The 274,242-nt window shown below is 41.1% G+C and overlaps 6 protein-coding genes across 14 annotated transcripts; 1 reads left to right on the top strand and 5 right to left on the bottom strand.

The window, feature by feature from the left end:
• Window positions 1-11,734: 11,734 nt before the first annotated feature.
• On the bottom strand, window positions 11,735-36,472 carry NAAA (N-acylethanolamine acid amidase). Its single transcript, XM_059159046.1, has 11 exons — window positions 36,232-36,472; window positions 35,423-35,587; window positions 31,841-31,967; window positions 27,271-27,361; window positions 23,863-23,939; window positions 18,319-18,491; window positions 18,107-18,169; window positions 17,106-17,172; window positions 16,191-16,219; window positions 12,943-13,024; window positions 11,735-12,317 (listed from the first exon to the last, which is right to left on the bottom strand). Exons 1-10 carry the CDS (start codon window positions 36,432-36,434, stop codon window positions 12,949-12,951), a joined length of 1,071 nt encoding a protein of 356 aa, XP_059015029.1. The 5' UTR covers window positions 36,435-36,472; the 3' UTR covers window positions 11,735-12,317; window positions 12,943-12,948.
• Window positions 36,473-48,752: 12,280 nt separating this feature from the next.
• On the bottom strand, window positions 48,753-79,589 carry SDAD1 (SDA1 domain containing 1). Of its 3 annotated transcripts, none has more exons than XM_059159044.1 (22): window positions 79,359-79,587; window positions 77,137-77,241; window positions 76,577-76,675; window positions 72,601-72,711; window positions 70,830-70,901; window positions 70,596-70,696; window positions 68,708-68,765; window positions 68,041-68,115; window positions 66,829-66,930; window positions 65,994-66,063; window positions 65,198-65,301; window positions 63,084-63,141; window positions 61,941-61,999; window positions 61,102-61,178; window positions 60,844-60,941; window positions 60,661-60,737; window positions 59,593-59,719; window positions 57,018-57,112; window positions 56,688-56,878; window positions 56,498-56,582; window positions 55,522-55,683; window positions 48,753-50,918 (listed from the first exon to the last, which is right to left on the bottom strand). In XM_059159044.1, exons 1-22 carry the CDS (start codon window positions 79,446-79,448, stop codon window positions 50,871-50,873), a joined length of 2,064 nt encoding a protein of 687 aa, XP_059015027.1. In that variant the 5' UTR covers window positions 79,449-79,587; the 3' UTR covers window positions 48,753-50,870. The 3 variants fall into 3 exon arrangements, with proteins under 3 accessions (XP_059015027.1, XP_059015026.1, XP_059015028.1); XM_059159043.1 differs by lacking the exon at window positions 48,753-50,918 and adding an exon at window positions 52,238-52,864 and having other exon boundaries at window positions 79,359-79,589; XM_059159045.1 differs by lacking the exon at window positions 48,753-50,918 and adding an exon at window positions 52,238-52,864 and having other exon boundaries at window positions 76,577-76,746; window positions 79,359-79,377.
• A 14,917-nt stretch (window positions 79,590-94,506) lies between these two features.
• Window positions 94,507-101,755, bottom strand: CXCL9 (C-X-C motif chemokine ligand 9). Its single transcript, XM_059159042.1, has 4 exons — window positions 101,603-101,755; window positions 99,676-99,802; window positions 97,879-97,963; window positions 94,507-96,898 (listed from the first exon to the last, which is right to left on the bottom strand). Exons 1-4 carry the CDS (start codon window positions 101,751-101,753, stop codon window positions 96,794-96,796), a joined length of 468 nt encoding a protein of 155 aa, XP_059015025.1. The 5' UTR covers window positions 101,754-101,755; the 3' UTR covers window positions 94,507-96,793.
• A 4,365-nt stretch (window positions 101,756-106,120) lies between these two features.
• ART3 (ADP-ribosyltransferase 3 (inactive)) lies at window positions 106,121-257,322 on the top strand. 7 transcript variants are annotated; one of them, XM_059159014.1, is made up of 13 exons: window positions 106,122-106,202; window positions 226,038-226,151; window positions 227,504-227,581; window positions 234,562-235,273; window positions 246,044-246,076; window positions 246,983-247,015; window positions 248,041-248,070; window positions 250,342-250,374; window positions 251,026-251,058; window positions 251,659-251,691; window positions 253,161-253,193; window positions 254,461-254,493; window positions 256,683-257,095. In XM_059159014.1, the coding sequence occupies exons 3-13, from the start codon at window positions 227,513-227,515 to the stop codon at window positions 256,814-256,816; spliced, it is 1,176 nt and encodes a 391-aa protein (XP_059014997.1). In that variant the 5' UTR covers window positions 106,122-106,202; window positions 226,038-226,151; window positions 227,504-227,512; the 3' UTR covers window positions 256,817-257,095. The 7 variants fall into 7 exon arrangements, with proteins under 7 accessions (XP_059015003.1, XP_059014997.1, XP_059015022.1 ...); XM_059159020.1 differs by lacking the exon at window positions 226,038-226,151 and having other exon boundaries at window positions 106,121-106,202; window positions 256,683-257,096; XM_059159039.1 differs by lacking the exon at window positions 248,041-248,070 and having other exon boundaries at window positions 256,683-257,322.
• On the bottom strand, window positions 125,607-127,978 carry CXCL10 (C-X-C motif chemokine ligand 10). Its single transcript, XM_059159041.1, has 4 exons — window positions 127,826-127,978; window positions 127,174-127,300; window positions 126,861-126,950; window positions 125,607-126,401 (listed from the first exon to the last, which is right to left on the bottom strand). Exons 1-4 carry the CDS (start codon window positions 127,884-127,886, stop codon window positions 126,383-126,385), a joined length of 297 nt encoding a protein of 98 aa, XP_059015024.1. The 5' UTR covers window positions 127,887-127,978; the 3' UTR covers window positions 125,607-126,382.
• On the bottom strand, window positions 152,706-154,582 carry CXCL11 (C-X-C motif chemokine ligand 11). Its single transcript, XM_059159040.1, has 4 exons — window positions 154,341-154,582; window positions 153,648-153,774; window positions 153,466-153,538; window positions 152,706-153,236 (listed from the first exon to the last, which is right to left on the bottom strand). The coding sequence occupies exons 1-4, from the start codon at window positions 154,495-154,497 to the stop codon at window positions 153,195-153,197; spliced, it is 399 nt and encodes a 132-aa protein (XP_059015023.1). The 5' UTR covers window positions 154,498-154,582; the 3' UTR covers window positions 152,706-153,194.
• Window positions 257,323-274,242: the final 16,920 nt, after the last annotated feature.

The raw sequence follows: 274,242 nt of genomic DNA, 5'->3' as shown, positions 1-274,242 counted from the left end.
ACATTATCCATATACGTCAACCCCACATACTCACCTTCCTGCTAAACTTTCACCAGGCTGCCCTGGTTTACCACAAACAGCACTCATCTCCCTAAAAGCTTACCCCGCCGGCTTCATCTCTCTTTTCCCCTTTCTTCAGACTCTGCTCTTTGACCACCATGACCGATGGTTTTTGTTCTGACTTGGAATAATCTTCCTATCCTACCCTTCTTGGTTAACTTGGCTAACTTTACTGATTCTTTTTTTTTTTTTTTAAGATTTTATTTATTTATTTTACACAGAGAGATCACAAGTAGGCAGAGAGGCAGGCAGAGGGGAGGGGAAAGCAGGCTCCCTGCTGAGCAGAGAGCCCGATGCGGGGCTCAATCCCAGGACCCTGAGATCATGACCTGAGCCGAAGGCAGAGGCTTTAACCCACTGAGCCACCCAGGCACCCCAACTTTACTGGTTTCCTTAAGGCTCACTTTGGGTATCAACTTAGGGAAACCACTTTGACAGGCCCCTCCTGTGAGTTCCTGAATATCCTATTCATGTCCCCATCTCTGCAATAACATAGTTTCCTATTTTGCATCTCTCTACCATTAGACTATCAGTTCCTTGAGCGCAAAGGCTGTGTATGAGCAAATGCATCATTATATCTCTAGAAATCAGCATGGGTCTGACATGTGGCAGGAATTCAATAAACATTAATAAATAAGATATTTAAAGTGTTTTTAATATATGGTAGAACCAATATATGTTGTTAGATTGGATCTGATGTATTTATTTTAAAATATCATTAGCCAGGGGCACCTGGGTGACTCAGGGGGTCAAGCCTCTGCCTTCGGCTCAGGTCATGATCTCAGGGTCCTGTGGATGAGAGCCCTACATCTGGCTCTCTGCTCAGCGGGGAGCCTGCTTCCCTCTCTCTGCCGGCTCTATGCCTACTTGTGATCTCTCTCTCTCTGTCAAATAAATAAATAAAATGTTAAAAAAAAAAAAAAGATCTAAAAAAAATATCAGTAGCCAAAAACATACCCCTGGCTTAAATTTAGGAGGCAGTAAAAGACATACTATCTTAATACATCACTGCTACGAACTGAATGTGTCCCCCATAAATTAACAAATTAAAGTCTTAACTCTCAATGTGATGGTATTTGGAAGTTGGGCTTTTGGAAGGTCATTAGGTTTAGGTGAAGTCATGAGAGTGGTGATCAAAGGATGGGATAAGTCCTTATAAGGTCCCAATCTCAGGGTCATGAGATCGAGCCCCACGTGAGGCCCTGAGTGGGGGCTCTGTGCCCAGTGGGGCGCGTGCTCAGGATTCTCCCTGTCCCTCTGCCCTTCCCCCCTTCCTGATCATGCTCTCTCGTCCCCAAATAATAACCAGCTTAAGTATTTTATCAGTATAGAATTAAGAAAATGCATCATGGTAGATTAGTAGTTGACAGGAAGAGTATTCAGCCATGACAAAGAACAAGCAAATGTATATGTAATGGTATGAAAATATCCCCAAGATAAATCATTACATGAAGAAAAGCAAATTGCAGATCAGTATGCTTACTATGATCTCATCTCTATAAAAATATGTCAGTAAATGTAAAATCAAATAGCACATGCCAAACTGTTAATAGTGATTCTCTCTGGGGGATGGGCTGATGTGACAAACTTTCATTTTTAACTTACATAGTTTTATTATAACTTTGATAATTAAAAATCAATCAATCATATTTTCTAAAAATGTTTCCATATAAGAAAGAAATTAGGAAGTGGCTCTGACTAAACAGGTGTCAGATATGGTTGCCTTAACAGAAAAAAACGGTACCTCGACAGATCTGTAAAGAACATTCTAGAAGTCACTAGGAAAAATGAATGGAAAGGAGAACTAAAATGCTTCTCAAGGGCAAAAGTGAAAGGTTCATCAGACCAATCATGGAAAGGAGGCTGATGTAGTCTCAGATAGTTGAACCGACACCTTCCCCTAAGGACTAGCCGCTTTTCCTGCTAGTGATTCCCCGGCGGAGCCATCTTTTCGGGTGAATAGCTCATCTTCAGCACCAAAGTGAGACCCCTGCCCTTCTAGGATTTGACTTAGCATCATCCCTATCTGACATTTTCATTTAAAAAAAAAAAATGTTGACGGGTGCCTGGGTGGCTCCGACGGCTGAGCGCCAGACTCTCGGCTCCTGCCCAGGTCACGATGTCCCGGCCTTGAGATGCGGCCCTGCATGGCTCTGCCCTGGGCACCGAGTCTGCTTTGCATTCTCTCCCTCCACCCCCCACCCCTTCCCTGGGCTTGCTGTGGGCCCGCGGGCCCCTGTGCTCTTTCTAAAATAAACAACAACATCTTCAAAAAGAAAAAAAAAATGGCATTAGTTGTTTACCTTCCCACTAAATGAACCTCAAAACACACACAGCAAAGAGCTCCCCGGGAGAGTTGGTACCGGGGGCTTCCTCTGCCCTCCGCCCACAAACCAAACCTGTATTTACTTCCCGAGTAAGAACTCTGTCTGTTGCCCTCTTTTCTGTAATGAGGCTAGAAAGCAAGCTCTTACCTTCTGGGTAGCGTTTTCTAGGACACAAAGGAGGCAGAAGCCTCTTTAACACACGGGTGTGACCTCCATCCTGGCTTCCGAGCTGGCTGAGGGCTCCCCGGCTCGTGCGGTGTCTTCCGGACCCACAGGGCAGGTGCAGAAGGCGCCGGCCCCGGCGGGCACACCTCCCCCCAGAGGCAGCCAGGACCTCCAGAGCCGCGGCCAGGCGGTCAGGGCTCCCGGCCACACGGCGGTAGGCCTCCCTTGACCTTGATCCGAGCAGGCCTGCGAGGGGGATTCGAAAGGGGAAGCTGCATAGTCGGGGTGTCTCCCTGCTCCCTGGGCCCGACTCCTGAAGACAGTGTCTCCTGGGCTCTCGCCCACCCTAGCCAGAGGTCTAAGCCTTCTTACTCCCCCGGATTAGGAGACTGTGTTTCCCAAGCCACGTCGGCACAGCCTGAGCTCCTTAACCCAGAAATAGAAGAGGGATGAGCACACAGGGCGTGGGGCTCAGAGCCGTCTGGCCTCGGGGTCCTCCCTGCAGCCGCCAGGACCCCAGGCTCTCCTTCCCCGGCTGGCTTTTCTCTGTTCGCAAAAGGTGATGGGGACATCTTGCCTTTTCTTGTCGACTTCTCCTACGTTTCTTGTTTACTTTTCTTTGGACATCACATAAACAATTAATACGTTAAAATATTAATCACTATTCCCAGATAACTTACTTTGTCAATTCATCTAAGATGCGTTTGCGTGGGCTGGTGGGTACCCAATGTGCCCTGTGAATCTGCAGAGAAATTGACACTTTATTGGCATCTGTTTAGTAGGCCAAGCTTGCTTTTCAAATCCTCCAGATCCTTATGTATTTTTCCTTCTCTGTTTTTCTCAGAAAAAAATGTTTGGAAGATTTCTCTAAATACGGATTTAGCCATTTACCCTTGAATTCCTGAATCTTTGCATTATGTTTTGTAGCTCTGTATTAAATATATATTGAATCATATAAGATTGCCATTATATAATTATATATGTGTAATACATGAAGACTTATGGGTGCTTTTCTTGGTAGAGGGTGATTTATCAAAATAAAATATCACTCAGCCAAAATCCATTTTGGCTTGAATTCTTTTATCTGATACTGATATTTTCACATTGACTCACGTTTGTTAGTGGTTGACTACTAACAGTTTCCCCCTAATTTACGAAAAGTTAAAAGACGAATAAAGCCCTGTGTTATTGAGAATATGAGAAAAGGAGCCTCTCCATACACTGTTGCTGGGAATGTAAATTGTTTCACTTTGTTGGAATTAAACTAGATTACATTTTAATTGTGATTTATTGAATTATGTGCTTATTTTTAGCTAAGAAACATTACATTCCTTTTAAAATATTTGTTATTTTAATGGAGTTGATACACAATGTTACATTAGTTCCATGTCTACAACATAGTGATTCAACAGCTCTATATGTTACGCTGTGCTTGCAAGTTCGCTCCCATGTGACACCGTACAACACTATTACAATAGCATTGACTGTGTTGTGCCTTTTCTTCTCGTGACTTATTCATTCTGTAACTGGAAACCTGTATCTCCCACTCCCCTTCACCTATTTTGTCCATCTTCCCACCCCTTTCCTCTCTGGCGACCCTTAGTTTGTTCTCTATATTTATGGGTCTGATTCTGCTGTTTATTCATTCTGTTTTTACATATGAATGAAATCATATGGTATTTGTTTTCCTCAATATGACTTGTTTCACTTAGTATAATACCCTCTAGGTCCATCTATGTTGTCTCAAAAGCACAATCTTATCCTTTTTTATGGCTCTGTAATATTCCATCAAATATACACACCATATCTTCCTTCCCCATTCATCTGTCCATAGGCACTTAGGTTGCTCCCTCCCATTTCTTGACTATTGTTAATAATGCTATAATAAACACAGGAGTGAATATATCTTTTCAAATTAGTGTTTCCATTTTGCCCTGGGGGGGTACTGATAGTGGAATTATTGGATTACTGGATCATATGGTATTTTTATTTTTAATCTTTTGAGGAAACTCCATACTGTTTTCCACAGTCACCATACCAATTTACATTCCCACCAATGGGATACATGAGTTCCTTTTTCTCCACATTCTTGCCAACACTTGTTATTTCTTGTCTTTTTGGTTTTAGACATTATGATAGATAGATATGAGGTGACACCTCATTGTGTTCCGACTGGGCATTTTCCTGATGATTAGTGATATTGAGCATCTTTTCGTGTGTGTGTTGCCCATCTCTGTCTTTTTGGAAAAATGTCTGTTCAGGTCTTCTGCCCATTTTATACTGGATTGTAATTTTGGTGTTGCATTGTATTTTTTATACAATACATGTTCTTTTTATATAATACAATGTTCTTTATATAGTTTGGATATGAGTCCCTTATTGGATATATCACGTGTAAATATCTTCTTTCACTCAGTGGTTGGTTTTATTGTTTTGTTGGTAGTTTCCTTTGCTGTGCAGGCCAGGTGTCTATTTTGATGTGGTCCCAACAGTTTGTTTTTGCTTTTGTATGTCTTGCTTCAAGAGACAGATCTAGAAAAAAGTTGCTATGGCTGATGTCAAAGAAGTTACTGCCTATGGTCTCTTACAGGATCTTTATGGTTTTAGGCCTCATATTTAGGTCTTTAACCCATTTTTAATTTATTTTTCTGTATGGTTCAAGTAAGTAGGTCAGTTTCATTCTTTTGCATGTAGCTGTCCAGTGTTCCCAGTACCATTTATTGAAGAGAATGCCTTTTCCCCTTTGTATATTCTTGCCTATTGTCATAGATTATTTGACCATATAAGTATGGGTTCATTTCTGGGCTATTCTGTTCCATTGATCTATGTGTCTGTTTTTGTGCCAGTACCTACTGCTTTTGATTACTACAGCTTTGTAATGTAACTTGAGGTCTGGAATTGTGATTACCTCCAGCTTTTTTCTTCTTTTTCAAGATTGCTTTGGCTGCTTGGGGCCTTCTGTGGTTTCATAAAATTTTTAGTATTGTGAATTCTAGTTTTGTGAAAAATGCTGCTTTCAATTTAGTTACAAATCTGTAATATGTAAACCTTTTGATCTAGAAATTTCACTTTTAAATATTTCTAGAACTATACAACTCCCCCACACAAAAATATAAAAGAATTTTCATTACTGTGTTCATGATCACAAAAAAATTAGAAGCAACTTAAAAATTCATAAATTACAGAACAGTTAACCAAGTTATTGTACCTACAGAAGAGTTCTATGAGGTCATTAAAAAAAAATATAGCTCAACATCCTCTGTCATGGAAAGGTGGTTTCCATTTTTTGTTATGTGAACAAGACAACTCGCTGAATTATATAATCTAACCTCATTTAGAAGAAATATTCTATTTTACCAATCATGTCTTCTAGTATCTGTATGGATGCTTTGACGTCTTGGGGCCTTGCTGTCCCCCAGCAAGGCAATGCCCTTCCCAAGGTTAGCTGATTCCTACCTATGGCAAAGGACTGCAAATACCCTTTCTTATGCAGGTCCCCCAATACAGAGTCTACATCCCCCCAACCCGGGTCTGTAGGAGCTTTTACACCCAAGGACACTGTTTCCCTGCCCTCATTACCCAGGGGCACTATCCAACAACTTAGGGCAGTTCCTATACCCTGGGGCTGATGAAATTATTCAAACCAGCCGGTCATAGACCTGTCTAGCCTGCTCACACCGTGTCAGCACGTTCCTTCCCTCAAAAACCACAAAAATTCTCTAACTTACACACAGTTCCCTGATCTGTCTGCCTGCGACCAATCTTGGTATTCTTTCCTGTGGTACAGCAGGCACCTGCTCTGTCCCCTCCCTCTAATAGCAACTGGCCCCTGATCTGTTAGCCTCACAGAGCTGAGTAAAATCTACATTTTAAAACACATAAGCACTAAAAAAACCTCTTCATGAACACAGATGGCAGTGATCTCTAGGGAATGCTGCCGGGGAGAGCGCAGTCTCTGAGTGGGGAAGACAGGCAAAGGATTTCCACTATGTACTGTTTGATTGATTGATTTAAAGATTTTATTTATTTTTAGAGAGAGAATGAGTGCAGGGAAGGGCGGAGGGGGACAGACTCTCAAGTAGACTCTGCACTGAATGTGGAGCCCTACACGGGGCTTGATCTCGCGACCCTGAGATCACAACCTGAGCCCAAACCAAGAGTCGAATGCGTAACTGGCTGAGTCACCCAGGTACCCCTGGTTTATTTACGTATCTTTTAAGGATTTTATTTATTTGAGAGTGTGCGAGCAGGTGGGAGGGGCAGAGGGAGCGGGAGAGGGAAGTAGTCTCCGCACAGAGCATGAGGCCTGGTGAGGCTGGTTCCATTCCACGCCTGAGACCGTGACCGGAGTTGAGACCAAGAGTGGGGGGCTTGACTGACTGAGCCACTGAGGCAGCCCTGATTTATTTTTATAAAAGGCGTATGTTCCTCGTGTACTTAAAAAAAATAAAATACTTTAAAAATCAACTCTAGCCATCTCCTATACAACCACTGTAGGCCAAGCCATGTCCATTTCCTAGGAACATTTTTTTATTAAACATATTTTTGGCTTTTAGTGTGATAAGAACAGTTAACATGAGCTCAGCCCTCTTACTGAATTTTTAGGTGTAAAATACAGTATTGTTAAGTAGACTATACATCTGGACTTGTACATCTGGTCTCTAGAACTCATTCATCTTGCCTAACTTGCAGAACCTCTTCCTAGCACCTAGCTTCTGAGTCTATTTTAGATATTTTGTAGAGGAGGAAAATGCTTTTTTCCTACCCTTTCAGGATCCCTAGCTGGGTCTGAGAATTAAAGTGACAAAGGCAGATTAATAGGAGAAAAACATACAGAATTATTCAATAGAAGTTTCACATGACACGAGGGCCTTCATAAGGAAACAAAGACCCAAAGAGATGGGTCTGTGCATTTTTATGGGACGTTGGATGACGAGGAGGCAGACACGGAGGCTTGCAGTAGGCTAAGGAATATGAGGTAATTTTAGTAACTCAGGGAGGACTGCTCGTTAGGATTCTTTTGGGTCCCACCGTCTTCAAAGACAAGAAGGCTCCATTCCTCTGGGTACAGGGAGGACACCTCCCCAGGAGGGTTCTAGGACCTGTTTGCAGGATGAAGGGCTGGGGGAGGAGGTCAGAGCGGCCCTCCTGCTTCTGCTATTCTCCCAGATTTCTTCACTTAAAATATTCAATGTGCCGATGTGCCATATCCTGGGGTTGTGTGTCCTGAGCCCCATTGACCCCAAGTAAGTGGAAGGTGCAGTCTTCGTCCTTCTGTGACTCGCCCGTTTCACTCAGGATCATGTCCTCAAGTTCATGCGTGCTGCCACCTACTTTGTAAAGCCTGAATGACATTTCATCATGTGCACATAGCCACGTTCTCTTCATCCATCCGTCTGTCCGTGAACATTAAGGTTGTTTGCACATCTTGCAATCCATCGTAATTTTTTAGCTGGTCTACTAACATGTCCCGCTAGCTGATTTTCACTTTTCCAGGATCCGCTCCCAACAAGGTACTCTCCATAATTACACAGAATGAATTTTTTAAAAAATCCCTCTTCAGTGCTTTGATTTCTGGGTATTTTGGAGGGATAAATACCCTGAAAAAACATTCCCACTACAAAACTAAAGATAATAAACAAGCATCCTTCTTAAAAGCCGGATACTTAGCTGAGCTAGCAAGCCACCAGAGGGGACAAGGGAACATAGGGAGGATGGGCGTAAAGAGAAGCTCGGGTGGGGAGCTGGCACCGGAGGCATGGTGGCCCGAAGGACGTTTGCTGGTCCCAGGAACTTAGACCCCTGGGTTCTTCGACATTTGTGTCGGGAGTGGGGGATCAACAGACACGGCCTTAGATGCACAGAAGATAGAGTTAGAACATAAGCCTGCACAGCGCCTGGCTCTCCTCTGTGAAGGTGGAACCACAGGCTTGCCCTCACATAATGTAAACTGAGGCTTCAGTTTATACTGAATGTTCTAGAAATCACACGCTGAGAAATGAACAGACCCGTGTCCTTTCTGGGTAGCATACAGTCCATGCTGGTCTTCAGGATTTCCAAGGGAACAAAATCCAAAAGTATGGAACACCACAGAAACTTCCATGAGGGAGAGTGAGTGAAAACAAACAGCCAAGTTAGACACCTGAAGGTTTGGTGATTAAATTTAGAAGCAGAGTATAAAATAAGTAGGGGTTAAGAAGTTTAGCAACAGGGGCACCTGGGTGGCTCAGTGGGTTAAAGCCTCTGCTTTCGGCTCAGGTCATGATCCCAGGGTCCTGGGATTGAGCCCCACATCGGGCTCTCTGCTCAGCAGGGAGCCTGCTTCCTCCTCTCTCTCTGCCTGCCTCTCTGCCTACTTGTGATCTCTGTCTGTCAAATAAATAAATAAAAATCTTTAAAAAAAAATTTAAAAAAAGAAGTTTAGCAACAACAACAAAACCAAAGCAAGAAACAGATGCTATCCAATAAAGATCCTAGCAGTTTGAAAAAGTAGCAAATAGCCCATCTAAAATAAAATATTATCCTTTTTTTAAAAAAAGATTTTATTTATTTGACAGAGAGAGATTACAAGCAGGCAGAGAGGCAGGCAGAGAGAGAGGAAAGGAAACACACCCCCTGCTGAGCAGAGCGCCCAATGTGGGACTCGATCCCAGGACCTTGAGATCATGACCCGAGCCAAAGGCAGCGGATTAACCCACTGAGCCACCCAGGTGCCCTAAAATAAAATATTATCCTTAAGGCACCGGGCTGGCTCAGTCAGTAGAGCATGCAATTCTTGATCTGGGGTTGGAAGGTTAAGCCCCAGGCAGGGTGCAGAGATTACTTAAGAATAAAATGTTTAAAAAAATAAAGAGGAACACACTGGGGTAACTCAGTCGGTTAAGTGTCCTACCCTTGGTTTCAGCTCAGGTTGTGATCTCAAGCCCTGCATCAGGCTCTGTGCTCAGCAGGAAGTCTGCTTGACATTCTCCCTCCCTCTCTCTCTACCACTCTGGCTCATGCTCTCTAAAATAAATAAATTTGAGGGCCTGGCGGCTCAGTGGGGTAAGCCACTGCCTTCGGCTCAGGTCATGACCCCGGGGTCCTGGGATCAAGTCCCATATCGGGCTTTCCCTGCTTTGTGGGGAGCCTGCTTCTCCCTCTCCCTCCCTCTCCCACTGCTTGTGCTCGCTGCCTCGCTCACTCTCTCTCTGTCAAATAAATAAAATCTTTAAAAAAATTAAAAATTTTTAAAAATATTTTTAAAATTTATTTATTTATTTTCAGCATAACAGTATTTATTATTTTTGCACCACACCCAGTGCTCCATGCAATCCGTGCCCTCTATAATACCCACCACCTGGTACCCCAAACTCCCACCCCCACCCCTTCAAAACCCTCAGATTGTTTTTCAGAGTCCATAGTCTCTCATGGTTCACCTCCCCTTCCAATTTCCCTCAACTCCCTTCTAACTCCCAATGTCCTCCATGCTATTTGTTATGCTCCACAAATAAGTGAAACCATATGATAATTGACTCTCTCTGCTTGACTTATTTCACTCAGCATCATCTCTTCCAGTCCCGTCCATCTTGCTACAAAAGTTGGGTATTCGTCCTTTCTGATGGAGACATAATACTCCATAGTGTATACGGACCACATCTGCCTTATCCATTCGTCCGTTGAAGGGCATCTTGGTTCTTTCCACAGTTTGGTGACTGTGGCTGTTGTTGCTATGAACATTGGGGTACAGATGGCCCTTCTTTTCACTCCATCTGTATCTTTGGGGTAAATACCCAGGAGTGCAATTGCAAGGTCATAGGGGAGCTCTATTTTTAATTTCTTGAGGAATCTCCACACTGTTCTCCAAAGAGGCTGCACCAACTTGCATTCCCACCAACAGTGTAAGAGGGTTCCCCTTTCTCCACATCCCCTCCAACACATATAATAAATAAATTTATTATCCTTACTACAAAGAACTCAGTAGATTCACCAAAGAAATATTTATGATTTTGCAGAAAAAAATAAAGACATGGCCTGGAATCTGTCATTGCAAGAGAAATCCACCCCCCTACTCTCCACGTCCTGTCCCCACACCGCCCCTCCCCCACCCTTGCAAACCCCGGAGAGCTGAGACAGAGCAGAGCAGGTGTGATCACACACACACTAGGGAGTTCAGGAGAAAAGACACAAGAGAATGTAGAGCAACAAGAGAAGAAAAGAGTGACTGAGTGCTTTCCAAAGTTGAATAAGAGAAGTGCATCTGAAGTCTGGCGAGCTTACCAAACCCCAAGCAGGCTAAATAATAAGAAATCTACATGGGGGCACATCAGAGTGAAACCACACGGCACAAGGAACATGGGTCTTAAAGACAACCAGAGATCTAGATTATTTAAGTCACTCTCCTACTGAAAAGTCCCCAATGCCACCCTGCTGCCTGGTTAAAATCAGGCTACTCCCCAAATTTCCATCCAGAGATCACAGTCTGTAGTCCAGAAAACAAGAACGGCGGTGACGAAGGGTAGAAATTTCTAGTCTCCATCACAGCTTAACATGTCCGGCAAGAGTGAATTACTCTCGATGTTTGATTTTATTATTTTATTTTAAAAATTGTATTTATTTATTTGTCAGAGAGAGAGAGAGATTAAGCAGGGGCAGAGGGAGAGGGAGAAGCAGACACCCTCCTGAGCAGGAAACCCAATGTGGGATTCGATCCCAGGACCCGGAGATCATGACCTGAGCTGAAGACAGACACTTAACTGACTGAGCCACCCAGGCGTCCCTTGATGTTGATTTTTAAAAGGACAGTGGATGATGGAAATTTAACAATGTGGCTCCAACGCTGTCCTGGAAGAAACACGAATATTCTGAGCCACCAGTGAGGTGTGGGCTCCGGTGAGGCGGGGTGACTGGTGCGCGGCTGACACTTTCTTCCATTTATCCCATTTTATGTCATTCTCGCTGGTACACCCCCAAGATTCAAGAACATCCCATCGATTCACTGTTTGTGCATTTTAACCTTTTCTCACTTCATCCTCACGGAAGTTTCTTTCTTGTAGATGTGGGAAAAAAATTAAATTCTACAATGCAGCTGTGCCCTCCTCTGAGTCCTGACATTTGAACAACATCTAGGAGAGCTGGTTCCGCGGGACCCGCTGCTCAGAGCCACACGACTTCGGGAATAAGAACGCAGCCACAACGTTAAATGTCTTGGAAAAGTGTTTATTCACCCTCCCGACATCTTACATTGTTTTCAAAAAGCAGTAAGAAAATAGCTATTTAGAAAAACGAGGCCCATTGGTTTTGACAAAGAAACGTTAGACACATTCTGCAAAGTGAGAATCCCACCCCAGGGAAACCCAGGAGCAAAGCTCAGACTAACACACTCAGCCTCTATCCAAGCTACAGTTCTCCACTTCCCAGAAGGACCTTTTTCTCGCAGACTCTTCCAGAAGCATTGCGTAATGAACAAAGAGGCCTGGCCAGCTCGATTCTCCATCAGCTGAGGTCGGACAACATTGCTACATGTTGCGGGGAGAAGCGGCTTGACCTCTGCGACCGATTACCTCTGAGTAGCTGGAGTCGGCAGAGACAGCCTTTAGAGCGGGTCCAGGCAAGCGAGGAAGGGCGCGCACGCAGGCGCCCGCGGTGGTCCTCCTGCCCTCGCTTCCCACGCCTGAACAGCTTAATGAGGAAGGAACCTGCGTCGTCCCTAAAATGCTTCAATCCTCCCGCTTTGTTTTGTTTTTAAAGCACAGCTCTTCCGGAACTTCATTTTTAAGGAATCATCTGTAAGGGTAGAAAAATGAATGGGCTTAATTCAAACACCGATTCGTAACACCATCACAATGAGCAAATGACCCAAACATCTGACACTTTTCCAGAAGACCCCAGCTCTAGGGAAAACCGCCTCGCTTTGGTTTCAGGCACAGCAAAGAGGACGCCTGCTTTTTCCTCATGCCCTTCCCTCACGGATGGGCTCACCCACGCCTGAAATCAATCCTACAGCTGTCCCCTGCCTTCGTTGTCCGTCTTCTCAGGTTGCAAAGGAGCTGGGCCCACCTCACTATTATTCTGGGGACAGGCAAGTCTTCCCAATTATGTCCCCTTCTGTGTCCGTGAAGACATAACACCTCGCCCTGAGAGCAGGTCCGAATAAGGGACCACGGGCCCTGGGCACGAGATGAGCTCTTGTACCAACACATTCAAGAGAAGTCCCTCATAGTGACATTAACCTGGTACCGGTGACAACTGTTTGCCAGATGTGTCTCAGAAGATATTCTGTACGTGTCGCTGTTAAAGATGTTCCCGTCTTCTCTGGGAAACACCAGCCCACACCCACCGACGTGCCCAAACGAACACACAACGGACGAGCACAACTTTCATGGCATGGTTGAACCCGCTCTTCACTTACACACATTTAACCCAGGTTTCTGATCCTCGTCATGTACCTCTCCGGGCTGGCAGCGCTCATGACTGTTGTATAAACTGTGTAGCTGAGAACAGAGAGATTTTTATATGCAAGCCATTGTCTCTAATATTCCAAAGAGGGGGAAAAAAAAAAACCAACAACCTAACCCTTGGGACCTAGAAAATAACACAAACAGAAGCCTATGTACGTCAGAATGTTTAACACTTATAATTCCAGCGATCGCACAGGGTCCCTCCTTTCTATTTTGACAACACTGGGGAAGGCCGCGTTCAAATTTAAAATTCCCGGACTCCTCGGGGTTTCACACTGTGGCAATGGGGGAGAGGTGGGTTGTTGAGGATTAGGAAGAAACCAGGGCCCAAATTGCACACTGGGCTGAAGACAGCACCGTAAGTACACGCAGAGCTCGCCCAAGGGTAATGGAGATCCCCTGAAGGACTTCAGCCGTTCTTTACTTGGGCCATCATTCCATGCTCCATCCCTATGTTAGTATTCTCTCCGCTTAGAGACTCATCATCCTTATGTTAGTATTCTCTCCGCTTAGAGACTCATCATCCCTATGTTAGTATTCTCTCTGCTTAGAGACTCATCAGAGGTTGGATTCCACCGCAGGTGGGTGCAAGTTTACAGCACGGCACAAGGGGGCAGCATTGAGCGGTTTGTGTTGCGATTTCTTTCCGTGACCTTCACACCGCAAAGGGCCTTCCTTGCAAGGAAAGGGCCCGACAGGCCGGAATCCGTGTTAATTCTGACTCAGTGGTGAACATCCTTTAAATGCAGTTCCTCAAGACACCCAGGTGCCTCAGTCGGTTGAGCGGTGGGGGTGGGGCTCCTGCCTTCAGCTCAGGTCAAGATCCCAGGGTGGTGGGGTCCAGCCCCGCTCCGCAGGGAGTCTGCTTCCCCTCTCTGCCTCTCCCTCTGCAACACCCCGGCACCCCCCCCCCCACCACTCATGCACTCTTCTCTCTAATATAAATAAATAAATCTTTAAAAAAATAAATGCAGCTCCTCCTGGGTTTTCAATTACACAAGGAGAAAAATATTACTTGGTTAACTATTTATAATTTCTATTTCAACAAAACATTTCATATGCCATTTAAACAGTCATAGCCTTTAACTCAGTTACCCTGCTTCTGGGAATTCAGCCAGGGAAAATAATCCAAAAGCAGGGCGCGTGTATGGGGGGGGTGATGTACAAATATGTTTATTTCAGAGTTTTAATAGAGGAAAAAGTAAAAATTGTAAAATGCTTAACTCTATACAATATATCTCATTGGCCATGGTGTACCTATTTAGAATTATAAGGGCTGTTGACAGCATAGGCAATGCTTTAAAAAATATAACAACTATTGGGGTATCTGGGTGGCTTAGCCAGTCAAGTAAGTATCTGTCTTTGGCTCAGGTCAAGATCTCAGGGTCCTGGGCTCAAGCCCTGCGGGCCCCCTGCTCCACCACGGGGAGTCTGCTTCTCCCTCTCCCTCTGCGCCTTCCCTCTGCTCGAGCTTTCTCTCTCTCAGATACATGAAATCTTAAAAAATATATAACAACTCTTTAATTTTAATGCTAATTTTTAGAAAAAAAATATCATCATTTAAAAAATTATTTTTAAACTATAAGAACACACAGAAAAGAACACCCTTCTCTTTAAAACGAATATTAGAAGGGCAAAACTGTGCCCTACTGAAAAGGATGGAGTCCGTTGTGTGGCGCGGCTGGCGGGGCTGGACCCCAGGACCCTGTGGCGCGGCTGGCTGCCACAGGCTGGGGAGAGCCGACTGGCACACACGCAGGAAGTGCAGAAACCAGTCAGTCAGGAGGTTCAAATAGGCTCCGCTGGGAGTGTTTACAACACGCAAGTCAATAAATGCTACAACTGAGGGGGGTCTTTCATTTGTTTTTTGGGTTCCCCCTACCCCGCAGAGCACTGGGTATCCTTCGTTACCCACACAGCTCCTTTGTTAGAGTGGCAAAGTACTGTCTGATTTGTTTTTCTGTATCGCTCTTAGAATATTGTTTATAGAATAAATTTTTCAGTGTTCATCTTTTTATCAGGCCACACTTACAGAAAAAACTTTCAAAGGGACAATTTGAAGATATATTCCTATTATAGTACAAAATGAAAGACCACTGCCAGTTCTGAAAATGTCATAACAGCTAAGGAATCTTAAAGTACTTATATATGGAAGTTTTTCCAGAGCCCATCAGGAAAACTATGTTGTGATTGTGTAAGAGACGATCATTTCAAAGAAAAAAAAAATCATTTGGGTATTTGAAACTAAAAATTGCTGTACAGATTTTGTTGGTATTAGGCTGTTTCCTGAAGAGGACCATTTTGTATTCGTGCGTTAGAGAAAGCAGATGTGAGAACAAAGAGGTAGGAAATGCTGGGTTTGGGCATTTACTGAGTAAAAGGAGGAGATAAAACGGCTTTGACTTGCAGATGCTTCCTCTTTCATATTATTAAACCAAGCCCCACTCACTAAGCAAGAGAAGGTGTCCGCACCCCCAAGGAGCTAACCCTAGGTGCCCGGAAGGCCAGGAAGCACCACCTGGAGGGGAGGAGGAGGAGCTGCTGGTCTAGTGAGCCTGGCTCTTCTGGGGACAGGGACCTTCAGGTCTTCTGGGACCTTCAGAGTTTCCTGTCCAAGTCTTGCGGCTGCCACTTAGGTTTCATTAAGAGCTTCCCCGCAGAGGACGATGTGGGCTGCGCCCGAGAAGCCACTGCCCACAGAATGCTCCTGTCAAGGGTTCAGGCCAAAAAAGAAACAGCAGCTTCGATGCTGAATCATCTGTGCGCGGAGCACAGGGGCAGCAGAACGGCCCAGCAAGTTACAGGGAGGCCAAGGGTGTCTAAAGTTTGGTTGTAACAGTGGGATTAAAGTGCCCCAAACCGGCGCTGGCGGCCCCCATGCGAGACTGATTTAGGATGAACACATCACGGCCCTCCTCCTTCTGGATCACTCTAGCCTCCTTAGCTTTGTTCTTCTTCATGGGCTTCTCACCTGACTCATGCATGGTCTGTTTCTCTGCCCCTCCCTGCCTCCCCCCTACTCCCGCCGGCAGAACGCTAGCCCCGTGAGAGCAGGGACTCGGCCGGGTTCACTGATGTACCCACAGCACCTGGAAAGCCCGACCGAGAGGCACCCAGAACCCTGCTGAGCCAGAGTATGGGAGTTGAGTCCCCGCTTCTGGGGTGATGTGTGAACAGATGCGTCGAACATGTCACTTACTTGTTATAAACCGGAAACACTGACAAAACCTGCAAAAGAAACAAAATCATATTACAAAGACTATTAAGAGGTAGAAGAAATATTAAAAGGTAAATCTATGGGAAGCATAAAACTACCTAACACTCCTGCGGGTCTTGGGGGGACAGAGTTACAGACTTTTGAATCCTTTCTCCTTTTAAACAGTGAACATCTACCCAACTGTGTCTCTAACAGGCAGAAAAACCGAGGTGAAGAGGATACTTCGACCTACACTGAAACCAGCTCACAAAATGTCATCGGACTTTTAAAACAAATTTAGTTATACATTCTGTTCGACTTTCCTTTCCCACTAACTTATGGGTCCTGGTGACCTTTTAGGTTAAGTCTGAAGGATTCTATAAATAGAATTTTAATTTTTAATGAGTTAAATGAAGCGGACCACATAAAAACAAATATAATTATCAAATCATTAGTTGAGAATCCCTAAAAAGGAGCTAATTCTCATTTTAGACTTCCGTTTGTCACAAAAGGCAAACTTTAAAAAAATCTTTTATGCCAAATTGTCTTTGGACTCTTTAAAAGGTTTCTCATGGGGCGCCCGGGTGGCTCGGTCGTTGGGCGTCTGCCTTTAGCTTGGGTCCTGATGCCAGCATCCTGGGATCGAGTCCCGTATCAGACTCCCTGCTCAGCGGGAAGCCAGCTTCTCCCTCTCCTGTTCCCCCTGCTTGTGTTCCCTCTCCCGCGGTCTGTCTAAATAAATAAACTCTTAAGAAGGTTTTCAACCAGATGAAACTCTGATTCCGACACTGTCATCTACCACATTTGCTTGATTTCAGAGATTTCACATTCTTCTTCTTCTTCTTTTTTTTTAATCACTGTTAACAAAGACAGCAAACATCCTGGGTAAGAGGAGAACATCACGGCTTGGGAAGTTACCTGGAAGAGCTTCTCCAGGCTGAGGTTGGCCTGGCCCGTGGCATTGAGGGCTTTGATGGCAGGCGTTCTGTAAGGAGAAGAGTCAGAGGAAACCCTGAAGGCCACCAGCTCTCACCCTGAGGCTCCCAGGACAAGGCCCAGCTGCCTTACCTCCCTTTCACCAAAGCAGATCCTGGCCCCCAAACCCGCTTCTTGCCTAGTCTCAGACCACCGCGGTAAAATGAATTCATCAGTCAGGCCCGTGGGCACACGGGGAAGCTGGGAAGGTGAAAATGTATTGCTACGAAATTAAACAGTTGCCATTAAACACGTGGGGCAGTTAAGCCAGGAGGAAATACCTAACTGCCTGTTGTTTGGGGATGCACAGATTTATAAAATGTTTAAAATTAAAAGGCCCAGGGGTCCCTGGGGGCCTCAGTAGGTGAAGCGTCTGCCTTCAGCTCAGGTCATGATCTTGGGGTCCTGGGATCGAGCCCTGTGTCAGACTCCCTGCTCCCTGCTTCCCCCTGTCTCTGTGCTGCTCCCCCTGCTTGTGCTCTCTCTGTGTCAAATAAATAGATAAAATCTTTAAAAAAAATTTTAGAAGGACCAAAGAAAGCCCCTAACTGGTTTATTTATTTATTTATTTATTTATTTAAAGCAAATGTTTTCCTTCCAAACAAGTCTTAATTCCATGGAAAACTTTGATTCTTACTCTACCCTTTTCTTTTACAGCTTAGTAAACACAGGCTCGGGGAGCCGCCCAGGGAGTCACTAGCAGAGCCAGTGGTAGCTACAGGCCTTCTGACCCTGAGGCCAGGGCCAACCTTCCCTTCCAACAGCCAGCTGCCAAGAAGCCCTCCCCACACTCTTCCAGTCTGGCCAAGCCTTGGGTGAGGGCACCCAGGTACATTTTCTGGGAGGGGCAGCGCCTGTAGTCCTCTCCAGTTCTCGTCCTATAAAGGGCCCGTTCTCCCGACCCCGAGGAAACACTGGGAACTGAAAAGTGTACAGAGGCCTACCTCCGGTCGTCCTGCCTGGGTACTGGCTTCCAGTGGTCGTAATTTGTCTCAACCCGGAACCACCTGCAACAGAGCGCAACACCTCGTCTTACCCAAGGTCATTTGGCACGCAGCCAAAGAAGAACAAGTTACGAAAACGAAAAAATACCTCTAGTTTCACTAGTTGAAAAACATGATCGATACATAATGGCCAGGGTTTTCATTCTACTCACGCTCCATTTAAAGGATCCAGAGGCCAAATGTCTGCTGGGCCGTTTCTGTTCCTTGTGATGACCACTCCCTCCCGCGGGGACGTGCCCCCGACGATATAATAGACATCAGCGATCAGGGGTGTCTTAGCCAGTTTAACCACAGCTTCTTCGAAGTTTTCCGACTCACTCAGGGTCTGAACGAGAAGACACGCCTGCATCAGCCTCGTCTCCCGCGGCAGTGGTCCACGCCAGCGGACAGACAAACGGACCGGAGCACACTCTCCTGATACATTCAGCCATGGCTACCACCTTGAATTGCTCGACTTCAACCTCCTCTCACGAGGGCTCCGTAGGGAGCTGACAGCAGCGGGACTTTTCTCACAAAAGGAAAGAACTGTTGACAAGTTCAAGGCCCGGTTCACCAACCTTGCGCCACACGCTTTCAAGGCAGGTCACCTTCACCCAGGACTGCCCCCGTGTCCTCGGTCCTTTGATCATTCAACAAGTCCTTTCTAAATACCTTCCACGTGCTGGGCACTGTGCTGGCGTGGGGACAGAACAGTGACTACGACTGACCTAACCTTGTTCACTCCAGATTTCCAAGAGTGACAGGAAAGTCAACGGGCAGTGGTGACACAGTGTACAGGGTGTCAACATGGGAGAAGCAGTTGCTGGAAAAGTCATAGCAGGGGACCCAACGTCATCCAAGACATTTAGGAAGCAGCCCAGGAGGTATTGCACAAGCTGAAGCCAAAGGGACAAAGGGAAGTGAGGCTGGTCCAAGTCGTGGTTGTGGGGCTGGGCGTGGGGGTGGGGAAGACAGTTCTGGCTCAGGGGAATAGTCTGGCAAAGGTTGGAGACGGAAGACAGCACGCGACATCAGAGCAGTGAGCAGGGGGTTCAGAACTCCCCGGGGTTCGTGAAGGCTTCCCAAGGGCTGTCGCATGGGCAGGTAAGGGGCTCCCTGCCTCGCTCAAGCTCATCTGCAGAAGAGCCCGCCCTTCCTGCTGTGTCTTCCCAACCGCTCTTGGAAAGGACGTTTTCTGCTCACCCATCCGAATACTGCCGGGCACAGTGTCAGGGGGCATGGTAAAGTCAAGCAAAAGCACAGTTCAAAATATTAGCGTCTGCAAAGGTGCCCTCATTCGGCGCCATAAACCATCCACCCGGGGCAGGACTTTGGGACCTTCCCCTCCCATACACATAGGACCGCGAGGGGTGAGGTATTTAGGACTGAAGTGGTTTGTTCTGAACTCGGCAAAATTATAAAGGGAGGCAAGAGGAGTCAGGAACACAGTTTTATGTCGCCGACACCAGCCCCCGACAACTATCAAAGAATTCACTGCCTCCAGCAGAATCCGGTGAGAAAAAAGCCAAAGAACGTGAGGAAGAAATCCCAAGGTGGTGGTGACTTGCTTCCTTTGGGTGGCAGAGTCAGGGTAGGACAAGCACCTTATCTGTCTGGCTGGGGAGATTATGGAGATGGGTCGTGACTGCTCGTGGGTTCAGGATTTCTTTCCAGGGGAATGAAAATGTTCTGAAATTGATTGTAGAGATGGTTGCACCACTCTGACTGTACTAAAAACTGGGGAGTTGTATTCTTTAAATAGATGAATGGTATGACACATGAATGGCACAGCTTTATACCTCAATTACAAAAACGCCGACCTTGGGGTGCCTGGGCGGCTCACTTGTTTAAGCAACTGCTTTCAGCTCAGATCATGATCCCAGAGTCCTGGGATCGAGCCCCACATTGGGCTCCTCGCTCAGTGGTGAGTCTGCTTCTCCCTCTCCCCCACTCTGCTCCTCCCCCTGCTTGTGTGTGTGCTCTCCCTCTCTCCTTCTCAAAAAATAAATAATAAAATCTTTAAAAAATATTTATATATATACACCAACCTTACGACGCAGCAATTCTGCTCTTAAGCACTTACTCAACTGAAAAGGACAAGCATGTTGACTAGAAGCCTTGTACCGGGAATTCTATCGCAGGCTTATTCACAACACCCAAGACTGGAAACAGTCCAATGTCTACCAATGGGAAAATGAATGAATCGTGGCATAGCCATACAGCTGAATATTCTTCAGTAATAAAAATGAATGAGCGAGGGATACAAAGAACATGGATGAATTAGAAAAGTATCCGGCAGAGTGTGAGAGAGTCTGTGCTCTATGATTTCTCTTATATATATTCTAGAACAGGCAAACTTGTCTGTGGTGACAGAGGTCAGAGTGGTTTCACTGGAGAAGGGTGTCAGAGGCGGTGAGGCATTGCTGAGAAGGGAACTGGAAGAAATTTCCAGGGACTTGGAAATGCTCTGTGTCTTGTTTTATTGGTGCCTGTGTGGGTGGATAAATGAGTGTGTACGACTTTCAAGACATGGAACTAAACCATTAAGATCTGTGCATGTCACTGTAGGTAAATTTTACCTAAAACATTTAAAAATCATGTTGGTATTTAGATTCTACCAGTTAGATTTAAATTCTAGTTTTATTTTTAAATGGCAACATTTGCAATACTCTGCATTTTTTTCGTATCTTAGGATGAAAAGTTATAGAGGTCATCTTAAAAAGGTATGAAGGAGGGGCGCCTGGGTGGCTCAGTGGGTTGAAGCCTCTGCCTTCGGCTCAAGTCATGATCTCAGGGTCCAGGGATCGAGCCCCGTGTTGGGCTCTCTGCTCGGCGGGGAGCCTGCTTCCTCATCTCTCTCTGCCTGCCTCTCTGCCTACTTGTGATCTCTGTCTGTCAGATAAATAAATAAAATCTTAAAAAAAAAAAAAAAGGTATGAAGGGTACACAGTTTGTTAAGATCTTTAGGAAGTACCCAGGTAGGAAGTTGAGGAGACGTCCGGGTCCAGAGGGACTAAGATCATTTAAAGCAAGGCTAAGAAAAGCCAAAAAGGGTAAAGCTGGGGAGGGCCAGATCCTTGCACAAAATGTCCTCAAATTACAATTTGTATGTGGCCTGAACTCTACTGTCCAAGAGGTCACTAAAGCAAACTTTCTTTTTGTTGTGTGCAGAACTACTTTCTAATGCCTTTGTTTTGCTAAATACTGATCTTTGCAAATACAGATTCTAAAAGAAGGGTACATTTTTATCTGCTGAAAAGCTTACAGTTAACTCTTATCTCAACCAGTTATCAAGATTAGGAGGCTATAGTATCCTAATACTGTAGCCTCTAACAAAGATTCCCTCCTTGACCAAACTTTGGCTAGGCTCCTCTGAGCAGTCTTGCTTGATAAGGCCTTAACCTTGGCCTATAGACTTGAACAAACAACAGTTTCTAATAGCTCCAGGCTACAGCCCTAAGGTGACCGTGGCCCCTCTTCTCACCCCTGCCTGAGAAAATAAGGCTGCGGCAAGAATTGACTGCTTGTCCCGCCAGCGCTTAGTGAGGTATCCCCTCACACCTATCAGAAAGGTTATGTCAGAAATACAAGAACAAACAAGTATTAGCGAGGATGTGGGGAAAAGGAAGCACTTTGCAGTGCTGTTGGGAGTACACCCCAGGGCAGGGCTGGTGGGAGCATATACCAGGGCAGCTATCGTGGAAAATGGTATAAAGCTTCCTCAAAAAATTAAAAATAGGGGGCGCCTGGGTGGCTCAGTGGGTTAAGCCCCTGCCTTCGGCTCAGGTCATGATCTCAGGGTCCTGGGATCGAGTCCCGCATCGGGCTCTCTGCTCAGCAGAGAGCCTGCTTCCCTCTCTCTCTCTCTCTGCCTGCCTCTCCATCTACTTGTGATTTCTCTCTGTCAAATAAATAAATAAAATCTTTAAAAAAAAAATTAAAAATAGAACTACCCTACTATCCAGTAATTCCATCACCAGATACAGAAACACTAACTTGAAAAGATCTATGCACCCTTAAGTTTATTGCAGCATTATTTACAATAACCAAATTATGAAAGCAGCCCACGTGTCCCTTGACAGATTGAAGGATGAATGGATAAGGATGTGGTACACACAGCCACACACACACAGACACACACAGACACACACACACACACACACACACAGGAATATTACTCAGCCATCAAAAATGAAATCTTGCCATTTGCAACAACATGGATAGAGCTAGAGAGTTTTATGCTAAACAAAAGAAATCAGAGAAAGACACATACCCTATGAACTCACTCACTCATGTGGAATTTAAGCAACAAAACAAATGAGCAAAGGGGAAAGAGAGAGAGAGCAAGAAACAGACTCTTAGCTGTAGAGAAGTAACAATCACCAGAGCGGAGGTGGGCGGGTGATGGGTGAAACAGATGACGGGGTTATGGAGTACATGTCTCAGGATGAATAAAATAAATAAAATGACGTATAGGGAAGTATTTCATTTGAAAAACTACTCATCAGAGAATCCTGCCATTTTAGAGTGACTTTCATAAAACATTTATTTTGATCCCGAAAACATTTGTCCATCTGATAGTACAAAGTTTTATATGCGTATTTGCTTTTATTTTGTTCAATGAATACATTTTTCGATATAAGTTTAAAATTAAAAAACAAAAGATAGGGCCCCTGTTTTCCGGTCTCTGCAGGAGGGCAGGAGGCTAACTTTGATGAGCGCCAGTTAGCAACCCCAGCGAGGCTTTACAGGGACAAGCCCTCTTGTCCACTTTCCGTAATTTTTCACTCCTCCAGCTCTGCTGCGCCCCTGTCCACATCCTTCTCTATTCCCACCTCCTCCCTTTAAGACACCGGTCACCTCTGTACAAATCAAAGTTGAGTCTGTCCACCTGGGCACTATTCCTAACTACAACAGCACGGCACCGACTAAAATCTGTCTCTACCACTGACTTTTCTTTCTATTGAGATATAACTGACACGTAACATTATATTATTTCAGGCGTACAATATAATGATTCAATATTTGCATATACTGCACAATGATCACCACAGTAAGTCTAGTTAACATCCGTCCCCATCCGGAGTTATAAAAATTTCTTTTTCTTGCATGAGAACTTTTAAGATCTACTCTTAAGGGGCGCCTGGGTGGCTCAGTGTGTTAAACCACTGCCTTCGACTCAGGTCATGATCTCAGGGTCCTGGGATCGAGTCCCACATCGGGCTCTCCGCTCAGCAGGGAGCCTGCTTCCCTTCCTCTCTGCCTACTTGTGATCTCTCTCTGTCAAATAAATAAATAAAATCTTTAAAAAAAAAAAAAAAAAAGAATCCTGATGCCTACCCAAGTCAAAATGGATTCTTTCTAAAAAAAAAAAAAAAGATCTACTCTTAACAACTTTCACTTACGCGATACAGTATTATTAACTGTAATCACCATGCCGTACATGACATGCCCGCAACTTAGTTTATAACCGGGAATTTATACTCTGTAACGACTACTCTAACTAGTGTCCAGCTGTTTTCTTCGACGCTTCTTATCACTGTGCATTCTGCAAACCCGTCGATGCCCATCCTTTCAAGGAACTTCTAACCTGAAGTAAATGTTTATCGAAAAGTTGTTGAATGTCAATGTGAAAGTCATTAAATGACATAGAGTGCTACACCATGACCCCACGGAAGACGGAGTGAGGGTGGGGAGCTCAGAGTGCGAGTACTCACAGCACGGATAAGCCAGCTGACCGGGTAGTGTCTCTGGAAGAGGGCAGCAATCGCGTTCTCCCACCACCAGCCTTTGTCTGCCAAGTTGAGGAAGAAACAATATGTATAAGTACAAACTGTTGCCCAAGTGCCACATTTTAAAACTCCATCCGTCTTATTTCTTTCCCAGAGTACAAGCCAACGGGAGAGAAGAGTTGGTGGTCCAGTTTCCAAAGATAAAGCTCAAATTTCATGGCAGCCGTAGAAACCAATGTACACACACATTTCCAGGGCCTTGGAAGAGATAGTCCAGTTTGGACAGCGGCGCTAAGACCCGGGAATGAGGGGTCAAAAGATTCTCCTGGTACGATCAGTGCAGCAGAAAGAAGTATCATATCCTGAGACACGGAAAACCAGGAGAGGAACAGGTTTGGGTGGAGGCCGAGTGAGGGCAAGAAGAGGGGAAAAGGAACCATTATTCAACATTGTGCGAGAAGTCCTAGCAACAGCACTCAGACGAGAAAGAGAAATAAAAGGTACTCAATTGGCAAGGAAGAAGTCCAACTCTCTCTCTTCGCAGATGACATGATACTTTCTATGGAAAACCCAAAAAGGCTCCACCCCCAAACTACTAGAACTCATACAGCAATTCAGTAACGTGGCAGGATACAAAGTCAATGTACAGAAATCAGTCGCTTTCTTATACACTAACAATGAGAATACAGAAAGGGACATTAGAGAATTGATTCCATTTACTATAGCACCAAGAACCATAAGATACCTGGGAATAAACCTAAGCAAAGATGTAAAGGATCTGTACTCTAGAAACTACAGAACACTCATGAAAGAAATTGAAGAAGACACAAAAAGAAGGAAGACCATTCCATGCTCTTGGATCGGAAGAATAAACATTGTTAAAATGTCTATACTGCTTAGAGCAATCTATACTTTCAATGCCATCCCGATCAAAATTCCACCAGCATCTTTCAAAGACCTGGAGCAAACAATCCTAAAATTTGTATGGAATCAGAAGAGACCCCAAATTGCTACAGAAATGTTGAAAAAGAAAAACAAGGGGCACCTGGGTGGCTCAGTGGTTTAGGCCTCTGCCTTCAGCTCGGGTCATGATCTCAGGGTCCTGGGATCCAGCCCCGCATCGGGCTCTTTGCTCGGCAGGGAGCCTGCTTCCTCCCCTCTCTCTCTGTCTGCCTCTCTGCCTACTTGTAATCTCTGTCTGTCAAATAAAATAGATAAAATCTTTAAAAAAAAAAAAAAGAAAGGATGAATACCCAACTTTTGTAGCAACATGGACGGGACTGGAGGAGATGATGCTGAGTGAAATAAGTCAAGCAGAGAGTCAATTATCATATGGTTTCACTTATTTGTGGAGCATAACAAATAGCATGGAGGACAAGGGGAGATGGAGAGGAGAAGGGAGTTGAGGGAGTTTGGAAGGGGAGGTGAACCATGAGAGACTATGGACTCTGAAAAACAATCTGAGGGTCTTGAAGGGGCTGGGGGTGGGAGGTCGGGGAACAAGATGGTGAGTATTAGGGAGGGCATGGATTGCCTGGAGCAATGCAATTGCTTTCCTTATGGTTCAGGCATTTTTAACTCCCTCGTAGCAGACTAAAATAGAACTAGTTTTCACTAATATAAGTATTAAAAAGGCGGTCTGACGGTATTTCATTAAATGTGCACGTCACAGAAGAACTCAGTTATTTCTAGATTGCTCATACCTTAGGTTCTACTAATCCGTTGTTAAACACTTGGAGTCACAAAATGATGGAAACAAAGCCCAGCCTGGAAACACACACTTGTTGACAGACATTCTGTGTGAAACCTTAGTAAGTGTTGTCTGTGGTCTGAGCACCACGGGTTGAGAGTCAGTGGGGCACCCACAGGGCTCAGTTGGTGACGCGGCCGACTCTGGATTCTGGCTCAGCTCATGATCTCGGGGTCTTGAGATCCAGCCCCGTGTCCAGCTCCTTACTCAGCATGAAGTCTGCTTGAGGATTCTCTCTCTCCTTCTGCCCCTGCCCTCTGCATGCGCGCTCTCTCTCTCTCTCTCTAAAAGAAAGAAATCTTTTCAAAAAAGGAGAGAGAACCAGTCTCATTCATTGCCGACTTTGAGAAAATGCTCTAGGAACCCATTAGGATGCAGAGCGGAGCCCTGGACACTGGCACGTCCTCCGCCAGCGTCCTCCCGCCAACCTTATGTAGAAAGGTAAGAACAGACCTAACCAAAGGAACAGGCCACATGACGTCGGTCGCGTTCATCCAACGACCAACACTCAACTTTATGACTTTCTTCTTAGCTCAGCTGCCAGTTCCTGAGGACAGAGACAGCGTCTGTGGACCTCTGGGTCTCCCATGCTCTGTGGAGCTGATGTCCCCTGAGACCTAGGGACTGGTGGCGGAGTCGTATAACCACCAGACCTGGGGGACCAGTTTGAGAACCACCTTTCCACAGGCCAGCTGCCACACACACACACACACACCCCCATCCCCCACAGCCTCCACTTCCTCCTCTGCCTCCCCAGTGGGGTCAATACGACCAGCCTGGCCTGTCTGACAGGACTGTCATGAAGGTCCCCTGAGAAAAGTGACCAGAAGGTGCCAGTAAGCTGTGGAAGGCTTTATAGCTGTCACCCAGAGGATGCCATCATGTAGCCTCTACATGACTACGGCAGCTTCCTAACCGTCTGCTTCCATGTCACCCCCAATGACTGATTTCTAGGGAGTAGCCTGAGTGATTCGCTTCCCGGCCTAAAGCCCTCCTAGGTCTTCCATTCCACCATCACATTGAAAATCCAAACTCCCCATCCTGACCCTCACCACGGCCTTGGCTTTCCTCTCTGCCTGTAATGCCAGTTCCCAGTGCTACAACCACACCATCATCTTTTGTTTCTAGAATCGACCAGGAATGCTCTGCTTCTAGGATCCCCCGGCTTCTGGCTCCGGATCACGTGACCTGCAGTACCTGCCCCACCCCCTCCTTCATTCTCCATCACATCTTCCTGTTTTGCTTTCTCTCCCTCTTTTTTTTTTTTTAAAGACTTGTTTCTTTGAGAGAGAGAGACAGAGCACGGTGGAGGGGCTGAGGGAGAGGGAGTCTGAAGCGGGCTCCGCGCTGAGTGTGGAGCCCAGCGTGGGGCTTGATCTCACTCCCCTGTGACCGTGACCTGAGCTGAAATCAAGCGACTGCAGTCCCCCGGGTGCCCCGTTTTGCACTCTCTGTAGCACTCACACCCCCTGAAATCATCTTCACGGCTCGGGGCACACTGCCCCCCTCCCCCACTAGGCTGGGGGTCCCAGCTGGTGGTGTAGCCGGGATCTGATGGCATGTTCAGCTGCGGCAGCCGACAAGTACCTGGGGACGACCGACCAGGCACGGAGCCAAAATGCTCAGGGGTTTGCTCTGATTACCTCTTTCATCACCAGAAACTGTAAACTTGTATGGACTCTGGCCGGTCCACACTCCTACGTAGCCGATGAACGTGGTTCCTGTGAAGGCCACCTGCAACCGAGAGACACGCATCACTTTGCTGTTCGCGCTGAACACACATGGAAGTCGTCTGTTTTGTCCCCCTCATTGAGTTTTTTCCTTACAAGTGCCAACATAATAAAAACTCCTAAATTGCCTTCTGAAAGGTTTGACCTGGGGGTGCCATGGATAGAAATCAGTAGGTCTCTGATCTTGCATGGGAGAGAAAAGGTCCATCTTTATTTTCACCCATTTCTAACTGAAACGTCACTCCTTCCGTAATAGACACATCCTGTAGTCACAGCCAGTGCCCAGGATTCTGCCGCCACAGACAGAGCAGATAGTTTCACATGCATAACGCTATCATATCTACCTTGACATCGTGTAATTACATGTCCTGAAACACCATTCATAACTGTCAGTATGGGAGTTATTAGATGCACAGCTAAAATTTACCATTTAATGTATTGAGAAAAAGTATGACATTGAAATGGCTGTATTCCAACAAAACTGATTTTCTTTGTAATCCATGCATTTTATTTTAAGTATTATAAAATATCCTGAGATGGGACCATCGGCTGCATCAAAGGGGACCGTGCACCCCAAAAGATTAAGAAAATCCATCTTCAAAATAGCAGATGGGCTCCAACTAAAATCTTCTGTTGACTTGATCATAAGTCATGCATCTTTTTTTTTTTAAGATTTTATTTATTTATTTGACAGATGGAGATCACAAGTAGGCAGAGAGGCAGGCAGAAAGAGAGGAGAAGCAAGCTCCCTGCTGAGGAGAGAGCCCGATGCAGGGCTCCATCCCAGGACCCTAAGACCACGATCTGAGCGGAAGGCAGAGGCTTAGCCCACGGAGCCACCCAGGCGCCCCCTAAATCATGCATCTCGTAAGCTCTATGCATAGGGTAACAGGAAAGAAGTGAGACTGTTTGTCAGTCATAATCATATTTAAGTTTTAAATTTTAAAAAAGATTTTACTTATTTATTTCACAGAAAGAGCACAGCAGGGAAAGCTACAAGGCAGAGGAGGCAGCAGGCTCCCCACTGAGCAGGGAGCCCGTTGCGAGACTCCATCCCAGGACCCTGGGATCATGACCTGAGCAGAAGGCACTTAACCAACTGAGCCACCCAGACTCCTATTTTACATGTATCTCTCATGTCATCCTTGTGGTTATCCCGTGAGTTACAGGGAGCACTTCCACTGCAGCCTAAGGTAACAAGCTCCCACGACGGCAGGAGACCACATCGGACCATGAGGAGAAAAACTGCATTGGAGCAGCTACTGCAGATCCCAGATCTCATTGGTTAAAGAGAGAATGTGCCTGTTCTTTTTATTTTGAGAAACGAATGGGCCTGAGTTAACATTTTTCCTTTGAAAGCTAAATTTTAGGGGCAGCTGATTGGATTAGTCGATTAAGCCTTTGGCTCGGGTCATGGTCCCAGAGTCCTGGGATGGAGCCCCACATGGCCGGGCTCCCTGCTCAGCAGAAAGTCTGCTTCTCCCTCTGCCTGCTGCTCCCCACTGCTGTGGTCTCTCTCTCTCTGCCCTTCCTTGCCACTCATGCTCTCCCCAATAAATAAATAAGTCTTGAAAAAAAAAAAAAAAAGCTGAATCTTAAGTCTGTAATCTTTTTGATCATTTAGTTTTACCTCATCTGGTTGTAAAAAATAATTTAAGGTGGCGAAATTACAAAGAAAAAAATGCAGTGGCCCTAGTTTTATGAGTGACCTTCACCCAGCTCCTCGAGGGCGTTCTCTGAATTCTCCCCACTTCCATTCACAGCAGTAAAATGGGCATAATTCTACCTCACTGCTAAAGCCTTTACAAAATGTAATTATATGAAGAAAAAAAGTAATTATACTGTCACTTTCTTCGAATGACACATGACACTCATATCAGGGTTACTCCTGAAGGAAAGAGCAAATTAAGGTTTAAAAGGCAGAATCACATTGTAGTTTCCAAGATGTCTGATCACACCCAATTATAAATGATTCTGGGATATCATCTGCCAGCTCTTTTATCCTGCGGCTCTGAAAACCTGTCTTTGTTTCTAAACATCCATGTTTCTGTTGTCCCTGCTAAGTCAGTTAACATAAGCAGACCCTTGGCTACAGCAAGAGACTCTAAATCACAGCCTAGTCAGAGTTTGGGGGGAAGAAAGCTACTAGGAGGCCAAAGGCCTGGCTCTGGTCCTGCCTCTGCCGGGTCTCCTCCCCGGGAGCTGGGACAAAGTTCTCCGGGTGAGGTCTCCGCCTCTCACGGGGAAAGTGCGGATGAAAGTGTTGATCTGTGCCCCTCAGAGGGCACAAATGTGCCTGCGCTGAGCATCTAAGGAAGAATTATATGTAAAATCCTTTAAAAATTATGAACAATATTCGAGAATAAGAGATTAATTATTTTGTGGATCACTTGTTCTTAGCACAACAATTTCTTGGCCGTGAGCCCTCAGCGGAAAGACAATACTCTGGGTGTCCACTGCTAGATTTCCTAATGATAACCTGAGCACTAGGAGTCAAGCTGTCCTGCTGGCCAGCTCTCACGGGCGCTCCAGGACGCACAGGAACAAACAAAGCATTAACAGTTAGGGTGAGGCTAGGGGTACCTGGGTGGCTCAGTGGGTTAAGTGCCTGCCTTCTGCTCAGGTCATGATATCCAGGTCCCGGGATCGAGCCCCGCATCGGGCTTCCTGCTCAGCAGAAAGTCTGCTTCTCTCTCTCGCCCTCTGTCCCTCCCTACTGCTTGTTCTCTCTCTCTAATAAGTAAAATCTTTAAAAAACAAAACAAAACAGGGTGAGTTCTAGAGGGAACTGTTGAAATAATTTTTTTTTTACTGCATTTATTCCTCTGTCCACTTAAATGATTGTTTTTTTACTGCATTTATTCCTCTGTCCACTTAAAAGATTTTTTGCTTATTGTAGATAATGCAGAAAAGCATAAAGTCAGTGAAAATATAGTCCCACTGTCCAGTAATAATTGCTAACATTTTAGCAGATTTCCTTTTGGAAATTAGTATGGATGTATGTTCTGTCATTGTTACCACTTAAAACCATTTTTGAAGTAATTCTTCAGCTATAAACTAAATTTAAAAAATTTTTTAATGATTTTATTTATTCATGAAAGAGAGAGAGAGAGACAGAGGGAGAAGCAGGGTCCAGATGGAGCAGAGAGCCCAATGCGGGACTCCATCCCAGGACCCTGGGATCATGACCCGAGCCAAAGGAAGACGCCCAACTGCCTGAGCCACCTAGGCGCCCTATAAACCAAATTGTTAACAGTGGTGAAGTAAAGAAATGAAACAGAAAAATGAGAAATGTTTGCTTTAAGTATTTATGTATTATTTTAGTTTTTATAAGAAAAAGTTTTGTTTGTAAAACCAGATGACCAAGTGAGTGTTTAATAAATGAGTTTATAGTATTTGTGACTCAACTCCTAAATGCAAAGAGCATGTGAAATGTAGTCCTTGTCCTTCAACAGTGTCTACCAAAGCCAAAATCTGGCTTTAGCACACTGTTTCCTTGCAATAACGTGCTTTGTGTACTCAATGAACACTGATTAAGACTGTTCCTGGGGCGCCTGCGTGGCACAGTTGTTAAGCGTCTGCCTTTGGCTCAGGTCATGATCTCAGGGCCCTGGGATCAAGCCCCACATCAGGCTCCCTGCTCCTCGGGCAGCCTGCTTCTCTCTCTCCCACTCACTGAACTTGTGTTCCCTCTCTCACTGTGTCTCTCTCTGTCAAATAAGTAAATAAAATCTTTAAAAGAAAAAAGACTGTCTCCACATGTTTACACAGAAATGTGAAAACAGTCCATATTTACATGTTTAAACTCCAGATGTTTACACAGAAATGTGAAAACAGTACATATTAGGTTATATTTCTATGATGAAAATAAAATGATCTAAGGAAGATTTTTTTAAAGATCATACTTAGGAGAGTGCTGTGGGCCCATCAGACTTTACAGAGTGAAGGACAGTTCATTACGTGGCCACAACTGATCAGGCACTTCTCCCGTGCTTTGCATAGATCACGTAACCTTTACAACTACCTCATAAGGTGATTATTAACCTCTCTGAGCTGGAGTCTGCAAAACGTGTCTCAAGGATTTCCCACCTTCTCAAAGGAAGCAAGGGACAGAAGCAGAATTCAAACCCAGGACTGTCGGACCTCAAAGTTGGCGGTTTCCAGCCAGGACACCATGCCGTCCCTCCCTATTCTCGAAGCTTCCTCAGCACGGGAAAGCAGAGGAGAGCTGACGTGGATGACTGGTCACATTCTGACAGAGATTTCCATAAGGAAATGAGCAGGTGCTCCGTATCTGTAAATGACCCTTCTTTCCCGGAGCGTAATGGACATAAACCTCCCGAGGTTTTACTTTTCCAGGACTTGGATGTTTTCTGTACCGTAAGCCAGGAACACACTTCGGCAGCAGACCATCCGTCCTAGCGACTGCTAGCTTTGGTTGGCTGGTCTCTGACTGCTCAGGCTTAGAGCGTGTGAACCATACCTGCCCGTTCCTTAAGAACTGCACATCCACGGTCAACTTGCGTAAGAAATTTCCGAAAGGATAATCCAGATTCCGGCCGTGGTAAATGTGGCCTCTGGAATCTTGAGCCACAATACTGGTGCAGAATCTGAGAAAATAGACAAGTACAATATGAATGAATGAGAAAAAATTAAGAAAAAGGAGAATGAGGTTTCATTTAAAAAAATTTTAAAGTAAAACAATTCTTATAATGGATACACATGACAGGTGATCCTTGCACAAGCATACAGAGCCACAATTCAAGGAGAAAAGCACAACCAGACACACCTCATCAGGGTTTATTCGGCGTTACCAGAATGTTGCCCTCAGCACACACAGTGGTGAAAATGTATGGAAAGAGAATTTCATCCTAAATCTAAAACTGAGGGGCACCTGGGTGGCTCAGTCGGTTAAGTGTCTGCCTTCAGCTCAGGTCATGGCCCCAGGGTCCTGGGATCAAACCCTGCATTGGGCTCTCTGCTCAGAGGGGAGCCTGCTTCTCCCTCTCCTTCTGCCCCTTCTCATACTTTCTCTCGCGCGCTCTCTTTCTCTCAAATAAATAATTAAAATCCTTAAATAAATAAATAAATCTGAAATGGACTCTTCTGGGCTCAGCTAGCCCTTGGAACTTTGCATAGTCCTCTGTCTGGCAGGATGTAGTCTATAGAACATACCATTCGAAGCTAGTTCAAATTCACTTCTCTTTTATGAATTTCTCAGAGCATATATAATGGCACTAAATCATTCTGTCCCCCAAATGTTTCAGTTTGTCCTCTGAGGGAAAACAGTCAACTCTTAGGGGCTTGGCACTTCCCCTGTGGCCATCAGGGCTCCCTGCACAGAGCTCACAAGAGAAGCAGATCTTTTAAAAACTCCCAGCTGGGACACCTGGGTGGCTCAGTGGGTTAAGCATCTGCCTTCAGCTCAGGCCATGATCTCAGGGTTCTGAAATGGAGCCCCAGGGCCATCTGGGTCTGTCCTGTTCCACCCAGGTCCGTCCTGTTCCATCCAAGTCTGTCCTCAGCAAGGAGTCTGCTTCTCCCTCTCCTGCTTCTCCCCTCTTGCTCGTGCTCTGTCTCCCTCTATTTTTCAAATATATCAATAAAATCTCAAAAAAAAAAAAAAAAAAAAAAGAACTCCCAGCTGGAGAGAAGTATTTTGAGGAAAAGAGGAAGAGGTTTGTTAAGATATCTAAGTGTTTCTTCTGAGAATATGTAACGTTCTGTGGAAAAATACCTACGCACAGCATGCCCAGCTCTGGGGAAAAAGGTGTCCATCACGCAAGCCAAATGGAGAGGTAGTATCCAGAAGGGCTGTTGGTTGTTTCCGAGCAAAGAATTGTGGTTGATTTTTCTCTACTTTTCTGTATTTGCTAATTTCCTATAATGACTACATATTACTTATCATAGGAGAAAATGAATGTTACTTAATTTTTGTGTTTGTTTAAAAAAGGAAGTCTGGTTAGTTCTTAATTTTTTCCAAGATTTCTGATCCTCAAAGAGTTGATGTCCAAAAAGGGACTGATAAAACCTGGAAATGGTTAAAGTAAAGTGTGTGGAAATCGCTCCCAGAGAATTTTTCAAAACTGGCATGACAGCAATATTTCCATGTCAAGCCAAGTTTTTGTTTGTTTGTTTGTTTGTTTGTTTTAAGTAGGCTACATGCCCAGTGCGGAGCCCAATGCAGGGCCTGAACTCACGACCCTGAGATTAGGCCCGGAGCTGTGATCAAGAGTCAGACACCCAACCGACTGAGCACCCCCCAGGCACCCCTTAAGCCAAACATTTTAGTGTGAGGTAGCCCACAAGCACGGGAACAAGAGGGGAGCTTCGGGCTTCAGGGGAGACCCAGGAGCTTTGAAAGCCGAGGCTCTGACCGCTCACCAGTCCCCAGACGTTCAGCGAGTTTTCCCTTCTGGCACTTGCTTTCTACACAAATGGTCATAACCGTCTCCAGCCACTGCCCAGCAGGCTCAGTAAGGGTAGCTGGTATTATTCCGATTCAAAAAGCCTCACATCGGAAATGTGAACAGAACATGTCCTTTGTTCATTCTTTTTTATTTAAGAATTTATTTATTTGAGAGACAGAGATAGCAACAGAGATAGCGAGAGAGGTGCAGGCGGCAGAGGAGAGGGACAAGCAGGCTCCCCGCGGAGCAGGGACCCTGCCCATGCAGGGATGGAGGGACCCCAGGACCATGACCCGGGCCAAAGGCAGAAGCTTCACTCTGCTTAACCGACTGAGCCCCCCAGGCAACCCCCCTTGTGAATTCTAACAGCGTCTGATGGTGCTTTGGGTTCTCAGGCAATTCAGCGCATACCTTAGCATCAAATCCAAAAGCTAGAATGTTTTTACTAGAACTTTTGCTTAAATCCGCTTGAATACATAGACTCTAACAACAACAACAAAAGTGGAAGTAAAACCTTTTTTTTTTTCTTCAGTTGAGAAAGTCACGTGTCAGAATAGGAAGAAGATGGAGGTAGGAGAAGAGAACAGCAAAACTAACTTGGTTCATTTAACGAGTTTGTGTCTTATCCGTGTCTTTAAACATTTCCTTAAAGAGAAAAGTGCTGCTTTTTTTTTTTTTTTTTAAAGATTATTTATTTATTTGACAGAGATCACAAGTAGGCAGAGGCAGGCAGAGAGAGAGGAAGGGAAGCAGGCTCCCTGCTGAGCAGAGAGCACAATGTGAGGCTCCATCCCAGGACCCTGGGATCATGACCTGAGTGGAAGGCAGAGGCTTTAACCCACTGAGCCACCCAGGTGCCCTACTCTGTGCTTCTTAAACTGCCCAGGGGTTCAGGCAAGACACCAAGGGGCAGTAAAGCTGCCTTATCCCAAGAACCCCTTTCCCCCCACACATGTCCTGGCAGCCAGAAGCTATTAAGTATGTCATTAGAAAAGACTGGTCTGGTGGCACAACAGTAAGTTCTGAAGGTAAAAACCAGGTCAAACCTCTCTTACCTCCAGGACCTACTACTGAGCCAGTAAGACTTAAGATTCCCCTGCACTTTCCATGGGATCAACTACACCCTGATACCCGCTTTCACTTCCCTGTGCCACTTTATCCTGCCCACCTGCCTACCAAATGCTGGCTCTGCCTCAGCCAGGACGACGTTCCCTGTGACCCCAGCCCTGGAGGGTACAGTCTCTGAAAGACAGGCTCTCCGGCCATGCAGACACAGAGGTATAAATGCAGGGGACAGATGAGTGCGGGGATGACCCCCTGCATTATAAGGGTGCAGGGTCCCCGCGATACCTAGACGGTCCATGCAAGTGGGCTGAGTTCTAAAAACTTCTGTTCAGTACGCGTCCAGTTCAGCGTTGGGAAAGTGGGACACTACCTGAATAGGTGGAGGGAGGAAGACGGGCTTCGGGGTTAGGCTGAGGTCAGAGAAGCTGCTTTCCTTGTCAAAGCTCCTGATCTGCTGCTCAGATTTACCCCAGAGGCAAAGAGAGAGCGCGGGAGGTTTCACCATCCTGTTTCCACCACCCTGGAAGCACGTCCGCTGCGACCAGATGCGGCAGGAGCCCCGGGGAGCCCGGCCGGCGCGGGGCACTCACGCGGTGGACTCGTACACCAGGTTGAGCAGCAGACAGTCGGCCAGGCTGTAGTCGAGGACCTCGCACAGGCCGCGGATCTCGTCGGCGAAGGGCTGCGGCAGGAAGGGCTCCAGCTGCTCCACCACCTTCCCGACCCACGCGTGGACCCACTTGGGGACCTTATTCCTAGAAACAAAGAACCGCGAGGGTGTCTGATGTGCGCGGGGCTGAAGGTGCGGCCGGTGTGCGGGCGGCCGGGGCGCTCCTAGAGCCGTATCCTCGGGGGAGCCGGGCTCCTCGCCCCCCTGACCGCCGACCGCCCAGGCCCCGCGTCACGCGACCCGCAGCATCGCGGGCCCGAGAGAAGGACGCTCGGAAGGGGAGGCGGGCGGGCGGCTGCGGTCCCCGAGGGGCGGACTCGCGAGACTCGCCGGACCTGCCACGAGGGTGTGGGCTGCGGCCCCGACCCCGCGCCGAGCGGGCGGGTGACAGCCGGGGCGCCGCCCTGACCCAGAATGTCGGCGGCAAGGGCGCGCCTCCCGGGGACACCGAGCTCCGCAGCCAGACTAGCCGCCGGATCGGCCTCAAGCCCGGCGCTTCCCCGAGCGGCCGCACACGCCGGATGCGGTCCCCGCCGAGCCCGCACGCCCCCGAGGCCGCGGGTCGGGACGCTGGGGTCGAGGAGGGCAGGACGGTCCCGGGGGCGGAGGGGGGGGGGAGCGGCTCGGTGGACGGCCCGGCCCGCAGCACCGTGGGGGCCGCCCGCACGCGGACTCGGGCCGCCCGCGGTGCCCCGGGGCTCGGCCCCGCGCCCGCGCGCCCGCGCTCACCCGAGGATGTGCGCCATCGCCGAGCGCAAATAGTCCAGGTCGAAGCGCCGCAGCACCGGCAGCCAGCGCAGCGCGGGCGCCGCGTCCAGGCTCACGTTGAAGAGCGGCGGGGCGGGGGGCGAGGCGGCGGCGCACAGCCCGGCCGCGGCCCAGAGCAGCAGCAGCGCCGGCCCCGCGCGCGCCCCCGGCCCCGCGGCGCGCATGGCTCGGGCTCCCGCGGCCGCGACTGGCACCGCGCGGCCGGGAGCCCCGGGAAGGGCCGGCGGAGGCGGAGCCCCGGGCGCTGGGGGCGGGGCCCGCGGCGTGACCCGACCCGCCGGGTCTCTCCGACCGCAAACCGCGGGACCGCGGCGGGCGCCGCCCCTCCCGCCCGGGCCGCGGGCCGGATCCCGGGGGATCCTGCTGCGGGGGACGCTGCGGGGGTGCTGCGGGGGACGCTGCGGCTCCCGCCCTCCCTGCCCCGGGTCCCGACGCCGTAAGCCGCGGCCCCGACGGGCGAGAAGGGGATTTTCAGCGCGAAGAGGTGGCGGGAAACCTGCCGTCGTCGGAAGGGTCCGTCCGCCCCCCTCCGTCTCGTTCCTTGTAGTTAAGCCCTTCAACAGTTTATCTGGGTTTTACAGGGAGAATTACTTTAACACTCCCAGGTCTTTTCAGCTAAAAAGATAAAAAAAAGCGTAAGAGTCGGTTAACATTTATGTGCAGGTGTTTTTGCGGACGCTCTCGTTTAACCGTCAGACAAGCCCAAGGTAGGTCCTGCGAACTCATGCCCGGTTCCCGACGAGCGACGTGAGGCTTGGAGGGGCTGAATGATCCGCTGGATGTCGCACCGCCGGTGGCCTGCGCGCCGGACCCAGGCCGGGCTGACACAGCGCAAACACCACCCTCATAACCACGAACTTCCCCTCTCCGGGCCCCGCATCTGGGAGACAGAAAGCTCGTGTCAGGAAAGTCACCGGACTCGGCGAGCCTGGGGGTTCTTAATGGCTAACAGGGGCTTGTGTAAGTAGAGTAACTGTGTGGGGGACATTTAGAAGGTTCACTTTTCCCAGGTTTATTTCTAACTCCCCTCTCCCCCCATCAAACAGAATGCACCACTGGTACCTCTGATCCCCCCGCCCCCATGCTTATGGCCTGTATGTCGCTGGGCTACAGCTTCAAGCCTCTGCTTCCACTCTTTCGGGATTTGGCATAAAATCTAAATAAAGACCCTGGTTTTAACTTGCTCATTTGCAACCGCACCTGTGTGTTTAAGCCACAGGTGCATCATGAGAATCAATGAAGAGTAAACAGATGACTTGAGTTTAAAGAGGTGCATTTGGGGACGCCTGGAGCGTGTGTCTTCCGCTCAGGTCATGATCCCAGGGTTGTAGGATCGAGCCCCGCATCCGCTCTCTGCTCTGGGCGGAAAGCCTGCCTCTCCCTCTCCTACTCCCCCTGCTTGTATTCCCTCTCTCACTGTCTCCCTCTGATAAATAAAATCTTTTAAAAAAATACCTAATAAAAGAGGTACATTTGCATTTAAATAAATAAAGCGACTTTCTGCCACTTTAAGGTAGATATTAAAAAGATTAAAAAAAGAGATCTGTAAGACAACCATGATAAAATGTATTGGATGAACAAATCAATATTGTGGCTAAACAGTCAAGGTTCACAATTAAGCTGATCACATAATTTTCTCTATTATATTATTCTAGTATTAAGAGGTTATACATGTTTTAGGACAGTTTAAAACAAACATTAAAAGGGAGATCTGAAATTACAGAAACTATTAACCCTCTCCTTTCTGCTGTTCTGTGCTGGGCAGGTTTCAGAGATGGTGTACATTGGTTCCATGGTTCATCTAGAGATCAGAACCTAGAGTTTAAGAAACACTTTGGTGGAGAATGCATGAAGGTAAATATTGTGTCAGAAACACGGGATCTAATGTTTTTATTGCTTGTATCTCATTTTGTTGTTTATTTTTTCATTTTTTTTTTCCCGTTTGGTAACACTTAAAACTTTTTAAATTTAAATTCAGTTAATTAACATATAATGTGTTATTTGTTTCAGGAGTACAGGTCTGTGATTCATCAGTCTTATATAATACCTAGTGCTCACCATAATACATGCCCTCCCCGGTGTCCATCACCCAGCTGCCCCTTCCCTCTCATCCTCTGCCCCTTCGGCAACCCTCAATTTGTTTCCTATGATTTAGAGTCTCTTATGATTTGTTTCCCTCTGGTTTCATCTTGTTTCATTTTTTTCCTCTCTTCTCCTACAAGCCTCTGCCTTGTTTCTTCATATGATAATTGTCTTTCTCTGATTGACTTATTTCCCTTAGCACAATACCCCCTAGTTCCATCCACATCATTGCAAATGGAAAGATTTCACTTTTGTGATGGCTGCGTAATATTCCATTGTATATACATACCACATCTTTAACCATTCATCTGTCAGTGGACATTTGGGCTCTTTCCATTGTTTGGCTCTTGTTTGACATTGCTGCTATTAACATAAGGATGCACATGCCCCTTTGGATCACTACATTTGTATCTTTGGGGTAAATACCCAGTAGTACAATTGCTGGGTTGTAGGGTAGCTCTATTTTCAACTTTTTGAGGAACCTCCTACTGTTTTCCAGAGTGGCTGCACCAGCTTGCATTCCCACCAACAGTGTAGGAGGGCTCCCCTTTCTCCACATCCTCGCCAACATCTGTCTTTTCCTGACTTGCTAATTTTAGCCATTCTGACTGGTGTGAGGTGGTATCTCACTGTGGTTTTGATTTATATTTCCCTGATGTCCAATAATGTTAAGCACTTTTTCATGTGTCTGTTGGCCGTCTAAATGTCTTCTTTGCATAAATGTCTGTTCATGTCCTCTGCCCATTTCTTGACTGGATTGTTTGTTCTTTGGGTGTTGAGTTTGATAAGTTCTTTATAGATTTTGGATACTAGCCCTTTATCTGCTACGTCATTTGCAAATATCTTCTCCCATTCTGTTGGTTGTCTTTTGGTTTTGTCTACTGTTTCCTTTGTGCAAAAGCTTTGATCTTGATGAAGTCCCAATAGTTCATTTTTGCTTTTGTTTCTCTTGTCCTTGGAGATGTGTCTAGAAAGAAGTTGCTGCAGCCGAGGCTGAAGAGGTTGCTGCCATGTTCTTCTCTAGGATTTTGATGGATTCCTGTCTCACATTTGGGTGTGATGTAAGAAAATGGTTCAGTTTCATTTTTTTGCATGTAACTGTCCAATTTTCCCAACACCATTTGTTGAAGAGGCTGTCTTTTTTCCATTGCATATTCCTTCCTGCTTTGTTGAAGATTAATTGACCGTAGAGTTGAAGGTTCATTTGTTGAAGAGGTTGTCTTTTTTCCATTGCATATTCCTTCCTGCTTTGTTGAAGATTAGTTGACCATAGAGTTGAAGGTTCATTTCTGGGCTCTCTATTCTGTTGCATTGATCTATGCGCCTTTTTTTGTGCCAGTACCACACACTGTCTTGATGACTTCAGCTTTGTAATAGAGCTTCAAGTCTGGTGTTTTGATGCCGCCTACTTTGGTTTTCTTTTTCAACATTCCTTTGGCTATTCAGGGTCTTTTCTGGTTCCATCCAAATTTTAGGATTATTTGTTCCAGTTCTGTGAAAAATGTCAATGGCATTTTGATAGGAAGGGATTGCATTGAATGTAAATATTGCTCTGGGTAGTATAGACATTTTAACAGTATTTTTTCTTCCAATCCATGACATGGAATGTTTTTCCATTTTTCTGTGTCTTTCTCAATTTCTTTCATGAGTGTTCTATAATTATCTGAGTACAGAGTCTTTGCCTCTTTGGTTAGGTTTATTCCCAGGTATCTTATGGTTTGGGAGCAATTGTAAATGGGATTGACTCCTGGGGTGCCTGGGAGGCTCAGTCAGTTAAGCGTCTGCTTTCAGCTCAGGTCATTTTCCTGGGGTCCTGGTACTGAGCCCCGCACTGTGCTCCTTGGTTAGTGGGGAGCCTGCTTCTCCCTCTCCCTCTGCCTGCTGCTCCCTCTGCTTATTTGCTCTTGCTCTCTCTCTCTCTATCTCACTCTGGCAGGTAAATAAATAAAATCCTTAAAATAAATAAATATCTAAATAAAGAGGATTGACTCCTTAATTTTTTTTCTCCTGTCTATACTGTTGGTGTATAGAAATGCAACTGATTTCTGTGCATTGGTTTTTTTATTCTGCCACTTTGCTGAATTGCTGTATGAGTTCTATCAGTCTGGGGGTAGAGTCTTTTGTTTTCCACATACAGCATCATGTCATCTGCAAGGAGTGAGTTTGACTTCATCTTTGCTGATTCAGATGCCTTTTTATTGTTGTTGTTGTTGTTGTTGTTGTTGCCTGATTGCTGAGGCTAGGACTTCTAGCACTATGTTGAGTAGCAGTGGTGATAGTGGACAGCCCTGTCGTGTTCCTGACCTTAGGGGAAAAGCTATCAGTTTTTCCCCATTGAAAATGATATTTGCTATGGGGTTTTCATAGATGGTTTTGATAATATTGAGATATGTACCCTCTATCCCTACACTGTGAAGAGTTTTGATCAAGAAACGATGCTGTACTTTGTCAAATGCTTTTTATGCACCTGTTGAGAATATCATATGGTTTTTGTTCTTTCTTTTATTAATGTATTGTATCACGTTGATTTGCAGGTGTTGAACCAGCCTTGTAGACCAGGAATAAATCCCACTTGGTCATGGTGAATAATCCTTTTAATGTACTGTTGGATCCTATTGACTGGTATTTTTGTGAGAATTTTTGCATCCATGTTCATCATGGATATTGGTCTGTAATTCTCCTTTTTGGTGGGGTCTTTGTCTGGTTTGGAGATCAAGGTAATGCTGGTCTCATAGAAACAGTTTGTGAGTTTTCCTTCCATTTTGGTTTTGAAACAGCTTTAGAATAGGTGTTGGGTGCCTGGGTGGCTTAGTACATTAAGTTTCTGCCTTTGGCTCAAGTCATGGTCTTAGGTCCTGGGATCAAGTCCTGCATCAGGCTCCCCACTCTGGTGAGTCGCTTCTCCCTCTGCCCCTCCCCACAATCACACTCACTCTCTCTCATGAGAATAAATAATGTCTTTAGAAAAAAAAATTTTTAAAAAGAAGAATAGGTATTAATTCTTTAAATGTTGGGAGAATTCCCCTGGGAGGCCATCTAGCTCTGGACTCTAATTTATTGGGAGATTTTTGATGACTGCTTCAATCTCCTTGCTGGCTATGGGTCTGTTCAGGTTTTCTATTTCTTCCTGGTTCAATTTTTGTAGTTTATACACTCTAGGAATGCATCAATTTCTTCCAGATTGTCAAATTTGTCAACATATAAGAACACATAATATGTTTTTATAATTTTATTTTTTTAGTGTTGATTGTGATCTCTTTTTCATTCATGGTTTTATTTATTTGGGTCCTTTTTCTTTTCTTTTGGTAAGTCTGGCCAGGGGGTTTTCAATCTTATTAATTCTTCCAAAGAACCAGCTCCTAGTTTCGTTGATTTGTTCTACTGTTTATTGTTGTTGTTGTTGTTGTTTCTATTTCATTGATTTCTGCTCTGATCTTTATTATTTCTCTTCTCCTGCTGGGTTTAGGCTTTCTTTGCTGTTCTCTCTCCAGCTTCTTTTGGTGTAAGATTAGGTTGTGTATTTGAGACCTTTCTTATTTCTTGAGAAAGTCTTGTACTGCTATATACTTCCCTCTTAGGACCTCTTTTGCTGAATCCCAAATGTTTTGAATAGTGGTTTTCATTTTCATTTGTTTCCATGAATTTGTTTTATTCTTCTTTAATTTCCTGGTTGACATGTTCACTCTTTAGTAAGATTCTCTTTAGCCTCTGTGTATTTGAGTTCTTTCCAACTTTTCTTTTGTGATTGAGTTCCAGTTTCAAAGCACTGTGGTCTGAAAATATGCAGGGAAAATGTGTCTCTTGCAGACAGCATATCAATGAGCCTTGCTTTTTTATCCAATCTGACACACTGTGTCTTTTGATAGGGGCATTTAGCCCATTTATATTCAGAGTAACTATTGAAAGATATGAATTCAGTACCACTGTATTGTCTGTAAAGTGGGTGTTACTGTATATTGTCTGTTTCTTTCTGGTTTATGTTTCTTTTGGACTCTATCTTTGCTTAAAGGATGCCTTTTAATATTTTTTATAAGGCTGGTTTGGTAATCAAAAATTCTTGTAGTTTCTGCTTGTCCTGGTAGATTTTTATTACTCCTTCTATTTTGAATGACATCCTAGCTGGATAAAGTATTCTTGGCTGCATATTGTTTCTCATTTGGCACCCTGAATGTATCATGCCAATTCTTTCTGGCCTGCCAGGTCTCCATGAATAGGTCTACTGCCAGTCTAATGATTCTACACTTGTAGGTTACCTCTTGTCCCAAGCTTCTTTCAGGATTTTCTCTTTGTCTGTGAGATTTCTAAGTTTCAGTATTATTTCAGGATGTTGACCCATTTTTATTGATTTTGAGGAGGGTTTTCTGTGCCTCCAGCTTTTTGATGCCTGTTTCCTTTCCCAGATTAGGGACGTCCTCCACTATGATTTGCGCCAGTATACCTTCTGCTCCTCTTTCTCTTTCCTTTTCTTCTAAAAATCCCAATTATTCTAATACTGTTCTGCTTTATGATAGCACTTATCTGTTGAATTCTCCCCTTGTGATCCAGTAGCTGTTTATCTTTTTCTTATCTTTATTCTCTATCATTTGATCTTCTATATCACTAATTCTCTCTTCTGCCTCATTTATCCTAGCAGCTAGAGCCTCCAATTTTATTGCATCTCATTAACAGCCTTTTTTTTAAAGATTTTATTTATTTATTTGACAAATAGAGATCACAAGTAGGCAGAGAGGCAGGCAGAGAGAGAGGGGGAAGCAGGCTCCCTGCTGAGCAGAGAGTCCGATGTGGGGCTTGATTCCAGGACCCTAGGATCATGACCTGAGCTGAAAACAGAGGCTTTAACCCACTGAGCCACCCAGGCGCCCCTCATTAACAGCCTTTTAAAATTTCAACTTGGTTAGATTCTAATTCTTTTATTTCCTCCATAAAAGGATTATCTAGTATCTACTATGCTTTTTTCAAGCTCAGCAAGTATCTTTATGATATGAATTCAGTACCACTGTATTGTCTGTAACTCTAGCTCTGACATCTTACTTATTGTTACCCTGAACTCTAGCTCTAACATCTTACTTATATCCATAATGATTGGGTCCCTGGCAGTCAGTACTGCATTTTGTTCTCTTTTTTGAGGTGAGTTTTTCCATTTTGTCATTCTGTCCAGAGAAGAACAGATAAAGAGAACAAAATACTAAAATGGCAACAGCAACACCAGAGAAACATACCCTAAACAAATCAGAAGAGATCTGAAACCTGGGGGGGTGGTGGAGAATATAATCAGACAAGTGAGCAGAATAGGGCAATACACTGAATTCTGTATTTTGGTTTGGTTTTTTTTTGTTTTTTTTTTTTGTTTTTTTTTTGAAAACTAGATCCCAAAATTATAAAGGAAAAAAACTTATATATGAATAAAAATAAAATTGAACACAATGAAAGGGTAGAATGTGTTTGTAAAAATGGACTTAAAAGACAAGAAAAAAAAACAAAAGAGAAAGAAAACAACAATAACAAGAACAACAAAAAGAAAAGGGATATAAACAGACAGACAGGTGAGCAGAGCAGAGTAATACACGATCTCCTGAGTGTATTTTGGTTAGTTTGCTAGAGGAGACTACATCTTAAAATTGTAAAAAGAAAAATGTACATGTACAAAAATAAAATTAAATACATTGAAAAGAAAAATGTACATGTACAAAAATAAAATTAAATACATTGAAAAGATAGAAGTAACTGTGATTTTGAAAATTAAAAAAGAGTTTAACAAAACAAAAACAAAAAAGGAAGAAGAGGAAGGGAAAAAAAAGACAGAATATGATCAGACAGGTGGATAGAACAGAACCACACACTAGATTCTGGGTGTACTTTGGTCTGTTAGAAGAAACTGCATCCCAGTATTTTAAAGAAAGAAAAACCTATATGCACACACACACACACACACGCACAAATAAGGTTAAATACAATGAAGGGATAGAATGCAACTGTAAAAATGAAAATTAAAAAATTTTTAAAGGAGTTGATAAAACAAGAAATTGATTGAAAAAGAAAAAAAAATTTAAATAATGAAAATTTAAAAAATTATCTTTGAAAGATTAAAGAATCATGAGAAAAAAGCCACGAGTTCTATGTGCTGTATTCCCCTAGGGTGGGCGTTTTGCAGTTCTCGTGGACTGGTAAACTTGGTCTTGGCCGGATGTTCTTGCTGATCTTCTGCAGGGGGTGGGGACGTGTTGCAGTGATTCTCAAATGTCTCTGCCCCAGGTGGACTTGCACTGCCCTAGCGAGGGCCCAGGCTAAGTAATCTGCTCCAGTTTGCTCAGTGTGGCTTTCGTTCCCTGAAGGATTTCTGTGCAGCTTTAGAGGATGAGAATGACAATGGCGGCCTCCCAGTCCCTGGCCCCACTCCTCGGTGAGCCCTCGGGGAAAAGCAGTCAGTCACCCATCCCCTGCCGCACTCTGTGCTCACCTGGTCTGTGACCCAGCATTTCTATGTCTGACACAGGACTCCGTTTGGAGTCTCCAAACCCTGCAGACTCCAGTGGTGCACTCCTGAGCCAAGAGCAATGGCCTGACTGTGGCCTGGATCAAGGTCTATGGCAAGGCCGAGCTGAGAGCTCACTCCTCAGCTCACTGTTTGCAGCCGGCTTTCCTGCTCCAACACCTGGGAGCTCTGCCGCACTCAGACATCCTGGTCTTTCTGTGACCCCGAGGGTCCTGAGACCACACTGTCCCAGGTGGGGTTCCATCCCCCACTTAGCCACCCGAGGGATGTCCCTCACCAGAGCCGACTTCTAACTGGCAGTTCTGGTTTCGGGCTGCCTGGCTCAGTTACTTGCCAGGAGCCGGATGATGGAGGGTCCCTCCCCCATGGTCTAACCCATATGTCGCCTTGGATTCACTTCTCTGTATGTCCCACGTTGCACAAAGCGGTCAACTTTCTATTCGTAGAGTTGCAGCTGTTCTTTTCTTCGCTCTCCTGTTGCATCTGCAGATGTGCAGAAAGATTTGGTAGCGGTCTAGAGTTGTTCCTGGGACCAGACGAAATTCAGGTCTCCTACTCCTCCGCCATGTTGGACTCTCCTCTCTCATTTTACTCAGTTTCAAAGCAGTGTGGTAGTTTAAAAACAAATGCACATATCCTCCAACACTCCGTCCATGCAATGGTGGAGCCTATTTCCCCTCCGAGACTGTGAGCCGTACTTGATGACTTGCTTCTAGTGAACAGAATACTGCTTTAGTGAGGGCATCTGACTTGTGAGACAAGATGACAAGATGACCAGCCTGCTCCTGGTGCTCTTGGATCACTCACTTTGCAGGAAGCCAGCTGTCAGGCCCTAAGGACACTAAAAACGCCCTGTGAAAAGGTTCCTGTCTTAAGGAACTGAGACCTTTTACCAAGAGGGAAAGAGGAACAGAGTCTTCTTGCTAATAGCCATAGGAATGAACTGTCTCAGAAGTGGCTCCTCTAAGCCCAGCTAGGCCACCCCCAAATTACTGATCCCCAGAAACTACAGAACAGCATTCGTCGTTTTAGGCTCTCAACTTTGGTAAATTGTTATGCAGCAGTAGATAACTAATAAAGACATGGTACCATGAGGGTTACCATCCTAACTCCTCGAACTGTAGGCACGGCTTTGGAACTGAGCAGTAGGTGGAAGCTGGAAGGGCTTCAGGCAGTATTAGTGAAAGCCTCCAGGTCCTGGACTAGACCACGAGACGTCTGACGGCCCCTAAGGAGACCACCAGTAGTGGCTGCAGGGGAAGCGAGGAACAAGTTATTGGCGAAGTGAAGTGGTTGTTACTTAGTGGCAGGACATTTAACAACATTGTCACCCACACGAATGGGGAAGGTAGAAAATGTAATGAAAGAACTGAGTGACCGAGCTTGATTTCCAGTCAAAATGTTGAAGTTGCCACCACCTTCTTTTTGCTGCTTATAGTAAAATGTGAGAGAAACTTAGAAGGACAGCCGCAAAGCGTCCTGCAAAATGGGGTACAGCCACTTTGGAACAGAGTTTGGCAGTTTCTTACAAAACTAGAATACTCCTCATAGAGAGTGGCAACTGCTCTCCTTCATATTAATCCAAAGAGGTGAAAACATATATCCACACCTGCACGCAGATGTTTCTGACAGCTTTATTCATAATTGCCAAAACCTAAAAGCAACTGAGATGTCCTTCAGGAGGTGAATGGATAAACACACCATGGCCTATCCAAAGAATGGGAAGTTATTTAAATAGCACTAAAAAGAAACGGACTATCCAAACCATGAAAAAAACATGGAGGAAACATAAATACATACTAAGTGAGGGGCGCCTGGGTGGCTCAGTGGGTTAAGCCGCTGCCTTCAGCTCAGGTCATGATCTCAGGGTCCTGGGATGGAGCCCCGCATGGGGCTCTTTGCTCAGCGGGGAGCCTGCTTCTCTCTCTCTGCCTGACTCTCTGCCTACTTGTGATCTCTCTCTCTCTGTCAAATAAATAAATAAAATCTTAAAAAAAAATACATACTAAGTGAAAAAAAACGGTAGGAAAATGGTAGTGATTGTCATGGCTCCACCTCCATGACATTTGGCAACAGGCAAAACTCTAGTAAAAGATCAGTGGTTGCCAGGGGTTGGGGGGAAAAAGGGTGAATAGGCAGAGCAGGGAGGATTTTAGGGGTAGTAGAACTACGCTGTACACTGTAAATGTGGGTAATCATCATTATACACTTGTCTAAACCTACAGAATATACAAAACTAAGAGAGAACTCTCATGTAAGCTATCACTTGTCGTGATACTGATGGGAGTTCATTGACTGCAACACATGGATCCTTCTGGTGCATTTAGCTTTGCTGTGATCCTAAAACTGCTCTTAAAAAAAAAAGAAAAAAGTATTCAGAGGCACCAGGGTGGCTCAGTCAGTTGAGCAGTCCATGCTTGGTTTCGGCTCAGGTCATGATCCCGGGGTCCTGGGATGGAAGCCTGCACTGGGCACTGCACTCAGGGGGAGTCCGCTTCAGGAGTCGCTCTCCCTCTGCCCGCCCCACCCCTGCTCTTTCTCTCTAAAATAAATAAGTAAATTTTAAAAATTTAAAAAAAAAAAAATCCATTTTTAAAAAAGTATCCAGGACTGGTTTTGAAAATTCCCAGACAAAAGTACATATGGGAACTTAGTCTGTCAAAGATGGCACTGCTCATCTGTGGAGATACATGTAACATAAGTGACTGACTAAGAATTGGTATCCAGAATACATAAAAATCTCCTACAAATCAACACTTAAAAAAAAAAAGCTATAAAAAAAGAACGAAATGGCAAAAATCTATGTGAAATGACCTCCATCTCTCTAGTAATCACTGAAATTCAAGTTAAAACAGTATTATTTAATAAACAACAGAGTATTTCCTCTTGGGCCTTTATTATTCATATTTTAAACGTGCAGTTTGATTATGCTATAAATACTTTAGTTTGTTCTTTTCATTTATAATAAACATTTCCTATTGTAAACATTTTTATGGCTTTAAAATCTTCCATCATGTGGATAAATCAAAACTTAACCATTTCCACAGTGAGGTTGGACGGACAGTTGGACCGACGGAACAATGAAGGCATACAACCCGGTGATGAAGCAGTACGGGATTAGCTGTGCTCTGTTCTTACCTGCATTTTTAAATAAGTACCAACTAAAGACTATACTAGGAGAGAAAAGTTTATTTCCTTATAAAAGAGAAAAAGCGCCATGTCAGTGCTTTACTTGTCTATTAATTTTCAAGATCTTTTTTAAATCTCATAAAATACATTTAAAAATAAACAGTTAATTTTTAGTTTTAATTTTTATACAGTAAAAGGCTGTCATTTGGTGGAACTGTAATATTCTTGGTAACACAGTTTAAAATGTGTTTATCTACAACAGTTTGAAGAACAGAATATTCTAATTAAACATTCTGATTTAATTCTGAGTTGTCATGTGACACTTTAAACAGATTATAAATTTTCAAAGAATTAGAATATGAGGTAATGAGAACACAATTTATACATAACTTTTAAGAAATTCTACTACTTTTTAAACCGTAACTTTTATATTTAGGAATATTTCCAACTGCGTTCCTGCTTATCGCAAGCATCAGTTTGTTAGCAAACAGCCGTTCTACTCTCTGGCCAGCTGAACTTCTCACTTTTTAGGATGCTCTCAGCCCTATGCTATGCCTTTTCTGATAGCTCCATAAGCAGCCTGTGTTATACAGACACTCTGTAAGTCTACCTCCTTCCTGTGTCATAGGGCACAGTCACCCGCAGAGCATTCAATATACATTTCTGTATTTCAAACTAACCACCCCCAAATGGAGGAGGGGTAAAACAAATAACTGTTACAACTATAATCATTGTTTCATTTCACAAAGATGAAACAAAAATAAAATAAAAGCAGATATCTAATCGTTGATGAGAAATTTATTGAATGTTCACTTTGTGGCAAATACCAAGGTAAGTGCTGAAAACATTCTCAAAATTTTCAAAACAATCAACGAGGTAGGTGGTCTTGTATTTACAGAGAGAGAATGGACAGGGAATAAATCATGTATTCAAATACTTGCTACGCCCCTAACTTCCTGGGCACTGAACCAGCACTAATGATACAGCAGGGAACAGACTCTGCCTTCTGTGGAACCTGCTGGGGTCACATACAAAATGGGCCAGAATTCTAGGTTCATACATCACTTTGTAAACATTCTGAGCTTGGAAATGGGTGTTCGTCCCTGAAATGGATCCATACTTCGGAATGACAGAAAAGCAGAGACTGAAAAGTTGAAGCTCAGACCCTGATGGCCTCTTCTAGGTATTTTTACCTTCTTTGACCCTGAAAGATCACTCTGCCTTTGCTGACAGCATCCGACCTTGTGAGAATCTGATCTTCAGGTTTACAGAACATATTCTCAAAGGAAGATTTATACAATAAAAGGCATCCGGCAGAATTAAGATACTATGTGATTGAAGACATAAGAGTTAAGGCTTTCATCTTTCAACTAGCTATTTTTCTATCTTGCATATAAACCTCAGTTAAGAGCAGGGCGAAGTCACAGTAGAACAGGAGTCCGAGCACAGAACGGACTTTGGCCTCCAGGCCTCTAAGTGGGGTCCGAATGTCCTGAGGAAGGGGGGACTTCCAGGAACCATCAGAAGTCAAGGAGCAAAGCTGTGAACCCTAAGGGCTATGCCATTTCTAATTTTATTTACCTCTCTCAAGGAGCCACCCAGTTCAAGAGTACAAACAAAGAGAGAGAGAGAGAGAGAGAGAAGTTTCAGGTCTGAAATAGCAAATTTGCATCGGACACTTCCTGTTAAACCCTAAAGCTACTGAAGTTGACTCTTGAGAACTCCCCTCACCGGGCCAGTGCAACTTAGTCCCTGAACTTCAAGATTTTCACAACGAAGGTCCAGTGATCTGAGGCATCTTTGCAGAAGGCCCCGAAGTTTCACGTAAAACCAAAAGTGAACACAGAGAGTGAACAAGAGAAGTTTTAGAAGCTACTTTCTAATTCTGGTGGGCAGAAAACTGCCTTTTACTCTAAAATAACAGAGAACACTTTTCTCATCTACCACAATATGACCCAGGAAATCGGAGGCAAAGGCACCCGCTATTTCCAAATCAATGACTTGCAAACAGAGGCTGAGCACGGCCCTGTGTCCCCTGAAGGCTACTCAGCCACGCCAAGGGAAGGGAGACCAGCACAGCAGTCCACACACACCACAGGACCTATCTGAGATTAGGAACCTTTTATTGAGACAAAGCAAACAGTGGGCTGAAAATACCACAGCATGAAGGCAGGCTGGGGAGACCAGTCCGACTTCTTTTTCCTCTATGGTGGTCCAAATGACGAACTAAAGACACTCCACGATTACTATTTATACTTAAGGCAATTTAAAAAGCAAGGTCGTAACCAAAAAGCCTATACCTGGCATTCAAAAAAATAGTTTTTGGATGGACTAAAAGAGCTTAATTGGCTATGAAAAACCTGTACAGCAGGGACCTGTTCGGAGCAGGTAAGCCTATATACAAGTAAGAAACTCCTACTCTTGTAACATTGTCCCGTTTAAAGAGAAAATCTTGAACTCCTGTGCCCTGCAGAGGCCTCTACAACCCCAGCGAAGCACAGACCTACCTCTATTAGAGAACTATTCACACTGCACTCCAGATACACACACGACACACATCTGCCCCCTCGCGTTTCCCAAACAGGCTGCGAGTGCCTTCTGGGAGGGCCACGGCTCACTCATTCTTGTCCCTACAGTGCCAATCAGCAGGCACCCAACATTTTTCTTCTTTGCACGAATGCGAAGTGACAGTAATTTTACACCACCAGGGACATTTCACACATTCCCACCACTACCCATCTCCAAAACAGAAACACTAAACTGCTACCATGTTTACTGCTGTTTTTCACAATAAAGTACTTTAGGACTCTTTAATGTAAACAGACAACCTTGATTAATTTTCAAGATAATGATACAAATGTAGCATTCTTCTTGGGATGGAAAATTTGCTTGGAAGTTACTTCATTCTTTTTCTCTTTTTCAAAAGTGCATCTCGTAGTGCCAGCTGGAACGTAAGAAAAATTATTTAAACGTGGGAATCTTGGGTACCCCATTATACTAATTTGGTTATACAGCAGTGCACCAGAATGGAATCACTAAATCAACACATCATCCTGAGGGAAGTGTGTGTCTTAGGTGTGTGACGGATGCTATTCCACGAATTCCCAAGCACTGTTGATTCCTAGAAATTTTTTAAGACCCCTGGCTTTTGAATTTTAACAATATAGATACGTGGTTTTATTTGTTTGCTTTGAAGAATTTTGGGGGGTGGAACTGGCCTGACTTTCTATCTAAATGTTCAAATTTTTTGGATTTTATGATTTTTAAGTTATTGCTTCCTTGCCTTTATTCATATCCGGGTCTTGGTATGTCTTTGTAGACAGGCAGAATAGCTAAGGGTAGACACTTAAGGTAGAAAAATTAAGTTCACTTTAACCTAATTTGTATGGCTGAGGAGGTATTTCTCCGACTCATCCATGTCTTAATTTCTCATCTGTCAAATCTAAAATCACAGTACCTATTCATATTGTTGGATACTGATTAAGTTAGTTAAAAAATGGAAAGCTTTAGAATAGTCAAGGCACAGGGTAAGAACTGTATGTTAGAGAATGATGTTATAACCCAAGGTTCCATAGCTTTAATTCTGCTCATTAAACTTTGTGATGAACATCTCAGAACCCTCCCCCTCAGCTGCCAGCATCCGAACACAAGGGACCTGCGCACTCTCCTTCCTCTTCCTTCACCTTTCTTACGGCCGCGCTGCAAGCTCCTCCTCTCTCTGCCGTACGCTTTACCTTCCTTTTCTAGCCTCATCTTTTTACGTATTCTTCTTTTTAAAATTAAGATTATTTATTTACTTATTTAGCAGAGAAAGAGGAAGAGAGAGAGAGCGAGCGAGCACACACACACAAGCAGGGGGAAGGGCAGGCAGAGGGAGAGGGAGAAGCAGGCTCCCCCAGGAGCAGGGACCCCAATGCTAGGCTCAATCCCAGGACCCTGGGATCATGACCTGAGCCAAAGGCAGACACTTAACTGACAGAGCCACCCAGATGCCCGACCTTTTCACATATTCTGTGAGTGTACTCCAAAAATGTATAACAAGACTTCATGCGGGGCGCCTGGGTGGCTCAGTGGGTTAAAGCCTCTGCTTTCGGCTCAGGTCATAACCCCAGATCCTGGGATCAAGCCCTACGTCAGGCTCTCCACTTGGCGGGGAGCCTGCTGCCTCCTCTCTCTCTCTCTCTCTCTCTCTCTCTGCCTACTTGTGATCTCTGTCAAATAAATAAATTTTAAAAATCTTAAAAAAAAAAAAAAGACCTCATGTACATTTGTCAAGCCATGGAAGACATTTTTATTTAAGACAACAAAACATCATGGAGGAGTCGAAGGGGTATGAAATGTGACTTTTCCAGAGGGTGCTTCGGGTGTATGAAATAATAGAAAATATACACTGGTCTCTAGCCCTGGTTCCTGGCACAGAGCTCCTAGAACTGGTCATTTCCTAAGTGATAAGGGCATCTCCTGTTAATATTGGTCTTTGACCCTGTCCCTGACACAAGGCTCCCGAAACCTTTGTAAATTCCACATGGCAAGAGCACTAGGAGCATCTTTTCTACTGAGGCAACCAGATGGGTTCCTGGAAATGGGCTGGTCGAAGAAAGACCTTCGAATTTTTGGCCCCCTCCACCCTGAACACACATGATTTTCCAGAGAGGGGAAAGAGGCTGGAAATGGAACTAATAATTGATTCTGCCTAAGTGATGAAGCCTTCAAAAAATCCCTCTAGGGGTGTCTGCGTGGCTGGGTTGTTAAGCATCTGCCTTCGGCTTGGGTCATGATCCCAGCGTCCTGGGAAGGGGCCCCACGTCAGGCTCTCTGTGCGGCGGGAAACCTGTTTCTCCCTGTCCCGCTCCCCCTGCTTGTGTTCCCTCTCTCGCTGTGTCTCTCTCTCTGTCAAATAAATTAAAAAAAAAAAAAAAAAAAAATCCTTTCAGTGTGAGGCTCTGAGAGCTTCTAGGTTAGTGAACACATCTGCACTGGGAGGGCGACGTATCCCACGTGTGTCCACAGGGACAGAAGGTTCTGCATTCAGGACCCTCCCAGACCTTGCCGTCTGTTTCTCTTCACCTGGCTGTTCATCTGGGCCCTTTACTAAACTGGTAAACTTAAGTAACCACTGCTCTGAGTCCCCTAAGCAGCTGGAGCAAATTAATCAAACTGAAAGAGTGGGTAACTGGTCAGAAACACAGGTTATCACCTGGGCTTGCGACTGCTTTCCGAAGTGTGTGTGTCTGCGCGTGTGCGTGTGTGCGTGCGTTTTCGGGAGGGGAGCTGGGGAAGGCGGCAGGTGCAGTCTCATGACAATGGCTTGTGGGATCAATGAATCTGTGGGGATTGACACCGCCTCCAGGAAAACAACGTCAGCACAGCATTGCAGGACACCTTGCCAGTATTATAGAAAACTACTCGCGTAGGGACAGAACATTCACACGCTGTGTGTGACCATAAATGTCAGACGTGTAATGTGTGAGGAGCAAAAGATAGACACAAAAGGTAGACTGAACTGGGTTCTTCTATTTTAGATCACATGTCCGTTTGGGAGATGCTCTGAAGTTGCATGGCCGATCCCGCAGCCACCAGTTACATGCGGTGCTTGGACACTGGTTAGTCCAGGCGGAGATGTGCCACAAGGGTAAAACACACTGGCTTCAGTTAGTTCAAAAACAAGAGGGTACAGTATCTAATAACTTTTATACTGATCATATACTGAAATGATACTATTTTGGATATATTAGCTTAAATAAGATTATTACTAAAATGAATTTCACCTCTTTTTATTTTTTTATTTTAAAATTATTCATGCGGTTTGTATGGAATTTCTATTGGGAAGGGCTGGTCTAGAGGGAAGAAGAGAGTAAGAGAAAATCAGGAACCCAGAGTCAAATTTTGTAATGAAGAGACCTTGAAGAAACTGAGGCAAGGATCCATAAACAGAAATTCTCCTCTCAAGGTTCTAAATGACAAAGAAACTGGAGAACAAAGGAAAGACATTCTTGAACCAACAGGTCCGATGTCCCGTGAACTCTAACTTCTAAATAAAAAATCCTTTCACCTCATGACTCAAGAGGTGCTGGCCGGGAACGAAGCTAGGCTTCCAGATCATGCCAGAAAAAATCTTGCTGAACCAACAGAGGAGGAGGGAGGCAGGGAACACCCTCGGTCACAAAAACTTCGTAATAAAGGAAGGAACAAACCATGCTAAAACTCCGTGGTTACCATTCTTCAACCCTACCGTCCTACAAAGAGAATCCAAGCCGACTTCCTGCTAAGCGCGTGAGCTCAATGTCGCGACCTTGAGATCCAGAGTCAGAGGCCTGACTGACTGACCCCCCGGCACCTCACAACTCAGGTATTTAAAATCCAAAAGGGTACCCTGCTTTACATCTCAATTTTAACAACCTCTCTTCAAAATGCTGTCACTGTATTATTTACATGATGTTGCTGGACATAGTTTAGAACCAGGAAAATGAAGTAAGCAGATAGATTTTATTTTTGAAGTATTTTATTTATTTGACAGATAGAGCCCAAGCAGGAGGAGCAGCAGAAGGAAAGGGACAAGCAGGCTCCCCACTGAGCAGGGAGCCAGACACAGGGCTTGATCCTAGGATACTGGGATCATGACCTGGGCCAAAGGCAGACACTTAACCGGCTGAGCCACCTAGGAGCCCCAGGTAGATTTTAAATGGCACCTTAATTTAGTTAATACTCCCTTGGTGCCCCCCCAGATGGAACACTGCCCTGGAAATCAGGCCATTAACTTTCTGGCCTGGCAGGCTCATCCTTGGCTAGCAATCTAGGAACCCTGGTTTGCTCCTGACTTGGTTTCCTGGCGATCCTTCAGAATACATTTAGAAATGCTCTGGTACCTTCCCCGTGGAGAAAGGTAAGAAAACATGAATCTGTTTTATTATTATAATGAATTCTAAATAAGCCAGCCAGCTGGACAGCATAGGACTACACAGCAAAGCCTGTATATGGAAACCTGTGAACATAAAAGCTTTGCAAAAGGGCACATAAGGAAGGATCGTATTGTATTTCACAGATGCAGTGTCGAGACTGTTAGCATAGGGCTGACCTTACAGACCGTCTAGCCTCCACTCCTTTGAGGAAGGAAATGGACGCCCCTTTGGTCACACAGGTGAACTCAACCCAGTCAGGTGTAGGATTTGCATGTCCTGACCACTTCCCCCCTCTCCGTGCTCTCCAATAATGCTCCCCATTAATCCTAAGACACACATAACACAGGGTCCTAAAGGTACAACTGCCTCAAGAGTACAGACATCTTGGGGTGCCTGGGTGGCTCAGTGGGTTAAGCCGCTGCCTTCGGCTCGGGTCATGATCTCAGGGTCCTGGGATCGAGTCCCGCATCGGGCTCTCTGCTCAGCAGGGAGCCTGCTTCCTCCTCTCTATCTCTGCCTGCCTCTCTCCCTACTTGTAATCTCTCTCTGTCAAATAAATAAATAAAATCTTTAAAAAAAAAAAAAAAAGAGTACAGACATCTTAAAACGACAACAGCGCTCTCACCAATCAAGCCTCACTGAACTCACCTGCTTTTCTCGGAAGGAACGCTTGTTTTTTGACCGGACGTTATGGCTGTATCGCATCATCATAAAATTCTTCTGTTTCTTCTTCTCTTTATTTGTGGAACTGGAAAACGGGTTCATTTTGGTTTTCTTCCTCACAAATTCCTTTCGGTCTGTCTTTCCGGCCTATTAGCACACACACAAGAACACTTCGAGGGTCAGCTCCCCCATAGACACGCCAGGCGCTCTACTGATGCCAAGGACAAAAGGAGGCTGCAACTCTGTCCTTGTTCCCCAGTAACTCGCTCCAGGGGAGAAATGACCATGGTACACTGAAATGGGGCAAGGGAGCTCAGTGGCAGAAAAGGGCATAATTCAGCCAGTCAGATCAGAGGAGCTTCCTAGGAAGGAATGAGCTATTTTCGGCCGGACGAAGGCATGCACGGCGGGAGAGAGGGGGAGGTGGAGACTTTCAGGAAGCGCGGACAGAAAATGAGAAGGTGGAGAAGGAAGAATATGGGTTTTTAAACTCATCTGAACAGGTTCCAGTACCAATGGAATGCAGAGGGTGATGTGGAACCAGTATGGGATGGTGCGCAAAACAAGTAAGGTGTAGAAACCGGAGCTGGCGAGACAGGAGGTTGGAGGCTGGAGATGTGCAACCAGATACGGCCACAGCCCGTGCCAGAGGCTTTTCTTTAACGACTATAAACATCCCCCTGCTTTCCCAATAGCCTGGATAAATGCACTGAGCGGCCCAGATGCCAGCACAGGGGTAGGGCCTTTCTGTGTTCTACATCTTGTTTTGGATTGGTGGTTTCCTGGCTATTTGTTAAAACTCAGCTAACAGAACCAACGCCTGTGCATTTTCTTCTACACTATTTATACCTTTATTTAAAACATCAGAATAAAACACTGCTCCTTTTAGTTCATTCTTCACCTTATTTGCTTATTTGCTTTTTGTTTGAAGAACCAGGGGCTGAAATGGTACTTCACTTACCATGGCCGTTGCTAGCCGTGTCTCCTTGTCAGACTTCGGTTTCTTATGAAGGCGTTCAATGTCCCGAAGAGAAAGCAGCTCGCCCCTGCGGTGAAGGACAAGTATCGTCTGAAACCAGGGCGGAGGCCCTTCTCCTGATCCGCGCCACCACAGGAGCGGACAGGAGCAGCCCCGGGATGGGTCGTTTTACCTGGACTCCTCATCACTATCAATTTCAACGTATTTCCTCTTTTGGGCTTTCCCCGGGGCAGCATCGAGTTCCTTCCTCATTTGGGCCATGCGGATTTTCTGGAAGTCTTCCTGAGTTAACACGCGGCTTGTGCTAACGGCTGCCGCTTTGGCTTTGCGCTCGTCCACAGGCATGCTGTTGAGCTTCTGGGACTTGGAATGCACACGAGAGAGGTTTAAAGAGCGACCAGCTCAAGTGAGAGCTAAGTGCTCCCCACGGCCCCGCCCAGCACAAATTAGGTCTTAAGAAACATCGGAGTGAGGCCCAGTACGAGGACATTCCAGGACTTACTATTTCTTGCTGTTCTTCGTCAGAAGAGTGCAGCACATCAACCCACTCGCCATCGGCATCCGCCTCCTCACTGAGACTGGTACTTTCCCATCCATCTGTGTGACACACAAGACATTGTCAGTGCTGTCCCTTCATGCTGTACTCACGGTAAGTCTAAATAAATTCAGCAAAAGCAAGGTTAAAGCCAATGGAGCTCTACTGACCAAGGATTGGACAATGTTTATTGCTAAATAAACCACATCAATTTAACTAATTTATAGAACGGGAAATAAGCACTGACCATGTATCTACCATACGCTAAAACCTTAGAATCACTTTTTTTTTTTTTTTTTTTTTAACTCTCATGACTCAAAAGAAGAGGAAGAGACACTGTAAGTTAAGATACCCACCCAAGCCACACTGCTAGAAAAGTGGCCATTCAGTGAAATCATAAAAATCATGTCTGAGGGGTGTTTGGGTGGCTCAGTAGGTTAAGCCTTTGCCTTCAGCTTGGGGCATGGTCTTAGGGTCCTGGGATCGAGCCTCTGCTCAGCAGGGAGCCTGCTTTCCCCTCTCCCTCTGCCTGCCTCTCTGCCTACTTGTGATCTCTGCTTGTCAAATAAATAAATAAGTCTTTGGGACGCCTGGGTGGCTCAGTTGGTTAAGCAGCTGCCTTCGGCTCAGGTCATGATCCCAGCGTCCTGGGATCGAGTCCCACATCGGGCTCCTTGCTCAGCGGGGAGCCTGCTTCTCCCTCTGCCTCTGCCTGCCATTCTGTCTGCCTGTGCTCGCTCTCTCCCTCTCTCTCTCTCTGATAAATAAATAAAATCTTTAAAAAAAAAAAATCATGTCTGAATCTAGAGCCAATGTTCTTTCCACCAAAACGGCAAGCGGACATTTCTCTTGGCCACACAGCAAGGGTCTGACAACTTGTCTAAGCGCATTTATACATGTTTTTAGAAGCTCGTTAGAAACAGTCATTCAGAGAACGGAAGTGGAAGATTCTGGATGCGGAAGGACCGTGTAGATACCTCAATGAGGAGGAGTAGTTCTTACTGGAGTCACAGCACAGTAAGCTTTCGAAATCACAGATACTTGCAATTTTTCAGTTATTCCCCACAAGGAAGTGGTTCATCTTTCTGGTATGGCATATACACAACCACTCCAGTGGAGGCCTCAGCTCTAGCTCTAGTCTGGTTGCCTGCTACATTCCACCCTGTATCCTACACTCTAATGGTTTCTTTTTTTCTTTTTTTTTTTTTTAAAGATTTTATTTATTTATTTGACAGAGAGAGAGAGATCACAAGTAGGCAGAGAGGCAGGCAGAGAGAGAGGAAGAAGCAGGCTCCCCACTGAGCAGAGAGCCTGGTGCGGGACTCGATCCCAGGACCCCGAGATCATGACCTGAGCTGAAGGCAGAGGCTTAACCCAATGAGCCACCCAGGTGCCCCCACTGTAACAGTTTCTTATATCCTTCAGGGCTTTGCTCAGTTTGCCTGGAAAATCTCCACTATTCTACCATTCCACACTTATTAGTCAAGATATAGCTCATGGGTCAGCATCTTTGAGTTTTGTTTTGTTTTTTTTTAAAGATTTTATTTATTTATTTGTCCGAGTGAGCACAGGCAGACAGAGTGGCAGCAGAGGCAGACGGAGAAGCAGGCTCCCGCTGAGCAAGGAGCCCAATGCGGGACTCGATCCCAGGACACTGGGATCATGACCTGAGCCACAGGCAGCAGCTTAACCAACTGAGCCACCCAGGCATCCCGAGGTTTTTTTTAAATGTCTTTATTTGAGATAGCACGCAGGCCGCTCGAGCAGGTGTAGAGGCAGAGAGGGATTCAAGGAGGCTCCCCAGTCCGTGGGGACGCGGGGCTCAGTGCCAGGACCCTGAGATCATGACCCGAGCTAAAACCAAGAGTCAGATGCTTAACTCACTGACACACCCAGATGCCCCTCTTTGAGACCTATTTTGAACTTCTGGGGTAGACCTGACTTCTCTCTTGCCCTTAGGCCGCATTTCAATCATAAATGCTGGTTAACACTTTACTGCTGAGCTATTTAAGAAAGGTCTTCAAGGACAGGACACCATTCATCTTTACACTGACAGCAGCTAGCTCACGGGTAAGGCTTTACAAACTTTTGCTGATACAATTCATGAATTAATATGAAGAAGACAGGACTCTAGTAATCAAGGAATAAAGGCTAATCCTGGAAATCAGAACGGAGTCTTCTCAAGCATTCAATAACGTCCAACAAGTGTTCTTCAACAAGGGGACTGCTTATTGGGGGGTTGCTCAGGACTAATCCTCATCGTTTTTTCTAGGCAACAAAAAACTAATATTTTTCCCGAATGCCCCGCAGGCTCTACCTAAGGGGCAGCTGTCTTGAGGGCGTGACCTCTACACTACAGTGCAAGTTCCCTAAGAGCAGGAACCACGCTCATTTTGATCCCCGGTGCCTGTTAACAGTGCTTGGCACACAGTCCTTGCTCAGTAAGTATCTGTTCAATGAATGTTCAGTCAGCATAAAGATTTCAAGGTCGATACTGTATAGGAGTGATTTTATCTCCAATAATGGTGAAATGAAAACAAACCTTCATCGTTTTCAGCATCCTCGTCTTTTTCAACTTCTAGAACTTCTGCTCCTGGAATGTAATCTTTAGCATCCAATTCTCCATATTCTTGTACTCTCGCTTCTAGGGAGGCCTCCGTAGGCTTCCCCTAAAGGAAAGAACATTGTTTTGAAGATTTATTTATTTGAGAGAGAGACAGAGTGCGCACGTGTGCTCGTGCTCGTGGGGGCAGAGGCAGAGGCAGACGACGTCAAGCAGATTCCCTGAGGAGCACGGAGCCCAAGCATGAGCATCAAGAGGTGGATGCTAACCGATGGAGCCCTCCGTCACCTTCTCCACCCCCTAAAATAAGGGTTTGTTTGTTTTTTAAATAAGGTTTTTAATAAGGTTCTTAGACGGCATTATTCATGAAAAGGATTCTTAGGGCACCTGGGAAGCTCCGTCAGTGAGGCACACACTCTAGATCCCAGCTCAGATATAGAACTTAGGGTCGGGAGTTTAAGCCTCCAAAAGATAGGACTCTCTAAGATGATGAATGTAGAAGGGAGAATCATGAACAATGGAAGTAATCAAAGGACAGAAACAGTCGACTTATGCCTTGGGGCAAAGTAAATCCCTCAGCCAGGACTCTGCTCCTACTTCCTTGCTCTCCTCTGATATGATCCGGACACTGGCAGTGAGCGGACAACAACTATCCAATTCTCAAGTCTTGAGATCGCCAGCTCTCTTTCTGTTCCAAGCACACATTTCTCTTCCTTCCCGCTTCCCAAGAGGTTCTACCTGGCTGGGAAACAGCCTGTTCAATACTGGCATCAGTTACTGTCCTTTCTCTGGAATTCTCATCTGTTAATGATATCACAAGCTTTCAAGAGGAAACAGCCTGATGGGTCTGTAAGATTCAGTCAGCATTAAAGAGCGTGTGCCAACTACAGAACAGTTAAAGCGACGAGATTTAATTCAATTGTGTTCTGAGAATAAAATTACCAGTACTTATAGTGGAAGCTTCAAAAACACTAAAACTCACACTGTAGGAAGCTAGTCTCACCTTCTGAGACTGTAACCTTTGATTAACATGCATGTCTCACTCACCCGGAACTTCTTCTGCAACATCTTAGGATTCAGTGTTCGGAAGAGCTGAATCAAAGTTCTAGCAGACATCATCACATCTGTAAAATAACACCTTTAATTAGGAACTCCAGAGCAAAGAGTCTATTGATAAAAAAAAGAGTCACTTGATATTCTTTGATCTACGGAGAAAAACAGGCATCTTACTCTTATCTCTGTGTGTTTTATACTGAGCCAGGTCTTGGAGAAGTTCTTCAGTCATGGCTAGAGGACATCGAGCTGTTATCTCTTTTATAGCATTGATTCTAGAAAAGGAAAATGAATTTTAAAAGCCCAAACATCAATCTCAGATGGTTTAATCTAAGGTTTTCTAAAAAGACTAAATCAAAAGGTATAAATTGGGGACTTCCAGGGTCAGCTGTCCATTAAAAACATATCCTCTGCCTCCAGGGACATTCGACATACCCTACTGTCATGACCTCCCCAGAGTTCTTGTCGGTGACAAAATTGTTGGCCACAGTCGTGAGCACTGACTGAATGATCTAAATTGGGAATAAAAGAAAAGAGGTGAGTGCTGATAAAATGCCTCTTCTACTCAAACATGTGAGGACGAAGGGACAATAGACCGTTCACGTAAAACTCTTCCGTCCTCAGTCTGGGAGTTGGAAGGACTCAAGACGGAGAAAGACAGATAAAAATAGTTTGGGTAGCAGTCCTCCCGGCTATCCTCAGATTAAATTCTGCTCTCTTTTAGTATTATTTTTCAAGTTGGATTTAAACAATTGCTTTGATTCAGGACAACCCAATGATTTTGCTTTATTTTATTCTATTTTATTTATTTTTAAGTAGGCCCTACACCTAGCATGGAGCCCCAAACAGGGCTTAAACTCATGACCCTGAGATCAAGACCTAAGCCTCCTGAGTCAAGAGTTAGATGTTTAACCAACTGAGCCACCTAGGTGCCCCTCTAATGCTATTTTAATCAAAGAAAGGAATTATCCGCGTTGAAAAATAATTACTATAAATAAGTTTACTGATACCCCTTTTTAATTTATTGATATTCTTGACTTCTCTGACAAAAGATTTAGCAATTAAAGTCAGAATTCTCAGCTTTTCTAAAATGAACTTTACTTTTCTATAGGAAAAAATTTTTTCAGTTTCTATAACTAAACTTGTATGTCCATCTCTTTAAGAGTTAGTGTCTCTTCTCATTTTGAAGAAAAACCGGCCCAGTGAGAAAAGCCACAATGATACAGTTGGTAGTGGCACTGCTAGGAGACAGAAATAAGGGGTAGAGTTCTCACCTCGGGGGGTACTAAGTGATGAGATGCTTGGGCAGCATACAGAAGGATCTTTGTTACTTCTAAAAAATGTAAGAGAGCAGAAAGATCACAGTCAGTTTACTGCTCTGCCTCTCAGAACTAGTATTAAACATGGCAAGCACGTTCTCGCCTTAGACGCTACTGCTGCCTAACTCCACCCGGAACCTCGAGCCCCAGAGCCCTGCATGGCTCACATCTCACTTCCCTCAGGTCCCTGCTCAGTCGCTGCCTTTTCAAAATGCCTTTCCTGATATATTCTAACCTAGAACTTGCCCCAGCACTCTGTATTGTCTTTATTCTTCCCTTTTCCTCAAAATACTTTTCTCCATGTAGACATTTTATACACAGCACTCTCCGGATCTCCCTCCAGACTGAAAGCTCTACGGAGGTGAGGACATCCTTTATGTGGTCTGTGGAATTCTTAGCGACGAACTCAGGGTCCAGCCTAGAAATCACTGAATAAATAACTAAAAATATATACGCATCCTCTCCCTTCAAAGGGGCAGCATATATTAGGAACAAGCCCTCCGACAAAAGGAAGAAGTGAGGTGAATCCCAATTTGCCATTTATTTGCCGAGGGACCCTGGTCTTTTTATTTCTGCACCTCACAGGACTGAAGCGAGATCTGATGAGATGATTATGTAAAGCACTTAGCACAGCACCTGGCTCCTGTTAGAGGTTCGATAAATGCTGGCTTCCTTTCTATCTTGGTTCAAGGTCAAAGGCAAAAGCAACCATCTCTTCTTTCCTGCCCTTATGTTGTTTTGAACTGAGAATACATGTGAGGACAATGATAATGTAACAGAAAATTCTGGTATCTATTACAGTTACAGTAGGTCAGATTGCTTGTTTAGAACTTTCTACCTGTTTAAAATATTACAAAAAGACTTGCTTTGAGAATCCAGTCTTTTGTCTTCTAAAAATAACTGTTTCTTAAAGTTGATAAGCAGAATAATTAACCCATGACAGACTGGGGTAAAGAAAACAAAAGGGTTTCCCTCCCCTCTTCTTAAACAGAACACACTTTACTCTTCACTCTTGCCTTTAATAATTCCAAAACAAAAGGCATGGGTAGTTATTCCAACCCTTATTCAGCAAAGGAATGTGGCAAGTGGGAAGCTTACCTCTTTGGTGGGGCTGCAGAAACCTTTGCAGAAACGGGTAGAAATTGAAGAGAAAAAGCTGTGGAAAGAAGCATAATCTTTAATACTTATGTAATTGATGTTCTAGAGGTTTATTTTTCCCTAACGCAATTTTCTCACCACGCTCAACTAACTAGGGATCATTATTTATTTTTGTTTTTTCTCAATAATTATTCATGATCCACTGTACTGTGTTACCCAAGGAAAGGGAGGGCATGCTCCTGCCATCCTCATTATGTCAAGGAAGAAGTATATGCACAATCAACTAGGAGGAAAAAAGGAAACCAAAATGTAACATTCTTCTATTTTTAAAATCGGTGTGGCTGCAGAACTAACTTTCTTAAGTCTTCAAAGATAAAGAGGATTATAGGAAGGAACAGCAATGATAGGCCCCAAAGCAAGGGATAAAATAGTAACTCGAGCCTGAATAGTACCTGGTATAATTTAATCACCCAAACCCCCACGGTTATAATTTTATTACTGGATACCAGTCCAATCACACTGCAGGAAGCTTGCTATTTAGCTCAACAATACTCTGAGCTCTGTATTTTACGGAGAAGAGACTAGCAATCTGGAGTCTACCTAAATAAAGGTGACAGAGTCTAGTTACTAAAGCAACTGTAGTTTACAAACGGTAGTTGACATACAGTATCGTATTAGTTTCAGGAGCCCAGCATTGTGATTTGACACTACCATACATTACAAAATGTTCACCAAAGCAGCTGTCATCTTTAACTACAAGGAGAGGAACTTTGGACATGGCCTTGTCTTAGCAAAGTTCACCGCGTCAGAATAAATTGGTTTTTTTCCATTTAGCCCCAAAGCAAAACCAGAACCAGACCAGTAATAAGGAAGATGTAGATTCAGTATAAAGACGGATGCTCAACTGTAGTCAGTTGTGAAACTCTAGTATCACTTCTATCAAACCATGCTTAAATTACACATCACTTCTGCTTTCCTAGGAAGCTCAAATTCAGGCCTGACATGAAATTTCTGCACAAATATAACATAAATTCATCTGGTAATCCTGCTGTAGGACTAGAGCCCGTGGAGAAAAGGCATTTTGTTCATTAGATGTTAAGTTTTTCTTAGAAAAAGGAAACAAGTGCTTTCACTCACATGTACTTTAATTTTTAATTGAATACATGTTGACACTGCTAGATTTTCAATAAATAAGGCTGTTTTACTTTTCTTCTTTGAATAAACTTTTTGAAGGGGGTGCCTGGCTGGCTCAGTTGCAAGAGTGTGCAACTCCTGATCTCAGGGTCATGAGTTCAAGCCCCATGTTAGGTGTGATTACATAAAAATAAATAAATTAATATATACATACATACATACATTTTAAGAGCTTTAAAAAATAAACTTTTTTTGTTTATAAAAAATAAAAAATTAAAAAATAAATAAATAAATAAACTTTTTTTTCTTTTTTAAACTTTCGGAAGAAGGGAACACATTCAATGATGTACACAGCAGCAAATCTCAAGAGTGAAATGATAGGGAACAACCTCAATGCCATTTCTTCACGGCCTAACTTTCTAGAAATCTCATTTTCTACAATAGCAGTTGGTCTGTATGTGTGAAGTTTCCATATGTACGTACTATACAGATATACATATATATGTATATAAAATACCACCAAGGAGCTCCTACAATTTAATTCAACATGAAATAAATGACCAGAGAATTCAGGTTTGCAAACACTGAAAATCTCCCACCAGAGTGATCTGGAAGTCAGTAAAGCTATAAAGGGATAAAGAAACTGCAGAATGGAGTAATAGTTGATAAAAATACATGGGTTATGATGGCTCAGAAAAACGTACATGTCGATCAAATGAAGTAGAAAATCAGAACATAAAATAGTCTGTCCATAAAAATATATGTAGAATTTAAGATCCATATTTACTGATAAGAAAACAAAGTGATAAAAATTGCTATTTTCGGAGTGGAAGATTTTATTCTTCTCTAAATTGTATGGGTTTAAATGGTTTTGAGGGATAAAATTAAGCCGCTGCTCTACCTTAGTGGCTTTCCTTTCACCAGGAATAATTCTATTTCTAATATTCTCACCAAAATGAGAAACATAACGTAATTCGAACCTCGTGAATTCCCACCAATCTGGAGATGAGGTTCATGAGCATCATTTTCACCTCAAACCTCTCCGTAGAGCTCTCTAGCTGCTTTAGCAGTTTTTCTGCAAAATCTGGAAAGCAGAAGATCAGAGAAATACACTGTGAGTCCACGGTCTGCACAGCATTATCTGACAGGTGTAGAGAGAGGCAGTCTTTAGATCAGTGACTGTGGTAGTGAGTGTGTCATTGAGTGTGGCAGATCAGTGACTGCGCCTAAAACCACTCTGCTGAACCAGGACGGTCACGAACAGCAGCAATAAAGAAGGTGAAAAGATTCACACACCGGTGAATGGACTTTCACTGGTGCCCAAAGTTAAGTCTGAAGGATCCCCAAGGTTCTGAGCATCCACATCTTGACTGTTTGATAAGAGCCCCACTTAACAGTTCTCAGAGCCTTGCTTCCCAAAGTGGGGTCCACAGACCACCGGCAGCTGGTCTACCTGGCAGCTTGTTAGAGATACAGTATCTCAGGCCCCACCCTAGACCTACGAAATCAGAATCTGCCCCGATAAGAGATTATCAAGTTTTCATTTAGTCAAGCACAATGTCCTACCACTACTGTTCGTTAAAGACATAAAGAACTCTTCTTCCACATTCTTATTTTGCTGTGCACTGGGAATTACAACTTTAGAACATAATTCCCCAGGCTACAACCAACTAGTAAACAACAATTACTGTTTATTAAGTGCCAGGGAGCTTATATTCCTTGGTAACAGCCAGAGAAAAAGCCAGAAAGGAACTTGGCAAGTCATAATTATAATACCTTGGGGATCATGAATCAAATGAATAGCTGAAAAGTTAAACACTTCTGGTTTCTTCTTCTTTTTTTGTTTCTGAGATAAAATGAGAAGAAAAACATTTACATTATACCACACTATTGCAGGAGGGGAACCTACAACAAATTTCTTTCAAAAACTTTCTTTCAGGGGCGCCTGGGTGGCTCAGTGGGTTAAGCCTCTGCCTTCTGCTCAGGTCATGATCTCAGGGTCCTGGGCTCGAGTCCCGCATCGGGCTCTCTGCTCAGCAGGGAGCCTGCTTCCCTCTCTCTCTCTCTGCCTGCCTCTCTGCCTGCGTCTCTGTCTACTGTGATCTCTCTCTGTCAAATAAATAAATAAAATCTTTTAAAAAAAAAAACAAAACTTTCTTCCAACTAGAACTAAAGGTGGTTTTTGTCTTTTTACATTAAACCTCGGAAATGTTCCAGCAAATAGCACCCGTGAGACTTAAAAGAATTTAGAAATATAAACATTTAAAGACAAAGAAGGGCTAAATTAATGAGGTTTTAGACTAACCATTGCAAAATACAAAATGTATTTCATTGGTATACTCTTCTGAGAAGATGAATCCAGCAAAAACACTCTATTATAGGCCATCTTGATCACAAGTGAAAAGTGAGTTTAATCAAATTTACTCAAGTCACAGACTCTGCTAGAGCTGAAAACATTTCAACATCTAAAAAACTAGTACTTAAAAATTCATCACACATTTCTAAGTTTTTCAAAAATTCTATTTATTTCAAATTCGTAAAAGCTTTTGCTAAAAACTCCATATTCTACAGTTTAATGATTCCTACCTCATTTGCCAGGTACAAGTCTCACCTTGAGTACTTTCATAGCCTTTTCCAACCTTTTCTTGTGTTTGGAGCTTTTCTTCCCTGTGGCATATTGCACTAGCAAGTCTCTTGCTGTTGGTCCTTCATCCTGAAGAAGAAACTACTTTGTAAACAAGGAAAATCTGCATAGAAGCAAACAGTAAGGCTTTCAGAGACTTCTCTGCATTTATACTCTGCAACTGCTATCAAAAATGAGCACGACTTAAAATTCAATAAAAAAGATTGCCTATGTGTACAAACAGGTACATATAAAGACTGTCACTGCAGCACTGATTTTTGTTTTTATATTCTGCTTTTAATTCTTATGCAAGTATAAAATACAACTTCGTTTTTATTTGAAAAAGGAAACTGGAAACACTATCATTAGGAAAATGCTTAAGCTATAAAACATTCATATTCTGGAATATATGGAGGTTAAAAGAAGGAGGTAGATCTGTATGTACTAAATGCATTGGTGTATCTATATATACAACACAAAGAAAGCAGGTTGCAGACTAATGCACATATTATTTATGTATATTTCAAAGATCTAATATACATAGAACACATACACATAAATGCATGGGAAATAAAATGGTTATCTGTGAAGATGAAACAGGGAAGTGGGAATAAGACAGGATCAAGAAAATTTTTACCTATAGTATCTCTAATTTTTTTACAATAAGAATATATTATTCACACATTATTTAATAACAAAATGAATTAAAAGAGCTTATTGTCTCGTACTGTTACCACAATGCTAATATGAGAAAGAATATTTTTTCTTAAAAATTTTTGATTTTACTAAAAAATATTTTTTAATAAAGAAAATTTCATGACATATATCTTCATTTTGCCTTTTAAAAAGATGCCACGATATTATTCCTCTCCTTCTCTAAACACTCTATGATACCGATATCATCTCAGAAAATACACTGGCAGCAATTTTCATTCTAAGTTTATATAATGAGTTAGAGGTATAGCTAAGAACAAGGCTAAATGAATACAATTAGTTCTTTACTCAATCTTAGTGAATGTAAATGACAAATTCTAAATAGAATAAAATCTCAGCATGGCAGAACACAATAAAAGATAAAAGTAATATGTAAGCGTCTTTCTAACTTGAGCAGTCATGGATTTTACAATCTGTACTGGGAGCAACAATGAAATCTGATAGACTACGGTCAAGTTCAGAAGCATCTACAGTTGAACGTATAACCTCAGATTCTGAGTCGCTGTCCTTTTTCTCCTCTTCATCTTTCCCAAGGAAAAATGTCAAAGCAGCAACTAATATCTAAAAACCAATCAGAATGAAGTCAATTACTCACCCCAGCTTACAACAAAGAATAAATACTTCTGTTTATGCATTATTCTCGCACAGAACTAGGATCTGAAGGAACAAAATCAGACTGATGGGATTTGGGCCCATTTTTCTCGATTAAAACACAAATGTTGTTATAACATTATTTGTCCCAAAAGTATATATAATTTTAAAGATATATTTAGATAAGAACAGCCAGGCTCTATGCAGTTACCCTTTAAGAAGACTACCAGGAATTTCTACATCTCTGCCCCTACCCCAAAAAGTGACATTGTAGCCTTTCTAACAAAAAGTCAAACATATTCTTAAATTTCTTTCAGCTGTGCCCAGGCCCAAAAGAACAGTCAAGAATTATAGAAGAAAACAAACACTAAGGCTATAGTTTACTACAAAGCATTTAAAAAACTCTTAACTTCATTTGCCTCCTCTAAAGCACCGATGACCCAGGGCGGCAGCCTCAACACAAAGGGAGCAGCACAACCAAATGCGAACTGCGAGCCCGTTCTGCCTCCCATGCCCGTCTCCTTGCTACTCACAGCCTCCACACAGCTCTGCGGACGCTCACCTTGGTGACCTTGGAGAAACATGCAGTTGTGATCACATTGACTGTTTTGGCATCATTCCTGGGGTAAGACAGATGAGTGTTTTCCAAGTAAATTTTCATTCTCTTGCATTTCAAAGCATTGACAATGGCACAAAACAGACAATATATACTCCTCCACAGTTTAAAAAGTTGTGGGTTGGGGCAACTGGGTGGCTCAGTGGGTTAAAGCTCCTGCCTTCAGCTCAGGTCATGATCCCAGGGTTCTGGGATCGAGCCCTGCATCAGGCTCTCTGCTTAGTGGGAGCCTGCTTCCTCCTCTCTCTCTCTGCCTGCCTCTCTGCCTACTTGTGATCTCTGTCTGTCAAATAAATAAATAAAATCTTCAAAAAATAATAATAAAATAAAAATTAAAAAATAAAGTTGTGGGTTGCAAAAAATAAATAGTAATAGGAAAAAAAAAGTCATGGATTGCTAAATTGTCAACCATAGGTAAACATTTAATTAAACTTTAGCCCAGTTTTATGTCAGAAAATTTTGCAGCCATTTAATATGGGTTGTTTTGAAGAATTTTTAATGACACAGAAACATAGTCAAGATAAGAGAAACAAAAAAATGAATAAAAACTTAATAGTACTGCAAAATCCAACCGTACCTAAAAATTCGTATGTTAAAGGGGGCGTCTGGGTGGCTCAACTGGCTAAGAGGCCGGCTCTTGATTTCAGTAGGTCATGACCTCAAGGTCTTGGAATATAGCCCCATGTGGGGTTCTACATTCAACAGGAGTCTGCTTGAGGATTTCTTCCCCTCTCCTCTGCCCCTCCCCTTGCTTGTGTGTGCCTACGCTCTCTCTTTATACAATAAATAAATCTTTTATTTTTTGAAGATTTTACTTATTTATTTGACAGAGAGAGACAAAGCGAGAGAGGAAACACAAACCAGGGGAGTAGGAGAGGGAGAAGCAGGCTTTCTGCCTAGTAGGGAGCCCAATGCTGGTCTCGATCCAACAATCTTGGGATCATGACCGGAGCTGCCATTTAATGACTGAGCCACCCAGGAGCCCCATAAATAAATAAATCTTAAAAAAAGATTACATTAAGAAAAGATCACATTAAAGAAAAGAATAGGAGAAAATATCTCTTTTTTTTTTTAAATATTTTATTTATTTATTTGACAGACAGAGATCACAAGTAGGCAGAGAGGCAGGCAGAGAGAGAAGTGGAAGCAGGCTCCCCGCTAAGCAGAGAGCCCGATGTGGGGCTCGATCCCAGGACCCTGGGATCGTGACCTGAGCCGAAAGCAGAGGCTTTAACCCACTGAGCCACCCAGGCGCCCCTAGGAGAAAATATCTTAAACTATTAACAGTGATCACCTCTGGGTGGTAAAACTATCAAAAAAAAATTTAATAACCTTTCTAGCTTCTCCTAATTTTTTGTTGCAATGAATATTACTTTTATAGTAAAAAAGACAGGAATTGGGAGCAATGTACCAATAAACCGAAGTTTACAGAGCCTGATACTTTACATACATGGGATTAATGAACTTGAAAATCCTCAGACTGGCAGAGTAGAATGAGCACAGATTTCACAGTCTGACATCTGGGTTTGAAGTTCAGCTCTGCCCTTGCCTAACTACTAAGTTTACACTCCATGAACTTTAGTTTTGTCACCTATAAAATGGGGATAATGCCAGATAAGCTGCATTATGTTATTCTAAAGGTTGAAAAAATCATATGCGGCGTAGGCGGCTCAAGAAATGGTGGCCAATGTTATTAGTTATTTGGATTGCTGTTTTTAAAAAATTTCCAACTTAATCTGTGACAGAGATCAAGAAAAATATTTGTCTATGTACTTTGTAGTCATTATAAATGAATGAGAGTCTGTCTCCTTCTCAAAAAACACATATACCTTACCAGATGTTTCTTCTGTAGAGCTCAATCATCACATCCAAAGATATCTTAGCTGCAGTTGCATTGCTGTCTCTTAGCATGGTGTACATGAAATTCTGCAACACCTTAAGAAAAAGAGGAGAAAGAAGACTTAATACATTAACACTGTATTATATGTATAATACGTACAATGTATAGTACGTCTAACCTGTACACTGCTGGTGCATACTGCGAGCATGGGAAACAAAAGGTACTTACTATGTTCACCTTATTGTTCTTGTGTTTTGCATTGATATTCTTGATATCGGTGACGATATGTGTGTATAAAGTCTAAAGAAAGGAAACAAAACATACACATTTAACTAACATTTCTAACGTTGCTCAGTTTGCAGAAAAGCACAAGTGCGTGGGAGAATTTAATCTGACCGACTTTCCATGATATAAGCACCATAAACAAAACACAAAGCAGCAGCCAAAATGCAAAAGGGAAGTTGCCCTAAAAAGGTTGAGCAAGGAGTTACCATATACCCCAACAATTCCAAGAAAAATGAAATATATTTTCACACAAACATTCACAGCAGCATTATCCGTAACAGCCAAAAACTGGAAACAACCCAACTGTCCACTAACTGATGAAAAGACAAACCAAGTGTGGTACACCTATATGACGGAGTATTACCTGGCAACGAAAAGGAAGGGCGTACTGACACATTCCACAACACGGATGAACTCTGAAAGCAAGACGCTCAGTGAAAGAAGCCAGACACAAATACCACATGTTGGGTGATTCCATTTATATGAAACACCCGGGACAGACTGATCTATAGAGACCAAAAGTAGGTCAGTGGTTACCCAGGCCTGAGAAAGATGGGGAAGTGGGGAGTGAATGCTAATGGGAATGGGGTTTCTTTTTGAGGGGGATAAATATTCTCCAAAATTGACTGTAGTGATGGTTGCAAACTCTGTGAATATACTAAAAACCACTGAACTGTACATTTCCAATAGATGAATCATATGTGAATTAAATCACAATAAAGTTATTTTTATAAAGGAAAATTGCTCCATTTACTTAGCCCCTAACCAATATACCAATACCACAGGTGCCCAAAATATGCTCCCACAGACAACTTTTATCTCACAATTAGGCGCAGAAATACAATTGCTAAAATCAAATGGTGGCAGTCTCTAATACTTGGAAAAAAAAGTTTTTTAACAAATGCGAACTTAAATTTTTTTCTTCAATTTCTTTCACAAACCTTCAGCCCTAGTATTACTTATACAAGCAAATACAAGTCACAGGGAAATCTTAATAACGAAAGAAGTGTTTGGGAGATAGGGTGGGGGCTGTTAGAGTTAGCGGTGTCCAGTCCATGCTCTGATTTAGCTCGCTGGTGAAGTACAGATGAAAAAGGCACGGGTTCCGGAGCCATACTGCCCAGGTTTATATTTCTGCCTCCCCGCTAACATGGCCCATGACTCTGGGCATCTTACTCTACCTCCTCGTGCCTCAGCCTTTTCATTTGTAAAATAACAGTAATAATAAACCCGATCTCATGTTGCGAGTAAACAAATATTTAAAAAGCTCTGAATGGTAGCTGGGAAAAACCAAGCACTCAATAAATGTTAGCTATTAGCACCACGTTGTATACACACAAGAACGGATTTTTTCCTATTAAAATTATTCTTAACTGCATCCAACAACATGAAGTATTAAGAATTCAATCTATAAGTTTTAGGGGCGCCTGGGTGGCTCAGTGGGTTAAAGCCTCTGCCTTCGACTTGGGTCACGCTCAGGGTCCTGGGATCCAGCCCAGCATCAGGCTCTCTGCTCAGCAGGGAGCCTACTTCCCACCCCCCAACCCCCCCCCCCCCACCGCCTGCCTCTCTGCCTACTTGTGATCTCTGTGTGTCAAATAAATATATAAATAAATCTTTAAAAAAAGAAAAAAAAATTCAATCTCTAAGTTTTAACGTCACTGTAAGGAAAAATGAAAATATAAGGAGGGAATAAAGCAATTTTGCTACTCGCCTTTCGCAGAAGCTTATCATGGCAACGCAGAAGTTCAAAGAAGAGTTCCAGCAAACTCGATGGGTTGATGAGATTCTTATTTCTCAGCAAGATCAAAGCTTTGCAAAATGTCTAAGGAAGGAAAAGAAAACATACCATGTGATGATGAAAAAGATGAGAAAAGGGAGCATGTATGTCCTGAAAGAGCGCGCGCCCTTCTACCTGTTAGATACTATTCTGGGCATTAGAACAGAACAGCCTCTGCCCTCACGGACCTTCCACTGGGAGCGGGCAGAAGAGCAGACAGAGGAGCGAGGAAGCACATCAACAGGTGTTTCTCAGACATGAGCCACGAGGAACGGTAGGATCACTGATACGCAGTGACTGTGGAGGGGCTGCTTTACACATGGAGGTCAAGGAAGTGTCAAGATAGAGGACAAACCGGGGTGCCTGGGTGGCTCAGTTGTTTAGGTGTCTGCCTTCGGCTCAAGTCATGATCTCAGAGTCCTGGAATCAAGTGCTCCCTGGGCTCCCTGTTCAGCGGGGAAATCTGCTGCTCCCTCTCCCTCTGACTCTTCCCTGCTTGTGCTCTGTCTCAGATAAACAAATAAAATCTTAAAAAAAAAAAAAAAATGACAACCCCCTAGCGACCCATGAATGCACAAACATAAGAAGGGTGGGGTAACAAGAACAGAATAAATGGGAATCATCAGTCTGAATTTGTCACCTTCCAAGACAGTCCTTGGACGTACTGTTGGCACCAAGAATCAGCCAACAGCACTTACAGCCTCCCGCTTACCACCAACCTTCACAAGTACCTTCTGGCCCAGGTTGGCTTCTACTACTGTTCTGCATGAATGGAACAAGTAATCCTTGGAGAGTAGTTGATTCCAAGTCTTGTGGCAGGAAAAGCAGTAAAAAAGGTTTTAGAATGATTTCTGCCAGAATGTAAGGATGCTTTCAAAAATAACAGGGGCTTATGGGCACCTGGGTGGCTCAGTGGGTTAAGCCTCTGCCTTCGGCTCAGGTCATGATCCTGGGGTCCTGGGATTGAGCCCCCACATTGGGCTCTCTGCTAGGTGGGAAGCCTGCTTCCCCCTCTCTCTCTGCCTACTTGTGTTATCTCTCTCTCTCTGTGTCAAATAAATAAATAAAATATTTAAAAAAAAAAAGCTTAGTCAAAAGGACTGAAAATCTCCCACTGGCCAGGTGATAATAATTTGAACAAAAAAATAAATAACACTTAAAAAAAGAAATGAATACAAGGGGCATCTCTGGTTAATGCTGGTTAAGTGTCTGACTCTTGGTTTCAGCTCAGGTCATGATCTCAGGGTCAGGAGGTCGAGCCCTGCGGTGGGCTCCAAGCTCAGCATCGAGTCTGCCTGGAGTCTCTCCTTCCCTTTCCCTCGTCTCTCCCCTCTGTACTCTGCTCGGCACCACAAAATACATGAGTATTTTGTTTCTTCCATTAAGAAACGAAGTCTGTTCTATCTGTGTAAGTAGGAAGAAGTGAACAAAACCTTGGGAATAATTCAAAAGTCCTGGGAAAATAACCAAACACTAGGCAGAAAGTCCAGCAGCTGTAAAGGACCGGTGGTCATCACAATCACCAATTAGAAAGAGGAGCCACCAGTTTGTTTTAGGGACGCCCAGGTGGCTCAGTCAGTTACGTGTCTGCTCAGGTCTGGATCCCGGGGTCCTGGGATGGAGCCCCGCATCAGGGTCCCTGCACAGCGGGGAGCCTGCTTCCCCTCTCCACCTGCCCACTATTCCCCCTGCTTGTGCTCGCTCTGTGTGTCAAATAAATAAACAAATAAATAAATAAAATCTTAAAAAAAATGGAGGATCCACCAGCTTTTTTAAACGAATCCTTTAAAGAGGAATGCTAATTACACAGACTCAATCCCTTGTTTCCAAGGAAAGGAAATCTCCATAAATTATTTTTTAAAAACCCATTAATCACGATAAAGAACTATAAAGAAACACACACATTTACTTATTTAACAATGCCTGCAGACTGGTTTGGTTGGGTATTATGAGACACACAAAACTTAAAGGAAACCTAATTCCTTGGGAAGACAGTAAGTCTCATACTCAAAATCCCAATCTGTATGACCTATAGGGACTTGAAGTTTTATGACGTAAGTAGACGTCCTTTGACTAACAGTCTGAAGTCTCTTCAGCTGTGCTGCCAGGTCCCGCATCCCAACTGAAAGTCATTCAGTTGACAACCTAGACCTTGAAACTCTGGCTTGTCTGATGGTATCTCTTCTTTCAGGCCTAATCAAATTAATAAAATCCTAAAGAAGTATAAAAACAGTAGAATTATAAAAAGTCTGGGAAAATGTAAGAGAAAGAAACAAAACTGAATCTACACAGGTAGCATAAGTTTTGGCATAAGATATTAACATGTTTGTGATCATAATATTTGTGTCAGTTCTACCTGCTGCAGGGGTGTCTGAAAAGCAGAGGTATGAAATCTGAAAATGCCTTAGGCTGGGTTCCCAAGAAGCAGAGGCCGATTCAGTACAGTGATTTGTCGAGGGTGGGCTCTTCTAGAAGAGAAGTAAAGGAAGCAGGGTAGGGCAGACCAAAGAAAAGCTGAGCAAGGATACGTCCTGGGCTGGAGATCAGCTCTAGGCCAGTCACACAGAAGCCTTGGAGCACAAACTGTAACATAAAGTTGGACCCACACTGAGAGAAGAGGCTGGGCTTTTATACCTCTGGGATAGCCAGGTACCCGCGACAGGCTGAGAGGGCAACCTCCCAGATGCGGGGGCTGTCACTGAGCCGGAGACCGGAGAAAGGACAGCTGTTCACCCCAGGCGAGGGAGGCGGGAGCACAGGGCTGGTAAAGGGGATCTCAGCCAGGACTGAATATCAACCACTAAAGCAACGATATTTAAATGGTCAAGCTGGCCAGTTAATGAGATTTACAAAATCAAGCATTATAGGAGTGCTCCTAATCAATTCTGGTTTGGCACTGCCCAATTCGAACTGAATTTTATTCAAACTCTTAAAATTTATTTATTTATTTATTTGCTTGTTTATTTATATTTTTAAGATTTATTTATATATTTATTTGACACACAGAGATCACAAGTAGGCAGAGAGGCAGGCAGAGAGAGAGAGAGGAGGAAGCAGGCTCCCCGCAGAGCAGAGAGCCCGATGCGGGTCCTGGGATCGTGACCTGTGCGGAAGGCAGAGGCTTTAACCCACTGAGCCACCCAGACACCCCCAAACTCTTAAAATTTAAAAATAAAGGAATACATAAAGCACTGTAAAAACTGTAAATTATAATTAGGGTTCTTAATGCATAAGAGATTTGAGTGACTAGAAGGAAACACGTATTCAAAGGAACATCCTGGCAGGGTTAGCATGCTGGACGAACAGAAAGATCGGAGAGCGAGGAGTGTAGCAAAAAAGGAGATGAGCTCAAAACTACTGGCAGACGCCCCTGGCCGGCTCAGTTGGTAGAGCATCCAACTCTTGATCTCAGGGTTGTGAGTTCGGACCCCACACCGGGCACAGAGATTACTTAATAAAATCTTGGGACACCTGGGCGACTCAGTCAGTTAAGCCGCTGCCTGTGGCTCAGGTCATGATCCAAGAGTCCTGGGATTGAGTCCTGCATCAGGCTCTCTGCTCAGCAGGGAGCCTGCTTCCTCCTCTCTCTCTTTGCCTGCCTTTCTGCCTACTTGTGATCTCTGTCAAATAAATAAATAAAATCTTAAAAGAAAAAAAAAAAAACCCAAACAAACAAACAAAATCAAAACATTGGCAAGAAGCAGATCATATAGGGACTTACAGGCCATGTTAGTAATTTTGAGTTTTATTCTAAGTATAGATGAGAAGCCAAAGAAAGATTTTAAGGAACAGGTGATACATTCTGATTTACATTTTAAGAAGATGTTTAGCTGAGGCTGTCCTCATTTAAACACATATTATTTGCACACGTAAACACAGCACAACAGATCAATCCAAATACTGGACCTACCATTCGAAGATCTGGATCCAAGACAGTGTGATTGTAGGAGAGAAGATCTTTCAACTCTTGAGGAAAATTACTTAAATGTTCTGGATAGCAGTGACCAATCTGTAACAAAGCAAAGTTTCTTCTGAAGTTTCTTTCTCTCCTATAATTCATATGCACATACACATGACGCTCTGCAAAAGGAGAGTAAAAGGCTGTTTCACAGAAGCAGACGGTTTCAAATCATTTTTCTATTCTACATGCCAATTTCCTGACTTCTTTCATATTTCTTCTAATCTTAGTAAAACATGTGTGACCGGAATTAGAATCTGCTTTTATGATTAATTTGACAAAAAAAAACAAACAGCCTCAAAATTTTGCTTTGGTTGGTTCTGTGAAACGCTCCAGCAAAATCTTCTAATTCAGTTTAGGGAGAAAATAAAATTTGCAAAAAGGGAAACTTAAAAAAAATTTTTTTAATTAAATTTCCATTTCTAACTGGAATAAGGTTGGGTATTACTGGAAAAATAGTCTGCAAACTGTATAAAACAACTGGTCTATGTTTTACTCAGAAATCCTCTTACCTGTGCCATAAACATCACCAGCTCTGCCAGTTCTTTGCTGGGTTTATTTGGTTGTAATTTGAAAATCTCCACATTGGATTTGTAGTGATTATACTGCTGTAGAAACTGTAGGAAAATAAAATTTCAGTTGGTCATCTTCTATTATATGGCTTTCTCAGTAAAGAATGAGAAATTACTTAGTAGACATGTCTGACAGTGGCATGGAGAAAAAGGTATGGCAAAAGACTGCAGGAACATCTTTTCCTTATCGGCCTTCTTCAAAGTAAGTGTTGAAAAATGTGAGCACATCATAGGTAATCTAAAGACCCTTCCCTTTATCATTAGAAACGTAGGTGATGTGGTGTAAAGCACATTAAAGCAAGAATCAAAAACTCATATTCAATATGTAGAACACTCCCAGCAGCAGAAAAATATAAGTCAGAATAAGTAAATTATATTGCAACTATATAAAATTCTCTAGTCAAAATCCCCGTCTTCCTTCAAATAATGATTAGGATTTTATCCTGGAGTTCTAGATAGGATGTGTCAACAGCAAAAGCAATACACAAAAATAATAACAGCTTCCACTTAATTCAACACTTGCTATATGCCAAGTCATTATGTACATCATCTCATTTAATTATATTTAATTCTAACAACCCAGCAATCTAATGTTGGAACTCACCAGGCCTCCGTTTCATGCCCTATATCTACTCTCCAGCTCCAGAGCACAGTTTTAAATTGTGTGAATGTATGAGAGACATTGTGAGAAGGAGTATTTTTTTTGAAGATTATTTATTTATTTATTTTTAGAAAGAGACAGAGATGGGGCGCCTGGGTGGCTCAGTGGGTTAAAGCCTCTGCCTTCCGCTCAGGTCATGATCTCAGGGTCCTGGGACCAAGCCCTGCATCAGGCTCTCTGCTCAGCAGGGAGTCCGCTTTCCCCTCTCTCTGCCTGCCTCTCTGCCTACTTGTGATCTCTTTATCTCTCTGTCAAATAAATAAATATTTATTTAAAAAAAAAAAAAAAAAGAAAGTAAAGAAAGAGACAGAGGGCATGAGTGAGTTGAGTGGCGAGGGAGAGACTCTCCAAGCAGAGTCCCTGCAAGACGGGAGCCCATGACAGCTCTATCCCAGGACCCCGAGATCATGACCTGAGTCAAAATCAAGGGTCAGGTGCTTCACTGAGCCACCCAGGCACCCTGAGAATGACTACTTGTGTTAGCAGCCCTAACGGGCCCAGTGCACTCCGTATTCATTATCTCCAATTGCCTGGCATCTGTGTTAATAGACATCTTGAACTAGCATGGTCAAAAAACAAAACTCTTGATTTCCCCTAACAAAACTCTTAGGCCTCCACCTTTCTCCGAGACCAGGAGTCAAGAAAAAGACCTACAGCCCCTACAAGCTTCAGATACGACCCTGCTCTCCTGACCGGAGTGAGCAGGGGGCCCCAGACGCCCGTGCGCTCCCGGCAAGATCCTTATCTCACTTCTTCCCCCTCGTAGCCACAGTCCAGCCGCCACTACCTGCCCTGAGATTGTTAAGAACGGGTATCACCACGCCCCTTAACGTTCATCAGTCACCACATAGGTCCAGGACTCCCAGGCCATCCCTTAGTCCCCTCTAATCCCCAGACCCGAGGAGTTAAGGACTCTCGGGAGGGGCCGGGGCCCCGCAGCCATCCCGACGCTCCCTGGAAAACTGCTTCTCTCCGGACACGCCGCGGCCCCGTTTCCTTCCGCTCAGCAAGTGTCCCCTCGGCGAGCACTGACAGCCCTCCGGACCGGGACCCCTCCCTGCTCCTTAGCTGTCCCCACGGCCAGCTTTGACTCTGGCGTCCGGGGGCGCGCAGACGTCCGGCGGCGGGCTCACGACACCGGCTCACCCCGCGTCCCCGACTCACTCCACTTAGGGGTCTCTGGAAGCAAAATGCTGGAAATCTACGTGGAAGTTGGAGATGGGGAGGGGGCCTTTGTCCCTCCATCTCTATGAGATCGGGAGAGAAACCCCAAAGCAAATAAAGAATACTAATGATGATAAAGTAAAATCTCTAAGGGACTCAGAACAGTGACGGGCAGCAATTTCCACGACGTGGGGAACGAAACCAGAGACATGTCCCCTCCTCAACCTGTCTCCTCCCGAGGGATCCCGGACCTAAGCGAAGAACCTGGGGCGACCCAGGACCCAGCTCCCCTCCACGCCTTCCCCCTGCCGGGCCCGGCGCCGCGCCGCACTCCCACCTCCTCCACGTAGGCTGGCGGGTCCCGCTTTATCAGATTCTGCAACTGCGGCAGGTTGCTGGGCAGCTTGTTGTTGTTTCTGCTGGACATGTCGGCGGCTGACGGGCTCCGCCACGAAGAGTCTCAAGAAGCCCCACGCCGCCAGCAGCCGCCAACCGGGTCGGCCGCGTGGGGGACTCCCGCTTCCGAGAATGACCGGAAACAGCGCCAGGGACGCCCGGTAGGCGGCGCCATGTTGGCTCTTAAAAAAAAAGGGGGAGGGGGCAGAAACCGGAGAGCCTACGGGAGCCTCGGAGTGTCAAATTTATTCCCACCGCCAACTGCTTATTAGGGGTTTGCACGAGGTTTTGATTCCCCCCCACCGGCAGAGACATTAGTTTATATCGCCATTCTGACACTCCTATGGAACAAATACATAAGAATTAATCGTTTTTTAAATCCCACAGCCTAAGGACAGAAGCTTTTTCCTCTGGGAGTAGAGAGCACCATCTATCCCATTTTGGGGGGAGGGGGTGAGCGATGAGTCGCGTGATGCTTTTTTGCTGTAACTTTAAATCGGTTTTGTTTAGTTTTTTTTTTATAATTTTTAATTTTTTATAAACATATATTTTTATCCCCAGGGGTACAGGTCTGTGAATCACCAGGTTTACACACTTCACAGCACTCACCAAAGCACATACCCTCCCCAGTGTGTCCATAACCCACCCCCTTCTCCCAAACCCCCTCCCCCCCAGCAACCCTGTAACTTTAAATTGTTTTTGTTTAGTTTTTGGTTGTTTCAACCCACCGAAGGTCGCCCGAGGGAAAAGGGGTGTGGCCTGGATAAAGTGTAATCGTGCTGATTGATTTTAAAATGCAAATTAATTTGTATGTAAAGGACCGCCCTTGTTATAAGCTTTATAGGGACTCTTCGGGCGCCGGCTGCTGGTCATTCGGAGAGAGTACGTTTCTGCAGTTTCACGGTGTGCAACAAGTGCGGTGAATGACTCCAGAACGACGTAGAGCGTTGTTCATGCAAAAATACGCGAGATCGCTCCCTCCGTGCCAGGCAACGTTCAGGCGCTTGGCTTGCATTCCTCATTTAATCCTCGGAAAAGCCCTCTAAATTAGGATCTGTCATTATCTGCGCTGCGCAGAGGAGGAAGCAGGCTCGGGCAAGTGACTGCCCAAAGTCATACATACCCGTGTGGGAGCTGAAGATTTCCGTGCAGTTTCGGCTGGAACTAGATGAGAAAGAAAAAAAGGAGCCTCACAGCGGTCCCCTAGTAACGGATCCCGCCTTGGTAGAGGGACAGTGGTATCCTCTCGCTTAAGAGAAACAATTTCAGGTGCACCCGGCTGCCTTAGGCCAGAGCATGCCACACTTGATCTCAGGGTTGTCAGTTCAAGCCCCACGTTTTCCGTAGAAATTACTGAAATAAATAAATTTTTAAAAAACAAACAAAACATGGAATTCACAAGACAGCAACTTCATTTCACTCCAGGTCATCACAGAACTGGATAGAATGAGCCCAAAACAGGGTAACTGTAATCACACCTGAGCACAGACAAAATCAAGACTGTGCAAACCACCATTAATTTCTCAACTAGGTTTGGAAAATGGCTGTTCTGTTTATTAATTGTTGAGTCAGGTTCTTATGACATTATTAAGAAGGAAATGTAGGCATATGTATATATTTTTTTCTTTTTTTTCCTTTTTTTAAAAAGCCTATTCAGAAGGGCATCTTGCTGGCTCAGTCTGTAGAGCCTGTGATTCTTGATCTCCGCGTAATGAGTTCAAGGCCCATGCTAGGTGTAGATATTATTTATGTGAGTAAATAAATTAAAAAAAAAAAAACTTAAAAAAAAACCCCACTCATAGATTTAAATTAAAAATAAGTCTAGAGTGCCTGGGTGGCTCAGTTGGTTAGGCGACTGCCTTCAGCTCAGGTCATGATCCCGGAGTCCCACATCGGGCTCCCAGCTCTACGGGGAGTCTGCTTCTCTCTCTGACCTTCTCCTCTCTCATGCTCTCTCTCACTGTCTCTCTCTCAAATAAATAAAATCTTTAAAAAAAAAAAGTCTATAGGTTGTATTAGGAAAAAAGTATCCTCGAAATGAAATATATTAAAAAAACTTTTTGAAATTATTTAATAGAATTCCCGTCAAAATCACAAGCTTATGTACTATGACTCTTCCATCACAAAACTATGACATGAGTAAAACAGGCCATATCACAAACTTTTATTTGCCACCTGTATGTCAGGAACTAGGGTAGGTGCTAGGAATCCAAAAATAAACAAGGCATGGGCATTTGCCCTTGGGGAACTCACAGACTGAAAAGGGAGACAAATAGATAAGCACTTTTAAAATGAATAAAAATGTTCTTACAGTAGAGCAGTGGAAGCCATGGAAAGGACAATGCAGCCTAGAGGAACCAGAACATCCCCTTTCTATCTTTGCAGAAGAGACCCTATAATAATTCTAATACAGATCCGATCGTCTGGGTTCAACTGGAGTAAAAATCTCGGTATTACAGGCGCCCAGACTAGGGGCTAGTTTAAGTTTTGATTGCATAAGAAGCACCCTCTTCTCATATCTTTATTTGGGGTGACTTTTGCGGGAATGTGATATTCCAGACAGCAGCTTGAATGCCAGCCTTGAGCCCTTGAATCTTTCTTACAAGCAGTAGGAAGAAGGAAGATGTGGGAAAGCGAAAGGGTGCAGCTGCCGCTGAACTAGCCTTACAAGAGTTCCGAACAATGCAACACTAATGCATTTATCTCCTTGGTCAGAACTTTGTGAGACGGATAGCCCTACCAAGGGGTGTTTTAGCTGTGGCTAAAGGAAGGAGAGATTGTGTTTGTTTTAAAGGATAAGGAAAGGTTTCATGAAGATGGGTATACAGTTGCGTCTTGAAAGCGCGTAGTTTTGATATGGGAGGGGGGCTACATAGACGACAAATAATAACTTGATTGAGACAGGTGGTAGCCTCCCAAGTTCATTAGTCTCATCTGTGTAAGAGAACATCATGAGGCTCCTTAGGGAATATTTCCTTCCTTGTAAAAGGAGAATGTTGAACAAACCCAGTTCTCATGCCAGCTTCGTTACTGGAGGTACGATCTATATGATGATCCATGGAAATTTTCCATTAAACTGATGCGAAATATATTCTCTTTACTTATTTAACCTTACATAAAACAATAATACCTGGGAATGATGGGTTTGATGTACTATTGGTTTGATGTGGTATTTATTGAGCTCATCTAAGGGGATTTTTTGAGCTTCCACAGGGGATTCTACCCTTTGTTTTTTTATGAACATGTATTTGTTTTATAGATTTATTAAGAGGTAATTAGTGTGCAAGATATTGGCCATAAAGTGTACAACTTGATGAGTTTTGATATGTGTACGCACCCACAAAATCATTATCACTGGGGCGCCTGGGTGGCTCAGTGGGTTAAAGCCTCTGCCTTCAGCTCAGGTCATGATCTCAGGGTCCTGGGATCGAGCCCTACATCGGGCTCTCTGCTCAGCGGGGAGCCTGCTTCTCTCTCTCTCTCTGCCTGCCTCTCTGCCTCCTTGTGATCTCTCTCTGTCAAATAAATAAGTAAAATCTTAAAAAAAAATCATTATCACCATCAAGATAATGAATATATCCATTATCCCAAGTTTCCTTGTGCTCCATTGTCCCCAAACATGCAATTTTCTTTCTGTCACCATAGATTGCATTTATAGAAATGTTATATGAATGGAATCAGGCATTTTTTTTTTGCTCTCTCTCTTTTTTTAAAAGTTTTTATTTATCTTTTTGAGACAGGGAAAGAAAGAGAAAGAGAGCCAAAAGGAGTGGATGAGAGGAGCAGAGTGAGAAGTGGACTCCCCTCCGAGCAGGGAGCCCTACACGGGGCTCTCTGAGATCACGACCTGAGCCAAAGGCAGAGGCTTCACTGACTGAGCCACCGAGGCGCCCCATACATTATTCTTTTGTGTCGGACTTCTTTCATTTAGTATAATAATTTTTTTAATGAAAGATTTTGGTGTTTTTTTTTTTTTAGATTTTATTGATTTACTTGAGAGAGACAATGAGCACAAGTGGAGGGAGTGGCAGACAGAGGGAGACTGAGAAGCAGACTCCCTGGGAGTTGGACATGGAACTCGATTCCAAGACCCTGGGATCATGACCAGAGCTGAAGGCAGATGCTTAACTGGCTGAGCCCCTCAGGTGCCCCTAGCATAATAATTTTGAAATGCATCTGTGCTGTGTATGTATATCAATAGTCATTCCTTTAATTCTTTAGTCATATTCTATCATATGTGTATAATGTAATTTGTTTGCCCATATACCTGTTGACTGTTTGAATTATTCCCAGATTCTGGCAATCAATATTTGTGTTAGTTTTTATGCAGGCATACATTTGCATTTCTCTTGGTGAATGCCTAGGAGTGGATGGTTGGATCATATGATAGGTTTTATTGAACTTTTTAAGAAACTGCCAACCAGTCCTTTGCTTCCACCATTCCACTAAAACTGTTTTCATCAAGATCACCAGTCACCCTGATGTCGCTAAATTCAATGGTCAGTTTTCATCCTTTTATCTTATCTGCAGCATTGGATACAGTTGGTCTCTCCCTCCTGGAAACATGTTTGGTAACTGAGCTTTAACTGGTCTCTGCTTCTTCCTTTGCCCCCCCATTATATGTGTCCTTATAGCAGTGGTTGGAGGGACCCTTAAATGGATCAAGTTACCCCCCAACTTCTGTTCTCATTCAGATTTATTTTTTTAAAGATTTTATTTGTTTATTTGACAGAGAGAGATCACAAGTAGGCAGAGAGGCAGGCAGAGAGAGAGAGAGAGGAGGAAGCAGGCTCCCTGCTGAGCAGAGAGCCCGATGTGGGGCTCAATCCCAAGACCCTGAGATCATGACCTGAGCTGAAGGCAGAGGCTTAACACACTGAGCCACCCAGGTACCCCCTCACTCAGATTTAAAGCTAATGTTCTTGACTTTGTATCCTACCACATTGCTGAATTGTTGTATGAGTTCTAGTAGTTTGGGGGTGGAGTCTTTTGGGTTTTCCATAGAGAATCATGTCATCTGTGAAGAGAGAGAGTTTGACTTCTTCATTGCCAATTTGGATACCTTTTATTTCTCTTTGTTGTCTGATTGCTGTTGCTAGGACTTCTAATACTATGTTGAACAAGAGTGGTGAGAGTGGGCATCCTTGTTGTGTTCCTGATCTCGATGGGAAGGCTGCAAGCTTTTTCCCATTGAGGATGATATCTTTCATAGATAGATCTGTGGAAAGAACTAAGATGCCCTTCAACGGACGAATGGATAAGGAAGATGTGGTCCATATACACTATGGAGTATGATGCCTCCATCAGAAAGGACGAATACCCAACTTTTGTAGCAACATGGACGGGACTGGAAGAGATGATGCTGAGTGAAATAAGTCAAGCAGAGAGAGTCAATTATCATATGGTTTCACTTATTTGTGGAGCATAACAAATAGCATGGAGGACAAGGGGAGTTAGAGAGAAGGGAGTTGAGGGAAATTGGAAGGGGAGGTGAACCATGAGAGACTATGGACTCTGAAAAACAATCTGAGGGGTTTGAAGGGGTGGGGGGTGGGAGGTTGGGGTACCAGGTGGTGGGTATTATGGAGGGCACAGATTGCATGGAGCACTGGGTGTGGTGCAAAAACAATGAATACTGTTACGCTGAAAATAAACAAAAAAAATTTTAAAAAAATAAATAAAGCTAAATAAATAAATAAAGCTAATGTCCTTGAGTGGCAGAGAAGGGCAGACACAATCTGACCCCACACTTCCTCTCTTCTCTCCCATCACACTTCCCTTTGCCCACTCAGTCCAGACATAATAGCCTCCTGTCTTCAATGTGTCAAGCCTCAGGGCCTTTCCACTTGCTGTTTCCTTTTTTTTTTCCTTGAAGATTTATTTATTTTGAGAGAGAGAGAGAGCGAGCACATGACAGGTGGGGCTTAGGTAGAGAGAGAAAGAGAGAATTTCAAGCAAACTCCCTGCTGAGCGTGGAGCCCAACACAGGGTTTAATGACCCTGAGATCATGACCTGAGCTGAAACCAAGAAATCAAGAGTCAGATGTTCAACCAACTGAGCCATCCAGGTGCACCTCCCAGCTTTTTAAAAAGATTCTTCAAAAAAAAAAAAATAAATAAATAAAAAATAAAAAAATAAAAAGATTCTTCAAATCTATTTTTAAAGAGATTTTTAAAATTCTCAGTTAGAAATACATTTGCTTTAATTAATTAATTAATAATTTCAAGTTTTTATTTAAATTCTAGTTAGGTGACATATAGTGTAATACTGGTTTCAGGTATAGAATTCAGTGATTCCTCACTTGTGTCTCACACCCAGGGCTCATCACAAGCGCCTCCTCTGGCGTAAGCCCCCCAACCCTCACTCCCTCGCTCTCCTCACATGTCTGCTCAAGAGACCCCTTGGTAGCGAGGCCTTCCCGGACTTCCCACTCTGCCTGCCACTGCACACTTCCTTCTTCTGCTCTGTTGTTCTCCATCGCTCTTGTAAGCCTCTGGCCTAGTGTGTATTCACTAGCTCCGTTGTCGTCTCACTGTCTGCCACTTGAGTATGACGACGGCGACTTTGTTTTGTTCACTGTTCGATCCTCCACACTCACGGCAATATGTGGCACATAGTAGGTCATCAGTTAATATTTGTTGAATGAATAAATACACGGTCTCTTGTGTCTTCCGCCTCTTTAGTTGAGCGATTTGATTTACTAAAGTAACAACTTAAAAAATATCTTAGACATCCGCAGGCAAAATTTACTTCAAGATCAGTAAGTGACTAACACGTGAATTCTAATTATTGTCTCTCTTTTAGAAACCAGTAATAGCAATCATGTTTAGAAAAGCCAGACATGTGTTTAGTCCTTTTCTAATTAAAATATCTTGTTTTTAAGAACTATTAGATTAGCCACTGGAGGGAGCTCATACATTTTTTAAACAAGAAAACTTTACCATTTGCCAAAATGACCAAGGGCAAACGTAACGGCAAATTTCTTTTCAAGGTTAATATAATTTTTTTTCTCTGAAACAACCACAGGCCAAGTTCTTATGTCAAAATATTCCTCAAGATCGGTCTAGTGACTTTCCTTTTTATGTCTTTATACTTCAGACTTCAAAGGGTGATAACATTTTAGTTGTATTTGGAAGATACTCCGTGATTTTGTGATAGTGAGAATAGCTCCTTTGAAGATAAAACTGCAGCGCATTATATCAATATTTAATCTCATAAAGGGTAGAGAAGCAGAAGCTGGCTCTTATCCTTTTGCCAGATATCTTGGGTGTGCCAGATAAAATCAATGCAGTTCATTGCCTTATTCTGTAAGATCTGCTGTTACATTTAGAAAATGTAAAGACTATTAATGTGGTTGAGTCTGGGTCTTCCTGCTTTTCACTGTCAGAGGAACCCATTCGGAAAATTTTCATCTTGGACCCAAGATGTTCTAATACCACTATATAATTCTTCTATCGCATGAGAAATAAAATATATGTGCTGCCAAAGTGAGCGCAACATGAGAAATAAAATAGACTATGGCTAATTTTTTGTTTGTTTTGTTTTAGCAAAGTATACAAACATTTTGGGGTCCTATTCAAGAGGACAAGTTGCTAGAAGGGGAGAGAAGATGTCATATGTATAAATTCTCTTTCTTTGCTGATAAATTATCCTTGCCTTTTTTTTCTTCTTCTTCTTTCTCTCAATATTAGGAAAAAACATAGGGCCTCTCTGTGGCCCAAATGATATGAAGGTTGTGGTGAGATATTCTCAAGGACCTGCAACCTCAAGGATCACATTTATTTTAGGAAATAAATCAAAGTGATGAGAATACTTTTCTCCTTTCCTATTGAGGAAGGTCATTGAAAGATAAGACTGCCAGGGGACCTGTGAGCTGGACCTGGGAGATCGGAAGCTCCTCACCCCCTCTCCACATTCCAATGTGGGTTTAGCTTGCTTTTCCAGCTCTGGGAGGCTGCTCCAAGGACGTAGTCTTGAGATAATGGTGTGATGTTGAGAACACCTGCACTGTATATGGGACAGAACTCAGTCAAGGCCTCTTTATAAACTTTTAGGATTTGGTGGACTAGTGGGGATCCATTCATCCTGCTGCTGCCCAAGACAAACCTAGTGTGTAAGTTCCCTTTATTTACTAAAACTGCTACCTACCAACCTGGAGTAGCCTGCCTCATGCACTGGTCTCTCCCTGACGTCGGCGTGAAGGGGGCTACACGATTATACCAAGGATGCTCTAGGGAGAGCTGTGAACCTCTACCTTCCGTAGAATGTTCTTCTTAGTTACAAAAGGAATAGCATCGGGACGCCTGGGTGGCTCAGTGGGTTAAGCCGCTGCCTTCAGCTCAGGTCATGATCCTGCGGTCTTGGGATTGAGTCCTGCATCGGGCTCCTTGATTGGCACAGAACCTGCTTCTCTCGCTGCCTCTGCCTGCCTCTCTGCCTGCTTGTGTGTACTCGCTCTCTCTCTCTTTCTGGCAAATAAATAAAATCTTAACAACAACAAAAAACCCACAAAAGGAATAGCATCCCTTCTGTTGTCTGAACCCCCCTCCTCGACCTGAGAGACCCACAGAAAGTCACTGAATGGTTGGAAACTCTCACTTTCAGGCAGAGGAATGGAGCAATGTAGAAAGAACCTGGACATTACTTAGCATTGTATTTGATAGGAGATTAAGAAATAATGAAATCCTTAGAAATTCTTTTCTAATTTCTATCTCATTGCTATCAAAATAAGCTAAAATAGCCTAAGACCAGAGAAGTAGTCTTCTCGCATTCTGGCAGTCCTAGATTAGTTCCCTACAGCAGTTTATTTATTTATTTATTTTTTAAGATTTATTTATTTATTTATTTATTTGACAGACAGGGATCACAAGCAGGCAGAGAGGCAGGCAGAGAGAGAGAGGGAAGCAGGCTCCCGGCCAAGCAGAGAGCCCGATGTGGGGCTCGATCCCAGGACACTGGGATCATGACCTGAGCCGAAGGCAGAGGCTTTAACCCACTGAGCCACCCAGGCGCCCCGCAGCAGTTTATTTTGAATATAAACATAGTTAAAGAGCGCTGGGAGTATCATTGTAAAATGTGGCCAGGTGAAGCCATCAGGTAGCCATTAAGTCAAAACTATGGTGCACTGGAGAGAAGAGTGAACATTGAATGCTTTGCAAGACACTTTAGAGGTCCTAGTTCCTCATGCTTTAGTTCACAGAGGAGTAAACTGCTACTTGGAGAGGCCAGGAGACTTGTCAGAACTACTCGGCCAGTGTGTCGCAGACAGGTAACATCACTTCATTTCCAGAATCTACCTTGTACTTTCGTCTGTAAGCTTCCTCCCGGTGTTAAAAGTCTGTGTTTGGGGATGTAGGAGAGAATAATAAAAGGGGCGTCTGGGTGGCTCAGTGGGTTAAAGCCTCTGCCTTTGGCTCAGGTCATGATCCCAGGGTCATGGGATCGAGCCCCGCATCGGGTTCTCTGCTCAGCAGGGAATCTGCTTCCCCCTCTCTCTCTACCTCTCTGCCTACTTGTGATCTCTGTCTGTCAAGTAAATAAATAATAATAAAAAAAGAATGATAAAAATAATGCAGCTAACACTTAGTGATCAAAATGAAAAGTGTATGTAACCTGTGTCATTTGGGTTCTCTGGGAAGCAGGCATGGAGATAGAATCGGACATACCAGAGGTTTACGGGAGGTAACCCTCACAAAAATAAAACAGGGGGGCAGCAGAACTGGGCAGAGATAGCCTCAGGCTGTGAGGCAGATCTAACAAAGTCTTAGTTGACCCGGTGGGGAGCTCCCCAGTAAAGACTGCCCAGGAGGGGAATCCTGCCTTTGGCAAACATGGCCAGGCCCTAGGGCTCTTTCTGTACTCAGTCGTTGGCTGGAAGCTGCCCAGTAAGAACATGGCCCGAGGGACGCCTGGGTGGCTCAGTTGGTTAAGCAGCTGCCTTCAGCTCGGGTCATGATCCCAGCATCCTGGGATCAAGTCCCTCGTCAGGCTCCTTGCTCAGCAGGGAGCCTGCTTCTCCCTCTGCCTCCGCCTGCCATTCTGTCTGTCTGTGCTCTCTCTCTCTCTCTGATAAATAAATAATAAAATCTTTAAAAAAAAAAAAAAAAAAAAAAAAAAAAGAACATGGCCCGAAACCGGACAGGAGCCAGGCTGCGGCTAACGGGCCTGCTTGTCGCTGAATGGCAGGGTCTTTCTTGCTCTGAGCAGCACACGTCTGTGGTCGCCACATAACCCGAGTGGCCCCAAAATGTTCTAGCCTTCTGGAGTCACCTTCAGCATCCATGTAGGGTGATGAAAGCCTCTATCCACCAGTGAGAAATCCAAAAGCTTTCCCGGTATTTCCAGAGTCCCAGGAAGGCTCACATTCAACATGGAACCGTGCATGGCAATGTTTTAGAGCAGGTCATCCTGAGCCAGGGAACCTCCCGCCGCCCGTCTCTACCTTTACTCCGGCTTGCTATGCCCCTTCCCATCTCTCCCTCCTGCCTCTCTTTTAGCTGTTCCAGAATCCCCAACACCCTCCCCAGCTGCCAGAGACAATCCTGTTTCTTTATTTTTCAGAGAAATTGAGCTCACTCTTGCTTTAATTTCCATTCCACAAAAACTCCTATGCCAATCTGGTCCTCATCTAAGGCTCCAGGCCAGAGATATCGATCTGCTTTGAGGTCAGTTCTGCTGCTGGTAATTTATGGAAATGATTGATCACAATTTTAAGTAACAAAACTTATTTCCTGGTATGTGTTTTATTTTTGACATTTCTCTCATAATTACAGATTTTGGTGTTCAGTCCCTCCTCTGGAGGAATTTCAGTGTGTCTGATGGTTAAGAAAGGCTTGAGCCTAATGGGTCCTGAGCTCTACTCAGAAGGGAGAGGCCAGGCTTTGTCCCCTCAAGATGGAAATACCAGCAACCCCCCATCCTTTCTATAGCAAAATGAATTCTTTATGAAAACAGTCAACTTGAAACAGTATAATAAAATACTATATATATATTTTTAAAGATTTTATTTATTTACTTGAGAGAGAGATAGTGAGAGAGAGCATGAACGAGGAGAAGGTCAGAGGGAGAAGCAGACTCCGCATGGAGCTGGGAGTCCGATGCGGGACTCGATCCCGGGACTCCAGGATCATGACCCGAGCCGAAGGCAGTCGTCCAACCAACTGAGCCACCCAGGCGTCCCAATAAAATACTATATTTAAAGAATGAAATTTCTTTATTCATATAGCAAGCTTTTAAAAAAAGATTTATTTATTTTAGAGAGAGAGCATGAGCAGGGGGAGGGGCAGAGGGAGAAGGAGAGAGAGAGAGAGAGAGAGGGAAGGCACTCCCCACTCTCCACACTCCCCTCTGAGTGTGGGGCCTGACCCAGGGCTCCATCCCATAATCCCACCATCCTGAGCTAAAATCAAGAGCCTGATGCTTAACTCACTGGGCCACCCAGGCACCGCTCATATAGCAAGCTTTGAAAGAGAGCCAATAGTTACGGAGAATTTGACATCTTTCCCTCTAATCTTGTATCAATTTGGTCCATTTCATGATGTTATTCACAGACTTAGATTTAAGGCTCTTTGTGATTTAATTACTTCCTTAAAATGTAGGGTCAAAAATCCTCCGGGGAACTTTTAAATAACTTCCTATCAAAATGCCTCAAGTGATCTTGGCTTAGTGACTACCAAGAACCTCATTAACTCCTTATCAGCAGGGAAGGTTGCTTTTCCCTCCTATCACTTAATTTCATCTTCTCTCTATACAGGCCAAAAAAGAAAGCATCTGTAATTGCAATCCCCCACCCACCCCCACCCCCGTATCCTCCTTTCTTTGAAGAAAGTAACTTTCTGTTTTCCCAGGACTGATAAAAAAATCTCAAATAGCTTTCCCAACGAACTGACCTAGAGATCACTGATGTTTAAAGTCACGAGCACAGTTTACTGACTAAATATTTTACTGATTTCTTTACCAGCTGTTCTAATACAAAAACTTTGTTCAGATGCAAACTGCTTTCTGGTAGAGCAAAATAATTTAAATTTTAAATCAGGGAACGATTCTTAAAGTTTATGCCAGGATAGTCATAGTGGGAGGATTTCAGGGTTTCCAGGAGCATCCTGGGATGGAGTCCTGGCTGGGATAGGAAAGCCAGATTTAATCATGAATTGGGTGGGAGTCAGACGGGGGTGAGGGATGAGGGGAACAAATGAAGAAAAGAGAATCAGCAAAGCTGAAGGCAGAAGTGAGCGTGGAAATTTTAAATAATAGTGGTGAGAGTAGTTGCGAGTGATTTGGGAAAGGCCTAGAAAAAAATTTATGGTGAAGCATACGTCCTTTAAGTAAAAAAAATACATATGAAGTCCTTCCAAATTGCCAGGCTCTGGTCTAGGCACCGTGGGTGCGGGATGAAGAGGATGACGTTTTCTGCGTCAGGAAACTTAAACTGGTGTTTGTGGGGGGGGGGGGCTGGCAATTATCACAAAAGTAACCTTAAAATATATAAAATATATAAATGTATTTAAAATTCCAGATTGTGATGAAGTTTGATTGATTTATCAGATTGTGATAAAGGAGAATGAAACATATTACAGTTTCCAGATCTTCAAAATTGTGTGTCCTTTTAGATACAATTATAATAGGCATCCTCGGCATGTGTGTCTTATTCTTTGGTTAGTTTATGTTGGCATTCTTAATATTATCTCCCGTATGAATTTCTTAGTAGGAATCTTTTAAAGCTGCTGGCCCGTTTTGTGAAGGAGGGCTCCGTTAGCACTCTATTTTATAATCCTCGTAATCCCAGGTCTGTTTAGAGGTAGCCAGAGAAGGCGGCGCCCCCGTTAAGTGGCAATCCATCGTTGCAATGTCTGGAAGTGACCGAATGGGGCATGTGTCAATGTCTTCCAGTTGCGGGTGTCTCACTTTTTGCTCAGGAAAGCTCCGCAAGATAAGACCACCTGACAAATGCATTGAGTGAAGCTGGGTTCAGATTTAGAGACCTCAGCTTTTTCTTTATAAAAATTTTTTTCTTTAAGTAAAAGTGTTATAAATATTCTCATTTCATCTGTTCTAGAGGGTACGCATGCCCGACTTTGGAAAGCACTACAGTAGAGAGGGTTTGGGGACATGATGGCTATTTCATTAAGCTTGAGAAGGGACAGAGACTCTGGGACTTGACATTTGAGCTGATACTCAGATGATGAGGCAGGAACAGTCATGCAAAGAAGGCAGCACCGGTATCAGGGAAGCAGAGGCTATCTGAGTATTACGGGAATAAAGGGTTTACTGTAGGAATCAGGTCTTACGCAACGAGGAAGGACCTTTGGAAGTAAAAGTCTGGGAGCATATTCAGGGACTTGGACAAAGGTTCACCGGTCAACCCTTCAGAAGCACTGGGACAGCTGGACAAATCCGACCTTGTACGAAAATCCAAGAGGCCTTAACCCATCCCGTGCCACAGGGGGACTGCTAGTGGCCTATGGGGAGCGGTTGCTTCTGTGTGATAACGGCCTCTGTGGGTGCACTTCCAAGTATCCGGTGGAGGCTGTGGGCCGGTTGTTAGTCGCAATGACAAGTTTGTCATTTTATCTAATCAAGAGTAATGGCCACTCCCTCACTCCCGGCTTCCAAATCTCACCGAAGTGCCTCTTGGGTTAATTCTGACTTAGAACCACACAGGTAAGGAGATTCTCGGAAACAGAGTTCCCAGGTTAACCAAGTTGGTATAGCATAACCCAGAACAACAGGGAACAGCATGTGCCAAGGCCATGAGAAGGAAATGAACTCAGTGTGCTGGAGAGACCGAAAGATGAGGCTGAGGCCCAGTTAGGGAAGGGGAGGACGGAGGGAGCATGTCAGAAAGCAGGCAGGGCCTAAACGCAAAGGGGTTTGCAGGTCCTGGTATGCTTGATTGAATTATAAGTTACAGTATTTTAAGCAAAGGGGTGATATCCTATGAGTTGTACTTTGAAAGGATTATTCTGGCCATCAGAATGGTAAGGAAGAGAAAATTTGATCAAAAGAGACAGGAGAGGGTGCCTGGGTGGCTCAGTGGGTGAAGCCTCTGCCTTCGGCTCGGGTTGTGATCTCAGGGTCCTGGGATTGAGTCCCGCCTCGGGCTCTCTGCTCAGCAGGGAGCCTGCCTCTCGCCCCCCCGTTGTAGTCTAGGAAAGGGACAATAATGGCCTGGACTATGAGTATAAAAATGTAGATACAGAGAACTTGTCAGATGAGCTTTGGGCCTTTTCCAACGTATTTTTTTCAGTCCTGGGAATATCTCTCTGTGTATGAGATGTGGAACCCTCTGTTGCAAGGGAGGTACACCAGAGGTGAGTGGTTACTAAAGGTTGGGACTGATGCCAAGTACTTTCTGTGCATCAGATCTATGCCGGGCCCGTTCCTCACAACAATTCTGAATGAGGAAACTGGTGCACAGGCAGGTTAAGCAGTGAACTTGAACAAGCTCATGTAGATAGTAAGTGGTGGGCTTCTGATCTGAACCCAGGTATCTCAGAATCCAAAATCATAGCTCCTTCCACAGCCTCCTGCAGTCTCTCAGCTTAAAGCCCTTGCGGGGAGTCATGTCCATCGTCAGCGGCTGCTTCCTGTCCAAACATCACACCTTCTGGCCGCCTCTCACGTGTACATCAAATGGACAAGGCTGATAGTCTTTGGACATTCTCAACTTTCTTAGTCCACACTGTGTAACATCTTCAACTTCGTTTCCTGGACCCTTAAAGAACTTCTCTAATGTTTAGATCTCCACTAAAACTAAATGAGGCTTTATGGTACTTAAATATATATACTTTCAGGATATGGAAAAGAGGGCATCTTTTGTTTCCTAGGTGTATATCTCACTGAAATAGCTTTAACTTTCAGGATTAGGAAATAAACTGCCTTCTACATAACTCTTCAAAGTCAATGCTGCTTTAAGGCATTGTCGTCATATTATCAGTTGAAGTTTTTTTTCTGTCCTCAAAGAAGTCCTTGTCTTTATCTCCATTATACACTATCTGACACGGAAGAAAATGAATAAGGACACATGAGAATTACCGTTAAATGTGTTAACAGTTGAGGTACGTGTTCAAGACACTAAAAAAAAAAAAAATCTGATCAATGGTCTTTTTATTGATGCTATTGTCTTTTAACAAAGGAAATATTTGAAAGCACAAGCTATATATGCCAAAACTGATTTGAACTTAATTATTGCTCAGAGAGTATACGTGCATATATAAGTAATGAATGATTATCATGTTATACATGTCATAGGTACTTAGTCAAAGATGTGGTTTCTGGTATTTGTTATGCACAATCCATTTTTTTAAAGATTTTATTTATTTGAGAGAATGTGAGAGAGAGAGAGAGCGAGCGAGCATGAGATGAGGGAGGGTCAGAGGGAGAAGCAGACTCCCAGCTGAGCAGAGAGCCTGATGTGGGGCTTGATTCTGGCACTCCAGGATCATGACCTGAGCTGAAGGCAGTCACTTACCCCTCCGAGCCACCCATGCACCCTACACTACCCACTTTACCTGTGAGACACATGGTAACTGGATCCAAACTCTCAAACTATGGAATGTGCAGAGTTTTCAGGGGTTACATATTGAAGAAGCTGAAGAGTTTCACGATTAGATATGATGCTGTTTGGATGGGATCACCTCTAGGCAGCACTAGAAATCTGCAATGGTAGAGGTGACAAAGTCTGGCAGAGTAGGGGTAAGTTTAAATTCTGGCCAGAGATGTTCTCTCCTACACAATTCACTGAGCCTGCTCTTCAAGAGGGTTTCTAAGCCCTGTTGAAGCTAAATGGGCACCAGCCATGCCTCCACGAACAGCATTTCCTCTTTGTGTCTTAATACTCACCCTTCCTCTGAGACCTGGTATGGTAATTGATAATCACAAAACTCTACAAACTTTGAAATACTCTACAAACTCTCAAACGGACAATGACATTTATAGTTACCTAAAATGAGTTTTCAAAAGGCACTTGGTGGCTTTCTTGTCAGACATAGAAAACAGGCATGTCAGGAATGGTACTGGAGGAATTTTTGTACTGGGTGGGGAAAAATTGCACAAAGCCCCTTCCTGCTGTAAATTCTATGGTTCTAGGCATCCAGTACTATTTCATAAAAACAGTTCAGAATATCCAGTGATTAAACATTTTCTTCCTATTTGCTGGAGAGGCCAAGTTCACATCCTGTCCTAAGGCAAGACTGTTGCATCACCCCCATTCCTGCAGTGACAATGGTCTGAAGATAAGGAATAAAAGAGGTTACCAAGGGTTAGACAATGCAGAGTAGCCAGTATGGCTAGTTCCTGCTCTGAGATGGTCTGGTTGCCCTCCTACCTGTCAAAACTGCAACTGACAAGTTAGTCAAAACCTAGTTCACAGTCTACTAGGCATGGTGACAGATTCACGGAAGTAAACAGTGGTTGGCTGCCCTCAAGGAGCTGGCAATCTGGTTGGGGAAATAGAATCAACATGCAAAAATTAATTAGAGAACAGTCAAGTGCTCGACGGTATGGTACTGAACACAAGCGAAAGGAGAGTTTTAAGAGAATTCGAATGTCCAGAAGGTTTTGTTTAAGAGGCAGGATTAGACCGAGCCAAAGACTGGTCCAAGTAGGATCAGTAGGGAGAAGGCGGTGTTCTTATGGAGTGCTGGGGAAGGAGTGATGAGGAGTAGAGCCAGGTAAGTGACCTGTGTAGCTGAGACAGAACAGGCTTGAAGCAACGATCAACAGTAAGACATACAGTGTGAGCTCGGGCAGCTAAGATGGAGTCCCATGTTCTCAGAAGCTGGACATAAGCTTCTGAAAGCCAAGTGCTAGTGTTCTTCAGTGGTGGTCCCCAGAAACAACCACCATGGGTCTCTCAGAAACACGGTGAGACCTATAGGCGGGTTCAAGTACAGACGCTAAATGGCCTGGCAGCTTGGTGAGGTCCAGCTCCTTTCCAAATTCCTTGGCTTCCTAACATGTGGACAGGCTGGAGCTTGGCATGTGCTTCAGAATATTCTCTGGAGGCTGGAATTTGTGGCCTGGGAAGTACAGGGCTGCTCTTCCGGGCAGCTGTTGTGTGTGGGATAGGACCGTGTACAGGATGTGATTGTGCATGCATCTGTCCAGATGTGGGTGTTAAGACTGTGATCCTCAGCATGATGAAAGTCAGTTGGTTGGTGGTAGAAAAACAAAGTCCAACTATAGCCTGTAACAACTCTCTACATTTGGATTTTAAAAGCAACTTTCTAGCTTTAATTACAATTTCACAACAATGCTTAAACTTCTCTAGAAAAAAAAAAAGCTTATGTATTAAGTTGCCATCCCCTTTTAGAATTATTTCAGTATAACTAAAAAGAACGCTTTTCACACAAAACACTTGCTGGTAAAGTGGTTGTTTATGTGGTCTTCTTTTGACGAGGGTGTTGAGATTTTTTAACTTTTAAAGCTTTCTTGCTTTTTTGATATCTTTTCCCTTTTTTTTGCTTTTTCTTTTGGTTGACCTGTGAGGAGAAAGAAAATGAGAGTAATATTCCTTTATCTTACCAGTTTTCCTTCCTTATATTATATTTGGACTCTCCAGACTGTTTTGTTTTAATCTTCAAAAATGGTTTAAATTTGCTTCACTCTCAAAAGGGCTTCGATTCTCTCTACTTGACTGACTTCGAGGAGGAGGCCAGAGCCTCCTAACTGGGTCTTCTTTCTTCTGTTCTCCAGGCTTATTACTGCCCTTACTCCAACTCTGCTTGTCCAGCCCACGACCTTCTGAGGCTAGCACTATTATCATCCACTTTTTATAGAGGAAGAGACGGAGGCTTGGAGAAGGTGGCTTGCCCGAAGTTGAGAGCTAGTATTCGGCAGAACCACTACACCATCAGACTCCAGAAGCAAACTCCTGGGTTTGTCCTGGTCTACTTTTCTACCTCAGTTTCTTCTCTCCCTTCACACAAACTCCAGCCACACTACCTGAGGCTCCCTGAACACAGCAAGCTCTCCTGAGTCCATACTTTTTCATGCTCTTTATTCTCTTGGGGAACATATGAGAGGAAGACATATGAACAGTCTTCCTTAACACTCTCTCCCTGCCCCTCCTTCTGGCAAGGAAAAAGATTACTCCTTCTACAATCCTCAAGATTCTGGTACATATCTTTATTTTTCTCACATTGCACTATAATTAAGTGTTAGCACATCTGCTACAGCAGGCACCGTCTTCAGTGTCTACCTTTCAATCCAATACATATTTATTATATTGAATAAGAAAGGTAAGCTCCCTCTCCTTATGGAAAACACTTCTAGTGGGGAATATAGACAAGTGATGTTATATGCAGAAATACAATTACACATTACAATGATGACATTATTCTAGGAACAAAGTAGGAACACAGTAATTAAAAAAAAAATCCTTAAAGAAATTACATAGATTCTTTGTTTTCCAAAGTCAATTTCTAAAAGAAAGAAAATTTTGTTCCTTCTGGTCACTGACCTGTTTTTCCCACTCTTTAATCAATTCTTGCACAACTGCCAAATCTGGGTTTAGACACATTTGATATCCATTCTTCATTGTTGCACTGCCAAGGAAACAGCAATGAGTTTTTTTTTCTACTTTCAGTAATTTAAATGCCTCATCTTACTTCCAGAATTCAATTCCCTGGTTAGAATGTATTTATGTCATCACTATAAGCATCTGAGACTTTCAGTTTTTCTTCCCACCTTTTTGTTTTCTTAATGACTGGGGGGATTTCTAGGAGAAACACAACCTTAAATTATTTAAACTAAAAAAAATTATGAGCATTTCCAGTGTCATTAAATATTTTTTGAAAATACACATTTAATGGCTACATAATATTCCATTGGAAGGCTACATAAGATTTTATCTAATTAGTCCCTGACTGTTATATTTCTAAAACACCAGTTTTCATTATTATAAAAATAATTGTTAAAATAATATTTATATTATAAAAAAATAAAAAATCCAATAGGTACATGCAATGAGAGAAGCTTATATCTAAAGATAATATTAGTTGTGCTGTGGTGAAAATAGCCATTTTTGTTTAAATGAAGAAGCAAAATAGAAAAGTTGTCGATATAGCTATTTTTTTTCCAGAAACAATGAAAATCAGCATGAAGTTTGCTATATTTTCTGATGAAATTCTCTAAAACATAAAATTTTTAAAGACATGACTAACAGACTGGTTGACTATTTTAAATCACTTATGGCAGACTGTCCAGGAATAATTAAAAAACAATCTGAGGGGTTTGAAGTGGCGAGGGGGTGGGAGGTTGGGGTACCAGGTGGTGGGTATTATAGAGGGCACGGATTGCATGGAGCACTGGGTGTGGTGAAAAAATAATGATACTGTTATGCTGAAAATAAATAAATGAAAAAAATTTTTTTTCTTTACTTTTTCTGTATAATCTGAGAGTAAGAACAGTCATTCTATAGATCAGCCTTAATTTAGGTTTCAAAAGATTGAAACTAGCAATTCTAATCTTTAAAAAGGTTATTATTTTTAAGTTTTTATTTAAATTCCAGTTAACATTCAGTATAATATTATTTTCAGGTATACAATGTAGAGATTCCACACTTCTGTATAACACCCTGTGAAAGTTATTATTAATAGGAAAGAACTAAAGACATGATACTGACATAGTAAGTTTGATTTCAATAGCGAAGAATTGTAAATAATCTACATTTAGGCATTGCTCATATAGATTATGGATATATGGATATAGATATGATGGAATGTAATTTGGCCATCAGGAATGACATTATTAGAAAAAATGATATTACAGAAGATTTACTGTCATGAGGAAATGTTCATGATATAGTGTTAATGAGAAAGCAGACTATAGAAGTATGTAACATAATTTTGTTTTTATGTTTACATACAATACATATGTGCATGTATATATATATATGCTGTATCTATATATGTACACAAATGTAAATGAGGGAAATTTGGAAGACTATAGGCCAAGGGGTGATTAGTATTTGTCACTGTAGAAGTGACACTGTAGAAGTATAAATGATTTCTATTTTCTTCTTTTGAGTTATTTGCATTAAATATTTTCTACATGCTTGGTGATATATTCTCCTTGGTTTAAATGTCTACCAGAAATTCCTTGTTGTTTAGAAGAAAAAAAGTAGACCACACTTATGGAGGGACAGCCATCTGAATTTTAAGAGTCTGTACAGGCAAGGGTCCTAAGGGTAATTCTGACACTAAATTTAATGTTCCTGCCAATATGGTGCATGTGTGTTGGATGAGGTTTTACTCACATGATTTCAGTTTTCTCACAATAAGAGCTTGGGGCAAATTGTTTAAGGTCCTTTAAGAATTTTGACTGGATTGTTCCTTGGGTGGTGGTGATGCAGGAACAGCGTCTATTCCTCATTGTTGGGGTTCCTAAGGGAAAGAAAAAGGGTAGAGAAAAAGGGAGAGAAAAAGAAAAAAAAAAACACTGCTTAAAGGGAATGTCTCAGTTGAGATGATCGATCAAAATGATACATTTGGGGACGCCTGAGTGGCTCAGTTGGTTAAGCAGCTGCCTTCGGCTCAGGTCATGATCCCAGCGTCCTGGGATCGAGTCCCACATCAGGCTCCTTGCTCGGCGGGGAGCCTGCTTCTCCCTCTGCCTGCCATTCTGTCTGCCTGTGCTCGCTCTCTCCCCTCTCTCTCTCTGATAAATAAATAAAATCTTTAAAAAAAAATGATACATTTGACTAGATCACAGTTGTTACTGTCACGTACTGAGTATGTTTGTTGGGGACTGTGATAAATAAAGTTACCACCAGTGGACCTGTGAGCTGGACCTGGGCCCTTGAAGACTTCTCTTCTTCTCCCCTGTACTTACAGTGTGGGTTCCACTTGCCTTTCTGGCTCCCAGAGGCTGCTCCAAGGACATAGCCTTGAAGTGGTTGACATGAGGTTGAAAATACGCACACCAAACACATGACTAAGCCCAGTTAGGGGGCTTTTTAAGTTTTTAAGATCTGGTAGGCAGCGATGGGGATCCATTTGTTTTGCTGCTGCTCAAGACGAGTCCATATGTAAGTTTCCTTTGCTATTATTATTATTATTATTATTATTCCATTGCTATTATTAAAACTGCCACCTACCGACCTGGAATGGCCTGTCTCTTTTTTTGGTCACTCCCTGCCCTCTGAGTAAAAGGGCTGGCTTTAGACAAGAGTTGTGAACCTACACTGTTAATCATTACCACAAACTTTTGAAAGAGGTATTATCTCCATTTTATAGATAAAGCAGCTAAGGTTCAAAGAAGTTACAGAAAGAACAAAGTCATTCAGCATTTAGGGGGCAGGTGCGAGGTTTTACCTCAGATTTTCTTGAGTCCAAACATACTGCTCTTAATTACCGTATCTTACAATCTTAGGAAAGGAGATTTTCACAATATTTAATAAATGCCTATCATAGGTCAGACACACAGATACCTGATTCACGTGTGCAGTGTGGGCCACAATTCCTTATGCAACTCCAGAAGCCATTTATTATCTGGCCTTAGTGGAATGGAGTTGGCGTTGGTTTGGGCAGAAAGATCTACTTATAATAATCAATTACAACCACCAACCTCACCCTTCCCACTGCCTTGCTTTTTGACAGTACTTTAAGCTTTCCAAAACTCTTTGAAATACATTATCTTCATTCCTTAATCCTTTAATTCATTCAACATAAAATTTACTCAGGGCTTACTATATGCCACACATTGTGTGGTTGGTAGAAAAAGCATAACTATAAAGTCTCAATTTTATAGGTGAGAAAACTGAAATCTAGAAAAGTTCATTAATTTGCCCAAAGGTGGTTAGTAAACAGATTTGGGACCTCTCTGATTATTAGACCCTTAATTGGTTAACCACAGACATACTTACCAAGAAACAATATCAGAGTTACAAAAATAATTTAATAAGAGACAAATTCTTTGATCTAATTACCACCCAGTTCAACAAACATTTATTGGACACTTACTATATGACAGGAATTCACATACCTGGACTGAGATGATTTATGTTTGACTTAGCAGGTCTAATATATGAACTCTGGTTAATGAACTACATCACCGAGAAGCTTTTATGAACAACTCATATCACCTACTGATGGATGCCATCAACTTTATTGGGCAAATCACGAGACTTTTATAGCAATTCCATTTCTGACTTTACTAACCTAATATAACTCCGAATCCCTTACCTTGACCTCCAATCAGCGTCAGGAAGATGATACTCAACAAAAGAGGAACACCACCTTTCTTCATAGTGGTAGTATGGAGTTCTACTGAATTACTCCTGTATTGGATTTCACGCCTGAGAATTTCTTTAGAGAATATGCTCTTGGGAATCATATTTATTTGGGAAATCCATTTCCCAAATTAAGCTCTGATTGGCTGTTCTTAGCTGACTTTGCTAAACTGACCACAAGCCTAGTAGTGCTGGGAGAAACCCTGTTCTCAGATCCAAGGGAATTTCTGCATGTTTTATTTCTATTTCACATAAATGGGTAGTTTACAGAAAGGATGTGAAACCAGCATCACTGGCACCCTTTAGCAAACTCACACCCACTCACCTGGGTGAAGAGTACATTACATAATGAATATAATATTATACAACAAGGGTTAGAGATGTTGTTTTCTGATGGAAAATACTAAGGTCCAGATAAATAATTCATTTTTTTCCAGTTTTCTTACTATTTTCAAAATATCCTTCTGTATAATATATAGCTACAATTTTTCCTCTATTGTCTACCTGGTAATCTTAAATAAACAGCATCTTTTTTTTTAAAGATTTTATTTATTTATTAGACAGAGATCACAGGTAGGCAGAGAGGCAGGCAGAGAGAGAGGAGGAAGCAGGCTCCTTGCTGAGCAGAGAACCCAATGCGGGGCTAGATCCCAGGACCCTGAGCTGAAGACAGAGGCTTTAACCCACTGAGCCACCCAGGTGCCCCAATAATCAGCATCTTAATTTCCTCAGGGACCAGGTCATTTCCTACTGTAAGCACATTTTTAAAAAGATTTTATTTATTTGACAGAAATCACAAGTAGGCGGAGAGAGGGAGAAGCAGGCTCCCCGCCAAGCAGAGAGTCTGATGTAGGGCTTGATCCCAGGACCCTGGGATCATGACCTGAGCTGAAGGCAGAGGCTTAACCCTCTGAGCCACCCAGGAGCCCCTACTGTAAGCACATTAAAAAAATATATTTATTTACTTGACAGAGAGAGTGAGTGCATGCGCACACATGACTGGGGGCAGAGGGAGAGGGAGAAGCAAACTCCCCACTAAGCAGGGAGCCCAACGTGGGGCTTGATCCCAGGAGCCTGGGATCATGACCAGAGCCAAAGGTAGATGCTCAACTGACTGAGCCACCCAGGAGCCCCCATTTTGTTTTTTATATCACTGCTGCTATAGCTTATTACTATTTTTTAAGTGGTTTGACTAGTTACTGGGATCAGTTGAAAAAAGACAAATGGGACTACATCAAACTTAGAAATTTTTTACGCACCAGAGAGAACAATAGATGGTAAAAAAGGAACTTACAGAATGAAAGAAAATAATTTCAAATTGCCTATCTGATAAGGAGTTAATATCCAAAACATATAAGGAACTGGCACGACAGCAACAACAAAAAACTCCAAATAACTGGATTAAAAAGTGGGCAAAGACTTGAATAGACATTGCTCTAAATGAAATTTACAGATGACCCATAAACACTTGAAAAGATGCTCAACATCATTAGTCATTAGAGAAATGCAAATCAAAAGCATAGCAGATATCACCTCATACCCACCAGGATGCCACTATCAAAAAACCAAACCAAACCAAACCAGAAAACCACAAGTGTTGTAAAGGATGTAGAGAAGTTGGAACTCTTGGACACTGTTGGTGGGAATGTAAAATGGTGCAGCCATTACGGAAAACAATACAGAGGTTCCTTAAAAAATTAAAAATGGAATTACCATTTGATACAGCAATCCCACTACTGGGAATGTCTAAAGAAATCCGTAACAGGGTCTTGAAGAGATGTTTGCACACACGTTTACTTGGCCTTATTCAGAATAGTTAAGAGGCCCAGCAACCCAAATGTCCTTGACATTTGAATGGATAAATAAAATGTGGTATTTACATATAGTAGATTATGTTCTCTTTTTTAAAAAAACATTTTTAAAAGATTTTATTTATTTGAGAGAGTGTGAGAGACCATGAGCACAGAGGGAGAGGGAGAAGCAGACTCCCTGCTGAGCAGAGACCCTGATGTGGGGCTCGATCCTAGGACCCTGAGATCATGACCTGAGCCAAAGGCAGCTGCTTAACTGACTGAACCACCCAGGTGTCCCAGATTATATTATCTTAAAAAAGGAATCCTTGTCAAAAAAATGGATGAACCTTGAGGATATCATGCTTAGTGAAATAAGCCGGTCACAAAAGGACAAATATGAAATATCTGAAGTCAAATCTTAGAAACTGAAAGTGAGAAGGTGGTTGCAAAGGCCTATGGGAAAGAGTGAGCTGAAATTAATCTTAGTGGGTATAGAGTTTCAGTGTTACAAGATTTAAAAGTTCTTGAGATCTGTAGTACAACAGTGTGAATATACTAAACACTACCGAACTGTGTACTTTGAAATGGTTAAGATGGTAAATTTGAAGTTATGTGTTTTTTTGAACCATAGTAATAAAATAAAAAGGGGGTAAGGGATCTGTTACAGGTAATGGACACCAAATTAAAGGTGACTAAACCAGAAGTGTATTTCTCCCTGACAAAGGCAGGTGGACTAACACGGTGGTTCCGCTTCATGGAAATCTTCCAGGCTCCTTCTATCATTTGTTTTATTGCCACCTCTGGGTTGGTGTCTCCTCTAGGTTGGTGAAGGGGTCTTTCCACCATGTCTAATTTCCAAGGACAGGATGATGGGAAGGCAGAAAAAGGGCATGTTCCTCATTTTTAGACCTATCGCGTGCACTCATCACTTTCTAGCACCTTCTATGGGCCAGAACTTATTCACATGACCACACTTGGCTGCATGCAAAGTCAGGAAATGTGTTTATTCTGGTTGAACAACTAAGACTTGGAGGTTCCAGTACTTGTGAAACTTTTTTAAGTTTTCAGTTAAATTCCTATTAACATAGGGTGTGATATTAATTTCCAGTGTATTGTGTATAGTCAACTATTCCATACGTCACCTGCCGCTCATCCTAAGTGCACTCCTTAGCCCCCATCCCCTGCTCACCCCATCCCTCACCCATCTTCCTCTGGCAACCATTAGTTTATTCTCTCTCGTTGGGTCTGTTTCTGTTTGCCTCTCTCTCTTTTTTCTCCCTTTGCTCATTTGTTTTGTTGTTTAAATTCCACAAAGGAGTGAAATCATATGATATTTATCTCTGACTTATTTAGGTTGGCATTATATTCTCTAGTTCCATCCATGTTGTGGCAAATGGCAAGACTTCATTCTTATTTATGGCTGAATTATATTCCATAGTATACATATAACACACTTTCTTTATCTAATTATCAATTAACGGACAGTTGAGCTCAGGACAACATTTCTTAACCTTTTTTTTTTTTGTTTGGTTACTGAGTCTCCGGAGACTAAACTGAATTAAATTAACTTAAATCTAAATTAAATTTCTCCCCAAAGAGAATGATTAAATTTTAAGAAGTAAGATTTTGTAGGGCTCAACTTCAGTGGGCCACGAATTAGTGCGTTATCTAAGATTATTCAGTCTCCTCAAGGACCAGTTTTTGTGTCCTGAGGGCAATCTCCTTCCTCACCCCAGAGAATGCAAGCTATAGGATAATGGGGAACATATGTTAGCATTTCCTGTAACATGGTGCACATGTTTGGACCCGCGCAGAATACTCTTTAAAGAAAACTGTGCTGACCTTGGATGCAGCTTGTTCGCTTGGTTATGCCTGATTTTGGTAATGGTTGCGGCCACGCACAGAGCTGGGTTTAGGTCCTAGCTTTGCTACTTAATGACTCCCCAAGATAGTTCTACAAGCCTCAGTTCCCTCTGCTGATAAAACTATGACTTGACCCCGCAGGTTTTTTAAATTAAAGGCAAAAGTTCATTGTCAACTGCAAAGCACCACGAAGCTAGAGATCATTCTTTCCAGCAGAGAAAGAGATGGAAATTCTTAGGATAAACACTAAGGCCCTGCACGGCCTGCCCTTGCCCACCTTTCCAGACGCTTCCTGCCTAGCTCCGTCCCAACACCCTTTCTTCCCTCTGTTCCTCAAAGGGACACAGGCCTCCCTCTGATGGCGCTGCTTTTGCTCAGGCGGCTTCCCCGCCGGAGCGCTGGGCCTGCTCCGCCTTCTTACCCCACTCGAAATCCTACCCAGCTTGGATACCCAGGTTGGCACTTGCCCTGGGATGACGTTCCTGACCCCCAAACCTGGTCAGGATCCCACACATGCTCTCACAGCACCGCGTGCTGACACCGGAGGCGGCGTTGCCTTTGCCCGCGATCCTACGCTCCAGGGTCCCGGCACCACAGGAGAACTGGGACCGCGTTCGAGGACCCACGCAAGCGCACGGGACCGCGAGAGCGCGGGAGTGGACAAAGGCTCCAGGCCTGCCTCCACACTGCGCCTGCGCGTGCATAGCACTCCCAGGCTCCGCCGGAGGGGGGGAGGGGACCAGCTGACTTCCCTGGGGGCCGAGATGTGCGCACTGCGCATGCCCACCAGCCGGCTTCCAGAACTTTCAGTGGGGACGCTACAGGCGCCGCTCACGCCGCTGCTGGGTTCTCGTGCTGCCCGCGCTGATCCGGCCGGAGGAGCGCCCTGAGAGAAAGGTAGTGGCCGCGCTCCTCGGATGTCTGCTCTCTGTCCGCGTCCGGTCCACGGCCTCCCGCTCCGGAGGCTGTTTCTTTGGGCGGGAGGGGACGACGCCGGTCGCGGGGCCGGTTTGCAGTTTCCACACGAGGCTTGGGTGGACGCCAGGAGGGCCTGGATATCGGGTCGGGGGCTACCCGGCGAGGCTTCGTGGGGTCCTTCGACCACAGTGTGTAGTGACCGGAGAAGGCCTTTGGGACGAGAGAATGGAGGTGCAGGGGTCAGTTGGGAGCCACGGAAGGCCCCCCTCGTTCAGTACACGGGGGTGGGGGTGGGGTGGGTGCTGGAGGCCTCGCTGCGCGGCGGGGACCGTTCCGTCCCGGGCATGCGCAGGCTGGCGTGACCTGGGGGAGCGGACGGAGGCGGGGGCCGCGGCCCTCCGGCCAGGCCGCGCGGTCCTCGTTTCCCAGGCTGCCCTTTGGAAGTCGCCTGAAAGCTCTGAGAACGCTTTCCTGTCTGGGCAGGACCGAGAAAATCCTGTCGACGAGCGTTTATGGCCAGATAGGGCTTTTAGGAGAAACAGAAACCCGGCGAGAGGATGTTGCGGGCGCTTCTCACAGGCCGGGAGAGGAGCCAAGGATCCTCAGCACTTTGGAATCAGCGACAGATTCTCACTTTCCCTTTGGACATGGCCTGAAGCTGCTTGGCTCCCAGCAGTTCCTGTTCCCCAGGGAGCCCAGCGCTGATGTCACTCTCCAGGGCTCGCTTGTGTCTTCCCGTGTGTCCCGGACTTCCCCCTTTCGCCCTTTTTGGTTGTGGGATTAGTGTGGTCGGTTGAATTATGGACGGTTGTACAGACTCTGTCACAGTGAAAATAGACCTTCCTTTTACTTGTGAAAGGGGAAGTTTCTTGCAAAATGAAATCCCCAGGCCTGTTCGGATTTCTTACAGGGTGGACTTCCCCTTCGCTCGGCCCCGATTGCCAGTGTTAAAGGATGCTGACTTGAAAAGGCTGTATTTCTTGAAAGTCTCAGAAGCCCCTACGTAGCCTTCCGATTTTGATTTTTTCTTCTTTTTTCCTCATGCAGAGAGTCCTTCCTTCCTTCCAAACTATGCTAAGGTGTCTGCAGGCAAGTCCTAGTTGTGTGGGGTTGCAAGTCCTGTCCACGTCTCAGATAACAGAGAAGAGAAAGTTTCTTCTTTTACTGATCTTGTATCAGGCCTCCTGGCTTGTATCTTTTCTCTAAAGCTGAAGGACTAGGTTAAATCTGTTAATGAACTATGCTGACAGGGAACGTTAGGACACCACTTAAAGGACAGCTGTGGCTGAATGCAGATAGTGACAACATTTTTGCTCTGTGATAGGCTGATGACATGTTACCATAGTTATTAAGAAGCTGCTGCCTGATTTGAAGAAAAATTATCCTGAAGAGGGAGAAAATATTTTGCTTTAAAAACCGTATTTATTTAAAGTGATTTGCATTAAAATTCCTTATCTAGGTAACTTTCAAGAAAAAAGTCCATATTCTTGAGACCCTTAATTTAGTGTTTATCATGCATTTATTTCATTTACGAAGCTTTTAAGGACACAGATATGAACAATAATCTCTGCCCTCAAAGAGCTCACAGTTGAGTAGGGGGAAAGTGGCATTTAAATTAGTGATTATTGTAGAAGTGGTATAATAAAGGATTGTACTCAGTTATTAGAGGTGCAGAAAATGTCACAGCTCTGGTTGAATTAGGTCTGGAAGTGAGAGTTGGTTGGAATTTATTACTAGAAGAAGGTGGTGGGGAGGCATTTTGTGCAGGAGGAGTGAAGAAAAGGATGCCAAAATTTGGAGTCTGTTAGGAACTATGGTAAGGGTGAAGGGTACAGTGCTAAAACTGGAGTGGTGAGAAATAAGGCTGGGAATACAGCAGCAACCAGAGGATGAAGGGCCTTGTAAATCCCTATGCCGAGAGCAAACCTTCAAGCATTTTGACCAAGGGAGTGAGGTGAGGAGATTCAGAAACACATAGGTACACTTATATCCACATCAGACCCTTGTCACTAAGCAATATATTTAGTTTTTTTTTACATAAACATTTCCTTATATTTACATAGTTTATATATTTTAAGAATGGCTTTTTTATATTTGTAGTCTATTCTCTGACCATTGGAGTTGCTTCTGTTGGAGTTGTTTCTATTTCATTAATTCAATTTTTCAAAGATTTTACTTTTTTGGAATATTTTCCTTTTTGGGAAGCATAGAGACAAGGGATAAAAACATTTTTATATTTTCTAAAGCATTTTGACTGATTATTTGTAATGCCCCTGTCTGTATGTAGATGTACGTTTCCCAATTCCTTTGTCATTTGTATTTACTTTTGTTTATTTAATGTGTGAAACTTGGCACCTGAGATCAGTGTTTATTTCAGTTTCTTATTGAGCTTTTAGTTTGTCTTGGCTTAGTACCTGCATCTTCTGTCTTCTCAAAATCACATGTCAAATGGGGTCAGAGTATTGACTTTATGCATGTAAGTCAGTTCTTTACATATTTTGAATAGGAAGCTTTAATTCATTTTCAGTTAAAGGTTCTTTTTTTAAAAATTTAATTGTCTTTTCTTACGTAATTTTTGTTGAAGTATATTGCATGTTCTAAGCTGAATTGTGTTCTTTCAAAATGATATGTTGAAGTTCTAACTACCAGTACCTCAGAATGACTGTATTTGGAGACAGGATCTGTAAAGAGGTAACTGAGTTAAAATGAGGTCATTACAGTGGACCCCAATCCATTATGACTGATGTCATTATGAGAACGGTTAGGACACAGACATGTACAGAGAAGACCATGTGAAGACACAGGGAGAAGAGGGCCATCAACAAAGCAAGGAGAGATGTCTCACAAACAGACCAACTCTGTTGACTCCTTGATCTTGGAGTTCTAGTCTCCAGAATTGTGGGAAAATAAATTTGTTGCTCAGGTTGCTCAATCTATGGTATTTTGTGTGACAGCCTTAGTAACTCATACAGCCTATATACAGGGGGAAAATATGTATGTGTACAGTAACGTATACCAGCATCATGACTCTGGGTTTTCACTGTCAGTAGCCTGGCTGTAGCATTTCCTTCCTCCCCAAAGATGTATCCTAAATTAGTTTGCCTATTTTTGAACTATATAAATGACATTAGGTATGTCCTACTTAGTGTCTTATCTTTATGACTTAATGTTTTTGAGATTCATCTATGTCATGATGGAGGAGTTCCATTTAAAAAAATATGTATTTGAGAGAAAGAGAGAGAATGAGAGAGAGAGCACAAGAGGAGAGAGGTCAGCAGGAGAAACAGACTCCCTGCTGATCAGGGAGCCCAATGTGGGACTCAGTTCTGGGACTCCAGGATCAGAACCTGAAACTGAAGGCAGTCACTTAATCAATGGAGCCACCCAGGCACCTGAGAAGTTTCATTTTAATTGCTCTGTTGAATTCTGTTGCATGACTTACCACAAAGTGTGTATTGAGCTAATGGATATTTTGATATTTTTCCCCTTTTGGGCTAAACTGAGAGTTGCTGTTATGAATGTTTTTGTACATATCTTTTGGTGCACATATATATGTGTTTCTTTTGAGTGTATTATTAGGAGTAGAATTGCCAGTTCATAGTGTGTGTGTATAGTTAATGTGTACTGTTTATACTTCCACCACCCAGTGAATAAAAATTTCATTGACCCTCCATTCTCATTTGTATTTAATAGCATTAGGCTCATTGCCTTCTTTTTATCTTAATTTTTTGCCCTTGAATGTTTAGAAGTTTTTCCTTTCTACATAATATTGATATCTGTTTATTTCTGTAATGTATAGATATACTTTCCTTTCTTTTGCTTCCTTTTCCTGTGCTGGACAGTTAAAATAGTATCACACGCCACCTCCTTGTGGCCTCTTTCCCCAGCAGTATAGCTCAGGTATTAATTGGCCCAAGAAATCTCCATGTTGGCTCTCTAACCAGCAATATATCCTTGGCAGTGGCAGCTCCTCTACCTCCTCCATCTTTACCTTCCATCCTTCCTTCTCCCTTTCCTGTTCCTCTTCTCTCTTCTTCTTCACTATGTACTTTTACCATTTTTCTGTATTTCTTCATAGTGCTTCAGTTTACTCTCTAGTGTCCTTTCATTTTAGCCTAAAGAACACCATTTCATGTTTCTTGTGGGGCAAGTCTGATGGTATTGAACTTACTTAGCTTCTGTTTATCTGGAAATGTCATCATTTCTTTTTCATTCTTAAAAGGTAGTTTTGCCAGATACAGAATTTTTGGTTGACAGATTTTTTTTCCTTCCGTCATCTTTAATATGTAATCCTATTCTTTCTGGCCTCCGTCATTTCTGATGAGAAATTGGCTGTAATCTTATTGAAGATCCCTTATACGCGAGGAGACCCTTCTCTCTTGAATCCTCTTTGGAATTCTTTGTCTCTCAGTTTTGCTCATTTAACTATTGGGTAGATCTCTTTGGGTTTATCCTTCTTGGAGTTCATTGAGCTTCTTGGATGTTTGGATTCATGTAGCCCAGCCCATAATATTTGGGATGTTTTCTGTCATTTAGGCAGGTATTTTCTCAGCTCCTTTTTATTTCTTCTTTTTCTGGGCCTTGTATTATGAGTATATTGGTTCATTTGATGGTATTCTAAGTCCTTTAGGCTCTGTTCACTTTTCTTCATTTTTTTTTTCTTTCTGCTGCTCAGACTCAATATTTTCAGTTGTCTTATTTTCACATTGCTGGTTCTTTCTTTGGCTGGCTCACAACTGCTGATGAATCTCTCTAGAGAATTTTTCTTTTCAGTTTTCTACTTACCAGCTCCAGAATTTCTATTTGGTTCCTTTTTATAATTTGGTCTCTTTATTGGTGTTCTCATTTTGTTCACACATCATTTTTACAGTTTCCTTCTATTCTTTGAGCATGTTTAAGGCAGTCACCTTAATGTCTTCGGTAGGTCCGGTGAATGGACTTCCTCAGGAATGATTTTCTGTCAGTTTTTTCCCTTTGATTGGGCAGTACTTTCTTGTCTCATTCTATGCTTTGTGAGTTTTTATTGCTGAAAACTGGACATTGAGTATTGTGGTAACTCTAGAAATCTGATTCTCTCAATCTTCAGGGATTGTTGATTTCGCTTTTTGACCTCTGGAACCATCTATTGGTGACTTTCCGAAATATTTTTTGCAAAGTATGTATTCCTTGTTTTGTGTGGTTAATAAAGTTTTCATTTCAATGTCTCTGTGGTCAGCTAATTGCCATATCTATAAATGTAGGTCAAGAGAAATAGAACAACACACAAACCTGCTTATGTGTGTTAGGGTAAAATTTATTTGAAGTAGATTTCAGGTAGTTCTCTTTGAGACCTGAATCAAAGTTGAATTCCAAATGTTACTTTTGTATATCTTCTCTTAAAATGAGGACATTACATCTCAGGCTTTGCAAAGTATACTTAATTCATACCTGAAATAAGGGAAGATTTTGTTCCCTTTTTCTACATATCCATGTTTACAACCTAGGAACCATCCCCTTCTTATCTCATCACTCAGTGGTACTTCAGGTTAGTATTAAATGGTATTATTTTGAAAATGTGCTTATTTTCTACCTTTTAGAGCCCAGGAGATCTACAAGTCATGAAATAGAGGAAATAGCAATACAACAAAACTTAGCTTTTGGGAACTAAAAATCCCTTTGTAATGTACTCTAGCACCACACACACAAAAAAAAACAAACCTTGATTTTAAAATAAAATATATTATCTCACACCTGTGTCCTGTATTTACATGGTTACCTCACTCGATTTGCCCCCCCCCCCCCAACAAGCTTCATGCCCCAAAAGCAGATAATAGGCGTGCCTGGATCTCAGCTGTTTACATATCTGCCTTTGGCTCAGGTCATGATCCCATGTGGTCCCATGTCAGGCTCTCTGGTCAGCAGGAATCTGCTTCTCTCTTTCCCTCTCTCCATATGCCCTATACTTATGCCATGCATGCTCTCTCTCAGTCTTACTGTGTCTCAAATAAAATCTTTAAAAAAAAAAAGCAGATAATAACCTTAGTGATGAAGAAATTCATTTTTTTTTCAGGGACATACATCTAGTAAAAGCAGGATTAAAAACCAATGATAGTTCTTCCTTAAACCATTTTCCTAACTCATCAGGCTTCCCAGATCACTAAATAGGTCTCCTCTTAATTTCACTCAAGCCATTCCTGACCTGCAGTTATTTTGGCTCTCTAGCACTCATCCCTAAAATATTTCTGGTTGCAGACTTTGTGTCACAGGATTTCTTCTCATTGGAGCTGGAAGGAAATTTTTTTCAAGTGCTTTAATGAAAGATTGCATAGAGTTGCAAGTAGCTATGGTTCCAGTTTTCTCAAGGAAATTAAATCAACTTCCTTGAGACAGAAAGACTGTAGAATTAAAAGGAGAAGAGAAAAAGTCAAAGACCTGAGGATGTTTGGATTTTTCAATCCTCCATCCCTGACACGGGCTCTCCACCCCCTCGCCCCACTTTCTGTAGTTTACATGCAAGATAAATTCCCCATTTTTGCTTAAACTGGTTTAAGTGGGTTTTTGTATCTTGCAACTGAAAGAACCCTAATAAAACCATGTACTTCATACATTTTTTTCCTGTACAATTAAAAAAAAGTCGGGGGTGGGTGGGTAGGACACTTTGTCTTGTACTTACTCTTACCTTTTTATACATTGAGAATCCTAACTTTCACACGTGTGTATGTATGGAATGTTAGTGTGACTGGGGGAAGAGATGTGGAAGGGTCTCAACATTGGCAACAATGAAAGGAGAGGTGAATTTTTTCTTTATAAATCTTTCATTGTTTCACATATTATTTTTGTTCTTTAAATTTTAATAAAGGAGGGGTACCTTGGTGGTTCAGTCCATTAAGTGTCTAACTCTTGCTTTTGGCTCAGGTGGTAATCTCAGGGTCATGTGACTGAGCCCTGGATAGGGCTCTGAGCTCTGTGCAGAGTCTGTTGGAGGTTTCTCTCTCTCCTTTTTTCTCTGCCCCTCCCTGCCTTGAACACACCCGGGTGTTCATGTACTCTCTAAATAAATGCAATCTTTAAAAAATTTTTTAATGAAACAAAATATTTGAAAAATAAAATGGGGCCACCTGGGTGGCTCAGTGGTTTAAAGCTTCTGCCTTCAGCTCAGGTCATGATCCCAGGGTCCTGGGATCAAGCCCCACATCGAGCTCTCTGCTCCACGGGGAGCCTGCTTCCTCCTCTCTCTGCCTGCCTCTCCACCTACTTGTAATCTCTGTCAAATAAATAAAATCTTTAAAAAATAAAATGTAGTTCTTTTGAGTTTAGATGTGCCTATTATGTTTGTAACAAATGAATGTTAATGTGTAGCATTAATAACAAAGTTTATTCCAAACACTTTGTTTTATTTTCTGAGAATCTTTCAGTCATGAGGATTGTATAAGCTTTATTTTTTGTAGTTCTTAGTTACAAAAATAATGTTACTGTTTTTCAAATTACAGAATTGAATGTGCATTTTCAAACTACATTTGGCATTCACTGAAAAGATTAAACGTACTTCTCCTGGTAGGAATCGTGGTTGTGCTCCCAGTTGAAAATTGTGCTCTAACATTTTCAACTCCTGTTATGATGTCTGCCATTGTGGATCTGTTCTATTTTACTTTTTTCTTTAGTTTTGTGGTATTTGTTAATTAGGCTTTCTGGTGTCTTGCATGTCGTTTGTTGAAAATAATTCATTCTTATTTTGTAAGTGTTTATTTTGAGTGACTTAGCGAGAGGTAGACATGATAATACTAATTTCTGTTTACTAAAAATGTATAATTCCAATTTAGTTTTTGCTTACATATATGTTTGGAATAAGTAAACAAAAACATGTATATATTATACACATATATGGTATACTTTTAGTGTCTGAGGTCTGTGACTTGGGATTTTAATGTTTCTAGTATCTTTTTTCCTCAATCCTCCTTTCTCTCCAAGCTACATAATTGTCTTAGTGTCATAAGTATGTTGAACTGTTTACAGAAGTCTGTATGTGTAGAGGGATGTTGTATATCTGTAATGCTGATTCTGTGATTCTTGCTTCCTGGCTAAGCTGAAGTTCTGCATGCTCCTCAATAAGAGATTCACTTAGAGTGAAGTTACTTTGAGCAGTCAGCTACACATTCTGCTTCCTTTGTCAGATCTTCCCTGAATATACTACAATTTTAGGTCATCTATCCCTTTCCTGAATAATTTTAAACTTATTTCAGCATTTATAATGTTGATCATCTTACCCTATTCTCATTAGTGTTCCTTCTGGGTAATGATTGAGCATTGATGAGATTAGGCAAGACAACATATATCCATATAAATTTCATTTATTTGTATTGATTACCCATCATCAGGAGATATAATTGCTCTTTAAGACCTAAATTCATGAGCAATATGTTTAGTATAATTTTTTATAACTTGTAATTGATGATTTCATTATGGATTGTTGAAGTAAATAAACAAGGAGGTTGTTAAATTGATGTTGCTTGGAAGTCTGTGCAAGCAAATCAAAGTCTGAGCCGGAGCCAATGCACTTGAATCTCAGAAAATTAAACTTAAGAACAACCAATCACAGACAACTAGATTTTCCCAAATACGGCAATTGCAAAAGTTATAGCCAATCAGATAATTTCCTTGATTTGCCTCTACATCTTCTTTATAAAAACTTCTTCCTGAGCTTCTGTCTATGGAATGTTCCTAAGCATTTTGGTTTGGCGCTACCCAGTTTGAATTGATGTATGCTCAAATAAACTTTTAACAACTTCAGTGTTCCTCAATTTGCCTTTTAACAGGACTATTCTTGTTGATTGCCCAGAAGTTTTCCAAGCTCCTCCCTAGAACTATTAAGGCAGGGCTAGGTAGATCACATATTATTCCGTCCCTACTTATTGTTGACTTCATTGCTGCATGGAATTTTATTTTTTCTTTCCTTTTCCAAAAAATTTTATTCATTTGAGAGAGAGGTGGGGGGGGCAACAGGGGGAGGGACAGATGGAGAGGGGAAGCAGACTGCCTGCTGATTGGGAGCCCGCTGCAGGGCTCCATCCCAGGACACTGAGGTCAGGACCTGAGTTGAAGTCAGAGACTTAACCGACTGAGCCACCCAGATGTTCCTGGAACTTTCTTATAATATCATTGACAAGAAGAGAAGTTCTATTACCTACACAGTATAGAGTGGCACATTCATGGTTTAGTCTTGCTTTTACCCTTTATTCCATTTAGGCAAGTTATAATTTTGATTTCTGTTAGGGTTAGGGTTAGGGTTATGATTGTAAGAATATAAATATTGTTTAATTTTATCTTTAAAACTTTACCTTGTTTTATACCCGTACAGGATTTTAGTGATATTACATGTTTGTCTGATTTAATACATATTTCTGCTATGCTCAACACATCTGTTACTTCCAACATAATATAATTCTTTTTCACCTGTTTTATTTACAAATACCACTTAATCTGAGTATTAGTATTTCTTATCTTTTGTTGGTGGTGACATTTGTTTTATATACATGTTTTGTTCCTTCAGCTAGATTTTTATAATTTTGAGGCCAGGTACCATGTCTTGTTTTTGTGCCAGTGGATCTTGATTAGTAAGTGCACAGTAATTATTAAGTTGAACTTCATTGCAACTGGGAATATTCTAGGAATATTTCCCTTTCATCTCATATAATAATTTAAAGGAGGTCTTTAATTTCTAATCACAAAGTTTTTGCCTGAGTGGTCCTAGAGGTTAAAAAGGGGGGATGTTATTTTGATTAATCAAATAGGCCAGATGGTCTTGGAAATTTTAGGAATACCTTGGAAATAACCACAAGTGTCTTCTTCAGGGCCCAGATCTTTGAGGTCAGCTTAGGTTTCTTAAATAATCCCCACACTGACCCAAGTATTTTCAGTATAATTTGCATGCAGGATTTCCCAGATATGAAGTAGTATATTGGTAACGCTATGGCTGAGATGAATGCTCTGCAAACTGATACGGTCGAGGTTATAGAACTCTGAGAGTCTGGTAAAAACTATGAATACATGTATATATTCATTTTGCTTATAATTTTAGGGAAGTAGTTGATCTCTAAAAATGACACATCCCAGGATGATCTGGTCTGGGAATAGCAGCATTGCAGATTCTTTAATTCTTAAATTCAGATTGATGTTAAGCTTTTTTCAACTCCCCTTTTTCTTTTCTCCTCCTTTCCCATTCTAAAGTTAACTAAGGGAGTTTCCTGCATCTGTGCCTAGAAAATGAGATAGCCATGTTATTCTGGCTTTAATTAGATTTGAGTGTCCTGGGAAAATGTTGCATAATATGTAAACAACATGCTCTTCTCTATGTCAAGTGAAAATAACAAGGTTGGTTTTTTTTTTTTTTAATTTTTTTTGAAAGAATTATCTTACAGGATGAAATTCAGGGTGGGAGGGACTTTCCCCTCCTCTGAACAGCTGTTGCTGCTATTAAAGCATTAAACTTAGTTTTGAAACATTATTTTTGAAAGTCAGATAAGCCCCTGCTTAAAACCTTAATTCTCTTCCCACGGGACTTCATAGTCCAATAAACAGTTTGCCAGTGCACATGTTGGATATTGTAATGGGAGAAGGTCATCATTACTTCTTTGCTTGTGTGGTGATTCAACAAGACTAGTAAGCTTCTCTTTATTTCCAAGTTTAGTTTCTCCTAAGACTCAAGAAGTATCTAAAGTCTTTGGAAAGTTGTCCTGTCTTTGGAGCGAGTATGTTTCCAAAGGATTCTAGCTATGGCAAATGCGAGTAACTTTTTTATTCATTAAGTGAGTATTGAGCATTATTATGTGTCTAGTACTCTTGTAGGTACCAACAATAAGTAGCAAATAAGACAGGTATAGTTTCTGCTCTTACAGACCTTCATGGAGATAGAGAATAAAGACATGACAAAATACATACTATGTTTACAGATGGTGATTGATCAAGAATGATAGAAGCAGTGCTATTTTCTTTTCTTTTCCTTTTTTTTTTTTTTTAAATTTGTCAGAGAGAGTGCAAGCGAGCTCAGGCAGACAGAATGGCAGGCAGTGGCAGAGGGAGAAGCAGGCTCCCTGCTGAGCAAGGAGCCCGATGTGGGACTCAATCGCAGGACGCTGGGATTATGACCTGATCCGAAGGCAGCTGCTCAACCAACTGAGCCACCCAAGTGTCCCAGTAGTGCTATTTTCAATAGATCGGTGAGGAAAGCTTTCTCCGAGAAGGTGATAATTTGAGTAGAGACCTGGATAAAGTGAAGGAATATGCTATGGGAATGTGTTTATTGTGCTTAAGAACCAGTAGGAGGCTGTATAGCTAGAATGGAGCCGTGAAAGGGAAACAGTAGGAATGATGTGGGAAATTTATGTAGCACTTTACAGACTGTATACTGTTGAAAGGCTGAGACCAGGGGATCTATAATCTCATTTGTGTTTTAAAAGTATTACTGGCTGTTGTGTAGAGAATAAATGATAGCTGGCAAGAGGGTGAGGAGGGAGACTAATAATGACATATTATTATTTAGTGACCTGAAATATATCCAGTAGTGGTTTAATGATTTTTTAATATAAGCAATTAAATTTTAATCTAGCATTGGACAAAAGTTTAGAGATACACACACACACACGCGTATGAGATATATATGATATATACAGTTCTGTTTTCAGTTCAGATCTTTCTCAGAGTTCAATAATTTCATGGTCATGAGAACATAAATCCTAGCCCTTTAAGATTAACACTTACTGTCTTAGACAGTTGGTTTTCTTTTGCTTTAATTTTTTTCTTATTAGAAAGTGAAAATGTTCTTTGTAGAAAATATGGAAAATAAAGTAAAAAGTAAAAATTACCTATAATTCTATCATCTAGATATAGAATTTTACCTAATTATTGGCTGTTATTTTGCTCACATTTCTGGAGGATTTCTATTTCTGGTTATATAGGTGAGAAGACAGAGGTGCAGGCCGACTTTAATTACTTGTTGAGAATCATCAGAGTAATTACTGTCATATTTTTAGTGCTTTATTGAGGTTCTCAGCTAGCCCCTGAGTAGAGTGAGAATAATGGTAGTTGCCAAGTTCCAGATACGAACAGTGAATTACCTAAGTATACCGTGACAAAATCAAGAGACACAATTATAATCATTTTTTTCCTTATCCTTAAAGCCATGTTCTTAGATCATGTTGCAATATAGAGATCATTGTGCATCGTGTATTTCCCTAGAAAAAAGAGATTCTGCCCCTCAGATATGTAACATGACTATAGAGGTGCACCTGGGCAGCTCAGCTGGTTGGGTGGCCAACTCTTGATTTCATCTCAGATCATGATCCAGGGTCCTGGGATAGAGCCCCACATGGGCTCTGTGCTCAGTGAGTTGCAGGTGGGGGAGTCTGCTTGGAGATTCTCTCTCTCCCTCTGCCATTCTCCATGCTTATGTGCGTACTCTCCTCCTCTCCTTAAAACAAATAAATCTTAAAAAACAAAATAACATGACTGTATTACAGTAGATGTGTCCATTTTTTCACTGTGTACCTCAAATTTTACTTACATCTACACATGATGATCTTTTAACTAGAAAAGGAATTCTTCATCTCTGATTTAATTTCTCTATTTTTAGACTTTTAAAAAAATATCTGTGTAGATTACTTTTTCTGAGCTAGATTTCCTCATTAGCCTTGTTTTTTTGCCTTACAATTAAAAAACTCATTTAAAAATTACATAGCTGTGGCAGAGACAAATACAATTTCTCTTACAATTTCTATCCCTTGTTGTGATTAGATAAGGCAATACCTTGTGCTGAACAAGGTAGTATGGAGTGCAGCATTTTCAAGCCAGTAAGCCACTTCCATCCTTGTATTTCCTTTCATGGCAATCTTCAACTGAGAGAGAGAGAGAGACTGTATTCTTGAGTCAACATAGAAGCTTGCCAACCTACGTGGAACTTTGTGTGAACAAAAATAAGCTTTCATTGTGTTAGGTCTTTAATATTTTGGGAGGTTTAGTACTACAGCATAGTCTAACAATCTTATATGTTATATTTTGGGTATGTTTTATAACATGTAAATAGTTTATAAATATACAATGGTGATGGCATGCTTAGCCAAAAAAAAAAAGGCTTGGATACTTGGGTTGCTCAGTCCACTGAGTGCCTTCAGCTTGGGTCATGATCCCAGGGTCCTGAGATCAAGTCCCACATCGGGGGTCTTTGCTCAGCAGGGAGCCTGCTTCTTCTTCTGCCAACTGTTCCCTCTGCTTGTGCACGCAGTCTCTCTCTCTGACAAATAAATAAAATCTTAAAAAAAAACCCCTTTCATAATCTACGTCTTGTCTCTCCATCATTTTCCACAGTATTACTATCTCTAATTTTATATTATTTCAAGTTGAAAGCACATATTTTTTCTTGTCTTTGATCATATTCTTTCCTCTGCTAGAGTTCATTTTTTTCCTTTTACCTGTTAGATATAATGCATCTTTTAAATTCCAGATCCCCATTATACTTTCCCAAGAAAGGCTTTCCTAATTTTCTCTTTTCTTATACATTTGCAAATTTTTCAGTCTACAGCATTTTTTCTGTTCAAATTTATTTACCTTTATCTCTCTCACTGATAGTAACTTAGGAACACATGATATATTCATTTTTATAACTTGGTATGTAGTGGATGCAATAGATATTTGTTAAATGAATGCTATGCTTTTTTTTTAATGCTATGCTTTTTGAACAGAGAGCATTTTACATCTCTATTGGTTAACGCCTTTGTGAAAATTAGTTGACTGTAGGCAATAAAATAGGGGACCTTTTGGGTAGACTTAGGGGTCAGGAAAAATAAATGAGAGAGCAGGAAGGAGAAATTTTGCCACTTCATATTTTTCCAATGATTTAGTTAAGGGTTCCATAGTAATGGTTATGTATGTACTGTATTTCTCTATTATATATCAGAATATTGCAGCACTCTTAGCATGCTCTCCCTTCTCTTTTTTTGGTATTGCATTAGATTTTAATTTTTTTCTCCAAATTTTTTTAATTGACATATAATGGATATAAAGTATTGTTCTTTTTAGGTGTATAACATAATTTGATGTTTATGTATGTTGTGAAATGATTATCCATAGTAAGTCATTATCCATAGTTAGAAATATTTTTTGTGATAAGAATTTTTAATATCTATTAAACTTTTGAATACTTTTGAAAACTTTTGAATACTAAATCCAGTATTTTTTTAAGATTTATTTTTATTTATTTGACAGAGAGAGAGAGAGATCATAAGTAAGCAGAGAGGCAGGCAGAGAGAGAGGGGAAGCAGGCTCTCTGCTCAGCAGAGAGCCTGATGCAGGACTTGATCCCAGTACTCTTAGATCATGACCTGAGTTGAAGGCAGAGGCTTAACCCACTGAGCCACCCAGATGCCCTCTATACAATATTTCTAAAAAAGATTTTACTTAATTATTTGAGAGACAGAGAGAAAAGCATGAGCTTGGGGGAGGGGCAGAGGGAGAAGGAGAAGCAGACACCCTGCTGACCAGGGACCCTTATGTGGGACCCTATCCCAGGATCCTGGAATCATGACCTGAACCAAGGTCAGATGCTTAACTGACTGAGCCACCCAGATGCCTTTTCTTTTCTGTTTCAAGGTTGTTTTGGCTATGTGAGGTCTTTTGTCATTCCATACATGTTTTGGGATTATTTGTTCTAGTTTTTTGAAAAATGCTGGTGGGATTTTGAGAGGGATTAAATGTGTAAACTGCTTTGGGTGGTACGGACATTTTAATAATATTTGTTCTTCTAATCCATGAGCATGGAACATCTTTCCATTTCTTTGTGTAATCTTGAATTTCTTTCATCGTGGTTTTATACTTTTTGGAGTATAGATCTTTTACCTCTTTGGTTTATTCCCTAAGTATCTTAATGGTTTTTGGTGCAATTGTAAATGAGACTGATTCTTTAATTTTTCTTCTGTTGTTTCATTCCAGCAACAGATCAGAGTGCCTGGGTGGCTCATTCGATTAGGTGTCTGCCTTCGGCTCAGGTCATCATCTCAGAGTCCCGGGGTTGAGTCCCACATAGAGCTCCCTGTTCAGCCAGGGATATGGGAGGTTCTGCTTCTCCTTCTCCCTCTGCCCCTCCCCCCCACTCACGTGTGTGAGCATGTGCTCTCTTTCAAATAAATGTAAGTCTTAAAAATGCAACAGATTGGGGTACCTGGGTGGCTTAGTGGGTTAAGCCTCTGCCTTTGGCTCAGGTCATGATCTCAGGGTCCTGGGATCGAGCCTCACATCATGCTCTCTGCTTAGCGGGGAGCCTGTTTCCTCCTCTCTCTCTGCCTGCCTCTCTGCCCACTTGTGATTTCTGTCTGTCAAATAAATAAATAAAATTTTAAAAAATGCAACAGATTTCCATGTGTTGATTTTGTATCCTCTGACTTCATTGAATTCGTGTATCAGTTTTAGCAGTTTTTCCATGGAGTCTTTCTGGTTTTGGTGTATAGTATTATGTTATCTACAAATAGTGAAATTTTGACGACTTCTTTGTCAATTTGGATGCCTTTTATTTCTTTTTGTTGTCTGATAGCTGTGGCTTGACTTCCAGTACTATGTTGAATAAAAATGGTTAGAGTGGACATCCCTGTCTTTTTCCTGACTGTAGAGGAAAAGCTTTCTGTTTTTCTCCATGGAGGATGATATTAACTCTGGGTTTTTCATATAAGGCCTTTATTATGTTGAGGTATGTTCCTTCTGACTCAACTTTGTTGAGGGTTTTTAGCTTGAGTAGGTATTTTGTCAGATGCTTTTTCTGCATCAAAATGTTCATATGGTGGTTCTTTTTATTTATGTGGTGTATCCTAGGTGATTGATTTGCAGATATTTTATTTTTTAAGTAGGCTCCACCCCCAGCCTGGAGCCCACTTTGGGGCTTGAACACATGACCCTGCGATCACGACCTGAGCTGAGATCAAGAGTTGGATGCTTAACCGACTAAGCCCCCTAGGCACCCTGATTGATTTGCAAGTATTGAACCACCCTTGCAATCCAGGAGTAAGTCCCATTGGATCATGTTGAATGATTTTTTTAAAGTGTATTGTTGGATTTGGTTTGCTACTATTTTTTCAGAATTTTTAGATCTGCACTCATCAAGGATATTGACCTATAATTCTCTTTTTTAGTTAAGCCCCCCCCCCTTTTTTTTTTTTAAGATTTCATTTATTAGAGAGGGAGAGAATCACACGTGCGCACAAGAGCAGGGTGAGGGGCGGGGGAGAAGCAGAGTCCCTGCTGAGCAGGGAGCCCGATGAGGGGCTTGATCTTGGAACTCTGGGATCATGACCCGAGCTGAAGGCAGGTAGTTAATCAGCGGAGCCACCCAGGTGCCCTCTTTAGTGATGTCTTTATCTGGTTTTGGTATTGGGATATTGTTGGCCTTGCAGAATGAATTTGGAAGTTTTCCTTTGTTTTCTATTTTTTGGGGTAGTTTGAGAAGAATAGGTATTCTTTTCTTTTTTTTTTTTTTAAGATTTTATTTATTTGACAGAGAGAAAGAGAGCATGCACGCACATGCGCATAGGACAGGGAGAGGGAGAGGGAGAAGCAGGCTTCCCACTGAGTAGGGGACCCATGTGGGACTCCATCCCAGGGCTCTGGGATCATGACTTAAGCTGAAGGCCACGCTTAACCAACTGAACCACCCAGGCCTGCCCCACTTCTTCTTTACATGTTTTGTAAAATTCGCCCATGAAGCTTCTTGGCCCTGGACTTCTGTTAGTTGGAAGATTATTAATTACTGATTAGTTCCTTCTCAGGTTATGGGTTTTTTCAAGTTTTCTATTTCTTCCTATTTCAATTTTGGTAGTTTATGCATTTCTAGGTATTTATCCATTTTTTTTTTCTAGGTTGTCCTATTGGCATGAAGTTTTGCATAATATTTTCTTAATTGTATTTCTGTTGGTTGTTATTTTTCCTCTCTCCTTTGTGATTTTATTAATTTGGGTCCTTTCTTTTTTCTTTTTGATAAGTCTTGTCAGAGGTTTATCAGTTTTATTAATTTCAAAGAATGATCTCCTTTCATTAATCTGTTCTTTTTTCTTTTTTAGTTCTTATATCATTTATTTCTGCTCTAGTCTATTGTTTTCTTTCCTTTTACTGACTTTAGGCTTCATTTGTTGTTATTTTTCTAGCTCTTCTAGGTGTAGGGTTAGGCTCTTTATTTGAGGTTTTTCTTGCTTCTTTTTTTTTTTTTTTTTTTTTAAAGATTTTATTTATTTATTTGACAGAGAGAGACCACAAGTAGGCAGAGAGGCAGGCAGAGAGAGAGAGGAGGAAGCAGGCTCCCCGCTGAGCAGAGAGCCCGATGCGGGACTCGATCCCAGGAACCTGAGATCATGACCTGAGCCGAAGGCAGCGGCGTAACCCACTGAGCCACCCGGGCGCCCTTTTTCTTGCTTCTTGATGTAGGCCTCTATTGCTATATACTTCCCTCTTAGGACCACTTTTGCTGCATCCCAGAGGTTTTGCACAGTTGTATCTTCATTTGTTTTCATTTATTTTTTTATTTCTTGTTTAGCCCATTCATTGGTAGCATGTTGTTTAATTTCCATGTATTTGTGATCTTTAATGAATTCAAAGAAATTAAAAATTTATAGATAAATTAAAAATTTGTAGATAAAAATTTGTAGATTAAAGAACAAATTCTCATGTACCACCTAAGCTTATCACCTAATCTCACCATCTAATCAAAAATAAAACTTTACCATAATTCAGAAGCCTCCTATGTGTTCCTCCTGTACTGCACTCATTTCTCACCTTCTGATGTAGTCACCCTCCTGAAATTTATGGAAGTCATTCCTTTGTTTTTGCTTGATTTCATCATATATGACTTCATTTCTAAATCCAGTGTGTAATGCCCATTTTAAAACTTCATAATAAATAGAATTATAGTGTATATAGTTTTTTGTGACATGCCTCTTTTGTGCAGGATTATTTTTGAGATACATCCATGTTTGATGTGGATAGTTATGTTTTATTTCCACTGTTGTATAGTATCCCTTGGGATTCATATACCTTGATTTATTTGTCTGTTCGATTTATGGACGTTTAGATTGTGTCCGGAGTTTTGCTGTTACGATGTTGCCATGATCTTCTCTGATATATGTCATATGCGAGAATATATCTATGGTATATACACAGTAGTAGAACTGCTAGGATATGGAGTGTGCAAATGATAAATTATTTATTTTATTTTTTATTTTTTTAAAAGATTTTATTTATTTATTTGACAGAGATCACCAGTAGGCAGAGAGGCAGGCAGAGAGAGAGAGGGAAGCAGGCTCCCCGCTGAGCAGAGGGCCCGATATGGGGCTCAATCCCAGGACCCTGGAATCATGACCCGAGCCAAAGGCAGAGGCCCTAACCCACTGAGCCACTTAGGCACCCCTGCACATGTTAAATTTTATAAGATAATACCAACGTGGTTTCCAAAGCAGTTAAAGCTGTTTCCTCTTTCACCAGCAGTGGAGTGGTATTCCTCATTGCTCTCTAGCCTTCCTGTCACTTGGTCTTTATCCACCTTAAAAGAGTTTTGTCAGTCTGGTGGTGTCAGATGGTATCCCAAAATGATTTGAATGCAGAAGTCCCTGATTATTAGTGATGTTAAGTATTTTTTATATTCAACTTGTGCATTTGTGCATTTTATTCCTTATTTTCTATTTCCCACTTTTCATTTAGTTGTTTATCCTTTCCTATTTTATTCATAGGAATTCTTTATATATTCTAGGTACTACTATTTTTTAAAAAGATTTTATTTATTTGAGAGTGAGAGAGAGCGTGAGAGAGACAGAGAGAGCATGAGAGGGGAGGTCAGAGGGAGAAGCAGACTCCCCATGGAGATGGGAGTCTGATGTGGGACTCGATCCCTGTACTACGGGATCATGACCCAAGCTGAAGGCAGTTGCCTAACCAACTGAGCCACGCAGGCACCATAGATGCTACTAATTTGCCATCTATGAATGTGTTGCAAATATTTCCTTAGTAACTAATTGGATATAGGAGGTGAGGCAGAAGTCATTTAAAATTACTTCCAGGTTTGGGCAACTGAGTGGTTGCTAGTGGCATTAAACTAGGACATTGAAAATAGGAGGAGAAATAAATCTGGGGAAAAGGAATTTGAGGTATTTTGGAGTTTGATGTTTCTGTGGGATATTCAGATGTCTATGAGACATCTCCACATAAGGGTCTGAAGCTCAGGCAAAGACTGTTAGGCCACATCAGTCCAAAGGAGTCTTATGTAATGGGCCTTTCCAAACACTGCAGTTGGAAGGAATATTATAATTCTCAAACTCATTTGTCATCTGCCCATTGGATTCTTTTATGAAATACATGTCGCAGTCAAATGACCCACCGGACACTTCATCTTAGTTATTATTTTATTACTTTTTTGATCTGTTTACAATTATGTAGTTTTTCTTAACATCTCCAAGAGAGCACAGTGTTTTAATTTTGAAACACATCTAGCATATTTGTCTTACATAACATGCAGAGTATATATCTAGATTTAAACATTTTTCATTGCACAGTCATGTGGTATTTAGTTATACAAGTTACTCCATAAACACTGAAAACAATTCGGAAACATGTATATCTAAAATTCTACTTTTGTAGCTTTTCATTAAATAATAGTATTTTCATGTCCATTTTCAGGTAGTTCTAGGTTCTTCTGTGTATTTGGAGTTGCATATATATAACTGCTAGAAGAATATGAGGCCCCTTGGGAGAAGATAGCAGTAGAAGCCCATGGAGTAAAAGTTTTTCTTAAAAAAACAGATTGTATTATGGCTATTTTGTGAAGTTCTGAGAACTCGGTGAAGTCCAGACGTGGAAATCTCTCTTAATATCATTGAGAAGATGGGACAGGTGAGGAGCGTGTCAGTAGCAGGGCTAGGACCTGGTACGTTCACTAAAAATACAGTACCTCACCATAGCTTATAGTGCCTGGACAGAAGGATGACCTGTCCACCTCCCTCAAGGAGTAGTAGCAGCTAAATTGGTGACAGCGGTTGGTCACCTTTTAGGAGAACTGCAATCCAGGAACAGTTAGGGCTTGCATATATCGTATGCAGGACAGTGATGGCAGAGGTAGTCTCTTTCTGGTCCATCTTTATCAACATTATAGTCGTTATGTTCTCTGTTCAAGGAGATGTTTTAGACCTGTAAGAAGAGAAAGGAGGTATAAAAGTGTGTTACAATCGGCTCTGGCTTCAGCCTGGGTTCTGCTTGGGACATTCTGAGCCCCCAGGCAAAGTGTTTGGTGAGCTTTACTGCTACTGTATCGTCATTGTAGATTATAGGAGCTGCTTTTTTAAGGCCAAGAAAGGCCTCCAAAAAGTGGGTAATTTTTTACCATATTCAGTAGGGGCAATTTCAGTAGCTTTGCTTGAGTAGTTAAAGCTCTGCCTCAGGGTCGACAGTTCTACATAGGTAAGGTAACTTTTGATACTACACAAGATGATATCTTCATACAACAGTAAATCGAGGTAGAGGCAGGCATGGTGGTAAACACACTTTCAAGCCAAGGATCCCACTGGAAAACTCAATGCAAATATTTCTGAATTCCCCAGATTGACATTTCTTAAAGAGCAGTTCTTCTGCAAAGAACAGCAAACCTACCTTTCCTTGCTAATTGCTTTCAATAAAATCTTGATTTTCTTAGACGCAGGATTCAGGCATCTTTTCTCCCCATTCTTTTTCAGTGTGGCGCTGTAGAAGTAAGAAAGAGTTAAAATATTTAAAACAGTCTTGGGTCAGTAAAATAGATGGGAATATAGTTTTTAGATCAGACATTTATGTTTCAATCTAGATGTTTACCTTTGTTACACAGAAGTCTTAGAATCATTAAAAACCCTTTACTGATTGCATGATCATACTACTCTAATATATGATTACAACCAGGGAAGTGATATTCAGATGGCATTTCACTCACATGATCTCAACACGTGGACAAGATTGACTTGCTGGAATCACCTCAAGTTTTTCTAAGGACCTTGGATTTATAGATCCATCACTGATCTTGATACAAGTACAGCGTGTAGTTCTAGAGAGAGGTACTCCTGTGGGAAAAAGAGGTACAGACAGCAAGGGAGGTTAGTGCAGTTTTCATTTTAGGCATTTAATGTGGATTGGGTAGTGCTTAGCAGAACCAATATCCCCGTGTCATTTGAGTCAGTCAGAGAAAGAATAATCCCATTATAACACAGCTCTGAATGATTAATTAGTTGGTTATATGAAAGAATGGAATTGCAACTTGTGAAATGTAAATTCATACCCCTGAGCCCAGTTCTTATGGTTAATTAAGCTGAGTTGACTACAGAAGTATCTGTGTCATCCTCTCTTTCCTCATTCCCTTACATTTCTCTGTCTGTCCTCTTACCCTTCCTCTTCTGCTCCTCCTCTGTTTTATTCCATTTGCTTTTCTGACTGTCCACTCTGTTGCCAGAGGGATTCTCTTCTTACTTACCTTTCATTTATAGGCAGGCTGTAATACTATTGCAAATAAACCGTTCTCGTAATTAATTGAATTTATACCCAGTCGTATTTCTGATCTTACAAATTAAGTATCTCTTCATGTTCCTTACCTTGAGTTCCATTCAGAGTCAGAAAGATAAGGCAGAAGATAAGAACAGCACTTTGGTTCATGATGCTGTGACTGGAGGTTCCCCTGCAGTAGGCTCAGGAAGTCTTAAGCAGTGGAGTGTCTCAGAAGATCTGGAGCCAGGATGCCCTATTTATTTGTAAAGGCGCTTTCCCTCGATAACTCTGATTGGATAACATTATAGTTGACTCAGCAAAACCTGCAGCCTGTTCCTTGGGGAAGTCCCGTGTTGCAGAGTCAAAGGAATTGTTAATATTTATTGTGACTTTGAGCTGTGGAATTTCCCTCCATCTCCTTGTTCACTCGGAGTGAGTTAGGTTTCACTTTCCAGAACATGACTGGTTTCTTGAAAAACAGTTCATTGTGTGTAAGTTTTTTCAATGAAAAAAAATTTAATGAATCTTTCTGAATGAAACTTTGCTTCTCATCTTTTGCCTCCTGCAAAATAAAGATGTCAACTTAATCCTCAAGTCAGAGTCCTAAATACAGTTTTTTTCCCCAAGGTTTTTGTTTAAATTCCAGTTAGTTAACATTCAGTGTAGTAGTAGTTGTGGGTATAGAATTTAGTGATTCATCACTTACATACAACACCTATGCCCATCACAAGTGTCCTTCCTAATCCCCATCACCTATTTAACCCCACCTCCTGCCCACCTCTCCTCTAGCAACCCTCAGTTTGTTGTCTCTATGGTTAAGAGTTAGAAAGATGAATCCCCAGCTTTTGTATCAGCATGGGTAGGACTGGAGGACATTATGCTAAGTGAAATAAGTCAAGTAGAGAAAGTCAATTATATGGTTTCACTTACTTGTGGAGCATAAGGAATAACATGGAGGACATTAGGAAAAGGAGAGGAAAAGTGAATTGGGGGAAATTGGAGGGAGAGACAAACTATGAGAGACCGTGGACTTTGAGAAACAAACTCAGGATTTTGGACGGGAGGGGGTGTGGGGTGTTGGGTGAGCCTGGTGGTGGGTATTAAGGAGGGCACGTATGGCATGGAGCACTGGGCATGGTGCATGAACAATGAATCTTGGAACCCTGAAAAAAAATTAAAACATTTAAAAAAAGAGCCCGTTTCTTGTTTTGCCTCTCTTCCCCCCCCCCCCCATCCATTTGTTTTGTTTCTTAAGTTCCGCATGTAAGTGAAATCATAGGCATTTGTCTTTCTCTGGTATGATACTGTCTAGTGCCGTCCACACCACTGCACATGGTGAGACTTCATTCTTTTTTATAGCTAAGTAACAGTTGTTGGTTTTTTAAAAATATTTTATTCATTTATTTGACACAGAGAGAGAGAGAGATGATCACAAGTAGGCAGAGAGGCAGCGGGGGAGTGGGAGGAAGCAGGAGATCATGACCTGAGCTGAAGGCAGAGGCTTAATCATCTGAGTCACCCAGGCTCTCCAGCTAAGTAACAGTTTTAAAATGAGTATATCTTAATGCTGTGTTTTGAATCTATTTTAATTTGCAGCATTAAGTCATGAATATAAATATATTCATTCACCTCATGGGTTCCAGGGATGTCATATATTTTCTCTTTTTATCCCTACAATAACCTGTAAGAAAATACGAAAATTATCTTTATTTTATATATGGAAGAAGAACCTCAGGTAAGATTTGTGTTAGGTCATACAAAGGTTGAAATCCATTTAGTTTACTTATGATGTTTTTTCTTAATATTTGTTTTAAACTTTTGTAATTTCTTTTAGAGCCTAAGAAAGTTTTAAAAGTTCTTTAGTAATAGCAATTTTTCATCCTTTGTAGGTGAATCTAATTTTTGGAAATAAGAGTTTAGCCACACCTTTCCTTTTGATCAAATACTATAAATAGGTTTGGTCTTCTTGAACAAGTTCAAAGATCTGGAATTGGTAAGTTTCAAAGAATTCCAGAATGTTTTGAACACTCATGACTTAATTAGAATAACTGAATAGTCCCCTACATATAACTATTTTGAGGGAAAACACTACTTGTTTGGATATCTGATTTCTCTTAGTGTTGGTAAGTAAATTTTGTGTGGTTTAGAAAAATCCCTGAATGAAACGTCATAAGGAATGTCTAGAATGCCATAAAAAAAGGATTAATAGCCATGATAAGATTATTGCAAAAAACAAAGGATTTCCTTTTTGAAGAAAATGTTTATTTTTTTAAAAGTTTTTAAAAAATATTTATTTATTTATTTGATAGAGAGAGAGAGAGAGAGAGGGAGAGCGTTCACGCACAAGCCAGGAGAGCAGCAGGCAGAGGGAGAGGGAGAAGCAGGCTTCCCACAGACAGAGAACACACCGACAACATGGGGCTCAGTCCTAGGACCCTGGGGTCATGGTCTGAGCTGAAGGTAGACACTTAACGGACTGAACCACCCAGGTGCCCCTGGAGAAAAATATTAAAAAGGGGCATGAATAGAGAGACCTTGGGAGAACAGGATGGAAACAGGTTGGTTTAACATTGATACAATTCAAAGATATTGTCACATGCAAAGCAGAGGATAAAAAGTGTCAGTTGTTAAACTGGTAAAGAAATTAGCACAATTTTAACAGGGCAAAATAGGGGCAAAAATCAGTTTCTTAGTATTCAGTAGCACTTGGCCGATTATTCACAGCAGGTAGCGTCAGTAGGAAGCAGGTGATACCCAGATGGTGTACTATGCTGGGCCCAGCAGTGGAAATTCAGTATCCAAGGGATATAGTAGTTTGTTTTTGTCAGCGATTGGCAGTAGGGGACCCAAGGTGACATGCTGTTCGGAATGTAGGCATCATCATGCTTCAATGGGCAATCTCGCGCAAGTGAATACTTGGAACCTGGGGAAATATCTGGGAGGCCTTTCCATAGTCCGTTAAGCTGCAACAATCTAGAGATAGGCCAGGTTGAGGCTGAGTTTCATCCTCGGATTAAACTCGTTTAGCTGGTAGATACTGGTGTAGAGCTTGGCACAGATACCATGAGGAGCACATATCTGCAAACTAGGCACACGTAAAACTTGACACCTCAAATGTAGGAATGTTGTCATCAGAACAATGACAAAGTTGTTGCTTGGGGCAGGCCAACATTGCTCAGTCTGTGCCAGGGCGAAGCTCTCAGGTCAGCAAGTCAGGGGAACTCGCTGGGGGAAACTGGGAAGACAAAAGGAAGGGGAATGAGACAGGAACTGCCAGATCCCAGAAGACTTTCACATGGCAGAGACTTTCTTCTGATGAGGGAAGGGCTCAGGAGAGAGACCGTGGTATGGAAGGGACCTCCCATAGCTCTTTGTGCAGGATAAGAAATTAGATTGTGAGAAAAAAGGCCAGAATTTTTAGAGAAATGTTTGACATTCAAGGATGGAAGAGTTTCTGAACAATTCCAACATTAAAAAAAAAAAAGTGATAAGTTTACTTTTGTCTGTTTTTAAATTCTCAGCTAACATGCTCTCTCAAACAGAGTTTGAGGCAGATTAGCTATGAAGTGGACTAGATATGTTATTAATGAGAAAATATTTCTTACTGGTTTTTTAAGTTAAACATTACAGAGCAAAAACTGGGCCAGACTATGTTCGAAGTGCTTTATGATTATTGACTCAGTTATTCCTTAAATAATGACTCATTTAATCCAGAAACTTTAATTCTGAAGGCCATGTTCTTTTTCTAACATCTTAACTTTATTTTACTTTTTTCAGTGTTCTAAGATTCACTGTTAATGCGCCACGCCCAGTGCTCCATGCAGTCCGCGCTCTCCTTAAGACCCACCAGGCTCACCCCTCCCCCACCCTCTTTCCTCGAAAACCCTCAGTTTGTTTCCAAGTCCAGTCTCTCATGGTTCGTCTTCCTGGGATCCTAACCCTTTTTATCACATATGTCATTTACAAATATATTTTTCCACTTAGTAGGTTGCCTTTTAGTTTTGTTGATTGCATCCTTTGCCATGAAGAAGCTTTTTATTTTGATGCAGTCCCAGTGGACTTTTATTTGCTTTTATTGCTTTTATTTCCCTTGCCTCAGCAGACACATGTAGAAAAATGTTGCTACAGCCAATGTCCGAGAAATCACTGTCTGTGTTCTCTTCTAGGATTTTTATGGTTTCACATCTCATATTTAGGTTCCCAGTCGGTTTTGAGTTTCTTTTTTGTGTTTCTTCTAAGAAATTGGCCTACTTTCTTTAGCATGTAGCTGTCCAATTTCCTCAACACCATTTGTTGAAAAGACTCTTTTCCTTATTGCATATTCTTTCCTCCTTTGCTGAAGAATAATTAACCATAAAATTGTTGGTTTATTTTTGGGTGTTCTATTTTATTTATCGATGTGTCTGTTTTTTGTGCTGTACTATACTATTCAGTTACCACAGCTATGTAACATAACTTGAAGTCTGGAATTGTGATGCCGCCAGTTTTGTTCTGCTTTTTCAAAATTGGTTTGACTCTCTGAGGGTCTTTTGTGGTTCCATACAAATTTTAGGATTATTATTTTATAGTTCTTTGAAAAATACTGATAGGGAGTATATTAAATGATTGCTTTGGGTAGTATAGACTTTTTTTTTTTGTTAAAGATTTTATTTATTTATTTGACAGACAGAGATCACAAGCAGGCAGAGAGGCAGGCAGAGAGAGAGGAGGAAGCAGGAAGCAGGCTCCCCGCTGAGCAGAGAGCCCGATGCGGGGCTCGATCCCAGGACCCTGAGATCATGACCTGAGCCGAAGACAGTGGCTTAACCCACTGAGCCATCCAGGCGCCCCGGGTAGTATAGACTTTTTAATGATTTTTTTTTTAATAGTCCGTGAACACAGGAATGTCTTTGTTTTTGTTGTCTTGAATTTCTTTCATCAGTGGTTTTGTAGTTTTCAGAGTACAGGTGTTTACTTTCAAGTTTATTTCTAGAAATTTTGTTTTTGGTACAATTATAGTTGGAATTGTTTTTTTAATTTCATTTTCTGTTGCTTCATTATTTGTGTACAGGAATGCAATGGATTTCTAAACAGTGCTTTTTTTTTTTTTTAAGATTTTATCCATTTATTTGACAGACAGATCACAAATAGGCAGAGAGGCAGGCAGAGAGAGAGAGGAGGGGAGAAGCAGGCTCCCCACTGAGTGGAGAGCCTGATGTGGGGCTGGATCCCAGGACCCTGGGATCACGACCTGAGCCAAAGGCAGAGGCCCCAGCCCACTAAGCCACCCAGGCTCTCCTATACAGTGCTTTTATATCCTGAATTCATTTATCAGCTCTAGTAGTTTTTTGGTGGAGTTTTTAGGATTTTCTATCTTTAGTACCATCTCATCTGCAGAATGAAAGCTTTACTTCTTCCTTGCTAAATTGGATGCCTTTTTATTTCTTTTTGTTGTCTGATTACTGTGGCTAGGACTTCCAGTACTCTGTTGAATAAAATCAATGAGAGTACACATCCTTGTTTTCTTTCTTTTTTTTTTTTCTCTTGTTGCTGACATTAGAGAAACCATCTCTGTTTTTCAGCAGAAGTGTGACACTGGTGGTATATAAGCCCTGAATTATGTCGAGGTATGTTTCCTCTAGAACCGTTTTGATGAGGGTTTTATTACAAATGAATGTTCTGTGTCCTGTGGTTCTTTTCCTTCATCTTGTTGATGTGTGATAAATCACACTGATTTGTGAATATTGATCCACACTTGCCTCTCGTGAATAGATCCAACTTGATCACAGTGAATGATTGTTTTAATGTATTGTTAGATTTGGTTTGCTAGTGTTTTGTTGAGGAGTTTTTGTTTCTATGTTCATCAGAGTTATTGGCCCATGGTTCTCTTTTTTTTGTGGTGTGTTTATCTGTTTTTGGTATCAGGATGATACTGATCTCATAGAATGAATTTGGAAGTTTTCCTTCCTCAATTTTTCTTTCTTTTCTTTCTTTTCTTTTTTTTTTTTTTTTTGAGTATTCAGAAGAATGAGTATTAACTCTTTTTTAAGTGATAGAACTTGTCTGTGAGGCCATCTGGTCCTAGAGTTTTGTCTTTTGGGAGGTTTATTTTTCTTAATTCAATTAGCCAACATCATTAATTTCAGATGTAGAGTTGAGTAAATTCATCAGTTGCATATTAAAACCCAGTGCTCATCACATGACGTGCTCTTCTTAATATGCATCACCCAGTTACCCCAGCCGCCCACCCACCTCCCTTCTAGCAACCCTTAATTTCTTTCCCATAGTTAAGTCTCTCATGTCTCCCTCTCTGATTTCTTCCCATTTGTTTTCCCTCTCTTTCCTGATGATCCTTTTTGCTGGTTCTTACATTCTTCATATGAGTGAAACCATAATGTTAATTGTCTTTCTCTGACATTTTACTCAGCATAATACCTTCCAGTTCCATTCCTCTTGATGTAAATGGTAGGATTTATCTTTCTGATGGCTCAGTAAAGGAGTTTTTTTTTTTTTTAAATTATGCTTCAGTTCCATTACTGGTAACCCATCTGACCAATTTCTGTTTCTTCCTGATTCAGTTTTGGTAGGTTATGTGTTTCCAGGTATACCAATTCTTCTAGGTTGTAGAGTTTTTTCACATGTAAATTTTCATAATTTTCTTAAAATGGTTCATATTTCTTTGGTGTTGGTTGTTGTTTCTCTTTTTTCATTAGTGATTTTGTTTATTTGGGTCTGCTCTCTCTTTTTGTTGAGTGTGGCTACCTACAGGTTTATTGATTTTATTGATGTGTTCAAAGAACCAGCTGGTTTCATAATCTGTTCTATTATTTTTTTCTTTTGGTTCCTATATCATTTATTTCTGCTCTAATTTTTGTTATTTTTTTCTGGTTTTGAATTTTGTTATTTTTCTAGATTCTTTAGGTATAAGGTCAGGTTGTTTATTTGAGTTTTTTCTTTTTTCTTGATGTAGGTCTGTATTGATAATAACTTCCCTCTTTGAACTGCTCCCAAGGTTTTTGAATGGTTGTGTTTTCATTTTCATTTGTTTCCATGTAATTTTTGATTTCTTCTTTGATTTTTTTGGTAGGCCCATTCATTATTCAGTAGCATGTTATTTAACTTCCATGTATTTGGGCCCTTTACAGATTTTTTCTTGTGGTTGATTTCTAGTTTCATAGCATTGTGTTCAGAAAAGATGTGTGTTATGACTTCGATCTTTTTGAATTTATTAAGATTTGTTTTGTGGCCTAATATGTGATTTTTTCTGGAGAATGTTCCACATGCATTTGAGAAGAACATGTATTCTGCTGTTTTAGGATGCAATGTTCCACATATATATGTTAAATTTATCTGGTCCATTGTGTCATTCCGAGCAAATGTTCTTTTATTGATTTCCTGTTTGGATGATCTGTCCATTGATGTAAGTGAGGTGTTAAAGTCCCCAACTATTGTATTACTGTTGATGATTTCCTTTACATTTGTTGTTATTTACTTTATGTATTTGGGTCCTCCCATCCTGAGTGCATAAATATTTTCAATTATGTCATCTTTTTGGGTTGTCTTCTTTTTGATTGTGTAGCATACTTTTTTTTTAAAGATTTTATTTATTTATTTGACAGACAGAGATCACAAGTAGGCAGAGAGGCAGGCAGAGAGAGAGGAGGAAACAGGCTCCCTGCTGAGCAGAGAGCCCGATGCGGGACTCAATCCCAGGACCCTGAGATCATGACCTGAGCCGAAGGCAGACGCTTAACCCACTGAGCCACCCAGGCGCCCGTAGGGTACTTTTTTTGTCACTTGTTACAGTTTTTGTTTTAATTTATTCTATTGTAAGTATTGCTACCCTTTCTTTCTTTTTTTCTTTTTAAAAATTCATTTACTTATTTATTTGAGAGAGAGAGAGCATGAGATGGGGGAGGGTTAGAGAGAAGCCAACTCCCTGTTGAGGGGGGGAGCCCAGTGTGGGGCTTGATCCCAGGGCCCTGGGATTATGACCTGAGCCGAAGGCAGATGCTTAACTGACCAAGCCACCCAGGCACCCCATACTCTGAGTTTCTTTTGACATCCATTTCCATGATCAATGTTTCTCTGCCCTCTCACTTTCAATCTGCAGGTGTCTTTAGATCTGAAATGGTTCTCTTGTAAGGCAGCATATAAATAGGTTTTTAAAAATCTACTTTGTCATTCAGAGTCTTTTGATTTGAATGTTCATTTATGTTCAAAATAATCATTGACAAATGCATATTTATTGAAAATTTTGGTACTTGTTTTATGGTTTTTTGTTGTGTTATTTTTCAAGGCTGCTGTGTAGAGCATGGGAGAGGGGAATGAAAACAGGGCAGTGAAAAGTGCCACAGAGTTCTGTTCTTACTGAGATAAGCTGTGTCTTAGATGTTTTCCATACTGCTGCAAACTTTTGGCTAATTTGAAGAGTTCTGAAAAAAGTTGGTTTTGATAGATTTTTTTCCCCCCAATGCTCTTTTTTCTTTTATAGAGGAGATTTTCAGAGGTCATTACTCCATCATTCCAGTGTACTTTCTATTGAGTTAGTTTTTTTGTTTTCCTTTTTTTTTAAAGACTCTATTTATTAGAGAGAGAGCACACACATACATGAGCAGAGGGAGAAGAAGCGGGAGAAACAGACTTCCTGCTGAGCAGAGAACCCAATGTGTGGCCTGATCCCAAGACCCCAGGATCATGACCTGAGCTGAGGGCAGATGCTTAACAACTGAGCCACCCAGTCGTCCCTATGTTCTTCTTCTTTTTCTTTCTTTTTGAGGTAAAATGTATGTATACATATATACATACATATATATGTGTATGTATATATGTATATATGTATATATACATATGTATGTATGTATGTATATCTACATACATATATATGTATATATATCTGTATAATATAGATATTATATATAAAAGATATAGATTTATATCTATATAAAATGTATATTAAAAATGTATATATGTAGAGAGAGAAATGTTTAGATCTTCATTGTACTGTTAAATGAATCTCACAAATGCATACAGTTGTATAATCCAAATCCTTGTCAGGTTATAGAATATCACTAACACTCCAGGAACTCCCTTCATGCCACTTGCCAGTCTGTCCTCACGCCATCTCCTCTACTCCTGACACTGTTGCTCTTCTGAATTTTTTTAACTATAGATTTGTTTTGTCTTTTTTAGAACTTCGTATAAATGGGACCATTCCAATATGTGCTATTCAGTGCAAGGCTTCTTTTTCCCAGCAGATGTTTTAGATTCATCCATGTAGTTGCATGAATCCGTATTTTGTCTTTATTGCTGCATAGTATTCCATTGCACAAAAAGGTTTATCCATTCTCTTGTTGATGGACACCTCAACTGTTTCCACATTTCAGTTGTTAGTATAAAACTAAGCCTATGGAAAAAGGCCGAGTCACATTCCTCTAGGGACTAAATTGCCCCCACCTGGAGGCTTTGCTAAGGGCAAAGGGCAATCCTAGCCTGACTGACACTTAGCCTCAGCCTGTAAGGATCTGTAAGTCTACTTACAGATCTGTAAGTCTACTAACCATTCCTTTGGAAACTTTATCTCTAAACCCTCCGAGATACATGTTGACAAACATTTCCAAGCATATGGCCCACTGATACACATCAAAAGGGTCTTACATAAAGGTTTTATTACTTACCAGTAATAAATAACCAGTAATGAATAACCTTTTTCCCAAACAATCGCTAGCCCCTCAAGGTCTTGGAAACCTTACTTCCAAAATTCCTTAGAGACTTACGCCATCCCTAATCTCTTCCCAATTTGCAGTCCTCACATCCCCAGGGCAGCAGCTCTAAACTGTTTTTTGCACCAAAGACATCTCAAGAATTCTTTCTTGTCCGTTGGCTCCAAACTCTATGTCATTGAACTTTATCTATATTCTAAGACTTCATCATATGGAAATATTCGGTAAATATTGGCTGGGGAGGATAGATAGATAGGTAAATCTATACAGATTTGAAGAAACAGCATAAGTAAGAATTGTACATCTTCAAAAAGAAATTCTGTTGGCTTGTATTTGTACATGAGGACATGGTTATTATTGATTTTTCTAGATTGAGGAACCAAGTTTAACTTAAGACTGATTTCCTAAGGAGTTAATATGGATTAAAGTAAGTAGAATTAATACATATTTTCTTAGTGTGGTATAGTCCAGGCTCTTCATTCCAAGGACTGTAGGGTAACTATACAAAAGGTGATGCTCCTAAAAAGTTTCCTAATTATTTGTTGGAAGTTCTCTTTAATTATCCACTGAATGAATGAAAGAATGCAAATCTTTTCAGTGTATATTACATATACGCCATAGATGGTGTTTGAAGAATGAGGAGAATTGCGCTTGTTCTCGTAATAGTGTTGGGGTCCAAAGTAATCTCAGGGAAAGTGATCTGATGTTTGTCCTTGATGGTTTGTATTCTAATTGGAAATAGCAAAAATTAAGAAACAATGACTACCAATGAAGGAACTGTATGATCAGTGCCAAATGAGTGGCTCAGACAATAAATAATATATTCATAGAAGAATGTGCTCATAAAGATCAGGAGCATTCAGATGAACACTGTTGTGTCTATTTAGACAAATGGCCAGGAAGGGAAAGCATATCCAATTAGAGAAGTGTTATAACTAATGGTATAGGAGGAAGCCAGCCAACCAGGCAGGTAGATTGGTAGAGTCTCTCAGAGATGGGTAATACTTTTTTAGGATTCTGTAGTGTCTGGTTCTCAGTTTTATAGTCCAGAAACACTCATTTTTTTTCTAATCATCCAGAGTAAAGAATTAATGTTCTTAAAGAATTAATTCTGTTAACCAAACATACAAGAGACTAAGACGCAAATTAAAAAAGACAGTTTATTTATTTATAATGAGGACCTCCCAATGACTGGGAAAATTGAGTCTGGTATCCAAGTCATACTTTTCCTGTATCGCAGCATCTGGGAAGTTGAATTAGTAACCTGAATGTTGTCTGGTGAGCATAGAATCAAAACATAGAATCAAATCAAAGAATAGAATCCTTCTATTCTTGCTTTAAATGGGAATTTGCTTTAGGGAAGAAAATTTTGTATATGTTATCAATGTGGAGAAGAATTTGGAAAAAAAAAAAGGTATCTTTTTTGGGATAATAGCAAGCCAACTATTACTTGCTACATCTACAGGCAATACTAGGTGAATCATTTGAATAAAAAGCTAAAGCTAAATTACAACTCTTCTTAAACTTATTTTCTAATTTTTTCAAAGCTCTTGCATACTTCTTTTCTTTGTATTCACTGATCTGAGTTTAGTTTTGAAAGAAAAGAAGAGTTAAGGAAATATTCCGTCTTTAGTTTCAGTTTCAGATGCTGCTGGTTTATCTTTAAGCTTTTAATTATGGCATTAGGCCAAAAGAAGCAGTCTGCCCTGACTGATTTGTTTTGGGCCAAGAAAAGAAATGCTTTCCGAGAAACCAGTGTGCTTAAAAGAAGTTTCCTAAAAAGTGAGCAGGAGGAGTTCAGTGATTTCTGTAGACTGGGAATTCCCTCAGTTGATGTACAGTGTACCTTGGAGGGTGTAGGAGTGGAGGGCATAACTTTCCTTTTCACAGATTTCTTGTTTGTTTTGTTTTTTGTTTATGTATGTGTGTGGGGTTTTTTTTTTTCCCTAGGTAGGCTCCATGCCCAGTGAATTTGAATTTTTTGAATTCACAACCCTGAGATCAAGACCTAAACTGAGATCAAGAGTTGGTTGCTTAACCTACTGAACCACCCAGGCACCCCTCCCTTTTCATAGTTTTAATTGAACTCCCACAAGATTCCCTTAGCTGCCAAAGTTTGGTTAATACTGCTTACACACTTTTAAATTTTTGATACATTTTATCGTTCACAGCCAGTCTGAGCAAAGTGTAGAGTGGGTGGTAGACCCTTAAAATCATCATGATTGGGAGATCTGAGAATAGCTTCTGTTGGGATCCATTTTAGACCACACAGTTTTCTGCTTTCTTCAGTTTATGGGATGATGGGATGGGCTAGGCATCTAGAGATACAGTATACAGTGGTGTCTCCCACTTGCTCTGTGATCTTAGATGTTAGCTGTGTCTGTTCAGTTTTCTTATATTTAGATGCTCATTGTAACACCTAATCCATCTACCTTTAAGGTTGTTCTATAAGATGACAAAGTATTAGAAGGGTATTTTAACAAATCTAAATGAATTTTTTACCAGCCAGCATTTTCACAAATATAGCCAGTTCTCTGGCCAGATTTTAGTTTTTCTCCTACGTTCAACAAATGGTATTTTCTCTCTGGATGGTGAAGTTATTTGTGTCATCAGATGTTTCTGTTATTCAATAGCCATAGGTATATGAGTCTCTGGATAGAGCTGAGGGTTGGAATCATGCAGTATTTACTCTTAGGAAAGGCCTTGTTTAGACAACTTGGCTTAGCTATGATAAAGTATACTGGGAATTTATAAAACAAGATGATGATGCCATTTTTCACTTCATTTTCATTGTGCTGTAACTCCTAGCCTGAAAAATAAAACAAAAAAAAAAAAAAAAAGGGAAATCCATAAGAATTGGAAAGGAAGAAATAAAACTTTGTAGAGATCATCTACATAGAAAACCCAAAAGAATTTACTAAGTGTTAAAGTAATATCAGAATTGATCAAAGTAGATAGCTAGCAGATCAATGTATTATGTTTTCTACATCAGTAACAAATAATTAAAATATCATTTTAAAAGAAAAAATTTATAGTGGCAACAGTAGGCATTCAAAAACATGAAATGATCAGGAATAAAACTGACAAAAGACAAGCAAGACTTGTTTGTTTACAGGAAATGTAGATGAATTTTTCTAAAATCTCATCAAATAAAATAGTGGTGAGATTAAATACAGAGTGATTACTCTTTTTATAAAGTTCAGTATAACTAAAGTTTAATATTTTGTTTAGGCATGTTTATAGAAATCTTTTTTAAAAACGAGAGAGCAGAGGTTGCATAACAATATGAGTGTAGTTAATGCCACTGAACTATACGCTTGAAAATGATAAAGATAGCAAAATGTTATGTTTCTTTTACCACAGCTTAAAAGAAAAGGGTATAATAAACACAGAACTCGGGATATTTATTATATCCTGAGTTGGAGGAGAGAAGGAAACATGACAGGGAAGGAACATAATTATACCTTTATTTTAAGTGATTGTGAATGTTCTCATGAATTCATGGGTCTTCATGGTATTACAAACATATATGTGTGTGTATATGCGTGCATGGATCAGAGAAGACAATGTATGTATCATCAACTAAATGATTAATCCAAATCTATACACCTGAAATTCATTAAAAAATTAATTTACCATAAAGTCCTCACTTCAGGGAAATAGTTTTAGATCCTTTATTTCTCCTTTGAAGAGGAGCCAAAGAAATGTGGCCTAATTATGCCACTACTTTTCTGAGTCATTTTATATCTTAAGCATTGGGGAGTTTCCAAGAATCTCTGTTAAATTATGGCAATATTTTGGTTTAGTAGAGTGATAGATGTGTTCAAATTAACCTTCTATCCGGAGAGGGTCATTGAGTTGTTAATCCAGACATCAAAGAACCGAAGAGGGAGAGATGGAAAGACTATGATCAGTGAAGTAAACAGTAAATGTGCTGGTGTGAGATGAAATTAGGGGATAGGCGAAGAAGACAGAAGGTGGGAATTGGTTTCCTTTTTGATTCCCTTTCCCCCTCTCTCTTTCTCTCGTGTGTCTCTATTTTTTTAAGCTTTTTCTATATTTTTCTCTTTAACGTCTTTCATTTTTCTTTTTTTTCCCTCTGTCTCTCTTTCTTCATAGCTCTAGAAGGCTGGAAGACAGTGGTTTAGTATATACTGGTGAATCTCAATACAGGGACTCTGTAGTTTTGCTTGGTTCCTAATATAAGAAAACTGAAGGATGGCTGATTTTTGTACTAACTGCCTGAATAAACTACTTAGTGTTAGAATTTATTTTATTAATAATATATCAAAATTAATACCATATGTTTTATGCTAAGATGTGCTATCTTTTTCTGGGATTTTTAAATTATTTATTATTATTATTATTTATTATTTATTATTATTAGTTTTTGATGCAGTGTTCCAGGATTCATTGTTTATGTACAGCACCCAGTGCTCCATGCTGTCCGTGCCCTCCTTAATGCCCACCACCAGGCTCACCCATCCCCCACACCCTCCTCCCTTCTAAAACCCTCAGTCTGTTTCTCAGAGTCCACAATCTCTTATGGTTTGTCTCCCCCTCCAATTTCCCCCAATTCATTTTTCCTTTCCTTCTCCTAATGTCCTCCATGTTATTCCTTATGTTCCACACGTAAGTGAAACCATATGATAATTGACTGTCTCTGCTTGACTGATTTCACTCAGCATAATCTCCTCCAGTCCCATCCGTGTTGATGCAAAAGTTGGGTATTCATCCTTTCTGACTGCTGAGTAATACTCTGTTGTATATATGGACCATATCTTCTTTATCCATTCAAGGGTTGAAGGGTATCTTAGCTCTTTCCACAGTTTTGCTATTGTGGACATTGCTGCTATGAACATTGGGGTATAGAAGGCATCTGTATCTTTGAGTAAATACCCAGTAGTGCAGTTGCCAGGTCATAGGGTAGCTCTGTTTTTAATTTTTTGAGGAATCCACACACTGTTTTCCAAAGTGGCTGTACCAAATGGCATTCCCACCAACAGTATAAGAGGGTTCCCCCTTCCCCACATCTTCTTCAACATTTGTTGTTCCTGTCTTGTTAACTTTTGCCATTCTAACTGGTGTAAGGTGGCTGTGCTGTTTTTTAAAGATTTCATATTTAATCTTAAATTTATCACATTTGATCTTAATGATCACTTTATAAGGTGTACAGGTATCCCTTGTATTTTGGAAGCTTGTGTTATGTCTGTCTGTCTTTCTTTCTTTCTTTCTTTCTTTCTTTCTTTCTTTCTTTCTAGGTTTTATTTAGTTGAGCGAGAGAGAGAGAGCGAGCAAGCATGTCCAACGGGGGGGGGGGGGGGCGAGGCAGAGGGACAAAAAGAGCCAGAGAGGCATGGTTCCATCCCAGGAGTCTGAGAGTCTGAGATCATGAACTGAATCGAAGTTGGACACTTAACCAACTGAGCCACCCAGGTGCTGCGTGCCACTTCATTCTTAACAAAAAGACATGTTAGTATCTGTTTTTGATAGCTGAAAGGAATCCAAAGAGGATTTTAGCCTTTATGGAAAAAAGTGAAAAGTGAAAGGGTGTTCAGCGTTTGTTTTGCAGAGCCGTTATAGAGACAGTGCACACCTGGAACAGCAAGCATGGCCCACCAAGCCGCAGCCCCTGGAACGACACCGAGCATCTCAGCATCAGGCTGCCATAACTTTGAACTGTGTCTGTGAACATCTGTCCTTCATCTTAATTTATTTTGGGCATTTGTTAGCAGGATGCATCCTAAGGTATCTGAAAAGCCTAAGAGAGGTTTTTTTTTTTTTGTTTTTTTTTTTTTAAAAAGATTTTATTTATTTATTTGTCAGGGATAGAGGGAGAGAGAGTGAGCGAGCACAGGCAGAGGCAGAGGGAGAAGCAGGCTCCCTGCCGAGCAAGGAGCCCAATGTGGGACTCGATCCCAGGACACTGGGATCATGACCTGAGCCGATGGCAGCGCTTAACCAACTGAGCCACCCAGGCGTCCCTAAGAAAGGTTATTTTTTGGGTCTGGGAGCTCTCAAAAATTTTCCCGCATAAATCAATAGTAATTATTTCTTTGCTTTATGACATTTTAACTTACGAAAGATTTCACAGGAATGCTCTACTTTCAGAAAGCAGAGGAAATCTGTACCTGTTCTATAATAAGCCAAAGTAAGATTCTATAGGAGGATTGCCATTTAGGCAATCTAATTCCAGAGTCTCATAACCACTTTACTGTACTGCCTCTGCAAATTGCTTTTATAAGCCTCTAGTGACAAAATCTATGACATCAACCAACAAATCAGCGTACCTGGTCATCTGAAATTAGTAGCCTCGGTTGTCCTCAGGAAGAAACAGTTTTCTTGATGAATCTGTTTGACCCAGGATCATGAAGAGTATCACACAGGGACCTAGAAGAAAACTGAGAGTACACTCAGCTGGAATTCTAATAAGGATTTAATGAAGGTGTGTGCAAGACTAAAAGAATCAACATGGTATGCTGAGGGCATTGGTGGGAAGTTCATATCTCAAAAAGTGGCAAAGCAAGGAAAGAATGTTATTGGAACCTAGAGATTTGCTCATTCCATATTAACAGAAATAACATTTTCATGAGAAATAATTGTATTTTCCAAAAAAAATAGTGAAAAAGAGTAACATTGTTTTATATTTTTGCAAATCTCTTTAAAGTCTTCAATGTCTGGCTTTAATAGAATATAGCTAGATTCTCGTATTTATTTATGCATTTAATTGTTGCAGTATTATATGCCGGGTAGCCCCTGGGAAACTCATGAGAGAATGAGACTAAAGAAGACAAATAATGCCTTAATATTACCATGAAAATAGTTTTGACTTTTTGGGTGCCTGTGTGGCTCAGTTGATTAATCATCTGACCCTTGATTTTAGCTCAGATCATGATCTCAGGATGGTGAGATCAAGCCCATGTTGGGCTCCATGGTGAGGAGTCTGAGTCTCTTCCTCTCGCTCTCCCTCCACTCATGCTTGTGCACTCTAAAATAACGATTTTTTAAGATTTATTTATTTTTGACTTTATAGACTTCCTGCAATATCTCAAAGACCCCTGGGGAGTGGGGTGCCTGGGTGGCTCAGTCAATTAAGTGTCTGTCTGTGGCTCAGGCTCAGGTCATGATCCCCATGTCCTAGGATTGAGCCCACATGGGGCTCCCAGCTCAGTGAGGGGGTCTGCTACTCTCTCTCCCTCTGCTCTTCTTCCCTGCTTGTGTTCTCTCTCTCAAATAAATAAATAAATCCTAAAAAAAAAAAGTAAAGGACCCCCTAGGGGGTGAGGGTGGTGGCATCACCTGTTGGAAACTATGGTCTTATAACATATATATATATGTTTTGTATTACTTTATAATAAATGTATTATATATTATATATAAATTTTTATTATTTTTAAAAAAGATTTAAAAAAATTTTTTTGCTTGGAAGAGCACAAGTAGGCAGAGTGGCAGGCAGAGGGAGAGGGAGAAGCAGACTCCCCGCTGAGCAGGGAGCTGACAGGGTCTCCATGCTAGGACCCTGGGATCATGACCTGAGCTGAAGGCAGACACTTAACTGGCTGAGGCACCCAGACGCCTCTGAATTTATATATTTTTTAAATTATTTTTTAATTTATTATTTACTTGACAGAGAGAGAGAGAGATCACAAGTAGGCAGAAAGGCAGGCAGAGAGAGAGGAGGAAGCAGGCTCCCCACTGAGCAGAGAGCCCGATGTGGGGCTTGATCCCAGGACCCTGAGATCATGACCTGAGCTGAAGGCAGAGGCTTAACCCACTGAGCCACTTAGGTGCCCCTGAACTTATATTTTAAAACAAAATAAAAAACAGAACAATAATGACAAATTAATGACAATACAGATGATTCACAAGATTTTCAGTACTATAACTTAGAAAAACAAGTATTTGAAGCATCTTTGAATTTTCGAAGAACATTGTTCAGTACAACATTTACCAGCTATACAAATGTTAAGGTTACTTACTATGCAACTTGAAGACCACTTGGTGCAGAATCTGGTGAAAACCTTTTGATTTCTGGTGCTCCAGGCACCAAGAGTTTTATTTTAATAGCATGGATGCTACAAGAATTCAAGCAAATATGATATGATCTTAGTCCTGAAAAAGCAAATATTGTAGAATAAATGACAGCTAGCCGTGGACACTCAGAAATCATCAAAGGTATCCCATGATTACTGAAAGGAGTCTTAGAATCTCTTAGAGGAAGGCATTGTAAGCAGGTAAGAATGATGTGTTATAGTAGAGGTAGGAGTGGTGTATTTTGAAATGTACATGTTTGGGTTGGTTTAGGAAAGAATTATGGCAGGTAACTTTTTTTTCTTGTGAATTCAGAGAATCATTCTTATTTCTTAGAAAATGATTCTTCTAATACATTAGTTTTAAATTATGTTACTGACCAATTCACCTCTTTCTATCAAAATGTCTTTTTGGGACAGTGTGAGCCTTAATTTTGAGAGTTTCACATCCCAAGATATATTTGAAATATTTTCTTCTTTTAAAAAATTAATTGTATACAAAAACAGCAAGAAAGCAATGTCTTGGATAATGTAATATTGAAAATTAATTTCCTTAATAATAGTTCAGGTTTTCCTGTAATACAGAAAAAAATTCATGCCTAAACTTAGCCATTCTCAGAAGTCTTTTTTTTTAAATTTAAAGTCAATTAATTAATGTATAATGTATTACGAGTTTCAGAGGTAGAGGTCAGTGATTCATCAGTCTTGTATAATACGCAATGGTGATTACATCATGTGTTCTCCTTAATGTCCATCACCCAGTTGCCCTACCCTCCTCCCTCCAGCAACCTTAAGTTTGTTTCCTATGATTAAGAGTCTTTTATGGTTTGGCTTCCTCTCTGATTTCGTCTTGCTTTATTTTTCCCTTCCTTCCTCTATGCTCCTATGGCAGGTAACTCTTGAACAGAGTATGGAAAAATGAGTAGGTGTTGGACAAGTAGATGAAGGAGAAGGGCTTTCAGAGAGAAAATAGCATGGAAGTGACCAATAATTGAATACGATGGGGTTAGAGAGTTTAAGGAGGTAACAGCAGCATTTTATAAAGATAGACTAAGCAGTGCATACTTTATACAGAAGGCAGTGAGAAGGTGTTGGAAGAATTTTTTTTTAAAGATTTTATTTATTTGACAGAGATCACAAGTAGGCAGAGAGGCAGGCAGAGAGAGGGGGGGAAGCAGGCTCCCTGCAGAGCAGAGAGTCTGATGTGGGGCTTGATCCCAGGACCCTGAGATCATGACCTGAGCTGAAGGCAGAGGCTTAACCCACTGAGCCACCCAGGTGTCCCAGGTTGAAAGATTTTAAAAGGAAAATACCAGCTTTGCATTTTAGAAGGTATCAGAGAAAACCAGAGTTGAACAAAATTTAAAGCAGTAAAAACATATAATAAAGAAGTATATTAATTCTATGTGGATATATTTAGTACATACTCAATACCCAAACATAATTATAATCTTTTCTAGTACTATTATGCAAAATTATCCCATCTATTTATAAGCTCCTTTTAGTTAATTAGAGGAAACAGTTCTGAATTTCTAAATCACTGTAAATATTTGGTATCTCAGGTTATATATAGTTAAAACTCAACCTACAGTGGGGCCTGGGAGGCTCAGGTGGTTAAGCATCTGCCTTTGGCTCAGCTCATCATCCTGGAGTCCCAGGATCAGCCCCCCAGTCCACTCCCTGCACAGTGGGGAGTCTGTCTCCCCCTGCTCCTTCTCTCTCTGTCCTCAAATAAATAACATCTTTAAATATATATATCCCAACCTACAGTTTTCTTCGCTAAACAGTATCTTCCCCTGATTTCCCTGTTTGTGTTAGTGACAGTATTAACCTTTTAAACACCGAAATCTCAGCTTTTCCTGATTCCCTGCTTTGCTTTAATTTCAGATTCAGATCCTTAGCTTTTTCTTTGATTCCTTTCCTCAGCTTCAGCCGTCACATCTCATCTGTCATCTTTTGTTAAGTCTTAATGATTTTCTTTCAGCAGTGTAATTTCGTCATAATTGTTTTCACCCTTACTACTTCAGTTTAGCCCTTATTTTTTCTATCATGATAAAGCACACATACAGGTTAACATTTTAACCACTTAAAAGTATACAATTCAGTGGCTTTAAGGGCACTCACAGTGTTATACAATCATCACTATTCTCTAAAGTTCTAACCCTTTTTTACTACCCAGACAGAAACTCTGTACCCATTTAGCAGTCCCTCCTCATTATCTTCTCTCAGCGCCTGACAACCACTAACCTGTTTCCGTTTCTGTGCGTTTCTAGATAATTCATACAAGTGGAATCTAGATATTCTAGATAATTCATATTCTAGATAATTAATATAAATGGAATCATACATATGTTACCTTTTGTGTTTGGTTTCTTTTACTTAGCATCTTCTCCCACCCACCCCAAAGTTTTTGTTTATTTTAGAGAGCGAGCGAGAGAGACAAACAGCACAAGTGGCGGGGCGGGGGCGCCAAAATGAAGAGTTGAACACTTAATTGACTGAGCCACCCAGGAGCCCCTTAGCATCTTATTTTTGGGGTTAATCTGTATTGTAGCCTATGTCAGTATTTTGTTTCTTTTTATGGCTAAATAGTATTCCATTGTGAATATACACCACATTTTCTTTAGCCATTTATTGTTTGATGGGTATCTGGGAGTTTCTACCTTTCAGCTATTGTGAATAGTGCTGTCTGAACATTTGTGTGCAAGTTTTTGTTTGAATAACTGTTTTCATTTCTTTTAGTTAATACCTAGGAGTGGGATTGATGGGTTGTATGGTAATGCTGCTCAACTTACTCCCCTTACTTTTCAAACCAGTGTTACCTGAAATGTGGGACAATACCAGGGGGCTCACTGATAATAACATTTAATATTAGTTTAATTAGTCTCATTTTAATTTTAATACCCCTTGTTAAATCATGGAAAGTCTCATTTTGGTATTAGTATGGTTTTCAACCACCTTATCAACAATGTTCATCTCTCTTTGACAAACAGAGAAGGCCTGAGGTTTTGAAATTTGGCACACAATAACATCTAGCTGGAATTTAGTATTTGTTCATTGTGTTTCCTTTTATTGTTACATTTTATTTCTATAGCAGGTGATACTGATTTCACATATAGCAGTGAAAATTTGCCTTTTTATGTAAATTAAGTAAAATAAAGGCAGTACACAGATTTGACAAAATACAAAGATTGATCAGAAAATGTGGTAAAAAGTTATGAAGATGGTATTAGAATCACATGAAGTTTACTAAATACAGACCTGGATTATGAAAAAATATTTCTTTTCCCAGTCTTTCCCAATTCCAGTCAACCTTGTGTCACGTTCCCAGATTTTAGAATAATTCGATGGCTCAGTCTTCTATTCTTGAACATTTCTTTTCTTTTTTATTTTTTTTTAAATATTTTATTTATTTATTTGACAGGCAGAGGTCACAGGTAGGCAGAGAGAGAGGGGAGGAAGCAGGCTCCCTGCTGAGCAGAGAGCCCGATGTGGGGCTCGATCCTGAGACCCTGGGACCATGACCTGAGCCGAAGGCAGAGGCTTTAACCCACTGAGCCACCCAGGTGCCCCTATTCTTGAACATTTCTTGAATCTCCCCTTTATAAAGAGTAAAACTCAAGTCTGTTTAGATGGACTTTTGAAGTCCTTCGTACCTTCACTTCAAACCAATTAGTTTCTGTTGCCGGTCATTCTATTCTCAAATATTTTGAGAGTCTCATGTGCCCGGCACTTTACTGTGAATTAGGACTAAAATGGCTTTCTTACTGAGTTTATACTTGTGGGAGGGATAGTAGATATAAAGCAGAGGAAGAATTTTTACAGTTATAGTTGCAATAAATAGTGTAATAGAAAAGAAGACAGTGTTATGAAAAGAAATAAATAGGATATCTAGTCTGAGATTGAAGGGGTGGTTTCGTGCATGACATCCTGTTGAAAATGTCATTTAAGCTGAGATCTAAGTGATTGGTAGGCATTAGTTAAGTGAAAAAATAAGCAGAAGGAATAGTATTTGCAAAGGTACTGAGGTGGGAAGAATCTTGGCTCAAGTTTATTTATTTTTTAATATGCTTATTTTGCCATGAAGAAATTTAAATATATGTTATCTACTCAATAATAATGTGCTGGTCTATACTACTTCTCTGAAAGAACCAAATTTGTCATGTAGTTCTAACTCAATGAGTTTTTAAAGATATTATTAAAAAAAGAAATGACTGCCAATAGTAAAATACTAGGTCTTAAAACCATCCTAGGTATTCATATAGAAGTTTCATTTCATATGGAAGTTTATGTAAGTTAGTGATATATAAAATATATATTTATGCTATATGTCTGTACTTTGTCTTTATACTATATATATCTATATTATAACATACTATAATTTGTGATATAAATTATATAGGCTTATATACAAATACCTTGGATAATAGTTGACATCTCATTATTGCTTTTAGGCACCAGTCAGAAAGCCAGTCAGTAAGAGGGCCTGATTGGAGCCAGATACCCTGTTCTGCTATTCACTTATCTGTCCACTCTCTGATCTGCTTTATGGCTAGCTCTGGTATCAGTGGGAAAGATGCACAAATGATATGTTAAAATTGCTTTTTAAGAAAAGATTTTATTCATTTGAAAAAGAGATTGAGAGCACAAGCAGTGGGAGAGGCAGAGGGAGAAGACTCCCCGCTGAGCTGAGAGCCCAGTGCGGGGCTTGATCCTGAGACCTGGACATTATGAACTGAGCCAAAGGCAGATGTCCAACCATTTGAATCATGTAGGTGCCCCTCTTTTCTGCTTTTAAATAAACAAATATCTAGGTATCTATATAAAGTGCTAAATCAGCTAAGATTTTTGGTTTTATACAGAGAAACCAACACTGACTGGTTAGCTTCAAAAGAAAAGGAATTTGTTAGTTGAAGAATCTGTAGGAAGACTGAAGAATCAGGCTTAGAAAATGGAAAAACCGCAAGAGGGCTAGGTTACTGGAAGGACTAGCCATAGTCATGCTACAGGAATACGTGTTAGGAAGCCACAAATCTAAGATTTATACTACTACCTCTACTGCCACTTAAATACCTTTTTTTTTTTTTAACTGATAACATCTTTGTAGTGCCAGCTGGAGTTCAAAGTCTAGGGTAGGAGTGGTCCTGCTAAGACCTTGCTCTGGCTGCCTGGGAGGATCTCCTTCCTTTGGTTTTTCTCTTTTGACCTCCAACCCAGATTCCCATAATAAGGAATTTTCCCTGAGTAAGAAGGGGTTTTGGACCCAGGAAGACCCCTTTAAAAAAAGATCACTGTCTTTCACAATTACCCATTAAAATATATTTCTAAACAATTCTGTGTGATGACAGGTAGCTGTTTATTTCTTGAAATACAAGTTAAAATTGTTAAAGGCATCTCAATTTTTAGAAAGCATATTGTTTCTGTTTTAAGAAAGTTTGTGATATTTTACTACAAGAAAACGATTTTGATTTTTTCTCAAGTTAAAATTATCTAGATAACACCAAATTTCATGGTGTAGGCATGACTAAAAAGTAGATTATGTGTTTTTCTAAGAAAAAGAATCCTGGAGTACAGATCTTTACCCTCTTTGGTTAGGTTTAATCCTAGAGATCTTACGGTTTTTGGTGTGATTGTAAATGGGATTGATTTCCTAATTTCCCTTTATGCTGTTTTATTATTGGTGTATAGAAATGCAACAAAATTTCTGTATATTGATTTTATTCCCTGTGAATTCACTGAATAGGTGTATCAATTTTAGCGATTTTTTGGTGAAGCCTTTCAGGTTTTCTATATAGAGTATCATGTCCTCTGCAAATAGTGGAAGTTTGGCTTCCTTCTTGCCAATTTGGATGCCTTTTATTTCTTTTTGTTGTCTTACTGCTGTGGCTAGCATTTCCAGGACGATGTTAAATTTGTAGTGGCGAGAGTGTATATCCCTGGCTTTTTCCTACCACAGACAAAAAGCTCTTAGTTCTTCCCCATTGAGGATGATATTAGCCATAGGTTTTTTTGTATATTGCCTTCATTATGTTGAAGGATGTTCCTGCTAATCCTACTTTGTTGAGGGTTTTTATCATGAATGGATGTTATACTTCGTCAAATGCCAAATTATGGAAAGAGCCTAAATATCCACTGATTACTGAAAATATAAAGAAGATGTGATGTATACACACACACACACACACACAGTGAAATATTGTGATATATATATATATATATATATATATATATAATGAAATACTACTCAGCGATAAAAAAGAATGAAATCTTGCCATTTGCAATGACTCGGATGGAGCTAGAAAATATTATTACACTGAGTGAAATAAGTCAGTCAGAGAAAGACAAGTACCATAAATTCCACTTATATGTATAACTTAAGAAACAAAACAGATGAACATGGAGGGGGGTAAGACCAACCAAGAAACAAAGTTTTTTATTTTTTAAAGGTTTTTTAAAAGATTTTATTTATTTATTTGACAGAGATCACAAGTAGGCAGAGGCAGGGAGAGAGAGAGACAGAGAGAGAGAGGAGGAAGCAGGCTCCCTGCAGAGCAGAGAGCCCAATATGGGGCTTGATCCGAGGACCCTGGGATCATGACCTGAGCCGAAGGCAGAGGCTTTAACCCACTGAGCCACCCAGGCACCCCCCCAAGAAACAAAGTCTTAACCATAGAGAACAAACTGATAGTTACCAAGGGGAGGTAGGTGTGAGGAAAAATGGGTTAAATAGATGATGGGGATTGAGGAGGATGCTTCTGAGAGCACCCAGGTGTTGGATGTAGGTGTTGAAGCCACCTGAATTCTACACCTGAAACTAATATCACACTATATATTAACTATAACTGGAATTTAAATTAAAAAAAGAAAACCCCAGAAAGTAGAGGTGATTGCCAGACATATGCATATACTCATTTTTCAACATTTTTTGGTAGACAAAAGTGTTTTATATTTAAGTTAAAATGTATCCAAATTATTGCTACAATTTTTAAGTATATATAAAACCAAAATGCACAGTAAACACACATATCCTTATTGCACATCTCAATGAAAGGGGTACGTGGGTGGCTCAGTCGGTTGAGTGTCCGACTCTTCATCTCAGCTCAAGTCTTGATCTCAGGGTTGGGAATTCAAGCTCTGTGTTAGGCTCCCAGTGTGGAGCTGACTTAAAAAATAAATAAATAAAACCAAGCCACCACAACAAAATCTCAGTGAAAAAAAAGTTGCTAAAAAAATAAAATTAAAGCCAGAACTACTAATTCAGTTATGAAATATTTATAGTCTTATCTGTTTCCTTCGCTTATAATTTTTTTCATAGTACATTTCATGAATTACAGCCTTTTCATAAAATGGTAATATACATAAGAACATATATGTGCTGTTATTGTGGGGGAAAAGTGTGGATTTGCATTAAAAATTATTTGGGGAATGTTTATTACACACACGGATGCATTCAAATATACAGTCTTGACTCCAGTAATAATGTTAATATATCCATTGTAAGTGAAAGTTGTAATATGGCAGGATAGATCAAGTACAAACACATAACTTCTAGATACAGAAATATTGTCTTGGACACAAAAGAATAGTTCTCACTATCAGATTTCTGAGGTTTGCTGACATAGAAGTGAATGAATGTACTTTGCAACAGGCAGGAAGAAAATCCGTTTCTTACTGTGGAATTCTTATCACTTTAGTTGTCACGGTTAAACTTGTTCTAGGTTTTCAAATCCTCTTTCCCCAGGACTTCACACAGTTTGATGTTTTAAAAAATTCATTCTTTGAATTTTCTGAAATGAGAAAATGAGAGGTTTTTTTGGCATTGTGCTGTTCTTGTTTCCCAGTGATTAAGTTGACATGTAAAAACTTCCGGCAGAAAAAGAAAGTGAAATCAAAGCCCTCTTATCAAAATGCTTCACACAAAATCCTAGCAGAACAATCTTTTCTTCAAGTCTGTTTTCTCAAAAGATCTGTCTTGGTTAAAATTAATTATAAAATACCAGTAATCTGATACCCTACCTTGATTATAATGCTTGCTTGTTTCGATTTGGGATTTAGGCATCTTTGTCCTTTACGTGCTTTAAGGTTGATACTGTTAAGGGAAGATCCAAAATAGTTTTAAGTTTTGGTTGGAAAAACATAAGCAAAACAAAAACAAAAAAGCTTCCCACCACTGTCCTCTTTAGCAAGTTCATACTTACATCACTTCTATTTTGTCACAGCTGTTACTGGGGTAAATTATGGTTGCTTTCTCAATATCTGCCACTTTCACTGCTTTTACTCCAGGGCCTATGCAAAGACAGCGTCCCTGTTTGAACATGGGGAAGCCTAAAACAGATCACAGCATCAGTTACTAATACTTCTGTTTGTAACAGATGATTGTAGTTTATAATTCTGGTGAAGAAGGGTTCTCATTAAGGATCAAGATAGCAATCTGTCAGATAGCACTTGACACCGCTGTTACTGGGAAAGGAACATAAGTAACATGTTGATTCTCTCTTTAAATTTGTAAACCACTAAAGAATAAAAGGAAGCATGAAAAGTTATTGGAGATTAAGATAATCTCCCTTGTTTCCATGCTCAAGAATATATCCAGAAAGCTAATAATATTATCTCACATAAAATCTTGTTAACAGATATTTAAAACTATTGCTAAAGGCTCTTGCCAGATATTGTAGCCAAATCAAAAACTCCATGAAGTTTATCAATTCTAGCTTCAATAATCATTTCTAGTACCTTAAACACTTCAGACATTGTCTGTCAAAGCAGTAGTAACTTCTAATGTCTGAGATTAAATAAAAATTTACTAAACCTTTTAAGAAAAGATGGAAACAAAGACATCTGAAGCATTAGAAAATGAATTTATAAGCTAAGAAATAAAAGGTACCATATACCTTGAACAACTGTAGCACAGACTATCACAGTCAAGGCTATAACCATGCCCTTCACACTCATGTTTGTCTTTCGCCGCTGGTGCCGCTGCTTCAGTGTTGATACTCTTCTTGGAGGGAGTAGAAACGCTGAATGTGAAAGAAGGTTCTTGACTGGCATATGTAAGGCATTTTTATACACCTGCAGTCCTCTTAGGACAACAGGAATTCCCCTTCTTGAGTCATGCTCTTTTGCTTCCAAGAGTTTCTATTTTGTTCTCATCTACATGTCACTGTCCTTTCCTGTTTGTTACAGTGCTACAAGTATTAGGAATGTGAAAGCACTTTGTAAAGAGCAAAGAGCTATATAAACATAGAATAAGGTACACCCAAATGGGAACCAGCCTTCTCAAATCAGCATTTCCTAGAAATGTATTTCATTCTGGGATTGACCATGGGCAATGAATTCTGATTGCCATTCATTCATTATTTTTTTTTCTTTCGTTTTTTTTTTTGCCATTCATTCTTTCATTCAGGAAGACTATCTTCCTACTCTGTTCACCCTCCATTCTTCACATCAGTATAAACAAAACATTTTTTATTAATTTTTTAAATTTTTTATTAACATATAATGTATTATTAGCCCCAGGGGTACAGGTCTGTGAATCGCCAGGTTTACACACTTCACAGCACTCACCATAGTACATACCTTCTCCATTGTCCATAACCCCACCACCCTCTCCCTACCCCCCTCACCCCAGCAGCCCCTCAGTTTGTTTTGTGAGATTAAAAGACTCATGGTTTGTCTCCCTACCGATGCCATCTTGTTTCATTTATTCTTTTCTACCCCCAAACCTCCCATGTTGCCTCTCAACTTCCTCATATCAGGGAGATCATATGATAATAGTCTTTCTCTGATTGACTTATTTTGCTAAGCATAATACCCTCTGGTTCCATCCACATCATCGCAAATGTCAAGATTTCATTTCTTTTGATGGCTGCATAGTATTCCATTGCATATATATATGCAATGGAATATATATATACACACACACACACACCATATCTTCTTTATCCATTCATCTGTTGATGGACATCTAGGTTCTTCCTGTAGTTTGGTTATTGTGGACATTGCTGCTATAAACGTTCAGGTGCACGTGCCCCTTTGGATCCTACATTTGTATCTTTAGACTAAATACCCAGTACTGCAACTGCTGGGTCACAGGGCAGCTTTATTTCTATTTATTTATTTATTTATTTTTAAATAATTTTTTATTTTTTATAAACTTATAATATATTTTTATCCCCAGGGGTACAGGTCTGTGAGTCGCCAGATTTACACACTTCACAGCACCCACCAAAGCACATACCCTCCCCAAAGTCCATAACCCTACCCCCCTTCTCCCAACCCCCCCTCCCCCCAGCAACCCTCAGTTTGTTTAGTGAGATTAAGAGTCACTTTTGGCTTGTCTTCCTCCCAATCCCATCTTGTTCCATTTATTCTTCTCTACCCCCTTAAGCCCCCATGATGCATCACCAATTCCTCATATTAGGTAGATCATATGATAGTTGTCTTTCTCCGATTGACTTATTTCGCTAAGCATGATACCTTCTAGTTCCATCCACGTCATCGCAAATGGCAAGATTTCATTTCTTTTGATGGCTGCATAGTATTCCATTGTATACATATACCACTTCTTCTTTATCCATTCATCTGTTGATGGAAATCTAGGTTCTTTCCATAGTTTGGCTATTGTAGACATTGCTGCTATAAACATTCAGGTGCATGTGCCCCTTCAGATCACTACATTTGTATCTTTAGGGTAAATACCCAGTAGTGCGATTGCTGGGTCATAGGGTAGTTCTATTTTCAGCTTTTTGAGGAACCTCCATGCTGTTTTCCAGAGTGGTTGCACCAGCTTGCATTCCCACCAACAGTGTAGGAGGGTTCCCCTTTCTCCACATCCTCGCCAGCATCTGTCATTTCCTGACTTGTTAATTTTAGCCATTCTGACTGGTGTGAGGTGGTATCTCATTGTGGTTTTGATTTGTATTTCCCTGATGCCGAGTGATATGGAGCACTTTTTCATGTGTCTGTTGGCCATCTGGATGTCTTCTTTGCAGAAATGTCTGTTCATGTCTTCTGCCCATTTCTTGATTGAATTATTTGTTCTTTGGGTGTTGAGTTTGCTAAGTTCTTTATAGATTTTGGACACTAGCACTTTATCTGATATGTCGTTTGCAAATATCTTCTGCCATTCTGTCAGTTGTCTTTTGGTTTTGTTAACTGTTTCCTTTGCTGTGTAAAAGCTTTTGATCTCGATAAAATCCCAATAGTTCATTTTTGCCCTTGCTTCCCTTGCCTTTGTCGATGTTTCTAGGAAGATGTTGCTGCGGCTGAGGTCAAAGTGGTTGCTGCCTGTGTTCTTCTCAAGGATTTTGATGGATTCCTTTCTCACATTGAGGTCCTTCATCCATTTTGAGACTGTTTTTGTGTGTGGTGTAAGGAAATGGTCCAATTTCATTTTTCTGCATGTGGCTGTCCAATTTTCCCAGCACCATTTATTGAAGAGGCTGTCTTTTTTCCATTGGACATTCTTTCCTGCTTTGTCGAAGATTAGTTGACCATAGAGTTGAGGGTCTATTTCTGGGCTCTCTCTTCTGTTCCACTGATCTATGTGTCTGTTTTTGTGCCAGTACCATACTGTCTTTTTTTTTATTACTTTATTTATTTCACAAATATTACTTTTTTTAAAATTTATTTATTTTCAGAAAAAAAGTATTCATTATTTTTTCACCACACCCAGTGCTCCATGCAATCCATGCCCTCTATAATACCCACCACCTGGTACCCCAACCTCCCACCCCCCCCACCACTTCAAACCCCTCAGATTGTTTTTCAGAGTCCATAGTCTCTCATGATTCACCTCCCCTTCCAATTTACCTCAGCTCCCTTCTCCTCTCTAACACTCCTTGTCCTCCATGATATTTGTTATGCTCTACAAATAAGTGAAACCGTATGATAATTGACTCTCTCTGCTTGACTTATTTCACTCAGCATCATCTCTTCCAGTCCAGTCCATGTTGCTACAAAAGTTGGGTATTCGTCCTTTCTGATGGAGGTATAATACTCCATAGTGTATATGGACCACATCTTCCTTATCCATTCGTCCGTTGAAGGGCATCTTGGTTCTTTCCATAGTTTGGCAACCGTGGCCATTGCTGCTATAAACATTGGGGTACAGATGGCCCTTCTTTTCACTACATCTGTATCTTTGGGGTGAATACCCAGGAGTGCAATGGCAGGGTCATAGGGAAGTTCTATTTTTAATTTCTTGAGGAATCTCCACACTGTTCTCCAAAGAGGCTGTACCAATTTGTATTCCCACCAACAGTGTAAGAGGGTTCCCCTTTCTCCACATCCTCTCCAACACATGTTGTTTCCTGTCTTGTTAATTTTGGCCATTCTAAGTGGTGTAAGGTGATATCTCAATGTGGTTTTGATTTGAATCTCCCTGAGGGCTAGTGATGTTGAACATTTTTTCATGTGTCTGATAGCCATTTGTATGTCTTCATTGGAGAAGTGTCTTCATATCTTCTTCCCATTTTTTGATATGTTTGCCTGTTTCATGTGTGTTGAGTTTGAGGGGTTCATTATAGATCCTGGATATCAACCTTTTGTCTGTACTGTCATTTGCAAATATCTTCTCCCATTCCGTGGGTTGCCTCTTTGTTTTTTTGACTGTTTCCCTTGCTGTGCAGAAGCTTTTGATTTTGATGAAGTCCCAAAAGTTCATCTTCGCTTTTGTTTCCTTTGCCTTTGGAGACATATCTTGAAAGAAGTTGCTGTGGCTGATATCGAAGAGATTACTGCCTATGTTTTCCTCTAGGAGTCTGATGGATTCCTGTACCCTATTGTCTTGATGACAGCTTTGTAATAGAGCTTGAAGTCTGAAATTGTGATGTCACCAACCTTGGCTTTCTTTTTCAATATTCCTCTGGCTATTCGAGGTCTTTTCTGGTTCCATCTGAATTTTAGGATTATTTGTTCCATTTCTTTGAAAAAAATGAAAAAGGATGGTATTTTGATAGGGATTGCATTAAATGTGTAGATTGCTTTAGGTAGCTTAGACATTTTCACAATATTTGTTGTTCCAATCCATGAGCACGGAAATTTTTCCATTTCCTTGTGTCTTCCTCAATTTCTTTCATGAGTACTTTATAGTTTTCTGAGTACAGATTCTTTGCCTCTTTGGTTAGATTTATTCTGAGGTATCTTATGGTTTTGGGTGCAATTGTAAATGGGATTGACTCCTTAATTTCTCTTTCTTCTGTCTTGTTTTTGGTGTATAGAAATGCAACTGATTTCTGTGCATTGATTTTATATCCTGACACTTTACTGAATTCCTGTAAAAGTTCTAGCAGATTTGGACTGGAGTCTTTTGGGGTTGCACATAAAGTAACATATCATCTGCAAAGAGTGAGAGTTTGACAACTTTTTTGCAGATTTGGATGCCTTTAATTTCTTTCTGTTTGTCTGATTGCTGAGGCTAGGACTTGTAGTACTACGTTGAATAGCAGTGGTGATAATGGACATCCCTGCCGTGTTTCTGACCTTAGTGGAAAAGTTCTCAGTTTTTCTCCATTGAGAATGATATTCGCTGTGGGTTTTTCATAGATGGCTTTGATGATATTGAGGTATGTACCCTCCATCACTACACTTTGCAGAGTTTTGATCAGGAAAGGATGCTCTACTTTGTCAAATGCTTGTTAAGCATCTATTGAGAGTATCATATGGTTCTTGCTCTTTCTTTTCTTAATGTATTGTATCACATTAATTGATTTGCAGATGTTAAACCAGCCTTGCAGCCCTGGAATAAATCCCACTTGGTCATGGTGAATAATCCTTTTAATGTACTGTTGGATCCTATTGGCTAGTATTTTGGTGAGAATTTTTGCATCTATGTTCATCAAGTATATTGGTCTGTAATTCTCTTTTTTGATGGGATCCTTGTCTGGTTTTGGGATCAAGATAATGCTGGCCTCATAAAGTGAGCTTGGAAGTTTTCCTTCCATTTTTATTTTTTGGAACAGTTTCAGGAGAATAGGAATTAATTCCTCTTCTTTTTTTTTTTTTTTATAAAGGTGTTATTTATTTATTTGACAGAGATCACAAGAAGGCAGAGAGGCAGGTGACGGTTGTGGGGGGAAGCAGGCTCCCTGCTGAGCACAGAGCCCAATATGGGACTCGATTCCAGGACCCTGAGATCATGACCTGAGCCGAAGGCAGAGGCTTAACCCACTTAACCCACTTAACCCAGGTGCCCCATGGAATTAATTCTTTAAATGTTTGGTAGAATTCCCCTGGGAAGCCATCTGGCCCTGTGCTCTTGTTTTTTTGGAGATTTTTTATGACTGTTTCAATCCTACTGGTTATGGGTCTGTTCAGGTTTTCTGTTTCTTCCTGGTTCAGTTTTGGTAGTTTATAGTCTATAGCAATGTATCCATTTCTTCCAGATTGTCAAATTTGCTGGTGTAGAGTGGCTCATATTATGTTATTTTATTGTTTGTATTTCTTTGGTGTTGGTTGTGATCTCTTCTCTTTCATTCATGATTTTATTTATGTGGGTCCTTTCTCTTTTCTTTTTGATAAGTCTGGCCAGGGGTTTATCAATCTTACTAATTCTTTCAGAGAACCAGGTCCTCATTTTGTTGATTTGTTCTGTTTTGTTTGTTTGTTTGTTTGTTTGTTTCTATTTCATTGATTTCTGCTCTGATCTTTATTATTTCTCTTCTCCTGCTGGGTTTAGATTTTTTTTTTTGTTGTTCTTTCTCCAGCTCCTTTAGGTGTAGGGTTATGTTGTGTATTGAGACCTTTCTTGTTTCTTTCCTCTCAGGACTGCCTTTGCTGTGTCCCACAGATTTTGAACCATTGTGTTTTCATTATCATTTGTTTCAATTAACTTTTTCAATTCTTCTTTAATTTCCTGGTTGACTCATTCATTCTTTATAAGGATGCTGTTTAGTCTCCATGTATTTGGGTCCTTTCCAAACTTCCTCTTGTGGTTGAGTTTAGCTTCAGAGCATTGTGGTCTGAAAATATGCAGGGAATGATTCCAATCTTTTGATACCAGTTGAGACCTGATTTATGACCCAGGATGTGTTCTATTCTAGAGAATGTTCCATGTGCACTAGAGAAGAATGTGTATTCTGTTGCTTTGAGATGAAATGTTCTGAATATATCTGTGATGTCCATCTGGTCCAGTGTGTCATTTAAGGCCTTTATTTCCTTGTTGATCTTTCGCTTGGATGATCTGTCCCATTTCAGTGAGGGGAGTGTTAAAGTCCCCTACTATTCTTTTATTATTGTCAATGTATTTCTTTGATTTTGTTATTAGTTGGTTTATATAGTTCTCTGCTCCCATGTTAGGGGCATAGATATTTAAAATTGTTACATCTTTTTGTTGGACAGACCCTTTGAATATTATAGAGTGTCCTTCCTCATCTCTTATTATAGTCTTTGGCTTAAAATCTGATTTATCTGATCTAAGGATTGCCACCCCAGCTTTCTTTTGATGTCCATTAGCATGGTAAATTGTTTTCCACCCCCTTCCTTTAAACCTGGATGTGTCTTTGGGTCTAAAATGAGTTTCTTGTAGACAGCATATTGATGCCTTTTTTTTTTTTTTTTTTTTTTTATCCATTCTGATATCCTGTGTCTTTTGAGTGGAGCATTTAGCCTGTTTACATTCAGGGTAACTATTGAGAGATATGGATTTGGTGCCATTGTACTGCCTGTTAGGTGACTGTTACTGTATATTGTCTCTGTTCCTTTCTGGTCTACTACTTTTAGGCTCTTTCTTTGCTTAGAGGACCCCTTTCAATATTTTCTGTAGAGCTAGTTTGGTGTTTACAAATTCTTTTAGTTTTTGTTCTGTAAACTTTTTATCTCTCCTTCTATTTTCAGTGATAGCCTAGCTGGATATAGTATTCTTGGCTGCATATTTTTCTTGTTTAGTGCTCTGACTATATCATGCTAGTTCTTTCTGGCCTGCTAGGCCTCTGTAGATAAGTCTTCTGCCAATCTAATATTTGTACCATTGTATATTACAGACTTCTTGTCCCAGGATGCTTTCAGGATTTTCTCTTTGTCACTCAGAATTGTAAGTTTTACTATTAGATGACAGGGTGTGGACCTATTCTTATTTATTTTGAGGGACGTTCTCTGTGCCTCCTGGATTTTGATGGTTGTTCCCTTTGCCGTATTAGGGAAATTCTCTACAGTAATGTTTCAATATACCTTCTGTTCCCTGCTTTCTTCTTCTTCTGGAATCCCAATTATTCTAATGTTGTTTCATCTTATGGTATCACTTGTCCTTGAATTCTCCCCTCGTGGTCCAGTAGTTGTCTTTTTTTCTTTTGCTCAGCTTCTTTATTCTCTGTCATTTGGTCTTCTATATCACTAGTTCTCTCTTCTGCCTCATTTATCCTAGAAGTAAGAGCCTCCATCTTTGATTGCACCTCATTAATAGCTTTTTTTATTTCAACTTAGATTTTAGTTTTTTTTATTTCTCCAGAAAGGGCTTTTATTTCTTGAGAGTTTCTCTAATATCTTCCATGCCTTTTCCAAGCCCAGCTAGCACCTTGAGAATTGTCATTCTGAACTCTAGATCTGACATATTACCAGCATCTGTATTGATCAGGTCCCTAACCTTCGGTACTGCCTCTTGTTCTTTTTTTTGTGGTTTTTCTGCCTTGTCATTTTATCCAGGTAAGAATATATGAAGGAGCAAATAAAATACTAAAAGGATGGCAAAAACCCCAGGAAAATGTGCTTTAACAAAATCAGAAGAGACCCCAAATTGTAGGGGGAAGTAAGGGGTAAAAAGAAGTTCAGGGGAAAAATAATTAAAGAAAAAAATAAAGAATATGAAAAAGAAAATATATATATTTGACTGGTGCATAGAACAGAGTCACCCACTTTATTTGGGGAGTATTTTGGTCTCTTAGTATATGTGCTGCCGAAGCGAGCATGTATTTTGGTCTCTTAGAAGAAACTAACTCCCAAAATTTTAAAGAATTTTAAAAATACCCCCCCCACACACACACCAAATAATAAGGGTAAACATGATGAAGGGATGAAATATGAAAGATGAAAAAATTTTTTTAAAAATTTCTAAAAAAAGAGTTGATAAGTTTTTTGGGAGAATAAAGAAAAAGAAAGTGGAGAGAATTTGCTCATGCTGGAGACTAGACCAAAGCCCTGTGTTGGATTTAGGGTATATTTTGATCTTTTAGAAGAAGTTGAATTCTACAAGGCACCTGGGTGGCGCAGTGGGTTAAAGCCTCTGCCTTCGGCTCAGGTCATGATCTCAGGGTCCTGGGATCAAGCCCTGCATCAGGCTCTCTGCTCCGCAAGCAAGGAGCCTGCTTCTCCAACTCTCTCTGCTGCCTCTCTGCCTACTGATCTCTCTCTATCAAAATAAAATAAATAAAATCTTTAAAAAAAGAGAGAAGTTTAATTCTAGATTTTTTTAGAAGAAAAAATCCTATGTGTATATAAAAAATAAAGTTAGATACAATGAAGGGTAAAATATGTCTATAATAATGAAGGTTCAAAAAGTTTTTTTTTTTTTTATGAAAGGTGGTGTTGGGGCTCCTGGGTGGCTCAGCGGGTTAACGCCTCTGCCTTCGGCTCAGGTCATGGTCCCAGGGTCCTGGAATCGAGCCCCACATCCAGCTCTCCGCTCAGCAGGGAGCCTGCTTCCTCCTTTCTCTCTCTCTGCCTGCCTCTCTGCCTACTTGTGATCTCTGTCAAATAAATAATAAATAAAATCTTTAAAAAAAAAAAAAAGAAAAGAAAAGTGTTGTTAAGATAAACTAGTTAAAAAATGTTAAAAGAGGAAAGAGGGCTAAAAATTTTAGCATAAGAAAAAAATAAAATTTAAAAAAAAGGAATTAACTTTGCAAGACTAAAGAATCATGGGGAGAAAGCCATGAATTCCGTGCTTTGCTTTCTCCTCTGGAATTCCGCTGTTCTCCTTTGTAAGTGAACTTGGTCTTGGTTGGATTTCTTGCTGATCTTCTTGGGAAGGGGCTTGTTTTAGTGATTCTCAAATGTCTTTGCTTGAGGTGGAATTGCACCGCCAATCGGCTTGGGTTGGCTTTCAGGAGCTTTTGTTCCCTGAATGCTTTCCATAGAGTTCGGGAGGATGGGCTTGAAAATGGCGGCCTCCTGATCTCTGGCCTGAGCAGCTGAGAGCTCAGGGTCTGACTCCTCAATGTTCCCTTGGAGAAAAGTGCTCAATCCCTCCGTCTCCCTGGTCTCTAGCCCATGTTCTGAGCTCACCCAGCCTGTGACCAAGCGTCTCTGTCTCTGGCACACAGCCCTGCCTGAAGTCTCCAGACCCAGCAGATCCCTGCCCTCTTCCAGGGGGTCTCCCTGGACCTTGTTGTTTCTGTCCTGAAAGAGCAGTGGCCTGACTGTGCCACAGATCACAGTTTAAGGTAACCTGGAGCTGAGAACTCACTCCTCAGCTCGGTCTCTGTAGCCGGCTTCCCCGCTCTAATACCTGCAAGCTCTGTGACACCTTATGTCACCCCGTGGGACCTGAGACCACGCTGTCCCCGCATGAGCTTCATTCCAGCTTAGCCTCTGGAGCAATGTCCCTCCATGGAGCAGACTTTTAAAAGTTCAGATTTTGTGTTCTGTTGCTTTGCCACTTGCTGGGAGCCGGCCCCTCCTGCCACGGTCGATCTTCCCCGTTGCTTTGGATTCACTTCTTTGCAGCTTCTGCCTTTTAGAAAGTGGTCGATTTTCTGTTTCTAGAATTGCGGCTGCTCTTCTCTTCAATCTCCTGTTGGATTTGTAGGTGTTAGCAACAGATTGATAAGCTATCTAGCTGGTCTCCTGCTGCCTGATGTGATCTCAGCTGCTACTCCTCCACCATCTCGGCTCCTCCCCAAAAAGAACATTCTTTTTTTTTTTTTTTAAAAGATTTTATTTATTTATTTGACAGAGATCACAAGTAGGCAGAGAGGCAGGCAGAGAGAGAGAGAGAGGGAAGCAGGCTCCCCACTGAGCAGACAGCCGGATGTGGGGCTCAATACCAGGACCCTGGGATCATGACCCGAGCTGAAGGCAGAGGCTTCAATCCATTGAGCCACCCAGGTGTCCCCCGAAAGAACATTCTTAAACAGTTTTTATCACCTTTTGCTTTTAAGTCCAAACTGTTAATATCTAAGGCCTACATTATTTGACATGAAATGACTTTTATTTAACCTTTATATTTATGCTGACTGTAATTGTATATCTAAATACATTTCCCTGTAGTTCTGAATTTAATATCCATTTATTTTTGTATGATTAACAGTTTTTATATGTTATTTGGTGTATAAAGTTGTATGACTTGTGGATTTTTAAAAAATCTTTTCCCATGTATTGTTGTTACAATTTGGGTTCTACTTTAATGTAACCCTTATTTTCTTTTTATGTATCTTTATCTTTCTCACTCAATCTTTCTCAACCTATTTGTTTTAAATGAGCCATGTGCAGGTACTTTAAAATGTTGTATCTAAAGGATGCTTAATGGGTGAATTTACTTACTGAGTAACTGATAATAGGTAAAGTTTTAAAAATGCTTTCTTGCTATTTTCTGTTTTCTTTTTTTTTAAATTCCAATATAGTTAATATACAGTGTTCTGTTAGTTTCAGGTGTATGATATAGTGATTAAAAAAGGTGAGCCTGGTGGTGGGTATTAAGAAGGGCGTGTATTGCATGGCGCAATGGGTGTGGTGCATAAACAGGGAGTCTTGCAACAATGAAAAAGTAAAATTAAATTAAAAAAAAAGATGTACATTATTTAGTGCTCATCATGATAAATGTATTCTTGATCTCTCTTCACCTATTTCACCTGTCCCCCCAGTCACCTCCTCTCTGGTCAGCATCAGTTTGTTCCCCGTTGGTAAAGGTCAGTTTTTTGGTTTGTCTCTTTTTTCTTTCTTTTCTTTTCTTTTTTCTTTTTTCTTTTTTTTTTTTTTTTGCTTATTTCTTGAATTCCACATATGAGTAAGACCATATGGTTTTATAGTCTCTAAACGACTTATTTCATTTAGTAATATACTCTAGATCTCTCCAAGTTGTGGTAAATGGCAAAATTTCTTTCTTTATGGTGGAGTAATATTTCATTGTATGTATATGCGTGTGTATACTATATATCTACATATATAGATTTATACACACACCTCATCTTTATACATTCCTCTATGGGTGGACACTTGGGCTGTTACCATGATTTGTCTGTTGTGAATCATCCTGTAATAAACATAAGGGTGCATATATCCTTTTGAATTTGCATTTTCATAGTCTTTGCTTAAATACCCAGTAGTGCCATTACTAGATTATATGGTAGTTCTATTTTTAACTTTTGGAAGAACCTGCATACTTTTTCCCACAGGGACTCTAGCAGTTGGCATACCTAGATTTCTTTTTCACTTTAAATTAAATGTCTTTTCTTGAACATTTTTCTTACGTGACTTGAAAGAAATGCATTGTTTTATGTTTTGCTAGTAATTCATAAAGCTTTTTTTTTAATCTAACATTTTCCCTTTGTTTACATCAACCATGAGTAGTATCTTCTGGTTCTTTCTTTTGTAAGATGAGAAAATCACTGTAACTATCACACATTTCCTATTTCCATCTTCTATTGCACAATCTGGGATATATAGGTAGTCTGCTATTCTTAGATGATTATTTTACATTATTTAACTACCCTTTTGAGAATTAACATTTAAATTTTATCCTGAAATCATGTATTTAATTACACATATTCTACATTTAAATTCTTTTAACAACCTAAAGTTTTTAAAACCTTAGATTTTCACAATCTTGCTTTTTAATTAAGATATAATTTAGATACCAAGAATTTTACACTTTTAAAGTATGCAGTTAAATGTGTGGTTTTTGTTTTTTTGTTTTTGGGGTTCTTTAAAAAAAAAAAAAAAAGCTAGAGAGAGAATACATACATGAGCTCGGGGAGGGGAGGTGTCAGGGAGAGGGAGAGGGAGAATCTTAAGCACACTCCATGCCCAGTGTGGAGCCCAGTATGGGACTAGAACTCACTGCCCTGCGTTTAAATCAAGAGTTGGACTTTGAACTGATTGAGCTACCCAGGTGCTCCAGTTCAGTCGTTTTTTTTTCTAGTAAAGTTGCAAAATACCTGATTCCAAAAACATTATTTTCATTCCAGTATAGTTAGCATACAGTGTTGTGTTAGTGTACAGGTGTACAATACAATATGATTCAGTAATTTCATATATTAGTGCTCATCAAGATAAGTTTACTCTTAATCCTCTTTACCTGTTTCACCCATCCACCCACCCACCTCCTCTCTGGTAGCTGTCTGTTCTCTATAGTTAAAAGTTCTGTTCGCTATAGTTAAAAGTCTGGGTTTTTTGCATTGTCTCTTCCTTGGTTTGTATCTGAAATTCCACATATGAGTGAAATCATATGGTATTTGTCGTTCTCTGACTTCTTTTGCTTAACATTATACACTCTGGGTCCATCCATGTTGTTGCAAATGGCAAGATTTCATTCTTTTTATGGCTAAATAATACTCTATTGTATATGTATACCACATCATCTTTATCCATTCATGTATGGATGGACACTTGGACTGCATTCATAATTTGCTATTGTAAATAATGTACTGCAATAAACAGGGGTGCACATATCCTTTTGAATTAGTGTTTTCATATTCTTTGTGTAAATACCCAGTAGTGTGATTACTGGATCATATGGTAGTTCTATTTTTAATATTTTGAGGAACCTCCATACTTTTTTCCACAGGGGCTGGACCAGATTGCTTTCCTACCAACAGTACATGGAAGTTGCTTTTCCTCTATATCCTCGTCAACATTTATTGTTTCTTGTGTTTTTTATTTTGGCCATTCTGACAGTTGTGAAGTGATATATCACTGTGGTTTTGTTTTGCATTTCCCTGATGATGAGTGATGTTGGACATCTTTTCATGAGGTTTTTGGCTCTCTGTTTTTTTTTGGAGAAATATCTGTGTCTTATGCCCATTTTTTCATTGGAGTATGTGTTTTATTGGTGTTGAGTTGTGTAAGTTCTTTGTATATTTTGAATACTATCAGATATGTTATTTGCAAGTATCTTCTCCCATTCCATAGGTATATTTTAGTCTTGTTGATTGTTTCCTTTTTGTGCAGAAGTTTTTTTATTTTGATGTAGTCCCAGTGGTTTATGTTTGCTTTTGTTTCCCTTGCCTCAGGAGACAGATCTAGAAAAATGTTGCCATGATTGATGTCAGAGAGATTACTGACTATGCTCTCTTCTAGGATTTTTATGGTTTCTAGTATCACATTCAGGTCTTTAATCCATTTTGAGTTTATTTTTGTGCATGAGTTAAGAAAGCGGGCCAATTTCATTCTTTTGCAAGTAGCGATTCTAGGTTTGTCAACGCTGTTTGTTGAAGAGACTGTTTTTTTCCCATTGCATATTCTTTCCTTTTTTGTTGAAGATTAATTGGCCATACAATTGTGGGTTTATTTCTGGGTTTTCTACTTTGTCCCATTGATCTATATGTCTCTTACTTTTTTAGAGAAGGGGCGAGGGAGAGGAAGAATCTTAGGCAGGCTCCATGCTCCATGTGGAGCCCAATATGCTCTGTCTTACAACCCTGAGATCATGACTTGAACCAAAATCAAGAGTCAAACACTTAACCAATTTAGCCATCCAGGTGCCCCCATGTGTTTATTTTGTGCCATTGCCATACTATTTTGAATACTGTAGCTTTTTAATATAACTTGAAATCTGGAATTGTGGTACTTCCAGCTTTGATTTTTTTTTTCCCCCAGATTCCTTTGCTATTCGGGGTCTTTGTGGTTCTATACAGATTTTAAGGTTGTTCTAATTCTGTGAAAAATGCTGTTGGTATACTGATAGGGATTGCATTAAATCTGTAGATTACTTTGGGTAGTATGGACATTTTTACAATACTTGTTCATCCAGTCCATGAACATGGAATATCTTTCCATTTGTTTCTGTTGCCTTTAGTTTCTTTCAGTATTCTATGTTTTTATAGTACAGGTCTTTCACCTCCTTGGTTAAGTTTAATTTCTAGGTATTTTATTGTTTTTGGTGGAATTATAATGGGATTATTTCTTTAAATTTCTCTGCTGCTTCACTTACAGTGTACAGAAATACCACAGTTTTCTGTATGTTGATTTTGTATCCTGTGACTTCCTGAATCCATTTATCACTTCTAGTAGTTTTTTGGTGCAGTCTTAAGGATTTCTTTATATAGTATCATGTTATCTGCAAGTAGAGTTTTACTTCTTCCTTGCCAATTTAGATGCCTTTTATTTCTTTTGTTGTGATTTCTGTGGCTAGGACTTCCTGTACTATGTTGAATGAAATTGGAGAGAATGGGTATCTGTCTCTTGTTCCTGACTGTAGGGGAAAAGTTCTTAGTTTTTCTTTATTGAATATGATGTTGGCTGGGGGTTTTTCATATAAGACCTTTATTATCTTGAGGTATGTTCTTTCTAGACCTCCTTTGTTGAGGATTTTTGTCATAAATGGATTTTTACTTTGTCAAATGCTTTTTCTGCATCTGTTGAAATGATCATATGGTTCTTACCTTTTTTCTTATGGATGTAATGTACCAAATTGGTTGACTTGTTAATATTGAACTACCCTTGAAACCCAGGAATAAATCCCATTTGCTCATGGTGAATGATTGTTTTTTAATATATTGTTCGATTTGGGTTTGCTAGTATTTTGTTGAGGATTTTTGCATCTGTGTTCGTTAGAGATACTGGCCTGCAGTTCTTTATTTTGTACTGTCTTTATCTGGTTTGTATCAGGGTAATGCTGGCCTCATAGAATGAACCTGGAAGTTTTCCTTCCTTTTGTATTTTGTGGAATAGTTTGAGAAAAATGGGCACTAACTCTTTAAATGTTTGGGAGCATTCACCTGCAAAGCTGTCTGGTCTTGGACTTTTGTTTGTTGGAAGTTCTTTGATTACTGATTAAGTCTCATTGCTAGTGATCTGTCCATATTTTCTGTTTCTTCCTTGATTCAGTGGGGAAGTTGTTGCATATAATTTTTCTTCATACTGTCTTACAAGCTTTTGTATTTCTGTACTGTCTGTTGTCATTTTTTCTTTTTTCACTTGTGATTTGGCTTATTTGAGTCCTCTCTCTTTTTGGCTAAGTCTGGCAAAAGTCCTATCAGTTTTGTTGATCTGTTCTCTTGGGTTTTTTTGTTTGGTTGTTTGTATTTTTTTTTCTGCTCTAATTATTAATACTTCCTTCCTTCCTTTTGGGTTTTTGTTCTTTTTCTAGCACTTTTAGGTGAATGGTTAAGTTATTTGAGATTTTTTTTTTTTCTTGAAGTAGGCCTCTGTTGCTATAAACTTTCCTCTTAGAACAGTTTTGGTACATTCCCCCAATTTTGGGACTGTTGTGTTTTCATTTTCATTTATTTCTATCCTTGGATTTCTTTTTTGATTTCTTGGTTAACCAGTACATCATCTAGCAGCATGTTATTTAACCTCCATGTATTTGTGGTCTTTCCAGATTTTTTCTTGTGGTTCATTACTGGTTTCATAGCATTGTGGTCAGAAAAGATGCATGATATGACTGGGATCTTTTTGAATTTGTTTAGACTTAGTTTGTTACCTAATATTCTGGAGAATGCTCTGTGTGCACTTAAAAAGGATGTGTATTCTGATGTTTTAAGATGGAATGTTAACATATATGTTTTATAAATATATATTTTATGTGTATATAAAATATGTATAAGAAATATATATATATATATATATATACTATTTTTAAAATCTACATGGTTTGATGTGTCACTCAAAGCCTTTGCTTTTTTGATGATTTTCTGATTGGATGATCTGTCCATTGATGTAAGCAAGGTGTTAAATTTCCTTACTATTATTGTATTACTGTCAGTTATTTTATGTTTATTATTAACTGTTCTGTGTATTTGGGTGCTCCTATGTTGGGTGCATGAATATTTACAATTGTTACATCTTCTGGTTCTGTTGTATCCTTTATTAATATGTAGTATCCTTTGTTTTTTCTTACAGTCTTTATTTTTTAAAAAAATTTTAAAGATTTTATTTATTTGAGAAGGGAGTGTGAGTGAGAGGGAGAGGAAGAAACAGATTCCCTCTGGAACAGGATCCCTGATGTAGGGCTTGATCCTGGGATTTCAGGATCATGACCTGAGCCAATTAATTGATGGAGCCACCCAGGTGCCTCCAGTCTTTGTTTTAAGATCTGTTTTCTCTGGTAAGAATTGCTACTCCAGCTTTCTTTTGACATCCATTTGCATGATAGATGTTTTTCCATTCCCTCACTTTCAGTACATACTGTCTTTAGGTCTAAAATGAGTCTCCTGTAGGTTGCATATAGATGGGTCTTATTTTTTTTAATCCATTCTGTCATTGTATGTCTTTTGATTGGAGTGCTCAGTCTATTTACATTCAGAGTTTAATTATGCATAGATATGTATTTATTGTCATTATATTACTTGTTTTGTGGTTGTTTCTGAATTTTCCTCTGAAGTTGTGACCAATGAGAGAGTCTACATTGTGTGAATGGGGGTTTCAGTTCTTGAATTCCCCCCAAAAGATTTTCCTGAGGATATGCACTCAAATAAAGACAACCAGAAGGAAAGTAGCAAGTACAAAGTGGCCTGTTAATTACAGTACACAGTCAAGGTGGGAAAGTGGGCAAGGCTTAGAGGTAGCAACCACACTGGGGTTAGGGATGTCTTTTTATGTTTGCAGAGGTTATGGATCAGAGCTAGGGCAGTCCAAACTGAAGTTGTTTCTGCTGGTTGGGAGGGGGAGTTTTAGGCCCTACAGGGTTCTTGCTGGAACTATCGTGGCCATCTTCCCCTACGCTGGTGGGGGTGGGGTAGGTGGGAGATGGTCAAAACCACAATGTAAATACATTATAATGAAGGTGTAAGTTACCTGGGGCAGAAGTTGAAGAGGAGGGTCCATGTCCTGCACCTGTGGCTCTTGTCTGTCAGCCACAGGGTGTTGGATATCAGCAAGACCAGGATATTAAAAACCACAAAGCCAGAATGTTGTTCCCTGAGGCTTCGAATGTGTCACCTATTCATCACTGCCTTGCCTCCAGCTTATGTCTAATTGACTGCCTGCTCTATCACTTCTTTCTTCTCTTTCTCTTTCATGGTTTGCTGGTTTTCTTTAACAATATATTTGGATTTCTTTTTCATTATTCTTTGCATATATAGTACTGGCTTTTTTTTTTTTTAAGATTTTATTTATTTATTTGACAGAGATCACAAGTAGGCAGAGAGGTAGGCAGAAAGAGAGGAGGAAGCAGGCTCCCCGCTGAGCAGAGAGCCCAATGTGGGGTTTGATCCCAGGACCCGGGGTTCACGACCTGAGCTGAAGACAGAGGCTTTAACCCACTGAGCCACCCAGGCGCCCCTAGTACTGGCTTTTGATTTGTGGTTATCATTAGGGTTTTATATAAGGTTATTTGCATATAGCTGACTGTATTATAAGACAGTCTTTTAAGTTTGGATCCAGTTTTTACTCCTTGCCTCCCCACATTTTAGGTATATGGTGTCATATTTTACATCCTTTAATTTTGTGAGTTCCTTGACTGATTTCTTACAGAAATACTCATTTTTGCTGCTTTTGTGTTTCCTGTTTTCATATTGTCACTTTTGTTGATCTTTCTACTCAGAGTCCCCTTTAATATTTCTTTCAGGGATATTTTAGTGGTCATGAACTCCTTTCATTTTTGTCTGGGAAACACTTTATCTCTCCATCTATTCTGAATGTCTTACTGGATAGTGTATTCTTGGCTGCATATTTTTTTCTATTCAGCACTTTGAATATATCATGCTGCTCTTTTCTGGCTTGCCAAGTTTCTGCTGAAAAAACACTGGTAGACTTATGAGGTTTCTCTTGTATGTGACTTTGGTCCTGCTTCTTTAAAAATTTTTTTGTTTCTACTACATTTTGTCATTTTAATTACAGTTTGTGTTGGTGTGATCATCTCTTTTTTTTTTTTTTTAAAGATTTTATTTATTTATTTGACAGACAGAGATCACAAGTAGGCAGAGAGGCAGGCAGAGAGAGAGGGGGAAGCAGGCTCCCTGCTGAGCAGAGAGCCCGATGTGGGGCTCGATCCCAGGACCCTGAGATCATGACCTGAGCCGAAGGCAAAGGCTTAACCCACTGAGCCACCCAGGCGCCCCGGTGTGATCATCTCTTTTTGATTTTGTTATGGGTTCACTGTGCCTCCTGGATCTGGTTATTTGTTTCCTTCCCCGAGAATAGGGAAGCTGTATTTTCTTAAAATAAATTTTAGTTTCTGTTCCCTTTTCTCTTCTTCTGGGATCCCTATACTACAGATGCTATTATATTTGATGGAATCACTGAGTTCCCTAAGTCTTTTCTGGTTTTACATAATTTTTCTTTTTTGTTCAGCTTGATTACTTTCCATTATTCTGTTTTCCAGGTCATTAATTCATTACTCTGCTGTTGTTCATTACATCAAACCTGATTCTCATTTCATTCAGTGAACTCTTTGTTTCTACTAGGTTATTCCTTATCTCTGTGTTAAAAGTCTTACTGATACCTTCTACTCTTGTCAAGTCCACTGAGTGTATTTATGATCATTATTTTACTTACTTATGTATTTTATTTAGAGGGGCGGGGGCAGGGGCAGAAGAGACAGAGACAGACAGAGAGCGAGCAAGAGAATCCATAGCAGGCTCCAAACCTAGTGTGGAGTCCGATATGAGGCTCAGTCTCTCAACCCTGAGATCATATCCTGAACTGAAATCAAGAGTAGGATGCTTAACCAGCTAAGCCATTCAGGCATCCCTGTGATCATTTACTTAAAATTCTCTATCAGGCATGTTCCTTATATCTGTTTTGCTTCGAACTCTAGCCATGAACTTGTCCTATAATTTCATTTGGGATGTATTCCTTTGTCTTCTCATTTTGTCTAAGTTCCTGTACCTGTTTCTGTGTTTTAAGATAGTCAACTACCTCTCCTGTTTTTGAGGGTAATGGTTTTATGAGGAAATGTCCTCTGTGTCCTGTAGTATAGTGTCCTGTTCCCCAAGGCCTGGCGGTTCAGGGAGTGTCTCTACTACGTGCTGCACGCGTTTGTGAACTGGCTGCTTTATCTTTCGGGCCAGTCGGCTGCAGAGGCCCTTTGTCTGTTGTGGGCTGTGTTTGGTCCCTCGCCTGAATGTGGCAAGTTTTGACTAGGTGTGCCCTTGTTTGTTTGTGAAATGAGGCCTGTTGCCATCACCTCAGAACCAAAGCCTCACAAAATTCCCGAGTTGGGAGACATGGTGTTGGCAGGGGTTTGGGCAAGTCTTCTGGGGGTTAGTGGGGCCTCTATTGCCATTGAGGCAGGTGTGGCTTTGAAGGCAGCTCCACCGGAGGGCAGGAGGCTGGGGCTTGATATAAACACGTTAGGTAGCAACTATTGGTGCTGTGTGGGTGCTGCAGGTTGTCCTGTGGTTATGTTGAAGGGTGGGGGAGGGAATTAGCACCTGCCAGTTCCTTTGTTACCAGAGGGGTCCCTCTGATGAGGGAGCAGGAGGCTGGCTGAGGACAAAGCAAGAGCTGGCGCCTTGCACCCCCCCCCCCTTCATCCGCTCCCCTCCATATGTGTAGCATTCCTCAGGCACCCCTGACTGCCATAAAATGATAAATAGTTAACTTGCTGAGATCACAATCCTGCAAGACAGGAGTCTCCCTTGGTTTGCAAATGTCCTTGAGATTACAACAAAGAAGTTACCTTATCAATAGCCCAATTTCCAGGGACACAGAACTCAGTTCCTCAAGCCCTAATGTCACCCTCCCCTCCATAAAAACCGAAGGAGGCGGAGGTAGAAGGAAAAGTAAATAAAGTTAAATTTCTTCTAAACCTAAATCTCATTAACAAGGATGCTTGATAGCAGGAATGTAACATTCCATCAGACTTCCAATTGTCTTTACTTGATAGTAACCAAGCCTTCAATATCCTGATAGTATTCTTTGCCCCAATAGCCCTTCTGAACACCCCTTTGTCCTCACCTACCCAACTCCTGTGTATATAACCAACCACTCCTAACAACCCGGGGCAGCCGCATCTCTGCCTGCCCACGGGCCCTGTCCCTGTGCTCTAATAAATCACCTTTTGCACCAACGACGTCTTGAGAATTCTTTCTTTAGTCGTCGGCTCCGAACCTCCTCACCCCACCGAACCTGACTTAGGTTCTGGGACTTCATCACCTCCATGAGCACTGCCTCTCTGGAATACTCTCTGAGGTGAGCGAATAGCCTCCCCACCGTGTGCCCCAGGCACACTTCAGATCACTGTTGCCTCTCTCTGTCCCCAGGCTTTTTGCCCCGCCGTCTGTACAATAGCAATCCGATGTCCTCTGGGCTCTCCCTGAGCCAAGCCTGCTGACCTTTAAAATTCTAGGCTTTAAACCCCACTGGTTGCAAGAACTCATGAAACCGGTCCCTCTTACTTTCCAAGCCAGGTGCTGCAGGCATTCGTCTTCCACCAAATTTCTGATGTTGAAGGGGAAAGATCTGAAAGATGAGCACAAAGAGAAGAAACAAGCCTTAGCTTTCAGTGACTGAAGATTTGAAAAATAGTTCCTGACAGTTCATTTTACTTTGCTTTTTAACTGTGTGTGTTCATGCTGGTCACATACCGGCGATCTGTTTCTTGTTCCTGGAGTTGAATAATGGTTTTCCATTGACTTAATTAAATTTATTACAAAGGAGAGGGCTTTCTGGAATAGTTAAGCTACAGGTGATTTATTGCACTACAGCTTTTTCATTTTCTTAGAAATTACTCAACTAAAATTTTTATCTTCCATTCCTTTTGTGAAAAGAAAACTTAATACTTACCCTTTTGGAATGAGACTTATCAATTAACAATTAAAGTAACAATTAACAATCGTTATTTGCTTTTTTTTTTTTTTTTTTAAAGATTATACTTGCTCATTTGAGAGAGAGAACAAGCACAAGCTGGGGGAGGTGGGAGAGGCAGAGGGAGGAGATGCCCCACTGAGGAGGGAACCGAATGCAGGGCTCCATCCTCAAACCCTGGGATTATGACCTGAGCCAAAGGTAGATGCTTAACTGACAATACAGGCACCCATATTATTTGCTTTTTAAACCTGGCAAAGTATAGCATATAAATATTGTTTGTTTTATCTAGGACCTAATTTACTTGCCCTGACCTGTTACTTTTTTGCCAAATTGATTTTATTAGGTTATAATTAACAAGTGTCAAAGAGAAAGCTACTTGATTTGTTTTTGTAATAATTCAGAAGGAAAAAAAGAACATGGGTTTAAAATGAATTACTTCTTTTTAAAATTTAGGTAAAATTTAAAAACCTCATATGGTAAAATTTAGAATACAGAATAAGAAACAATCAAGTTCTGTTACATCAGTAAATAGATTAATCCTCTTTTCCCTGTCTTCTATACTCCTCACAGAATGCTGCCATTAGCATGTATTGAGCCAGGAGCAGTGGGTTGTACAAAGTAGCTTCAATCTCACCATAAACCTCAGAGAAATCATTTTTCTCACAACAAAGGCAGCTTTGTGGATAGACCTTAAACTGGCCCCCTGGAAAATGACTGTAATCCACAACTGCCAGGTCAATGTGGATATTCATGTTAATTTTCTGAGTTGGGAAACAACATGTCTATTGTTAGGGGTTAGAAGCATGTGAGAGATTAGCAATGAGCACATTTACAAACAACTAATTGAAGGAAGTTTCATTCAGTAAGAGGGAAAATTATGCAGTAGCTTCACTTATCATTAGTTTACTTCCGTGCTATTCAGAGAAGTTGGAAGAGAGAGGAAAATAGGTCTGGCTGGTATTATTTCAGGGCTAGTTGGAAAACAAGTAATACACAAAAGGATCGTGCCTGGAGAGATGAGTCCTGCATGTGAATGATAAAGGAGCAGCTATGTATGTAAGGTATGAAGCTGCGTTGGATTTATTTGTATATATATTTTTAATAGGATAAGAAAATATGTGCTTATAAGGAGCCTTTCAGTACATGTGACTTGCCAGTTGCAACTAAAGGTTAATCAGTGTAATGTTCTAAATAGGAGATAGAGCTGAAACTATAAAAACAAAAGGACTAGAAGGATTTTTTTTTAATTACAGTATTATCTTTATACTTAGAGTAAATGACACTTTTGATTTCAAAACAAATACAACTTCTAAATATTTAGATTGACTATGGATTATTTTTACTTTGTACATTATGCTGAGTGCTATTTTCCTTTTTAATAAAAAGCCAACAAAACTCTATTCTCATTTTCTTATTTCTCAGATTTTCCTAACTTCCTGGTTCCACCTTAGGCACATAGACAACCTAGCTTACTTTCAGTGTTTCTTACTTCCCTGTTCTTAATTCCCTATTCTTTAACGTGGGGGTAGGTAAGTACTCGGAGCTGTAGTCAGGAAATTCGGCTCACTCCTCAGTGCTAGTTCCTCCTGCACATCATGCATCTGTACCAGTCATGGGCTGAATATATGGTGGTAATAGAATGGGTGATAGAGAGCACAGCTGCCACCATTTGTTGGATGGCTGGCATATGCCACTGTACATACCTGTCTTACTAGTCCTCAGTAATTCTGTAAGGAAGGGTGCCACCATCAGCTGTTTAAAATGAGGCTTCACAAGATTATGTAACTCTTCTTCAAAACATTTAACACATTCAGTAACACTTGAGTGAGTAACAGAATTAGGACAGTGGTAAGCACACTGGAGTTCCCTGAGTTCCCGTCGGTGATGAAATGGGAGTGAAAGGCAACCTCAGAGGTCTGACTCTGTGACTCCCAGATATAGGCCTCCTGGAGAATAGAAAACTCAAAAGAAGATTGGAGTAGAAGACTCGGTATGGAACAATTTTGGATAAATAGACTCTTAGGGTCCAGGTGAAAGAACAGTTGGGAAAGCTTGAGAAGGTCTAGAAACCATGTAATTTATATTGTGAGACTTCTTAGACTTTTCCCTTTGTTAGTATTATTCATCCTCTATTTGCCCATCATGACTAGCAGCAGTGACTCGTAGAAAACTTCAGAACAACTGATGCTTATGCCAGGTATAGGGAAAAAGGAAAGAAGCCAGTGTTCTTCATACAGTTAGCTGAGATGGACCACTAGCTGCTGGTCTTAGGCAATAGCTGAAGTCCGTGTAAGAGACAGCACAGCCAGCAGGTCAGTGCCTCTCCTTGGGAACTGATACTGTATAGATCTTCCAGGGGAAGGAGGTGATGAAACTGTTTTAGGACATCATTGTTACTTGTCACTGTGCTGCTCCTTATTGTCATCCCTTTATCCGACTACCTCCCCCCTTTTCTCTAGCCTGTGCTCCAAATCCTTTCTTAGAGTTCCAGCCGCCCGGGTTTCCACCTGTCTCCTCATCCCAGGCCCCTTCCCTTCTTGTACCTTTGAAGTTTGAATTTACATATTTGGAAAAGTTTGAGTTTACGTATTTGGAAGGATGCCAGGAGTCAGCCCAGCTAGTAGATGGATTCTGTGAGAGTTGAAACAGTGGAGGAAGAGTATTACTTATAGCTCTGGAGTCTTCCCCAAATCTAAAGAATGTGCAGAGTCTAGAGAGAGGCTGTGAACATAATGCCAAATTTGAGGGCTCAGAAATAGGTCTCACATTGCCAGGAATCCAAGAGTTAGGGAAAGAGAAGAAAAAAGAAGCTCTAGAGTAAACGGGGAGCAGCCTTGGGAATTGCCAAGAATAAGCATTATTACTTAACAGCAGCAGAGTAATGAGATACTGAATGGTTTTGATATACCAGGAAAGAGACAGAGTTCCTGTTGTCCATCAGGTTAGGGACAGAGCAAATAAGAAAAAGAGATGTATTCTGACATCTTAAGTTGAGACCAGTAGTGCGTTTCTCCCTGAAAAAATAATACATACTAAGTCAGCTACATTTCTAGGCTACCCTGCTAATATAGAGTTACCTCACAAGGCACTTGAGATATAGACACTGGGGGAGGAATGCTGATCAGTTACTTGGTTTTTTAAAGACTTTATTTATTTATTTATTTGACAGAGAGGTCACAAGTAGACAGAGAAGCACACAGAGACATAGAGAAGCAGAGAAGCAGGCTCCCCACAGAGTAGAGAGCCCAATGCGGGGCTCGATCCCAGGACCCTGAGATCATGACCGGAGCCGAAGGCAAGGGCTTAGCCCATTGAGCCACCAGGTGCCCAGCTGATCAGTTATTTTATAGAATATTACACAATTTTGGCTTATTCTTATGTTTTCTCTTAATTATAACGAGGTTATGCATTTTTTGTCAAGAAAACTACAAAATACTGTTATGTCTGTGTCTGCCATGAAGAACTATCACAGACTGAAGGAGACTAAGAAAAAATAACTAAATACAATGTAGATCTTGAATAGGATACTAGAAAAAAAGGACATTGGTATAAAAATTGGTGAAATTAAATAAAGTCTGTAGTTTAATTAATACTATACCAGTGTTCATTTTCTCTTCTTGGTAATTGTACTATGGTAATATAAGATGCTAAAAGGAGGAGAAGAGTGAAGGAGGTAAGGGTACACTATTTTTGCAACTTCCTAAAAATCTAAAATTAACTCATAGTTAAGAATAATATCTAGGGGTGCCTGGGTGGCTCAGTGGGTTAAAGCCTCTGCCTTCGGCTCGGGTCATGATCTCAGGGTCCTGGGATCAAGCCCCGCATTGGGCTCTCTGCTTGGCGGGGAGCCTGCTTCCCCCTCTCTCTCTGCCTGCCTCTCTGCCTACTTGTGATCTGTCTCTGTCAAAGAAATAAATGAAATCTTAAAAAAAAAAAGAATAATAGCTAATCATTACATCATGCCTACTATGTGCCAGATTCTGCATCTTTTACTCTTTGATTCTTCTCAACAGCCCTGTAAGGGGAACTATTATTATCCCCATTTGACAGATAAGAAAACTGGATATAGAGAAGTAAAAAACATGCCCAGTGTTATATGATTTTTAAGAGGTCACATGGCTACAGAATGACTGTTGGGATTAAACTGAGACATTCTGGATCCAGAAATTCATTGTATCATACTGGATTTCATTGTGTTTCTGTATGTATGCACGCATTTCCCCCTGCTGCTCTTTCTCCTCCCAAATATATATGACTTAAAAATAATTCATAAAGAGACAGGTTCAAGATGGCCATGTAGGAGAATCTTGAACTCACTTCCTATCACAGACACAACAGATTTACAACTACATATGGAGTAATTTCCTCTGAGAAAGACCTGAAAATGAGATGAACAGAACCTCCACAACAAAGGATAAAAGGACAGCATTAAAACAGGTAGGAGAGGCAGAGATATGGTCTTTTTTTTTTTTTTTTAAAGATTTTATTTATTTATTTGACAGAGAGAAATCACAAGTAGATGGAGAGGCAGTCAGAGAGAGAGGGAAGCAGGCTCCCCGCTGAGCAGAGAGCCCGACGCGGGACTCGATCCCAGGACCCCGGGATCATGACCTGAGCTGAAGGCAGCGGCTTAACCCACTGAGCCACCCAGGCGCCCTGAGACATGGTCTTACAAACAAAACACACCAAAAACCCCACTGCAGACAAAGCAATCCACAACCAGGCAGGATCCCAAAACTATGGAACTTTTCCTTGATAAGCAAGGGTCTCTGCTGCATATCAGCCTTCCCAGGAGAGCTGAGTCCCTTACATGCCTGCCTTTGAAAACTAGGAATTGTGTTCAGGAACACCACAGAACTATAGGGGATGGAGAAAACTTGGCTCTTTAAAAATTTTCTTTAAGATTGTATTTATTTGAGAGAGAGAGAAGAAGAGAGGGTGTGCATGAGCAGGGGAGGGGACAGAGGGAGAAGGATAAGCAGAATCCCTGCTGAGCAGGAAGCCTGAAGTAGGACCTGATCTTAGGACCCTGAGATCATGACCTGAGCTGAAATCAGATACCTAAATGACTGAGCCACTTAGGCACACCAAGAAGAACTTGCAATTAAGTAGCTTGTACACACTCCGTGGCCATTGGACCCAGTGCAGAAATACCAGTTTGGAAAGCACCTAGATTATAAGTGAAGGACGTACACTTACTAATCTTGAAGTTTCTGCCTAAGAAGAGGAACTTTTTGGGATTGTGCTGGGATGGAGACACTGGTAGGTGCTACTTTTGCAATCTTATTCTAATGTGCTGGTGCCGGCACCAGCATTTGCCATTTTGGAACTCTTCCTCTAATCTGTTGGCACAGGAGGGCACAACCTGCTGAGGGCCCAGCCCACCCCTACAGTGCAGTCTTGCATCACAGCCAGACCAACAAGAGCTCCACCTACTCTCATGTGTGGCCTTACCAAAGCAGGCAGGTGTGTACCACTCCCACACAGAATGCCCCTTGAGTGCTTGACATTGGTGGCCAGAGGGGATAGCACTTCTGAGGTCCTTTGTCTATTTCTTATGCAAAACTACTCCTTCAGGGATGGGAGATGTACTTGATTTGCCTAATACATAAAAACAAAGATGCAGGCAAAATGAGACAGAAGAATATGATCTGAATGAAAGAAGAAGACAAGTTCAAAAAAAGACCTTGATCAAACAGAGTTAAGAAATGTGCCCATAAATAGTTCAAAGTAATGGTCATAAAGATGCTCACTGAACTTGGGAGAAGAGTGGGTGAACACAGAAATTAATATACTCGAGGGATTCAATAGCAGATTGAATGAAGCAGAACATGTCAGTGAGCTGGAAGACAAAGTAGTGGAACTTACCTAGACAGAGCAACAAAGAGAAAAAAGGTTTTTGTTTTGTTTTGTTTTTTCTAATTTATTTGACAGAAAGCACAAGCAGGTGAGTAGCATGCAGAGGGAGGGGGAGAATCAGGCTCCCTAATGAGCAGGGAATCTGATGTGGGGCTTGATCCCAGGACCCTGGATGATGACCTGAGCTGAAGGCAGACACTTAACCAACTGAGCCACCCAGGTGGCCCAAGAAAAAAGAGTTTTAGAAAGTAAAGTTACCTTAAGTTCTTTTGGAACAACATCTGGAGGGATAATATTTGCTTTTCAGGGGTCCCAGAAAGAGAAGAGAGAGAAAGTACCAGAAAATTTACTTCAATAAATAATGGCTGAAAACTTCCCTAATCTGGGAAAGAAAACAGGTATTCAAGTTCTGGAAGCCCAAAAAGTTCCAAATATGATGATCCCCAAAAGATATATACCAAGACACTTTATAATAAAAATTGTAAAAGTTAAAGAAAGAATCTTTTTTTTTTTTAAAGATTCCATTTATTTAACAGAGAGAGAGATCACAAGTAGGCAGAGAGGCAGGCAGAGAGAGAGAGGAGGAGGCAGGCTCCCTGCTGAGCAGAGAGCCCGATATGGGACTCGATCCCAGGATCCCGAGATCATGACCGGAGTCGAAGGCAGCGGCCCAACCCACTGAGCCACCCAGGTGCCCTAAAGAAAGAATCTTAAAAGCAGTAAAAGAAAAACAACTTGTTATATATAAGGGAAATTCCAAAAGGGATTTTTCAGCAGAAACATTGCAGACCAGAAAGAAGTGGCATGATACACGCAAAGTTCTGTGAAGAAAAAAACTTCCAACCAAGAATTCTCGAACTGGAAAGGTTATCATTTAGAATTAAAGAGGCGACCTAAAGAGTTTTCCAGATAAAACTATAGGAGTTCATCACCACCAACTGGTCTTACAGAAGTGCGAAAGAGACTTTAAAGTGAAAAGGGATTAATTATTAATAAGAAAACAAAAAAGTAAAAATATCACTGGAAAAGGTCAACATATAGTAAAGATAGTGGATAAATAACTTCTAAAGGAAATATGAGAGTTAAAGGTCAATAGTAGGATTAACTAAAACTATAATAAGTTAAGGGATACATAAAATAAAAAGATTTGAAATGTGACAGGAATATAAAACACGAGGGATGAGTAAAAATGTAAAGTTCTGAAATGTGTTCAAATTAAAATTTCTATTTATCTTAAAACCAACTGTTAAATATATAATACGTTATATGTGAACCTCATGATAATCAGAAGCAAAAACTTACTGTAAATACATCAAAGAAAATGAGAAAGGACTCTTTTGGTACACCAAAGAGTACCATCAAATCACAAGGAGAGAAAGAAGAAGGAACAGAGAGGATCTATAAAAATAACCAGAAGGGGCATCTTGGTGGCACAGTTAGTTAAGTGACAGGCTCTTGGTTTCAGCTCAGGTCATGATCTCATGATCCTGAGATCAAGCCCCATGTTGGGCTCCATGGTCAACATGGAGTCTGCTTGAGATTCTCTCCCTCTACACCACTTGCTCATTCATTCTCTCTCTCTCTCTTAAATAAATACATCTTTAAAAAAACAACAACAGGATACAATTTTTAAAAATGGCAATAATTATATAGCTATCAATAATTAAATGTAAATGGACTGAATTCTCCAAAAGATAAATAGTGGCTGAACGGATTAAAAAAAAAAAAGATGAGATCCAAGGTGCCTGGGTGGCTCAGTGGGTTAAGCCTCAGTCTTTGGCTCAGGTCATGATCTCAGGGTCCTGAAAGAGCCCCGAATTGGGCTTTCTGCTCAGCAGGGAGCCTGCTTCCCCTTCTCTCTTTCTGCCTGCCTATGCGATCTCTCTCTCTCTCTCTGACAAATAAATAAACAAAATCTTTTAAAAAAAAATGAGACCTATCTGTATATGCTACCTATAAGAGATTCACTTCTGAAGTAAGGACACAGAGAATGAAGAGATAGAGAAAGACATTGCATGGAAATGGAAATGAAGAGAAACCTGGTATAGCTATACTTAACATCAGGCAAGATTTATTTTTTAAAAAATAATTATTATCAAAATAGATTTTAAAACAGACTGTACTAAAAGATAAGGGCATTACATAATGATAAAGGGGTCAGTTCAGTAGGAGAGATAAATAAATATGCACCTAACATAGGAACACTAAAATATATAAAGCAAATATTTACAGACCTAAAGGGAGAAATTGACAGCAGTGCAATGATAGTAGGGGACTTAAACACTCCACTTACATCACTGGATAGATCAGCCAAAGAGAACCAGTAAGGAAACATCAGTCTTACATGGCAAATTAGACCAGATGGACTTAAAGATATGTATGGAACATTCCATCCCAAAGGAGCAGAATACTTGAGCATTCTTAAGTGCACAGAGAACATTCTCTACGATAGATAATATGTTAGGACACAAAACAAGTCTTAATAAATTTAGAAGGTTGGAATCCTATCAAGTATCTTTACTGACCACAATGGTATGAAACTGGAAATCAATTAAAGAAGAAAACTGGAGGAGCACCTGGGTGGCTCAGTCAGTTAAGTATCCAACTCTTGGTTTCAGCTCAGGTCATGACCTCAAGGTTGTGGGATCAAGCCTTGCACAGGTCTCCCCACTTGGCAGGGAATTTGCTTGATTTTATCCCCCTGCTCCTCCCCTCACTTTTTCTCAATGTAACTCTTCAAAAAAAAAAGAAAACTAGAAAAACCACAGAAATGTGGATATTAAGCAACATGCTACTGAACAACCAGTGAGTCAATGAAGAAACCAAATGAAAAATCAAAAATTACCTTGAGATAAAGGAAAACAGAAATATGATATACCAAAATCTATTGAATGCTTCAGAAGCATTTCTAAGTGGGAAGTTCATAGAATTATAGGCCTACCTCAAGAAACACAAAAAATATTAAATATCAAACTTTACACCTAAAGGAACTAGGAAAAGAACAAATGAGGCCAAAGATTAGTAGAATGGAGTAAATAATAAAGATTAGATGAGAAAGAGACCAAAAAGACAAGATAGATCAGTGAAACTGGTTCTTTGAAGAGATAAAAAGGAGATATTCTTTCAGCTAGATGCACCAAGAAAAAAAAGAGAGGGTTCAAATAAAATCAGAAGTGAAATGAAACTAATACAAGTCTGTATGTTAACTAATATAAGTCTGTATGTTAGTCTGTATTAGAATTAAAATGTAAAAAAAATCAGAAATGAAAGAGAAATTAATGAAGAAATATACAAGATCATAACAAACTACAGTAGACTCTTGAACAACACCAGGCTTTAAGGGAACCAACCCCCTGCACAGTCAAAAATCCACATGTAAATTTTGACTCTCCCCGAAATTACTAATAGCTTACTATTGACTAGAAGTCTTACTGATTAACAAAAGCAGTAATTGAACATAATTTGTATGCCCTATTTATAATATACTTTATTATCAAACTACAGAAAATAAAATGCTAAGAAAATTATAAGGAAGAGAAAATACATTTGTAGTACTATACTGTTTATATTGAAAAAAATCCATGTATAAGTGGATCTGCATGATTTAAACTCATAGTTCAAAGGTCAACTGTACTATAAACATTTATATGCCGACAGATTGGACAACTTAGAAGAAATGGATAAATTGCTAGAAACACAATCTTCCAAGACTGAATCATGAATAAATAAAAAATCTGAATAGACAGAGTTCTAGTAAAAAGATTGAATCATAATCAAAAACCTCCCCAAAAAATCCCAGAGCCAGACAATTTGTCTGATGAATTCTACCAAATTTTAAAAGAATATTTATTACCTGTTGTTCTCAGTCTTCTAAAATGAGGAAGGAATGTGTCTAAACTCATTTAATGAGGCTGGCATTACCTGGATACCAAAACCAGACAGGGACACCACTAAAAAAGAAAATCAGAGGCCAGTGTCCTTGATGAACATAGCTGCACAAATTCTCAACAAAAATGAGAAAATCAAATTCAGAAGACATTAAAAGGATTATATGCTGGGCGCCTGGGTGGCTCAGTGGGTTAAGCCGCTGCCTTTGGCTCAGGTCATGATCTCAGGGTCCTGGGATTGAGTCCCACATCGGGCTCTCTGCTCAGCGGGGAGCCTGCTTTCCTCTCTCTCTCTTTCTGCCTGTCTGTCTGTCTGTCTACTTGTGATGTTTCTCTGTCAAATAAATAAATAAAATCTAAAAAAAAAAAAAGGATTATATGCCACAGTGAAGTGGGATTTATTCCAAGAATGCAAAAATAGTTCAACGTCAAAAAAACCAATCAATACAAATAACACCCCATTAATAAAATAAAATATAAAAACCATATGGTTATCTGAATAGATTTTTTAAAAAAGCATTTAACAAAATTCAGCATCCATTTATGATAAAAATATTCTTGACCGTGTAGTAGAGAGGAAACATACCTCAATGTAATAAAGGCCATATGTGACAACCCCACAGCTATTACCATACTCAGTGGTCAAAAGCTAAAAAAGCTTTTCCTTTATGGTTAGAAACAAGTCAAGGATGTGCACTCTCACCACTTTATTCAATATGGTATTGGAAGTCTTGGTGACAGTAATATGGCAAGCAAAAGAAATAAAAGTCATCCAGATTAGAAAAAACTAATAAAACTGTCCTTCTTTGTATATGATATGATACTATATACAGAAAACCTTAGTTTCTCCTAAAAAGCTATTAGAATAAACTAATACAATAAAGTTAGAGGGTGAAAAACCAATACACTCTTTCATTCTCTTTTCAGAAATTTCTCATGGCATGCTGACTGTTGTAGATAGCAACTGTGTAGGAAACTAGGGAATCCCGTCTGAGATGGTCTGATAAGAAGCCTTTATGAGTGCAATTGACCCTTGAACAACATGGGTTTGAACTGTATGGGTCCAGTTATATATGGATATATTTTGATATAGTACTGTAAATATATTTTCCCTTACTATTTTCTTTTCTCTAGCTTTTTAAGTATATAAGTATACTATATAAGTATATAAGTATATAGTATATAATCAACTACTTATGTTATTCATAAGGCTTCTGGTCAACAGCAAGCTATTACGTTTTTGGGGAATCAAAAATTATACATAAATTTTCAACTGTGTGGGGATTCAGTTCCCCTAATCCCTGCATTGTTCAAGGGTTAGCTGTAAAGTGTTAATTTCTCATAAGTAACAGTTGCAGTCTGTACAATAAAAATAAGTAGAATCACATTTCATGTCCCTGTTACTCAAAGCAATCTACAGATTCAGTGTAATTCTTGTTAAAATTCCAATGGCATTTTTCATAGAACTAAGACAGATAATTAAAAATCTGTATAGAACAACAAAAAATACCAAATACCTAAAGCAGTCTTGAGAAAGAATAAAGCCAGAGATATCATGCTTCCTGGTTACAGACTATACTATAAAGCTATAGTACTCAGAACAGTATGGCATTAACATAAAAACAGACACAGGACGCCTGGGTGGCTCAGTGGGTTAATCGCGTCATGATCCCAGGGTCCTGTCATGATCTCAGGGTCCTGGGATCGAGCCCCACATCAAACTCTCTGCTCAGCAGGGAGCCTGCTTCCCCCCCTCTCTCTGCCTGCTTGTTATCTCTGTCTGGCAAATAAATAAATAAAATCTTAAAAAAAGAAAACCAGACACACAAATCAATGAAACAGAATTGAGAAGCCAGAAATAAATCCACATGTATATGGGTATTTAATTTATGACCAGGAAGCCAAGAATATACAATGGAGAAAGGATAATTTTCTTCAATGTGTGGTACTGGCATAACTGAATAGCTACACACAAAAGAATAGAAGTAGAGCATTATCTTCATACACAAAAATTAAGGTGGATTAAAGAAATGACCTGAAACCATAAAATTCCTAGAAGAAAACATAAGTAAGCTTGTAAACATGGTAAGCTCCTTGACATTGGTCTTAATGATGTGTTGTGGGCCTGACTCCAAAAGCAAGAGAAACAAAAACAAACAAATGAGACTATATCAAACTAAAAAGCTTCTGTTCAGTGAAGGAAACCATTCTCAAAAAGGCAACCTACTGAATACAGAAGATCTTTGCAAATCAGATAGCCAAGAAGGGGTTAATAGCCAAAATACATAAAGAAGTCCTACAACTCAGGACCCCAGGACCATAACCCAAGCCAAAGGTAGAGTCTTTAACCTATTGAGCCACCCAGGCGTCCCTATTTTAAACCCAACTTGGTAGCCATTGTAACAGTGGCTTTGTTTGTATTCTTTAAAATGAAGGGAGATTATGATATATGGAGTACTTGTAGATAGGACCTTTGGGAGTTTGAATGAATTACTTGAGTTTGGTTACCAGAGACTGAACCCGAACTTCCTGTAACTGCCAGAGGTAGAGGTTTCTACAAGGTGCACATTACTCTGAAGAAAGATACTATCTTTTAGTCAAAGAGAAAGTTGATAAAATGCATATATTAACAGTTTACTGAGCTTTATAATTCTAGGAATTAATCAGTGCCGTTGCATTTGTTTAGAGAAATTCATTTCTTTCTGTCATCAGGAGCAAAAAAAGAAAACGCAACTAGTTATTTAAAAGGTGAGAAAAAGAGCAGGAAATGTTATTTCTCGGTTTTTAGTTTAAAAGATTGATAGTTGAACCTTTGAATTTTTATATAAAACCTTGAATTAAGTGGCTTTTAACTTACATTCTCAATTGTTCTCAATTGATTTTTCTGTTTTTTTTTTTTTTTTTAAGATTTTATTTATTTGGTGGAGGGGGGCATGCACAAGTGCAGGAGAGAAAGAAGCAGACTCCCTGCTGAGCAGGGCTTTCACAGGGCTCAGTCTCAGGACTGAGGATCATGACCTGGGCCGAAGGCAGATGCTTAACTGACTGAGCCATCCAGACGCCCCCTCAGTTGATTTTTCTACTTGTAGGTATCTCAGAAGAAAAATAAATGTTTTTTTTTTTTTTTTTTTTAAAGATTTTATTTATTTGTCAGAGAGAGCGAGCGAGTGAGTGCACAGGCAGGCAGAGTGGCAGCAGAGGCAGAGGGAGAAGCAGGCTCCCGGCTGAGCAAGGAGCCCGATGCAGGACTCGATCCCAGGACGCTGGGATCATGACCTGAGCCAAAGGCAGCTGCTTAACCAACTGAGCCACCCAGGCGTCCCGAAAAATAAATGGTTTTGACTTGCCATTCAGTACTCCCTTTATATATTCAAGCAGTCCCTAATTGTGTGGACAACTCAGTAAAACTACTAAATAACTTTGACATCTTAAAAAATGAATTAGTGAAGTTCACTAACATTAAGGGTAGGGGAATTTACATAAAAAAACCCAACCAAGCAATCCATATAAATATTAGTTGGAGAACTCCTACATTTTTACATGTCTGATGAGGAGAGATGAGGGTTACTGAACAAACCATCAGCTAAATGAGTTGGATGTGTAGCACTAACACTAAGAAAATAAGCAAAAGGGTTTTTTATAGGGATATGGTCAAGAAATCTGTGAGTTATGGGTTAAGAAATCAGAACCTACATTTTTGTAGATGTTAAAATGGTGGTGTAACTTTTAAACTTGAGAGGTCTCTCCAGAACAGTAACTTTGTTTGATTTATCTGCTATTTTCTCCTAATTGCTTTACACAAAACCTTTTTCCTTATGTGCATGTGTGTAACACACACATATATATATATTTTATATATATATAATGTAAATATATATGTATATATATGAATGAATATTTAAGTTGAGATATAATTGGTATACAATATTATTTTAGTTCTAGGTATATACAGCATGATCTGATATTTGTAAATATTGCAAAATGATCACTACAAATCTAGTTAATGTCCATCACAATACATACAGAATTTTTTCTTGTGATAAGAACTTTTAAGATCTACTTTCTTGGCAACTGTCATGCATGTAATATGGCGCAGTATTGACTAGAGTCGCCATGCCGTATATTACATCCTCACGGCTCGTTTCTCCTCACGACTCGTTTCTCCTCACGACTCGTTTCTCCTCACAGCTCGTTTCATGCCGGAACATTGTGCTTTTTGACACCCTTCCACCATTTCACCCAGCTCCCAACCCCCCACCTCTGGCCACCTGATTTCTCTGTGAGCTTGGTTGTTTTTTTTAGATTTCCACATGTCAGATGAGGTCAAGTAAAGTCTCTCTCTCTCTTTTTTTTAAAGACTTTATTTATTTATTTGACAGAGACAGAGTGAGAGTGGGAACAAAAGCGGGGGGAACGGGAGAGGGAGAAGCAGGCTTCCTGCTCAGCAGGGAGCCCGATGCGGGACTTGATCCCAGGACCCTGGGATCATGACCAGAGCCGAAGGCAGATGCTTAACTACTGAGCCAGCCAGGCACCCCTAGTAAAGTCTTAATAAATATATTTATGTAATTCTTAGCTTACAAAATCTAATTAATTTTTAATGTGCCTGAAGTTCAAGCCCAGAAATACTGTAGAACTCAGCCATTACATAATAATAGCCTCTTTTAGAGCTGTTGTGAAGGTATTGCCAAAACTTCTTTCTCTACTTTCTTTCTCTTTCTGGCCACTAGCCACTGTAGACCTGTACCTGAATCTATCCTATGATAAGAAAGAGTAGGCTGGGGACAGCTGTGATCTCAGGAAAACCTGATATTTGCAATAGACAAAGAAGGGGAGACATGAGGAAACAGGAAACCTCAGAATCTCATGCATTGCTTCTGGTTTAGGAAAGAGTATCCCTGTGGTTAGTGAAACTGTGCTGATGCTGAGAGCTGAAGGATATATAATAATCACTTAATGCTAAATGGTGTGTTAGGGTTAAACATGGAGGAACCCTGAGTTACAGAGTCAAATATCTATTTCCTAGTTTTATTAGCATTGTCATATATTCTACTTAAGTTTTTGATTGATACAGAACATACCTCATTTTATTGACTCCACTTTACTGAACTTTGCAGATATGTTTTTTATATAGATTGAAGATTTGTGGCAATCTTGTGTTGAGCGCCATTTTTCCAAAAGCGTTTGCTAACTTTGTGTCTTTGTGTAACGTTCTGGTAATTCGTGTAATAGTTCAGGCTTATTATATTTGTTTTTGGCGATTTGTGATCAGTGATCTTTGGTATTACTATTGTATTTGTTTTAGGGAGTCATAAGTTATATTAGATATAATAAGGGAGTCACCGATTATATAAGATGGTGAACTTAATAAATGCTTTGTGTGTTGACTGCTCTGTTGTTCCCTCATTTCTCTCCTTCTCCCTCTCTTTTCCCTGAGACACAACATATTGAAAATAAGCCAGTTGCTAATCCTACAGTGGCCTCTTAAGTGTTGAAGTGAAAAGAAGAGTCACATGTCTCTCCCTTGAAATCAAAAGCTAGAAATGATTAAGTTTAGTAAGGAAGGCTGAGATGGGCTGAAGCTGAACCTCTTTCATCAAACCGTCAAGTTGTAAATGTGAAGAAAAAGTTCTTGAAGGAAAGTGCTGCTACAGTGAACACATGAATGAGAAGAAAGTGAAACAGGCCTCTTGCTGATACGGAGAAAGTTTAAGTGATCTGGTTGGAAGATCAGACAAGCCACAACAGTCTTGTAAACCAGTGCTTAATCCAGAGCAAGGCCCTACTTCTCTTCAGTTCTATAAAGATTGAGAAAGGTGAGTGAGTTACCGGACATGTTTAAAGCTCGCACATGTTGGTTTAGGAGGTTTAAGGAAGGAAGCGCATCTCCATGACGTCAGAGTACAAAGCGAAGCAGCAAGTGCTGCTACAGAAGCTGCAGCGAGTTATTCGCAAGATCCAGTTGCGGTAATGAATGAAGTGGCTAAATTAAACCGATTTTCAGTGTAGCTGTTTTGTCTATCGGAAGAAGATCCTATCTAGGACTGTCATAGCTAGAGAGGAGAAGTTAATACCAGGCTTCAGGGCTTCAAAGGACAGGCATACTCTCTTGTTAGGGACTGATATAGCTGGTGATTTAAGTTCAGGCCAGTGTTTATTTACCATACCAAAAATCCAAGCCCCATGTTGAGCTCTGTGCTCAGTGGGGAGTCTGCTTAAGATTTTCCCTTTACCTCTGCCCATACCCTCTTCCTCCCAACCCCGTTCTCTCGCTTGCTCCCTCCCTCTAAAATAAGTGAATAAATCTATTTATCTTTTATTTTTTAAATTTAATTATATTTTTTCAGTGTTCCAAGATTCATTGTTTATGCACTGCACCCAGTACTCCATGCAGTGCGTGCCCACCTTAATACCCACAGGCTCACCCATCCCCTTGCCCCCTCCCCTCCAAAGCCCTCAGTTTGTTTCTCAGAGTCCACAGTCTCTCATTGGTTTGTCTCTCCCTCCCGATTTTCTCCATTTCACTTTTCCTTTCTTTTCCTAATGTCCTTATGCTGCATCTCCTCAGCCTGCGCTCTGTACAGTAGAAAGAACAACAAAGCCTTGGCAACAGCAGCACATCTATTTACAAAATGGTTTAATATTTTTTTTCAAGTTTCCATTTAAATCCTAAGTAGTTAACATACAGTGTAATATTGATGTCAGGTGTACAATATAGTGACTTGGCACTTCCAGGCAGTATTTTAACCCCACTGTTAAGGCCTAATGCTCAGGGAAAAAAGGTTCCTTGCAAAATATTACTTCTCATTGGCAGTCTACCTGGTCGGTCACACAAGATCTCTGTTGAAGAGATGTAATGAGATTAATATTGTTTGATGCTTGCCACCACAACTTCCATCTTGCAGCTCACGCATCAAGGAGTAATTTCAATTTTTCTTATTTAAGAAATAAATTTTGTAGGGCTACTGCTGCCATTAATAGTGATTCTTCTGATGAATCTGACAAAATAGATCAAAAACCTTCTGGACCTGGGTGGTTCAGTCGGGTAAGCATCTGCCTTCAGCTCAGGTCATGACCTGGAGTCCCAGGATCAAGACCAACACTGGACTCCCTGCTTGGCAGAGAGACTGTGTGTCCCTCACCCTGCACATGCTTTCTCTTTCTCGCTTGCTTGCTCACTTGCTCTTTTGCTCTCAAGTAAATAAATAAAATTAAAAATGAAAAACACCTTCTGAAAAGGATCCACAATTCTGCATGCCATTAAGAATACTAGTGATTCATAGGGAGAGGTCAAAATGTTAACATTAACAGGAGTTCAGAAGACATCGATTCCAGTCTTCATGGATTCCTTTGAGGGGTTCAAGACTTTAGTGGAGCCAGTAACTGCAGATGTGACGGAAATAGCAAGAGAACCAGAAGTGGAGCCTGAAGAGGGGATTGAATTTGCTGCAATCCCACGATAAAACTAACTGATTCGGACTTTTTCTTATTGATGAGTAAAAGTGCTTTCTTGGGGCACCTGTGCGGCTCTGTTGGTTAAACATCTACCTTTGGCTCAGGTCATGATCTCAGGTTCCTGGGATCAAAACCCACATGGGGCTTTCTGCTCAGTGGGGAGTCTGCTTCTCCTTTTCCTCTGCTTGTGCTCTCTCTATATATATCAGATAAATAAGATCTTTTTTAAAAAAGTGGTTTCTTGAGATGGGATCTATTACTGGTGAAGACACTGTGAAGACTGTTGAAATAACAACAAAAAGCTTAGAATATTACATAAGCTAGCTTTATTAAGTTATTAAGCTAACTTAAAGCAGGAGCAGGGTTTGAGAAGATTTACTCCAATTTTGAAAGAAGTTTTACTGTGAGTGAAATGTTGTCAGACAGCATCACACGTTCCAGATAAATTGTTTGTGCAAGGAAGAGTTGATCGAAGCAGCAAGCTTCATTGTCTTCTTAAGGGATTGCTACAGGCGCCCCAGCCTTCAGCAGCTATTACACTGATGAGTCAGCAGCCGTCAACATTGAGGCGAGAAGACCTTCTACCAACTTATTAAAAGTTCAGATGATGGTTAGCATTTTTTAGCAGTAAAATATCTTTTAACTTAGGTATATGCATTTTTGGGGCTCCTGGGTAACTCCTGGGTCAGTAAAGTGTCTGACTCTTAATCTTAGCTCAGGTCTTACCCTCAGGGCTGTGAATTCAAGCCCCACATTCAAGCCCAGCATGGAGCCTACTTAAAAAGCAAGGCATGCACATTTTTAAAAAATATAATGCTATTGTACACTTAATAAACTATAATAGAGTGTACACATAATTTTCATAACACTGGGAAACCAAAAAATTTCATGTGACTGACTTCTTTGCGACAGTGTGTTTTAATACAGTTGTCTGGAACTGAAACTTCAATATCTCTGAGGTATGTCTATATAGGAAAGCATACTGTAGAAATTAAGGAAGGAGATCACTTAAATAAAAAATCTTGATAAACTACTTACTCCAGAGACTGGTGTAGACAGTGTGAACCAACTAGGATGTCTACAGGTACAAAACAAAACCCAAATCCGCAGAAACTGTGTTGAGACAGCACATCAGTTTAAAAAGGTGATGTTATTCATTGGGAACATGGAGTAAGAAGCAGAGTTTGTACAGAGACTATGGAGATTGTGTCTTGATAGGATAGTTCCTTATTTTAAAGATTTTTTTTTATTCGACAGAGAGAGATCACAAGTAGGCAGAGAGGCAGGCAGAGAGAGAGAGGGAAGCAGGCTCCCTGCTGAGCAGAGAGCCCAATGCGGGACTCGATCCCAGGACCCTGAGATCATGACCTGAGCCGAAGGCAGTGGCTTAACCCACTGAGCCACCCAGGCGCCCAGGATAGTTCCTTATTTTAAAGTATTATGAGTTCCTAGGTTATTAGTCATAAGCAAAATTCACATGTAAAGATTATTTTCAAGATACAACTACCGGGGAGGGAGGTGAGAGGATGGGGTGGCGGGTGATGGACATCGAGGAGGGGATTGTGGTGAGAGCTGGATGCTGGGCAAGTCTGAAGAATCACAGACCTGTGCCCCTGAAACAAATAATAGATGTTAATTGAATTTTAAAAATTGAAAAGACAAAAAAGAAATACCACTGCTACCCCACCAACTGAGAGTCATTTTGAATTGTCCAGCATTGGATTGCTTACCTATGGAATGGGTTTACCTCAATATAAACGATAATTTAGAGTGGACTGTAGGTGCTTATAATAATCAGCTTAGTTGCTTCTGCCATGTAAAAATCACACAGTAAAAGAAAAGAGACTGTGTCCCATGTTTCCATCTTTCTACCACCTGTCCTTTTATTTTTCCCCTTCTGTTTGAAATTTCTTCTTTCTGTCATCTCTCTCTGGGGCTGAACTTTTAATACTACCCCAGCAAGAGAGGATGATACCAGCTTGACAGTCAAAGTTGTGTTCCAGAGGTTTCTTCCGGTTGTTTCCCAGTTAAACAGTCCTTTGAATACAGAGTGTAGGATGCTATTCTGAAACTATGATGTGTAACAGCTTTGGTTAGGGGTGGTGGGAATAGGTAGGGGTAGGGAGTGGGTGGCAAATTACTTTCTTGGCGTAGCTCCGTATCAGTCTGAAGCTTGATTTAGAGTTGGGGAAGGCTACTCTTAGAATGGATTATGACTTAAGAACTGGGAGAAGCAGGGTGCCTGGGTGGCTCAGTCAGTTGGGCATCTGCCCTTGGCTTGGGTCATGATCCTGCGGTCCTGGGATCAAGCTCCGAGTTAGGCTTCTTGCTTAGCAGGAAGTCTGCTTCCCCCTCCCTGTGCTCCTGTGCTCTCTCTCTCTCCTTCTCAAATGAATAGATAAAATCTTAAAAAAGGGGGGGGGGGGAGTGCTGGGAGAAGCTTTAGAACTATGACTCTTAAATAGCCAGAGGTTTGGTGAAATATTGTGAAAGACTAAAGAAGTAAAGGTGACTTAAGAAGGAAAAGCTGAGTCAGGTACTGTCGTCATCACTAGTCATCAGGCAACTGAGTATATGAAAAGAGTATTGTCCTCTTCATTAAGAATTTTAGGTTTAATCTAGATTCTACAAACTTAACTAGAGTATCCCCTGAATTTTAAGTCCATAATTTGAGAAATAAAGGGCTACTGAATCAGACAGTTTCTTTTTTTTAAAGATTTTTTTTTAAGATTTTATTTATTTGACAGAGAGAGATCACAAGTAGGCAGAGAGGCAGGCAGAGAGAGAGAGAGGGAAGCAGGCTCCCTGCTGAGCAGAGAGCCCAATGCAGAACTCAGACTCGATCCCAGGACCCTGAGATCATGACCAGAGCTGAAGGCAGTGGCTTACCCCACTGAGCCACCCAGGTGCCCCCATGAATCAGACAGTTTCTAAGTTCTTTTTAAATTCTAACAGTCTGAGTATTATTGGTGTCCATCAGAGCGCTTCATGCCATTGAACCCCTTCTTTATGGAATTCTCTTCCTTTGGTTTCTGTGGTATTGTACTCCTGGTTTTTCCTTGTGTCTCTCTGCGTGGTCCTTCTCCGCAGGCCTATCTTTCCCTCCCTGTCAATTCTCATCCATCCATCTGTCTTTTCTTTCTTCGTCTTTCCGTTTCTCTTTTCTCTCTCTCTGATTCAGACCTAATTAATCTTATCACTTTCTGTCCTGTAACCTCTGTCCTGTGTCATTAGCCATGTGTTAGGCAGTATAGTCAATGATAATGTTTTAGTAATTACATATACATCACTAGTTCCCAAATTATATTTCTAATCCAGACCTCTTTGAGTTCTGGACCTAGATATACAACTATATATAGTATAGTCAGCATAGTATAGTCAGTATAGTATAGTCAGTATAGTATAGTATATATAGTCAGCATCCCCCTTTAGGTATTTAGGAGGCATCTCAAACTCAACATATCCAAATCCAATGTCATAAATTCTTTCCTCCTATGGTATACCCACTCTGAGTACATGGGACTCTCACCCACCAGTTGCAACCAGTTGTGCAAGCCAGAAATACGGGAGTTTGTTTCTTAACTGATTATCCTGCATCTGTTCTGTTCTTTTCTCGAATCAAATCTCCACAGTTGGAGCCTGAGGGATCTTTTTCAAAAGGCAGATCCAATCTTGTGTCTCTGTGATATTCTTAAAACATTCTGAAAGCCTTCAGGTTTAAGGACCAACTAATTACAGTGGCCCTGCCTGCCTCCCCGGCTTCATCCTCCACCACTGTGTCCCCGGTTATCTAGCACCCACAGTACTTTCTTTCAATCCCTCCGATGCCCCGGGGTCCTTCCTACACACCCCGCAGTGCCTTTGTCTTGCACATCCCCTTCTCCTTACGCATGTTCCTCATTCTTCTGCTTTTACTCTAGTAACTTTTTGAGTAGCCTTCCCTGATCCTTTAGGTCAGATTCCATTAATTAATTAATTATAAAGTAGGCTGCACACCCAGTGTAGAGCCTAATGCATGGGGCTTGCACCCATGACCCTGGTATTAAGACCTGAGCGGAGATCGAGTCAGATGTTTAACTGACTGAGCCACCCAGATGCCCCCAGTTTCCTTTATTAAATAGTCTCATAGAGGGACTCCTGGGTGGCTCAGTTGTTTAAGGATCTGCCTTCAGCTCCGGTCATGATCTCAGAGTCCTGGGATTGAGCCCCACTTTGGGCTTCTTGCTCAGTGGGGAGCCTGTTTCTCCCTCTGCCTTCTGCTCCCCCTCCTTGTGCTCTTTCTCTCTCACACTCTGACAAAATCTAAAAAAAAAATTTTTTTAATTGTTTCATAAAATGTCTTTTTCATACCAGTCTCAGTTTATTATCATATATTTCTTTATTAGTGTTTGATACCTGCCTCCCCCACTAGACTATGTAACTAGTGTTATAAGGGAAAGACGGTTTCCTGTTTTTGCTCAGATTCTTACATAGTTCACATGATGTATCATATCACATGATAGATAAGAATTATCTGTAGAGGGAATAATTTTACGTGCTGTGCAATGCAACTCTTTTATTCAGCTTTCATCAAGGTCGGCACAGGAGTAAATGTGGAACGGTAGAATCTTCAGCCTCTCCCTTTCTGTGAGATTTTTTTCCCCAATTAAGATACTAATCATTATGCCTTTCTTAGCTTTGGATTTAGAGAAATAAGATAAAAGCAAGCATTATCAATCTGGCTGCTTTCCATTTGTTTCCTTTCCAATACCACTCCTGGAAAGCAGAGAGTAAAGTGTTTGAGAACATGAGCTCAAGCTAAAAGACCAGGCAGGATTCAGGTTTCAGCTCTGCTACTTCTAGAGGTATGACCTTACTTCAGCTCTTCAAGTGATAAAGTGAAAGAAATAATAGTTCTTTATAAGGTTGCTTTGAGGGTCAAATGACAGTATGTATGAAGTGCTTAGCAATGTGTCTGGCCCATATTTAATGATCAGTAAATGTTAGCAGTGATTGTCATCCTCGTCGTCGGCATCATCATTGTTTTTAATAGGACTGTGTCCCCTTACCTAACAATTCATAGGTTGTAGCTCTGACTCCAGTGTGACTTTACTTGGAGATAGGGTCTTTAAAAGAGGTAATTAAGGTTAAATGAGGTCATAAGAGTGAGGCCCTAATCCAAGAGGACTGGGTCCTTACTAGAAGAGGAAGAGACACCAGGACATATGCACAGAGAACAAAGACTGTGTATGGACACAGAGAAAAGGTGGCCAATTGCAGGCCGAGGAGAGAGGCCTCAGGAGAAACCTTGACCTTGGCACTTTGATCTTGGACTTCTAGCCTCCAGAACTGGGAGAAAATACATTTCTATTGGTTAAGCCACCCAATTTGTATATTTGTTATGGCAGCAACAGCAGACTAATACAGTCATCATCATCACATCCTTTCAGTAATGCCTCTGCATATATAGTCTCTATACTTTCTCCTTGACCTACCTGATACCAGATTTTTTTTTCTTTTGTTGAACAGTCCAAAGCTACTGGTTATTCTTATAAAACAAGGTTCAGAGGACTCTTTTTGTTTCTTATTAGCTTGACTTCTTTGTGGTCTTATACAATTAACTTTTTTCTTCCTCATGAAAATCTCTTTTCTTATAACTTAAGCTTAGTCTGCTTCCTCACTTCCTTATATAACTGTACTCCATCTGCACCCAAATGCCTGTGTTCTCCGGGGCATCATCTTGTGCTTGCAATCCCACTACACCTGTGAGCTAATATGGGAGGCAGAATAACAGCTCCCCAAGTATGTCCATTCCTTAATACCTGGAACCTGTGACTATGTTATATTGTACGGCAGGAGGAACCTTGCAACTGGAGTTAAGGTTGTGGATCTTAAGATGCATATATACATAAAGCGGAACCAGTGTAATCACACGGACACTTAGGAGTGAAAGTGAACAGCTGGACACAACAAAAGAAGGGAGCTGGATTCAAGTATGAGAGGGGTTCCTCCTGCTGTTGTTGGTTTGGAAGATGCAGGATGGTGACCACCTCTAGAGTCTGGAAATTCCTCTAAGCCGAGAGCCAGCAGGGAAGCTGGGATCTCAGCTCTACATCTTCAAGGAGCTGAATACTGCCAACTATCTGAGTAGAGAAAGCGATCCTCCCCTGGAGCCTCTAAAAAGGAATTAGCCCTGCTAACCTGTGGAGAGCAATGTTGGGCTTCAGATCTAGGCACGCTAAGATAATACATTTGTGTTGTTTTAAGCCATTCAGTATGTGATAATTTGCTGTAGCAACAATAGAAAACTACTGTAACTATTGACTCTTAGATTTGAAACACTATCTCCTATTTCTTTCCGAACCATAAATTCGCTGCCTACTGGATTATCTTCTCTGTGATATCCTATAGGGACCTCATACGCATTACAGTGAAATGAAACTTCCCTCTAAAACCTGCTCCTCTTTCATACCTTGATTGTTACTGGTCTTACCCATTCAGTCACCTGGGTCAGAAATCTGGGAATCAGCTTACTCTCCTCTTTCCGTTTTACACTATCCCTCTATAAATCCCTACCCCATGCCATTCGTTACCAAATCTTTTTGATTCTAGGTTTGTGACACTGATAAGAGTCAGGCTTCTGCCACTTCTCACTTGGATTTCTCTACTCTATCAACACATTGCCTTGCCTCTATTTAAAATTTAGAGCTAATCTGTATTCACGTTCTGTGAAGAAACAGGACCTTTCTGAAATTGGGTACTTCTCCCTTGCTTCACGGTTTTCCATTTTCATTTCAGAAAAGTCCCAACTTCTAAGCATTACACACAAGGCTTTTTTATGATCTTGGCCCCTGCTTACCCCCCTAGTCTTCAGTCTCCTTAACGCATACCGTGCCGTCCAGCTAGATTGTGTAACTTGTTTTATGTGCCTTGTCCACACTCTTAAATCTGCCTGGATGCTGTCTGGTTTCTTCTCCTGACTACTGTTTGGTTTCCAGGCTTCAACTGACCCGCCACTTCTTTCAGCACCTCTTCCCCATTAGGGGCTGAAGTAGTTGCCCTCCTTTGTGGACCCATAGTGCCCCCTACATATTTCTGACCTAGCACATACCTCACATACTATATTTTTTGTTTGTTTATGTGGTATCACTGCTCTCTAAACTATAAGTTCTTTGACGACAGGGGATTTTACTTTTATTTTTGTGTCTTAAGCACCTGTTATAGTGTCTGATACTTAGGGGCTTAATAAATAATATACTTTAAAGAGTGAATAAGAAGAATTCCAAAGTATAGGATTGTGAAAAAGTGGGTTTCCACATAAATTTTTAGAATATCTTTCCATGTGCAGTCTAAGGACAGTATTAGCCAGCAGAGTTTCTGAGATCGTTCAGAGTTTCTGAGATCGTTCAGTGGCGGTCTTTTGTCAGTATTATGTAAAAGCTAGCAAGAGCTCATTTGAGTTTGGTATTTGGGTTAGGAGTAGGCAGAAACTCAATTCTTTCAGAAGAGAAAGCAGTTATGGATGATGAAACACATGTAAGAAAGCTACCACCACATTTTCTCATCTACAAAAGGGACTTCCCCTTTTAGTTTTGCTTCCTCTTTTTTAAAAAGGCAGGATTTCTTGTTCTGGAAAGGAGTAAGCTTAAATTAACAAGCTTAAGTTATCTTCAGTTTTCTTTTGAGTTTGAAAGGTATTCTAATAGCAGTTTCTTCCTATGGGGGTTTCCAGCTTTGGGAAAAGAGTGAATAACTAAGCTCTTGAAACACATTAGTTATGCCCAGAGACAGAATTTTTCTGTATCCTTCAAGTTATGTAAAATGTTCACCATTTTAGTATTGTTCTTTATGCATTTAAAAAGGAAATGTACAGGACAAAAAATTAAAATTACTCTTCCTTTTTTCCTGCTCTTTTAGGAAGGCAAAACTTCCACAGGGCCGTTCCAGTTAGCAAATCAGATCTTGTTTACACTTACATTGTTTCCTTAATCCACAAGCTCCCATGCAATTCTGGACATCTTCTAGCTGATGAATGAATGAGAATAACTTCTTTTTTATTCCACTGAAAAGCTTTTTTGTCCTTCCTAAATCTGTTAATTAGTCAATTTTATATAGAGAAAAAATGAAGATGAAAATATACATATCGCTTTATCTGCTTTTAAAAAATAAAAAATACATATGGCTATTGCATAGATGATAGTGATAGTTATAATTATAAATTATGGTATGAGAAAGGAAATATAGAGAGCTGTTTTCCTACTACTTGAGGAGAAGCAGCATTGGATGGAAAGAGTAATGAAATGAAGAATGAAGGAATGATGGGCCAGATCTGACTTGATACTACTAGAGAGTTTGTGGGCCTGACCTCATGGGAATTGGGTTAGCCCACTCTCTGAAAGCTGTCCAGTCCTGTTCACTGTCAAGATTTTAATGAGGTTTAACTGTAACTCTTCCTACCATTGTACCTTATGTCAGTTAGTAGTGCATCACTATGATAAGGGCACAATTATAGGGCCACATGGTTTTTTAGAAATTTCTGACATCTGGTTTCAGATGTCAGTTCTGTCTCCAACCCTGCAATTTTGGTTATTGTCATTGTTACCATAGAAAGGTTTAAGAAGTTTATGAGGACCTATACATGTTTGACCTCATACTATATTTTTCACTCACTCAATTCAGCTACATTTATCTTTGAGAGGTTTGGGGTTTCTTCAGATACATAGCAGGAAGACTTCCTGTTCTAGCTCAGTAGTATTCAAAAGAAATATAAAGCAATCCTCATATGTAATTTAAAATTTTCTAGTAGTTATGTTAAAAAGAGATGAAACAAATGAAATTAATTTTAGTAGCATGTCTTTTATATAACTCAACATATCTATATAAGATGTTTTAGCTTTCTTACTGTGTGTTTTTATACTACGGTAACACATCTCATTTGGATGCTGACTTTTTACCAGAGATACTTGATCTTTTTTAGATTTTATAAAATTTAAAATAGTTGAAACAGACATACTTGAGTTTTAAACATACTTAATTTTTTGATTAAATCAAGTATCATTTAAGAAATGAAATAATTAAAAAATTTGGTTCCTTTGTCACTTAGTCACATTTTAAGTGCTCAGTAGCTGTAGGTATAATTGGGCAGTGTAGTTCTAGTTTATTTTCTCTATAAAGATTGCTTTCCGAGGCGCCTGGGTGGCTCAGTGGGTTAAAGCCTCTGCCTTTGGCTCTGGTCATGATCCCAGGGTTCTGGGATCGAGCCCCACATCAGGCTCTCTGCTCAGCAGGGAGCCTGCTTCCTCATCTCTCTCTGCCTCTCTGCCTACTTGTGATCTCTGTCTGTCAAAAAATAAATAAAATCTTAAAAAAAAAAAAAAAAAGATTGCTTTCCTACAAGTAATCACTTGGCTAACTCCCTTACCTCCTCAGCTTTTTGCTTAAATCTCAACCTCTCTCAGTGAGGCCTTCCTTGATCACTATTTAATATTACAACCTTATTTCCCACACTTCACAATTTTTTTAAAAGATTTTATTTATTTATTTGACAGAGAAAGATCACAAGTAGGCAGAGAGGCAGGCAAAGAGAGAGAGAGGGGGAAGCAGGCTCCCCACTGAGCGGAGAGCCCGATGCGGGACTCGATCCCAGGACCCTGAGATCATGACCTGAGCTGAAGGCAGTGGCTTAACCCACTGAGCCACCCAGGTGCCCCCACACTTCACAATTTGAATCTGCCTTGCTCTACTTCATCTCTTTTCAGTGTATAATTGCTAATTTATTATTTATATTTATACTTATGTTATTTATAACATTATTCATTGTTAGTTGCCTCCCTCCCTCTCTTCTCCCTGCTAGATGTAGGCTTCCTGAAGGCAGGGACCTTTGTTTTGTTCATTGACACATCCCAACACGTAGAATAGTGCTTGGCCTATAGCATGTCCTCAGTAAACTTTTAGAATAAATTTATAAATGCATGAATCATGATAAAAAACATTCTGAAATTTTAAAAAAAGATTTTATTTATTTATTTGATAAAGAAAGAGGCCACAAGTAGGCAGAGAGGCAGGCAGAGAGAGGAGGAAGCAGGCTCCCCGCTGAGCAGAGAGCCCGATGCGGGGCTCCATCCCAGCTCCCTGGGATCCTGACCTGAGCTGAAGGTAGAGGCTTAACCCACTGAGCCATCCAGGCGCCCTGAAATTATTTTTTTAAAAGATTTATTTATTTGAGAGAGAGAATGTGTGAGCAGGGTGAGGAGCACAGGGAGAGAGAGAATCCTTAAGCAGACTCTGCTGGGCATGGAACTTGTCATGGGGCTCGATCCCAGGACCCCAAGATTATGACCTGAGCCCAAATGAAGAGTCAGACACCAAACTGACTGAGCCACTGAGGTGCCTCCATCTGAAATGATGTATATATACTAGACTGTGGATATGATTCACACAGCGTTCAAAGTATTATTGAGCAAGTCCTTCTTAAATGTATCTTGAATACATTTTCTGTACTTGATACTGTTTTAAGCTGAGAGTAGTAGAGAAAGAAATGAGTACAAACAAAGCATATATAATCTATTTATGTAAGATTCACAAAAAGAGCAGAAAAATATGAAAAATGCTGCTTTCTATTATAAACACTATAGAGAATTGACTTAAAATAAGGTACTTTGGAAGTGCTGCATATATCCCTTTGAAAATTTCCTAGTAAGTAGTTACATGTTTATCATTAACTATCTGGAGACTTGGGGAATACAACAAATAGGAAAACTAAGCATATTATAAAACTCACACTTGAAAACTAGTTTTTTTTTTTATTTTATTTTTTCAGTCTCCAAGATTCATTGTTTATGCACCATGCCCAGTGCTCCATGCAGTACGTGCCCTCCATAATACCCACCACCAGCCTCACCTGTACCCCTACCTCCCCTCCCCTCCCTTCCAAAATCCTCAGTTTCTTTCTTGGAGTCCACAGTCTCTCATGGTTCATCTCCCCTCTGACTTCCCCCAGCTCACTCTTCCTTTCCTTCACCCAGTCACCTCCACGTTATTCCTTATGCTCCCCAAGTAAGTGAAACCGTATGATAATTGACTTTCTCTGCTTGACTTACTTCACTCAGCATCATCTCCTCCAGTCCTGTCCATGTCAATACAAAAGTTGGGTATTCATCCTTTCTGATACAGGCATAATATCTGTTGTATATATGGACCACATCTTCTTTATCCATTTGTCTTTTGAAGGGCATCTTGGCTCTTTCCACAGTTTGGCAATTGTGGCCATTGCTGCTATGAACATTGGGGTACATATGGCCCTTCTTTTCACTACATCTGTATCTGTGGGGTGAATACCCAATAATGCAATTGCAGGGTTATAGGGAAGCTCCTCTATTTTTAATTTCTAAGTAATCTCCATACTGTTCGACATCAGCCAAAGCAACTTCTTTCCAGACATGTCTCCAAAGGCAGAGGAAACAAAAGTGAAAATCAACTTTGGGGACTTTATCAAGATAAAAATCTTCTGCACAGCAAAGGAAACAGTCAACAAAATAAAGAGGCAACCCATGGAATGGGAGAATATATTCACAAATGACACCACAGACAAGGGACTGCTATCCAAGATCTATAAAGAACTCCTCAAACTCAACACCCATAAAACAGATAATCATGTCAAAAAATGGGCAGAAGACATGTAGAAATATTTCTCCAAAGAAATACAAATGGCTAACAGACACATGAAAAATGTTCATCAGTAGCCATCAGAGAGATTCAAATAAAAACCACATTGAGATACCACCTTACACCAGTTAGAATGGCCAAAATAAACAAGACAAGAAACAACAAGTGTTGGAGAGAATGTGAAAAGAGGTTGGTGGGAATGCAGGTTGGTGCAGCCACTTTGGAAAACAGTGTGGAGATTCCTTAAGAAATTAAAAGTTGACAACTAGTTTAACATCATGACAGTGGAAGGGAGAATAATTTCAGTTCTAAAAATGGAATTTAGATAATATAATTCTTTTAAGAAATGGTGATTTGGGGGCACCTCAGTGGCTCAGTCGGTTGAGTATCTGACTCTTGGTTTTGGCTCAGGTTATGATCTCAGGGTTGTGGGACTGAACCCTGCATTGGATTCCCTACCCAGTAGGGAGTCTGCTTCCCCCAACTTCTCTCTTGTTTGCTCCTCCCTCCACTTGTGCACACACTCTCTCTAAAATAAATCTTTTTAAAAGAGTGGTGGTGGAGGGATGCTTGGGTGGCTCAGTTGACTGAGCACTAGAATCTTGGTTTCAGCCTGGGTCGTGATCTTGGGTTGTAGGACTGAGGCCTGCATCAGGCTCTGTGCTAAGCGGAAAGTCTGCTTAAGACTCTCTTCCCCTCCCTCATGCTCCTCCCCGACTCATCACACACACGCTTTCTTCTTCTCTCTCAAATAAATAAATCTTAAAAAAAAAAAAAAAATGGTGCTGGAACAATTGAACATCCCCATGCAAAAGAATGAACCTAGTCGCAGACCTTAAACCCATTTAAAAAATTAACTTAAGATGGATCATGGATGTAAATGTAAAATGAGAAACCAGAAAAGATAAACCTGTAACTATGGTTATAGTTACATAAGTTCTGTTACCGTAAAAGATGTTCTAGAAGATAACATAAGAGGAAGCCTAGATGACCTTGAATATGGTGATGATTTTTCAGATACAACACTGTTTCAACCCATGAAAGAAATAATTGATAAGCTGGGCTTCATTAAAATTAAAAACTTCCCTGTGAAAGATAGTGTTAGAGAATGAGAAGACAAGCCATCGACTGAGAGAAAATACATCCAAAGACACATTGCAGAAAGGATTTTGTCCAAAATATACAAAGAATTCTTAGATGTTAACATTAATAAAACAGAAAACCTGATTTTAAAATGGTTTTTAAATTTAAATTTAAAATTTCAAAATACCAAAATCTTAACCGATGCCTCACCAAAGATGATATATATAGATGGCAAATAAGACTTATGAAAAGCTGCTCCACATCATATGTCATCATGAAATGCCTATAAAAACAACAGTGAAATTTCAGTATCCATCTATTAGAAGAGACAAACCCAGACTACGGACAATATCAAATTTTGGCATGAAAATGTAGAGCAAGGGGTGCCTGGGTGGCTCAGTGGGTTAAGCCTCTGCCTTCGGCTCAGGTCATGATCCCAGGGTTCTGGGATTGAGCCCCACATCGGGCTCTCTGCTCAACAGGGAGCCTGCTTCCTCCTCTCTCTCTTCCTGCCTCTCTGCCTACTTGTGATCTCTGTCTGTCAAATAAATAAATAAAATCTTCAAAAAAAAAAAAAGAATTGGAGAATTGGAGTGAGACCTTTAAAAAAAAAATGTAGAGCAAGAGGAAATAGCGTTTATTGCTGGTGGAATGCAAAATGCTACAACATTTGGGCAACAGTTTGGGGGTTTCTTAGAAAATGAAATACATTCTTTAATATATAGTCCATCAGTTGCACTCGTAGTTTACTCAGAGGAGTTGAAAATGTATGTCCGTGCAAAAGCCAGAATACACATGCTTGTTTATAGTAGCTTTACTGATGACTGCCGAAACACAGAAGCAATCAGCATGTCCTTCAGTGGGTGGGTGTATAAATAAACTTTTGGCTCATCCAGACAGTGGAGTAGTTAGCACTAAATGGAAATTAGTATGGGACGGAATGGGATTATTTAGCCCTAAAAAGAAATGAGTTGTCAAGCCATGAGAAGACATGGGGAAACTTAAATTACTTGACTGAGCTAAAAAAGACAATCTGGAAAGGCTATATATTATATGATTCCAGCTCTGTGACATTCTGGAAAACGCAAAACTATGGGGACAGTAAAAAGATAAGTAGGTTGAGGGAGGGAAGACCAATTAATAGTGGAACATAGGATTTTTAGGGCAGTTAATGTGCTCTGTATGATGTTAGAGTGATGGATACATGCCATTGGACATTTTCCCAAACCCTTGGAATGTACACCACCAAGACTGAGCCCTATAATATAAACTATGGACTTTGGGTAATTGTGTTATGTTAATGTAAGTTCATCACTTGTAACAAATCTCTGGTGGGGGGATGTTGATAGTGGAGGACGCTGTGCATGTCTGGAGGCAGGGAGTATGTGGAAAATCTTTATCCTTTCCTCTCATTTTGCTGTGAATGAAAAATTGCTTTTTTTTTTTTTTAAGGCTCCTTGTCTAGAGTGGAGTCCAGTGCAAAGCTTAACCTCACAACCCTGAGATCAAGGTGCTTAACTGACTGAGCCATCTAGGCGCCGCTCTAAAACTGCTTTTACCTATCTATCTATCTATCTATTTATTTTAAAGATTTTATTTATCTGAGACAGTGCGCACAAGCTAGGGGAGGGGCAGAAGGAGAGAAAGAAGCAGACTCCCTGCTGAGCAGGGAGCCTGATGCAGGGCTCAGTCTCAGAATCCCAGGACCCTGAGCTCAGGACATGAGCTAAAGGCAGATGCTTAATGAACTGACCCACCCACGCACACTAAAACTGCTTTTTAAAAAATTGAATTTATACAAATCCTTGAGAATCATCCATTATACAAAATTGTGAGGGAAGATTATTTTGAACCTAGAGTTACATACTAGCAAAACTATTAACCATATTCACATCTCAAAAATGAAAGTACTAAAATATTTATTTTTCCATGCATCCTTTATGAGAAAATTATTTCAGAAGTTATTCCCACATAACAAACTGGAAGAAAAAAGCTCCATAATACAAGAAATGGAAAAAGTACCCAGGGATACTTTAAAGATTTTCTAATGTGGTTGTTGACCTAGAATGCAGTTGGTCCAGATTAAAACTAGACCTTAAGAACAAACAAAAATGGATTCTAAACAATTGAATTGGAAATAGAAATACATTAGGGACAACTCCAGAAATGCAAAAGAAAAATAAAAAATTGTAATGACCAAATATGAAACAGACTGAAAAAGGGCATGCTTTCAAATGATTTGTGGAGTATATTCTGCTAGAAAGGATTATTAATTTGATCTTCACATTAGGAATGTTTTGCTTTGAATGTGATAATGATCATGACATTGCAATATACACTGATATACTAGTGTTGTAGTAGTAGTATAAGCAAATAACTAATAGTGTAACAAAAAAAGAACAGTATTGGGGGGAAAAGATAAAGCTGCAGATACCACAATTGCAGGTTTAAAGATGTACTGCAGGAAAAGAGCAGAGAGCCTGTTTATGATTGTATGGTCAATTAATCTGTTACAAAGGAAGCAAAAATATACAATGGGGAAGACAGTCTTTTCAGTAAATGGTGCTGGGAAAACTGGACAGCTACATGTGAAAGAATGAAACTGGGCCATCTTTTAATACCGTACACAAAAATAAACTCAAAATGGATCAAAGAACTAAATGTGAAACCTGAAACTATAAAATCCCTAGAAGAGAACATAGGCAATACGTTCTGACATAAGCCATAGCATTATTTTTCTAGCTATGTCTCCTCAGGCAAGGGAAACAAAAGCAAAAATAAACTATTGGGGCTACATCAAACTAAAAGCTTTTGCACCGCAAAGGAAACCCATCAACAAAACAAAAAGGCAACCTGCTGATGGGAGAAGATACTTGCAAATGATATATCTGATAAGGGGTTAATATCCAAAATATATAAGGAACATCTGCAACCCAACACCAAAAAGCCAAATAATCTAATTAAAAATGGATAGAAGTCCTGAATAGACATTTTTCCAAGGAAGACATTCAGTGGCCAACAGACACATGAAAAGATGCTCAATATTGCTTCTCAGGGAAATACAAATCAAACCCAATGAGATATCACCTTATACCTGTCAGAATAGCTCAAATAAAAAAGACAGGAAAAAACAAGTGTTGCCAAGCATGTGGAGAAAAAGGAACGCTTGTGCACTGTCGGGGGGAATGTAAATTGGTGCAGCCAGTGTGAAAAACAGTATGCAGTTTCCTTAGAATATTAAAACTTGAAATATTATATGATCCCAGTAATTCCTCTGTTGGGTATTTACCCAAAGAAAATGAAAACACTAATTTGAAAAAAATATGTGCACTCTATGTTTATTTTGTAGCATTATTTAAAGTAGCCAAGATATGGAAACATAGGTGTCCATCAATAGACAAATGGATAAGGAAGGGGTGTGTGTGTGTGTGTGCAGACACACTATATATACATATACACTGTGTGTCCATTGATAGACCAATGGATAAGGAAGATGTGTGTTGTGTATACAAACTATAGTACATATACACTGTGTGTACATACACACACCATATACGCTGTTTGTGTCTATGCATGTACACGCAGGAATATTTCATAGCCATAGACAAGGATGAAACTGTGCCATTTGTGACTGTATGGATGGACCTGGGGGGCGTTATGCTAAATGCAGTCTGAGTGAAAGGGGCAAATACCATATGATTTCACTCATAAATGGAATCTAAAAAATGAATGAACAAAAAGCAGAATCAGACCTATAAATACAGAAAACAAACTCACGGTTGTCAGAGGCGACGGGAAGGGAGATGGGAAAAATGGGTGAAGGGGAGTGGGAAATACAGGCTTCTAATACTGTAATGAATAAGTCATGAGAATAAAAGGCACAGCACAAGGTGTCTAGTCTCTGATACTGTACTGGTGTGTGGCGACCGATGGTGGCTACACTGCTGGTGAGCATAGCATGAACTAGTGTACGAATTTAAATCAGGTGTTGGACACCTGAAACTAATGTAATGTGTGTTGACTATACTAAAAGAAAAAGTTAAAATATTTGAAAGTGATTATTGTTGGCCACAAATGGAGCAGGGGCTGTTGTTGATCAGTATAAACTCTCTGAAAGAGTTGATGGTTAAGCTGGAAGTATTACTTGTATAAAAAATTTCAAGATAACAGACATAATTGGAATAGATATATTCAGAAGAAAGGGTAATTATAAGCCAATATTCTTTGGAAGAAAACCAAATTACACATTTGTAAGAAAGAAAATACGCTTATAAATACTTCTCTGTTCCTTTCTAAGAATATGATACCCAAACTTCCTCATCTTAAATCTGTTGCCATCTCCAACAACATCCTGAGGCCAAAGACCGTCTTAAAAATGTTAGTGTTCCTCACCTTACTTACCGCATAGCACTCAGTAAATACCTCGGTTGTTTGTGTAACCCTCTGTCCACTTCAGGTCCTGGTCACCCTACTGAGACAGAGCGAGGTATAGAGATGTCACCTTCACATGGCATCAGTTTCAGTCCAGCACTTAGGAAAATACTAACCAGATAACTGAGTGCTTCCCACGTGTAAGTATTCTTATTGCAATAGTGAAGAAAATAAAGTTAATTTACAAATTACTAGAGCATCGACATCAGACTCTGTGGTCTGGCACATAGTAGACAACTCAAGATTTTGTTTTGGTTTTTTAAGTATTAGAGTGGAGAATAAATGGATGAGTGACTGTCTTTGTAGAATCATATGGATACGAAGAATTCGACATAAGTCTGCCCCTGGAGTTGCCTGTGTAGCCAGTCAGTCTCTCAAGATTGGGTCCTTGCGTGGAGAAAGATCCTGACGTTGATGCCTATGTGCTGTGTTCTCTCATCTCCTTTTCTTTTTAAGTCTGTGTTCCTAAATTATTGATACTTTATTTTCTCTTTTAAAGTACTTGTCAATGCAAGGGATCCCCTAATTTTATTTTATTTATTTTTATTTTATTTTATTTTTTTAAAAGACTTTATTTATTTATTTGACAGAGATCACAAGTAGGCAGAGAAGCAGGCAGAAAGTATGGGGGGAAGGAGGCTCCCTGCTGAGCAGAGAGCCTGATGTGGGGCTCGATCCCAGGACCCTGAGATCATGACCTGAGCTGAAGGCAGAGGCCTAATCCACTGAGCCACCCAGGCATCCCAGGACCCCCTAATTTTAATAATGTCGTATTTCAGTTTTTGTTTTTTTTCTTATTTAATGTTAACATGGTTCTCAGTAAGAAGTTTCATTCACAAGCCATTGTCCCAGAATCTTGGTTTGCAAGTTTGGGAGTATCCCGAAAGGAAGAACTGCAAGTGGCAATGGTCATATGCCCGTATTTCTTTTCCTCAGAGGTGGGGCATTATCCAAATCAATGATTGGCAAATGAGAAACCAAATCCTCAACATTTATTATAGGTCATTCGTATTCATTGAGTGATGTCTACCTGGAACATTTTTGGTTTTCAATAAAACGATTCTCTAAATAGTTTGTTCTTTTTTTTATTTTATTTTTTTTTAAGAATTTTATTTATTTATTTGACAGAGATCACAAGTAGGCAGAGAGGCAGGCAGAGAGAGAGGAAGGGAAGCAGGCCCCTGCTGAGCAGAGAGCCCGATGTGGGACTCGATCCCAGGACCCTGAGATCATGACCTGAGCCGAAGGCAGTGGTTTAACCCACTGAGCCAACCAGGCGCCCTAAATAGTTTGTTCTTAAAATTTTGCTGCAGTAGACTACTCTGTTTCTGTGGTGAGTGTTTAATTGTAGATTGGACCCTGCAGCTTTACTCCACAGAAAAGTGAATTGCTAACTTCATGGTTCTTGTCTAGATTTCTTGACAACCAGCCAAATTACCTGATTTAAATAATAAAAGATGACTGTAGATGTCTGGGTAGTACAAAAGTTTCTGGGGTGAAATGTGGAGCTGGAAACGAGATTTGTAAGAACCTAACAGGTTGGCTAAGGACATTCACAGTTCACTTGACTTTAGCCTCCATCCAGCAATAGCGTATAGGAAAATACTCATGGAATAACTTAGTGTTTCTATCACAAGGCTGAAGAAAATAAATTTAGTTTAGAAATACTGTAGTCTCGACATTGAACTCCATTGTTTGACACATGTGAATTTGTGACTGAGTTTGTGTGTTTAACATGGTCCAATAGTATAAGACCGCCGAGTCACTGGGGTTTATGGTTTCAAGTCCTAGTTCATGTAACTGTTCAGTGAGGCCAAAATTATAAGCCCAGGTGACCAGAAACAGAACTCCTTACCACTTTCACTGAAAGTTCCTATTAGTATAATTTCTTCCCAAGGAAGTAGGTAGATTAGATCCAGTTGCAAAAGCTAAATTATTTCTTCTGGTGACTAAGGTTTCTGATAACTGTTCTTCCTGCTAATATTTATTCTGGAAGTCTTTACTTTTTTTTTTTTAAGATTTATTTATTTATTTGACAGAGAGACCGTGAGAGAGAGAGCACAGGAGGGGAGTGGGTGGGAGAGGGAGAAGCAGGCTTCCAGCTGAGCAGGGAGCTCAATGCAGATCTTGATCCCAGGACCCCGGGGCCATGACCTGAGCATTAGGCAGATGCCTAATGACTAAGCCACCCAGGCGCCTCTTATCCTGAAACTCTTAATCCTCATAAGGCTCCTGATTTCTTTTACTCCCTCTTCCATCCCTCTTTTTATTTCATAAACATGTATGAGCTACTCATAGAATGAAAGACACATTATAGGAGATGCAGAGATATGCTGATGACATATATAATGAGGGACATGTGAGAAATCTTTGAAAGAGTTTCTTTTAAACACCACATGTCTTGTACTCTAATATAACTTACTCCACACGTATTCATACATACACATTGGGAAATCATTGCCAGAGACCTGTTCCTTTTTTTTTTTTTTTCCACATTTAATTTTATTTTAAGGCCCATTGTCCTTGAAAAGAATGTGTTTCTCACTGCAGGAGAAAAAAAAAAGTATAGAGTTAAAGCCTAGAGGTTTAAAATCTACGAACAAAGCGGTGTCTACAAATAAGACACTGTATCATTGTATATGGAATGTTTTAGGGGTCATATTTTGAAAATACTATGTAGATAACCTTTTTATTTCCTCTTACAAAGTTTTCTATGTCCGCACTCCAGATCACCTTTAATATTAATTCATAAGTAGTCTAAGGGAAGGAAAAGGCAGATACAGCAGAACAAGGGGGATCATACGATAGAGGAGCAGAAGTATCTTATAGGAAGGACCTCTAAAAAGTATTGGGAATGGAAAGCTGTTTCCTGAACAAAAAGACAAGGAGAAGGGGACAAGATGAGACTCCTGTGTCCTGGCTTCCTTGGACTAAAACCCTGGAAAGGGTTGATATAAGAGTTCAGAAACTAGCTCGTAAGTTTTAGGGTATCCTTAAACAATTGGCTTGTTTTGACTCTCCTTGAACAAACTGGATCATTTTCAAGGTCTCTTAGAAAAGCACCAAGTCTAACATGGGACCACCCAAGCAATAAGTTGGAAATAGCAAGCAGCAGAATATGTTGAGAACAAAGTTTCCTCTTCAGTTTTTTACAGAATCAAGGTTATCGTGAAAGAATTCCTAGGTTTGCCTTTGAACCTAGTTAAGATATCAGGGGGCACAAACCAGCTGTGGTTTTATTCTGAGAGGATGCCCAGCAAGGCCAAAGAAGCTCGTCTGTGGTAATGAGGCCGGAGGACGTAGAAATTGTTCAGAATACCCAATGCCAACTGGACCCCCAAAGCAGTAGTTATTGAACCAGCAGTTAAACGTCACCAGTGCTGGAGACCAGCCTAACCACTAGAGCCAGCGGAGCACAGACTGTTTCCCCTACTAGCAGAGTGCCACAACGTAGAGGGAGAAAAATGTGCAAAACAAAGCTGTATTTCTTTATACTGGAACTCAACTTTGTTCACAAACCCTCGTGTCCATTAATGGTAGAAACGGTAATCTTTCCAATTAAAATTTAGTCATTTTTAAGCTGAAACAGTCTTCTTTGAGTGGATAGTTAAGTTGAGAATTGTTTTCTCCCCTTCTCTTTTGTCCTTCCTAAGAGCAGTCTAAAATCTTGCCATTAGAAGAAAGCAATCTTGTTCTAGTGCTGACCTCTAGTGGGCGCCGAAGTGTCTGATCCTGCTTGGTTTTCTTTGGAGGATCGTGATGGCAATTTACATTTACTGCTGTGATGTCCTGGCTTGGCCTCTGGTCTCTAAGATACACATACTTATCTGATCACAACCCTAATTCCCTTTGGATCTCCCAACTCTTTTTCAGCCTTTTCTATGGGCCATTGCAATATTACAGTTCCTTTTAGTAGTAGTTTTCAAATTGGGATACATTTAACTCTTGGTATACACAAGGACATTCTAAGGAATATGAAAAATTTGTTGTTAATTTTTAAAAATCAGCTGTGTTATGATTTATTAAATTTATTAATTTTAAGAGTACAACACTATGACTTTTGCCAAATGTATACCATCACAAAACCATTAATACAATCATGATGTAAAATATTTCATCACCCCAGAAAGTTCTTTCATGCCCCCTTATAGTCATTCAGTGTCCTCCCTCCGCTCAAGCCTTTGGCAGTCACAGATCTGCTTTTTTTTAAAAAATTAAAATTTGAATTTTTTATTTTTTTAATTAACATGTAATGTATTATTTGCCTGTCAGACTTACACACTTCACAGCACTCACATAGCACATGCCCTACTCGATGTCCATCACCCAGCCACCCTGTCCCTACCCCCTCACCCTAGCAACTCTGTTTGTTTTGTGAGATTAAGAGACTCATGGTTTGTCTCCCTCCCAATCCCATCTTGTTTCGTTTTTTCCTTCCTTGACCCCCACGGTTCCCCACCCTGCCTCTCAAATTCCTCATATCAGAGAGATCATATGGTAATTGTCTTTCTCTGATTGACTTATTTTGCTTAACATAATACCCTCTAGTTCCATCCACATCATTGCAGATGGCAAGGTTTCTTTTGATGGCTGCATAGTATTCATATCTATATATCTATATATATCTCACATCTTCTTTATCCATTCATCTGTTGATGGACATCTTGGTTCTTTCCATAGTTTGGCTATTGTGGACATTGCTGCTATAAACATTCGGGTGCACGTGCCCCTTCGGATCAGTACATTTGGATCTTTAGGGTGAATACCCACTACTACGATTGCTGAGTCGTAGGGTAGCTCTGTTTCCAACTTTTTGAGGAACCTCCATACTGTTTTCCAGACTCATTCCCACCAACAGTGTAGGAGGGTTCCCCTTTCTCTGCATCCTCGCCAACATCTCTTGTTTCCTGACTTGGTAATTTTGGCCATTCTCACTGGTGTGAGGTGGTATCTCATTGTGGTTTTGATTTGTATTTCCCTGATGCCAAGTGATATGGAGCACTTTTTCACGTGTCTGTTGGCCAACAGATCTGCTTTTTGTCACAACAGTTTTACCTTTTCTAGAGAGTCATTTAAATATTGTGCTGTATGTAGCCTTTTGTAACTGACTTCTTAGCATAATGCTTTTGAGATTCATCTGTGTCGTTGCACAGTAGTTCATTCCTTTTTTTTAGAAAAAGAGCTTTCTTGATAATGCAATTCAGATACCATATAAATCATTTATTTAGAAGATACAATATAATGGTATTTCGTATAGTCACAGAATTGTTCAGCCATCACAGGTGTCAGTTTTAGAACTAATCAATGCATCGATGTGAATAGATTTCAAAGTATTTTGCTAAATCAGTCACAACTTTACCACCTAGGACATTGGCCTATAATTCTCCACTTTAGTGGGGTCTTTGTCTGGTTTTGGAATTAAGATAATGCTGGCCTCATGGAATGAGTTTGGAAGTTTCCTTTTTCCTTCCATTAATACTTTTTGGAACAGTTTGAGAAGAGTAGGTATTAACTCTTCTTTAAATGTTTGGTAGAATTCCCTTGGGAAGCTACCTGGCCTGGGGTTTTTGTTTGTTGGGAGACTTTTGATTACTGATTCAATTTCTTTGCAGATTACCGATCTGTCCAAATTTTCTATTTCTTTCTGTCTCAGTTTTGGTAGTTTGTATGTTTCCAGGAATTTATCCAGTTCTTTCAGATTGCCTAATTTGTTGGCATATAACTTTTCATAATATTCTCTTAAAATTGTATTTCTGTGGTATTGGTTGAGCTCTCTCCTCTTTCATTCATGATTTTTGTTATTTGGGTCATTTCTCTTTTCTTTATTTTTATTATTATTTTTTTAAATTATTTAACAGACAGAGATCACAAGGGAAAGAGGCAGAGAGGCAGGCAGAGAGAGAGGGGGAAGCAGGCTCCCCGCCCAGCAGATAGCCCGATACCGGGCTCGATCCCAGGACCCTGGGATCATGACCCGAGCTGAAGGCAGAGGCTCAACCCCCTGAGCCACCCAGGCGCCCCTCTTTTCTTTATTTAAGTCTGGCTAGAGGTTATCAGTTTTATTGATTCTTTCCAAGAAAAAGCTCCTAATTTCATTGATCTCCTCTATTGGCTTTTTTTCTTTCTGTATCTACTCTAATCTTTATTATTTTCCTTCTTCTGCTGGCATTAGGCTTTATGCTGTAATTTTTCTAGTTCCTTTAGATAAAAGGGTAAGTTGTATGTTTGAGACTTTTCTTGCTTTTTGAGGTAGAGCTGTATTGCAGTATATTTCCCTTTTAGTACTCTTTGCTGTGTCCTAAAGGTTTTGGATTGTCGTGTTCTCATTTTCATTTGTTTCCATGCATTTTTAAATTTCTCCTTTAATTTCCTGGTTAAGCCATTCATTTTTTTTCTTTTAAAGATTTATTTATTCATTTATTTGACTAATAGAGATCGCAAGTAGGCAGACACGCACACAGAGAGAAGAGGAAGCAGGCTCCCTGCTGAGCAGAGAGCCTGATGTAGGGCTTGATCCCAGAACCCTGAGTTCATGACCTGAGCTGAAGACAGAGGCTTTAACCCACTGAGCCACCCAGGTGCCCTAGTAGGATGTTCTTTAACCTCCATTATATTTGTAGTCTCTCCAAATTTTTCTTATAGTGAGTTCAAGAAGGGCCATTGCATTGAGCACGGGCTTGGAGTTCATGGCAAAGAGTAGCAAAAAGCCAGCATCTTGGTTAGAGTCCCGCAGCCGGCATCCCTGCTCCTATGCTAATGAGACAGATAGCTCAATGGCACCCATTGGCTCTTTTGTCCCTGGGGAGGTGATGCCATGTCTCCCAAATGCACTGCAAGAAGGGGGAACTGTCTCTCACAGTGTGACCTCGGGAGCTTCAGATCACACCATCTGCTCCCAGGCCTCTGCCCACTTTCTCTCCAGGAGCACCTCTGTACCCGCCAGCCTTCACCCAGTGATCGCATGACTTCTAAAACTTCAGTCTCTGAGCTCAGCCACTTGTAAAAACTTGCAGTAATCAACCCCTCTCATTTTCATCATCAGTGGCTTTGGAGAAGTGTTTGTTTATTTAATGCCCTGCACTCTGTTCTCTCTCTCCCTGATCAGCACTCCCTCCCCTCCCCCAGCACCTGCTGTTCTTGTCTCCCCCAAATCCCATCTCCGCATCTCCTGCCTTCCATGACAGTTGTGCTGTTGTTCTCTCAGTCCTCAGATTGGTTTCCTGGCATTCTGAAAGATTTGATATTTATCTAGCTGTGTTTGAGGTGTGAGGCAAGCATAGGGCTCCTTCTACTCCGGCCTCTTAACTCCCTAATCATTCAGTTTAAATTGCAGACTCTGCGTGTACTCCCATTTTCCCTTGTAATACTTCTTTGAAAACCATAGTCCTAAAAATAAACCAAAAACAGAAAAAAACAAACAAAAAAAACTGTAGTAATTACTGAATTCTAAGATATCATTTGATTATTTATCTTGTTATCTGACTGCCTTCTGCCACAAGAATAGTAATTTAACAAGGGCAAGATGTTTATTTTGTTCATTAATCTATCCCCGGTACCTAAAATGGTGCTGGGACATTGTGAGGACTCCTGGAACAGTTGCACAGATAGCAGACTGAAACACCCCCAGTCTTTCTGAGAAAGAGACCTGTTGGTCCAGGAGCTTTGGACTGAGGGGCAGGCTTCTGGTTTGGTGCACACAAGAAGGCCTTCGAAACTGCTACTAGGGAACAGAGGCCGCTAGATACAGGCTTTGTGCTCTCCCTTGGCCTTGCTCCAGCTTGCCGGTATCATCTGGGGAGGAGCTTACGCCATTCTCTGGTGCCCTGATTTTTACTGTTGATGCCAGGAGACACCTCTCCATCACCTATTTTGGTGGTAGCAGTTCCTGGCCCATAGGACTAGCACCAACAGAGAATTCTTACATAGCACTATCACCCCCAGTGGCTATCCCAAGAACTACCACAGCAAGAGCCAGTAGACCCAGGAACTCAAGTCTTCCTGTGAAAAAGGCTTATTAGTTTATTGTCAAAGTTGAAACCTCAGGGGCAGGCTTCTGTTACACACATGTAAGGGCAAAAACCTTCCCTGGCACCTCAGAGAGTGGGCATTATCTTTATGCTCTCCCTCTGCTACACTGTAGAGCGCCATCATCTCTCACAACAGAGTTCTTATATGTGTCTGGTATCCTAGTTTTTATATCTGTTGCCTGGTTTTAGTGGCTGTCACCCAGGGAATATCCTTTGATCACTCTTGGCTCTGGTGGTCAGGGGACTGGTGCTCCTGTATCTCATAGGACTATAACAGTCAGAGTCCTTGGTAGGTACTGATCCCAGGAGACTGCACAGACCAGATTGAAACACACCCCTAGTCTTTTTGTGAAAGAAGCCTACTTGCTAGTCCTAGAGCTTCAGCCTAAAGGACAAATTTTAAGCTTGGCACACCTTTAGCGGCTGTATAGGTGCTCTCTGTGAATGTGGGCTAGGGAATGCCATGTTTGCACTCTAGCTCACTCATACCTCCCAGAAAGGAACTCATACACTTGCTTGGAGCCCCAATTTTGTGCCTACTTGTCAGGAGACACCTCCAGATCACCTGGCTCTGGGGTCCAGTCTGGCTAATTACTGGAACCTATTAAAAATAAAAATAAAATACGCTGTTTGTATAATTACAAAGTTTTGAGAGACAGCTAAGAGCAAGAATGGTGTTGAATAGTAAGTTTTATCTTCGCAAGGCCAGCCCTTCAAGATGGATAGGCAGTTGTTCTATCTGATGCATAGAAACTAATGTAGGCAGTCAAGCAAAATGAAGAAATAGAGGAATATATTCCAAATGAAAGCAGAAAATGAAACCCAAGGAGGGGGGAACCTTAATGAAATGGAGGTAGGTAATTTACCTGATAAGGAGTTCAAAGTCATGGTTATAAAGATGCTTACTGAACTTGGAAGAAGAATGCATGAACACAGAACTTCAGCAAAGAGAATTTAAGACGAAAAGATAGTTTTAAGGGACTTATAGAACAACCTCAGACAGACTAATGTTCACCTTATAGGGTGAAAAAAGAGAAGAGAGAAAGAGGCAAAAATTTTTTTTGAAGAAATAATAACCAAAAGCTTCCCTAATCTGGGGAAAGAAACAGAATTCCAAATCCAGGAAGTCTAGAGGATTCCAGGTAAGATGTTACCAAAGAGACCCACACCAAGACACATTATAATTAAAATGTCAAAATTTAAGGGAAAGGAGAGACTCTTAAAAGCAACAAGAGAAAAATAAATTGTTACCATGTGAGGGAACTCAAATAGGCTATGATCATATTTTTCAGCAGAAGCCTTGCAAGCCAGAAGGAAGTAATACAATATAGTCAAAGTGCTAGAAGAAAAAAATTTCCAGCCAAGAATATGCTACCCAGCAAAGTTATTAATCGGAATTGAAGGTGAAGAAAAGAATTTTCCAGACCAAAAAAAAAAAAAAAAAGCTAAAGGAGTTCATCACCATCAAATTGGCCTTAAAGAAATACTAAACAGACTTACTAAGTTGAGAAAAAATATAAACAGTAACAAGAAAACATACAAAAAATATATCTCCGGTAAAGGTGAATATTTACTGAAGGGAATAGTGGCAGTAATAAGTCTTTACCTATCAATAATTCTTCGAAGGTAAATAGAGTAAATTCTCTAATCAGAAAACGTAGAGTGGCTAAGTAGATAAAACAAAATAAGACCCATCTATATGTTACCCCCAAGAGACTCACTTCAAACATAAATACACAAACAGACTGAAAATTAGAAGATGGAAAAAGATACTCCATGCAAATGGAACCCAGAAGAAGGCTGGGGACTTGAACACCACCTACTTACATCAATAGATAGATCAGACTGCAAAAACAAAGGAAACATTGACCTTCAGTCACACATTTGAGCAGATGGACCTAACAGGTATATACAAAACATACCATCCAAAAACAACAGAATACACATTCCTCTCAAGTGCACATGAAACATACTCTAGGATAGATAAAGTCTGCACAAACTGAAGATTGAATCATATCATTTTTTCCAAACCCAGTGGTATGAAACTAGAAATCAATTATAAAAAAGAAAACTGAAAATTTATTATGTGGATATTAAACAACGTATTATTGAACAGGCAGTGGGTCAGTAAAGAATTCGAGAGTGAAACCCGAAAAGATACCTTGAGATACATGAAAACGAAAATACCAAACCAATATACCAAAAATTATGGGATATAGCAAAAAGAGTTCTGGGGAGAAGTTCATAGTAATAAATGCCTACCTCAGAAACAAGAAAAGTCTCAACCAATGTACACCTCAGGAAACTAGAAAAAGGACAAATGAAGCCCCAAGTTAGAAGAAAGGAAATAAAAGTCTGAAGAGAAATAAATAGAGACAAAAAGATGATAGAAAAGATTGATGAAACAAGAGCTTGTTCTTAGAAAATATAAACAAAATTGCAAAAACATTTAGCTAAACTAACAAAGACAAAAAGAGGGCTTAAGTAAAATCAAGGATGACAGAAGATTGATTACAACTGGTACTACAGAGATACACAGGATCATAAGAGACTATGAACAATTACACGCTAACACATTGGACCACCTAGAAAAAAAATGGATAAATTCCTAGGAACATAAAAACTTTTCAAACTGAATCAGGATGAGAAAAATCTGAACAGATTGATTACTGGTAAGGAGATTGAAGCAGTAATTTAAAACCTCCCAACAGAATTCCAGGACCAAATAACTGCCCTGATGAATTCTGTCAGTCAAAGAAGAATTAACACCAATCATTCTCAAATTCTTCAAAAAGTAAAAGTGAAAAGAACATTCTAAACTCAATTTATGAGGCCAGCATTACCATGATATCAAAACCAGACAAGAGGGCGCCTGGGTGGCTAAGTGGGTTAAGCCTCTACCTTCGGCTCAGGTCATGATCTCAGGATCCTGGGATCGAGTCCCGCATCGGGCTCTCTGCTCAGCAGGGAGCCTGCTTCCTCCTCTCTCTCTCTGCCTTCCTCTCTGCCTACTTGTGATCTCTCTCTCTGTCAAATAAATAAATAAATAAATCTTAAAAAAAAAAAAGACAAGAAGAAAATGGCAGACCAATATCCCTAATGAACATAAATGCAAAACTCCTCATCAAATATTAGCAAGCCGAATTCAACAATACATTAACAGGATCCTACCCTGTGATCAAGTGGAATTTATTCCAAGGATGCAAGGATGATTCAGCATTTACAAATCAATCAGTGTGATATACCACATTAATAAAATGAAGTGAGAAAATCACATGATCATTTAAATAGAAGCATAAAAAGTATACGACAAAATTCAATATCCATTTATAATAAAAACTTGCAATAATGTGGTATAGAGGGAACATCCTCAACATAATGAAGGCCATTTATGAAAAGCCCACAGCTGACATTACAACCCAGTGGGGTTAAGTGGAAACTTTTTCTCTAAGATTAGGAAAAAGACAAGGATGTGCACTCTCCTTTTTTTTTTTTTTTTTAAGATTTATTCATTTATTTGAGAGAGAGACTGTGCATGAATGGGGGATGGGGAGAAGGAGAGGGAGAAAAGCAGACTCCCCACTGAGTGTGGAGCCCACTGTGAGGCTGGATTCCAGGACCCTGAGATCATGACTTGAGCTGAAACCAAGAGTCAGTTGTATAACCAACTGAGCCACCCAGGAGCCCCAAGGATGCCTGCTCTTGCCACTTTTATTCAACATAGTGTTGAAGTTGTGGCCACAGCAATTAGGCAAGAAAAAGATAAAAGTCATCCAGATTGTAGAGAAAGAATGAAAATTGTCACTCTTGAGAGTGACCTTAAAGATTGCACCAAAAAACTGTTAAGACTAGTAAGTTCAGTAAAATTGCAGGATACAGAGTCAATATACAGAGGGTTGCCTAGGTGGCTCTGTTGGTTAAGCATCTAGCTCTTGATTTCGGCTCAGGTGATAATCTCAGGGTCCTGGAATTGAACCCTAAGTTGGCATGTGTGCTAAGAGGGGAATCTGCTCAAGGATTTCTCTCCCTCTCCCATTGCCCCCCTACCCTGCTTGGGCTCCCTCTCTCTCTCTTAAAAAATGTCCTTCAAGGTCACCTGGGTGGCTCAGTGGGTTAAAGTCTCTGCCTTCGGCTCAGGTCATGATCCCAGGGTCCTGGGATCAAGCCCCCCCCCCTTCCTGCCTCTCTGCCTACTTGTGATCTCTGTCTGTCAAATAAATAAAATCTTTATTTAAAAAAGTCCTTCAGAGTCAATATACAGAGAAATATGTTGCATTTCTATATACCAATAACAAACTATCAGAGAAATTAAGGGGGCACCTGGATGGCTCAGTTGGTTAAGCATCCAACTCTTGATTTTTGGCTCTGGTCATGATTTCAGGGTTGTGAGATCGAGCCCCACATTGGGCTCCAGACTCAGTGAGGAGTTGGCTTGTGATTCTCTCTCTCTCTCTCCTCTCCCTCTGCCTTTCCCCCCACTTTCATGCATGGTCCCTTTCTCTCTGAAATAAATAAATCTTAAGAAAAATTAAGAAAATAACCTCCATTTTCAGTTGCATTAAAATGAGCAAAATACTAGGAATTAACCAAGGAGGAGAAAGACTAACATACTGAGAAGTATGGCATTGATGAAAGAAATACAAGGAGACAAAAATAAATGGGATGATATTCCATGCTTATGGATTAGATCAGATTGTTAAAATGTTCATAGTACCCATAGCAATCTATAGATTTAATGCAACCTTTATCAAGATTCCAAAGGCATTTTTTTTCACAGAAATAGAACAAGCAATTTTGAAATTTGTGTAGAACCACAAAAGAACGCAGATATCCTAAGCAATCTTGAGAAAGAAGAACAAAGCATCAGGCCCCCTGATTTCAGACTATATTACAAAACCAGAGTAATCAAATTAGTATGATATCGGCATAAAATAGACACACAGGAGCACCTGGGTGGCTCAGTCATTTGAGCATCCAGCTCTTGATCTCAGCTCAGGACTTGATCTCGGGGTCATGAATTCTAACCCCACATTGGGCTCCATGCTGGGCATGGAGCCTACTTTTAAAAACAACATCTTCTGGGGCACCTGAGTGGCTCTGTCATTTAAGTGACCACCTTTATTTAGCTCAGGTCATAATCCTGGGGTCCTGGAATTGAGCCCTGCATTGGGAACCCTGCTCAGCAGGGAGTCTGATTCTCCCTCTTCCTCTACCCTTCCCCCTGCTTGTTCTCTCACTTGCTCTCTCTCTCAAATGAATAAATAAATCTTTATGAAAAAAAGTTAAAAACAAAAGGAAAAAACCAAACGCACAGATCAGTGGAACAGAAGAGATCCCAGAAATAAACCCATACATATATGGTAAATTAATTTAGGAAAAGGCACAAAGAATATACAATAGGCAAAGGACAGTCTCTAATAAATGGTGTTGGGGAAACTGGACCATTTACAAAAATTCCCTCAAAATGGATTAAAGACTTGAAGGTAAAACATGAAACCATAAAATCTGTGGGAGGAAACATAGGGAGTAAGTTCCTTGGCATCGTTAATTGGCAGTAGTTTTTGGATTTGACACCAAAAGCAAAGGCAATAAAAGTAAAAATAAAAAATTGGGTCTCTATCAAACAAAAAACCAGTAACAAGATGAAAAGGCAACCTACTGAATGGGAGAAGATATTTGCAAATCATATATCTGATAAGGGGTTAGTATCCAAAATATATGAAGAACTCAGACAATAGCAAAAAAAAAAAATCCAGTTAAAAAAATAAACAGATGCTCTGAATAGACATTTTTCCAAAGAAGACCTATAGAAGGCCAGTGGGTATATGAAAAGATCTTCAAAGTCACTAATCAGGGAAATTCAAGTAAAAACCACAGTGGGCTATCACAGTACATCTGTTAGAAGAATGGCTGTTATCAAAAAGAACAAAGGGGTAGGACTGTGAGGGGAAAAATACCAAGTGTTGACAAGGATGTGGAAAAGGGGAATATTGTGCACTGCTTGTGGTAGTATATATTGGAATAGCCATTAAGGAAAAAATATGATCCAGCAATTTCATGTTTGGGTATTTATTTATATGAAGAGAAAACAAAACACTAATGTGAAAAAGCATGTATCACCCCTATGTCATTACAGCATTATTTACAATAACCAAGGTAGAGAAACAACCTGAGTGTCCATCAATGGTTGAATGGATAAAGAAAATGTGTTTGTGTATAGATATATGTATATGCACACACATATATACACATGTATAAATAGAATGGAATATTATCAGCCATAAAAAAGAATAAAATACTGCCCATCCATTTGTGAGAACAGAGATGGACCTTGAGAACAGCATGCTAAAATGTGATAAGCCTAAGACAGAAACATCACATGATCTCATTTATATGTGGAATCTAAAAAGCAAAAACAAAAACCAAAAAAAAACTAAGCTCATGGATATAGAGAAGAGATTGGTGGTTGCCATATTGGGTATTGGGAAAGTGGATGAAAATGGTGAAGGAAGTAAAAAGGTACTAATTTTCAGTTGTAAAATAAATGTCATGGCGATATAATGTATAACATGATAATTGTAGGTAATACTGCTATACTGCATATTTGAAAATTAAGAGAGTAAGTCTTAAAAGTTACTGCACACACAAAAATTTGTAATTATATGGTGACAGACATTAATACTAGGCTTATTATGCTGATTATTTTGCAGTTTACACAAGTATAAAAACATGTTATACATCTAAATCTAATATGTTTTATATGTTAATTATACTTCGATTTTAAAAAAGTTTAAAAGTGAAATAAAACAGGAATGGAGCAAAAGCATATTGGGAAGAAGGAAGGCCAGACTTGCCTTGAGCTTCATGCAGTGCCTGTTACATGCTTTTTCATGGACTCCCATCTTTTGTGTGATATACAGACACATCTGGTAGGGTTTAGTGCCAAAGACAGGAAAATCCCTCTCCTGAAAGCTCACGTGCTTGCAACTTAAAAGAAGGTCAGTAATGCCTGAAGACATGTGCAAACCCTCTTTTTCCTTTTGGACCAAACTTTTTTTTTTTTTAATGATGCTATTGCTCAGAGTCTATTTAGTGTATTAAGTTGTATTTTAAACTACCTAGCCATGGGGTAAGAAGAAGTTAGAGGCTTTGAAGGCTGAGAGGTGGGTTTTATAAAAATGGGTGCACTTTAGTACTTAAATGTTTAGTTGTATAATAATATATGTACATATGCACACATACAGAGGAAAATACACATAAGCGTATAGCTTGGTGAATATATTCACAACTGAGTGTGTCAATGTAATCAACACCCAGAACCACACCAGAACTTAACTGGCTTCCCACATGCTCTCCTTGTTCCTCTTCCGGGTCCGCTTACTACTCAGAGCCACCAGTATTCTGATTCCGATGTTATAGATGGGTTTTGTTTGATTTTATTCCTTATCCCAATTAAATCATACAGTATATACATGTTTGGGTCTCTTCTTCTGCTGGAAAATATTTTGTTAAGATTTATCCACATTTCTTATATATGGTTATTCTCTAGCCACACAAAATTCCATTGTATGAATATAACAATGTATCCATTCTGCTGTTGTGTTAGGCATCTGGATGTTTTCCAGTTTGGGGCTGTTACACATCATGCACTATCTAATACATTATATTAATGTATTTTGATATAGATGCACAAATTTCCTAGGACATTTCACAGTTTTTTATCCACAGTCTGTGAACTCCCAAGTGTTCCTCAGCAGTCTGTATATTTACTTACTGTGTACTTACTCAGATGGGGACCAGAGTCGCAAGTTACCAAATCCTTCCCTTAGTGTTCTCACTGACTTTTTCTAAAACTCACTTGGCTTTTGAACATATATTTTGGTTAAGTATGAATATTAATCTGTTTTTTCAGATTGTGAGTGCTTTTTATTCTTCATTTTACTTGCTTGTGTACCCCAGCAGCTGGCGCTCTTACTTGAGAAACAGTAAGCTGGTTGAGTAAATGGCGATAGCCATCATCGTTGCCAGCGATGAACGCCGCAAGTTCCCTTAGTTACGTGAGCCATCGAGTTCGGATTTTATCCTTTGCTTTAGTTTGACATCTCAGAGTTCAAGGGTCCAGAGTAGAAGGTGATCGCTCTCCAAGAAGCCTACAACAGGGCTCGGAACTGGGCATGCTGTGTGGTTAGAGGGCATTGCTGTGGCTTTACAAGCCTCTGGGAGATTTCATGTGTTAACAGCAGTGATTCCAAAGGATAGTGTGGGGGCCAGATATAAATAGCAGAACACAAATGGGGTAATGTGCCACTGCCAAGCTACGCTGGGGGTGTTTATAAAAAGAAAAGCATTCCCTTCTCAGCTCTCACTGTCAACAACCTCCCGTCCTGAAGACACTCTTACCACAACTGACAGAGTGGGGAAACAGCCTGAGACCTAGCATCATTTAAACCTCCTCCGCAGGCAGAAAAGCCAGGTAAACATTTTGACTTATTTACACTCAGACTATAGAAGTAATGGATTTTCGGAAAACCCTGATTCAGAGCTTGCTTCGCACATACTGCCTTGTGACGGTTATCCGTCAAGTTTTATATATATATATATATATGTGATTTTACTTATTTAGTTAAGAGAGAGAGTGAGAAGGCCCAGGCTGGGGGAGAGGCAAAGAGGGAGGGAGAAGCAGGTTCCCAGCTGAGGAGGGAGCCTGAGGTAGGGCTTGATCCCAGGACCCTGGGATCCTGACCTGAGCAGAAGGCAAACACTTAACCGACTGAGCCCCCCCAGGTGCCCCTGTAAAGTATTATATTTCAGATCTTTTTGAGAAAGTGAAGTTCAACACAAAAATGGCATTTTGGTAGTATATTTTAGTATCTCTAGCGAAAGAAGCTGTGCCTGAGTAAAGACGGGAACGTGAGGCCAAGGAGAGGGCTCCCTATGCTGTTTACTCCCGCTTGTACGTGCCAGAATAGGGTCCTTCGCAGGATGAAGTCGAGAGCTCAGTTCAGTTCCACTAGTGTCAGCTTTGTTGTAGGTGTGTGGAAGGAACCAGCACTGAATTGAATCGGGTAATGGCAGTGGGAGAGCTTCAGCTCCTGAGGGCCTTTCACGCTCCTGTTTACCCCTTTCATTTTCCTAAATAATGGGACAAGTATTGGGCATTCGACCAAAAGAGTTGTTTAATCTTGTTAGAATTGCTGCCTACTTAATTTTTCCTTATTTTCATTCTTGCCATCAGAAATTTATGCAAGACACTTGTTTTGTCCTTGGGCTTCTCTTGAATCTTGAGTATTTGGGGCAAGGAGGCCCCCTTGGGTAGCCCTCCAGTGAGTACCATTACGAGTCTCCTCATTCCCAGTATCGTACCCACACGGGTGTCCCTCAGTTTGCAGAGAAGAGAAGCGTGGATGCTGTGCACGGGCCAGAACTACTGGGGAATTTTTGGAAACTGGGAGCTACGAAACCACCAGTCTGAAGTGTATGCTGGGGGGAAATTCAGAGATAGGAAGAAAATATGACTTCCAGTGACTGTCTAAGGTGAGAGAGAAAACATGGCTGGAAGAGAATGGAAATGGACAGATTTAATCTTGAGCAAATTTCTGAAGTTCTCTGAGCTTTGGTTTCCCTCTCTGTAGAATGAGGGAGTTAGGCCACCAGACAGAACCTCATGGCCCTTTCAGCCATTGGAAATTAACTGATGATCACTTCCTGAGCATCCTGGTGCCTACTCTCACCCTGAATGAAATGCATACAGCGTGTCAACCTGTTCTCCTTTCCTAAACCTCTTTATTAAGTCTGCTAAATTGGAATTTCTTCATTTTAATTTAGAAGAGAAAAATGAAGGCAAGACGTTTTGATATGGTCACCATGCTGCTGGCAGCTCTGATTCTAATGGACATTTTCCAGGTAATGTTGGGAATGGGAAGAGTATGTAGTCATTGGAATGGGAACTCTTGATATAATGTTGCCTGAGGAATTTGTGTGGGTTGATGTTGGATATGAGAGTGGCTAGAATAGATAGAATAGGTAAATTAGTTTTTTACAAGTAGCTTTTATCTTTTCATTTTATACATTAGATACATAATAACTGTAGAAAGTTGAAAAAATTAAAATTAAGCAAACAGAAGAAAGTAAAAATCATCCTTAATCCCTCCACTTACAAGGAAAGATTCTTAATCTGTTGGTGTATAGTTTTCTTGGCTTTTTTCTGTGTGTGTGTTTGTAATTTAGAACAATGGGCTCATACTGTACAAAGTATTATTTTATTTTGCTTTTTTTAAAAGATTTTATTTATTTATTTGACAGACAGGGATCACAAGTAGGCAGAGAGGCAGGCAGAGAGAGAGGAGGAAGCAGGCTCCCTGCCGAGCAGAGAGCCCAACGAGGGGCTCAATCCCAGCACTGTGGGATCACGACCTGAGCCGAAGGCAGAGGCTTTAACCCACTGAGCCACCCAGACGCCCCTTATTTTGCTTTTTAAGTTACTACTGTACTGTATGTCTACATCATTAAGTATTCTTAAAATACGTATATTGTCCAAATAAGATGACGCTGCAGTGTTTGGTTTATATGTTTTATTGAACTGTATAATGACCATTTTCTCACACCCGGTGTTCTTTTTTTCTGATAAAACTTTTATGGTTTTATTTTTTGTAGTTGAATCTTTAAACGTTCTGTAACATATTTTTATGTAAGATATGAGCGAGCTATCTCATTTGATTCCTTCCCCACGATGTTAACTGACACATCACTACTGAATATTTTCCACTGCTTTGAAATGCCTTCTTTTTTTTTTTTTTGGAAGATTTTATTTATTTATCTGACAGACCGAGATCACAAGTAGGCAGAGAGGCAGGAAGAGATACAGAGGGGGAAGTTGAAGTGCCTTCTTTAAGATATGTTAAGTTCTTAAAATTTTGTTTTTGAATTTAATATTCTGATCCCTTGTCATTAGAATCATTGTGTATTCTGTTGTCTGTACTACAGTATGATTTTTTAAATTGAGGTATAATTTACATACCATAAAAATCCCACCATCTTAAAGTACATAATTCAGTGGTTTTCATAAATATAAATTTATGTGAATTAATTAAGATGAGTATCTCTAGGGGCACCTGGATGGCTCAGTTGAGGTTGAGCCTCTGCCTTCAGCTCAGGTCATGATCTTGGGGTCCTGGGATGGAGCCCCGCATTGGGCTCTCTGCTCAGCGGGGAGCCCGCTTCCCCCTTCTCTCTTCCTGTTTACTTGTGATCTCTCTCTGTCAAATAAATAAAATCCTTAAATCATAAACATAAATTCACTGTGTTGTACAAGCATCACCACTGTCTCTTTACAGAATATTCCCATCTTTTCTATCTCTTTACAGAACATTCCCATCACCCCCAAAAGAAGGCCCTGTAGCTACCAGCAGTCAGTCCCAATTCCCTCTTCCCTACGTGCGTTGACAGCCGCTACTGTTTTCTGTTTCTGTAGATTTGCGTATTCTGGATATCTCACCGGAATGCAGTCATACAGCATCTGGCCCTTTATGTGGCTTCTTTCACTTAGTGTTTTGTTTTTAAGGTTCATTCATGTTGTAGCATATACTAATACTTCATTACTTTTTAAAGCTGAATAATATTCTATTGTATGGTTATGCCACATTTTGATTATCCATTTATTAACTTTTTAAGATTTTATTTGAGAGAGAAAGAGAGCATGAGTGGGAGTGTGGGAGGGACAGAGAGAGGGAGGAAGCAGACTCCCCACGAGTAGGGAGCCTGAGATGAGGACCTGAGCTGAAGGGTGGGCACTTAACCGACTGAGCCAGCCAGGCACCCCTATCCCTTTATCAACTGATGAGCATTTCGGTTCTCACTCACTTTTTAAAGGCTCTTAGGGGTGAATAATCCTGCTTTGAACTTTCATATACAGATTTTTATGTGAACATGTTTTCAGTTCTCCTGGGTGTATACGTATGAATAGAATTGCTAGGTCATATAGTTACTTTATGTTTTCCACAGTGGCTGCACCATTTTATATTCCCCAGCAATGTATGAGGGTTCAGGTACTCTACATCTCTGCCAACATGGATTTTCCTTCTTCTTTCCCCTTTATGATTTTTTTTTTTTTTTAAAGATCTTATTTATTTATCAGAGAGAGGGGGGGGCAGAGAGAGCGAGCACAAGCAGACAGAATGACAGGCAGAGGCAGAGGGAGAAGCAGGCTCCCTGCTGAGCAAGGAGCCTGATGTGGGACTCGATCCCAGGATGCTGGGATCATGACCTGAGCCAAAGGCAGCTGCTTAACCAACTGAGCCACCCAGGCATCCCTTTCCCCTTTATGATTATAGCCATTCTAATGGGTGTGCAGTGGTATCTCTCTGTGGTTTTGCTATGCATTTTTAACATTCTTTTGTAATATAATTTTCATGTATGTTCTGTGAATGTTCCATAATTTGTTTAACCAATTTCTTTTCATTAGCATTTAGGTCATTTCCACATTTTTTGGTAATATTTTTGTATTAACTTTTTGCTAATTAAATTTCATTAGTTTGTGGTTTTGTTTCAGTGGATAGAAACATAGGAAGAAAATATAACCAGCGTGTTCACTTAGCCTTTTGGACATGTCCCTTAATGTCCGGTCAGTTGTCCCTGAATGGTGGTGGCATTTGTGAACTTTTTCACTGCTCAAGGCACTCACTGTACAGAACACACAATCAACTGTGGCTTTGGGCCAGAAAGACTTAATGTCTAAAATTAGACCTGTGGAGACTGGTTAGAGGCATAGGAAAAGACAGGAACATACTGGGCAGGATAGGATAGGATATGACTCTGATATGATGTGACTCGGATATGATGTGAGGAATGTGGGAGGTGGTTTCAGGGTGTGATGTCTTATATTGAAGTCTTGAAGATGAATCAGTATCAGTGCCCAAGACACACCATGGTACGTTCTGTGCTGCAGACGAAATGCATTTCTTGGCTAGGAGATGGTAGTGACTTAATCTCTTAGAGCTCAGATTCCCACTTCAGGAAACTCAATGACTTCCCCAGTAGAATATTCTGTGGCTGGTAATAAAGACAGTTTCTGATGCTGGCCCAGTTTCTTCATTTGTAAAATGATTTTATGAATTGTCTGCCCAACCTTTATAACAGGTGTTAGGAGAAAATTAAAGCCTTCTGAAAGTGCTGCGTAATTATCAGTGGTCTTTTTCATTGGAAACAGGACATTTGTTTAAGAGGACAGACTATGGGGCCAGATGGTGTGGCTTCATATCTCAATTTCAGACTAGTTACTTGATCTGTCTTAGTTTGCTCATCCTTAAAAAGGGACTAATAGTATCTGCTGCACAGGGTTGCCATGAAGATTAACTGAGCTCATTAATATATAGGAACACTTAATGCTTGGCATACAGACGACACCTGGGGGAAGTTTGTTAGGTCTTAGTGATGGAGTGGCCACAGAGGGTGACTGAGAAGAAGATACATAGGAAAACGCAAAAATGAAAGATGAGTCTGTGTAGCACCAGGTGGTGGTGGTTGTAGGGGGTAAGATGAGTTTGCTCTTGACTATTGACAGTTGGGGGGGTCTTTGTGCAGTTCAGGTGGAGTTACCAGGTGGGCAGGTGGTAGTATGCGTCTGCACTCACAGGGACAGGTCAGAGGTATGTAGATGAGAACTGACACCATGCGCGTGTATATAATTGCCCAAGGGTAGAGTTGAGAGTTAAAAAATAAGTAGCCTTGAGCAATTCCCAACATTTAATGGCTGATAGAGTATGTTGGGTCTTCAAAAGAATCTAAGAGCAAGAGCTGTTTGGGCGGAGGAATGGGGTGGGAAGCCCACTGAAGAGGACTGAGATATGAGTGGGAATGAGTGGAAATGCAGCGGAGATGGCAGGGGTAGATGTTTCTTTCGAGAAGCTGCTCTGTGAGGGGGAGAAAAGAGATAGTAGGAAGCAGATAGATAGCCTGGGATATTTATTTTGCTTTCTTGGGTTGATTCTCTCCCTCTTTCTCCCTTCTCCCTCCCCTCACCCCTGGCATACATACTTTCACACCCTCGTACACACACTTTTCAAGAATTATTTGTGAGTAAAAAAGTAATTAAATAAAAGTCATTCATGTGGAAGCTGCAACCTTAAGAGCTCCTGACAAGGGCCTTTATAAAGTTGTTAGCTGCGGTCTCCTGCTTGGGTTGCAGCTTATGCCGCCAATGTACTATTACAAATATAGAATAGTGGAAAGGGAAGATGATGAGGGCATTGTTCTTTTATTTGTAGAAACCCTTAAGTGGCGTCCCTGGGCAGATTTTCTTGTCCTGTGTTTTGATCTATAGGCCAGAGTATAGGTTTTTATTTTGCAGGATTTCTTTTTCTTTAGTGCCCTCAGGTTTTGGTCACACCACTTCGAAGAATGAAGAGGTAGACCCCATGAAGAGTGGTGGGTGGCAAAGCAAAGTTTATTGGGTGACCGCGAAGTGATAGTACAAAGTTCCTGAAGAGGCAGAGGACCCGAGAGGGTTGGCCTGGGAGTTTCTATGTCTAGAGGTTTTCTGGGCTTGTTGGCAGGCTGTTTTAATCTGATTAACCCTCCCTGCCCCTGTCACCCAATCAGACTTTGTCATCTATCTATCATGTGGGAAGGGGCTCTTTCCTGGGTGGTGTAAAATTCTTTTAAGGATGGTCTGTCTTGGGGGCCGGGGTGGGAGGGGTCGTCTCTGCCTGCCTTTCTTCCAGCTATTCTTTATTAATTTAGTTCACTTGAATATTTTGCTAGTTACTATGCTGGAAGCTTGGAATTCTAAAGGCAAATGTGACACAGATCCTGCCCTTGAGGATCTTCCGGTATAATATGTATATTCCTATCATGAAATAATGAATGAAAATAACCCCAGTGTGTTGAAGGCTTAATAGGTGGTAGGCAATGTAGGTAAGGGCTTTGCTTATATTCATTTTATCATTAGTTTTTTTACAACAGTTCTGCAATTAAGATACTATTTCCTTTATCCTCATTTTTAGTTCTGCAATTAAGATATTATTTCCTTTATCCTCATTTTCAATTTAGAAAATTGAAGCTCAGAAATGTAAAAAGTAACTTTCACATATCTAAATGGTATCTAGTTATGGAATCTAAGCCTGGATTTGTCTGGCTCCAAGCTAGTGCTAATTATATTATACAACCCCACTTACTATGTTACAGGTATCATTTAAAGGTACATTAGGCTTTTGTTTTATTTGTGTGTGACAGAAACACAATTCAAGCTCAAGTAAATAGGGAATCTTGATTCGTAGGACCCAGGTAGAATACAGTATTCAGGTACAGCTAAACTCAGGGCCTTGACTCATGTCATCAGGGCCTCATTTCTCTTCTTTTTGTAAGCCTTCCTTTGTTGGCTTTATTTACAGACAGGATTCTTGATGGAACTACGAAGGATGACTATTGGCTGCCCCAAGCCAGTATCACCCTTAGAGCTTATGGTTGTGGAGGAAGAAAGCTTTTTTCCTCTTCCCAGGAGTGCTCTGGTTTTTAGACCTGCATCACTGGGACACGTGGGTGGTTCAGTCAGTTAAGCATCTGATTCCTTTTGGTTTTAATTAACATATAATGTATTATTTGTTTCAGGGGTCCAGGTCTGTGATTCATCAGTCTTACACAAGGCACAGTGCTCGCCACAACACATACTGTCCCAGCATCCATCGCCCGGCCTCCCCATCCCTCGCGCCCTCCCTCCGCTCCAGCAGCCCTCAGTTTGTTCCCTGAGATTAAGAGTCTCTTATGGTTTGTCTTCCTCTCCAGTTTCATCTTGTTTCATTTTTTCCTCTCTTCCCCTACGATCCTCTGCCTTGTTTCTTAAATTCCGCATATCGGTGAGATTATATAATAAATGTCTTTCTCTGATTGACTTACTTATTATGATTAACATAATACCCTCTAGTTCCATCCACATCATTGCAAAAGGCAAGATTTTCATTTTTGATGACTGTATGAAATTCCATTTTGTGTGTGTGTGTGTGTGTGTGTGTGTGTGTATACACTGCATCTTCTTTATCCAACATCTGGGCTCTTTCCATAGTTGGCTGTTGGGGACATTGCTGCTATATACATTGGGGTACAGGTGCCCCTTCGGATGACTACATTTGTATCTTTGGGGTAAATACCCAGTAGTAAGCATCTGATTCTTGATTTTGGCTCAGGTCATGATCTTAGGGTTATGAGATTCAACCCTGCATGGGTGGGGCTTTGTGCCGCTGAGGGTGGAAACTGCTTAAAATTCTCTCCCTCTCCCTGTGCCCCTCCCCACCCTGCCTGTTTACATGCTCGAAAGAAAGAAAGACCCCTGTGTCATTGCTTATCATTGGAGCAAGGTGCAGATCAGTTCTACCCAACCCATGTGGGGGAGTCCTCAAAGGAAAATGTGAATTTCTTCATTTTAATTTAGAAGAGAAAAATGAAGGCAAGACGTTTTGATATGGTCACCATGTACAGTCTTTCACAGGTGGTATTTCAAAATCATTCGGCAGTCTTAAGGGGTGGAGAAAATCTAGCTAAGAGTATTGTTCAAAGCCAGGGCTGCCACCCGTTTCTTTAATTTCACACTTATTCTTTGCACCATGAAGTTCAGATGAATGAATTACAGACGTAATCATTCCCACACTTCTCATTGCTAACATTTACTTTTTGATACAAAGAGATCACAGCTAAGAAAAGTTATCAGTAATAGCGGAATATAATTCCTGTATAAAAATCATTCCAAATATATATATATCATGTCCGAAGTTGTTCTAAGTAAGAGAGAGATTCTAGCAGGGCATAAGGGTATGGGAACAGTAAGGGAGAGAAAATGATATACACCAAATATCTCATCTCAAGAGCATTAATTTCCTTTTCCTTTTCTTTTGAAGGTGAAGGCTGAAACGTTAGACATGGCGGATAATGCATTTGATGATGAGTACCTAAAATGCGCTGACAGAATGGAAGTCAAGTATGTTCCCCAGTTGCTCAAGGAGGAAAAAGCAAGCCATCAGCTCTTGAAGGATGTGTGGGAAAATGCAGAAGCCAAATGGGAAGCCCAGAAGACGCGCATCTCCGTCCCGACGAGTTTTAAAGATACCCACGGAATAGCGCTGACGGCGTTCGCTGCCGAAGCTCTAGCGCAGACTCCCTTCTACCGCATGTTCAGCGAAGCTGTGAAGACAGCCGGCCTATCTCGGAAAGATTATGTCTACGACTTCCAGTTCAAAGCTTTTCATTTTTATCTGACAAGAGCGCTGCAGTTGCTGAGAAGACCTTGCGAGGACAGTTACAAAGCTGCGGTCTATAGTATAAGCCAGGATGTCTCCTTCGCGGCCGGAGGGCCCAGCCAGGCCAGGCTCGGCCGTTTCACGCTGGCGTATTCCGCCAGGCCTCAAGCTGCCGACGACCAGCACGTTCTGTTAACCATCCGCACGTGCTTTGCAATTGACATTGAACATTTTTTTGATAAAGAAAGTGAGAGAATTGTTCTAATACCCCTGAATGAGATTTTTCATGTGTCACAGGATGGGACCAGCAACAACCTTATCCTTCGAAGCACCAACAAGACCTGCAGCCATTACGAGTGTGCTTTCCTAGGCGGTGAGTGTCTCGGTTCTGTCTGTGCTTGTCTGGTAGGGAAGGAGCGGGACTCTGAGACCCAGGGAGAGGTCAGGAAAGAAACTGACAGTTGTTTGAGAGGAAAAGTGACATTGATGGTCCCTGGCTCCTTTCAGATCACTAGTCCCCCCCCCCCATTTTAATTTTATCAAAATAATACATTGTAGCCCTCTGGAAGGTTACAGAAATAAAACACTATAAGGCAATGGTTCTCAACTGGGGCAGTTTTGCCCTGGGGTCATTTGGTAATAACTGGAATTTTTAAATGTCACAGTCATCCCAAGTTGCTACTAGTAGCAGCTAATGTGTAGAGGCCAAGGACACTGCCAAACAGTAATGCTTAGAACAGCACCCCGTGACGAAGAAGTACCTGGCCCATAACCCTGCTTGTAAGGCTTACAATGAAGAAGAGCAACTCCTGCCCCATTGCTCCCGATCTCCAATTTTCACTCCTCAGTGGCATTCATTTTTAATTTTTCAGCTAAAATTAAAAAAAAAAAAAAAAAGATTTTATTTCCTTATATGAGAGTGAGAGCACAGGCAAGGTGAGAGGTGGAGGAGAGTGAGAAGCAGACTTCCCACCACCCAGGGGAGCTGAGCGAGGCTCGGTCCCAGGGCCCTGCGATTATGACCTGAGCCGATGGCAGATGCCAAACCAACGGAGCTACCGAGCTGCTCCTAAGCTAAAGTTTTTAACGATATGCTTCAGCATGTTATTTCTTGATTTAAAAATTTTTAAACCTCATCAATTACATCATCAGTAACTCAGACTCTTTTGTATTTCTGTTGCACCAGTCTTAACCTGTTGGGTTTATTGATTCATGTTTGCAGTGTGACTGTTGTAGCTGTAGGCATCGAGCCGGGTTCGAGACAGAAAGGGAAGAGGGATGGCAGCTAAATCTGCCTATTTAATCAGGAAAGTAAAAGCTTTCCCAGAAATTGCTAGTCGATTTCTCATTATATGTCATTGACCAGAACACCTACCTGATAATGCATAATTTGAAGAAAAGCTCGGAAGAGAGGAAATTAGCTTTTCCAACCTCTCTAGTATAGGGAGGCAAGGAGAAGGGACTTGGGAGTTGCTGTCATGTCAGTAAACCAAATGTATCTGATAGCCACCCGGCACTCCTCCTCTCTGTTCGTGCATTTCTCCTTTCCCAGTCTCCTGGCGTCAGAAAGACTGGTGCCTTTTTATTTACTTATTCATTTATTTGTTTATTTAAGATTTTATTTTTTTTTAATTTGAGAGAGAGAGCACAAGCAGGGGGAAATGGCAGAGGGAGAGGGAGAAGCAGTCTCCCCCACTGAGCAGGGAGCCCCATGCGGGCTCAGATCATGATCTGAGCCAAAGGCAGGTGCTTAACTGAGTGGGCCCCCCAAGCACCCCCAGACTGGTACCTTTTTAAATACCTTTTTTATCCTAGATTATTAGTTAGATGATTTTTTCTGTTTCTTTAGTTTTTTATATCCCTTCAGTACTTCACTCCAACTCTTTCAAAATATAAATCTCTACTTAGTACATTCAAACATATCCGATTCTCTCTCTCTCTTTTTAAATATATTCCTTCTGGATTCCCGCCATCACACTAATCTATCATGTACTCTTTAGGCCTGCTGAATATCCTAAAATTTCTCCTCATAGCTGTAGAGACTTTCTTTTGTTTCTTCCCTGTGAAGAATCCCCTGTACCTTGGATTTTCTGCTCTTTCTTGAGTCACTTCTTTGTCAAGGGTTTGTGTTCTCCAGAAGTTTTCTGAGAAAAAGGGACATTGAGGGAAATTTTTAAGACTTTGCATGTCTGAAAAATCTACCTGTAAGCTTGAACAATAGTTTGCATAGATTTGTATTTCTCTTTTGGAAATCATTTTCCTTGGAATTTTGGGGATACTCCTTCATTGTCTTCTGGTTTCTGGTGCTGCTGTTGAAAAGTGTGAAGCCATTCTAATTACTGAAACTTTGAAGGAGACCTTGTTTTTTCCTTTGGATGGTATTAGAATTTTTCCTTGCTCCCAACATTCTGAGATTTTATGTTGTTCTGGCTTAGTGTCTAGAAGCGAAAGGTTAATAAAACCCTTTCTCCTTCCTCCTGTAAAAATGGCCTCCCATTGATCTTTTTATTTTTTTAAAGATTTTATTTGTTTATTTGACACAGAGAGAGAGAGAGACCACAAGTAGGCAGAGAGGCAGACAGAGAGAGAGGGGGAAGCAGGTTCCCCGCCGAGCAGAGAGCCTGATGCAGGGCTTGATCCCAGGACCCTGAGATCATGACCTCAGTCAGGTGCCCCCCCACCCCCCTGTTGATCTTCTGACGCAGTTTCTCTGTAATCTACTGAAGGTGAAGTGACAGCTGCGTAACCACAGAACACTGCGTAATGGCAAACACAGCCCTTCACTGGTAAAGTGCATCTGAGCTGGGAGAGTTGTGAATAAACTACAAATGCCCGGGGGAAGCCAGAGCTCTGGGCATTCCTGAAGGTGGTGTGACGTAACGCTCGTGTTTTTTCTTGCTGAGTCCTGAACTACATTCACGGACCAGCATGAGAGATGCTGTCCTCACGTGGTGGCATGGGGCTACGATCTAGGATGGTTCCTGCACCCCCTGTAGAAGCTTGTCCCCTGTACCTGAGCCGTCATTTTGGGAGAACAGGCCTGGATTGCTGTGAGGACTTGCACCGAAGGGCCATATCTGACTCCGCCCTGCTGCTGAACACTGTGCTGTGCTTCTTGCCTTGCGCTCTTCTGCAAAACCGAGTAAACAAGTGAGAGAGGCAAGCCTTTGGGGTCTTGTGAGTGTGGCTGTCTAGCGGAACCCAAAACCAGGGCTCCTGGTCAAGCAGGGCGGGTATCGCAGTAGGGCCTCAGAAGTGGATAGACTTTTAGACCTTGACTGCTTGTGGCCAAGGCACTGTGGGATTAAAAGAGAGCAGGTAGGAAAGTGCTGGCGAGATACCGTGCAGGGTGGGGCTGACCTACTTGAGATTTCACGGCAGGAGTGTTGGGGCCTTTGAGATGCCTGGGGCACAAAACTTAAGAAAGGCCCTTACTTTTAGGTCCTACACTTGTACCATCTGCAAATTTGCATGATTCTAAGAGTGAGTGCCTTTTTAAACTTTCCACTCATAGGCACTTCATTTCCCTCGCCCCTGTCCGGACCTGAGTCGCAAGTGAATGAGACTAACTTTTCACGTTGAGAGGACAGCTGAAGACTGAAGCTAGTAAATTGTATTAAGAGGAAAAGTGCCCGTTCCCCTCACCAGCCATATAGTGGAGCTGACCCACACCTAAGCCAGTTAGAGCTGACTCCTGCCAGTTAAAAGAAGCTGACTGAGGTCACGCATTTCTACCCGGTTCCTCGCACAGCAGAGCAGCTTGAAATTGGCCGTGGCTGAGAGCTTTACCATGGAAATCATGGAACAGTACAAATCAGGACCCCACCACCCACCCCAGAACCTGTTCAACTAAACTAACACATCACAGCCAGGAAGCCAGTTGCAGGCTGGCAAAATCCTTCCGCTCTGGTACTGCTGGTGCAGTCAGCCAGATGCCATTGTGGAGGCGCTGGGTATACGGGAGCCCCGGCGGCAGTAGACAGAGGCCAAATTGGTCACTGGTTGGTGGACAGAAGGGGGCGGTGGAACCCACAGAGTTGTTCATGAGTGGGATTGCTGTGATCAAAAGGGGTGGAGCCATCAGGTTGATTGAGAATGAGCGGGGCCTCCATGAGGGAGGAAGGAGTGTGCACGCGGCCGTAGTATGCCACAGCGTGGCCGAGGCCACAGTCGGCAGAGGCCGTCCCAGCAAGTGAACGTCCGAACCAGCAGCAAGCGGAGACCTTTGCGGCCGCTCACAAGCACTGTATGGGGAGTCCTGACAGACCGCTGCAGGCCGTTGCGTTCATTTAATCCCAAACTGTAATCTACCCAGTGTCCTCTGCTGCCATCTGGAGACCGCTGCTGGGATCGCAGGGCCAGAAATGGAAGTAAAGCTCGGCTGTTCTCAGTACTCAAACTTAAAAACTTAAGCCAGTACTTAAAACCTCAAGCCAGAGGATATAATCAAAACTTTGTTCCATTGTGACTGAATATAACTCTAGATGTTGTTTCTAAAGGGGATAAAAAAATTACACCAAATTTAGTGCTAACGCAGACCTGTGTTAATCGTTTTAAACTTACTTATGATTTCCAAGATACATAATTTTTGTAAATACCCGCACTAAGTTTTTACCTGAAAAAATAAGTCCTTTGGTTAGGAACTGGAGAAAACACCAGTGTCCCATTAAAGAATACAGTTTCCTGATGGTCAAAAATACTCATCTTGGTCTTAATCCAAGAATATGTGAGAGAACTGTGAGTAAATGGCAGCAAAACCCTGTCTCCTTCCTCGCGGGGAAATGACTGCAGGCTGACCTGCTGTACTGCTTTCCTAGAAAGCTGGATTAAAGGTGAAATATCAGTGGTGTCTTCAGGCTATGTTCTCTACTTTTAAGAAAGACCCCATTTGGAAAACTGTACATGGCTTGGGAAGACTGTAGATGAATTATAATACCTGGTAGAAGGCCATAGCTTTGGGATTCCCTGGACCTTATAGTGCAGACACAATGTCAGGTGTTACTGGAGAATGAAGTCATAGAGTAAACACACCATATTTTGAACTCCCGACATTTTACTGAGCAAGCTGGGCATAGGTCATCTGGCATTTTGGCCAGTGTTTCTATAGAGAGGGGCCAGGCTGCGTACCTGTAAATGTTTCTGCATATTAGCAGTCATGACAGGGAATGGCAAGGTTCTCCGGCTGGAAACTTGGCCATGTTGGAAAGGAAGAGCCCCTGGACTCCAGTGGCTGGTATTAGTCGATTTTGTTACTCTTACTCAGACCTGTTGAGCCAGCTCTCTGCTAAGCCATCAAAAGGGAAAATAAGGTAGATTTACAGGGCGAAAGAAGATTTAGAGATTTAGTTTTTGTAAACCCACGTCTAACTCTTGAGGGCTCATTAAACATAAATATCTTCATTGGTTCTAACAGTCTTTATTCGCTTTCTCTGGGAGCAGTGAAGTTTCGTTGCTGCTGTCTGAGATTGGCTGGTACTGGGACATCAGTAAGATCTCATGTAGACAGGCCAGATAGGACGTGACCTAGTCATCCCCAGGAAAATTCACAGTGTGAGTCAACACCTAGAGCAATTTGGAAGGCCGTTCAGACTGTTTATCTGTATTTATAGCAAACAAGAGCTCTTAACCATCAGCTTCCTCCAGACTTTCATCCGCCAGACTTGTTCATCCCTATGAATCCATCAGGATTCACCCAGAGAATCAGAATCCATAGAAAATATATAGGAAATGTATGTATGAAGTCACTAACTGCAGGGAATTGGCTTATGTGGTTATGGGGGCTAGCAAGGCAAGTCTGAAATCTGTAGGGCAGGCTCTCAGGAAGGGCAGGCTGGAACTTCGGGGCGAGCTGAGGCTGCTGTCTCCAGGCAGGATGTCTTCTCCTGGGAAGCCTCAGTCTCTGAAGGCCTTTAAGTTGATTGAATCAGGCCCCCTGGGGTCTTGGCTAGCTCCCTGACTAAGGTGACTCTTACCACACCTACAGAACACTTGCCAGGCAGCAGCTAGGTTAGTGTTTGACTGGGTAACAGTCAAACTGGGTAACTAGACATCTGACATAAATAAAACTGACCCTCACACCTCCGTTAGTTATCTTTCACTGCATAACAAATTACTCCAGAATTTAGTGGCTTAAAACATTTTTTATTTCACAGTTACCTTGGGTCAGGAACCTGGGTGTAATGTAGCTGAGTCTTTTGGGATCTTGCCATCTCATGAGGCCACAGTCATCATAAGACTCGACTGGGAAAGATCTACTTCGCAGCTCACTCACATGATTGGTGGGTGGATGTGGTTCCTTGTAGCTTGTTGACTAAGGCCTCAGTTCTTCATGGCTGTGGACCAGAGGCCTCCCTTATTCCCAGCGACATGGGCCTCTCCACAGAGTATCTCACAGCAGGGGAGCTTGCCTCGTCAGAACAAGGAAGAGAGAGCAAGGAAGAGCGCCAGTAAGTCCGTCTTTGCAACCTAATCACGGAAGTAACATCTCATCACCTGTGCTGTATTCCATTTGCTAGAAGCAAATCACTAGTGCAGTCCACTGTCAAGAGGAGAGGGTTATATAAGGGTGTGAATACCAGGAGGCAGGGTCATTGGGAACCGTGTCAGAAGCTGCCTACGGTAATCCCAACCCATTACATAGTGTCGCTTCCTCTTGGGAAGGATCCAGACTGGCTCTCCTTTTCCCATAATGATGAGTTCCACAGTGGCCTCTCTGGCAAAGGAGACTAGCTACAGAACCGCTCAGTGTCAGCCCACAGTTTCACATACTGGTGTTTTGATCTAATCAATATGACCTATTTGTTTGCTGGGCTTATATGGAATATATATTCATGTACTGAAGTAAAGCATGTTTTCCATAAATGTCCATCCACTGAGGTCAGAACAAGTACCCCTACAAAAAGGAGGCGAGTGTACTAGTCCCCCAGTGCACCTCATTTTTTTAACTCCTAATTCCTTGGTGTTGGGAACTCAGCCAAGAGAGGTTAGCGTGGTTGAAGGTTGACTTCTAAATAGCAGAAGACAGCCGGCCCAGGCAGCACTGCAGACATCTTTACTGGGGAGGCTGACAGAATGTGTTATTGGAAGTCCCAATCCTTTGCTTGTAGAGCCAGAAGCTGTATGTAGTAGAGACCGTGGCCACACAGGCTGGATTTGTCAGGCGAGACTCCAGATGCCTTTCTTGAGACGCAGTCAGTGCACGCGAGCAGGTCGGTGTGTAGCGTAAAGACTGGCGATGAGCTGGGTTTGCTCCGTTTGTTTCCACAGGGAGGGGCTGCACATGGCTTTGTCTTCAGTAGTGCAGCTCTCCGTGTCTCAGTGGCCCGGTCATACAGCCTTGGAGCGTTAGTGTTGCCACTCGTAGAGGTCAGTCTGTCCCAAGGTGGTGCGAGGACCCCTGCCAGGATCACATTTGAAGTTTTGCTCCCTCCTCGCCAGAACATCCAAGGCAATGGACCAGTTACTGCTACAGTGGACGAATGCAGCATTCCGTCGAATTTACCCCACCTGGGCGGGCTCTTTCGTTAGAGAATTCGCTGTCTTTCCTGGTGTGAAGTCTCGTAGGGAAAGCCCCCCATTGAGCTACTAGTTTGGGTAAAGTAAGTAAGCTTTTGTGGTGTCTCATGCGGAGGCTCTCAGATTTTCTTGGTTCATGGTGTCCCTAGTGGTGTCCTAAGTATGTCCAAAGGCTAAAAAAATACCTGAAAGTTCCATTTATTAAGTGAAGTAAAAAAAACTCAGTAGTATGTTCATGTAAGTATTATGGACATCTTAGTAACTTTGAGAAAGTAATACACAAAAATTAAAAAATATATTATTTTATTCTTAGCCACAATAACTTGCTAATGGGATATGTATGTGCCTATTAGACACTGCACAGCTTCTCAGACCTTGGATCAGATTAGATACCACCTTATTTGCTGATCCACATCAATTTTCACATATATTTGCTTTTTTTAAAAAAAAATTTGTTTGCTTTTTTAATCACAGTTGCTGAAAACTCAGCCTTGCAAATACATGATATCATCAAACAGAATGTAGCATGGTATAACTCTGAAACTGCATTATACCTCGAGCTAGTAGTTCATGCCGTGTCTGACAGATACCACGTATATCTGTACTTGTCCTACAATTTTAAAATATCCCTTGGGAGCCCTGTGAATTTCGGCCACTGTTTGGAAACTACAGGCACCTGTTTGTGAAAGTGGTGAAGGCTTAAGCAGCCTGGCTTGGCTCTTAATTGGAAGTCAGATTTCCATGTGATAGAACTTCCAGGGTTTTATCCTGTGGGACTTGAGAGAGAATCCATTGCGTGGTAAGATAGCGTGTCGGAGAGTCCGGACTTTTCTTGCAGTGCCAGGCTGGCAGTAGCGGCCCTGCAAAGGAAGGCAGTGCTTGTGTGCGGAAACCCAGAGGGCAACAAACCCGCCTTAGTTTTGTTGCTGGAAATTCCAACCAGCTGTGAGCTTGGTCACAGACATCTGTAATTTCATAGGATCTGAAGCAGATCAGGAACCCCATGAGAGGACTTTATTTACTCTTGTCTGGACTGTTTCTGAGTCTTCCTACTGTAGAGCTCGATGCTAAAATGACAACTTAGAAGGTTTTCCAGTGTGACTGGTGGGAACAGTCCCGACTCTTATTTCTGTGGGTTCTTTTCCTGGCCTCCCGAAGTTTCCTCGCATGTGTGAGCTGATCAGTATTGTGCTCTGTACTTGATCTCCAGAGCTCTCTGTGCAGCTAGCTACCTGCTCTTTAGGACTCTGTAAAAATCAAATTATCTTGGTAATACTTTTGTGGAAAAAATTCAAGCTATTCCATGGTTATAATGTCATTCGAGTTTTCTACTTATTCTTGAGCTATTTTTGGTAAAGTCTGCTTTTCTAGGCACTTTTCTTCTTTTTCAAGCTTATTGGCCTAAAGCTAGTCATAGTAATTTCTTGGTTTTTTTATACCTACCAAATCTGTGCTTATATTCTCTTCTTTCTTTCCTTATATATTATATTTCTGCCTTCTCCTGTTTATTTTTGGATCCGTGTCCTCCATTGTAGCCCTGTTACTTCTTTAGAAAAGCAAAATAGTTTACTTTCTGCTGCTGAAACACTAATGAAAAATTAAATGCAAAGTCAAGTAGGGAGCAGAAAGGCTGTCTTGAGGAAATGGATCCGTGTTAAACATTAAAGGAGATCCGTCCTCTACTAGTGACAAGGCTCTCAAAAATGGGGTGCGTAGGGACGCCTGGGTGGCTTAGTCGGTTAAACATCTGCCTTAGCCTAGGTCAGGATCCCAGGTCCTGAGATCGAGTCCTGCATCAGGCTCTTTGCGGAGAGGGGCGTCTGCTTCTCCCTATCTCTGCTGCTCCCCCTGCTTGTGCGCGTGCTCGCTCACTCTTCTCTCTCTCTCTCTGGCAAACAAATAAAATATTTTTTTGAAAATTTGATGCATTAAAAAAATCACTTGGAATCCTTTTTAAAATGCACATTACAAGGCATCACCCCTAGAAATCCTCTATCAGTAGTCCTGGCTAGGGCCCAGAAATTTGCAACTTCGGTAAACACCCACGTGATTCTGAAGTATGTGATTAGAAGGCTACACTTTGAGAAACCCACTCTAATTTATGGTACAGATGAAAGCTAAAGGCTCTAAAATCCCCCAGTGTCTCATCCCCTGGGTGAATCTCTCTATTACACCGATGGTTTCTTAGTCGCACCTCCCCTTGCCTTTACCTTACGTCAGCGCAGCCCTCTGGGTGAGACTTGCGCTCTCTGATCTCCTGCTAATGCAATGTTTTGTATTGGTCTCTGGCCTTTTTTTTTTTTTTTTTTAATTTCTAGCTTAGCTAAACACCTGAGGTTAGCCTCAGGGACCATCCAAATTCTAACGGATCTGTACCATTTCCTGGACCGTGGAAACTGGACCAAGTCACCGAGATTCTTGGTTCAGACTCCACACACGGAACAGGATTTGAGAGCAGATTACTGAAAAGCGCATCTCTCATAGTGAAGACAGAGCTCTTAGGGATTCCCCCATTTTACATGGAGAGATTCATCCTCAGGTAGCTGAATATCCAGATTGGGTCACTGAGTCAGCCAGACCTGGAGAGGAGACCACAGAGCCCTGGGCCTTCTCAGCATCCTGGGAAGCCCTCATGGCCCCTGCTGGCACCAAATCTGAACACCCTCCCGCGGGAGTCCGGGCCTTCATGGCTGCGGGGCAGGCGGCGCTGTCCCTGCGCGCCATGCCTCAGAGCAGTCCCGAAGCGCTGGTGATTTTTGTATAAGGCCCTAGACTTAGCAACAGGGTCTGGGGCCTTATAAAGATACAGTGGTAGAGGCCATATTATGCCGTATTCTTGCTTTCCATAAACTGTGGATTTCCTTACTATATAAATCAGTGCTCTGGAACAGACCACAGATCAATGTTCGGGGATAGACCAATGTGTTTTCTTTATGTGAACGTGAAGGATCTTTCTTTCTATATCCAAGGATATTGAAGATCTGATTGCGATTCTTTTTCTCCAATGAATAGGAATTGTCCTAGGGGCACCTGGGTGGCTCAGTCGGGTAAGCGTCTGACTCCTGATTCAGGCTCAGGTCAGGATCTCAGGGTAGGAGATGGAGCCCTCGTCGCGCTCAGTGCTGGATGGATGTGGAGTCTGCCTAAGATCCTCTCTCTGCCTCGTCTCCTGCTCTTGTGCATGCACGCGCCCATTCTCTCTTAAAAAAAAAAAAAATTCATAGTGGAAGGATAGATTTTCTGTTGAGGACATTTAGTATCTGAAGAGAAGATTGATTGAACAGACATATAAATTTTTTCCTAACGTTTGCCGACTAATCATGAATAGAATCAAAGTGTTAGCCTTGGATGGGCATTTGGAGGCTATTTGAAGCAAACTCCCAGTAAAAGATGCAGATAAGGAAGCTGAATTCCAGAAATGGTAGATGTTTTATCAAAGATCACACTGCTCTTTGAGGGCTGTAATGTGAGCACAAAAATGTAGTTGTTCCTCATTTCATATCCCGCCAAATTACGGATCTGATAGATTAAAGCTGACACAGAGGTTACCAGTAGCTCTAAGACCAATTTGAAATCTTTACTAGGGCAGAATGTGTCTAACTAATAAAGCTTTATCTTCATGTTTCAGGACTAAAAACGGAAAATTGTGTGGAGAACACAGGTAAGATACACTGTTAAAATACTTCCTCTGTAAGGGGAATGTTACTTCTCCCGGGTGTGGGTCAGAGCCGCACCACCACGCTGTCCTGCTGCTGCCTCAGCTTCTCAGGGCTGAGCTGTGTGCTGCCACCACCGCCGCCACTGCCCCTGTCTCGTCAGGCGGAGGGCCCACGAGCCTCTGTTGCCTGCTCTCCACCCCATGCCGTGCCTGTGGCCATTCTTGGGGACACTGCATTCACCTTGGGTGGGCAGGGACCGTGCCACTGTCACCCTAGCCTGTCCTTGTAGGTGCTGAAGGACTTCTGAAAGCCCCTGCGTGATTCCTTTGCACAGGACCATATACATATTCCCGTATTTTGACATCTTAGGAAATAACATTTGGGAGACTAAAAAGGGGAGGAATTGAGTACGTATAGCTGAAGAGGGGAGACAGGACGGAATGGGAATGGGTCTGTCTCACCTTCCTGGGCATGGGGATAGGAGGAGGTAACCAAAACAGTCTTCCGTAGAGGACCGTGGGAAAGATTTGGGAGGATAATCGGGAATTCTAGGAGGGAGGAGCTTTATCAGATAAGCCCAAGAGATTTGAACCAAAGGTTCCAGAAAGTACTTTAGGCTAATGCATGCTTTGGGTGGATCCTTTTGAAGATATCCTTGTTAAAATATTTGGGAATAAAGGTCTGTTTCTAGCTGTGTTCCTGGCTAGTTTTTCTGTGAATTCTTCATGTAATTAAAATAAATCCAAACCCATTTGTTTTTGAGATTGAAATTTTGAATTTCTCATATTACTATATTTTTGGAAGCCAACTTAAATCTTTTTTATTAATAAGCATTTAAAATAGACTGAATCTGACATTTATTTACATCTGAGCATAGTACTGGGTAATGAAAAATGTCTGTATTTCAGAACATCATCTCCCCATCTATCTCTACAGCCCAGGTAAGTGGGCTCTAATGTTTTTTTTGTTTTTTTTTTTTTTAATAATCCTTACATGGATGTTTAGTATTTACTAGCTCTTTCCTGTTTAGCAAATTCACTTCTTAGCTTAGGAAAGAGTACTTTGCAGATAGGAAAGTGTAACTTGAGAAATAAGAGAAGGGAAGAAAAGAATGTATTCTGGGGGAAACTTAGCTTCTTGTAAATGGAAGGTTGGGTCTCCGGAGATCTGAATAATACAGAAACATTCCGGGGAGTAAGGTTGGTAGGACCCAAAGGGTCAGTCGCTCTTGACAGGCCTGCGGGCCTCTTACGGAGAGCTGTGTATGCGTCACTGAGGTTAGCCTGTGCGGCACCACGCATCCAGATGACAGGAGAAAAGCTGCTCATTTTCATCTGTCAAATATGCTGATATTTGTTATCATTTGGCTAAATAAGATGTCTGGGTGGTTGGATGCTTCCCCACTAAGTTTCCACTTCTGTTGATATGACTCAAATCACTTTTTTGCATTTAAGTTCCTTATTATGTGTTTGGCCCCTATAGCTATAACAAGTTTTTCTTCACTGAAGAGAGAAAAGCATCTGGCTTTTCCTCAAGTATGATATTTGGAAGATCCTTCCTGTTCCGAGGGGAAGCATTTTGTGAAGCTTCGCATGAGCCCGAGGACTTGCATGGCCTCACTTCTTACTGGCTCATTGCAGACGCAGGTTTTACTGGTCGTTTCACAGGGACCTCAGCTCAGTCTTCAAGACGGACGTTTTTCTACCTCATTGAGATCCCCAGGAGACTTTCTCTGTGTGATGATTTTTCTTAAGAAAGGGGGACAAAGGGGAGCCTCTGGAAGGTTCCAGCCCAATGTGGTGCATTTAGATTCTGGCTGACACTTAAATTTAGTAGCTCTAGTTTATTGGATGTACCAAGAGGTTCTTTATGATTCTAGTATCTGGGAATAGTTTGCTGTAACTATAGTAATTCTCCGTTATTTTGTTTTATCATTAAAACGGATAAGTTTCTTCTTATAACTTAGGTGAGAAAGACCAGAACATTGAAGACACTGGTAAGATATTTTTGTAAGCTCCGGGGGTTTTCATTTGCAGTATAGCTCTCTTAGGGATGGAAACAGGTAAGCATGACACAGTCAGGAAAAGTGGGAAGAAGACAGAACCCACTTTAGCTTACTAGTTTGGTATATCAAAGCCCTCCTGAGTTACAGATCGACCTTATAAAGATGACACAGCTGCCTTCTCTCTTGCTTAACTCTCCCATTTATCTCCAAGATGACCAGAGAGCATTTAGAGACGTGACACGAGGAACTAGTTCTAAAGAGCCTGTTTCCTGCACTCGCTTTGGCAGCACATATACTAAAGAGCATATTTTCTGCTTTTATGGTAGCTGTCACAGGATAGAGGAAGGTGTGACTTCACAGACTCTTGTAACCTAGTGTGTTGGCAGGGGCATTGAAAAGTGTCATTGATTTTTTCTAAATTACAGTGATTTTCTGTATTTCTTTCTGTTTCCAGCAATCTGAGTAATAGATGCTTTTAGCTATATCCATCTCATCATTTCGTGCATTTTGAAGTATAGCTCATTCCCAAGTTTTTGTTTTTTGTCTTTTTTTATAATATTACTCAAATGTCCTCAAGGGTGCTGGGACAGGGGCACTCATAAATTAATGGTAAGATTACAAATTGGAACTTTTCTGAAGGACGGTTTGATGCTATGTATTCTTAGCCTTAAAAATGTCCATACCTTTTAACCTAGTTATAGCACATTAAGATTTGTACTAAGGAAATAAAGATTTGTGTACGAAATGGTTACAGTGTGTGGTGGCCAGAATTTCTGAATAACCTTAGTGTCCAACAGTTGGATATTGTTAAATAATAACCATATAATGAAGCACTAAACAACTTAAAAATCATATATTTTTTTAAAGATTTATTTATCCATTTGAGAGAGAGAGGGAGGGAGAGCACATGCAGACGTGTGAGCAGGGGGATGGGCAAAGGCAAGGGAAGCTGACTCTATGCTGAGCCACCCAGGTGCCCCTAAAAATCATATTTTTGAAAACTATGAGAAAGTGCTTATAATGTAGTGGCAAGTAAAATATGTAAAAAAGCATATGAACTGTAATAGCAATTTATTTAAAAATTTCAAAAGAGGAGCACCTGGGTGGCTCAGTTGGTTGGGCATCCGACTCTTGATTTCAGCTCAGGTCATGATCTAAAGGTTGTGAGATCAAGCCCTGCATCAGCCTCTGTGCTTAGCAGGAGTCTGCTTATCTGTCTCTCTGTCTCTCTTTCTTGCCCCCCTTCTGCTCTCCCCCCACTTGTGCTCACTCATGTGCTCAGTCTCTAAAATAAGTAAATCTTGAATGTCCAAAGATACAAACTTCGGTTATAGGAGACCCAAGTACTGGAGATGTAACATGTAGCAGGGTTAGTAGAGCAGCGCAGGGGTGCAGCGCTTCAGAAAGTTTCTAAGAGAGTAGGTTTTGAGTTCTTACCACAAGGAAAAAAGCCATTTTTTTCTTTTTTTAAATATCTGTATGAGATGCTAGATGTTAATTGTGATCATTTCACAACATATATAAGTTGCATAATTACGCTGTATACCTTTAACTTACATGGTGCTATCAATTACATCTCAGCAAGGCTGGAAACAATGCTTAAAATGGTATGAATATACACACAGCAAATAAATTGAAAGGAGATATACCCAAAATATTGAGGATGAGTAGCTCTGAGATCTGGGATTATGAGTAATTTTTTAAAAGATTTTATTTATTTATTCAACAGACAGAGATCACAAGTAGGCAGAGAGGCAGGCAGAGAGAAGGGGGGAAGCAGGCTCCCTGCTGAGCAGAGAGACCCATGCAGGGCTCTATCCCAGGACCCTGGGATCACGACCCAAGCCGAAGGCAGAGGCTTTAACCCACTGAGCCACCGATTATGAGTACTTTTTAATGATTTCTTGTGTTTCTTGTGTTTTTCCAGATTATCTGTAATTATAATGTATTATATAATCAAGAAGTTTTATTTTTAAGAATATGACAAATGTAGGTGGGAGTCTTTGGATTGAATCTTAAAAATATAAGATAAGAGCTGTTTTGCATAATCTAGGAGAGAGCCTGGGTCGCTAGACATAGTAGGTCTCACCATAAGTCAGTCAAGCTCCAGTGGATTAAATTTCTCCCCTTTTATCCTACCTAGTCCCTGCCGTCTCTCAAAGCTTTTCATTTTCCACTGTAAATAGCCGTATAAATACAAGGTTAAATTAATTTTCAAGGTGATTGCATTTTTCACTGAAGAGTTTCTATTCTCATCTTTAGGAATGAAAATCCAGGAGTCCCCAGTCTTACCTGGTAGGTACCTCTACCTTACCCTCTAAGACTAGCTGCAAGGTTAGGAGGAGACATAAGGGCTGACTCCTAGGACTCAGGACATTCCTGGACATGGAGAATTTGAGGAATGAGTTAAGCCAGAACAGAGGTACTGATTTATTCATGCTTACTTAGTATGGTTCATGCAGTATACCAAGCACTTGTACAACTTACTTCCTTTAATCATCACTTACTCCAGACCTACAGTGTATTTCTTTTGTGTAAATAAGGAATTGAAGCTCAGAAAGATTCAGAAGCCCGACCCGTCAGAGAGCTGATAATTACGATGACAATAGAACTAAACCAAGTAGAGTCCTTTCTTTTTTTTTTTTTTTTCATTTTATTTTGTTTTTCAGTGTTCCAAGATTCATTGTTAATGCACCACACCCAGTGCTCCATGCAGTGCGTGCCCTCCCCAATACCCACCACCGGCTCACCCAAGTAGAGGCTGAAACTCAGTACAGCTTCATTTAAAAGCTGCTGTACTAGGACTGCCTTGCAAAGATAAGATTGGAGAGAGAGGGGCCAGATCCTGGAAGTTTTTTAGGGTTGGAGAGTGGGGAGGTGTAGACAAAAGAGAGTATTCACGGTGCAAGGAAACTGATTAACCCTAATACTCATTTTTGTCTTGAGGTATGGCAAGCCATGAAGCCACCCAAATACCTGGTAAGACGGCTTTCTTTTTACTCTCTGGGCCCAAGTGTGAGAGGAGAAGAATCCCCCAGGCATTAAAGAACATGCTATCATGAGACTCTTATTCATTAACATTTGCCTTACAGCTTCCTACTAACCATTCTTCAGATTTAGTTGGGGAAGAGAGTAGAGAGGAAAAAGTGTCTTTCTTCCCTAGTGTACGTGTGTTCCTGGAGCAGGAGAGTTAGCCTGTTTGGGGCACGGCTGAAGGCAAGGGTGCTGGAACCCGGAGGTGTGCAAGCCAGCGCCTTCTAGGTTCCACAGCTGAAGTTACTCAGTAGAAAGTTCACCTTCAGCAGAAAGCTGACTTTTAGCTTTGGCTGGGAACTCCGCATCTAGAATTTACCAACTAACAAAATACAGTCTCCTGGCATACGGACGAGCTCAGTGCGGTGCCAAGGCAGAAGGCTCCTCTAAGCTTGACGTAGGTTGGCACGGCAGGGGTTCTCGCAGCCCTAAGTTGTAAATAAAGAGTCAGAAACAGCGCCACAGTGGGAGCTCATCAGAGAAGAGCCGGGAAAATGGACTCCCTGGAGCAAACTGTAAGTCACTGAAAACTTTTTTCTCACTTAGGGATGAAAATTCCAGAAACTGTTTCACTACCAGGTAAGCAGTAGTTGGCATAGGAGAGAGGAAGCTGCCAGTCTGGGGGGCATAGTTATAGTTGTCACCATTAGAGGATGCAGCGGAGCCTAAGAACTTCGCTCAAGATTAGGCAAGTGAGTAAGGGACCCACGTCTCTTAACTTACGACGTAGTACCCATCCCTGGGGACTTGTGGATCTTCAGGTGATTTTCCAGTTTCATTTTACCATGTTGGATTTAGCTTGCCCATCAGATAAACTGTGAAAATGCTAAATAAGCATTTAAACGGTGTGAGGCTGTTGGTGAGGATGAGACCGAGGAGCCTTGAGCTTCGGTGGCCAGAGAGAATGAACAGTAATTTCTGTCCAGTTTCTCAGAAGGGGCTCAGAACTTAAGCTTATAGAGGAGGAAGAAGGTCTCTAAACTTAATTTTTCTCCTGGGACAAAGAGAAGTCTATTTTTTAAAAGTAGACATAATTTACAAGAGAGCTATGGACAGTAATAACACTTCTCTGCCTCAGAATTGTTACCTTTCAAATAGGCTAATACTTGTCATGCTTACCTTATGGGGAGATCTCTGCGGACTAGAGAAACACAAAATCTCGGTGCAGGCCCCCATTTATTGCTTAAATCCTTCCTCCTGGGTTCACGTAGTATTTTGAAAATAATTTTTGAGGGGCGCCTGGGTGGCTCAGTGGGTTAAGCCGCTGCCTTCAGCTCAGGTCATGATCTCAGGGTCCTGGGATCGAGTCCCGCATCGGGCTCTCTGCTCAGCAGGGAGCCTGCTTCCCTCTTTCTCTCTCTCTCTCTGCCTGCCTCTCCATCTACTTGTGATTTCTCTCTGTCAAATAAATAAATAAAATTAAAAAAAAAAAGAAAATAATTTTTGATATGTCTTATTATTATATAATGAATAGCATGGTGCGGAGCTTTGCCTAACGTCGTTGTCTGTGGAAAGAGCACAGCGCTGTGTGCAGAAACTGCATAGGCACAGCTAACCGCCCGACTCACAGTACGGGCCTAGAGAGAGGGTCCAGCAGCTCTTCTGCCTTCCCCGGTTTTGTCACGTTGGGCCACAGGTTTATTTGCTCACAACTTCGAAGTGAACCTCTAACAACACCGAAGGCCCATCTTGTGTGTCTACAACTCTTCAGCTCAGTGACCTGAGTTGGCACAGGCTTCTCGTGGGCTCCTTTGAGGCACAGTGGTTATCTGAAAGGCAGCTGCCCAGCGGGGTTGGGAATGAACAGAGACTGTGTAGACAGACCCAGTTTCAAGAAGTCTCTTCTCTGCCATTTTCCTCTGGGTAACTTTATATAAGTTATTTCACTTTTCTTTGCTTCTGCCTCTGAATCTATAAAGTGAAGAAAACATTGTCTAGCAGGACTGATCGAAGTCCTAATGAGATAAAGTTTGGCAAAATGAATGGTAGTTTAAAGTAATAGTAACCGTAATTGTCTTCATTATCATCTGAAATTCTTTCTCATTTAGGAATAAAAGTGGTACAACTGGATGAAAAACCTGGTAATGAATCCTTTATTGGGGGTGGAGGCTTCTGGTTTTCTGGGTCCTTGACCGTCATCATTCAGTTAGCTCAGCCTTAAGAGGGCAAAGGAAAGCACCCGGCCTGTCCGTCTCCTGATACTGCAGTCCGCAGGCCAGAAGGAGAAAAGCCTGAGAGACAGGGAGAGCAGGAGGCTGCCCTTACGGCTGTCCGGGCTACGCACAGAGAAAGACCGCTGGCTTGCAGCTGCGGGGCTCTATCCAGAATGCTGCAGGGGGCTTCCCAAGATAAGGGGGCAACTGTGAGGGAATCCGTAGTAACTGGAACAGCATCGTCAAAGAGCCGTCCGTGGGAACCCCCCAGCATGAGACCATGCTGTGTTCTCACTGCGCTCACCGTGTCCTCCAACAAATAGGCCACTAGGTTTTGCTGGGAATGTTTCGTATTGTGCTCTCTCCTAGACAAATGTGTGTAGTGCAGGCTTTTAGAAGTGGCAAAAAACATTTACACAGGATCTCGTTTAATCCACTTACATATTGTTATTGCCATTTTAGAGATGAAGGTATGGGATATAGGAAGCTTGAGGAGCCTGTTAAAGACGGGAAAGAGAAAACTGGGACTCAGACTTCTCAAATTTTGTTCACCTTATGTCATGTGACACTTGTCTTCCAACCAGATGTAGTTACAGAAAATACACCTCTGTCCTGGGCTCCTAGAATTGGTATTTGGCTTCAAAGCTGTCAAAATATGGCAATATTGTAATATTTCAGTGCTAGTGTAGCGTAGTAATTGAGGTCGTGTATCACAGTAATTGAGGGCAGAGGCTTTAAAGTTATTGCTGCCACTGACTACCTCTGTGATTTTATGCAAGTTTTGAGGAACATCTGTATAATACTGATAACTATACCCACCTTCTGAGACTGTAAAAAACGTGATGATGTACATAAATCATCAGTATGACCCACAGAAAGCACTCAATGATAGGTATTAATGTTGTACTTGGGAATCTTAGTTCAGTGTCCAGAAAAAGTACTTTTTTTTGTATATAAAAGTTTAATCTTTCTTTTAATGAAAACAAATATACATAATGGTGAAAAAAATTCAAAGAGCACAAGTGAGTAAAAATTAAACCCTTCCTCAACCCCACGCATAAATCTAAATGTGATACTCTGCCCTGCAGACCCATTGTCAGAGACAACCAAGTGTGCCTAATCATTTAATCAGATTTTTCTCTTCTGGGTAAATAGATGTACAATATAGTTAACCCAAAATCTGTTCATATTTTAGGAGACAAAAGTCGAGAAGATATCGGCAATCCTGGTAAGAAATATTTCATTTCCTTATTTGATAAATGTCTGATCTGCAATATAGAAGAAATGACAGACTTACTTTTCAATAACATGTACAAAGTTTCAAGAGTTTAAGGCGTCATCATATGGGATATAATGTCATACCCAAATACTTATTAGTGTGATATGGTGGGAGTAAGTTAATTTCTTAAGCAATTATTTTCAGCTGTGTGTTTTGTTTAGAGTAGTGGTTCTGAACCCTCTCAATCCAGTCTCCCTTTTTATAACAAATATGTATAAAGCCTTTATAGTGTCCTGGAATAACATTCATAGATAAGAAGACCTACTGGCACCCATAAGAATATCAATATAATGTTATTTATTTATATACTATATGTATATAATATATATACTGTAATTTATAACAAAATTGCATAGATTTCAATATGTAAGGGTCTACATTATACTAAAAGAAATAATGGACAGATGATTGTATTTACTTATACGAATCGGATTTAAGGAGTGCATGTGATGTACTGAGCACTGGATATTATATAAGATTAATGAATCATTGACCTCTACCTCTGAAACCAATAATGCATTATTTGTTCATTGAATTTAAATGAAATTAAAGAAAAAAAGCAACTTGAAGCAGTATGCTCTTTTTAGAGATCCTGAAGATGACCTACAAATGGAAATGATTTATAAAAGGAACAAAATTTTGGAAAAGGTTTAAGACAAGGAAATACTCAGGATCAAGATTCTAATTCACAGTTTCCCTACACTCATGCTGACATGAGTGTACATGCTGATAACTTTTAGTAGGGATGGTCCCATTAAAGACAAATTTAGCTTTTTAACAAATATTTTATTTATTTGAGAGAAAGAAGGAGAGAAAGCATGAGCATGGGGGAGAGCAGAGGCAGAGGGAGACGGAGAAGCAGACTCCCTGCTGAGCAGGGAGACCATGTGGGCTTGATCCCAGGACCCTGGGATCATGACCTGAGCCGAAGGCAGACTCTTAACCAACTGAGCCACCCAGGTGCCCCAACAGATTTAATTCTTTAAAAAAAAAAAAAAAAAAAATATATATATATATATATATATATATATATATATATATACACACACACACACACACATACATACATACATACATACATACACCTGACAAATTCCAAACTGCCTGATAGGGGGCCATGCTGATCCCTTGAGAACCACTGGCCTGTAGTAACAAACTAATGTACGAGTCTCCCTGTGTGTCCTTCTCCTCATCTGTATGCGTACAACTGTGTGTGTGTGATTATGGTTGAGTAAATTGATAATAGGAGTTAAAGACTTACAAAATTTATTGGCTGTTTCTCTAGGCCTTGTGTATGAAATCTGAGTGTGATTCCATTTGGATACTTCCCAGTCCTCCTTGGTACAGTCTAAACCAAAACACAGCCATCATTCAGTCGCATAATTCTGTGTGAAACAGATCATCCTCAAATGAATGGACTTTGCGGTTTCTTTTCACTAGTTCAGGTGAAAGGGAAACTGTTTCCTCCAGACAGTGATCCATGTATGGAGGGAAAAAGTTAATTTTTTTTTCAGTTGGCAGGGCTTAGTGTTTAAAAATGCAGCTATATTTAATCACATATTGGTAACTAGTAGCATATACATGTGAAATACAGTCTTGAAATAGAATCAAACTCTACCTTGCATGTATATACAGAAAATGAAAACAAAAAAATTGCTAAGAAATTCTAGAGAACTTGAAGAACAACAAAAGGTATCTTGTCTACAGAGATACTAAAAAGGCTGTAGAGGGCGCCTGGGTGGCTCAGTGGATTAAGCCTCTGCCTTTGGCTCAGATCATGATCTCAGGGCCCTGGGATCAGGCCTGCAGAGGGCTCTCTGCTCAGCAGGGAGCCTGTTTCCTCCTCCCCTGCCTGCCTCTCTGCCTACTGCCTACTCTCTTGTCTGTCAAATAAGTAAATAAAATCTTACAAAAAAATAAAAAATTAAAAAAAAAAGCTGTGGAATCTTAGGTAAAAACTATGTCAGCACACCCTGGTGATATACATGTACTGAACTGTATTCCACATTGTTCCTGGTTAGTGTGTGAGGAAAGTGTGTAGTTCAGCTTGAACATCTACATCAGGGTACCTGGTTCAGGTGCGTGAGGCGGGCTGTCAGAAAGGACATGTGTCCGTGACTGTGTGTTCTCATCAACAGCTCCAGATCCGGTTCCAGTTCCTGGTCCCAAAACCCACCCCTCTGCGTCCTCGGGCGAAATGCTCCTTCCGCTGCTGGGGACATTCATCATTTCAGTCATTGCTTCTGCTAGAAGTCTCTTTGTTGCTTTGTAGTCTGATGTATTCTTTATTTACTTAAAATACACTCAAGGAGTCCCACAGGAAACCAGCAACAGGAATGATGTATTTTTTCACTTGTTCATCAAAGTCATTCGATAAAATGAGAACTGAGTATTTGTTATTTACTTTGTAAATTCACAGTTGGTCCAGATATATCATAGAATTCATTTTCCATTTATTTCTGTATTTATGATTACAAAAAAACCCCTGTATCCTTCTGATTGAATTCAATAAAGGACTTTAAGTTTATTGGATATTATTTCAGTAGAATTGCCTGATATTAAAATATCCAGTACCGTTAGTGATTTAACAAGAATTTAATTCCTAAATTAGAATTTTAAAGAAGTTTTACTCATCTTTGAAGGATCAAACTTGACTTCAAATACTATCCTCCAACAAGCTCATCATCTTTCCTGATATATAAACACTTTGTATTTCTGTAAACATGATTGTTTACCAAGTTTTTCACATATAGTCCCTGATTTAAATCTCATATTAATTGACGAAAATAGACAGTAGTGAAGGAATGTATATGCTAAGTAAGCAAGGAAAAAATGAGATTATACACTATATTACTCTTTTCCCCAGGGGATTGTGGTAGTTGAATAGTGACTGATTTAGGCATGGGCTTTGGTAACTGGCAGTTGTTTAAATTTTGCAGGGTTTCAAAAAGGATTTAAGTCTGGGGAGCCTGGGGGGCTCAGTCATCAGGCGTTTGTCTTTGGCTCAGGTCACAATCCCAGTGTCCTGGGATCGAGCCCTGCATCGGGCTCTCTGCTGGGCAGGAAGCCTGCTTCTCCCTCTCCCACGCCTCCTGCTCGTGTTCCCTCTCTCGCTGTGCATCTCTCTGTCAAATAAATAAATAAAATCTTTTCAAAAAAATTAAAAAAAAAAAAAAGGATTTAAGTCTACCTTGAAAGATAAGAGAAAAACTACTTAAAGTCTGTTTTCTCCAGACAGTGATCCATGTATGGAGGGAAAAAGTTAATTTTTTTTCAGTTGGCAGGGCTTAGTGTTTAAAAATGCAGCTATATTTAATCACATATTGGTAACTAGTAGCATATACATGTGAAATACAGTCTTGAAATAGAATCAAACTCTACCTTGCATGTATATACAGAAAATGAAAACAAAAAATTGCTAAGAAATTCTAGACTTAGGTGTTACAGGTTCAATGTGCTTTTTAAAAAACATTGTCTTCACACACATACACACCCCCGCCAATCTGGTTTATTTTTATTTATTTATTTACTTGGAAGGTTTTATTTATTTGTCAGAGAGAGAGGGAGAGAGATCACAAGCAGGGGGAGTGGGAGAGGGAGAAGCAGGCTCCCTGCTGAGCAAGGAGCCCAATGTGGGACTCAGTCTCGGGGTCCTGGCACCATGACCTGAGCTGAAGGTGGACACTTAACTGACTGAGCTGCCCAGGAATCCCTACTTATATTTATTTTAAAAATTTTTAATTGAAGTATAGTTGACACGCAATATAATATTAGTTTCCGATATACAAAGTGATTTAAGAATTCTGTATGTTATGAAATGTTGACCACAATAAGTGCAGTTACCAGCTGTCATTATACAAAGTTATTACAGTAGAATTGATCATCTTGCCTATGCTTTATTTTTCATCCCTGTGGCTTACTGTTTTATAACTGTTCGCACCTCTTAATCCCCTTCATTTATTTGCCCATCCCCCTACCTCTCTGCTAAGCTCCAACTCTGTGTATTAATGGGTCTGTTTCTGTGTTTTGTTTGTTCATTATTTCTTTAAGATAGGACCTATAAATGAAATCATATGGTATTTGTCTTTCTCTGTCTGAATTAATTAGCAGAACACCCTCTAGTTCATGTCATCACAGAGGACAAGATTTCTTTCTCTTTGTGGCTGAGTGGCATTCCACCAGATATATACCACAACTTCTTTGTCCGTTCATTTTCAGTGGACACTGGGTTGCTGCATATCCTGGCTATTATAAATTATGCTTCAGTGAACTTGGGATACATTTGGTTTTTTTTTTGAGTTAGTGTTTTGGTATTCTTTGGCTAAATATCTAGTAGTGGAAATACTGGATTATATAATATTTCTATTTTTAATTTTCTGAGGAACCTCCATTCCATTTTCCGAATGGGCTGCACAAATTTACACTCCCATCACCAATGCCCCAGTATTCCCTTTTCTGTGCATTCTCATCAGCACTTGTTAGTTCTTGTCTCTTTGGTACTAGACATTCTGACTGGTGTGAGGTGATACCTCACTGTTGTTTTGGTTTGCATTTCCCTAATGATTAGTAATGGTAAGCAGCTCTTCATGTGTCTGTTGGTCATCTGTAGGTCGTCTTTGTAAAAATTCATATTTGGATCTTCTGCCCATTTTTAATCAGACTGTTTATTTTTTTTATTAATTGTATGAATTCTTCATATTTTTTAGATATCATCCCTTTATGAGATACATAATTTGCATATATGTTCTCCTATTTCCAAAGGGTTGCCTTTTTTTTTGGTGATGGTCCTCTGCTGTGCAAAAAGCCTTTTATTTAATATATTCCCAGGTATTTATTTTTCCTTTTTTTCCCTGCCTGAGGGGACAGATCCAGGAAAATATTTCTGGGGCCAATATCCCTAAGTTTATTACCTCTATGTTTTCTTTTAGGAGTTTTATGGTTTGGGGTCTCACCTTTAGGTCTTTAATTCATTTTGAGTTTATTTTTGTGTGTGGTATAAGAAAGTGATGAAATTGCATTCTTTTGCGTGTAGCTTTCCAGTTTTCCCAGCACCATTTATCAAAGAGACTGTCTTTTCCGTGCTGTATATTCTTCCTTCTTATCATAGATTAATTCACCTTATAAATATGGGTTTATTTCTGGCCTCTCCAGTCTTGTTCAGTTGATCCGTGTGTCTTTTTCTGTGTTGGTACCATACTGTTGAGAACACGACAGGTTTATAGTATAGTTTGAATAAAGCAGCACGATACCTCCAGCTTTGTTCTTTCTCAAGACTGCTGTCAATTTGGTGTCTTTTGTGGTTCCATACAAATTAGAGCATTATTCATTCTAGTTCTGTGAAAAATACTACTGGCATTTTATAGGGATTGAACTGGCTCTGTGGATTTCCTTGGTTGGTGTGGACATGTTAACATTCTTCCTCCAGTTCATTAGCACAGAATGTCTTTCCGTTCATCTGCATCATCTTTAGGGTCTTTCATCAGTAATCTTAATAGCTCCAGAATACAGGTCTTCTGCCTCCTTTTACATTTATTCCTAGGTATTTTGTTCTTTGTGAGGTCATTGTACATGGGATTGTTAATTTCTCTTTCTTGTAGTTACTAGTATATAGAAACACAACAGATTCTGTATATTAATTTTTTATCCTCCATCTTTACTAAATCATTTATTAGTTCTGGTAGTGTTTTGGTGGAGTCTTTAGGGTTTTCTATATATAGTGTTATGTCACCTGCAAATAGTGACAGTTTCATTTCTTCTTTACCAATTTGAATGCCTTTTATTTCCTTTTCTTGTCTGATTGCCAAAGCTAGGATGTCCAGTACTATGTTGAATAAATGTGGTGAGGGTGAACATCCTTGGTTTGTTCCTGATACTAGAAGAAAAACTTTCAGCTTTTCACCACTGAGTATGTTAGCTGTAGGCTTGTCATATATGGCCTGTTACTACATTGAGGTACGGTTTCTCTCTACCAACCCTGTTGAGAATTTTTATCATAAATGGATGTTGAATTCTGTCATGTGTTTTTTCCTGCATGTATTGAAATGATCATGTAATTTTTATGCTTAATTTTGTTAATGTGATACATCATGTTGATTTATTTATAGATATTGAAATGTCCTTGCTTCCCTGAAATAAATTCCACTTGATTGTGGTGAATGATCCTTTTATTCATGTATTGTTGAATTCAGTTTGTGAATATTTTTTGGAGAATTTTTGCACCTATGTTCATCAGGGATATTGATCTGTAATTTTTTTTTTTTTGTAGTTTCTCTCTCTGGGTTTGGTATCAGAATAGTACTGCTCTTGGTAGAATGAATTTGGAAGCACTCTTTCCTATTCTACTTTTTGGAATAGCTTGAGAAGGACAGGTATTAACTCTTCTTTAAATGTTGGCTAGAGGACACCCAGGTGGCTCAGAAAGTGCATGTGTCTTCACCTCAGGTCACGGTCCCCAGGGTCCTGAGATCGAGTCCTGCATCAGACTACTTGCTAAGCGGGGAGCCTGCTTCTCCCTCTGCCTTCTGTTCCCTCTGCTGTGAGCTTTCTCTCACTCTGACAAATGAATGGATAAAATCTTTAAAAAGAATAAATATTGGGTAGAAATCACCTGTGAAGCTATCTGGTCCTAGACTTTTTTTTTTTTTTTAAGATTTTATTTATTTATTTGACAGAGAGAAATCACAAGTAGTCGGAGAGGCAGGCAGAGAGAGAGAGGAGGAAGCAGGCTCCCCGCTGAGCAGAGAGCCCCATGCGGGACTCGATCCCAGGACCCTGAGATCATGACCTGAGCTCAAGGCAGTGGCTTAACCCACTGAGCCACCCAGGCACCCCAGTCCTAGACTTTTGATGTTAGGAGTTTTTTGATTACTGATTCAATTTTGTTACCAGTAATTGGTCTGTTCACATTTTTCTGTTTCTTCCTGATGCAGTCTTGGAAGACTGTATATTTCTGGAAATGTATATATTTCTTCTACATTGTCTAATTTGTTGACCTGCATTTTTCATAGTAGTCTCTTGTCTCTTATAATCCTTTGGTGTTCATTGTAACTTTTATTTCTGATTTGTTTGGGTCCTCTTTTTTCTTGATGAGTTTGGTTTAAGGTTTATCAGTTTTGTTTATCTTTTCAAGAAACAGCATAGTTTCATTAATCATTTATATATATATTTTTTAGTCTGTATGTTATTTATTTCTGCTCTGATATTTTTTTAAAGATTTTATTTATTTATTTGACAGAGAAAGAGATCACAAGTAGGCAGAGAGGCAGGCAGAATAGTACTGTTCTTGTTCACGCTGAGCAGAGAGCCCAACTCAGGGCTTGATCCCAGGACCCTGAGACCATGACCTGAGCTGAAAGCAGAGGCTTAACTCACTGAGCCACCCAGGCGCCCCATCTGCTCTGATCTTTTTTATAATTTTCCTTCCTCCTACTAACCTTGGGCTTTGTTGTTTTTCCTAACCCTGACCCTAAGATTGTGTAAAGTTTTTGTTTCTTGATAAATAGGTTTAGTGCTACTGACATTCCTCTTAGGACTTCTTTTGCTACACCCCAAATATTTTGAACCATTGTGTTGCCATTTTCATTTGTCTTGAGGTATTTTTTTCATTTTTCTTTTTGATTTCTTTCTTGACCCATTGTTTATTGAATAGTATGTTGTTTAGTCTTCATGTGGTTGTGCTTTTTTCAAGTTTTTTTCTTGTAATAGAGCTCTGGTTTCATAATGTTATGGTTGGAAAAGATCCTTAATATGATTTCAGTCACCTTAAATTTATTGAGATTTGTTTTGTGACCTAACATGACATTTTATGGAAAATGTTCCCTGTGCACTTGAGAAGAATGTATATTCTGTTGTGGGATGGAATATTCTGTATATATCTGTTAAAACCATCTGGTTTAATATGTTTCTCAAAGCCACAATTTCCTTATTCATTTTCTGTCTAGATCTACCTGTTGATATAAGTGGGGTCTTACCGTCTGCTGTTAATTATATCAGGACTAGTTTCTCCCTTTAGGTCAGTTAATATTTACTTCATATATTAGGTGCTCATATGTTGGGTAAGTATTCATAATCGTTATATCCTCTTGTTGGATTGATCCCTTTATCATTTTTAATACCCTTATCCTTTGTTATGGTCTTCATTTTATCTACTTATTTTTAGTCATTTTTGTCATCATGGTAAGTGCGCTCTTTAATCCCAGTCCCTGGGTTCTCCCTCCCCTCCCCCACCTCCTCTCTGGTAACCATCAGTTTGTTCCTTATAGTTGAGTCTGTTTCTTGGTTTGTCTGTCTCTCTTTTTAAGATTTTATTTATTTATGACAAAGAAGGAGCACGAGCAGAGAGGAGTCAGGCAGAGGGAGAAGCAGACTCCTTGCTGAACAGGGAGCCCAGGGCAGGACTCGATCTCAGGACGCTGGGATCGTGACCTGAGCTGAAGAAGGCACATGCTTAACCAGCCGAGCCACCCAAGTGCCGTCTCTCTTTTTAAAAAAATGTCCTTTGCTCGTTTGTTTTGTTTCTTAAATTCCACATAGGAGTGAGATCATATGGCATTTGTCTTTCTCTGAGTGACTTATTTTCCTTAGCATTATACTCTCTAGATCCATCCATGTTGTTGCAAATGACAAGATTAAGTTCTTACGGTTGAATAATACTCCACTGTTCTGTACACCGCCTCATCTTTATCCGGTCATGTATCGATGGACGCTTAGGCTGTTTCCGTAATTGGGCCATTGTAAATAATGCTGCAATAAACATAGGGGTGGACATATCCCTTTGAATTAGTGTTTTTGTATTCTTTAGGTAAATACCCAGTAGTGCAATTCCTAGGTCATAGGGTAGTTCTATTTTTAATTTTTTGAGAACTCTCCATACTGTTACAGTGGCTGCGCCAATTTGCATTTCCACCAACAGTACAAGAGGGTTCCTTTTTCTCCACATCTTAACTGACTCTTGTTTCTTATGTTTTTTATTTTAGCCCTTCTGAGGATTGAGGTGATACCATGTTGTGGTTTTGGTTTGCATGTCTCTGATGTTGACTGATGTTGAACATCCTTCCCTGTGTCTGCTGATGATCTGGATGTTCTTTGGAGAAATGTCTGTCCATATTCTTCCATCCATTTTTATTTATTTATTTTTTCTTTTTTTTTTTTTTAAAGATTTTATTTATTTATTTGACAGAGAGAGATCACAAGTAGGCAGAGAGGAAGGCAGAGAGAGAGAGAGAGAGGAGGAAGCAGACTCCCTGCTGAGCAGAGAGCCCGATGCAGGACTCGATCCCAGGACCCTGAGATCATGACCTGAGCCGAAGGCAGCGGCTTAACCCACTGAGCCACCCAGGCGCCTCTTCCATCCATTTTTAAATCAGATTATTTGTTTTTTGGGTATTGAGTTGGATCAGTTTATATGTTTTGGATACCATTTATCAGTTATGTCATTTGCAAATATCTTCTCCCATGCAGTAAGTTGGCTTTTAGTTTTGATCGTTTCCTTTGCTGTGTGGAAGTTTTTTATTTTGATGAATTTCCAGTAGTTTATATTTGCTTTGATTTCCCTTGCCTCAGGAGACACACCTAGAGGAATGTTGCTACAGCTGATACCAGAGAAATTACTGTCTGTGCCTCTTTGGGTTTTATGGTTTCAGGTCTCACATTTAGGTCTTTAATCCATTTTGTGTTTATTGTGTGTGGGGAAAGGAAGTGGTCTAGTTTCATTCTTTTGCTTGGTGCTGTCCAGTCTCCTCAGCACCATTTGCTGAGGAGACTCTTTGCCGTATTCATTCCTCCTTTGATGACGATTGACTATTAGTTGTGGATTTCTGGAGTTTCTGTTCTTTTCCATTGATCTGTGTGTCTGTTTTTATGCCATAACGTTTTAGTTACTACTGCTTTGTAACATAACTTGAAATCGGGAAGTATGATACCTCCAGGTTTTTCTTCTTCAGGATTTCTTTGGCTGTTCAGGATCATTTGTAGTTCCATGCAGATTTTAGGATTGTTCTAGCTCTGTGGAAAATGCTGTTGGTGTTTTGACAGGAATTACATTAAATCTGTAGATTGCTTTGGGTAGTTATAGGCATTTTAAAATATTTGTTTTTTTTTTTCCAACCCATGAGCATGGAATGTTTTTCATTTCTTTGCATTATCTTGAATTTCTTTCATCAGTGTTTTATAGTTTTTAGAGTACAGATTTCTTATCTCTTTGGTATTTTCCCAGATGTTTTGTTTTTGGTGCAAATGCAAATGGGATTGTTTTCTTTTACTTTTTAAAAGATTTATTTATTTGAGAGAGACACAGAGAGAGAGAGAGCACAAGCAGGAGGAGGAGCAGAAGGGGAGGGACAGCAGACTCCCCACCAAGTGTGGAGCCCAATTCAGGGCTTAATCCCAGGACCCTGGGATCATGACCTGAGCAGAAGACAGATGCTTAAATGACTGACCCACCCAGGCTCAGTTTTCTTAATTTCATTTTCTGATGCTTCATTATTAGTGTATAAGAAGGCAACAACAGATTTCTGTACATTGATTTTGTATCCTGCAACTTTACTTAATTCATTTATCAGTTCTAATAGTTTTTTGATGGAATCTTTAGGGTTTTCTATGGTATCATGTCATTGCAAATAGAGTTTGGTTTCTTCCTTGCCAGCTTGGATGCCTTTTATTTCTTTTTTGTTGTGTGATTGTTGCCACTAGGACTTCCAGTACTACGTTGAATAAAACTGGGGAGAGTATATGTCCTCGTTTTGTTCCTAACCATAGCGGAAAAGCTCTCCTTTTTTCACTGTTGGATACGATGTTGGGTTTTTCACATCAGGTCTTCATTATGTTGAGGCATGTTCCTTCTAGACCATTCCCTCTAGACCTACTCTGTTGAGGGTTTTTATCGTGAATGGATGTCGTACTTTGTCACTTGCTGTTTCTGCAGCTATTGAAGTGATCATACATTTTTTATCCTTTCTCCTGTTGGTATGATGTGTCATGTTGATTGTTTTGTGAATACTGAACCACCCTTACATCTCAGGGCTAAATCTGACCTGATTGTGCTGTATGACTTTTTAATGTATTGTTGGATTCAGTTTGCTGATGTTTTGTTGAGGATTTTTGCATCTGTATTTATGAAAGGTATTGCCCTATAGTTCTCTTTTTTTGTAGTGTCTCTATCTGGTGTTGGTATCAGGGTGCTACCAGCCTCATAGAATGAGTTTGGAAGTTTTCCTTCTTCTTCTGTTTTTTGGAATAGTTTGAGAAGAATGGGTACTAACTCTTCTTTAAATGTTTGCTAGGCTTCACCTGTGAAGCCATCTGTCCTGGACTTTTATTCTGTGGGAGTTTTTTGATGACTGATTCAGTGTCACTGCTGGTAATTGGTCTGTTCAAATTCTCTATTTCTTTCTGCTTTAGTTTTGATGGGTTATATATTTCTAGGAATTTATCCGTTTCTTCTGAGTTATCCAATCTCTTGGGATGTAGGTTTTCATAATATTCTCTTATAAATGTTTGTATTTCTATAGTCCTGGTGGTTATTTCTCCAGTCCTGGTTGTTATTTCTCCTTTTTCACTAGTGAATTCGTTTCTTTGGGTTCTCGCTCTCTCTCTCTCTCTCTCTCTTTTTTTTTTTTTTTTTTTTTTGAGTCTTGCTAGAGGTTGATCCATTTTGTTGATCCTTTCAAAGAATAAGCTTCCTGTTTTCATTGATCTGGTGTTTCTTTGTTTTTGTTTTCTGTGTTTGGTTTTTGTGTAATTTATTTCTGCCCTTTATTATGTACTTCCTTTTGCTGAGTCGGGGTTTTGTTTATTGTTGTTTTTCTAGCTCCTTTAGGTATAAGATGAGGTTGTTTACTTCAGATTTTTCCGGTTTCTCAATGCAGGTTTCTATTGCGATAAACTTCCCTCTGAGAACCACTTTTGTTCCATCCCAAAGATTTTTGGACTATTGTGTTCTCATATCTGTTTTCATGTAATTTTTAACTTCTGTTTTGTATTCTTAGTTGACTCATTCATTGTTTAATAGCATGTTCTTTAACCTCCATGTATTTGTGGTCCCAGATTTTTTTCTTGCAGTTAATTTCTAGTTTTGTAGTGGTATGGTCAGAGAAGATGTATGGTGTGGCTTTTTAAATTTTTTTATTTTTTTAATGGCTGAAGCTTGCTTTGTGGCCTAAAATGTAATCTTTTCTGGGGAATACTCCATGTGTACTTGCAAAGAATGTGTATTCTCCTGTTTTAAGATGGAATGTTCTGAATATGGATGTTAAGTCCGTCTGGTCCAGTGTGTCATTCAAAGCGATTGTTTCCTTGATGATTTTCTGTTTGGATGATCTGTCCACCCCTGTAAGTGGGGTATGTTGGTGTCCCCTGATATTACTATACTACTACTGAGTATTTATGTTACTGTTTTATATATTGGGGTGCTCTCATGTTGGTTGCATAAATATTTAATTGTTCTATCCTTTTACTGGGTTGCTCCCTTCTATTATTATATAGTATACTTGTCTTCTGCTACAGTCTTTGTTTTAGAGTTATTTTGTCCGATATAAGTATCGTTACTCTGGCTTTCTTGTGGCATCCATTTGCATGATGTTTCTCTGTCCCTTCACTTTCTTTTTTAAAAAAAGATTTATTTAATTATTTGAGACAGAGAGAGCGAGCGAGTATGAGTGGGGTGAGGGGTAGAGGGAGAAGCAGAGTCCCTACTGAGCAGGGAGCCCATTGAGGGCTCGATCCCAGGACCCTGAGATCATGAACTGTGCTAAGCCAAAGGCAGATGCTTAACCAACTGAGCCACCCAGATGCCTCCTCACTTTATTTTTTTGAAATTTATTTTTATTTGAGAGAGAGAGAGAACATGAGTGGGAGGAAGGGTGGAGGAAGACGCACTGAGCAGAAAGCCTGACTTGGGGCTCAGTGCCGGGATCCTGGGATCGTGACCCGAGCCAAAAGGCAGAGGCTTAACTGACTGCGCCACCCAGACGCCCCACCATTTCCTCACTTTCAGTCTGCAGGTGTCTTTTGGTCTGAAATGAGTCTCTTGTAGGCAGCCTATAGATGGGTCTTCTTTTTTTATCTACTCTGTCACCTTGTGTCTTCTTTTTTTTTTTAAGATTTATTTACCCATTTTAGACAGCACATGCATGCAGAGGGAGGGGCAGAAGGAGAGGGACAGAAGACTCCCCACTGAGTGTGGAGCCCAGCGAGGGACTCAGTCCTACGACCCTGAGATCATGACCCAAGTTAAAACCGAAACAGACACCTAACTGAGCCACGCAGGTGCCCTACACCCTGTGTCTTTCGATGGAAATGTTTAGTCCATTTACATTCACAATAATTACTGATAGATATGTATTTATTGCCATTTTGTTACTTGCTTTGTGGTAGTTTCTATAGATTTCCTCTAATTATTTTCTAGCTTTTATGGTTTTTTGTTTTCTTTAGTGATATACTTAGATTCCTTTCTCTTTATTCTTTGCATATCTTTATTCTTTGCATACTGGTTTTTAATGTGTGGTTTCTATTAGGTTTGTATATAATGTCTTTTGCACAAAGCAGTCTGTGTTAAGTTGATGGTCACTAAAGTTTACACCCATTCTCTCCTCCTCTCCTCCCCGTGTTTACCTCCTTTTACCTGACAAATCCCTTGACTAATTTTTACAGAAATATTTATTTTTACTGCTTTTGTGTTTTTTATTTTTCATACTCTGATATAATGGTTTTTCTACTCAAAATTCCCCTTTAGTATTTTTTGTAGGGCTGCTTAAGTGATTGTGAACTCCTTAGTTTTTGTTGGGGAAACTGTTTATCTCTCCTTCTAGTTTGAATGACAGTCCTGCTGGATAGAGTATTTGGGGTTGCAGAGTTTTCCCTTGTCGGCACTTTGAATGTATCATTTCACTCTCTTCTGTCCTGCAAAGTTTCTGCTGAAAAGCAGCTGATAGTCTTAGGGGGTTTCCCCTTGCACATAACTGTCTTTTCTCTTGCTTTTAAAATTTTGTCTTTATTGCTACTTTTAGACATTTTAATTCCTATGTCTTGGTTTGGACCTCCTTTGATTAAATTTGGGGTGGGGGTATCTCTTTCCCCAGATTAGGAAAGTTTGGAGCTATTATTTCTTCCAAATAAATTTTCTTCCCCTTTCTCTCTCTCTCCTTGTGAGACCCCTGTAGTGTGGATCTTATTACACTTGATGGAGTCACTGGGTTGCTAAGACTATCCTCAGCTTGCCTAATTTTGTCTTTTTTCTCAGCTTAGTTACTCTTCATTCCTGCGCTTTCCAGGTGATGAATTTGTTCCTCCACTCTACCTAGCCTGCTCTTTATCCTGTCAGGTGTATTCTAGTGTCATTGATTGTGTTCCTGTCTGATTGGGTCTTTTTTATCTCTGTGTTAAGGGTCTCACTGATGTTCTCCACTCTTTTCTCCAGACCAGTGAGTATCTTGTGACCATTACTTTAATTCTCTTCTGGGCACGTTATTTTTATCCTTCACTTGGTCTCTTGCTGGGGTTTGGTCCTTGTTCTTTCATTTGGGAGAGGTTTCTCTGTCGCATTTTGTCTGACTTTCTGGACCTGTTTTAGGTTAGGAAAGTCAGCTACTTCTTTTGCTCTTAACAATAAGAACGTTGTGGAGGAGCGGTCCAGTCGTGCCCTGCAGTGCAGCGACCCCTGGTCGCCAGTGCCTCGTGCTTCAGGGGTGTGTCTCCGGTGTGTGTCACGCGTGCTCTGCTGTTGAGTCTTTGTCTCTTTTTGCCTTCGGTCCAGTTTCTGCAGAGGCTCTTTGCCTGTTGGAGGCAGCCAGGTGTGCAGTGGTCTGCCTGCAAACTGAGACCTACCCCCCGCCAGAGGAATTGAGGTCCTGTAAAATGGGTGAGTCGGGGGAGGTGGTGCTGGCAGGGTTTGCATGGAAGGGTTTCCCCTTCTTGGGGAGGGGCCCGTGGAGCCAGGACTCAGGCCAGTCTGACTGGGAAGGGCAGATCCCCTGAAGCAAGGGCTTGGTGCCAGCCAGTTAGGGAAGGAGTTTCAGCACCACATTACTTTTCATAGGTGGCCATGGTTTATGCTGGGGCTTGGAGGAGAAAAATGGTGCCACCAGCCCCTTTGTTCCGGGAGGGTTGCCCCGTGATGCCCGTCTGCGGGCTGCGCTCGGAGCTCATTATGTCCGATCTGCCCCTGGTGGGTTCCAAACTGCTCATTCTCAGCTGTACTCGTGGGTTGGTTGCTGTGCTTTCTCTTTATGGTGGAGACGCCACTTCACATGCTGCCCTGGCTCAGCTGAACCCGCTAATTTTTTGAATTCTGGGCTTTAAGTCCTGCTGGTTTTAAGAACTCAAAGGATTCAGCACCTCTCACTTTGAAAGGCCGGTGTTACGGAGGTTTGTCTTCCCCATCTGTGGCCCGCCTCCCTCCTGGGAAAGTCCGTTTCCGGCCCCGCGGGCGCCCTGGTCTGCTCAGCCCCTCGGCCGCCCCTTCGCCTTCCTGCCTTCCTGCCTTCTTCCCTGGGGCCTCTTCTAGCCTTCAGTTGTGAAGTGTGTCCTGCCAGTCTTCGGGTGGTTTTCCAGGCTATTTACACTGACAGGGGTGTTGTCTACTTGTAGTCCTGGGACTGGGTGAGCTCAGGGTCCTCTTACTCCATCTTCCCAGCCAGCCAGTTTTCCTTCAGAAGTCTGCGGCACTGACCTCTGTATCGCTACCTTGGCTCTCCCCGCCCGTCCCCGGCCTCTTTTTGCCTGGAGTATCTTTTCCCTTTCACTTTCAGTCTGTATTATCTTTAGGTTTGAAGGGAGTATCTGGTAGGCAACATGCAGATGGGTCTTGTTGTTTTTAATCCATTCAGTCACCTTTTGTCTTCTGATTGGAACATTTAGTCTCTTTACATTTAAAGTAATTGCTGATAAGCATGTCCTTATGCCATTTTATTGTTTCCTGGTTAATGTAGTTTCCTGGTTTTGTTTTGTTGTTTTCTGCACTCCACTAGGTGTGGAGCCTGATGTGGGGCTCAGTCTCACAACCCTGAGATCATGACTGAAGCCGAAATTAGGAGTCGTATGCTCAAGTGACTGAGCCCCACTTCCTTCTTTCCTTGCTCTCTGTCCTTGTGATTTGATGACATTCTTTCGAGTTGTGCTTGAATTCTTCTTTATTTTTTGTGTATCACTTACAGGTTTTCGGTTTGTGGTTACCATGATGTTCATATATAATAACATCCTCTGTGTGTGTGTGTGTGTATAATATGTAGATGATATGTTAGTCTATGTAAGTAAGTAAGATGATGGTCATTGAAGTTCAAACATTCTAAAACCACATTTTCTATGTGCCTTGTCCATGTTTTATGTATATGATGTCATATTTTACATGGTTGTGTATCCTTTAGTTATTGTAGATATAATTGATATTACTACTTTTGTGTCTTAATGTACATACTAGCTTATAAGTGATCTCGTACTTTTACTGTATTTTGCTTTCACCAGTGAAATTTTCCCTTCATGGTTTTATTCTAGTTATGGACTTTTCTGCTTAAAGAAGTACCTTTAACATTTCTTATAAGGCTGGTTTAGCAGTGGAACTTTTAAAAATTTCGCTGGGAAACTGTATCTCTCCTTCAATTCTGAATAACTTTGCTGGGTAGAATATTCTTGGTTTTAGGTTTTTCCTTTCAGCACTTTTAATATAGCATGCCACTCGCATCTGGCCTGCAGTTTCTGGTGAATCGTCAGCTCATAGTCTTATGGAGTTTCCCCGTGTATGGAACTAGCTGCTTTTCTCTTGCTGCTTTTAAGATTTTATCTTTGATTTGATATTTTAATTAGTATATGTCTTGGTGTAGACCTTCTTGGATTCATTTGTTTGTGGTGTCCTGGACCTGGCTGCCTGTTTTCCTTCCCCAGAGTTTTCTGCCTCTTTCTCTCTTCTCTTGGGATCCCTCTAAAACAAATGTTAGTACAGTTGATATTGCAGAGTTCCCTAGCCTTCTTTTTAAAATTCTTTTTTGCACAGCTTCAGTGGTTTCCACTACCCCGTCTTCTGGTTTGGTGAGCTATTCTTCCGCGCCACCTGACACGCTCTTGGTTCTCTAGCGTGGTTTTCATTTCGGTAATTTGTCCGATCTCACTGGCTCTTTGTTCTGTTTGCTACTTGTCCGTTAGAGTTCTCAGTGTATCCACTCTGGTCGCAAGTCTGAGCATCTTTATGACCATTACTTGGAACTTTTATCAAGTGAATTGCTTGTCTGTTTCGCTTAGCTCCTTTCCTGAGGTTTGTCTTCTTTCCTTGTCTCATTTTGTCTGTTTCTGTGTATTGGGTGGGTCGGTTGCATCTCCTAGTCTTGAAAGCAGTGGCCTTATGTAGAAGTCATCCCGTGGGGCCCAGTAGCGAAGTCCCTTTGGTCACCGAGACCCAGCACTCCAGGAGGTCACGTGTGGGCTGCACGCACCCTCCTGTTGTGACTGGGCCATGATTGCTAAGGAGGCACTGGGGGATAGAGCCGGCCCCCGGCACGGTGTGAGACTTCGCCGCCGCGGCTGCACGCGCTCTGGTGGGCAGGGCTGGCTGCAGTGACTGGTCACCACTGCTGTGGGCACCCCGGTGTGCGGGGCTTGTTCCCTGCGTGGCCGGCTGCCAGGCTGCAGCTGCTCTGGGAGTGCTGACGGGGGTTGGGGGGGTTGGGGGTGGCTAGTTCCTGGTGCAGGTGCTGGGAGGCCTCGCTGCAACTGTTGTGTGTGTGCTGGGGGGCGGGACGTGGGCCCTCTCCCCTGCTCCCTGGGGCGGGGTGCTAGGAAGGGGCTGCCTGCTGGGCCTAGCGTGGTGGGAGCCGGGGGGGAGCCGGCTGCGGGAGCACCAGGGCTGCGGGAGGGGGACGGCAAGGTAGACGGAGGGTTTCCCGCCGCGGTTTCCCGGCAGCTCTGGCCAGTGAAGCCCGGGGGAGGTCAAGAGCAGCTGTGTACACCAGCATGTCTTTCCGTGGGGCATCCACAGGTCATACTCCTCCAGCACTTCCCTTATAATTAGTCAATAAATCTTCCCGTCTAAGCCAGACACCGAACTGCTGCCTTGGCGCTGGTTCTTGAACCCAGTCATGTAGGGTCCTGGCCCTTTAAGAGTGGAGTCTCAGTCTCCTGTTGCCCTCCAAGTCTCCCAGGGAGAAGTCCTGTTGATTTGCGAGCCAGAGGTTATGGTGGCTCATCTCCTCAGTGACCTCCAGGCTCGGGAGTGCCCTATTTGGGATCTGACCCCCTCCTCCGGGAAGCCCTCCATGCCTCTCGCTCAGGCGTGACCACCGCACTAGCTGATTCTCAGCTGCATCTTTGCGGCCGCTGCCCTTCTTTTTTTTTTTTTTTTTTTTTTTTTTTTTAAGATTTTTTATTTATTTATCAGAGAGAGAGTGGGAGAGAGCGAGCACAGGCAGACAGAATGGCAGGCAGAGGCAGAGGGAGAAGCAGGCTCCCCGCTGAGCAAGGAGCCCGATGTGGGACTCGATCCCAGGATGACGGGATCATGACCTGAGCCGAAGGCAGCTGCTTAACCAACTGAGCCACCCAGGCGTCCCTCGGCCGCTGCCCTTCTGAGTGTGTTTCTGTCTGTAGCTGTGCAGGAGCTGGGCTGCTAGTGCTGAGGTCATTCTCCGAGTTGGCTGCATCTTCAGTGTCTGTGGCGGGAGAGAGCCCAGCGCCCTCCCACGCCGCCATCTTCCCTGCGGTCTCGGTGCGCTGCTGTGCTGCTCACCTCTCCTCGCGTTTGAAATCTTGAGTGGGCTGTCCATTAGAACTTTTAGAAATTGTGCTGGAGAACACAACTTAGTCCTCAGGCCAAAATGGGTCCTTGCTCTTCCTACTCAGCACACAAGAATCTGTCCTGTACTTGCTCTGACCGCACCTCTGCCAAGTCCCGTTCTCCGAAAGGCCACAGGAACCGAGGACAGAGCTGCCTGCGCACGCGCGGTCGGTGGGTTTGAAACTTATGAGGCCGGCTAGGCCGGTCTTTCTAAGGCAGATCTTGGGCCCTGCCTAGGAGTATTTATCTTGTGAAAATATCAGCCCAAGAACATCAGAGCATAAAAAATGCAAGGCTAGAGAAGTGAACATGGCATGCGTGATGAGCAGGCTGTGCACTCGCCTTTACGGCTCAACGAGTAAAACTGCTCGGTTAGATCAACAAGTCGCCCTGATAGGAGGGTGTCTAGGACAGAAATTCCTCCTCTACTCCGCTACACGGAAGAGAAGAGTGAGATTGGCTGTTTTCTGGGCCAAGGAGAAAACACCAGGGAAGAGCTTGCTGGAATGGCAACGAAGTGAGCAGGAAGGTACGACGGAGGAGGGTCCGCAGGTCTGCACGCCAACAGCTCGGCAAAAGTGGCTGCAAACTTTCAGCAGCTCAGAATCAGAATCCTTTTTAAAAATTCCCAGTCTCCTGGTTTGCAACTGGACAACTCTGTTCAATCTGTTCAGGGGGCTCGGACAGGATGAGCTCTGGGGATCTACCGCTCCTCACCGTCCCTGTCGGCACAGCGCCAAGAGGCACGGGCCTGCTTCTCAAAACACTTCTCACTACAAGCCAGTGCGAAGTCAGAGCATTACAACAAAAGTTAGAGCGTTACAACCTGGTCAACAGGCCAGGGGGAAGTCTGTCGTCAGAACTGTTCAAAATTACCGGACTGTTAAAAAATCTCTTTCACATGATGTCTAATTCAGATTTTCCAGAGTTTTCAAATACTAACG

This window comes from Mustela lutreola, chromosome 1 (genome assembly GCF_030435805.1).
Source record: "Mustela lutreola isolate mMusLut2 chromosome 1, mMusLut2.pri, whole genome shotgun sequence".
Taxonomy (NCBI): domain Eukaryota; kingdom Metazoa; phylum Chordata; class Mammalia; order Carnivora; family Mustelidae; genus Mustela; species Mustela lutreola.
The sequence above is the reverse complement of the archived record's forward strand: the minus strand, read 5'-3'. Positions and strand labels throughout refer to the sequence as shown.

Excerpts from the sequence above, each read along its gene's own strand:
- NAAA (XM_059159046.1), bottom strand. The coding sequence starts at position 36,434 with ATGCGCGCCGCGGGGCCGGGGGCGCGCGCGGGGCCGGCGCTGCTGCTG. Across the intron at positions 27,362-31,840 it reads AGTTCTTAAGGAACGGGCAG|GTGGCCTTCACAGGAACCAC; the intron begins GTATGGTTCACA and ends TCTCGGTTGCAG. Across the intron at positions 16,220-17,105 it reads GCCTGGAGAAGCTCTTCCAG|GTTTTGTCAGTGTTTCCGGT; the intron begins GTAACTTCCCAA and ends TTTCTTTTGCAG.
- SDAD1 (XM_059159043.1), bottom strand. The coding sequence starts at position 79,448 with ATGTCCAGCAGAAACAACAACAAGCTGCCCAGCAACCTGCCGCAGTTG. Across the intron at positions 72,712-76,576 it reads TGGATCCAGATCTTCGAATG|ACATTTTGCAAAGCTTTGAT; the intron begins GTAGGTCCAGTA and ends TTCCTTCCTTAG. Across the intron at positions 70,697-70,829 it reads AGAACAATAAGGTGAACATA|GTGTTGCAGAATTTCATGTA; the intron begins GTAAGTACCTTT and ends CTTTTTCTTAAG.
- CXCL9 (XM_059159042.1), bottom strand. The coding sequence starts at position 101,753 with ATGATTCCCAAGAGCATATTCTCTAAAGAAATTCTCAGGCGTGAAATC. Across the intron at positions 99,803-101,602 it reads GACGCTGATTGGAGGTCAAG|GAACCCCAACAATGAGGAAT; the intron begins GTAAGGGATTCG and ends TCTTTCCCTTAG. Across the intron at positions 97,964-99,675 it reads TGTGAGAAAACTGAAATCAT|TGCAACAATGAAGAATGGAT; the intron begins GTGAGTAAAACC and ends TTTCCTTGGCAG.
- CXCL10 (XM_059159041.1), bottom strand. The coding sequence starts at position 127,886 with ATGAACCAAAGTGCTGTTCTTATCTTCTGCCTTATCTTTCTGACTCTG. Across the intron at positions 127,301-127,825 it reads GACTCTGAATGGAACTCAAG|GAGTACCTCTCTCTAGAACT; the intron begins GTAAGGAACATG and ends TTTTTCCCACAG. Across the intron at positions 126,951-127,173 it reads TGTCCACGTGTTGAGATCAT|CGCCACACTGAAAAAGAATG; the intron begins GTGAGTGAAATG and ends TTACTTCTACAG.
- CXCL11 (XM_059159040.1), bottom strand. The coding sequence starts at position 154,497 with ATGCCAGTCAAGAACCTTCTTTCACATTCAGCGTTTCTACTCCCTCCA. Across the intron at positions 153,775-154,340 it reads CTGTGCTACAGTTGTTCAAG|GCTTCCCCATGTTCAAACAG; the intron begins GTATATGGTACC and ends GATCTGTTTTAG. Across the intron at positions 153,539-153,647 it reads TGTGACAAAATAGAAGTGAT|TATCAACCTTAAAGCACGTA; the intron begins GTAAGTATGAAC and ends TTCCCTTAACAG.
- ART3 (XM_059159038.1), top strand. The coding sequence starts at position 227,513 with ATGAAGGCAAGACGTTTTGATATGGTCACCATGCTGCTGGCAGCTCTG. Across the intron at positions 246,077-246,982 it reads AAATTGTGTGGAGAACACAG|AACATCATCTCCCCATCTAT; the intron begins GTAAGATACACT and ends TCTGTATTTCAG. Across the intron at positions 251,059-251,658 it reads TGAAGCCACCCAAATACCTG|GGATGAAAATTCCAGAAACT; the intron begins GTAAGACGGCTT and ends TTTCTCACTTAG.